This window comes from Balaenoptera musculus, chromosome 14, assembly GCF_009873245.2.
Source record: "Balaenoptera musculus isolate JJ_BM4_2016_0621 chromosome 14, mBalMus1.pri.v3, whole genome shotgun sequence".
Taxonomy (NCBI): domain Eukaryota; kingdom Metazoa; phylum Chordata; class Mammalia; order Artiodactyla; family Balaenopteridae; genus Balaenoptera; species Balaenoptera musculus.
Genome location: NC_045798.1, coordinates 81,849,909 through 82,093,701, shown reverse-complemented (window position 1 = coordinate 82,093,701; position 243,793 = coordinate 81,849,909). Strand labels below are relative to the sequence as shown.

General features: G+C 35.2%; 1 protein-coding gene across 1 annotated transcript; it reads right to left on the bottom strand.

Annotated features, from left to right (window-relative positions):
* Positions 1–5,190: 5,190 nt before the first annotated feature.
* On the bottom strand, positions 5,191–227,258 carry CCDC102B (coiled-coil domain containing 102B). Its single transcript, XM_036823290.1, has 8 exons — positions 227,195–227,258; positions 186,697–187,318; positions 184,921–185,141; positions 176,072–176,180; positions 153,001–153,117; positions 125,557–125,766; positions 33,560–33,730; positions 5,191–5,298 (listed from the first exon to the last, which is right to left on the bottom strand). Exons 1-8 carry the CDS (start codon positions 227,215–227,217, stop codon positions 5,191–5,193), a joined length of 1,581 nt encoding a protein of 526 aa, XP_036679185.1. The 5' UTR covers positions 227,218–227,258.
* Positions 227,259–243,793: the final 16,535 nt, after the last annotated feature.

Here is a 243,793-nt window from a genome sequence, read left to right as displayed (position 1 = left end):
AGTCATGTATTCATTGAAGCCACTGTTTCTCACCTGTGAAGTGGAGATTCTAATTTCTATCTCATAAAGCAGGTAAGATAGTGCCTATAGGCCAAAAAAATGAAATCCAATGTTAATATTACATTTGCATTCCAGCAGCCCTTTCTTTTTTTTTTCTTTGAAATTTTTACTTTTATTACTGATGTTTCTTTTTTTTTTTACATCTTTATTGGAGTATAATTGCTTTACAGTGTTGTGTTAGTTTCTGCTGTATAACAAAATGAATCAGCTATTCATATCCCCATATCCCCTCCCTCTTGCGTCTCCCTCCCACCTTCCTTATCCCACCCCTCTAGGTAGTCGCAAAGCACCTAGCTGGTCTCCCTGTGCCATGCAGCTGCTTCCCACTATCTATCTATTTGGTAGTGTATATATGTCAATGCTACTCTCTCACTTCATCCCAGCTTACCTTTTCCCCTCCCTGTGTCCTCAAGTCCATTCTCTGAGTCTGTGTCTTTATTCCTGTCCTGCCCTAGGTTCTTCAGAACCTTTTTTTTTTTAGATTCCGTATGTACGTGTTAGCATACGGTATTTTTTTTTCTCTTTCTGACTTACTTCACTCTGTATGACAGACTCTAGGTCCATCCACCTCACTACAAATAACTCCATTTCGTTTCTTTTTATGCCTGAGTAATATTCCATTCTATATATGTGCCACATCTTCTTTATCCATTCATTTGTCGATGGACACTTAGGTTGCTTCCTTGTCCCGGCTATTGTAAATAGAGCTGCAGTGAACATTGTGGTACATGACTCTTTTTGAATTATGGTTTTCTCTGGGTATATGCCCAGTAGTGGGATTGCTGGGTCGTATGGTAGTTCTATTTTTAGTTGTTTAAGGAACCTCCATGCCGTTCTCCATAGTGGCTGTATCAATTTACATTCCCACCAAGAGGGCTCCCTTTTCTCCACACCCTCTCCAGCATTTATTGTTTGTAGATTTTTTGATGATGGCCATTCCCAGCAGCCCTTTCTTATATCACTGTGTTTTATTATGTGACTTATTCTTTAAAATTTTTCCTGATTACATTCTCTTTAGAACAAGTGTTTATTTCTACTTCTAACAGAAAATAATGTAGAATTTGATATTTGCTGTTTCTCTGTTTCTTATCTGAGGCATCAGTGTGGCTACTGAATAGGACAGATCTCTTTCACATTACTTGTTGCCAAAGATTGATACCTCACTCTAATAATTATGGTTGAAGATGGACTCAGGAGTATTTTTTCCCAGTAGAATACATTCATTCAAAGATGAGATATGTTCAAATAAGAACAATATTACATTCAGTATACAAACTGTCTTCCTAGTTAAACTTGCCAAAGCTGTTGTTGCAGAAAAAATTAAGTCTTTGTAGTGTTTTAGTTTCTTTGGTGGATACAGTGCATATAGATGTATGAACACATCTTTAAAAATTACTCTTTTCTAGCCAGCAGAATCATCCTCAATGAGAGCAGAAATTTTCAAATGTTCCTTCATTAGTTATGTTCCCAGATGAATATAAATTTTAACCTTCATCTGAAGATACAGAAACCAGATACTTGGAGGTGATTTCAGAAAACATTACTGTCTTCACAACAATATATAAAAGGAAGAAAAATATGATGTGTACTTCTTTAGAAATGGATCATGCCAACAAGATGAAAATATATTAAGATTAAAAATAACCATTCTCATGCTTTCCACTGCATTAGGTATGATGTACCCGAAGTTCAGCCACAGTGAAGACAGCAGTACGCCTACCAAGGTGAGAATGCTTTGGAGGTCATTTAATTCCCCACACCAATCACAGACTACAGTTTTATTCGTAGGAGTAAGTGAGGGCCAGGCCAGGGGGCACACAGAAGGTCTTTGCATTTTGGAGGGAAACGTGCACAATGTATATGTTAGCTCGACACTAATCTTTGAAGTCTGTGTAACAGCTGCTCTTGGGATATGTAGACAATACCATATCTTCATTAGTTTGATTTAAAATCAGCTAACAGCTCATTTCTTCCATGCATTTTTTATAAACCTCTGTAAGAGCAGTGCCATAAGATAGGAATTATATTTTCTGTATATATCATTTCATATTTGGCATAAATATGTGGCACTTTGCAATATAATACTAAACATTCCCCACTGTGATATCATTTCTTTAGGGTGTTCAATATAAACTATGCTTAAGTGACTATAGTTCTATTTTAAAATGTTTATATTTGAAACTGGTTGATATTACAATTAGTGCAAAGGGGTATTTTTAAGACAGCATTGGGGTTTCTTCATTAATGTGGTTATGAGTATTCTAATTTATGAAAATATTTAGATTTCAGTTTATTAGAGTTTTCTAATATTTACAATATTTTCGTTAAAATGACAGATAACAATGTTTAAAGCGAAAAATTTCTGACGTTTATTTTACGGGTTAGTGCCTATCTTTTTATATCACAGTATTGTGTTCCTGACATTTTTTAGTCTAACATACAGGAGTTTAAGGTGTGTACTGTCAGGATTATTATTATAAAATGCTGTTTAGTAAAAATGTGAATAATCTTACAGAGAGATTTCAAAACAGGTAAGAAAACATACCCAATAGGAGGTTATAGGTTTATGTAGTTGAAGTCAAGGGCAAGTAGTATTACTTTTTAAAATTTCCTGGGAGGCATTTCCAAGACTTCTTTAAAATATATTTTCTTTTTTGCACAAAAATTTTCTTTCTAAATATTTTCTCTGAAGGAAATTGCCTCGTAAAAAGTAGAGTGAGATGAATAAACTAATATTTGCTGCATATTTATTAATGTATAAGAAACATCTGACACAGCACATGACATTATTTTATTCAGTCTTTAAGGGGGTGTTATATAATTCTACTATAAGTAACATGCTCAAGGTCACAGAAATAATAAATAGCAAAGCTTATCTTCTGATTTAGCCTGAGGAATATAGGTAGGAGTGAAGTCTAATCAAAAGTTGCTGCATTCGTGGTATCTGCCTTGTCTGCAAAAATGATGGCAACAACATCTAGGATGTCCCTATGTGCACATATGGTTCTTTCCATAAAGCCATGGGGTCAATCTCCTCAACTCTTGAAACTGGGATGGCCTAGTGACCTGCCATAGACTCTGACCAATAGAATCTGAAGGAAGGGGCACTGTGTGACTCCCAGGGATTCCTCAGGGCAGGGAGAAGCCCAACAAGCAACAGCCATTTCTCACTCCAGCCAAAGTATCAGATATAGGAGTGAGGTCATTTTGGACATTCTAGCCCCTGAGAGCTCTCTGTGGAATGCAGATGCAAGAGTAACCCTGCCACCTCTATGTGAAGGAGAAGAACCACCCAGCTGAACCTAGAAAATCCACAGAACTGTGATAAACAATAAATGTTTTAGGCAATTAAGTATTTGGGTAATTCATTTTGCAGCAATAGAGATCTCTGACACTGGTATCTGGAAGTAAGGGGCTGCCATAACAAAATAGGTGGCATTGGTTTAGGGACATCAACAAGTAGAGAATGGAAAGATGGTGAGGAAGCTGTTGGTGTGAAGGGATGGTCACTGGAGGCTGGAGAAAGGGAGACATTTATGCATTGGTGCAACAATTAGCATTAGTGTCACCTGTGAGAATATGGAACCTATAACAAGCATGTAATAAACCTGTGGGTCGAAAAAACAAGATTCCCAGGCAGAATGTGAAAGTGAGAAATGTCTTCTTTTAAGAGAAAAATAAGTGAAAGAAATTAATTATTCATTTTTCAAGCAGATTTTAGAGGAAATAGAGAAGGGAGTTTCAAAGTAAGAAACTGTCTCCAGGTAAAGATAACAAAAAGTGTTATGGCCAATTTGCTTTTAAGAACTAAACAAGACTTAAGACAGGGCTTAATAGAAGTTTGAAGGGTGTGGCTGAGATGAAAGCCCATCCTGGGGCCCACACCCTTCACCAGTGCATATGCAATGGTCAGTGGAAGGCCACTGGTGGGCCTCTTTGTCCCCAGGCCTTAGAGTTCCCACCAGTCAGAGAAAGACACAGGCACGGAAGGGAAGGCTGGGGGAATGATGAAGCCTTTTACAAAGAGACAAGCTGGATGATCAGATGAGAGGAAGCTTTACTTACAAATCGATTAGTAAATTTTCATTCCCACTAATGGGAAAGGAGGAAGACCAGGTATATTATTGACTGAGTTAAACTTTACAAGTAGGCTTCATTTGGAAATAGCTATGTAAGATTATATAGGGTCTTTTCTTAAGGTACATTTATTTATCTCAAAAAACTAAACGTAAATATGAAGCAGTAAACTATACTATATAAAAAGGTCTCAAATATTCCTCTACGTACAATTTTATACTTTGCTTTCGTTTCATCCAACTCAAAGGAAATCATAGCTTTATTTCCACCTGATTTATATCTAGATACTATTGTACTTGCCAGTGCTGGAGGGCTTTTCTATGACTTTACTGCAAAATGTCTACCCAGATAAAAGTCAAAAGCCCTCTTAGTTTCTGAGGTGCTTGTTGCTTTTCCTTAACTTCAGTCACAGGTGATCTATTACTTTGAGAGTATTCATATCAATTGGAGTGCAAATCTTAGCTTGCTCCTTCAGTCTCTTTATAATGCAAATCATAGTGTTTGTTTTGACACCCTCTGTCCACTTTTGCCTTGTATGAAGAATTATACCAAATTTATTGTTACCTCTCTGGGATGAAAACATTTTTCACACAACATGCCACCCTTACCACATAGATTGTGAATATGTGTTTAATGTCTATCAATTACTTAAACCGTTACTTTTTCTTAAGTACAGTGATTCTCTTATCAACTACCCAGCAAATTGTATTGTTTACAACTTCTATTTTCTTGCAGGTATTATAACTCTTTCAGTTTATGTGAAATGTATTCTGAAAGCTCCTTTTGCCTTTCAGAAATTTTACACCTTTAGAACTAGAGTTGCTTTTAAATGATATTTAAATTGTCTTTATCATAACATGTAACATTTATTGGGGGGAAAAACCAATAAGAGCCAAGAAGCCCATAAATTTAAGTACTGAGTACCTGTTTCTTTTAATATTTCTAGTTAATATCTATAACATTATTTTTGTTAAGAAAATATGAGAAAAAAAGGACATCAAGATTTCCCTATCTAAGATCTTGATCTTGAATTTGACATACTTTGTGAAATAATTACCAGTTTTGTAAGTGCCTGAGTTTAATTTCCAAGTTTTCATTTGTTTCTTTCTGTTCATCCAAAGATCTCTGGAGCTTATGGATCTGATTCAGGAAATCATCAAGCTGAAAGCAAAATAGAAAATGCTTCAAGGTAAGATGATTGAAATAAGAAAATCCTTTTAAAAGCAAGCTCTGTTTTGCATGACACATTCTTTTTTGGTATATATACATGAATGTGTAGGAATACTTATTTTTAATTATAGAATTAGTTCATATACTCAATAATAAAATAAACATCTACATGGAGTCTAGAATTTGACAAAATCTTTTCTATCTAGGCACTCCTCCCCCATTTCTAACCTGGGCTGTCCTACCTTATTATTCTCAAGATTTTGAAAATAGTTTTACATATTTGCATGTGTGTATTTATATATATATTTAAGTATAGTGTGTATGTTTGCATATACATATGCTAAGTGTATATGTGTACACTTATATAGACACACACACATAATGATACAAATAGAAATATTCTTTAAAATGTATTCTTTTATTTGTTTTTAACTTAAACATAAAAAAATGGGTATTATGCTCTATGTAATCTTCTAATACTTTCTTTTTTAATTCAACTGCTAAGACTCATCCGTATTGGTAACTCACTGTAGCCTCTTTGTTCTGGTTTACCAGATCGTACTGTATGATGGTGCCATGACAGTACACCACCCTCCTGTCCGTAAGTATTAGACTGTGTGCAGGCTTGAGCTGCTCTGAACACTCTTGTGTAGATCTCCTGATGCATATGTGCAAAGTAGTCTCTGGAGACATACGTAGGAGGAGAATTGCCAAGTTATATTTTTTAATGTTTAATTTTTCAAGATAATGCTAAAATGTCTCCCAAAAATGATTTACTAACTAACTTACCTCCCAAAGGCAGTTAGATGGGATCCTGTTTGAGCATATCTTCGCCAACACTTGGTGGTGTGAGATATTAAAACTTTTGCCAATCCTTGATCAATAAATTATGATTGATATCTCTTTGTTCCTATTCAGGTCTTCTGCTCATTACTCTATTTGGAGCTCTTTCTTTTCTTTTTTATCTGTACATGTTTATGTTATAAACTCGATATTAACCCTTTGTCAGTTATAAGTGTTCCAAGTATCTTCACCAAGTGTTATCAAGTTTATAACTTATTTTTTCCATTTTATTTAAGAGCTCTTTGGATGAATAATAGTCATTTTATTAAGCAAAATTTATCAATTTTTTTTACAGTTAGGATGTATTTAATAAAAGTACTTCCCCATTCAAAGCTTAGAGAAGTATTTATTTTCAACTAAAATTTGTTAAAGATTTGTATTTGTCATTTAAGTCCTAGATCAAGATGGAGTTAATTTTTGTACATGATGTGAGGTAGATCTCCAATTTTATTTTTTCTATATATAAACACATTTCAATAGGTGTTTAATTAAGTTGCTAAGTTGTTTAGCCTGAGTGGAGGTTCCATGGGGTAGGTTTAGGTAGTTTTAGTGTCTTTCTCTTCCTCACAACAATATCTAGCAACCATATTCCTCCAATTGAATATTTCAAAATCTTGGGAAATTACCATGCATATGCAGCTTCAAGACAAAAATCTTGCCTCTCCAAGCAGACTGCTGAGCTATGGCACTATAGTAAAATAAGGTTAATAATTTCAGTATTTAATAAAATTGTAAGGATAATCAAATCTTTCTCACCTTGTGCAAAGTCAAATTACTGCTAAATATGAAAACGAATCCCAATTCTCTGATCCCTTGGCCAGTGTTATTCAAGTTAAATAATTTTAAACATTAGAAAGAATTATATAGAGTTGAGTTGGCATTATTATTTTCCAGGTGAAAAAAGCTATTTCTCTTCATACCCTCACCATTCTATAAACCCTTTTCATCAATTATTTGTGCCCATGAAGTAAACATTGTTAAGGTGTATCAAAATTAACTCTCAAATATTATTTTTATTTCTGGATGTCAAACTTTCAGACATTTTTAGTAATACACACATTTTTTGACATCCACAATTCTTAAGTTTATATATACACCTAACAGAATTACTTTTATATACATAATCCAAGTTTACTTTCTTACCATCAAAGTTCTCCCTTATCTAACCTGTGCAGGTTTTTGTGGACCTCACTTCTCCTAGTTTATAGATAAATGTTGAACCAGAAATTTTTTTTACAGGTATTCTACATGTATTTGTTAATATATTAGGCTTATGTTGGATTTAATCATTATATTTTACATCAAGTTATTCAAATCAAGTGTTGTCTATTTTGCTAGATAAATGTTACAAAAATATTTATTAAAGTATAAACATGTCTATATATATTACTTAAAAGTGCTTATAAAATTCTTGTAGGCCAGGCATCCAGACTAATTTTGCTTCTTCAGATACAGTCTTGCATCCAATTTCATTATTTGGGGAGAAATCAGGATGCTCAACGTTCATGCCTCATTAAAGATTAATTTTCTATCAGGATAAAAATTAGAAGAATAAGGTAATAGGCTAATAATGATTGACTAATTATTCTAGAATGTCAGATTATTTTGCATTTTCATTTTCTTTCAAATATCTACTTGGAAAAAACCCACCTATTTGGCATTACCAAGGGCAGTTCCCAAATCATTTATTTAACAAATGAGAAATGTTATCTTTTTGTACTTTTTCTTCAATTTATAAATTTTCAGCTTTTCTATCACTTGGGATTTTAATATAGGAATACCAATATGGGATATATGGTAACTACTTGGAAAGCTTAATTACAGACAGGTATTATTAGATATTTAAGGAATATTTTGGTACAACTATAAGAACAACAGAGTTTAAGTAGAATATGATACTTGTTATTTATTATATTTGAAATTGGAATAACTGGAGTAAATAAATTTTGTAATGCATTTTGGAAATGTATACCAAAAGTTTTAACATTCATATTTTTAAAAATTCATGTATTGAAATGTCTGAAAAATAATATCAGACACATAAAAGCTCTTTTTGCACAAATATTTTTCATTATGTTCATGAAAAAGTCAAACTGACCTGATTACTGAAAGTTTTATGTTTAATTATAGTCCATCACTCTGACAGAACATTCTGCAGACATTAAAATGTTTAATTAGAATTCATAATGCTATTTTATGATATTTAACTTTGGAAAAAAGACTCACAATATTGTGAATAATGCATGACATTTGTTATGTAAAATAGCATACAAAGAAAAAACCAAAGTGATACAAAATACTGGTGGAAGTGTTATATTTTCTAAATTTGTGTTAAGGATGTTGAAAATGCAATGGAAAATGCCCAAGGTGTAATTCAGACCTCACCTCGAAGACTTGGCTAACATCCAATTCTGATCTTATCTCCCCACTTGACAAACCTCTCAAGAGCTCCCAGTGCCCAGATGAGCACATTAACCCTCCTCTCATTTTCTCTCTCATATTACCTACCAGGGTAATCCCAGGTTTTATTTTGTTCTCCAGGAGCCCTGAACTCGTTTGTATTTTTAGCCCACAACAGGGTGGGTTTGGTGGCAGTCATGGTGCTCATTTTCTTTCTTTCCCCATGCCTTGCTCACATTCCTCTCTCTCTATGGAATGTACCACAACTCTACTCCTAAAATCCTTTAAAAACAGGCTTCTTAAACTTTAATACTCTATGAATCACCTTAGGATCTTGTTAAATGCCAATAATGATCAGTGGGTGTCAGCAGGGTTCATGATTTTTCCATTTCTCAAGTTGCCAGGTGGTACTGATGCTGCTGGCCCTTGGAACACACTGAGTAGAGGTCAGTACATTTACCCTGGCCCACATGATGTAGCTTTTCTTAAATTCTCTGCTATCGAGCTTAGGCCGGGCTGCAGTGGATGCAGCCACAGAGCCATGGAGTCGGAAGGTCCTGGCAGGTGGAGGGGAAGATAGAATAGATTCCGAGGAGGGTGAAGGAGAGGAATCTGCAGGCCCTAACTGCAGCCAGGTCTGTGGAGAAGAAGGGCATAGGGAGAGTGACCCTTTACTAGTGGGAAGATACTCCACCAGCTCTAGCATTAATTTGGACAAATAGGAAAGGGACCAAGAGAATCTGGATCCTCTCTTAGAGGTCTGTGCTGTTTGGATTGGTGTTGACCCAGTGCCTTCAAAAGTGCCTCTCTTTCCTTAAAACCTTTAAGAACAAATAGGACTGGAGTAAAGGCAAAGGTCCATCCTTCCCTAAGAGGGACCCAAGGCCACATGCACTGGTCAAGGCTGATCTGGAACAAAGTAAAGTTTTTTATTTCCAATCCCCAGACAAAATGGTGGAGTAGAAGGACCTGAGCTCACCTCCTCTCACAAAAACACCAAATCACAACTAACTGCTGAATAAACCGTTGACAAAAAGGACTGGAAACCTGCCAGAAAAGATACTCTACTTCTACAGGCAGAGAAGAAGCCACAACGAGATGGCAGGAGGCGTGCATTCATGATACAATCAAATCCCATACCCGCCGGGTGGGTGACCCACAGGCTGGAAAATAATTATATCACACAGATTCTCCCACAGGAGTGAGAGGTCTGAGCCCCGTGTCAGGCTCCCCAGTCTGGGGGTCTAACATCAGAAGGAGGGATAAATTAGGAGGTTGGGATTAACATATACACACTATTACATATAAAATAGATAATCAAAAAGGACCTACTGTATAGCACAGGAAACTCTACTCAGTACTCTGTAATAACCTATATGGGAAAAGAATCTGAAAAAGAATAGATATATGTATAACTGAATCACTTTGCTGTACACCAGAAACACAACATTTAAGTCAAATATACTCCAATATAAAATTTTTTAAAAAGCAAAAAAAATTATTTTAAATTTAAGAAACCAAAATCTTTACCAAATAAAAAAATAAAAGTGAAGAAAAGTTTTTATTTTCCTCATTCACAGTTATAAATTCTGATATTAAGTAAGGAATGAACTGTTGATGAAAGTCTTGTGACATTTAGTGTATTCTTAGGCATTTAGGTTGTGAAAAGCAAATAAAAGCCTCTTCACATTCAAAACAAATACTCTGCTATCTCTGTTGTTTACCTTTACCCTTGATCTTAAAGTTATCAAACTAAATTATAATAGTCATCGTCTCTCTCTCTCACAGGCTGTGAGCTTCTTGAAAGTGCTGCAGATACACACACACACTTTAACTTTCCCTGTTCCCACTTGTGCACCAGATCCCATGCTCGTTCACCTACTCAAGGACACACACAGTTTCATCAATACACGGTGCTGGGACTTCCCAGGTGGCGAAGTGGTTAGGAATCCACCTGCCAATGCAGGGGACACGGGTTTGAGCCCTGGTACAGGAAGATCCCACATGCCGTGGAGCAACTAAGCCCGTGCGCCACAACTACTGAGCCTGTGCTCTAGAGCCCGCGAGCCACAACTACTGAAGCCCGCGCGCCTAGAGCACATGCTCTGCAACAAGAGAAGCCACCACAATGAGAAGCCCACGCACCGCAACGAAGAGTAGCCCCCGCTCACTGCAATTAGAGAAAAGCCCACGCACAGCAACAAAGACCCAACACAGCCAAAAATAAATAAAATTTTTAAAAAGTACACGGTGCTCTCTCATATATCTTCCTGTTTCTTTCTCTACTTGATCCTTCCCATCAGGGGCTTTGTATTGACTGTTCCTTCTGCCTGGAACCTTCTTTCAACAGTTATCTGAATGATTAACTTTCATTAACATCTTCCATGTATTTATTCAAATCTGACACCATATTTAACATTGCAACCTGTACCCAAAGCAAGAACATCAATTTTTTTCCAGCAGTCGTATGATTTATATATAAATTGTCTCCGTCTCTCTCCACTGGAATGCGAATTCCATGCAGAAGGGATATTCATTTTATTCATGTATAGATTTCAAGTGCTTAGAATAGTCTTTGCATGTTTAAAAAAAAGAATAAATTAATGTTGGGTAGGCTAAAGCAACAGATGCCCTTCCACTTTTGTTAAATATCTTTGCCAAGAAAGAAGACCATAATTTGCAAATTCTATATCCATAGTATCCTAAAACTTTCATATGCCAGATAAATTCAGTTCAATACTTACTGTTGAGCACAGAATAATTGCTTTGTTCCTACTGCTACTCTGGTCAGGCCCTGGCCAGTCTGGCTGAAATCTGGGTAGATTCCCGAAAATTTATGATTCAAGAAAAATGTTTACACCATGTATTATAATCTGATCAAACTGGCAGTATAATAAGGTCCAGCTATCATCTAAGACTTGGTAGTATGGAGACAACGACTTCAGCTAAAAAGGACTTGCAATTCCTGAAAAATGTTAATCTCCATCATTGAAAGAAAGGAAATAAAATGACATAAAGGAAGACTAGAAAAAGAAAGCCTGTTAGGTGATGCAGACAATAGCACATAAACCCATTTTTATTTACATACATCCTTACCTAAACCTAGCTGGAAACCATTGATAATCAGTTTTGATACATCTTCCCTTAGCAATTGAGCGGGACCCACGTCACAGGAAATTGAAGGTGACATGTTTAGCATTGGGTATTCTGGCAACTCTTTCTGGCCAACCTGCTCCAACTCTGCTCTAGGGCATCCACAGTGGGGTTTCTTTATAATCTCTGCAGTTTGGAATTTGATTAAGGTAATGAGGAAAGATGGCACAAATTCAGATAAGTGTCCTGTTCACAAATTCCCTAAACCCAACTCATGTAATGTAGAGCCTTTGTAAGGAATAAGTGAGCATGACAACTTGCTGACTTTAAATAATTAGTACAGACTAATTTTCCAGATATTTTTAATTGGAACTGAAATATTTGGAACCATTTCATTAAGGATTATACCACAATATACTCTTCACCTAAAAAAAAAAAAAATCATTAAAATCAACAGGAACATTTTACTAAAACTTCCTGGTGATCTCTGATGGAAAGTGGTTGCCTTTTGAGAAGTTTGCTAAGTATATAGCATGTGTTACATGATTCTACATATATTTCAATGTCAGAATTAACTTCAAGTTATTAAATATAATATCTTATTGCTACCTATATGGAAATTATTGGATGATTTATATTCAGTGACACCAGCTAATTCTTACTAAGGTATTCAAAATTAAAATGTGATCTCATTTTAACAGAATACTAAATGTTCTGTGGTCTTATAATCCATGATAATAGGTGTGATTTACCAGAATTATTTATTAGTTTCCTTACTGGCCTTCTTTTTAAATACATATGTCACTGAATTTCACAGGCCTTTCATGAAACTGGCTACTAAATTTCTTCCAAGTACTTTCCACGTAAAGTGAGTAGATTTATTGCCTACCAGACAATTGTTAAAATGTTTAAGAAATGTTAAACAAGTAATAAGCAGGGCATAAATGTAATTGCTGAAATAATTTACTAAACTATAAATTTTCTAATGAGCTAAGGTAACATTATTATAAGCTAATAATAATGCAATTATTATAGATACAGTGTTAATGAAACTACTATATCTCAGCTGAATGACAGAATTAAATTCTTCAGAGCAAAAGGAATAAGTTTGCTTTTAAGTGAATGGTTCAACTGAGTAATTCGATAAAGAATGACACATGGTTCAGATTTGAGAGATTCCCATTTTAAGGAAACTATATTTTGGGAAACCTGGAGACAGTTTTCTCTAAGTGGACCTTACAGTGAATGAATGATAAAAATTACATTCTCAAAGGTTTTATTGTCATCTTAGTGACCAAAACAAAACAAACAATAACAAAACAAACAAAAAAAACCAACCCAGAATAATTTTCCAAGTAGCTGTACTTTAGTGCCAGTATTTTCTTCTCTTTGGGAACACATGTGGATAAATCTGTGATAAAGCTCAACATTCTTAGCAATAACAAAAGTATGAAAACAGGAACAGAAGAATTAGAAGAGAAGAATAAATCTGGAGAACTTACACTTCCTGATTTCAATACTTAACTAAAACTGTAGTAATCAAGCCAATGCTTTACTGGCAGAAGGATACACTTTTATTCCATTGACCTAAATGTCTATCAAGAGTCCAGGGTTAGCTGGATTTTGATATGGGTGTCAAGATACTTCAGTGAGGCAAAGAATTATCTTTTCAACAAATAGTTCCAGGACAATTAGATATCCACAAGCATAATTTTGAATTATGCTCACCTCATTTATAAAAATTAACTCAAAATGAATCATAGACCTAAATATATCTAAAACTATAAAACTCTAAGAAAACACGGGAGTAAATCTTCATGACATTGAAATAGTCAATGTTTTTTACACAAAACAGCAGAGCACAAGCAACAAAAGAAAAAATAAACAAATTGGACTTGTTTAAAATTATTTCTAAAAGTTTTATGCTTCAAATGAAACTGTCAAGAGGTTGAAAAGACATATATGTAATGAGAGAAAATATTTGCAAATCATGTATTTGAGTAGGGATTTATATCCAGAATATACAAAAAAAACACAACTCAACATTTTTTTAAAAATGGACAAAGAATCTGAATAAGTTGTTCCCAAGAAAATATACAAATAGCCAATTAGTACATGAAAACAGGATTAGCATTATTAGTCATTAAGGAAATTCAAATCAAAACCACAATAAGGTACCACTTCACCTCCACGAGGTTGGCTGTAATAAAAAAGATGAACTCTGACAAGTGGTGGTGAGAATGCAGAGAAATTGGAACCCTCAAACATTGCTTGTGAGAATGTAAAATGGTACAGCCACTGTGGAAAAGAGTTTGGTGCAAGGCAGAAATAGAGACACAAACATAGACAATGAACATTTGGACACCAAAGGGGGAAGGGGGGCGTGGGATGAATTGGAAGATTGGGATTGATATATATACACCAATATGTATAAAATAGATAACTAATGAGAACCTGCTATATAGCACAGGGAATTCCACTTCACTGTACGATAGAAACTTACACAACATTGTAAAACACCTATACCCCAATAAAAAAAAAGTTAACATAGTTACCATATGATCCAGCAATCCAAGGGAAATAAAAACATACATCTACACAAAGCTTGTAAATGAATGTTCATAACAGCATTATTCATAGTAGACAAGGAGTGTAACAACCCAACTACTCATCAACTGAAAAATGAAGAAAAAATGTGGTACATCCATGCAATGCACTATTATTCAGCCATACAAAGAATGAAGTATTGATCCATGCTACAATATGGATGAACCTTGAAGACACTATACTAAGTGAAAGAAGCCAGTCACAAAAGGCCATATATTCTATGATTCTATAGAATATAGAATCTATAGAATAGGAGTTACCTATTCTAAAATAGGTAACTCCACAGAGATAGAAAGTAGGCTAGTGGTTGCCAAGGACTGGGGGTATAGGGAGAATGGGGAATGACTGATAATGGGTTTGTGTTTTCTTTTTTGAGATAACAAAAAATGTTTTAAACTTAGATTGTAGTAATTGTGGGACAACTCTATTTTACTAGAAACCAATTAATTGAACACTTTAAAAGTGTATATGAATTAGATCTCAATAAAGACTTTAAAATAAACACAATAAGAGTAAATATGGCATATATTTCAGTTGCTCTGATATTTATATATTAAGCCAAATCAAAATTAATTCTAGGGTATCTACAATAGAATTAAGCCAATTGAATATATCCAAGGATTCCAGAGCTATTAAGAATGTTATCTTAAATAATAGTATCACTTGAATCTAGAATATTTCATTGCTTTGTCTCTATATAATGAACTTTTGAAATATTCAAGAATTAGATGGACTTGATGCCTTAATAAGTCTAACAATTATTGGCATTGCTTTAACATGTATTGACCTAGATAATCTTATGTGATTATTTATATACAAAGCATTCTATTAAACAGTTTATTTCAGCTCAGATTTATTTTTCTTTTCTTTTCAATAAATTAAACCAGCATCATGGTCAGTGGGAGCTAAGCACTTGACATCCGACAATACTGATGATTCTTAATTTATGTCCTGAAAGACTAATACTGAGTATTTGTTCAGGGTACCATAGCAACTGTAGAATCAAATCTATGATATGTGACAAATCTGTAGTTGAGAGAACACTTCAGGATTCCATTGGATCACCTGGGGCAGCAATATTACAAGTGTTTATGGTGTGGTTTCTTGATAAGGGACACTTAATTGGTGTTAATTTTATCCAAATTACAGACTATAGGGCATCTATTTCCATAGAGTAGAAAAGTCTCATCAAGATGTGTGAGAAAACACTAAGTGTTATTTAATTTGTAACTGGTATCTCACAAAGGTTTTGATACTGATCTTTATTAAAACTGACTTCAAGTTGCATTAACCTGACCAATATGCTAAAGTGTTTGCGCAGAGAATAATAATATCTTGTCTAACATCAAAGGAAGACAAAACATTGTCAAATGATATTAATTTTCATGACAACAGCACTTGTATTTGGTCAGCACCATGACGTATATATTTCCCACTTACCTCTTTGAGAATCTGAATAGTAGAGAACACTAATAAAGTACCTAGGGAACAAACAATCCTTCCTTCCCTGTTTTATTTTACTCAACACACAACAGATGTCTGCTTTCAGAAGGAAGCTTTTTAAGAGCACTGGGCTATGTGCCTCTTTGCCTTTGGATATTGGAGTGAATTCCAGCACCATGAAACTTAATGAAAGAAATGAAATTGCCATTTTTGTCCCAAGTTTTAAGCTTTTATCACAGGTCTTGAATCACCAGGCTTAATCTCCAACTAATGTTGAACACGGGTATAAAAATACTGTTATTCCTTGTTATTTCAACCAAAAGAAAAGGAAATTGCAGAAACATCAGTTACAGAAATGCAAAGATGAAACGTGATGAGAATTGTAAAACTCTTAAAGGAATGTAAACATTAAGAACAAGAATATTCAGTACAAAACTACTCAATTTTACTTATTATAACAGGATTTGGAAACTCTTCCTCATGGCTCTGTACTCTAGCAATTCAGCCTAGGTATTAAGACAGTGCCTGCCACCCTATAGGCCATCTACACAGGTGACAACCTGCTAGTGAGTTAGAAAAATCTGTTTCTACAAATATGTGGTGAAACCTTTGTAAAACATAGAAAATGGCAATCTTATTAAAAGCCACATGACTTGTATCTAAAAAGCCACAAAGAAAAACAAGTTGGAAACTAAAGGAATATTTAAAAACCAGTAATTACTCTTAGTTAATTGATTACAACTAAGGCTCAAGCTCTTATTAAAACAAGAATTAGATATCCAAAATTAGAAAGAGATACAATGTTATTTCAAAATAAAATTCATGAAAAGAATAAGTAGAAAAGAAAAAGTCTTCAAAAATATGTTTTATAAATAAACAGACTACAAAAATACGGTAAGATATGTATGTTAAGAGAAGGGGAAACAAGTGATATTTTTTGATTGATAAATCAAAGGACTAATGCTTAATTTCCCACAGAAGATAGGGAGGACATCATAATCTAATAATCAGTTTTTATTCAGAAGAGAACCTCTAAGTGTTTGAAAAGGACTATAATGATAAGAGGGATAATTATAATGATAAAAGGAAGAAATGTTTGCCTCTATCATACAAATATCTTTCCAGATTACAATTTTCCAAAATGACAAAAACATATGGAGTGGAAGTTACTTACCCTGAAACTTCTCCATGAATGAAACTATTTCACTTATAGGCACCTAACTGCATTTATATGGGTTGCTTTCCTGCGGTGGAAAGTTAAGACGGAACAAAGTCCTTCTTTAATTGAATAAGATTCAAATAGAAAACTTTATAATTCAAATATTATACTCTTCCTTTAAAGAGAAGATGCAAACTGACTTGGGAATGAACTTCTGCATACATAACCTATAAACATGGTATCGGCCACTTCTTATGGAAGTTTCAAAGAACTAGAAGAGATTCCAAAAGTGCAAAGTTTCTAAAAAGGTTTCTGAAAAAGAAATGGACACCTCGTTATTTGTTGAATTATATTTAAGCTTCTGAGTTCCGAACTTCTGCAACTGTCTATTATAATTTTGGTTATTTTGTAACTGAACCAACAGCCATATCATTCCAGAAATCTCTTCACCAAGAAACTTTGATTAATTTCCTCTGAATAATTTTGATGACTGTTATCTAAAATAATCTACGGTTATAGCAGTAGCTGGATTGCTTAATATAAGAAAAAAAGTTAATGATACAGTAGGATAAGTGTTTTAAAATATAGAAAAATATTTAAATATTTTGTTTTACATATTTCCTAGTAGAAAATGTTTATGATCAACTTAGCTTAACAGTGATGATAGGGAAAAATCTATTTTAAATAACAGCAAGGAATAAGTAAATGGAAATGTAGTCATGATTTACAAAATGTATACAGTATGAAAATTTGAAGAAAATATTTCTTCCCCTAAATAGTAAGTAGAATAAAGCTGGCACACTTTAATTGCAATGCATCCCTGCCATCATAGCTTTAGTAACATTACGAAAGTCAAAGGAGACTTAGTGCTGATGGAATAAAGATGGAGAACAGATATGTAGAGCACATTTCTTAAAACAGAATTCTAATTCTGTACATATGAAAACCAATGAGACAGTAGTAAGCATTCTTTCACTAGAGTAACGTTCAGATTCCAAAATTTCAAAATATTTCCTTGCACCTTTCTTTGAACATAATCACTCCCCACCATCTGAGTCACTAGAACCAACTGTAAACAGATTTACCTGCCATTTATTTTGTACTATCAAAACAAAGCCAATATAGTAAAAAGGGTGAAACACATCTTTAAGTTATTATGAAAGCAGTTTTGATCTCACAGACCTCCAGAAAAATTGTCTAGGACCTTCAGAGTTGAGAACTGCTGGTTTAAATAATGTTTTCCCAATGAAGTACATTCTAAGTTGGATGAGTTCAAACATGATTGGTTTACTTTGCATTTGGCTAGAAGTTTCTAGAAAAAGTATGAAAAAAATATTCTCAGATATCTGATTCAAACCTCCTTGCATATAGGTTATATATATAAATGAGGAAGCACATTATCCAACCTGGTGGAGAATGAAGGCTTCTCATATTTAGAATATCACACAGCAATACATGCTTTAAAAGCTACCAGCTTGGAATGCTGCTGTCCAATTCATCTAAGAATATCTGTAAATAATGGAGATTTCTTCCACTAATAGTGTGCAAGTTCTAGCACATTTAGCCTCCTGATAAAGAACTATTAGGTAAGCAAATAAATGAAAGCAAACCGACATGCCCTGAATGCATATAAATTAATGAAGTGGGAAATGTACTGGAAAAATTCCTGAATCTATTGGTCATCCAACAGGCTATTTACTGCCTTTTTTTTTTTTTCCCTCAACGTTCCCATTTTGCCCTTCAAACCTAGGTCATCAAGTGAATACATCCCATGTAGATAGGCCAATGTAAGACTTTTTACAGCTACTTCGTGAAATAAAGATCATGCAACTCCTTGGAATTCCAATTTTTCCTCAGTTTGGATAAACATAAACTGATTTAACTATTAATACCTTAAATATTCTACATTAAAATGACAATAGATATTTTATGTAATAGAGACTTCTAGTTTTAAAAATAAACTGTAAACATCAAAGAAATATTGCATTAGCTAAAGACTACAATTCAGAATGTCCTGGGCTATTTGTTTACTTTTTGTTATTCAGGGAATTTTGTGAAAAATTGCCATCAATATAAGATACCACTATAGTTACTGTACTTGCATAAAAAACAGCCCTACTTCTCCTAAATTTAGGAAGGCAATTATATTTCTCCTTTTGAAGACACTGTATTTAAACTGAGGGTTTTTACCAAAGAAGACCATATTCTGCTAACAGACAATATGCTATAAAGTATTTAATTTTGTTTACTTAGTAATTAAAAGGAAATGCAATTTGTTCAGTAGTATAGACACTGAAGTTAAATGTTATACCACTAGAAATGTTTAACTGACTACAGACTTAATAGACTTTTAGCATGTAAGATTTTTAGGGATTTTAATAGACTTTATTTTCTAGAGCAGTTTTAGATTTACATAAAAATTGAGAGGAAAATAAATAGTCCTCATGTAGGCCCTATGCCTGCCCCACACACATCCCCACCCCAGTTTCCCCTATTATTAACATCTTGCATTAGTGTCAAACAGACAAAAGATAATGTCATCTTGAGCAAGGCTGGCAGTTATGAGGGTGGTGATAAGTGGTCATTTTGTGATATATTAGGAATATAGGACTTAAAGAATGTGAGGATTGATTTAATATGGAATAAGTGAGAAAGAGAGGAGTTAAAAATGATTAATTGTTTTGCCTGAGTAATGGAACAGCTAGAGAAGTGGGTTTAAAGATATAAAGTTGAGAGTTGTCAGCCTATAGATGGCATCTAAAGCCCTGAGGTTTGAAGATATCACCTTTGGAGTGAGTGTAGGTAGGCACAGAATAAATGAAAATAAGACACTCACATGTAGAACTGAAGACATGAAGAGAAATCAAGATTGAGATCAAGAAGGGCAGAAGAAGGTGAAACCCAAGAAACACTGATTTTTCTAGACGCCTAGAGAGTACGTTACTTTAAGAATGGGACTGATTGTGTCAAATTATTATAATATTTTGATAAAGATGAAGCCCAAGAATGGAGCACTGGCTTTAGAAGTATGTAGCACATTTGTGGCCTTGAGAACTTTTCCTTTGGTAAAGAGGCAGTGGTCAGAAGTATCACTGCTGTGATTAGAGACAGAATGAAGGTTGTGAAGATAAGTTAATATATTTCTTTCAGGTTTTTTTTTTTTTTTTTTTTTTTTACTGTAAAGGGAGTTTAATAATAGCAAAAATGGAATGTGTACTTAAAGGAAGTTCATTTACAATATTTTATATATAAAACCTTTAAATATACATGTATGTGTATATACACATGAATATATATATACTTGTGTATGCTTTATATATATAGGCTGACCACAGATAGGAACTGAGAAATTTCATCCATAGTATCAGATATGTAAGCAGAATGCAATGGTTCCAACTGATATAGCTAATTTGGTAGATTTGATGGTGAGAGTGTGTAAATATTCTGTATTCCACATTCCTGTTTGTTTTTGTTTCTCAGTAAATTCAGAAGAAAGATTATCATCTGAGAATATGGAGGAGTGAGGAGGGATTAGAATAGAGATAGGAAGTGAAACAGTCATTTAGAAAAGTTAATGCTGGAATACTAAGATGCTGCTTGAGACTAGTGATCATGAATATAAACCAAGACCTGTTACCATAGCACTAGGTTCTTTAGTGCCACATGCACAGCTGATGAAGCAGAACGTTGCATTTAATGATGAAGCAGAGCTCGAGTTTTACAAGTGAATGTCTACAAAGGATATGGGGGCAAGGAAATTAAGGTATATGCAGTGAAGGGAATGTAGAGACATCACATTTTTGGACAAGGAGTGAAATCAGAAATGGAAGTGGATAAGTGACAGTGAAAAAGCAGTATCATCAATAGATTATATGCCCCAGGGGGTTGAAGTTTTGAAGTACTTGGTACTGAAGAAAGTAAACTGGAAAGATAAGAGTATGTTTGGAGAGTTTGAGACCCTGAAGAAAGTCTAGTAATTGGTGAAGACAATATCTGCACTGTGACCTTGGGAGTTGGTTGGTAAAGTCGAGTGAAGGACAAGATAATTGGAAAAGAAGAATTTGAGGAACTGAGAGTGCAAAGTGCTGAACGGTTTCATTTGGGATACTGTACTCAGTAATAGAGTCCAAAAGACTAGAGGAGTGACATTGCCAAGATGGTGACAGAGGTGGTTTTTGACTTCACTCCCCATCACAGGAAGAACAGCTAGCAACTACTCATGGACAAGGCATCACTGGGAGAATCCTAGAACACAGGAAGGAGGCTGAGGCAGTCCCCTGCACCCCAGAGACCAAGACAGACTGAGGTGGAAGGTGAGAGGAACAGCTACACACTGACTGCATTGCCCCTCCCCCAGGCTGGGGCAGCACCAAGATCCTGTCACCTGAGACCCTGATTGAATCACTACAGTCTTCTCCTTCAGAACAAGAGTTCTGCCTTAGGGCTTCCCTGGTGGCGCAGTGGTTGAGAATCTGCCTGCCAATGCAGGGGACACGGGTTCGAGCCCTGGTCTGGGAAGATCCTACATGCTGCGGAGCAGCTGGGCCCGTGAGCCACAACTACTGAGCCTGAGCGTCTGGAGCCTGTGCTCCGCAACAAGAGAGGCCGCGATAGTGAGAGGCCCGCGCACCGCGATGAAGAGTGGCCCCCACTCGCCGCAACTGGAGAAAGCCCTCACACAGAAACGAAGACCCAACACAGCCAAAAATAAAAATAATAATAATAAATAATAAATAATAAAAATTAAAAATTAAAAAAAAAAAAGAGTTCTGCCTTAGAACTCCATCCGAATGACTGCAAGTGCATTTTATGATGGATGCTGATGATTGTACAATACACCACCTTCAAAGACTACCCCTGGATTCTTCAGAATCATGCCTAGAACACCCATTTTGGATTTCTCTGATGTAGACTCTCTACCAAAAGGGTTTCAATCTAGAGTTGACATCCTGGGTCTGGCTTCCCTCCATCCCAGCCTCTAGATCAAGGTCTGGATCTCAACTCTCTTACTCTGCTCTACCCTTCTACTCTTAATAGAGTCCTGTCCCACTGTATTCTGAAATATGATTATCACCTCTGGAACATACAATTCAGTCATTCAATGAACTAATTTAACTCTCAAAAAGTGTTTGCTTCCAATCAAATGTGCAATTACCAAGAAGTGACAGAACTATACTTTTTGCTTTCTTAAACTAATCAGGTAAATACTTGAAACAAACAACAACAACACAAAAAAGCCCACCAGAATCTGGTGGGTTTTTTTAATCTATAACTTTAACCAAAAATAAAATATTTGCTGCTAATTAAAGCAATAATATGTGAAGATATAGTAAGAACATAAATCTTATATCTTTAGGAGATGACTATATTTATTCATCTCCAATCAAAAAAAACACTCATTTTTCCTCCATGAAAGGAAAAACAGAACTGTTTGTTAAATATTTCTTCATAATTTGTGCCAACATAAATTTTAGTCTTGCATTTATACTCATTGAGTGTGAAATGCATCAAATTACAAATTTAAATATGTCTAATTGTGTGCAGTTTATATTTTATCATCTGATTTTCCAACTACAGCAGAACCACACAAATGAATAGTTATAGATCTTGCATATATATCTTTTTAAACTTCAAAAGTTCTTAATTTATTATAGCATGAAGGGAAAATGACTCATAAGAATTTCATAGCCTTAGAGTTCTGAGTGTTTAAATACAAGTAGTCATACCTTTTTTAATAATTCCAGTTGAGCAACCCTAAAAAAATTTAATTTTTCATATTAGTTAGGTAACTGAAATGTCTTATATAAATGACCTACCTGACAAATCTTCAAAAAAGACAGAAGTTAAAATATCATGACTATTATTTTAGAAAGTTAAAAAGCATGTAAATCTAAAAGTATAATTCCACTCTTGACATTTTTTTTTACAACACAATATTAATACCCTAAAGATGTCACTCTTTCTCATTATATATTCCATATAAGAAAATTTTGAGAAATTTTTTTTTTTCTTTTTTTTTTTTTTAAACTTTTTTTTTTTTTTTTTTTTTTTTAATTTTTATTTATTTATTTTTGGCTGTGTTGGGTCTTCGTTTCTGTGCGAGGGCTTTCTCTAGTTGTGGCAAGCGGGGGCCACTCTTCATCGCGGTGCGCGGGCCTCTCACTGTCGCGGCCTCTCTTGTTGCGGAGCACAGGCTCCAGACGCGCAGGCTCAGTAACTGTGGCACACGGGCCTAGTCGCTCCGTGGCATGTGGGATCTTCCCAGACCAGGGCTCGAACCCGCGTTCCCTGCATTGGCAGGCAGATTCTCAACCGCTGCGCCACCAGGGAAGCCCCTATTTCCTTTAATACAATAAAATGTTCCTTGTTTTATTTTTATCTTACTGGAATATTATTTGAAATGCTTTACCATTAAGCTCAATTATGATTTTTTTCATGAGAAGAATATTCCGATTAGAGCAGAAAAAAATAATTGTCCCTAAATGTTCCCTTTGAAATGACCCACCAGGAACTTAAAACACTAATCTTTTATCAAAATGCTTTGTAATCCAATATGGAAGCCAAGATCCTAAATAAAACTTTTTCTTTAAATGTTCATTTACAGAGAACAACAGTTGAATCCATGTAAGTATTGTCATCACTATGCAAAGAAGACAATAGCGTATAAAACCAGAAGATATATTTTTAACATATATTTCAGTGTCTGAGTTGGTATCTTATCTCTGCCTCTCTCATGTGTGACCATGGTCATGTCATTTACTGACTCAAACCTCAAGTTCCTGTAATTGCTGTAATTACAGTATCTAATTTCAGGGTTATAGGAAGACTTATATGAGAATATTTATGTTAATAAATTACTACACTAACTGATGTTTAGAAGTTTATAATAAAGACTAAATATTATAACATAATATATTTAATACTGGAACATTCAATTAAACACTGTTATGTAAGATTAAATTAAACCCTGAATATTTGATCTGAGACCTAGGTAGATTAATTATTCATAATTTTTCACACTTTAAGATAAAGTGTTTCTTTACTTTCCTCAAAGGTTTCATTAAATCAACTACACACATTTCAGTGGTTGAATTTATTTAATCCCACACATTACTGTTCATTTTACAGATGAGGAAAGGGCATTCCAAAGAGGCTAAATGATTAGCCCAAGATCGCACCACTCGTAAATGCATACATCAGAGTTTATTTCCAGTTCTGACTCCAATCCTTTATGTTGCCCAGTATACTATACATTGTGTCAAATACTCAGAAACTAGATTGAATTTATACTTTTCACTTGCCTTTTCTAACACTGCTCAATCATAGTCACAGATCAGAAAGATATTACTTTTTATAAAATCACCTGCATGTCTTCTTTCACTTAGCATGACTTTTAAGGTCCCTCGCATTATGACGGGTTTCTGTAATCTGCTGTAGAGCAGGTACCCCGTGGTGCCCATGCACAGATGTGATCCATCCACTCACCCCATGACCAAAGGCCCAGATGCTCCATCTCTAAGACCCCAGGAACAATCCTGCAACCAATACCCTGCACCTATCCCCTCGTGGATCTGTGTGAGAATCTCCCTGGGAGATGGACCAGAAACAGGGTTGACAAATTAAAACACATACATACAGCACAAAGGACATTAATATGTAAAAACACAGTTGAACAAAAGGATACACAAAAATCTCATTCAAATGGTTGCCCATGGAGAGAGAGGGGGATGGGAGTGGGATGTCAGTTTAAAAGGGAATAAATAAATAAAAAGAATAGATTTGCCTGAAGAATGAATGGTGCTGAGAAGTGCGATTAACTCAACTCTCAGCACCAAAGAGAAAAGTGCAATTAACTCAGCTCTCAGCACCAAGAGAAAAAGAGATTATTCTTTGCTGTGTTGTTCATTGGCATTTTTTTCTAATGAGGTTTATATCACTTCCATTTTTCAGAGCATAAATATGAGTGGAAACAGTAGAGCTGGATGAGGAAAGGTAATAAAGTATCAGTATCAACAATTTTGAAATTGTTCAAAAGAAGAAAAAACAATATATATATATAAAGGTTAGGGATGGTGGTCCAAAAATGTTGCCTAGAGTTAAGAGGAGAGGAAAAAACTAACAAATGACCATGCTCTAAACCCTACCATATAACCTGTCCTTAAAACATCTTGATTTTACTGAGCTCCTATCTCAGGCTACACTTTCTACCCACACACAATTCATAAAGGTTTTAGCTTAGAATATAGCACACATGAAGGGTTTAGTTTATCGGGTTCTGAAGGGGAGCAGAATTTCCCCTCTTTTCCCTTCTAGTACTTTTGGTTGGCAATTAAAATAATATAAAGTAGTTAACAGGAGAAAAAGCAATTTATTACATGCACAGTGAGAATCCACTAAGTATGAAGAATTCCAAAGACAGCAAGGCAAGGTGAGGCATATATTATTCTGGACTAAGGAGAAGGAGGTAGGGGTCTAAGGCTTCAGGGGGAAGTAAGGCAATTGACAGGAAGAAAAAGAGTTAATATTTGGTAAACAAATGTTTGCTGGGCCATACAAAGACAATGGGACACAGAGAGGACCTTGTTCAAAGGGACTTGGCTAGGTTCCTCCCCATTGACCACACCCCACACTCTACTATAGTTATCTATGGTGCTGGGAGGCCTGGCCCAGAAAGAAGCTATCTTAAATTCTTTTAGACAGTAAATTCTTTTAGACTGTAAGTGGAGTTCAAAGGTTCTTCCTGAGTCTTATGGGCCTTGATTGTTTTCAGCTCAAAATAATCCACATGCCAGAGTGGCACATTCTAGGGTGGCCTGTCCTGAACTCCATCAGAAACAATTTAGGTGGTTGGTAAAGTGAAGGAAGAGCAAGATCATGAAGAATGATTGCAGGAAATGGTACCCTTCAAATTATCCACAGAAAGTGGAGCAAAATTATTAGAAGGATTTAAATTAGCTGTATACAGGGACAAGGATGCAAGACCTCTGTTCATGTTGTAGTGCTATGATGTCTTGATATTAGGGGCACCTGAGACCGTTCTACTGACGCTGGCCCAGTTAGAGGCACAGACTGTGCTGGTCCTTGCCCATATATTCCAGTTGGGGTGTCAGACAACAAATAATTAAACGCATAATTACAAATAGCCCTTAAGCACTGGAAGGAAAAGAAACATGGCCACCTGTTTCTGCTGCAACCTGTAAATACCACCATCTTGACATTTATTTTGCTATATTTAACTTCAGACATTTATGTTGGACTATCCCCAGCCACACTGTAAACCTCTTCTTGGGAAGAACTCAGTCAAGTATATTCTAACATCTAACACAGAGGTTAGGAAGTAATTAATATTAAATGAACTGGGCTGGTTTTTACAGCTCAGTTCAGATACTGGGTCTGTGGTTACCGCTTGTGTCCCCATGTGAACCTGAAGCTGGCCTCTTTATTATTATTTTTTTAATCTTAACCTGAAACACTTACCAGATCGTTTCCATAGATAAATGTGAATTTCAGTCTATAGCTATTCTCACAATCTTAAAATTAGCAGGGTGTAAATTAATGAGATTTCACCAAAATATATTTTGGGCTGGGAAAGAATTCCTGTGTCCTTCCAAATAAAGGCTTGCTTAAAAATCAGCTGTTAATTTAGATAATTAATGTTCTGTAGGTTTAAACAAAGTGTCTCTCACATTCATCATTGCTGGTGATATCAGACTTTTTGAAAAGATTCACCTTTTTGACACCAGAAGCATTAAAATGTGAGGCCAGAATTAGCTAAACAGTAATAAGGTGATAATTGCTAAGTGTGAAGCCACACAGACAATGCATTTAGCAAAACACTAGCACTTTGAGAGTGAACTTACAGGGCTCAATAGTACCTATTCTTTCCATCTGTATAAGTGATATTTTATCTTTTGAATTTCTCTCAAAACTAGAAGACATATCAATTTGTTTTGCACATTACAATGCTACAGGTAGACTACAATGGACTAAGAGCCTCATTTCTGTAGCAAGCCATTTCATTTATGCTCTACTAGTAAAATCTGTTACAGTAAACACATGTGTTCAGTGGGGACCAAAGTTATGAATTTCAGTCTCAATGGTGGCAGTCTTTTCTTATTAGACCAGTGGTTCTGATATTTCACTAGACATTAGAATCATTTGAGAAGCTTTTAAAAAATACTCATGGCACAGGCCCCACCCGTAAAAATTGACTCGGCTACTGGAGATGAGGCTTGAGTATTAGTATTTTTACAACTCAATCAAAAGATGCTCAGAAGACCTAAATAGACATTTCTCCAAAGAAGACATAGAGATGGCCAAAAGGCACATGAAAAGATGCTCAACATCACTAATTATTAGAGAAATGCTAATCAAAACTACAATGAGATATCACCTCACACCAGTCAGAATGGCCATCATAAAAGTCTATAAACAATAAGTGCTGGAGAGGGTGTGGAGAAAAGGGAACCCTCCTACACAGTTGGTGGGAATGTAAATTGGTACAACCACTATGGAGAACAGTATGGAGGTTCCTTAAAAAACTAAGAATAGAGCTACCGTATGATCCAGCAATCCCACTCCTGGGCATATATCCAGAGAAAAACCATTGTTCAAAAAGATACATGCACCCCAATGTTTACTGCAGTGCTATTTACAATAGCCAAGACATGGAAGACCTAAATGTCCATTGACAGATGAATGGATAAAGAAGATGTGGTATATTTATACACTGGAATATTACTCAGCCATTAAAAAGACTGAAATAATGCCATTTGCAGCAACATGCATGGACCTAGAAATTATCATACTAAGTGAAGTAAGTCAGACCGACAAAGACAAATATATGCAGAATCTAAAAAAAAAAAGATACAAATGAACTTATTTACAAAACAGAAACAGATTCACAGCCTCAGAAAATAAACTTATGGTTACCAAAGGGAAAAGGTGGGGGGGGGGCTAAATTGGGGGTTTGGGATTGACATATACACACCACTGTATTTAAAATAGATAACCAACAAGGACCCACTTTTTAGCATAGGGAACTCTACTCAATATTCTGTAATAACCTAAATGGGAAAAGAATTTGAAAAAGAATAGATACATGTATATGTATAACTGAATCACTTTGCTGTACACCTGAAACTAACACAACATTGTTATTCAACTATACTCCAATGTAAAATAAAATTTTTTTTAAATATCTGAAAAAAATAAATAAATATTCCAAAGGGTATTTATTGCACAGACAGGTTAGAAAATCATGTTAGACTTTGACCTTTACACTGGGAATATATTTTATCTATAGCTATATTTGACTTACAATTGTGCTGAGCACTTATATCAAATTTCAGTTTTATGAAAAAAATCCATGAATTTCTGAAAGCAGGAATGTCATGTAAAAGTTAGGTGATTCTTTTTCCCTCACCATAGGACTTTTATTTGTCAATTACTGTAGGCTAACTCTCACCCTCTGCTGCTTGGTTTGTGAATTGTAGGCATCTAAGGGCTAAGAACTACTTGAGCCCTGATTTACAACTCTTTTAACACAAAATAGTCACTAAGTATTTTTAAAGTCCTCTTACTAATACAACCTATTACTAAAATATAAATGGAGAAAATAAGAGTAAGTATTGAGCTACACTAAGGGAAAAGAATTTAACAAAAAGAAGAAACTGAAATTGAGAGTAAATCCAATTAACAACTCAGCAAACTGAGTGATTAAACTCTTAGCTTCATAAACATATCATTTGAGATTTAACTTACTTTTGCATCAGTTAAGATGCAGTTAAGATTTTGCATAACAGCCAACGTTTCCACAATTTGACCTATCACTGAGAAGCAAAGAAAATTAGTAATTCTGAATATATCAAGAGTCATATTATATTCATATCCTTTAAACCCAGTAATTCCACTTAGAAAACTTTTTTTTCCAATGGGGAAAAAAGGTCTATACAGTTGAATCTTGAACAGCTTAGAAGTTCATCATCCTATAACTTAGAGTTGGCCCTACATGTGTGCGGATTCAACCAACCACAGACTGGGTAGTACTGTAGTATTTACTATCAAAAAAATCTTCGTATTAAGTGGACCCACAGAGTTCAAACCCATGTTGTGCAAGGGTCAACTGTACATGAAAGTAGTCATGGTAGAGTTATGTTGAGAAAAAAATCCAAACAACCTTCAGTAAAGGGGGCTTGGTTGATTAAATAAATTTATATCCAAGGAAATAAATATTATCCCACCCCTTGAAATACCAAGTATGATAACTACATAGCAGCAGGAAAACTGATTATGGTAACTGGTAAAGCAGAGTATATTATTTCAAATGATGACTGCAATTCTGCATAAAATTGCCTAGGCATTAGAAGTTAATATACACTGAAGTAATATGATACGATGGTGTTATGGTAGTTGATTTTTTTTTATTTTTCCTTCTTTATATGATATGATATTGTTTTACAAAATTTAAAATATTCCTTGGCAAGCCTTATATCATTCAGTCCTTCAGTCTTCTTGATACTAGTTGTACAGTGTGGAGCACCCATGTGTCTTAGTAATTGTTTATATTATACTCCTTGCTTCTTAGGTACTATCTGTTCCATCTCTACCAACTTTGGTTATTGCATCATTATATTATTCATTAGACTGTTTTTCCCACCATATTTATTAAAGTGGTCAGTTATTTTGGTATTTTAATGTGGATATATATGTAATTAGTTCTGCAATACAATAATGAAGTCTCAATTAAATTTTGCCATCACATAATGGCTTCAATGAAATGATGAGAAAAGAATGTTTGACTTCTAACAAATACACATCAAATTAGATTTTTTTTTTTTTTGGTAAGTTTGTTTAAAGAAAAGCAACTCATCCAAAAAGAATTTTTTAATTTGCTCATTTCTTTAATCAGACCCTGGGTTTTCTCTTATGGGCCCCCAAGTGTCTATTTCTCTTTTCAATATAGAGGATTAATATCTCATTTTCATTTATTTAAAATTTGTTGACTTGTGGGAGTTGGGAACTTTATATTTGACAGTTCCAATTAAACATTAATTTCAACTAATTGCAATTTGAAGAATTTGTTACTATGAAATTAAAAAGCTCAGCAGTGAAACTGACAGAATTTCCTTTGCTTCTCTATGATAAGTCAAATTATAGAAATGTTGACTGCTATCTACTGCAAAATCTTATTTCCATGAGAAATATTTTCATTCCCAGACACCAGAAAGCATATGACCTTTAATCAAAGAAAAACTGAAGACTGACAACTGCAATTAAATAATCCAGATTACAATACCCATATGAGTTGATCGTGTTTTGGATCAATCCTCTCCGGTGATCAACTGATTGGATGTAGAGGTGCAGAACACTGAACTATTTTATGTTTTGAACATATATTTCAATGCATCTATTTTGAAGCTTCAGATATGAAATATGTCCAAATACTTATCCATATGGAATTATAGTTCCAAAAGATTCTATTTCAAAGCTGCACAAATTCCATTTGCCAAAGACCTCACAGGACCATGCCCACCATTTATGCTTGGGAACTATATTCCTCCCACAGATGGGGCAACAAATATTAAAATACACACACATACCCTTTCACTCATTCCTGCTCTCACATACAGTACAACACAGCCCATCTTCCCGGTCACAAATGTTTGTTTTCCTCCCTTCAGCATTCAAAAATTTTCACCCTTTCTCCAAGAGAAATTACCCAAGCAACCTTCCAATCACAGCCTTGATCTCAAAGATCTCATATCTATGTCAGATCTCAATACACGTTCTCTTGCTCCAGAATCTACGTACTCAAAAGGCAAGTAATTTATACCCTCCTCCCTCACACACCCAATATACTATAGTGAAACTAGGACAAGAAAACTGCAATAAAAACTTCCATGTAGAAAAGAAAATAGAAAATACTTGTGAAATCTAACTTTGCAGATGTTTCAAGGAGCTCCTATTCTGCTCATGGGGAATGCTCCTTTATCTGGCCTGGGTTCTCCTCCCCGATAATAGTTGCCTAGTCTGTAGTTCTCCTGGTCCTTGTTCTCTAGGTGGTCCTTTGGCATTATTCACCATGTCCTTATTTGAATATGGCTCTGGACGTTACTCCTTCTCAGGTGTTGACAGCACACTCAGCCAGCTCCTTGTCCGAGAAGTTTGGAGGAATGAAGAGTTCTTTCAAATCCCGAGAAATCAGTCTATTTTATCCCAGGCTGGAAGCTCATTTGCCAGCATATCTTTCACAAAAACAAGTCCTTTTTTCTTTTGATTCCAGCAAATACCACAGGTCAGCTGTCCCATCTGCAGTTCTCTGGGAGACATCCTATTGTCTCTGAGCTATCTGCAGTTGCCTTGAACCTGTGGGATGTTCTGAGAGAAGCACAATCTCATTCTCTTCTCCCTGTGCCATTGTGTTCAGCTTCAAGGATTTCCACAAAATGACCTTAATTAAGAGCTTTTAAAAACAGGCTTGAAGGCCACACCGTTGAATTGGTTCTTGCCTAACCTTAATTGATGTTTATTGTTCAAAGCCATCCTCAGTTTTACGTATTACCATTTGCAAATGAAGATCAGGCCCTGGCAGTCACAGAACTACTTAAATTTCTGTATTATTTTACATATCTCTGAAAATTCGACAAGCCTTTTCTGAGTTCCTCTCTCTCTTAGGCACTTGTCAAACACACCAATAGCAAACAAGAAATACTAGCTACATAACTGTTCATCTAAAAACCACAAGCTCCTTCTGTCCATCATCAGCTTTCCAAGCTATTATAGGATATAATGTACCAAACCTTTCAAGACTCCATAAAATGCGTTGCCATCATTCTAACCTCCAATAAGTTTTCTCACCACCTACTTCTGGCACTGGAGCCAATGTAATATAATTTTACAATGCTGTTTTTTTTTGAATGACCATACCAGTCAGCTTTAGCTAAGTTTTCCTATAGCAACAAACAAATCCAAAATGTCAGTGGCTTATCACAACAAATATTGATTTTTTTTTACCCATGTGGATCTATTTGGGTCAGCAAAGGCTCTGCTCCATATCCTTTCCACTTCAGAATTCACGCTGAGAGGGTGATGTCTACTTTGCACCTGCTGGCCTCATGACATGAGACAAGGCAGAAAAGACACATGGGAAAAGAGGCACAGCAGAGCCCTGTTTGGGCTCATAAAGCCCCTGATGGTAAGCGGCACACGGAGCTTCTGCTCATCAGGCAAAGCAAATGTCACATGTGCCAAGCCTGATGTTGATGACGTAAGAAGAATGATTCTCCTACAGGGAGGGGCAACTAACAGAATCCTTCTTAAGACCACAGCCGTTTTTAAAATTACATGATTAGATGGTTGAATCAGATTTTTGGGAACTAGTACTTTATTAGCCCCGGAAAACTGTGTATTATCACAATTTCCTTGTTGATGATTCAGTCCCAAGCAATTTCTTAAAGCCTATATTGGCGAACACAGAGGTTATTTACCACCACTTGCAACAAATGCTTTTATATCAAAAGTATTCACAGGAATAATGGCTATGATGAAAATAAAAACCCAAAACCACTCTCTTGAGCCTTCCTACTACATTCCTCTCCTGACTTACCCTTCCACGATCCAGCATCACTACCCATGAACACCATTAAAAAGTACATATATGTCTTCATAAAAAGAGACTTCAAGGATGAAACGCCCATGGACAAGTCAGCCTTAGTAAGATCAGGGACGATGTATGAGCCTCACTGGTCAAATAATTCTATTTCCATGTGATGTTATTAGATTAGAAAATCTGGTTTGCTTGACTGGAATAGTTTTGATGAAAAATTAAATCTTAAAATGTGGACTGTGTCCTGTTACTGAATTGCCCCTTGGAAAAACAATTCTGTTTTCTGTTTTAAATTTCCAACTGTTTGGCATTATCTGCAAACAGTCTCTCTAACCAGGGAAGTAATTTTTTTTTTTTAACATCTTTATTGGAGTATAATTGCTTTACAATGGTGTGTTAGTTTCTGCTTTATAACAAAGTGAAGCAACCACATAGCACAGGGAAGTAATTATTTTGCCTCAAAAGTTGTCCGCTAGAAGCAGATGCCGTGCCTGGAACCCCATCTGAAGTAATTGCTGCCATGGGGTGGCAGACGCTATCACACTGACAGTGGAGACCGCTTCTTTCAAGAAAAATCTCTGTGGTTTGTAACTGCAGCTGAAATCACACCTCCCTGTTGCAGGTGTACTGTCAAGGTATCCCATTCTTAAACATGCCATAAACCATTAGCAAGCTGACCTTTCATGACAAAACAAGATGCCTACATTCTTTAAACATCAGAAAGCGCTGGGGAGAATATATATATCATAACATGTAATCACAACATACATCATGTTTCTATAATATATAGAATTAAAGCTTAAGACACCAAGTTTTATTGATACCTATGGTACCATGCCTCCCCACACGACCAAGCTAAAACATATCTGAAGTTATAGGGCACACATAAAAAATGCGCTACTAACACTACAAAAATGAGCATGTTGTTTACATAATAGTTTCCACTCCTTACACTTACACTTTTTTGTTGATTTTAATTTCTAAAAATGTGAAGTTTTTACCTCAAGTAATGCCATATGTTAATAAAAAAGAAAATGCTTTTTCTATGCTATCAAATGCAATTTTGAATCTACGTAACATATGTTCCACTTATAAGATACCTTATTTTCTTTTTGATTGAGTCCCCATTTTAGTTCTTCTACTTGAAATCTCAGTTTCTTCACTTCGGCCTCGTTTTGATCCATGAGGTTGTTGACGTGGGTCATTTCTGCCGTCTTTGCCTGGTGCTGCCTGCTTAGTTTATGGTAGGCATGTTGAAGGTCCAACAGTTCCTTTTAAAAGAATACAGGGATTCCATTATTTATAGTTTACTCTGATAAAGTCAGAAGAATGGCAACTTGTTTGGAAAAAATAGAAAAGCACTTTAGGAAGAATTCAGATTAGGCATCTTTTCACCTGGGACTCTACATTTCTGCAATTAAATATTATGATTAGCATATAACTATATGTGGAAGGTGTATTTCTGTGTGGCTAAAATACAGTACAACTCTTTATGTGCTTGAGGGAATGACCCATTTTTCATGTTATGCAAATTTAGTTTTTATGTATGCTTTCCAAAAGAGGACTCTCATATCCATAAATGAAGAATAAAATATAATAAAAATAAGAACAAGAAGAACTGTTCATCTGCTAAATCAGCCTAAGTATTAAAAGTTAGCAGACTATCTGCTTTTAATTATTTTTCTTAAAAATAAATGTTTTGTGCTGCTGTACTCATGCCGTGAATGGCACCCTCCTGAAACCACATGAATCTGGCTCAGAGACCTGAAGGGGCTGACCCTGGGGAATATCCAGAGTGAATCCACCATGAAGTGATTGGATCTCCAATCAATCTTGTTATAATCAACATTCTACAAGACATGAATTGACAGGTTACATTAATTGGCCTCAGATTATAATTAATGTAGTTTCTAATTTTTTGCTAAAATTTGCTGTGCAAAATTAACAATACTGTCATGGTTGAAATCATCTTTATTAAAACTATGAAGAAAAAATATAACCTCTAATTCCTCATGATGTTATAATACTTTAAGAAAGTCCTAGGATATTTTTTTAATTTCCTGAAAAATACTGTCATAACACTTACTAGTTAAAAACGCAAAGTTAAATTTTTTTAGGACAACCAGGTAGACAATTGGAGATGGGACCTTTATTCACATCTTATACTACTACTATTTCTAATAAGAACAATAAAAAAAGAATCAGATTTAATAGTAAAAAGAAAAAAGAAAAAAGCCATAGAGCATTGGAAAACATTGGAAGAAAAATGTAAATACTTTTTTCAATTACCAAATAGGGAAAGGTTTTCTAAGTATGATTATGAGATCATAGAATTATAAATTTAATCACAGTGAGTATACAGTTTGTGTATAGCAAATAGTTTGTCCTACACAGAAAATGTTGTAACAAGGGACAAGTCTCTTACTATATGAAGTTATATCAAGTCTGTACAAATTGACTTGATATAAAATATGGAAGGAGAGAGTTCACAGAAAAGCATATAGAATATCTGTTAAACATTGAAAGCTATTTATCTTCACCCAAAACTCAGGAAAAACCTTTCCAATTTCTGTAACATATTGACATGACAAAATTATAGAAATGGCTGCTAGGGATCAAGGGTAGGGAGGAGGGGAGAGAAGTGGGTGTGGCTAAGGGCAGATCAGGGATCCTTGTCTTGATGAAAAGTTCTGTGTTTTGACTGTATTGATGTCAATATCCTGGTTGTGATACCCTACCATAGTTTTGAAAGATGATACCACCGGTGGAAATTGGGGAAAAGGTACATAGATCTCTCTGTATTATTTCTTACAGCTGCATATAAATCTACAATTATCAAAAATAAAAGTATAATGAAAAGAAACACATCAAGATGCTATTCCTCATGTCTTCAGACTGGCAAGATTATGTGTGATAAGATAATCTGTTGGTAAAATGTGAAGAAACTGAGATTCATTCATGGAAAAATGTTGGCAAAACTATTTAACATGAAAAATGCATTAAAACTCCAACCCAGCCATTTTACTTCCAGGAATGTGTTCTACAGATACACACACAGTTGTGTGAAATGCTGTATGCATGTGGATATGTAGCACAACGTTCTTTTTATGTTAATAGTGAATGATTGGAAATGAAGATCATCATCATAATATCATCATATGGAGCTGATTAAATAAAAAGCCATTAAGCTTTTTAATGCTTAAAATATAATATGGCAGCCTTTTGTATATTGATATGATATCTCTCAATATTCTATTCAGTAAAGCAAAATGCAAAACAGTGTGAAGCACATGTTATTACAGGAAAAAAAAAAAGCTGATGTAAAGTGAATTTTGATATGACACCATTGATTACTGGCAGCCTCTTGGTCTCTATGAAACACAGAACTCCAACCAAACAGGCAGATGTCCTGCAGATGTGAGAAGAGGGTGTAGACAAGGACCTGGAGAGAAATTGCTGACCACCACTCTCAGGATGCCAGGAGGAGGAAAAGGCAGAGGAGGGCTCCCACGCCCACCATCCAACCACCCCGCCTCCATGGCAATCTATCAAATTCCAGGAAACTGAGAGATTCCTGGAATCTTGCTGCTGTTCTGAAAACCCTGGCCCCCATAAGAGTCAGAATCACAACCATTGATATTTAAACCTGAGCAATGCTGAAGGGCAGCTGGGAGCAGGCAAGCTTGGACAGGCAGCTAGACCCCTGTTGATGGGACAGGCTCATGGTCCCTTCCCTTACCTCACAGTAACAGTGCAGTTTACGGCTTCATGGCAGTGTTTTATCAAATTACATCACAAACCACATTTAAAATACAAACAAATTTCTCTTTTCTTCTGAGTACAAAAATCAGAGTACAATTTTCCAATGCCAAATTATATACCTTATGATTTCACAGAAAGATATGCAGTAGGGAACACAATTCTATTATTTGGAATGACAATGGAGCATTTAATGAAAGATTTTCTTCATCTGGCAAACAAAGAATTTGCCACAAAAGTAATGCAGAGCTTAATGGAAGAGTTATAGCAAATCTGTAAAATGATGGCTTTTCCTCAGGAATTATGCACCCAATTACAACTACCTAAAAAACCTTTGCGATTCAGTAAAATTATTTCTCAGATAGTCAATGCTTTGACTTTAGGCTTGTACAATTCACTTAGATTGGTTTAAATGGCGCTAAGTAAACAAAAAGAACCTTTGAGATGTGCATATAGGAAGAGAGGGAAGGAGGAAAGGAGGGAAGGAGGGAGGGAGGGAGGAAGGGAGGGAGGAAGGAAGGAGAGAAGGGAGGGAGGGAGGAAGAAAGGAAGGAAAGAAGGAAGGAAGGAAAGAAGGAAGGAAGGAAGGGAGGGAGGGAGGGAGGGATGGAGGGAGGGAGGGAGGAAGGAAGGAAGGAAAAACACTGCTGTTTGTCAGTACCAATTCCACCCCAAGCATGTGTCATCTTTGTAGGCAGACCTCTAGCATTCATGCTCTACTGCGTGGCCATTTGCTCAGGGAAGCTCACCTTATTCTCAGGCCCAGGAGGTGGATATGTGTTAGCCAACGTCTATTCTCTGTGAGTGGTCCCCAACCCTGCAGCACCAGCATACCCTGAGAACTCCATCCAAGATCTACTGAATCAGAAGCTCAGGAGTTGAGGCCCAGCAACTTTGGGTTTAACAAGCCCTCCAGATGTTTATAATTCAACATAAAGTTTGAGGACCACTAGTATATGCCAACTGTAGTAAACTTTACTCTTGCCAGTAAATGTTTTAGGAGGGTAGATGGAACCTAACCGAGCAATGAAATATGAGACGTCTTCTTGGGTGGGAGGAGGTGATCTAGGATTTTTAAGCACTTAAAAATATACAAGGAAGATGTATACCTGGAGGTACTGATACAACAGTCTGGGACAATAGGAGAATCATGCTTACAACTGAGGTCCGCAGACCTGGCCTGGCCTTGGGCACATTTCATTACGAGAAAGTATATCAAACTGTATCTATAGCCAAATCTATTTTCATTATGTTCATAGGATACCTTTTACTTTCTATTCTAAAAAGATGAAAACTAGATTTCAACATAGGAGAAAAAAAATTATTTCATTAGTAAAGATATTTTTTAAAAATCAGTTTAGGGTGAAAGTGATTAGTATTAGCCAAGTACCTACTATCACTGAACTCTACACATACCTTCTCTCTCTTGCCTTTTCTATTTTCCCCATTCAGTCTCTGAGAGGCTATACACATTGCTTATGGCCAAACTAGCTGTAAATTACTCCTCCTTTTTTCATTGTTTCAAAACAATATCCCGGCTGGCTTAAACCTTGTTATCAGGCCTTATCTTCTAAGACTTCACAGGTTCTTTGACATTTTAATCCATTAGTTCATCAACACCCCCATTTTACTTTCAGGAGAGAGATGGATTTCTTCCTTAATTCTCAAAGCTATGACCTTTGCTACTATAGACTCATTTTTTTTTTTTGTTATTCTTGTGATGAGATTCCCACCACCCCCAGTTCTTTCTTTGAATGCATGTTAGAGTAAAGGCACTTAAGGATCACGAACCATAATCCCATGTATATGTTTTGTTTGATGCTTTTATCTGAAATCTCAATTTCCGCTGTAGCTTGCTTACAGACCTCCAGTTGGAAGGCATCCAAATAGATGTTCATTTAAAGAGTTAATAATTTGCATATAAAAAGAGAATAAATCAATAATAAAGATCCATATGGATTTTTAGAGCAAGCTTATTCTAGTATATTTTTAATGGTAGAAATACATAAAACCATGATGTGATATATTTTATTTTGGCAGAGAAAAATCTGAATAGAAATTAAACATATAAAAATATACAGTACTAGAGAGTATTTGTCAGTATGTAATCCTCTATAAATCCAAAGCTATAAAACTGAACAGTAAATATAATTCACAATCCTTTTATAAGTTATATGAATAATAATGCTGAATCGATATAGAAAATAAACATATACAATGTGTTTGTATACAGATATTTCTGATAGAATAACATTAGTTCCTCAAATAGATTGACTCTGTTTCTAGTGATGTGAAGAATGTGATAGCAGGTTTTAAATTCTGTATATGGCTTATGAAATCATGAATTGTTTATGCTCTTGTAAGTAAGGATATTGCTTTCTACCTAGAATTAATATTGTAGCCGATACATGAAGTACTGAAGCTTAACTGATTTTGATTGTGCCAAGCTGCCAGAACTAAAATACGTTTTCTTATAATTTTAAATGACATAATGAAACGCTGGTTAAAAATGAATCAAATAAGTTTATATGCATCGATTTGAAGGAAAAACAAAATGACATACAGAAAATTTTAAAATATTAAAGTATTATTATATATGTTATTTGTTTGTTCAATTTTTTAAAAAATCCATAGAAAATTAGAAATTCCGGCATCTGTAATTTCAAACATGCATAACAATACTGTACTGTTATGTAGAGAACCTGAAATTCTCAGTATAATATATGATTCAACTATATTTAATAAAGAGAAACACACAGAATTGGAAATAACTAGCTCATGGTCTGTTGATAGCCTTGTTAGACTCCAGCTGTGAGTAATAATGCTATCAACAAGGGCAGATTTTCTCTTCTCAAAAGTTGACTCAGGCACATTGGGTGGTTACTACAATCAAATCCATCTACTTGAATAAAGAACTTACAAGCTCAACCAAATTAAGTGCATTAGAAAAATATCTTGTACCACCTACTTATTAGGATAAATGTCAGTATCTATTTATATCTTCAATTCTTACCTCAAGAAATACAGAAATCAAAGGAACGTATATTTCTACAGAATTCAGTGTTATTCATAAACATTTATGATACTTGGTGTCAGATAATAGCTTTAAAATGAGAACATTTTTGTGGTCTTAAGTGGCATCTTCAGAGGGTTCATTTAATATCTTATATGTTAAGTATAGAGTGATTTTAGTGCTCGTTGTAGACTTGACACATTATCAGTGATTCATTCAAGGAGCACTTACTGAGTGTCTACCACGTGCCATGTAGACTGGCTTCTACATTCTATATATAAAAGCAAACAAGGCAGACACAATTTTTAACGTCACAGACATTAGAACCTAGTAGAGGTAATAGATAAAGACAATTAAACAGGCAAATTTTCCCACTGTGACAAATACTAAGAGATAATCCAATGAGCTAATAAGATAGGGAACTATTTATGAAAGGTGGGTGATAAGCAGGGAGGACATGTTGTGAGGGGTTGCTGTCCTGTGCCCTCCAGGTTCTCCTTCAGGATGAGAGGATGTATTTCACCAGTTGCTGGAAATGTCTGATCACAGCCCTTTCCCCTTGGCTATAAGGAGCCTCCTTCCTGGGACTTCCCTGGTGGCACAGTGGATAAGACTCCGCACTCCCAATGCTGAGGGCCCGGGTTTGATCCCTGGTCAGGGAACTAGATCCCACACGTATGCTGCAACTAAGAGTTCGCATGCCATAACTAAGGAGCCCACCTGCTGCAACTAAGACCCTGCATGACCAAATAAATAAATAAATATTAAAAACCCCCCAAAAAACAAAAACCAGCCTCCTTTCTAACTCCACACCCCCTTCCTGGGGCAGCCTGGTCATTTTAGAAGTATGAAGGAACTGCTCTTCTCACCTCAATTTGTGACAGCTCCAAAGATCTATCCCAGCTTCAGAGGTATCCAGAGGTATTACTATAATCACTTCTCCCCAGTCCTACTTCTCCCTCTGCCCTTTGCTGCCTGGCCTCTTTCCCCATGGGTGTTGTATTCCCTAATAAACTTCCTACATTTTGATATCTGTCTCAGAATCTGCTACCCAGGTAGCACAAACGCCAACATCATGTCCCATGGCTGTCACCTGGGGAGATCTATCCTATAGAATTAAATATCATAGTACAAACACCATGGATGGAAAATAGATGATGGAAACTTTACTGAGAAAGTAATGTAAAAAGGGTGCAAAGCCACAATATTGTGGCTACATGGTGGCACTTATATTGTGTGTGTATGTATGTGTGTGTGAGGCCCATAGACTGAATATCACACATTGGAGTTTGTGTTTATTCAATGCCATTTGTGCTTATTCAGTACCATAGATACATAAGCAATTGACCAAAAAAAAAGTTTGTTGAGCATCTACTAATCTCTCATATAATCAGTTATGTCAATATTCCCAATAATATTCAAGTTTTGTAGAAAATATCAAAAAGCTTCATTAACTTTAAGTCCTAGTTTCCTCATCTGTAAAATGCATACAATAGCAATTTCATAGAATTGTAACCTTTAAAAGACACAATATGTGTAAGTCATTTGTGATACATTAATTAAACATAACAGGAGAGGTAGAAAAACTGGCTAGGTTAGTTAGTTAGTTATCAAATGCAATAATAAGGTGAAGTGTCAGTAATCCAGAGGAGATAGAGCCTCTCAGCAAATGCCACCACGGGCTGGGCTCTTTTTGCCTTTCTGCTTTGTCGCCCTTAGCTCATACGTGGTCTTTGTCCTTAAGCTTGATGTATTATAATCCCAAAATATCTGCTGAATCTTGCTGGGAAGGAAGTAGGAAGGGAACGAGCAAGGATAAAAGTGGTTTTCTCCAAGTGAAACTTTGCCTTTGTGTTGATAAGGCAACCTCTCAATGCTATGTTATCGGGGAAAAAGATGCAAAAAAACTGCACAAAATATTGAGCAGAATAAAAATATAAAGATATAGTAAAAGTCAGACGTGTTGTAAACAAACTGAGAAACAACAAAGGCCAAGAGGTATTATTAAAGCACAGATGGATTGTGGGAAATAAAAACTTATAAAGAGAGGAACTAACAGTAAACTTATAATCAGCAACAACAAGAAGCCTTATTAAATACAATAATGTCTTCAGTTGCTGAGTAACCTAGAATTCTAAGCCCAGCTAAACTAATATGCGAGAGGCAGGCCAAAATCAATTTTAGTTTTAGGCAGAGGCAGGATTTTCCATCCACATATTCTTGATGAAAGAACTCAGGATGTTCTCTAGGAAGTTACCTTTCTACAGTTCTTTGAATTCATCAAATCCTTTCCTGTCTGAAAGTATTCGGACATGCTTTTCCTTTCGCCTACAAAGGGCTTTTGCAACTCTACACTCATCTGGCTCCTAATTAACATTCAGGTCCCAGTTTAAATATGATTTCCTCTGAGATGCTTTCTTGATTACTCAAATGTGAATAATGATTCACAGTATTATTTTTAATTATCATTCAGATACCTGTTCATTTCCTTTATAGTCTTTATTGCATATTGAAATTTATACCTGTTTGTGCACTTACTTAAGATTCCTTTATCCTTCTAGTCAATATATATTTAATGCACCTATATCTGTAGAGTAGAAACAATTTAGAGTTATGTGGAAATGTGAAAATTACTTAGTTGTCAGGTCCATAGCAAACTGGAGCTCTAATTGTAAAATTTTGGAAATAATGAATATACAATACAAACTTTAGAGAGATAAAGCTGTTACTAGCAGAAAAGATACAATCTCAATTTAACTACAAAAAGATATATATAAAGATATATATATATCTTTGTATATGGCAAGCAATCAGTTCAAACTGTTGGATAAAGCATACCAACATTATCTGAGGAAAATTGAAGGAATGAATTATTAAGGATAAAAATAATTTATTGATACAAATACAAAAAAAATGAATTGATGAAGAATTGGTCGATTGGTAAACAAGCAGAATATTATAGAAAAACTATGAGCTAGCCTAAAGAAAATTTTAAAAAGAACACCTTGAAAATATACAAAATTGGAAATGAATTGGTATTTATATCAGATTAATAAAATAGGAGTAGTTTTGTTAAGCCTTGCCTTTCAATGGGACACTGAGACTAAAGTCTGCCTGATGGAATGTGGAAGGAACTGGTTTATATCTCTTCTACCTCTAGCAAGGAGATATCCCATGGGAACTTCCATGCTGTCCCACTTCCTTACCTAAGTACCTGGAACTGAAGGGCTACAAGATGACGAAGCTAAAAGCTGACAGTTACAGATCCCTGAGTCACCACATGGAGAAGAAACACCAAGGAGAGCCTCCTGGCTTCACTGGATTAAGAAATGAGCAAAAAATAAACTTGTATCAGCTGCAGAGATCTGGAGTTTGTTGTAGCGCTCTATCCTTACTAACAGGCTAGCACAATAATATTAGGTTACACCAATTGACATGCTTAAAAAACATTTTGATTGACTAATTCACTGGCAGTTTCAGTGCATATCAAAGGTTACTAGGCTTTTAGTCATTTTTTTTCTTTTTTTTTTTTAATTATTTAATTATTTATTTATTTATTTTTGGCTGTGTTGGGTCTTCGTTTCTGTGCGAGGGCTTTCTCTAGCTGCGGCAAGTGGGGGCCACTCTTCATCGCCGTGCGCGGGCCTCTCACTGTCGCGGCCTCTCTTGTTGCAGAGCACAGGCTCCAGACGCGCAGGCTCAGTAGCTGTGGCTCACGGACCTAGTTGCTCCGTGGCATGTGGGATCTTCCCAGACCAGGGCTTGAACCCGTGTCCCCTGCATTGGCAGGCAGATTCTCAACCACTGCGCCACCAGGGAAGCCCCTTTTAGTCATTTTTAAATTGACTCATTTTACAAAAAGATGTCTGTCTCTCAGATACACCATCAGGGTTGTAGGGACAGAGCTTTTTTTGGTCTTTTTCTTTTAACTGTATAGTTCATCAATTATCTGAAGTGTGTTAAATAGTGCCTGGAACACTGAAGGTGCTCAACAAATGATAAATGAATGTATGAACAAATGAATATACTTACAATATGTCTTACTGATTGGTGAAGCAAACAACAAAATGTGTTTATGATTCTAGATTGTATGCAGGCTGGATTGTACTGTGCACGGGAAAAGGAACAGTCTCTGTACACTCATTTTCTTTTAATAGCAAGCATTAATCACCAATTCAATCTACACATAATAAAGTTTTGTAATAGTTGGCAATACATTAAAATATTTATTATAATACATATCCTGACTCTGTGTGATATTTAAAGATTTCTAAAGAATTGCAAATATGGCTATTAACCCTACGGCTAAACCGTAAGTTGCAAGTACAATTTAGTACTCATACAGCATCCTTTGTCTCCAGAGAACATACAAATATTAAGTTAAACCCTGAATGGTTAGTCACCAAAATTGTAGATGGAATCAGAAGTTCTTTTTCTATTTTCCAGGCCCCCAGGGGGGAATAGAGAGAGAAATCACTGACTCACACTCAGTGGGGAATGTATCACTCCCACACAGTTTTTTCTTAAAGCCATGCACACTTAGCTAAGTAATGCTTTATAACCAAACTTTCCAACCTTCTCTCTACCCACACTGGGAAGAGCCCTGTAATTGTACAAAGCTACAAATGTTCAGAGAAAATACTCTTCTGTGGAAAATGTTTCATTTCATTTGATAAATCAGAGTTTCTCCAGGTCCTCTGTGCAGCCCTTTTACATGAAAGTGGTTCTGCATACAGCAAACTCTCCTGATAGATAAGGGTATTGCTTTTGCTCATAATTCTAGGGAAATAAATAATTTAAATAAAATACATAGACTTGTGTGTTGAGTTTGACAGACCCAATAGCCAAACAATTCCTACTTCCATTCGTGGAAAAGAAAGGGCAGAAGGGTCAATAAAGGCGAGAAAAAGGAAGTGATCAGAAAGGCCAGTAGAAATAAAACCACAGTAAGTGTTCATAAAAATTAATAGGGAATAATCAGAGATTAAGATAAAGACAGAGAAAATTCTCAGAAGAGGAAATACAATAATCCAAGAAATGAAAAAATATTAATAAGGATATCGATATAGAAATGGTAAGAAACTCTCATGCACCACTGAAGGGAAATGTAAATTTTCATGACATTAAGATAATTTATGAAAATATATCAACAGTTCTTAACTCTGTCCTAGATTTTATAACAAGAAAATTATTCTAGGAAAATACTATATATATATGTATACATATATGTGTATATATATATGAATATATATATGAATAAAAGCTTTATGTTCAAAAATAGTCACTCTGCATTACATCTAACAGCAATAATATGTTAAAAAGTAATCTATATGATCGGACCCTTATTGAATAAATTATAATTAATCCTTATACGGTAATATTATAAGCCCTTAAATTATGTGGGAAGAATTTTGATGATGCAACAATATGAGGCTATATAATGCAGAATAACAAAGCACAAGACACAATTTTATGTACAAAATGATTCCAATTATGTATGTATGTATGTATACACCAAACACACAGTAACAAGGCATACATGAAATAGGGTTTTTACTTTTGTCCAGTTTTACATAAGACCTCAACACTGAGAACAAAGGATTCTTAAGCTCCTCTCCTTCTAAAACAAATGACCAGAAAGAAAAATAAAAGTGTGGTAGAAACCTGGTCCTGCACCCAATAGGCCCTGCCCACCTGGAGGGTGTGTAATGGGCGGACCACAGGTGGAGAGGGAGACCCTGGGAAGGCCTGTTATCTGAGCCCTGGGACAGTTTCTCTCCTCTGTCCTGCGAAATGGAATGCAGTTACCTGCCCCACATGAAGACAAATCAACGGGGTCCAGAGAAGAATCTTAAAAGTGTCACCTGGTGTTTGGGGGACAGATTGATTCCTCATTCATACTAGAAAAAGTATAAGCAGCCTGTTGCTATAGAGCAAGGAGGTGGTGCTTCCCTGGCAATTGCCTGCACTTTCAGAATTTCTTGGAACAGGAAGGCATAAATGTTTGGGATGAGTCTGAGTGGCCCCTGCAGAGAGGAGCTGGACTTGCATCATTTAAAAAAAAGTCCCCCACTTTAAAGGACCAGTCGGATGGGCGAGATGATACCAACAGAAGAATCCCACATGGATTGGACTGTGGGAGAGCCCAGGATGATGGTAGGTCAGGGGCTGACTGAAGAGGCGCTACGGCAGAAAGAGCTGGCCTGGAGCACCCGTGCCTGAAACCACTCCAATTCATAGGACTGCTCCCTCCTCTGTCCTCTCTTCCAGCCCTGAGAAGTAGAAGGAAGCCTATCGAGTCGGGGCAGGGGGTGGGGGGCAACGTAGGGAGGAGGGAGTAGCAGATCCCAATCTCACTGCCCGCCGCCTGGCCTGATGCCAAACTGCGGAAACAGAAGCTTCGACCCTGAGGTCTACAAACGGAGGGGATTTAACAGAGCATTTTCCATCTACTGGCCATGCCCTCAGAGATACAAAGTGCATGCTGTAAGAAGGAAGTGGTTTCCTCTTAACTCATTTCTGTATCTTCTTCAGCGCCTGCAATATATTACATGTGGATGATGTTTCAAAAGGAGTATATCAAGTTGAAAGATGAACTGTTGATGTAGAAAAGATTGAAAAGGGTTTTTTTGCTATTGCATTCCTAAAAATATTGTATAACTTGTTATTAAATAAATATAACCTCTAAAATGTTACTCTTCACTGGAATACAAGTGGACCATCATTTTTGACAGAGTATTTGCTTTGGGAACAAGATGAGAGATCACAGGTGTACAGATTGAGTGTGCCTTTTACTTTCTGTTGAAATAACCAAACTTAGATCTAGAACCCCAAAGCTAACTCAGTTTTCCAATTTGATCTGAGAAAGATCGAGCATATTTTATTCACAACCTCATATTGTCTCAGAACTCAGGAATTAAACACCTATTCATAGCATTTATTAACGTTTAATCCTCCAGATCGCCTCTATATCCATAAATCATTATCTGTTACCTATATGAAATTATCAAAACTACCCTATAGGTTAACATTAATTGGCACATTAAGGTGATCTCATAGGGAATCTGGAAATATAAACCAGTTTAATGAGTGATAAATTAAGGCACACAAATAAAACCCTTCAGTGTGGAATAATTGAATTGCTTCTCTCCTCTCATTGTGTTGGTGTTTACAAAAGAGAAGCATTAGAAGCCAAAGTTAGGTAAAACATTAAAATCAAATTAGGATAACAAATAAGTTAGTTCATCTAAAACTAAAAGTAAGTATCCCCATACCTAGTTTCCAAGGGTTGCCTCTTGTACAAAGTGGGTCCCTTTGTGGTTGCCATCATGAGTCATGAATTCAACAATGTGGTATTGCGTGGGTTAAGGAATGGAGTTTCTTGGGGAAACAGCAAGTTGGAAAGGTTGGATTCACAACAGAAAAAAAGGCACGGGTCCCACACATGTCAAGGAAAACTGCCGGAGCTAGAAACACTGTTTGGATGTGTCCTCCAGTCAAGGGACGGCCCTTCCTCCTGCTCTACTTAGCCGTGTCTGGCAATTGGAACCTGGGTGCTGGCTGTCGACACAGATAGTAAGTGCCAGTAGCCCAGAACCTGGAACGTTTGGGTGGCTCACAGAGAGCCAATTGATAACTTTTGAAAATGTAGTGAGCCCTATGTTACATGTGTAACACATTCCTGGCCTAAGGGAGCTCACATTCTACTAGAAAAATGAGATGAGTTAAAATACATGAAAACAGAATATGGTGAGTGCTGTGTCAGGGCTGGGAATTGTTGCTATAAACACAGCTGGAGAAAATCTGAATAACTTTCCTACACGGAGAACTTATTCTAACTCCTGTTATTCATGTTAAATTTACTTGTGTCGCTGGTAGTTGCTATCATCTCATTTGCTCTTTTTAAATTTTGATGCTCAAAACAGGAATTTAAGAGACTGTAACATCTGCCATCACTACCTGATAAATGTCCTTTATTTGTACATGTTCTTGTCATCTTATGAACAGGCCTAAGTCTCAGGAGGGAAAAAGTGATTCTACAAATATATTTTTGATTTTTTTTTTTGCAACTTTAAGTATCCTCCCAAGTTCATAATTGAAAATTAGGCCACAGACATTGTTTTTATACTGTTTTTATATTTTCATGCTATAGCTATTCAATAAAAATCACTCATGCAAAGCTTATGTAACAAATTTTAAATATAACCCTTTACATACAAAATTGAACAGGGTTAAAAGGTCCTATACTAAACATTATACAAAGCATTCTGAGCTCTAGATACTGCTCTGTTTATATGGCATATCTTAAATCTGCTGTTTATATGGCATATCTTAAATATACATGCTCTGAAAATACTTTGTCAACTACCTATATTGTCAATAGACTCAATATTTATAATTTATAATTTCAATGGAATTCTGTTCATAATTTTTAAATAAGTGAAATATATTAGTGGTTATTTCAGTCTGTATAAGCCCTAGTGTTACACACACAGATACTAACAGAGTCTAACACAATTGCAAGAAAGAGATCCTTCCACCATGAAAATGGTATATTTCTTCCAAAGGCACAAATGCACCTACAGATGCAAAAGTAAGGCAATGATAAATGCAATTCTGTTATACAAGAAGGCAATTTTCTTCTAAATTCCTTTATGTGGAAAATTTTCTTGAAATGCTATAAAATCGATATCATTGGAATTCATTTTGATTTGATTATGACTTTGTGTTATTATTCAGAATAATTTTCCCTCCTTCAAAAATACAGCTGTAATTATTCCCCAGTTAATTGTACAAGATCAGTTTCGTATCATCCCAAAATCAGACAACTAATTATCTAGCATTTTGTTAAATTAACTTTAACTTGTAAATATGAAATAATGCTCATTTTAAGCCTAAAAAAACCAGTGAACAAGTTTCCTCTTACCAATAATAAATGTTAGCTTCTAGTAAACATCTGGTAATTGAGTATGTAAGGTGATACATCATAATAAAAAATTTTTTTCAGACTTTTCACTTCAAATCATGAAAGAAGACTCGGTTATTATGCTGTTTCATGCGTAGTTGAGAAAAAATATGCATATTGTTGCATATGTAGTTGAGATGGATCCGATCCATCTGGTCACAGGCTTGTAAAATAAGAAAAGTTGAAAACGCTTGTGTTCAAATGTACAGCTACCCCCATTTTCTGTGAATTTTATAGGGTCAGTTCATCTAAGGTTAGGGATAAACTATCCCTGCAGTCGCATCAAACCATTTGGTCCATTAAGACTTGACTTTAGCTGCCAAGTGACATTTTCCCCTGCATAATATTGTTTGGCATCTGCATTGATCAAATTAACTGGTCACTTGCCAAATGTCCACTTCACTTTGGCACGTAGATAAAGACTATGGGAGTGAGAGAATGATTTACTAAATGTCTGAAAGAATTTATATATTCACCCTAATTACATAAATTATACTCAAAAATAACAATCACCCTTTAGAGTTCCTCTCAAATTAATACTTCCAATTATAAAGAAAAAATACTAAAAACAGAAATTGAATAATCTAGACACAAACAGATGATAAAAGCACTTAGTTTAAAAACTATATTTTATTTATGGTACAAATCTTTGTGGTTTGTGATGCTGACTAGAAAAGACATGAATACATTCTAAACTTTCTATAGAATAGTTACATACAATTTTGAAAGAAAATAGACATATATAGGATACATTACTGTGATTTTTCACTAGGTTCTTAGTCATTTAAAAAATGTTATTCATTGGTACTATTCTCAAGACACTGTCTATTCCTTATGGAGAGAAATTGTAATCTAGAAGGAAAGATAACATATTCTAATGGCTAAAAGCAAATTGGCCTTGTAACAAAAAAAAAAAAAAAAAAAGCAACCTATTTGCCAGTCTTATCCATATAAAATTAAAATATAACTACCTAGAAATATAACTAAATATAACCTAAAATATAACTACCATTAATAGTTATACCATTATTAAACCATAATATACCATATGGTATATTATTATTATTAAACCATAATATACCACAATTATTATTATTATTAAACCATAATATACCATAATTAAACCATTAGATTAATTACCATTAAACTATAACCTAAAATATAACTACCATTAATTTACTAAAAGTAAAAATGTTTAAGTGTACTAGAAAATAAAAATTGCATTGAGATGCAGATGGAGAAGAGACTTAGATACATCTGTTGTCTTTTAAGAGGGATACACAGTCCAAGGGACTTAGATACATCTGTTGTCTTTTAAGAGGGATACACAGTCCAAGGGAATGTGTCTGGTTATAGTAGGAAGAAGAAAACATCACGACGAATGCATTTAGATACGTACAACTGTATTGTGTGTGTAATTCTTCAAGTTACCATATACATACATACACACACACACACATACATGTATGTATTAATTCTGATACATCATAAATTAAAATACTCATATATTGGACTTAATGTTTTCTTACACTGTTGGCGATGAATGAGGATAACATTTTTGAGATATTGGACTATAGCAATTAAGCATCATATGTTTCAACCAGAGAAAATTTTGCAAGAAGTTTTCTCTAGAATAGGCTATAATCTTATCAACAGATAATGATGATATCTCACACCACATTACCTCTAGCTCACTGACTTTGTTTTTCATCCTCAAAAGAATCTCCTTTCTGTTTGAAAAGTTCTGATATCCCCACTATATTTTCTAAATGATTCTAGATCCTACTTCTTCTAGAGCTCCAGCTTAAATGTCACTTTCTCATCTCCTGGGCAGGAGGAATAGGTTATGATATAATCTCAGAACAGCAAGTTTCATGAGGCCAAGGTTCTCGTGTGTTCTTTCACTGTCTAGTTCTTTTGCTGCCAAGTTCTTTCACATAACACAGAAATATTATTATAGGCACTAAAATATGCTTGTTTTCTTAATGAGTTAATGGCTTAGTCATAATAAATCTTGATTTCAAATCTCTCTGGTCAACAGGTCCTAACTGTTGAGTTCAACTATTCCAGTATTTCCTTGTCAGCAGTTCTCTGGCTGTATCAAGACCTCCAAACCATTTGTCAATAATCTATACTTTTTCCTTTACTTCCCTGTTGCCTTCATATCTCTTCTTAACCAGCAAAAGTGCAAATCAGTTCAATAAAACTTCTCCCTTGCAAACAAGATTTTTTTCCTGAGTCTTTCTCACCATTTGTTGGGTCAAATGTCAAATCAACTGTAATGAACACTGCCCACAGCACATTACTGGTAAATTCACTTCCCCAATTTCTAAGACATTTTCTCGTGAAATCTCCACTTTCCTTCACCCTCAATCTCACTAATCACCTAACTGGAAACATCACAGGAGAACAGAAACAGACAAGAAGTATCTCATCTTTCTGCGCCCAAATCCAACGTCCAACCTCTACCTACATCTTCACCTTCTGTCTTCTCTCCTGTGACAAAGGAAGAAACATGTACTTTGCTATTTAAGACCAACCTCTCCACCTACTCCTTAGGGTCTTTCCAAGGACTTCACTTCTCAGCACAACCCTCTTTTCACCTGCAACATCATTTTTTTCATATCTCAGTAGATGAATCCCCTTGACATATGTAATATCTTTAACACCTTTAAATATTCAAGGATACATAAATATATTTGATATATTTAATTATACTAAGATCTTTATATCATTAAATATTTTAAAGTATCAAAATGCCCTTCCAAGCATCATCCTGGTTTTCCCATCCATATTACAACAAAACTCCTAGAAAATATGTATTCACTGCTACCATTGTCTTACCTCTAATTCTATTCTCAATCAACATTAATCAGGGTTTACTGTCTCCATCAAAACAAGTCTCATTCAGATCACTAAAATGTTACAGGTAGCCAAGACCCTGGGTAGTTATCTATCCGTGTTCTAATCCACGTAGCAGAACTTGATGATGGCCTTGGTCCTTCTTAAAGGATCTTTTCCCTTTGACTTCTGGGGCAGCCTTGTTTTCCTCTGTTCTCCATGTCTCTTCCTCATTTTCTCTTTATTCTTTCTCTACCTAAGATAAAAGTTGCAATGCTCACTAAATTTCCCACCTTACCTTGCAGTTAGTCTGGGCAACTGACTGTCCTGGTCTAATGTTCTGTCAGCATGGTTCAGGGGCAGGTGTCTGCTGCAGGGAGCGCTGAAGAATATATTGAGATGGCTCCTTCTCAGAATGGGATGGGGACCTCTCTCAGAGGGTCCCTGAGTGAATATGAGAAACAGAGCTGACCTGCACACTGAGCGTGGAGTGAACAAGAAATGCTCTTTTGTTTTGGTTACTCTCTGAGATTCTAAGGTGGTTGTGGTTATTATTATTATTATTACCAGCACAGAGGCTAGCATTACCATGTAAATGGATAAGTTTTGTGGTAATTGCACTTTACTGTTATTATAAACTTCGTTCATTCCTTTCATCTCTTCCCTTCCCCTCCCTCCCTCAATGTCCATGTTGAATTTTACATTATTTTAAAGACTTTAACTGCACCTGTATTTTCATCCAAAGCAATTATAAGTTCCAAAGGCCTGTAGCTAATTATAAGAGCCTAAAGAAAATCATGTCACATTAATTTGTTAATTTACATAAAATCAAATCATAACTCTCCTTTTCAAAAAGTAATCAAGTGGGCTTCCCTGGTGGCAGAGTAGTTAAGAATCCACCTGCCAACGCAGGGGACACCGGTTCGAGCCCTGGTCTGGGAAGATCCCACATGCCGCAGAGTAACCAAGCCCTTGCACCACAACTACTGAGCCTGTGCTCTAGAGCCCGCGAGCCACAACCACTGAGCCCACGTGCCACAACTACTGAATCCCGTGCGTCCTAGAGCCCGTGCTCCGCAACAAGAGAAGCCACAACAATGAGAAGCCCGCGCACCGCAACGAAGAGTAGCCACCGCTCGCGGCAACAAGAGAAAGTCCGCGCGCAGCAACAAAGACCCAAAGCAGCCAAAAATAAATAAATTAATTAATTTTTTAAAACAGTAATCAAGTACATTAAAGGACTGCTATAAATAGCATCTTATGTACTGTCACATTGGGTGTAAATCTGACTGTTAACGTGATGATAAAGTACATTTTCTAAGCTATTCAACAAATCTTCAAATAAAAATGAGCTTTTTCAACTGTATATGGAAGCAAACTAAGTATAAATTGATAAATCCACACTAAAATAGTAACAAATTGAATTCATCAGTAAATTAAAATGAATAATAAAACATGACAAAGAAGTGCTTACTCTAGAATGGCAGAAATGTTATTACTATAAGGTTATTTAATTTATTCTGCCAAATACAAAATGTGAGGAAAAAATCCTAAATTGTCTTAATATAAGCCCAACAGAATTTGATTAAATTTTTAAAATGTATTCCAAAAAATAAAAATTCAGTAAATTAGAAAGAGCAGGATATTCAGACTCAAAGTCTCCATAATCAATCATCAGATCACCATCATCATCATTATCATGTTTGTTAAAACATTACACTTTGCCTATAAGATCAGGGAAAAACCTAGGATGCCCGTTTTCAACCCTAGTTTTTAGTGAAGCCATTTAAAATTTGGCCAAGTAAATATTTTAACATACTTAAAAGTTACAAATATTAAAAATATGGGGACAAAAATCACTATTCTTTGCATAAGATTATAAACAAGTGAACCACAAGATTATAAACTGAATAACATGAAAACACATTAGGGCCAATCTGATTATATGTTAGAAAATAAATATATACAAACCATAGCATCTCTTATAGTCCAGAATTGACCTGAGAGGAACTATAATTTCTAAAAGAAGGTCCAATGAATACAAGCCAAAAAAGATATAAAATATCTAAGAATAGACTGAATAGGAAATTCATAGGAAGTTTATGAAGAAAATAAAGAAACTTCTTTAAAGGGGAAAAAGGACCTGAATAGTGTAAACAGTTATCAATGATGTATACAGCCAATCTCTAAATTAATTCACAAATTTAATGTCACCCACATCAAGGGGATCATAATGGAATTTTCTTTAGAAACACAGAACAATAATATGAAAAGTTAGCTGCCAATATGAGTGTGATAAAAGAACCAAGAAGACCTGAAAAAGAAATACACTGCAATCCTCACTCTATGAGTTAAAATACAGTAAAGTCACAATATTAAAACCAGGTGGTATTATGACAGAAATAGACAAACAGATGAGTTTAAAGAAGGGAGAAACCCAGAATTATGTCTAAATAGTCTTAGGATTTATGTTAGTTGTCAATTGCTAATGAAAGTAAATTGATAATACTTTTTTAGAGACAACTTGGCAATGCTAATAACGAAAATGGGCCCAACTTTTGACTCAGTGCTTGCAAAAGTAATAAGCAGGTATGTGCTAAAGATAACCTAAATATCACTTATTGGGCTTTAGTTAAATGCATTACTTTGGATGCATTATAATGCCTCCATTAAAATCATTTTCAGAAAAAAATGTAATGATTTTATAAAACATTCCTTTTAATGTCTGTGATATTTTCTGTATTTTCCAAAATTTCTACATGAATTCACATCATTTTTGTTATCAAAATAAGACAATTTAAGAGTTGTTTTAAAATAATTACTGTTCGGAGCATACTTAACTAATTTTTTTTTTAACATTGACAATTTTAAGATTTGTGAAAATGTGTTAGATTTTTAGTGCAACTTTGAGTTTCATTAATCAAATAGTTGGCTGTTTTTGTATGGATTATGTACAAATAAATAGGAATCTAAGTATCAATTACTTGAAATCTAAACCAAACCTAAGAGAAAATATTTTATACTTTATAAAATTTGGTATAATTTTAGCAATAAAGAGAAAATGTCATTTAACTGAGAAGAGGGAATTTTCTGTGGGCAGTTTCTTCTCAGAGCAAACTTCTCTGAAAGGTATCTGGATTTCTATTGAATCCTATGGGCATAAAACTTCAATTATTGTTAAATATCCCAGGGAAGAAAAACAAAAAATATTGATTATGAGAAAGTCTGAAGAACTGAGGTCCCATGGGGTTGGTCTACACAGATTCATGGAGGGAAATTTTTTTTTTAAATGAGCCACTGTAGGAGATGGGATGTGCTTTTCCTCTGCACATAACAGGGACGGGGTTTGTGAATTACTGAATGAAAGAAATCACTTGTAGAATGGCCCAAGAGAGTGCAAACTTTCTAGGCAACTGCTTATGATATCATATTATTAGGTAACAATGATGGTACACCGAAAGCCCGTCAACCTCAGAAAAATTCTCAAACCACGTACATCAACTTGGAAACAGACCTGGAGTTCATAGCCTTAATTTATCATGTTAGTATCCTCTCAATCCTCAAAAATATCCAAAATATTCAAATGATACACTTCAAAAGACTCAGAATCAGTTTGACAATATCTATGATAACAACTGTTAGAGGTTAAATTCGAAAAATTAATTCACAGAGAATTCTCAAACATTATCGTAGACAGCACAGTAGGTATCAGCTTCCCTCCTCCCAGTATTTGGTGAGAGTCCCACTATACAATGAATTGCTCTATAATCTCCTTACTGTTTTCTTAAGACAAAAATAATAAGTGAAATATTTAATAAGCGAACTTCTACTTTCCCTTAACCTATGGGATGCTCATGAGAAAACAGTGATTAGAAATTTTAGCCATAAGAAGACAGGGGCAGGCAAAATTCCCAGAATAATTAATCATGAAAAATTAATCTCACAGTATAAAAGTATAGACAGAGTTGGCATTGGTGCCTTGGGTAGATGCCTATACTTCCCACTTGACTTTGGGCATTGCTTCTTGTAATCTTTCCATGTGACATGTTTTAAATTCTCAACTAATTTGTATGCCCCTTGAGGGATTGCGATGTCTTAGGAGTCTTTAAATTTCTCACAGCTTTTAGCACAGTGTTTTTCAACATAGTGTGAGGTTGAAGGAGATAATTTTGACAGATTATATATCTGTCTATTAAAAAAAAGCCTATCTAAATGTTTTAAATTATTTCTGGTAAATTTTACTTTTAATAATGATTTCTGGAAAAATATCTGACAGTCTGTTTATTTCAGGTCAACAACTGCAACATTTTTCTTAAAAAAAAAAAAGAGGTATTTAGTAGTTTAATTTTATTCTAAATTTTATTAATAAAATGGTTAAATATAAATCAAACTGCCAATAAAAATGCTGATAAAATTTGTAAAATCACCAATGATTCATAGTTAATTCCTTTTTATCAGCTTGAGTATTTTTTATATAATTTATATAGAGTGGCTCAGGCCTTGCAAAGATTGGTGCTGCAGAACTTAAAGATGCAATGAATTCAATGTTTGTGGAATTTGCAAAACAGCAAAAAGCAAATCTGTAACTATTTTGTGTTAGAAAAAAAATTAGTCAGCACTTAAAAACCTAGCTCCTAAACAATAAGCATCTTTGCCATGATTTTGAAGGTTCTTTTTTCTGAAAAAAAAAAATGTTCTTTGTGAAAAAATACACTATTTATGCAAAAATAAAAGGAAAATATACACAAATATACATTTGCTGAGGGACAGGGAGACAAATAGATGAAGATGTGAAAGAGGAATTGAAAGGAAGTAAGATGGAATGTAAATATGAGAAGCAACAATGAGTGATAACCAGTTAGTCAAAGCAATGGTCAGATGAAGAAGGGATTCTAATTACTTACAATTTGAAAATACTTTTGCAAGCACACATTTAGGTCCACATACCAGTAACAAAAAGAAGTATGGAAAAATTGGAGCTAATCAAAATGAATTTAATTAAAAGCCCACTGAGATAAAATTTGATAAAAAAATACTTTAATATGATTTATTGCTATAACTACAGACAGTGTTCTCTCTGAAAGTAATGTTTTTATATCCCATATACTTATTTCACATTGTTTTTCTTGAATACTGCTACCTTGACTGTAACCAAATATTTGTGTTCAGATTTATATACATAATTTGCTGCACACTAAAATCACATTTAGTTTACTTACCCCTTGAGTCAAATTATGAAACTCATGTACATAACAAAACATTCTTCATATTGCATCTTTAATCTAGGATGCAAGGATTACCCTAGGTACCTATTACAGAAATTATTACAAATTCCACACATGTTCTACGTAACTTACTGAAGTGTTTCATGTTGGGCAATTTTATTAAAAAAAATAAAGTATATTGCATTCAGAAAATACTAACATCAATATATTATTAATTACTATGTGCTACAGGCTATTCTATGCTAATTACAAATGTGAAATAATCTAATTCTCAAAAAGCTCATGGTACTATTATATCAAAATTTTACAGATGAAGAAACTGAAATATCACTGATGAATATACATGCAAAAATCCTCAACAAAATACTAGCAAACAGAATCCAACAACACATTAAAAGGATCATACACCATGATCAAGTGAGATTTATCCCAGGGATGCAAGGATTCTTCAATATATGCAAATCAATCAATGTGATACACCATATTAACAACCTGAAGAATAAAAATCATATGATCATTTCAATAGATGCAGAAAAAGCTTTTGACAAAATTCAACATCCATTTATGATAAAAACTCTCAAGAAAGTGGGCACAGAGGGAACCTACTTCAACATAATAAAGTCCATATACGACAAACCAACAGCAAACATCATTCTCAATGGTGAAAAACTGAAAGCATTTCCTTTAAGATCAGGAAAAAGAAAAGGATGTCCAATCTCACCACTATTAATCAACATAGTTTTTGAAGTCCTAGCCATGGCAATCAGAGAAGAAAAGGAAATAAAAGGAATATAAATTGGAAAAGAAGAAGTAAAACTGTCACTCTTTGCAGATGACATGATACTATACATAGAGAATCCTAAAGATGCCACCAGAAAACTACTAGAGCTAATCAATGAATTTGGTAAAGTAGCAGGATACAAAATTAATGCACAGAAATCTCTTGCATTCCTATACATTAATGATGAAAAATCTGAACGAGAAATTAAGGAAACACTCCCATTTACCACTGCAACAAAAAGAATAAAATACCTAGGAATAAACCAACCTAGGGAGATAAAAGAACTGTATGCAGAAAACAATAAGACACTGATGAAAGAAATTAAAGATGATACCAACAGATGGAGAGATATACCATGTTTTGGATTGGAAGAATCAATACTGTGAAAATGACTATGCTACCTAAAGCAATCTACAGATTCAATGCAATCCGTATGAAATTACCAATGGCATTTTTTATAGAACTAGAAAAAAAAATCTTAAAATTTGTATGGAGACACAAAAGACCCCGAATAGCCAAAGCAGTCTTGAGGGAAAAAAACAGAGCTGGAGGAATCAGACTCCCTGACTTCAGACTATACTACAAAGCTACAATAATCAAGAAAATATGGTATTGGCACAAAAACAGAAATATGGATCAATGCAACAGGATAGAAAGCTCAGAGATAAACCCACACACCTATGGTCAACTACTCTATGACAAAGGAGGCAAGGATATACAATGGAGAAAAGACAGTCTCTTCAATAAGTGGTGCTGGGAAAATTGGACAGCTACATGTGAAAGAATGAAAATAGAACACTCCCTAACATCATACACAAAAATAAACTCAAAATGGATTAGAGACCTAAATGTAAGACCAGACACTATAAAACTCTTAGAGGAAAACATAGGAAGAACACTCTTTGACATAAATCACAGCAAGATATTTTTTGATCCACCTTCTAGAGTAATGGAAATAAAAACAAAAATAAACAAATGGGACCTAATGAAACTTCAAAGCTTTTGCACAGCAAAGGAAACCATAAACAAGATGAAAAGACAACCCTCAGAATGGGAAAAAATATTTGCAAATGAATCATCAAAGGATTAATCTCCAAAATATATAAACAGCTCATGCAGCTCAACATTAAAAAAACAAACAACCCAATCCAAAAATGGGCAGAAGACCTAAATAGACATTTCTCCAAAGAAGACACAGATGGCCAAGAAGCACATGAAAAGCTGCTCAACATCACTAATTATTAGAGAAATGCAAATCAAAACTACAATGAGGTATCACCTCACACCAGTTAGAATGGACATCATCAGAAAATCTACAAACAACAAATGCTGGAGAGGGTGTGGAGAAAAGGGAATCCTCTTGCACTGTTGGTGGGAATGTAAATTGATACAGCCACTATGGAGAACAGTATGGAGGTTCCTTAAAAAACTAAAAATAGAATTACCATATGACCCAGCAAACCCACTACTGGGCATATACCCAGAGAAAACCATAATTCAAAAAGACACATGCACCCCAATGTTCACTGCAGCACTATTTACAATAGCCAGGTCATGGAAGCAACCTAAATGCCCATTGAAAGATGAATGGATAAAGAAGTTGTGGTACATATATACTATGGAATATTACTCAGCCATAAAAAGGAATGAAATTGGGTCATTTGTACAGATGTGGATGCATCTAGAGACTGTCATACAGAGTGAAGTAAGTCAGAAAGAGAAAAACAAATATTGTATATTAACGCATATATGTGGAACCTAGAAAATGGGTACAGATGAACCGGTTTGCAGAGCAGAAATTGAGACACAGAAGTAGAGAAAAAAACGTATGGAAGATGGCAGAAGAGTAAGACATGGAGATTACCTTCCTCCCCACAAATACATCAGAAATACATCTACATGTGTAACAACGCCTATAGAACATGTACTGAACGCTGGCAGAAGACCTCAGACCTCCCAAAAGGCAAGAAACTCCCTACATACCTGGGTAGGGCAAAAGAAAAAAGAAAAAACAGAGACAAAAGAAAGAGACTGGACCTTCACCTCTGGGAGGGAGACATGAAGGAGGAAAGGTTTCCACACACTAGAAGCCCCTTTGCAGGCAGAGACTGTGGGTGAAGGAGGGGGGAAGCCTCGGAGCCACGGAGGAGAGCGCAGCCACAGGGGTGCGGAGGGCAAAGCAGAGAGACTCCCGCACAGAGGATCGGCGCCGAGCAGCACTCACCAGCCTGAGAGGCTTGTCTGCTCACCCGCCGGGGCGGGCGGGGCTGGGAGCTGAGGCTCGGGCTTCAGTTGGATCCCAGGGAGAGGACTGGGGTTGGCGGCGTGAACACAGCATGAAGGGGCTAGTGCACCACAGCTAGCCGGGAGGGAGTCCGGGAAAAGGTCTGGAGCTGCCGAAGAGGCAAGAGACTTTTTCCTGCCTCTTTGTTTCCTGGTGCGCGAGGAGAGGGGATTCAGAGCGCTGCCTAAACGAGCTCCAGAGATGGGCGCGAGCTGCGGCTATCAGCGCAGACCCCAGAGACGGGCATGGGGCGCTAAGGCTGCTGCTGCCGCCACCAAGAAGCCTGTGTGGGAGCACAGGTCACTCTCCACACCACCCCTCCCGGGAGCCTGTGCAGCCCGCCACTGCCAGGGTCCTGTGATCCAGGGACAACTTCCCTGGGAGAACGCGCGGCGTCTCAGGCTGCTGCAACGTCACGCCGCCTCTGACGCCGCAGGCTCGCCCCGCATCTGTACCCCTCCCTCCTTCCCTCCCCCCGGCCTGAGTGAGCCAGAGCCCCCGAAGCAGCTGCTCCTTTAACCCCATCCTGTCTGAGCGAAGAACAGACGCCCTCAGGCGACCTACACGCAGAGGCGGGTCCACATCCAAAGCTGAACCCCGGGAGCTGTGCGAACAAAGAAGAGAAAGGGAAATTTCTCCCAGCAGCCTTGGGAGCAGCGGATTAAATCTCCACAATCACCTTGATGTACCTGCATCTGTGGAGCACCTGAATAGACAAGGAATCATCCCAAAATCGAGGTGGTGGACTTTGGGAGCAACGATATATATATATTTTTCCCTTTTTCTTTTTGTGAGTGTGTATGTGTATGCTTCTGTGTGTGATTTTGTCCGTCCATTTTTTTTTTTTTTTTTTAGTATAGTTTTTAGCGCTTGTTATCATTGATGGATTTGTTTTTTGCTTTGGTTGCTCTCTTCTTTCTTTTGTTCTTTTTGTTTTTTATTTAGTTTTTAATTTTTTTTAATAATTATTTTTTATTTTAATAACATTATTTTATTTTATCTTACTTTATTTTATCTTCTTTCTTTCTTTTTTTCTCTCTTTTATTCTGAGCTGTGTGGATGACAGGCTCTTGGTGTTCCAGCCAGGTGTCAGGGCTCTGCCTCTGAGGTGGGAGACCCAAGTTCAGGACATTGGTCCACCAGAGACCTCCCAGCTCCACATAATATCAAACAGTGAAAACCTCCCAGAGATCTGCATCTCAACGCCAAGACCCAGCTCCACACAACGACCAGCAAGCTACAGTGCTGGACATCCTCTGTCAAACAACTAGCAAGACAGGAACACAACCCCATCCATTAGCAGAGAGGCTGCCTAAAGTCATAATAAGGTCACAGACACCCCAAAACACACCACCAGACGTGGACCTGCCCACCAGAAAGACAAGATCCAGCCTCATCCACCAGAACACAGGCACTAGTCCCCTCCACCAGGAACCCTACACAACCCACTGAACCAAACATAGCCACTGGGAGCAGACACAAAAAAACAATGGGAACTATGAACCTGCAGCCTGTGAAAAGGAGATCCCAAACACAGTAAGTTAAGCAAAATGAGAAGACATAGAAACACACAACAGATGAAGGAACAATGTAAAAACCCACCAGACCTAACAAATAAAGAGGAAATAGGCAGTCTACCTGAAAAAGAATTCAGAATAATGACAGTAACGATGATCCAAAATCTTGGAAATAGAATGGAGAAAATACAAGAAACGTTTAACAAGGACCTAGAAGAATTAAAGAGCAAACAAAGAATGATGAACAACACAATAAATGAAATGAAAAATTCTCTAGAAGGACTCAATAGCAGAATAACGGAGGCAGAAGAACGGATAAGTGAGCTGGAAGATAAAACAGTGGAAATAACAACTGAAGAGCAGAAAGAAAAAACAATGAAAAGAGTTGAGGACAGGCTCAGAGACCTCTGGGACAACATTAAATGCACCAACATTCAAATTACAGGGGTGCCAGAAGAAGAAGACAAAGAGGAAGGGACTGAGAAAATATTTGAAGAGATTAGAGTTGAAAACTTCCCTAATATGGGAAAGGAAATAGTTAATCAAGTCCAGGAATCAGAGAGAGTCCCATACAGGATAAACCCAAGGAGAAACACACCAAGACACAAATTAATCAAACTATCAAAAATTGAATACAAAGAAAAATATTAAAAGCAGCAAGGGAAAAACAACAAATAACATACAAGGGAATCCCCATAAGGTTAACAGCTGATCTTTCAGCAGGAACTCTGCAAGCCAGAAAGGAGTGGCAGGACATATTTAAAGTGATGAAACGGAAAAACCTACAACCAAGATTACTCTACCCAGCAAGGATCTCATTCAAATTTGTTGGAGAAATTAAACCTTTTACAGACAAGCAAAAGCTAAGAGAATTCAGCATCACCAAACCAGCTTTGCAACAAATGCTAAAGGAACTTCTCTAAGCAGGAAACACAAGAGAAGGAGAAGACCTACAATAACAAACCCAAAACAATTAAGAAAATGGTAATAGGAACATACATATCGATAATTACCTTAAATGTAAATGGATTAAATGCTCCAACCAAAAGACATACACTGGCTGAATGGATACAAAAACAAGACCCATATATATGCTGTCTACAAGAGACCCACTTCAGACCTAGGGACACATACAGACTGAAAGTGAGGGGATGGAAAAATATATTCCATGCAAATGGAAATCAAAAGAAAGCTGGAGTAGCAATTCTCATATCAGACAAAATAGACTTTAAAACAAAGACTATTACAAGAGACAAAGAAGGACACTACATAATGATCAAGGGATCAAACCAAGAAGAAGATATAACAATTGTAAATATTTAGGCACCCAAAATAGGAGCTCTCAATACTTAAGGAAAATACTAACAGCCATAAAAGGGGAAATCGACAGTAACACAGTCATAGTATGAGACTTTAACACCCCACTTTCACCAACGGACAGATCATGCAAAATGAAAATAAATAAGGAAACACAAGCTTTAAATTATACATTAAATAAGATGGACTTAATCAATATTTATAGGACATTCCATCCAAAAACAACAGAATACACATTCTTCTCAAGTGCTCATGGAACATTCTCCCGGACAGATCATATCTTGGGTCACAAATCAAGCCTTGGTAAATTTAAGAAAATTGAAATCGTATCAAGTATCTTTTCTGACCACAATGCTATGAGACTAGATATCAATTACAGGAAAAAATCTGTAAAAAATACAAACACATGGAGGCTAAACAATACACTAGTTAATAACCAAGAGATCACTGAACAAATCAAAGAGGAAATCAAAAAATACCTAGAAACAAATGACAATGAAAACACGATGACCCAAAACCTATGGGATACAGCAAAGGCAGTTCTAAGATGGAAGTTTATAGCAATACAATCCTACCACAAGAAACAAGAAACATCTCAAATAAACAACCTAACCTTACACCTAAAGCAATTAGAGAAAGAAGAACCGAAAACCCCAAAGTTAGCAGAAGGAAAGAAATCATAAAGATCAGATCAGAAATAAATGAAAAAGAAATGAAGGAAACAATAGCAAAGATCAATAAATTGAAAAGCTGGTTCTTTGAGAACATAAACAAAATTGATAAACCATTAGCCAGACTCATCAAGAAAAAGAGGGAGAGGACTCAAATCAATGGAATTAGAAACGAAAAAAGGAGAAGTAACAACTGACACTGCAGAGATACAAAGGATCATGAGAGATTACTACAAGCAACTATATGCCAATAAACTGGACAATCTAGAAGAAATGGACAAATTCTTAGAAATGCACAACCTTCCGAGACTGAACAAGGAAGAAATAGAAAATATGAACAGACCAATCACAAGCACTGAAATTGAAACTGTGATTAAAAATCTCCCAACAAACAAAAGCCCAGGACAAGATGGCTTCACAGGTGAATTCTATCAAACATTTAGAGAAGAGCTAACACCTATATTTCTCAAACTCTTCCAAAATATAGCAGAGGGAGGAACACACCCACACTCATTGTACAAGGCCACCATCACCCTGATACCAAAACCAGACAAAGATGTCACAAAGAAAGAAAACTACAGGCCAATATCACTGATGAACATAGATGCAAAAATCCTCAACAAAATATTAGGAAACAGAATCCAACAGCACCTTAAAAGGATCATACACCATGATCAAGTGGGGTTTATCCCAGGAATGCAAGGATTCTTCAATATATGCAAATCAATCAGTGTGATCCACCATATTAACAAACTGAAGGAGAAAAACCATATGATCATCTCAGTAGATACAGAGAAAGCTTTCAACAAAATTCAACACCCATTTATGATAAAAACCATCCAGAAAGTAGGCATAGAGGGAAATTACCTCAACATGATAAAGGCCATATATGACAAACTCACAGCCAACATCGTCCTCAATGGTGAAAAACTGAAACCATTTCCACTAAGATCAGGAACAAGACAAGGTTGCCCACTCTCACCACTATTATTCAACATAGTTTTGGAAGTTTTAGCCACAGCAATCAGAGAAGAAAAAGAAATAAAAGGAATCCAAATCGGAAAAGAAGTAAATCTGTCACTGTTTGCAGATGACATGATACTATACATAGAGAATCCTGAAGATGCTACCAGAAAACTACTAGAGCTAATCAATGAATTTGGTAAAGTAGCAGCATACAAAATTAATGCACAGAAATCTCTTGCATTCCTATACACTAATGATGAAAATCTGAAAGTGAAATTAAGAAAACACTCCCATTTACCATTGCAACAAAAGGAATAAAATACCTAGGAATAAACCTACCTAAGGAGACAAAAGACCTGTATGCAGAAAATTATAAAACACTGATGAAAGAAATTAAAGTTGATAGAAATAGATGGAGAGGTATACCATGTTCTTGGATTGGAAGAATCAACATTGTGAAAATGACTCTACTACCCAAAGCAATCTACAGATTCAATGCAATCCCTATCAAACTACCACTGGCATTTTTCACAGAACTAGAACAAAAAATTTCACAATTTGTATGGAAACACAGAAGACCCCGAATAACCAAAGCAAACTTGAGAAAGAAAAACGGAGCTGGGGAAATTAGGCTCCCTGACCTCAGACTGTACTACAAAGCTACAGTAATCAAGACAGTACAGTACTGGCACAAATACAGAAATATAGATCAATGGCTCAGGATAGAAAGCCCAGAGATAAACACACACACATATGGTCACCTTATCTTTGATAAAGGAGGCAAGAATATACAGTGGAGAAAAGACAGCCTCTTCAATAAGTGATGCTGGGAAAACTGGACAGCTACATGTAAAAGAATGAAATTAGAACACTCCTTAACACCATTCACAAGAATAAACTCCAAATGGATTAAAGACCTAAATGTAAGGCCAGACACTATCAAACTCCTAGAGGAAAACCTAGTCAGAACACTCTATGACATAAATCACAGCAAGATCCTTTTTGACGCACCTCCTAGAGAAATGGAAATAAAAACAAAAATAAACAAATGGGACCTAATGAAACTTAAAAGCTTTTGCACAGCCAAGGAAACCAAGACGAAAAGATAACCCTCAGAATAGAAGAAAATATTTGCCAATGAAGCAACTGACAAAGGATTAATCTCCAAAATTTACAAGCAACTCATGCAACTCAATTTTAGAAAAACAAAGAACCCAATCCAAAAATGGGCAGAAGACCTAAATAGACATTTCTCCAAAGAAGATATACAGATTGCCAACAAACACATGAAAGAATGCTCAACATCATTAATCATTAGAGAAATTTAAATCAAAACTACAGTGAGATATCATCTCACACTGGTCCGAATGGCCATCATCAAAAATTCTACAAACAATAAATGCTGGAGAGGGTGTGGAGAAAAGGGAACCCTCTTGCACTGTGGGTGGGAATGTAAATTGATACAGCCACTATGGAGAATAGTATGGAGGTTCCTTAAAAAACTAAAAATAGAACTACCATACGACCCAGCAATCCCACTACTGGGCATATACCCTGAGAAAACCATAATTCAAAAAGAGTCATATACCACAATGTTCATTGCAGCTGTATTTACCATAGCCAGGACATGGAAGCAACCTAAGTGTCTATCAACAGATGGATGGATAAAGAAGATGTGGCACATATATACAATGGAATATTGCTCAGCCATAAAAAGAAACGAAATTGAGTTATTTTAGTGAGGTGGATGGACCTAGAATCTGTCACACAGTGAAGTAAGTCAGAAAGAGAAAAACAAATACCATATGCTAACACATATATATGGAATCTACAAAAAAAAAAAAAAGTCATGAAGAACCTAGGGGCATAATGGGAATAAAGACACAGACCTACTAGAGAATGGACTTGAGGACACGGGGAGGGGGAAGGGGAAGCTGGGACAAAGTGAGAGAGTGGCATGGACATATATACAGTACCAAATGTAAAACTGATAGGTAGTTGGAAGCAGCTGCATAGCACAGGGAGATCAGCTCAGTGCTTTGTGACCACCTGGAGGTGTGGGATAGGGAGGGTGGGAGGGAGGGAGATGCAAGAGTGAAGAGATATGGGGATATATGTATATGTATAACTGATTCACTTTGTTATAAAGCAGAAACTAACACACCACTGTAGAGCAATTATACTCCAATTAAGATGTAAAAAATAAATAATTAAATGAAAAATAAAATAAAATACATAATACTGAAATGTAAAAAAAAAAAACAAAGAAAATGCTGATATTCCTTAGATATAGTTAAGAATAAGTTTGAAAGGTTCTTGGCCAGATAAGCACAAAAACGAAGAGTAAACATTTAAAAACTTTAATAGCAGTTTGTCAGTGATTTTAAGTCTGTTGAATTCAATTTAAAAGTAAAATGGGGACTTGTATTTTTAACATCTTTCTTCCCCATTCTTTTTAGAACTACTTTGCTAAAGCCACCAATAATCTCTTAACTGTAGAATCCAATACACACTCCATAATGCTTTTCTTCAAAGCTATGTTGAATTTGACATCCCTGTACTCTCTGAGGCAAACACTCACTCCTGGTTCTCCTCCCATTCAAACTCCTGACTCTTTTTCCTCTATCCTCCTCTTAAAAGATAATATTCTTCAGGACTCCCTGACTTTGAGCCTCTCCTCTTCTTACTCTCATGTAACTCTTCAATAATTGCCAGTATGACAACCCTCAAATCTTTATTTCCAGCATAGACGGCCTTCTGAACTCCATTTCGTGGGGTGTTTCTCTACCTAGATATCCCCCCAGGCACTGCAAACTCATATGTTTACCTGAAAACCTAGTGAATTTGCACTAGCTAACTTGGTGAATGGGATGACTGAGTACTAGTCTGCAAAACCAAAAAACCTGAAAATTATTTTAGGCTCTTCCTTTTCCCTCTTCCTCCACATCTACACATTGAAGGGCTATCAATTCAACCTTCTACCAGGGAAATTTAAATTTTGATATTCAAAAGGAAAGAATAATAAAAATTTTCATGCATCTTAACAGCTTTTTAGGGTAGTGCATAAGCTCCTCAAGTCAAACCACAAAGGTAGTAATACACCTTACCTAAGGGCAAATCTCACATCTATTGACAAAAAATACTCAAAAAAACAAAAAAAGAATGTATGGACACCAAGGGGTGAAAGCGGCGGGGGGTGGTGGTGGTGGAGTGATGAATTGCGAGATTGGGATTGACATGTATACACTGATGTGTATAAAATGGATGACTAATAAGAAAATAAATAAATAGATAAATAAACATTAAAAAATACAATAAACAGTAAAAGTATGAAGATGTAAAATAGGACATCAAAATCACAAAATGTGGGTAAGGGGAGTATAAAAATGTAGATCTTTTAGAATGTGTTTGAACTTGAACGACTATCAGTTTTAAGCAAGTAGATTTAGTTATGGGTCAACATACTTAACCCCATGGTAACCACAAATCAAAAACATACAACAGACTCACACAAACCAAAAAGAAAGGAACTCAAACATACGACAAAAGAAAATCATCAGACCACAAAAGGAAAAACAAACAAAAAGAAATGAACAAAGAAGAACTACAAAAACAACTGGGAAAACAAGGATTAAAATTCCCTGCAAACAAAAGTCCAGAACTGGATGGCTTCACTGGGGAATACTACCAAACATATAAAGAATTTATACCTATCCTTCTCAAACTATTCCAAAAGACTGAAAAGGAGGGAACACTCCCAAATTCATTCTACGAGGCCACCATCACCCTGATATCAAAACCAGACAAAGATACTACAAAAAAAGAAAATTACAGGCCAGTGTCTTTGATGAATATGGATGCAAAAATACTCAACAAAATATTAGCAAACTGAATCCAACAATACATAAAAGGGATCATATACCATGATCAAGTTGGATTCATTCCAGGGTTGCAAGCATGGCTCAACATATGCAGATCAATCAATGTGATGTACCACATCAACAAAAGAAAAGACAAAAACCATGATCATCTCAATAGATACAGAAAAAGCATTTGACAAATTCAACATCCATTCATAATAAAAACTCTCATCAAAGTGGGTATAGAGAGAATATATCTCAACATAAAAAAGGCCATTTACAAAAAAAAAAAAAAAGAAAGAAACTGAAGTAAAAACAAGTTAAACATTCCCAAGGGCACACGGCAAGTATATGGGAAAGATGGGATTAGAAACCAGCAGAAAAAATAAAACAGTAAATAATACAATTTAAATGATAAAGTCTAAATGTGCATATTTTTAAAGAATAACATATAAGAATCTCAGCACATCATTTTCCCAAGTTTGGTGTCAAACATAAGCATCAGTTGTTTTTCTTACAAGGTATGAAAAAACATTTTTAAAAGAAAAATTATGTTAGATAAAAAAATCATGAATATTTATGCTACTTCTAATTTATGGTAGAAGTCCTTGTTCTTTATGTTTTGATTTACTTAATCTAAAAATAAACTCCTAGCTATATTCTTCTCGTAAGAAATGTGATATCCAAAAACCTTGAAAGATAAAGAAGTGCTCTTTAAACATTTACTACTAATACTGTATCTCTGTTTGCTGTTGAAATACAGTCAGTCTATGATTACCATAGCAATAAATATGCTAAATATTTCTCATTTGCTAATATATTTTATGAAAGTCTCTCATTCTGACAGCTTAAAAGGAACCTAAATTTCTCATTCTCAAATTCAATAAGGGAAATAGCCAGAGCTGATAGATTTACATGATATAAGATTTGCTAAAAAGTAATGAAATCGTATTTCAAGGCTATATAATTTGCTCTTACCAGAATGAATATGTATATGTAAGTTACAAAATATCTTTACTCTTGTTGAATTAAATAATTTTTATACCCCCATTGATAGTGAGGGTGCTAATATTTTTGATGATTATATACTTCTCACATTGATAGATGAAAAAGATCATTCATCAAAAAAATCTTGTTATACAAATTAATACAAAAGAAAAATTATAGTTTAAAGTACTAAGTTTTTTGTCAATCTATATGTTGGAGAAAAAAAAATAAGACCCTGAAAAATAACATCAAAAAAATGAATTTTGTGGCACATATTTTATCACTGTGTATATTATGGTAATTAACACATACTGTTTATTAACTGGGTTAACAAATATTTAGGTAGCTACTGTGTACTAGGCCCTGTGTGGTTATGAACAAAATATAGGAATCGACCTTATAGAGCTTATGGTCGCTGATAGGGCATCAGGAAAAACAACACAAAACAAAAACTCTACTCCTATGGGAGAGGCAGGAATACACGCTATGTTCAGCATTGTATCTGGAGAAAGGGCAAGAACACTTGAAAAGGCCACTTCCCTGATACTGAGTTCACAGTGCCTGCCTGAGACTGAGGTTCAGTCAGAACCTCAGGAGATAGTTCACTCTCCCATCCCCTCAATACCACACATAACAAAATAACAGTCAAATATAGCAGGGAGAGCTGAAAGACAGAGATGCTCTCTGGAGAGCAGTGTAGAGGGATAAACCAAAGTAAAGAGTTGATCAGATATTGAGATGAACCCTCTGACATATTAAGCAGCATCCAAAACACTCAAAATCAGATGAGATTAACATAACTCACACTCTATAGAACTAACCAAAGGAAAGGCTTGCTCATCTCCAGACATAAACAAAAACGTATGTATTTACTGTGCTATTCAACTTGTCCAGCATTCAATGAAAGATTATGACTTATATAGAATGGCTTAAATGGCAAGAAAACACAGTCTGGAGAGATAAAGCAATCATCAGAATGAGACAGCTACGTATGACAGAGTTGTTGGGGCTATCAGACAGGGATCACTGGTAGACTCTGCACAGCTATGGAAAGAATCATGAAATTGGAGACAGGTCATTAGAAACTAATTGAACTGAAACAGTAAGATTAAAGAAAAGTGGAAAAACAGTATCCAAGAGCTGCAGGAAAGTATCAAACAGTGTAAAACCACACTAAAGTGTCAATGGAAACCACGGGGTATGTAGTAACAATGAAGCCCTCCACCCGGTCAGTGGGATGGTAACAGAAGAGGCCTCGTGGGAAGCCTGAATTTACACCCCTGCCCAGCGGTAATGAGGAACCTCTCACCTGTGGGTGATAACAGACGCTGAGCAGGGAAACTGGGAACTTTCACCAAAACTTGGAAGTACCGAGGTGTTATACCCCTCCATCTCCTGAGGTAGTGTCAGAGACAGCCAGATAAAACAAAAGTTTTAAATGAGATCCAGAGTCTTATAACATAATGCCTCAGATGTTCAAATTTCAATAAAAAAAAATCATACATCATACCAAGAACCTGGAAAATCTCAACTTGAATGAGAAAAAATCATTAACAGACATTAGTACTGAGATGACAAACATGTTGGAATTATCTGACAAGGATTTTAAAGATACCGTCATAAAAATATTTCAACAAGCAATTACAAACACTTGAAACAATGGAAAAAATAGAAATTCTCAATAAGAAACAGAAAATCTCAATAAAGAAAGAAAATATATGCAAAATAATCTAACAGAATTGTAGAAGTGAAAAGAACAATAAGTAAAAATTGAAAAAAAAATCAGTGCATGGGCTTGATGGCAGAATATAGGGGACAGAGGGGGGAAAATTCATTGCACTTGAAGATAGAACAATAGAAATGACCCAATGAACAACAGAAAGAAAATAGGTGGAAAGAAATGAACAGAGCCTCTGGGACTTGTGAGATGAGCACGGAAGGTCCAACATGTGTGTCACTGGAGTCCTAGATAAGAGGAGAAAGAGATGAAGGCTGAAAAGGCACTAGAAGGAATAATGGCAACAGTTATGAACTTACAGATTCAAGGAAGTAAGCAAACACCAAACAAGATAAACTCAAAGCAATTCATGCCAAGATACATCATAGTGAAACTTCTGAAAGCAGAAGACAGAGAAAATCTTAGAAGCAGTCACGGTAAATAACCCTTTACCTATGGGGGAAAAACCAGATTTCTCAGAAGAAACCATTAAACTGATAGGACATGGCTCAACATTTTTCAAGTGCTGGGGAAAAAAAAGATTTGTCTAGAATTCTATTTCAAGCAAAATTATCCCTCAAGAATGATGCGAAAATGAAGACATTCTGAGATAAAAGAAAACTAAGAGATTTTGTCAGCAGTAGACCTATGCTAAAAGAAGGCTAACAAAAGTTCTCCTAAAAGAAAGAAATTAATTTTAAAAAATAAATCTTAGAACATGAAGAAAGAAGGAAGCAAAGAAAGGGGGGGAATGTGGATATCATAGACTTTCCTTCTCCTGAGTTTTCTAAATTATGTTTGATAGTTTAAGCACAAATTATAATGCTGTCCAATGAGGTTCTCAAGTGTCATAGAGAAAATATTTAGATAGTTCTGTTAGAAATAGATGACAGCACAGGGATGTAAAGGTGGGTTTCTATACCAACTGGATTGGTTTAATGGCGACACCAGTAGACTATGTTATGTATACGTGTGGTTTTACTATTTGATAGCGCCAAATTGTTTTCTAAATGAGGTATAATAGCTTCTATTTCTTTACATTCTCATCATACTTGTACTGTTAGACTTTTAATTTTTGCTAGTCTAATAAGTGTGAAAATATATTGCTTAATCATTTTAAGATGCACATCCCAGATGACCATAAATTTAGGCATCTTTTCATGTGTTGATTGGTTATAGTTTCTCCTCATGTGGATGTCTGTTGAATCATCCTACTTTCTAATATATGGGGGAAGCGTATTTATTGCCTGGGTGCTATGAATGCACTGGTAGCTCTAGGATCTGAAAAATAAGTTTGGGATCATTAAGAATTTGCATAAAGTTCTTGTATTCCTGAACACCAGGCCCCTGTACCTCACACTGGCATTCACAGAAACATCACATATTTCCTGATGAAACTAATGCTTCTTTAAGGTTACATGATCCTGTTGGTTAATGGATTATTTTAATCCTGTGCAAATTATATTACAACATATGATTAATGATCTTGAAGAAAATGAAGGAACCCTGAACTGGTGCTATCACTAAGAAAAGAACAGGCATGGTAAACGGTCTAAGCTTATCAGTTAAAAGGGGAATACAGTTCAATTGGTTACAAAACCATGTCCCAAGTATATGCTGTCTACAAGAAATTCACTTTAAATATAAAGACACAGATAGGTTATAAAAAGAAAAAAGAGGATGGAGAAAGAATGCCATGAAAAACATGAGCAAAAGAAAACTGGGGTTAGCTATATTAATTTCAACCAAATAAGATAGTTATGACCTGAATATTTCTGTGCCCCACCTTCCCAAATTCGTATGTTGACACATTAACCCTTAATGTGAGTAGTTGGAGATGAGGCCTTTGGGAGATAATTAGGCTTAAATTAGGTCATCAGAGTGAGGCCTCATGATGTGATCAGTGGCCTTATAAGAAGAGGAAGATCTCCCCGCCTACCCCTACCCCAAGCATAGAGGAAAAGCCACATAAGGACAAGGAAGGCAGCTATCTGCAAGCCAGAAAAAGAGTCCCCACCAGAACCCAATCATGTTGGCACTCTTGTCTCAGACTTCCAGCCTCCAGGACTATGAGAAACAAATTTCTACTGTTTGAGCCACCCAGTCTGTGGTATTTTGTTATGGCAGCCTGAGCTGGTTAAGACAATGATGTAACCAGAAATCTTAAACAAAAACTAAATTCACAACCAAGATTCAATAATCAATTAAGAAAAGCCAAATCATAAAAGAAGCACCATATTAAACACAATGTATTCCCTTCAAAGAAACAGAGTTAAAAGCAGAAAAATTTAGATATTATTAATAACCTCAGAGAGATGCAAGAGAATTTTGTATCAATAAAAAGTTAACCTGAGATTTTGGAAATTAGAATTTGGTCATGGAGATTAAAATGATATAGTATGTGAGCTGAATAACAAAAAGGTGCAGCTGAAGAGCACATTTGTTAGCTCAAAAATCAAGTCAAGGAACTACCCTAGAAAGTACTGCAAATGACAACTTGTAGAAAGCATGAGATAAAATTGAAAAGAAACAGAGGGCATATCAGGAACTTTAAATATCTACCTAATTGAATTTCCAAAAGAAGAAACATCTGTGGTTATATAATGTGAAGCAATAGACATGGAAACTTTCTGTAACTTAAGACAGACATTATCTCTTGTTCGGCCTTCCAAGTTCCTGATTTGACATATCCGCCACAACATATCTGGTCTTCAGTGCCTGAGAGCCATCAGCAATACCTGAAAGTTCTTGGAGCTGTCATTCAGTTCTCAGGTTGAAAAAGGAAGAGCTTTGTAGACACCTACATTGTACCACCTGGGATGATACCATCTATGAAGTTTATCTAGAAAAAGCAGTAGAAGATTTACCAAAATAAGTGTGTGTGTGAGTCTGTGTGTATCTCCAAATATAGTTGTTAGATGTTAATGCAACATCTGCTATTTTTTTTTATTATAAAAAAATATTCTCTAAGTAGAATCCCAGATGACTGATTATGGAAAGCAGCACAGAACAGATGGAGAGAGGAAATGGGCAGATGTGAAAGTTGTCTTGGTGGGCAGGGAATATACATATTAATTAACTTGGGGTAATAAAAATATACCTTTTAATATTTAAAGGTGATCACTTATATAATAGATATAGGATATATTTTTGCCTATTTAAAAAAAATCTATTCTATTCCTATCTTTTTATCTAGTTACTTTATAGGAATTCTCTATATAATCTGTAGATAGACTTTTTTCTTACTGACTTTAAAATTGCAAATACCTTGTCCCATTCTATGGACTGTGTTTTAATTCTCAGTGAAGTGTGCTTCATCCAACAGAAATCTTTCATTTTTATTCATACAAATAGACCATGTTTTGCTTTAGATTTTTGCTTTGGAGTTTTAAGAATTTCCTCCTCATGACAATGTCATGAACATATTCACCTAGATTTTTATAACATTATGGTTCTGCTATTCATAATCAGGTCCACAATAAACCTGGATATTTATCTTTACATATTGTATGACTTATTTTTCTCCAAGCCATCTACAAAAGAATCCTTTCTTGCCTCACATGAATTGAATTATCATTTTTATAATGTATTAAGTTTCCACATACACATGATATGTCTCTCTCTCCATTGGTCTTTTTCTCCACTCATGTGCCAGTACCACAGTATATGACAAAGGACAAAAGGTAATTCTCAAGGAAGTGACAAATAAGAAGGGTTGACGCATACCTGCAGAAACCCAAATTTACTAACAATCAGAGAAGAAAACTCAAATTTACTAGTTGTCAGAAAAACCCAAGTAAAACAATGAGATGCGACTTTTATTCACATAGAGAAAAGGTCTGAAAAGATGCAGAACGAACTGAAAATAGTGGTCAAAGGCTTCTGAAAATGAGAATAGAATGAAGGGTATTATCAAGGGTAACTTTTGTTTAGTCTGTATTCTTTGAATTTCTTAAAGTGTTGATATTTGACTTGGCTTGATTACATGTAACATGAGATTAAGTCAGAGTCTCTCTCTCTCTATCACCCCCTCCCGTGCCCCAACTCATTCTCCCTCTAAACCACTCTAGTATGTAAGACTAACACCTATTTTCTCTATATTTACAACCGCTTGCCTCCTGGAAGCTCTCCATAACCTCCTGACTTGTTTAAGTCATAGCATTCTCTTCGGATCTTACAAACACAGCCAATCTCTCACTAGATTGGGACTATGGGTTTACAAGTCTTTTCCCCTGTTAAACTGCAAACTCCCTAAGAAGATGCTGTCAGTCAGCATGTTGCTAAAGTGTAGTGCCTGATACATGTATACGTGTTAAAAAAACATGTAACAAATCAATATAAGGACACATGAATAAAGGAGTGAATCAATGAAACAATGCCTTTAAAAATAGGAAAGACAGTTTAGATCTTTTGGCATGGTAGGAAATAGAGAGTCATAAAATGTCCTTGATTAGAGGAAAAACAATAAAACAACTGCTTTGGCCAGTGGGTAGGAATCACTGGAAGCAAGTCTAGAGCTTGCCACCATAGATGGACTTCAACTACTGATGGGAAAATAATGAAAATTTAGGTGAGGATACCTGACACATTCATAAGGAAAACATCAACAGGATTTGAACTGCATTTCCCTATTTGACTCCAAGCTCCATGAAGGCAATGACTTTATTGGATTTGACTTTACTGTATATACCAGGCCTAGCCCAGGACCTAAACATAAGTGGTCAATATATATAATTATTGAACACTGACTGGAAGAATGGATAGACTGACTGGAAGATGGACAAAATAATAATCAATAAAAATTCAATCAATTTCTGTAGATAGGCAATGATATAAAATTATGGTATAATAATAACTAAAATATTTTGAGTATGGAATAAAGGAAAGTATTACTGTCATTGAAAAGCATGTTTTGTCTGGAAATAGAAATAAAGAGTAGATGTTGTACTAAGGTGTTAGTGATTCACCCAAGGCATTCACTTCTTGGATAGCTGGAGGTAAAGGGTTGAACTGAGCATGAGAGAACCAGACCAAAGACATGGATTTACAAGTTGCCCATGAGCTAAGTCTAAGGAGACTCCAGACTAAATGGAACAAAACTTTATGTGCTGTTCAGAACTACATCACAAAACTAAGGAAACATTACCTCAAAATAATTAAAAGAAACTAAAGTAAAACAAATCTAAGGATGGGATATATTCTGGAATACATTAGAAAATACGACAATTCTTAGGATGACATTTCTAAATAACAATTTGGCTGCACTTTGGAAAAGCAAGAACCAATTCTCCATGATACATTAGCAAAAACATCTAGTGAAAGAAATGTTTATAAGTCATATACTCAATATACAAAAATGTTTGCAGTAAAACATTCAGAGATCCTATATCTTATAAAACTTAAAAATAAATTTATAGAGTCCCACAGAGGATAGATACATAAAAGCAAGCAGAATTCTACTAAAATCTATAAAGAGGTATGTTAGCTGGTGTCAAATTATACCCTTTTGGAGAACTTAAATTACCATAGTATTTCTTCAAAAATGCAATTTTTATATGTGCATATACATAACACCATAGGCATAAAACATTCAACATGAAAAAAAAGCTACAATACAATTTGTAGAATGAGAAAGTATAAGATGAATTTCAAAGACTCCTTTTTCATTTCAAGAACTCATTTGAATTTTCTTGGAAGAATAGCTTGATTATTTTATAGGTACATTCTAACTTTTTACAATAAATGCTATCCTAAAAATTCCTATAAATTTAATCATATACTAAGAAAGTACTATGTAAAAGAATTATTGTAAATTCCTTTTAAAAAATGTAATGTTTGTCTTATTACCAAAGTGTGAACATTGATAATATCTATGAAAATTTTCTCATAATCCCATATCTAATTTTGTTTGAAAATATAAGCTCACCATTGTTTCCATGTTACTGTGAATTATTTGTTACACAAAACAATTCAGTACGAAAGATAATCCTCTCATACTTTAAAAGCTCTTCTGAGAAAATCCAAATTTGCATTTATGTCTATGTGTGGCAATGCATTTAACACATCCCTTTTGAGTTAACATTAAAATCCATTTGTTTTATAACATCAATAAGGTAGTAATTCATTTGTTTGTTTTCTAATATTTCAAACTTAGATTAAAACTTTCACATCTTAAAAGGCAATGGAATATTTGTTTTTGGGCTTAGTTCAGTGAGGTGAAGGTCAAAAAAGGAAAATGCTGTGTCATCACGTTTTCCTCCACTAACGGAAAATATGGTCTTGTGCTTCTGTGATGAGAGGCAGGTGAGGGTCAGTATTGAAAACAAAATCCAAAGTCAGGCATTTCTACCAAGATCCGGGGCAGTCGCAATATTCATCACTAAAGGACCAAGCAACTTAATTAACATTTCACTCCAAAGATGTTTCAAGCGTTCAGTGAAATTCACAAGAACATTTTCCACTTAAATAAAAATGTAAAAATTACCCCCCAAAACTCCTAAATGATTAAATTTCTATTATTTATTATATTCAAACATAGAATGTTATGGATAGAGACATGAAAGAAGGAATTAATTTCCTGCATAGGTAGCCAACTGGAATCCATATGTTCTCTGCACGAAACTTATATGTACAACCTATTGTATAAAATAAATTGGTAGCTGATAATATGTAATACAAATGCACAAAGTGCCCCAAGTTTTTTTTTAATTTTAGTAATATAAAAAAGTGACTTTGAGTCCAAACCTTAAGAATATTTCATATTTCGCATTGAGTTTAGACGCATTTCTCTCCGCTGTCCTTGACAGCTTCTCAAGTAGTCATGAAAGCATTACAGATACAGAATTCACACTCTTCTGGAATCTATGACAGTATGGAAAATGTTAAATGCATTTAACTCCATTATATAATAGCTCAAATTTACTGAAGATTGTTTTTCCAAAGAAATAAATTTCTTGTTTTCAAATAAGAGACAATAATTCCAACCTGCCAATGGAAGGAAGGTACGAGGTGGTTAAAGGTAACATGTTCAGAGGAAGCAGATTTCTGAGACTCAGGGTTACAGATGTCTTAAGAGATTCAGCAGCAAGAAAAATAGTCCCCCCTCTGCATGGAAGCTAATGGTTTACCTTCAGCACAAAGTCTCTGAGGGGCCACGCATCATCCTTCTTAGTCCCATAAAACATAAGAGAAAGAAAATTTATACTGCTGCTCCCAGCATAGATGGGGTAGAGTGGAGCAGAATAAATGGAGAAAACAACTAATAGAGATGAGGAGGCAAAAAAAAAGGAAATACACTTCACCACCAGGAAAAGAATGAATGTATTTTAAGTTCTCCAGTCCATCCACTTTCCTACATGTGCTTTAAAATGGAAAATAATCACTTCTCTGCCACCCTATGCCATCTTCTGAATGTATTTTTAAGTAATATGTTTTCCTAAATTGACAGGTACCTCTGTGTGACCACCTAGCTGGAGTACATCTAGTAAGTAAAATCATTTAAAAATAAGGTTGATTTTAAACAATTAATACAGAAGCAACATGTACTTTAAGAATGTTTATAAATCAATATTTGCTTTACAAACAGGTGACTTTTCCAATTCTCAATTCAAAGCCTTATACTATTGGCATTGCTTTTCTGATGAACAGGAGGAGAAAGCTATTGGAGACATTTAAGTTTATTTGTCTTTGCAGGAGTCATCTTGTCTTATGTAAATATAAACTAATCTCAAGTAGAGATTCTGGAAAATTATTCTATGCAGCAAAGATATCCTTACAATGTTCAAAAAGAAGATATACAAATTTTGGTCACCAATATTGAAATCTTCACATATAAATGATAAAGTCTCTCTTTTATCAGCATTTGGAAATGCTGAACTTTTAATAAACGGTTACCATGGTAGGGCAGATGGTAACTAAAGCATTAAAAAAAAAAAGTTGAAGAAATTTAAGTTTCTGAATTCCTTAATCAGAAGTTACATATCATGTAACTTACGTATGCAACTTACAACTTACATATGCAACTTACATAATTGTGGAATTACACATGCAACTTACATATCCTGCTCATGGAAATGGCCCAGATTGTTATCTGTGCTGGAAGGATCTCTCCCCCTCAGTGGTGTGGTGAGCAGAATCCTAATTGGCTCTAGCAGGAAAGATTTCATTCCAAGTATTCTTCTTCCACTGTGTCAGTGCTGTTGGCATAGGTCATTACTGTCTCTAAATCTCAAGTTTTCCTTTTGTAAGTCAGACTGTTAATAGTTCTACAAGGTTATTGTAGATTCATAAATATTGAATCATATAATATATGCAAAATGCCTAGCACAAAATACGGAAGATAATGGATGTCTGAAAATGTCTTTTAATTTGTCCCCCTTCTTCCATGTAAATACTATTTTGTATTATCAAAAGGTAAATTTAACTTTGCTATAGTCCTCACGTCTACCAAAGGAATAAATTAAGGTTAATATTTTAATAATTTTTAAGCTAAATGTAAATTCATGCATTTGAAAGTCATCATATTTGATGTTTAGTGCTGTAGATATTGTCCAGTACTTTTTCATTAGATAGTTTTCAGACAAATGAAAAAAAAGCGAAATAAAGCTATGAGAGTAGCTCTATTCTTTGTTAGAAGAGCTGACAGGATATTTCCCTAGATCAGCATTTCGCGCAGATGCTGTGCCATTGCTGTAAAGCGGCACTTCATGTCAACCCTGTGTCCCTGATGGAAGTGTACTCCAGGGTTAGGGAGTTTCCATACTGAAAAAGTACATAAGTATCCCTGCAAATATTCGAGTAAAGAATGCCAATGAGGGCTTCCCTGGTGGCGCAGTGGTTGAGAATCTGCCTGCCAATGCAGGAGACATGGGTTCGAGCCTGGTCTGGGAAGATCCCACATTCCGTGGAGCAACTGGGCCCGTGCGCCTCAACTACTGAGCCTGCGCGTCTGGAGCCTGTGCTCCGCAACAAGAGAGGCCGTGATAGTGAGAGGCCCGCGCACTGTGATGAAGAGTGGCCCCCGCTCGTCGCAACTAGAGAAAGCCCTCGTACAGCAACGAAGACCCAACACAGCCAAAAAATAAATAAATAAATAGTAATTAAAAAAAAAAAAAAAAGAATGCCAATGATGAGGTGATGCAGTCATAAGTCAGACATTAAAGGAAGAGGCAATTCAATGAAAATCACTCAAGCATTTTAGTGCCATGTAAATAGATTCAAATAATGCTCCAGAAGTTATGAAATTATCCTAAAGTCAGTTTGCTCTTTAGAGCTTCACGAAATCGCCAGTGTTAATGGTGGGAGATATTTACAGGAAAGTAAGATTTCTTCAGGTGTCACCTGGTATTCTTCCCCTTCTCATATCATAATTGGTTCTCCCGAGGAAGCATTTTTATGTTCACGTAACTAATTCCACAACAGCAAATAAAGGAATACAAAACAAGATTTTTGCAGACAAAAATAAGGAATCCGATTGGTCTAAGCAAAGCATGTAATAGATCCCAGAACAAGCTTTTTAATTACTTATTTCATTCTATTTCTTTCCTAGGACAGGAAAATCGATCATTTAAACAAAAATCAATTCCTAAATTTAAACATGACTCCCCTTTAGTAAAGACAATTACCCCGTAAATGAAATTCTCTTTCTCCCATATATAATGATACATAAATAAAACAGTCTCTCTTATGACATTTATTGTGGTCATGAAATTCATGTTATTTTTCATCTAAACTTTTTAAGGTGATATTCGATTCTTTCACAATATATGAAACATGAAGCATATAATGAAACGAATACCCATGAACCCAACCATAGACTTAAGAACTGGAACATTACAAATACTGTTGTTTCTACCTGCGTGTCTGTCCCATATCTTATCTGCCTGCCTTCTCCCCAAAGTAAACACGATATTCAATTTTATGTTTATCATCCTTAAGGTTTTTAAACAGTTTATCTCATGTGTCTATTATATGTTACTAACAATACATACTGTTTTTTGATTTTTGTCTTTGATATTTATAAAACTATATTTATCCTGGATGCAGTATTCTGAGACTTGTTTTCTCACTCAATATTATGTTTCTAAGATTCATCCATGTTGCTGCATGCAGCTTTAGCTTTCTTGTTCTCATTCTTCTAAAATATCTTATTGTATGTCTGTATCACTATTTTTCCACTGTATTTTTGATAAGCATTTGGGTTGTTTCTGTGTTTTGATACTTTATGTAGTACTTCCACATCTTTGGTCTCCATGTACAAGGATACTGGTATGGCTTGATGTCTAATGCTAAAATTGTTGATTCATGAGTAATGCAAACTCAAGCAAGATAATGCAAAATTTCTTCCAAAGTGGTTGTACCATTTTAGCTTCCCAACAAAAATGTATAAAAGTTTTTGTTGATATAAATCCTTGATGGCACTTGGCATTATCAAGCTTTATAATTTTGGCCAAGTAGCGATAATACTGTGTGTCTCTGGGGTTGACCAGGGAATTACAATTGCCCATTTTTTACCCACTGAACTTCAGCTTGAGCAAACTTTAGTCTAGCTTCTCTCCTCACCACAGGCCCCTAAACTTTGGCTTGACGCCAAATTTGTCCAAGCGCTGAATCACGAAGGTGGCAGATAATACGTGACTTCCACTCCCAACAACAACTCATTCTAAGAACTTTTTTTCTTCCTCCCTGGTTCATCTATCCCAGACAGATGTCTACTCCTATATTTCTGCTCATTCTTGTCGATGTTTTACCTGGTAACTAATACATTAGATAAAGTGCTTTAAGCACTTTATATAAATCTTATAAGTTTATATAAGATTTTATATAAACTTAAAGATTTTAAGTTTATATAAAATCTTAAACTCCACCAAAGAGTCGTGAAAAGAGAAAACACACACACACACACACACACACACACACACACGAAAACCACTAAGAAATTACTCTGAAAAAAAATTGTTTTAATCTATATGGTGGTTTGACATTTCTTAATAATGGAGTCAAGTTATGAAAAAGATTGATAATCAGTGTTTTGTTTGTATGTTGATGAACGTAATTCGAAGATGAATTCGGATGAAACAAATTGCTGTTAAGTGAAAAAACAGCGATATCCTGTTTTTCTTATTAAACTTGATTAATTTCCAGTTAGGGAAAAAACATTGGATATTTCATTTTAGAACCATTTAATCTTTTCAAAATAGGGTGTCAGGACACTTAAAGTCATCCTTGTTTTGAAATATTTTACAAGTGAAATATTTTGAGTGCTCTCAAGTGCTGTATTCATTAAGTGGCTAAATTAAAATCCAAGGTCTGCTTACCACTCAAATTTCACTTCCCAAGGTGGACTCTGAATTCTCAACTAAGACCAAATCCTCAGTCAACTGCTTCCCAAACACCTTGTCTGAATTTCTCATTTCTGCTTCTTATCATTTTTCTTCTGGGACCCTCTTCCCATCATCAGTGTTTATTCAAGTTCTATCTATCCCCCAGGCAAAGCTAAAATGGCGTCCTCAACAAAATCTTGCAGCTAATTCTCTGTATGCCCATTCCTCCCACCATGTCTGAACTCGGCACTATCAATCTCTCTCCATCTGACTAATCATTCTTGGAAATTTTCAACCCTGCCACACGTACATTTACATTTCCAATACTAAGAGTATCTTTCTGTAGTTGATGATGATGTTTTTCTATATTACGTGAAAGTACATAAATAACTTGAATTAGCTTATGCCTTATGTCCATAATTTATCATTAGCATGTTTAATTTTCACACAAAAACATATTAGTTAAAAAATGAGTTTGTTCTTTTGGGTGATGAACACACCACTTCTATAATAAATCAACCTAAAACTTGTTGCTATCTTTATAAACATATGAGGTTTATGCATAATTTTTTATAAGTGAACAGGCTGCAAGGGGGATATTTCTTCTTTTACTTCTCCCACACATATATATCTTCTAAAGAATATACATATATATTCAAAAACTATCTAACCTATAATGGAAGATAATCTAAAAATTATATATATATAAATAATGGAATCACTTTGCTGTACACCTTAAACAAACACAATATTGTAAATCAACTATACTTCAATTAGAAAAATTTTAAATTATCATGAATGTCCTCATAAACTAATGAGTCAAATAGGAAACTGATTTAGAATAAATAGTAAAAATGCCATTATATAGAAATATAACAGAAATTCCAGAAAAGAAAATTAAAAAGCAAACATTTAAAAAAGTTATATAGCTCAAATACATTTTTAAAAAAAAATCTGGCATCTACCTAATAGTATACATGATATTATACTTTCTTCAGCTTATTTTCATTTTTAATACTTATATAAGTTATATTACTAAAACTTAGTTCCTCAAGTATAATGTAGAAAGAAGTTCAAATGCTGTGAAAACATACAGAAGCCCATGTATAAAAGCCTGTGGACTGGATACTGTAAAACTTTTAGAGGAAAACATAAGCAGAACACTCTTTGACACAAATCACAGCAGTATCTTTTTCGATTTGTCTCCCAGAGTAATGGAAATAAAAACAAAAATAAACAAATGGGACCTAATTAAACTCAAAAGCTTTTGCACAGCAAAGGTAACCACAAATAAAATGAGAAGACAACCCACAGAATGGGAGAAAATATTCACAAATGATGCGACTGTCAAGGGATTAGTCTCCAAAATTTACAAACAGCTCATGTGGCTCAATATTCAAAAAACAAACTGCAGAATGGGAGAAAATATTCACAAATGATGCGACTGTCAAGGGATTAGTCTCCAAAATTTACAAACAGCTCATGTGGCTCAATATCCAAAAAAACAAACTGCCCAATCAGAAAATGGGCAGAAGACCAAAATGGACATTTCTCCAAAGAAGACATACAGATGGCCAAGAGGCACATGAAAAGGTGCTCAACATCACTAATTATTAGAGAAATGCAAACCAAAACTACAATGAGATATCACCTCACACCAGTCAGAATGGCCATCATCAAAAAATCTGCAAATAATAAATGCTGGAGAGGGTGTGGAGAAAAGGGAACCCTCTTGCACTGTTGGTGGGAATGTAAATTGGTACAGCCACTATGGAGAACAGTATGGAGGTTCCTTAAAAAACTAAAAGTAGAGCTACCATATGATCCAGCAATCTCACTCCTGGGCATATACCCTGAGAAAACATGGTTTGAAGGGATACATGCACCCCGATGTTCATTGCAGCAATGTTTACAAGAGCCAAGACACAGAAGCAACCTAAATGTCCATCAACAGATGGATGGATAAAGAAGGTATGGTACATATATAACAATATATATATAACAATGGAATATTACTCAGCCATTAAAAAGAATGAAATAATGCCACTTGCAGCAACATGGATGGACCTGGAGATTATCAAACTAAGTGAAGTAAGTCAGACAAGAAAGACAATTATATGATATACCTTATATGCAGAATCTAAAAAAATATATACAAATGAACATATTTACAAAACAGAAACAGACTCACAGACTTAGAGAATGAATTTATTGTTACTGGGGGAAGGGTGGGGGGAGGGATAGTTAGGGAATTTGGGATTGACATGTACACACTGCTACATTTAAAATAGATAACCAAAGACCTACTGTAAAAAATAATACTAATAAATAAATAAATAATTAAAAAATGAAAAAGGCCAAGGACCAGAAAAAAAGAAATTTACTACTTCTCACATATTAACACCTCTGCACATTTAGATGCGTACATGCTGAAGTACTTCTAGAGTTTGTAAAACTTCCTTATATCTACATTAGATAAAAATATTTTAGAATAAAAACCCTGCCAAGAACATTCAGCAAGTTCTAGTTCCATTCAACCCCTGAAAGGAAGCATTGTAGGACTTTATGTGATATCTCTTGCATAGAAATCAAGTACTTTAATTAATGTAACTATCTGTAGGTTGTCAGCTTCTTAGGTATATTCATGTCATTACAAATGGATAGAAAAATCAAAATATTTTAGCAATGACAAAACCAGTATCCCGGTTAAGGGCATTTCTCTTAGATTTTGACACTAGAAATCCTTCCTCTACTTCAACTGGCACTTGGAGTTAGTGCTGAATGCAAAACATATATGGTTAGTCAAATGATTTATTTATTAGACAAAAATTCATAATGGATGCTTTCTCAGAAGTGCAATAGTGAGACGGGGGTATAAGCTTTTTAACATTTTGTTTTATTTTATTTTTAGGACAGGAGCGTGTTAATAAGAAATATAAAGTAGAGGAAGAGGACAGAATATATAAGACAGAGAGAATTAATTGCTTGTGGGTGAGACTTCTTAGTAAAAAAGAGATAGTATTCCTGATGGAGGGATTGGCTTCTGATAGAAGGATTCTTCTGTCATCATAGCAGGAGGTAAAGAGGAGAGATTTGATGGCATCCACCATGAACTTGGGAGACGAAGAGATGATTAAATATTCAGCTAAGGGATTCTGTTTTCTCTATGAAATACAGAAATATAAAACAATGTATTCTGCTTGTTGCTCGGATAAACCAAGCATGCTCCCACCTCACAGTATCAGTATTTGCTGCTTCTTCCATATGAAACCATCCAGACCTGGATATCGGCATGAATTGCTCAAGTGACAGATGCTTTCTCTAATCCTCCTATCCAAAATGCATTATTGTCATTTTCTATCTCCCACGACTTGTCCTCATCTCCCCTGACTGATCACCATCTAGCATATGAATGAATACTTCTTTACTTATGGACCATAATCTGTATGAGAAAATGAACTCCCCACCTTTGGGTCACAGGTATACTCAGCACCCAGAACCACCAGTGCCTGGCCAGCAGGTGTTCAATAAATATTCTGCTAGTGGTAGAGAGGATACAGAGAGGAGGGAGGAGAGAGTAGACCTATCAGAAGTTTCAGAAGAGTTGAAAAGGTTTGAAATGGAAAGGTGTGTAGGGAGTGTAAAAGCAAGAGATCCAAGGTCAGTTTTCCAGGCAATTTGAGGACCCATTTGAGGCTCCTGGTGATGCAGTGATCATGCACTGATGGTAGTACCATCTTCCATGTTTCATTGATTTCTCCAGATGTACCTCAATTATTTGGCCCAGCATGGATAAGGCCAGAAATTGAAGAAAATAACATAAAAATGATAATACCGGATAGCATATGTTAGATAGCAAATAAAAGAAAAAGGTATTATCACTGAACAATAAAGCTTAGAGTGGGTAGAATTTAAGCAGTGCCTTAAAGGAAGTTATGCGTTTTAGTTATAATGGAGGAAGGAGATTGGTATCCCGGGTTTAAGGAGGAAAAAAAAAAAGTAAACAGGTGCAAAACAATTACCCTGTACATCAACAGTGAGATTTTATCGTAATTCCAATTTATTTTCAGTATTGTTACCATGAAAACAAATGTGCTAACTTCATTCATATTGTCATGTGACAGTTCAGAAGCCATAAATTTCTAATTAGTTTAAACACACACACAGACACACACACACATGTTCTAATTAATCAAAAATAACTTAAAACATGTCAAGCTCCTCTTCTTGCAGAATGAGAAAAATATGTGTGGAGTTACGGGTGGTGGGCAGGGGAGCTTGCAGAGGAAAGGCTGAAAAATGGTTATCTATTAAGAGGAAACCACTTAAGCGAATATATCACACTTAATTTCCTGAACATCATATGAACAATAGGTAACTGTGGAATAAACAGAGCAAGGAAACTTCTGGATCCACCATAAACTAAAGAGACGTGACCATCTCTCGCCTTTTCCTTACTTTTAAGCTCCCTAAGGTACCTATAACGCACGTGCAGCCATTATATTTTGGGCCCTATAAGTAAGCACTGGGCATTATTGTTGTTGTTGTTTTTAAAGTATTTGTTTATTTTATTTATTTATGGCTGTGTTGGGTCTTCGTTTCTGGGCGAGGGCTTTCTCTAGTTGTGGCGAGCAGGGGCCACTCTTCATCGCGGTGCGCGGGCCTCTCACTATCGCGGCCTCTCTTGTTGCGGAGCACAGGCTCCAGACGCGCAGGCTCAGTAGTTGTGGCTCACGGGCCCAGTTGCTCCGCGGCATGTGGGATCTTCCCAGGCCAGGGCTCGAACCCGTGTCCCCTGCATTGGCAGGCAGATTCTCAACCACTGCGCCACCACGGAAGTCCACTGGGCATTATTGTTAACAGGAGCTTCACATTCCATTCAAAGTCTCTAACCTTAAATCTCTTTACTTACTCCAATTATTCTATGACTTGATCACCTATAACAATGACTGTATGTAAATGATAGGTAACATTAGATGAGATGGCTGTTTCAGAAATCGTAGGTCACTGATGCTCCTCTTTCTCTAGGAGGATGCAAAACCAGATTACCCTAAGGTCACAGAGAAATAAATGCTTTACTCCACATAAAAATGCCACAACCATACTCACTCTTTTTCTCAAATTGTTTCGAACGTCCATGCTAAGGCATGTGCATACACTGTTACATAATACTGTGATTTTTTTTTTTTTTTTTTTTTGTCCTGCAACACACATTATGTATCCAATTCTTCATTTCCCCTAAAAATATTACATCCGGGCTTCCCTGGTGGTGCAGTGGTTGAGAGTCTGCCTGCCAATGCAGGGGACACGGATTCGAGCCCTGGTCTGGGAGGATCCCACATGCCGCAGAGCAACTGGGCCCATGAGTCACAACTACTGAGCCTGCGCGTCTGGAGCCTGTGCTCCGCAACAAGAGAGGCCACGATAGTGAGAGGCCCGCGCACCACGATGAAGAGTGGCCCCTGCTCGCCACAACTAGAGAAAGCCCTCGCCCAGAAATGAAGACCCAACGCAGCCAAAAATAAATAAATAAATTAAAAAAAAAAATTACATCCTGTATGTTATAAGAACTTCACTGGCCTATGGTGTATCCATTGGGAATTATTACTGTAATAATTACATATATGACACAAAATTACTGAAGCATGACTCCAGTCACAGAATAATGCAATTTACAAGTAAATCATGTATGATTGGGTGGTCCAATTTGGAATGAAAATCTTTATCTTAGTAGTTAAATTTTTAGTTTTAAGAAGCCATATTGAAATATAATTCAACAACTATTTCACCTCCAGAGCTCCTAACATTTGGCTAAATAACAGTTTACCAGATGGGAACACCTTACCACTGGGATACCCAAAATGTAACCCTGCCATGCTTCAAAAAATCAGTAATATCTGGTCTTGATCAATTATATGAAAATTTCAGAAATCCTTCTAAAGTGCTTAGATATAAACTATCTGAAATTTATAAATTGAGATGATAAAAAGTTAAACAGTATTAAGATGGAAAATTAATTTATGCTTATATGTGTATATATATCTATATGTGTGTGTATAAAGCAAGTACATGAATCATGGTTACAGGAATATATGTTGCTAAGTGGAAATCAGAGGCTTAACTCTACAGTTGTTTTTGAGTATGTGCATATGATGTACATGAGAGATAATTTGTACGCATAAACACAGAAAAAGTCCTAATGGCATATATAACAAGTTTAATGACGGTTTGGTCTAGATGGTAGAATTGTGGATGAGTTTCAGTTTTGCTTCAATATATTCTGATTTTTCCTTTGCTATAATTTTGGAATACGAAAAGTAATAAAGCCACAGAAAAGCTACAAAGTGCTTAGCGATCAAAGATATTTAAGAACAACTAAGCCACTAAACCAAAAATTCAATAAAACGTACTGGAAAAAAAAAACAAAATAGGAAAATGAATACACACAATATATGTAAGAGAAGCAAAAAATAAAGTGATCATTTTAGGGAAGCTTGTATTTAAAAATGCCTTTTGTCCAAGGCAGTAGTACGCAAGGTCAATCGTTTTAATATCTATAAATTAGAGCAGAAAATGTAGTGGTATCAGCAATAACAGGCCCCAGTTACAATATCAACATTAAAACGGACAATTCTGAAAGGATCCTGTCATAGGAACAAAGTGTATGGATGTGTTCTCTGGGGAATAAACAAGGACAAATTGCTTTACTGCTATTCTACAAGAGATTTTCCACAACATTTATGAGGGATACCTTGAGGTTACATTGTAACTGCATGCTTCAGTAACCAACACTATTAAAAACAGTTTCAATCCATTATCTACTGAGAGTCAACAAACTATAAAATACTCTGCCAAGCAGCAAAACAAAGTCAGGTCAAATAAACTAGGTGGCTAACTTTTATATGAGTACTTGTTAATTGTGGAATTAAAATTGTCAGAAGAAATGATTTGTTCTACATCCATAGATGTGGGTGGTTAAATGAACATGACTTATAAGTTTTTGATTTGCTCATGATGAGCAAACCATATACATGACCTTGAAAGTATTAATTTTGCAATTTGTGTTTGACTATTTATATTGATTATTAGATTTAACTTAAACTAAATCTTACAATGCAGACTATTCACAGAGTAATTTTTTTATCAAAAAGAAAGTGATTTTATCACACTTTTCCCATGGTAACTCAATTTCACATCTGTGAAACGTGATACTAATACTGATCTCACTGTTATTAATGAATAAATTTAGATGATTGGATCTACATAATGCACTAATTCAATGGCTGTGCTCAGTAAACAGTTGGATGTATGGCAGCTTTCATTTTTGTACATGACTTTTGTACATTTTGTACATTTTTGTACATGACTCAAAATGTCTCAAATTTTTAAATAAATCCGTGTCATGGCATAAGAGACATTTACCCCCCAAATTTTAATTATTTATGAATAGCTATAAAGTAAGCAGGAAAATGTGCTCTGACACTGTAGAAATAGCCTAGAGCCTAGTAAAGTGCCATAATAAGCACTCAATAAAAGTTTAAGAAGTGACAACAGAATTGTTTGCACAAAGATATGGGTAATATCTACCCAGTAATATAACAGGATGCTCGAAAACCAACCTAATATGTATTTTGATTCTATCAGAATCTTTATAAGTCATTAAGAAGTACATGGACCCTTAAAGTTGAAATACTAGTTAGTCACATTACTTGGTTTAAAAAATATGTCTCTACAAAATCAAGACATCTCCACTGGAAACTGAAATTGCTTTCTGGCTTTTAAATTTTATGTCTACAAAACCATTTCATGCCTACATAGTTCACTCCACTATGACTGTATAGTTATTTTAACAAATAGTAAGTGACTTTTTCAGTCACTTTTTCCAGTATAAGCTGGCAAGGTTACGGGTTTTCTTTTATGGTAAAAGGCAGAAAAATTAATAAGATATTATCCTTGCCTTAAGTAGCCCATACACCAGTGGGAAGGAAGAAAATATACAAACTGCTTAATGTCTAATATAGGTAAAATCAAGACATGTTCCATAAAGGAATTATGATTTTTTTCCTTTCATGAATCATCCTCTTGAGGATAAACTACTGTTATGTTGGTTATACTCCATTCTGAGAAAATGGGGCGGTTCCTCTGTATTTCACAGTTATAATAACATTACATTGCATTTTGATATTTTTTGTATCTAATCTATGGTTCCTCAGAAATATTGAGTAGGCCAAAAGTTTCATTCGCTTTTTTCCGTAAGACGGGTCTAGTAGCACTTAGTTGTCTTTAATTCATTCAAAACAATTTTGTTAGATTGTATGTGACAGCTGTCATATCAACGTGCCTTAAAAAAAAATCAAAATTGGTGAATTTTTGTGTAGCCATTTTAATATTGAATATGGAAGAAAAAAGCAACATTTTCAGCATATTATGCTTTATATATTTTAAGAAAGGTAAAAACGCAACTGAAATGCACAAAAAGATTTGTGCAGTGTATGGAGAAGGTGCTGTGACTGATCGAGTGTGTCAAAAGTGATTTGTGAAGTTTCGTGCTGGAGATTTCTTGCTGGACGATACTCCACGGTCAGGTAGACCAGTTGAAGTTGATAGCGATAAAATCAAGACATTAATTAAGATCAATGTTATACCACGTGGGAGATAGCTGACATACTTAAAATATCCACATCAAGTGCTGAAAATCATTTGTAGAAGCTTAGTTATTTTAATCCCTTTGATGTTTGGGTTCCACATAAGTTAAGCAAATAAAACCTTTTTGACCCTATTTCCACATGTGATTCTCAACTTAAACATAATGAAAATGTTCCGTTTTTAAAACAAATTGTGACAGGCAATGAAAAGTGGATACTGTACAATAATGTGGAATGGAAGAGATTGTGGGGCAAGCAAAATGAACCACCACCAACCACACCAAAGGCCGGTCTTCATCCAAAGAAGGTGATGTTGTGTATATGATGGGATTGGAAGGTAGTCCTCTATTATGAGCTACTTCTGGAAAACCAAACAATTAATTGGAACAAGTATCGCTCCCAATTAGACCAACTGAAAGCAGCACTTGATGAAAAGCATCAGAATTAGTCAACAGAAAATGCATAATCTTTCATCAGGATAACAAAAGACCGCATGTTTCTTCAATGACTAGGCAAAAACTGTTACAGCTTGGCTGGGAAATTCTGATTCATCCACTGTATTCACCAGACATTGCACCTTTGGATTTCCATTTATTTCGGTCTTTACAAAATTCTCGTAATGGAAAAAATTTCAATTCCCTGGAAGACTGTAAAAGGCACCAAGAACAGTTCTTTGCTCAAAATGATAAAAAGTTTTGGGAAGATGGAATTATGAAGTTGCTTGAAAAATGGCAGAAGGTAGTGGAAGCAAAGGGTGAATATGTTGTTCAGTAAAGTTCTTGGTGAAAACGAAAACCGTGGGGGGAGCTTCAAGATGGCGGAAGAGTAAGACGTGGAGATCACTTTCCTCCCCACAAACACATCAGAAATACATCTACATGTGGAACAACTCCTACAGAACACCTACTGAACGCTGGCAGAAGACGTCAGACATCCCAGAAGGCAAGAAACTCCCCACGTACCTGGGTAGGGCAAAAGAAAAAAGAAAAAACAGAGACAAAAGAACAGGGGTGGGACATGCACCTCTGGGAGGGAGCTGTGAAGGAGCTGTGAAGGAAGAAAAAAAAACGGGAATTATGAACCTGCAGCCTGCGCAAAGGAGACCCCAGACACAGTAAGTTAAGCAAAATGAGAAGACAGAGAAACACACAGCAGATGAAGGAGCAACGTAAAAACCCACCAGACCTAACAAATGAAGAGGAAATAGGCAGTCTACCTGAAAAAGAATTCAGAATAATGATAGTAATGATGATCTAAAATCTTGGAAACAGAATGGAGAAAATACAAGAAATGTATAACAAGGACCTAGAAGAACTAAAGAGCAAACAGACAATGATGAACAACACAGTAAATGAAATTAAAATTCTCTTGAAGGAATCAATAGCAGAATATCTGAGGCAGAAGAACGGATAAGTGACCTGGAAGATAAAATAGTGGAAATAACAACCAAAGAGCAGAATAAACAAAAAAGAATGAAAAGAGTTGAGGACAGTCTCAGACACCTCTGGGACAACATTAAACGCACCAACATTCGAATTATAGGGGTCCCAGAAGAAGAAGAGAAAAAGAAAGGGACTGAGAAAATATTTGAAGAGATTATAGTTGAAAACTTCCCTAATATGGGAAAGGAAATAGTTAATCAAGTCCAGGAAGGACAGAGAGTCCCATACAGGATAATTCCAAGGAGAAACACGCAAAGACACATATTAATCAAACTATCAAAAATTAAATACAAAGAAAAATATTAAAAGCAGCAAGGGAAAAACAACAAATAACATACAAGGGAATCCCCATAAGGTTAACAGCTGATCTTTCAGCAGGAACTCTGCAAGCCAGAAGGGAGTGGTAGGACATACTTAAAGTGATGAAAGGGAAAAACCTACAACCAAGATTACTCTACCCAGCAAGGATCTCGTTCAGATTTGATGGAGAAATTAAACCCTTTACAGACAAGCAAAAGCTAAGAGAATTCAGCACCACCAAACCAGCTTTACAACAAATGCTAAAGGAACTTCTCTAGGCAGGAAACACAACAGAAGGAGAAGACCTACAGTAACACACCCAAAACCATTAAGAAAATGGTAATAGGAACATACATATCGATAATTACCTTAAAGGTAAATGGATTAAATGCTCCAACCAAAAGACATACACTGGCTGAATGGATACAAAAACAAGATCCATATATATGCTGTCTACAAGAGACCCACTTCAGACCTAGGGACACATACAGACTGAAAGTGAGGGGATGGAAAAAGATATTCCATGCAAATGGAAATCAAAAGAAAGCTGGAGTAGCAATCCTCATATCAGACAAAATAGACTTTAAAACAAAGACTATTACAAGAGACAAAGAAGGACACTACATAATGATCAAGGGATCAATCCAAGAAGAAGATATAACAATTGTAAATATTTAGGCACCCAACATAGGAGCACCTCAATACATAAGGCAAATACTAACAGCCATAAAAGGGGAAAATGACAGTGACACAATCATAATATGGGAGTTTAACACCCCACTTTCACCAACGGACAGATCATGCAAAATGAAAATAAATAAGGAAACACAAGCTTTAAATGATACATTAAACAAGATGGACTTAATCGATATTTATAGGACATTCCATCCAAAAAAAACAGAATGCACATTCTTCTCAAGTGCTCATGGAACATTCTCCAGGATAGATCATATCTTGGGTCACAAATCAAGCCTTGGTAAATTTAAGAAAATTGAAATCGTATCAAGTATCTTTTCTGACCACAACACTATGAGACTAGATATCAATTACAGGAACAAGTCTGTAAAATGTACAAACACATGAGGGCTAAACAATACACTACTTAATAACCAAGCAATCACTGAAGAAATCAAAGGGGAAATCAAAAAATACCTAGAAACCAATGACAATGAAAACATGACAACCCAAAACCTATGGGATGCAGCAAAAGCAGTTCTAAGAGGGAAGTTTATAGCAATAGAATCCTACATTAAGAAACAAGAAACATCTCAAATAAACAACCTAATGTTACACCTAAAACAATTAGAGAAAGAAGAGCAAAAAAACCCCAAAGTTAGCAGAAGGAAAGAAATCATAAAGATCAGATCACAAAAAAATGAAAAAGAAATGAAGGAAACTATAGCAAAGATCAATAAAATGAAAAGCTGGTTCTTTGACAAGATAAACAAAATTGATAAACCATTAGCCAGACTCATCAAGGAAAAAAGGGGGAAGACTCAAATCAATAGAATTAGAAATGAAAAAGGAGAAGTAACAGCTGACACTGCAGAAATACAAAGGATCATGAGAGATTACTGCAAGCAACTATATGCCAATAAGATGGACAACCTGGAAAAATGGACAATTTCTTAGAAAGGTATAACCTTCGGAGACTGAACCAGGAAGAAATAGAAAATATGAGCAGACCAATCACCAGTAATGAAATTGAAACCGTGATTTAAAATCTTCCAACAAACAAAAGCCCAGAACCAGATGGCTTCACAGGAGAATTCTATCAAATATTTAGAGAAGAGCTAATACCTATCCTTCTCAAACTCTTCCAAAATATAGCAGAGGGAGGAACACTCCCAAACTCATTCTATGAGGCCACTACCACCCTGATACCAAAACCAGACAAAGATGTCACAAAGAAAGAAAACTACAGGCCAATATCACTGATGAACATAGATGCAAAAATCCTCAACAACATACTAGCAAACAGAATCCAACAGCACATTAAAAGGATCATACACCACAATCAACTGGGGTTTATCCCAGGAATGCAAGGATTCCTCAATATATGCAAATCAATCAATGTGATCCACCATATTAACAAATTGAAGGAGAAAAACCATATGATCATTTCAATAGATGCAGAGAAAGCTTTCGACAAAATTCAACATCCATTTATGATAAAAAAAAATCCAGAAAGTAGGCATAGAGGGAATTTACCTCAACATAATAAAGGCCACATATGACAAACCCACAGCCCACATCATCCTCAATAGTGAAAAATTGAAACCATTTCCACTAAGATCAGGAACAAGATAAGGTTGCCCACTCTCACCACTATAATTCAACATAGTTTTGGAAGTTTTAGCCTCAGCAATCAGAGAAGAAAAAGGAATCCAAATTGGAAAAGAAGAAGTAAAGCTGTCACTGTTTGCAGATGACATGATACTATACATAGAGAATCCTAAAGACTCGACCAGAAAACTAGTAGAGCTAATCAATGAATTTGGTAAAGTAGCAGGATACAAAATTAATGCACAGACATCTCTTGCATTCCTATACAGTAATGATGAAAAATCTGAAAGTGAAATTAAGGAAACACTCCCATTTACCATTGCAATAAAAAGAATAAAATACCTAGGAATAAACCTACCTAAGGAGACAAAAGACCTGTATGCAGAAAATTATAAGACACTAATGAAAGAAATTAAAGATGATACAAATAGATGGAGAGATATACCATGTTCTTGCATTGGAAGAATCAACATTGTGAAAATGACTCTACTACCCAAAGCAATCTACAGATTCAATGCAATCCCTATCAAACTACCAGGTAAATTTTTCACAGAACTAGAACAAAAAATTTCACAATTTGTATGGAAACACAAAAGATCCCAAATAGTCAAAGCAATCTTAAGAAAGAAAAACGGAGCTGGGGGAATCAGGCTCCCTGACTTCAGTCTATACCACAAAGCTACAGTAATCAAGACAGTACGGTACCGGCACAAAAACAGAAATATAGATCAGTGGAACAGGATAGAAAGCCCAGAGATAAACCCACGCACATATGGTCACCTTATCTTTAATAAAGGAGGCAAGAATATATAGTGGAGAAAAGATAGCCTCTTCGATAAGTGGTGCTGGGAAAACTGGACAGCTACATGTAAAAGAATGAATTTAGAACACTCCCCAACAGCATACACAAAAATAAACTCAAAATGGATTAAAGACCTAAATGTAAGGCCAGACACTATCAATCTCTTAGAGGAAAACATAGGCAGAACCCTCTATGACATAAATCACAGCAAGATCCTTTTTGACCCAGCTCCTAGAGAAATGGAAATAAAAACAAAAATAAACAAATGGGACCTAATAAAAGCTTTTGCAAAGCAAAGGAAACCATAAACAAGACGAAAAAGCAACACTCAGAATGGGAGAAAATATTTGCAAATGAAGCAACTGACAAAGAATTAATCTCCAAAACATACAAGCAACTCATGCAGTTCAATTTCAAAAAAACAAACAACCCAATCCAAAAATGGGCAGAAGACCTAAATAGACATTTCTCCAAAGAAGACATACAGATTGCCAACAAACACATGAAAAGATGCTCAGCATCACTAATCATTAGAGAAATGCAAATCAAAACTACAATGAGGTATCACTTCACACCGGTCAGAATGGCCATCATCAAAAAATCTACAAACAATAAATGCTGGAGAGGGTGTGGAGAAAAGGGAACCCTCTTGCACTGTGGGTGGGAATGTAAATTGATACAGCCACTATGGAGAACAGTATGGAGGTTCCTTAAAAAACTAAAAATAGAACTACCATATGACCCAGCAATCCCACTACTGGGCATATACCCTGAGAAAACCATAATTGAAAAAGAGGCATGTACCAGAATGTTCACTGCAGCTCTATTTACCATAGCCAGGACATGGAAGCAACCTAAGTGTCCATCAACAGATGGATGGATAAAGAAGATGTGGCACATATATACAATGGAATATTACTCAGCTATAAAAAGAAACGAAATTGAGTCATTTGTAGTGAGATGGATGGACCTAGAGTCTGTCATACAGAGTGAAGTAAGTCAGAAAGAGAAAAACAAATACAGTATGCTAACACATATATATGGAATCTAAAACAAAACAAAAAAATGGTCATGAAGAACCTAGGGGCAAGATGAGAATAAAGATGCAGACCTACTAGAGAATGCACTTGAGGATACGGGGAGGGGGAAGGGTAAGCTGGGACAAAGTGAAAGAGTGGCATGGACATATATACACTACCAAATGTCAAATAGATAGCTAGTTGGAAGCAGCCGCATAGCACAGGGAGACCAGCTCGGTGCTTTGTGACCACCTAGAGAGGTGGGATAGGGAGGGTGGGAGGGAGGGAGACACAAGAGGGAAGAGATATGGGGATACATGTATATGTATAGCTGATTCAGTTTGTTATAAAGCAGGAACTAACACACCATTGTAAAGAAATTATACTCCAATAAAGATGTTTAAAAAAAGAAAAGAAAAATGTGTCTTTTATTTTTACTTAAAAACCAAAAGCACATTTTGGCCAACCCGATATTTATGCTTTCTACTGAGTAGTCAACAAGTAAATACGTCAATACTGAGCATCCATATAAATTAAAACTAACTCAAAAGAGTGACTTCTGAAATATCCAACAGGTCCCCATTCACTGTCAAGTACTATGGGTACCAAGGAGTTTTGCTACCTTGGGAATCATGCAAGAAACAAGCAGTAGAAGCAGAACTGACTGCATTAGAGGTAACGGATACATTTTACACATTATTTGTCATAGTTTATTATACAGAAATATGTTTGGAAAAAATGAATTTAGATTTAGCTTTTACTACGTACTCTACTTAACCTTTGGTTCACATCTTTAATAAGATAAATTCTAATTTAATTAATTACTAAATATTATGCCATGATTTACCTGCCAAATGAATTTTAAATTATTTGACTTAAAATTTAAAACAATGACTTAAAATTTCTGAGTTGACTCTTTGGCTCACCATGGTTATAAATGAATTTCCTTGTTTTGCTCACCTCTCTACCACTGGCTTTAAACGTCATATGCTTTCCTAAATAGAGGTTAGTTAATAGACCCATGTCTCTATATTTTTATTTTTTTATATTAAAAATTATATATAAATATGCATAAAGTCAATGCTAAGTGTAGGCCACTGTGACTAGTGCTACAATTTGATGCAACAGATGTTTCCTCCAAGTTTCAGAATTTACTTGTTAAATTTAATATGATTATAATGCTCTCTGGTCAGGAGAGCTGACTTTTTTAGTAGTTAATCCAACCTGGATGAATCATTAATCCCTTAAAAATAAGGTTCATCCTGGGGAAATATACTGACCTCTAGTTTACTCCTGTTGATTCAGTCACGTGTGCTTTCTATTTTCTGTAAAGGTATTAATACTTTATTAGCTACTATATGCCAAAGAAATTTCCCAATTTATAATAAGTGTAATAAAATTAAATTGTGTACTTTGATTCCAGCCTTCTATTTTTTAAGTCCCTTATATATATTTTTGTCGTTATAAAGGTCTGTGCATATACTTTTCAAATGCTTAAATGAAAGAATAAGCTTTCCTCCAAGTTTATAAAAGCAAAGAAAATTCTTATGTAATGAGGAATGATCAACTCCTAATGAGAATTCATTAACTTGTATATCACAAGCTTCTTTTGAGATTTTCCAGAGCAAATTTATATATTAACAAAGAGTTAGTAAGCATTTCCTGTAATGGACCATGAAATACTGTAATGTTAGCTCCCATAAGATGACTTTCCCTGTGTGCAGTGTGATTCATTACTGCAAAGAAACAGCCTGTGCAGAAAGATAGAATCATCTGTGGGATACTTTTGGCTGTTTAAAAAAAAAATTGACAGAAAAGAGAGGAAAGAAACAAGTATGACAAGTATTGTTCTCTGCTTTACTTGCAATACATTTGAAAATTCAAGCATTTCACAAACATATATTTCAAGGGAAAATATTTATGATAATAAAGGCTTAATATCTAAATCTACATATTTTATATGCCAAGCAGATATTTAATCAATCACAATTAAAGGTATTTAAGAAAGCATTATTCCTCTTTGTAGAATTCTTATTTCACTTTTTTCAATATTTCTAAATCCCCTTACATAGTATCATCTAATCTTTATTTCTCTATTCTCCAGAAAGATCATAATATCTAAAAGATAGAATATTGAAAAACTTGTGTTTGAACTTTGTCCTGGAAAAAACAGAAACCAAACTTATCAGATTATGTCACAGATAATGTTATCAATATAATCACTGAATAGATACATTTTGTGGTAGGCAAAAATAGACATCAGAATTAGCATGCCCATATGTTCAAATGATTCATTATTACTCATGGGTTTATGTACACTAATGGAGTGAATTATCCAACATTGCCACTTAATCATAGAATATTAAGAGTCTGCATGTTGAGTGCCCTGGGTTAATTTCATTACAGTTTTAATCTGTTGAAAAGGAAATGTAAAAAAAAAAAAAAAAAAAAAAAAAAGGATGAGGAGACATTTCAGATTCATGAATGACTGCCCCAATCTTAAGGCCCTGTGGATTTGGCTACATACCCCATTCAAAATTATCTACTTTCCCAAGAAAGTCAAATGTTACCAGTTAAAATATTAAGAGTTCTAGAAATTTCTTAAGAAAAATAAAAAGTATACAGTATACATTATTATGTTTAAAATTAAGAATATTTGGTTTCCAAAAACCCTGGGTAAAAATGAATTTATCTCCTTAAAATTCAACTTTAAATTGGGAACAAATTAGCAAAAATAAACAGGAGAGTTGCCTTTAAATGATTATGGAAAGGTTATGGAGGAACACTTCAGAGTTCGGTGTGGAGTGGCCTTCCAGCCAGCTCTGGATCCAAACCTTGCTCTCCTCTCACAAGCTTTGGGTCTTCCTGCCACCTCCTCACTTTTCTTTGTAAAATTATGATGCTCAGAGAACAACCTCTTCATAAGATTTTGTGAGGAGTAAATGAAATATATTTTTTAAGTTCTTAACATAGAGCTGAGGAAACTGTAGTCATTCAACATATACACTGGCAGAAATACAAAATAAAAAAGAATGTGCACTACATTTTCAGCTGCAACTACTGAAATGAATACCTAGCTGAACAAATAAGACTAAGTGTGTGCTCTCAGGATGCCTAGTGGGCATTAAATTTATTTGTGTTATCATCCAAGAGAAGAAAGGAGATTCAGAAAGAAAGGGGCCTTTCTGTATCACTTGTCTATAAAGCAGAAGAGATTATAAAGTTCACCTGAGGAAGGCCCTCCATTTACTTGAGGAAATTAAGACACAGAGTGATTTAATGATCTGTATGTTTCATGGTGAAGGCAGGTCTAGAACCAAGGTTTCTTGCTTCTCATAACAGTGTTATTTATTTTTCTCCCCAAACCCCATTACCTCAAATCTAATCCTGAACTAAACATTTTTTTTGAAATGGATAGAATTTGTCTCAATTTTTTTTTTCAGAAGATTGTTACATAAAATGGAATAAAGGAGAAAGAAATATTAATCCAAGGAATACGCTGGAAGTAATCGTATGCTCCAGTTTGCAGTTTAGGCATCTAGGTGTCTTTATCTACAATCCTCTCCAATATAAGCAATCCACAACTACAACGTGGTATAGAAATTTTTATCATCTGGTTATTGTAAAGAAAAGGACTGCTTCTCCATTCAAAATGGTTTATCCTATATCTACACAAACAGTTGTTCAAAAAGTATTTTTAAAAACTAAGATGTTTATAGATTAGTAATAAGAGGCACTTTATATAAGATAAATTCATATTTAAATATCAAAATAATATCATTCAAAAATAAGAGACACAGCAAAAACCTGGACTAAACTCACAGAAATACTAATAGATTATGTAGTGTCAACACTGAGTAAGAAAGAACCCCAAAAAGGTAAAATGGACTCAGTTATCCATAGTTGGTCCAAAACCCATTGACAAGATCTACAGAGCTGGGATCTGAGGTATCTGAGAGAAGCTGACACAGAGATGTGTACGTCAGCTCAGCAAACAGTTCAGGAAACATTCACTGAACATCCACCCTGTAATAGGTAATGTGTCTATGAGTTGGAATTTAACGACCCCTAGCTACTCGCCAAAATCTGTTTTTGTCTTGTCCTGGACACACAGCTAGACTATGTTTCCTAGCTTCCCTTGCAGTTAGCTACAGTCACTCCATTTTAGCCAGTGGTTACAGTTGGGAGTGTTCCAGGCCACTTGCATGCTTGGTCATAAAGCCCTTCTACACATACTCTTCTGCTCTCTACTATCTTCTATCAGGTGGGAAAAAACAAAACAAAACAAAACCCAAGCAAACAAGAGCAAAGCCCTAGGAGACTGTTTGTCAAACACCCCTTCCCATTATTACTTTCCCCAAGGAGGCTCTTTAGACATCTTTTTTCCTTAATCCTCCCTCCTCATGAAATTTTAATACTATGGACATATTGTATATCTGTTAACATACTGTGGCCCTTTAGAAGGGCACAAACTATTGTAATATCTAAAATATTTCACCCTAACCACCCAAAAAACAATTTTCACCATGTTGAGAATGCACACCTTAGGGGATCATGAAACCACAAAATGGAAGGTATCAGGGTCCAAGTTAGATGGCTATATGAGCATGAAATACATTCCAGTATGTTGAGGCATTATACTTTTTAGGCCCATATGTTATAGCAGTTTAGGCTATCCTAAGTAGGCTAGTACAAGTGTCTTTAAAATGTATTTATATAAAATGCAATAATATTCCTTGCCTGTTTAGCTATACAATCCAACAGTTGGCCAAAAACAACAAACTGTAAAGCCTTTATACACAAAACACAAAATAATTTCTCTAGACAGTAGAGACTTACAGATCATATTTCCATTTAAAAGATAAAGTCTGACCACAGTGTGATCAGGCTACTAGTTTATCCCTTCAAACACAGAACTCCCTTCAAAACAAACATAAGGGGAGGGTGGGTTGGGGTAGAGGGTGGGGCAATGAAGGGCCTAATTACAACCCAGTAACCTTAATCGCACTGCCCTCAGAGCTGTCTCTATAGAAAACTAATCATCATTTCTTAGAATATCCCCAAACCCAATATTTCTCACTTTAAACACATAGTAAACATAGTAGTAAAAATATTCTGCGGTCCAAATAGTTTACTTTTGTGTTTCCACAAAAATATAGAAGCTTATCAAAACGAAATAAACTTAGAATCCTTTAAGTTCACATTTACATTAGTTCTGGAATATAAAATAAATGCAACATTTATGTAGAGTACATAAATGCAAGATAACTTATAATTTTAAAAATTTAAATTAAATTGTATGATATAAGCACAGTGAATGCTTCCTGAATACAAATTGTCCTCTGATATATTTAATTAGGTAATGAAATATTCTAATTCTTATTACTTTTGACAGTTAAATTTCTGTTATCATTTTCCTCCAATCATTTTAATTTTTTAAATATATAGGCAACTGAAGGTTCAGCTGAAATTCTATCAACTAATGATAATTTATGTCATTTTTTTTAATTGGAAGAGAGGGGTGGCAGATTTCCCAATTCATCTATTATGGCTTCATGAGTGTGAAAAAAACATTCAGCTTAATAGCATGTGTCACTTAAGGGACTAAATTTATTGAATAAAAAGTGACCCTTTGATTTCCCAAGTATACAAAAATGGTGTCAGATTAGAATAAGTGTAAGAAAAATCTCTGCCAAGAATTTGCATTATGACTAAGGAAACTGATAATCTCAAAAACAAACTGTAAAACCTACCTTAAATTGTAAGATGTCTGAACTATTGGAATGTAAAAAACTAAAGTGATTGATCATGCTTCTGAGTGAGATATGTGATGTAAAGCAATATCAGAATAATTGGAGGGTTCTCTAGAAGGTGAAATAAAATAGGCTTTTCAAATACATCACATGTTTGAGAAAAAAAGTCTGTGTGTATGCATGCATACAATTGCTATAGTGATTTGTGTTTTCTATAGATTTCTTAACATTGTACCTAATCAATATTCACTTTTAAACTAGGCTTTACTAATACAATATCCCTAAATGTAACCAAAGAGCCATTTTGGGGATATAGAAAAGTAAGTTAACCATCAAAATGCTGATTTCTGACAATTTTCAAAGAAAATCCCTTAGTCACTACTAAAATATTTTGACCCTTATATTTATACAATTTGACAGTTATGGGCGGGTAGCTGACATGCTGCTTTCCAATAGATTAAAAAAGTTATTCCCCAGCAGACACAGAGCAGAAGCCTAGAGCCCATGACTTGAGGAACGTGGCACATCCTTAGTTTCAGCCCCCTTACTCTCTGTTCCAGGTGACCTTCCACAGAATCCAGTCAGCACAGCGACACACAGCAGACCTGACTGCATGTCACTCATCACCACCCTTCTACAACAGTGGCACTAAATGAATTATTTTCCTCGGGATAGTTTAGTATATGATAAATCAGTAACAGTCACTATTAGGGCAGTCAGTCAGTGAGATTTGCCTTTACTAGTGTCCTGAGAACACCTGTAATAAAAATAGCCTGTAAAAATATGAATCTACATCTTGCATACTTAAATGTCATGTAAATATGAATCAAAATATCTGGGTCCTTTATGGCTTGCATTGCCCTATGTTTACTTGTAGATCTTTCCAGCAAGGTCGGTGCGGTTATCACAATTCAGTCCTAGGAAACTTCTGATGTTAGAGAAATTAAAGAGGAGCAAAATGAAAACCATAAACCAAACAAGTAAAAAACTAATGCTGGCATAGCAGGCAACACAATTACTCTTTTGATTTTCAGAATTGTGTGCAACTATAGTAATCAATTTTGTCACAAAATATTAAAGACCGGGTAGATTTGGTGATTCTAGTTATACAATACACACACAAAATTTCTTCACTTTTTGCTCCGTATACTCCATCCCTACTTGGTCTAAGGTAGGACCCAAGAAAATTTTATCGAATTATCAGAAACTCATTCTCTGAAATATTTAGAAGCTATTGAGATGGTTCATGGTTGGAAAATTAAAATCAAATTAAGTCGATGTAATTGACCCATTAACTCCCAGAAATTTTCAAACAAGGCAGAAAGAAGAATTTAAGTCGAAATACCAACTTAAATTTTGCACTGTTTTTAATGCTTAAAATACTCAGGTCTCCTGGTGTTTCTGCCTTGCTGAGGCAGGAACTGAAGCTTCATAGACTCCATCAGCAGGGGCTTCCATAAAAGCCACATTCTTGCCTCAGTGAAGCCAATGCAAAGGCAGTCTGATGGAAAACCAATGCTTTTATAAAGTGGAAAACTTAGCAGAAGGTTAAATGGTTCCATTTCAGGTAGAAAACTCTTTAACAGCCTTTCCATCCATTTGGTCAAAATTGAAGTTTTTAGTCTTATGAGACACTGAAGGGTGAAATCAAGGCTTTACTAGCTTTGACACACCTGCTGTGTGGAATTTCTGAGAGAGAAAAGCCCTCTGGTAGGCCACATTTTCTGCTCAAATTAAGACTTCTGTTCCAATCCAATAAAACTGACATTGAGTTTTCAATGTCTTTTTCAATGTCCTTTTATAGGTTTGAAAAATACATAACTTTATACATACTAATCTTTAGCTGTGATGATTTACAATACATTTGATTAAAATCCTAAACAACTCATTGAGCACCAATTCCTAATCTTCTAGTTGATCTGCTTTATTGCTCTTATCACCACCACCTGAGCACACACCTATTCTGCCATTTCATCATGACCTCCAGCCCATCACCCTGTAATTTCTCCACCACTTACATTATTAAGCTTAGGTACCAAGAGCCATCATTTCAACTACTTTCTTGCCCTACAATAACTGTTGTTCCCCTCTATTCCACCTGCCCCAAAAGGCATCAGTCATACTCTTGACAGAAAAAGGTCCCTGCATCAGCATACATCTGGTCTACCTCCTGATTTACCAAAATAGAAGAGGTGACAGCATCCCATTGCAGCCAATGCATCCATCTATGTTCAGAAAACTTAAATTACTGGTTATCTCCTTTCTGCCTCATAATTTCAAACCCTACCTCTCTACTCACCAGCAATAAAAAGGCTCATGTCTCTAATAAAAGAAAAATTACTCCACTACCCAATATAATTATTATTCTATTTCTCTTTTTCAAAAATTTCACAAACCACTTAAAATAGTGGTCTATAGTAGCTTCTTCCATTTCTTCTCCTTTCACTCCAATCTATTCCTATTCCATTCCAATGGCTTCTGCCCCATTACATCTCTGAAAAGCTCTCACCAAGATCACCATGGACTCCCATCTCCTAAATGCAAAGGATGTCATTTATTCCCCGTGTGCTCTCAGCAGCACTTGACAGAGGTGACCACTTCCTTTTCCTGGAGTCAGTGTTTTTCAAGCAACACCACCTTCAACTTTTCTCTTCCCTCTTCTGATGCTCCTTCGCAGCCTATTTGGCCAACTCCACCTTCTCTAACTACTTATCATATATGATTTCTATGGGATCAATACCAGTGTCTTAGTTTTGCTTCCTCCACTGACAGTTATTAACCTTTTCACCATCCCAACAGAATCAATCATCACCTGTGAGTCCAAAATTCTGAAACTCATACTTATAATCCAAACACCTCTGATGTCTAAGCCTGTATAATACAATCGTAACTTCATAACTGAAATGTTCTGAGCCCTTACTCTGCTCTGACTGTGAGGATAAGTTCTCTGAAGTATCTCATTTAATCCTCATGAATGTTCTTTAAGGTAAATGTTTATTATTATCACCACTTTATAAATGAGAAAACAGTCTCAGATCAAAGAGGTGCTCAGGTCACACAGTTAGCAGGTGGAGAAATCAGAATTCAACAGCGTCCCAAGTTTGAGTTTGTTAACATTGCCTAACTGCCCACTTATTGTCTGCAAATGAGATGTTTGTTGTGCTCCAAACTAAACACACCTGAGAGAGATCTGGTGACTGCCTTGGTTCCCCTCTCCCATTCCCTAAGAAAAATCCATTGCATGTCGTGTTCTTGCTGACATACTTCTAATCCTTAAATTATCTGCAATTATATAAGACCCTGCTTGTCTAGCAGGCTTTACAAACCATTAGGGCATTTTCTGTCTTGGTCACTATTGTATCCCCAGAGGAAGGGGAAATATTTAGAATTATTTGACTTTCAAGAAAAAAAAAAACTCTAACCGATGGACTAACTGTATTTACTATTGATGTTATATCATGTGTAATTATAGAAATTTAGAACTACAAACCTCTTGTCATTTCTGACAGCTATTAGGCCACTTCTCAGGAAAATTTCGATTCAATATATCATGTACTGATAAAATAGACCACTTACATGAGGAGAGGGAATAGGGGAGGTAAAAAACCATTGAGCATTAACATCTAAACGCTATTAGCAGAAACTAAGTTTCTTATTAACCCAGGGCCTTTCATGCCTGCCGGAGTGCTCTTGCATTATAGGTGTTCACGCTATTGAATAAATAAATACATGCTTACATAACTGAATGAAACAACGTTCATGTGTCAAGCATTAACAGGGTGTAACAGACATGATCTTATTTAATGTTCACAATATTTTTATGAGGATTTTTAATCAGGAATCTAAGACTTGATGAGGTTTAAAAATCTATCCAATGATACATTCCGGAACAAATGCATGTCTGATTCTGATGTCCACACTTTCTCGTGCACCACACTGCTTTCCCATTCCATATGCTGACTCCATTTGTTTTAGACTCAAATATTTCCAGGTAGTAGAAACACATGAAATTTCAAACAAACTCTAATCTTTGGCTTGTTTATTGTATGAACTTTGTATAAGCCGTTGACAGGAGAATATTGTTTGACCTGTAAAAATCTTAAAGAATGACTTAAAATTTAGTGTTTTCCTGATTCATTTATTCTTGATCTTCCAAATTTTGCTTCAGGTAATAATTTGAAAGTTTTAATTTAGAAACAAGTATCCATACTGCACTTTAATAATAAATATACTCCATAAAGAATGATGAACATACATCAAACTTGAATAAACCTCAGAAGGAAAAAGCATTTCAAAAGTGAAACGCAGCTTGAAGTAGATATGGAAAGAAGGCAGTGCCACGAAGATATCCATTACATAAGGAGTTTTAATAATAACAGAAGTCACTCATGGAAATGAGGGCAATCATTGTCATTATGGAAATATTTTCACAGTAGCTCAGGTATTTATGACTTTTAATGTGTGTGAAAATAACAGACATTTACTAACTTTAAATCAATTGGACAATTATGTCTATTGTAGTTGTTCTAAAGGAGAATTATATTCTCGTTAGCTCCTGTCTCCTTGAAAATTATACTGTTTTTTAATTTATATTGATAGATACCAAGAGCAAGTCAAAGGTAAAGAGTTTAAAATCTATTTTTCCCTAATGCATGTTTTATAGATAAGTATACGTATTTGATCTCATAATATGATTCATTATTGCTGGTGCAAAGAAATAACAGACATTTTAATAGGCAGAAGCACTGATTAATATAAAGTTGTAAATCTGGGGACCACTGATTAAACAGAAAAAAAAATTTTACATTTTCTCCTAGTTACCTTTCTAGGTTAGAGTTTGAAACTTTTCTAGCCCTTACATATTTAAAAATAATCTGTATTACTACCACTATTGTTATAAATATTTAAGAAAATCTAATAAAATATTCCTGCACTACATTTCTCATGAAATGTTAGCAAAAGCCATAATACGTCCATGTTGGCTTTCTTTCTTTTCATCCTCATTTTTCATCCAATTTTAACAATATTTGGCTAATTCATTATTCCCATCAGAAGAAACTCTTAATTTATAAATGTAATATCAATCAGAATATTTCTGTTTTAAGCAGTTTGTTTATAAAAAGCAAAGTGTTAAGACGTTGGTGTTTTATTAATTCAGTCTTTAAAATATGTCTCATAGCTTTTGTATAGCTGGTGTGCTACCAAAATAACTGAATTATCAGAACACACACGTGTCCACTGTAATGGTGCTCCCCAATTTAACCGTTTGGCAGTGGGCTTTGTGGTAGGGGGATGATTGTCGGTAGGTATATTTATAGACCGGTGTGAGATCTTCCAAATAAACACTGGCTCAGAGTGACATCTTCCTTCCACTTTTTAAAAATCAGTGCTGCTCATCTGAATTAGTGTAACCAAGCAGGACCCTATGAGGCCTTCCCAGAATACACCCCTCACCCTTGTCCTCCACCTTCCTTTTTTTAGAGGAGGAAGTCCTTTTATTCAACAAGCATTTATCAAGTCCGCCTTCCTTTTGTCTGTAGAAAAATTTTAGTCAAAGAATAAACTTAGAGAAGTGAGAAAATGCAGAAAGAAAGGAAAACCATCAAGCAAGACAAAATAATACTTTAGCCATTAAACAAAGTCAAGGACCTTTAGTTCCTCCTCAAGGACTACAGATAATAATCTGAGCCACATCCTTTGAGCTGTTTTGCAGATACTGAAACCCCCGCCAGGTGGGAGAAGTTAACAGTATGCTGCCCACAAGCACATAGACTCCAGACCGGTTGGAACCAGAAGGTCGATGATGCTGATTCCCCATTACCTCACCACCGACCAGTCAGAACCATGTCCACGAGCTGACCGCGCCCCGCTCCTTGAACACAAGACTCCTACACTACCCGCTCCAGGGCAGGACACACAGTCTTGAGGGCAAGAGCCCACTGTGGCCCCCTTTGCCTGGCAAAGCAATAAAGCTCTTTCTTTCTACTTCACCCAAAACTCTGTCGAGATTTAATCCAGCACTGGTGTACAGAGGCCGAATTTTGGTAACATTAGTAACCAAATATAAATATAAATACAAGATGAAATAATTGACGCTACAGCGTGGGAAAGCACTGACCCATTGTAGACACTCATGAAACAAGAATAGAGAGACGTTCCTCACACATACGTAAGGGAGGAGGCTGTGTAGTCAAGAACACCATGAAGAGAAACTGAAATGAGGAAATGGGCTACTTGGAGCTGCATTTCATTGTCTGATTTGATGACACCCCCACCCCCGGTAGAGGATGCGACTAGGAGAGAAAAGTAATCCCGAAGAGAAATAGCGTCTGGAGGAGCTCACCTCAGAGAGGGCTGAAGGGAGGTCGAAAACGCAGACCCGCGTCCTAGATTCTTCTCCACTCCCTCCCTCACCTCCCTTCCAAGATGACTGGAGGGTAGTCCGCTGGGCGCGGTGTGGTGATTGTGAAAACCCAAAACAAATGGAGACCAGCCTCGAAAATTCCCTGAGCAGACAAAACCAATTTAGTCACACAAACAAGTTTAATGCAGCTTATTTTGCCAGATTAGCATGACCTGGGTCTTTCTTGCTTATGTGTCTGGAAACCATAAGCCAAACCTTAAACTGTTTCCCAAAATTGATACGAGGTAACCACTAACCAATCCCTATCATTTAAGAAAACTCTAATATTTTAACCAACTTCTGTGAAGGATAAACAGTCACTGCCCCCTCACTATATAAGCTGCTTTATCTCAATACACCCCTGAGCCTCCTTCCATATTTGGTTTGAGGGCTCCTGGTTCGTGCACTGTCTCTTTGGTGCACGCACAATAAGCTTTTACTAATTACTACCTTGGTGATGCATTGGTTTTCTTCTGCTGTAGCTAAACTTTTGACCTGATATGTGCTTACACCTTCTCAGATGAGCTTTGCACCGAGCAGAGGGGCAGAGTCTCCTTTTGAAGTCATTCATTGTGTCATCCTTTAGGAAAGAAGCATCTCTAGGTAGAGAATAAAGAAATAAGTGAAAAGAACCTCAGCTTGGGGAAACCTTGAATCTTTGGGCCATTGTGATGGGAGGAGACCATGAAAGTGCATCCAGGATAAAGGAATGGGAGGGCTGGTTGCTGGACACCTGCCTGTAAACTCAGGCCTCCCTTTTTGGGTCTACATCCTGGCTGCACATAAAATCACTTGGTGGAGGTGAGGTGCTTTAAAAAAAAAAATGATATCACCTCAACAGGCCGGATTGACTTCATGACTATCTGGGGAGTGGTATCTGAGTACTTCTTAATAACTTGCCCCACGTGAGTTTAATACGAAGCTAGGGCTGAGAACCAATGGGTTGCAAGACTGTTCTCTCGGAGAGGCTGTGGATGCATGGAGGATGGGAGGATTTAACAGAGTGCTTAACCATAGCAGGATCAGAGAACTGGCATTTGGGGGAGGATTTGTTCTTCCTGCTTTTTCCATGCTGCCTCTCTGAGTGCTTCAGCTGTAGCAGTGGTTCCTAATGTGTGGTCTTCAGACCAGCACCATAAGCATCACCTGGGAGCTTGTTAAAAATGCAAATACTCAAGCCCTACCACGGACCTTCCCAATCAGCAAACCTGCGGATGGGGACTAGTAATCTGTGTTTTAACAAGCCGTCTGGGTGTTTCTGGAAACTCGCTAAAACTTGAGAATTACTGGCGGAAAGTAAGAGGTTGATACAACTCAGCTAGGTTAACGGTGGCGTCAAGAGAAGAATTCATTTCTTCAGGGCTTGACCAGAGTTCACAGGTCAATGAAGCCCAGCGTGAGCTAACAGATAATGTCAGTGGGACTCTGTGGTGACCTAAATGGGAAGGAAATCCAAAAAAGAGGGGATGTATGTATACGTGTAGCTGATTCACTTTGCTGTACAGTAGAAACTAACACAACATTGTAAAGCAACAATATTCCCGCCCCCCCCCCCAAAATATCAGAGACCAAAGTGAGGCCCTGGCAGGTAAGAGTCAGTGAATCTACTTGCTTCCCTTCGCATGGAAATATTCTTTCCAATTTGAAATGCTGTGGATCCAGCATGTTTTGATGTTGTACTACTGTTGATATTTCCAACCAAATCTGCTGTATTAAGGAAAAGGTGAGGAATGCGTCAGTAGAAATAGAGAGATCTGCTAAGTGTTGGAGGGAAGGAGGGAGAGAGGGGCAGAGACTGTATTGGAAGTTATAAGACTAATTTTAGTAAACTAGGAAGTTCAATCATTTCACTCGCAGGAGAGTTCCCTGGTTGGTTTTGATGCCACCTACAGCAGTAAACATGGGACAAAACAAGCACTTCATGAAAGTAGCTCTGTACAAACAGCAAGTTTTGCTGATGAGCCCTTGTCATAGTAAATTAAAAGCACTCCCCTGGGATCCATATATTCATTATTATGAATCCACCCACAGCAAATGCAGGCGAGTCATGTCCCAGGATGCCATGTACTCTGTGTTGGTGGCTACTCATGTGTGATATTATTTTCCAGGTGATATAAAGGCAGCAAGCTTAATGCGATTCTGTTACCAAGGTTCCTTCTAGCTCTTTAATTTCTAGTTCACAGGAAGGCAACATGATTCAAATAATTTTTTTTTCATCATTCAGCGGAAACCTGCATTTGAATACAGGTTCCTCTATTTATTGGCTGTGTTACTTAACCTCACAGGATGTCAGGTTTCTCAGTTATAGAAGGGGAATGATAAAAAAAAATACCTATCAGCAAATTTTATACGATGCCATGTTTGCAGCATACCTAGCTCAAGGCATGGTACATACTATGTGCTCAATTCGTGGAAGCTGTTTTCTGTATATTATGTTAGCATCATGTACCCCTTGTATAGTTTGCAGAAGTATTTTATACAGAGATGTAAGTATGTATCCCAGCCCCTGTCAGAACATCAAATCCAAGTGCAGTGTAGTAGCGCGGTGTAGTTCCCTATTGTTGCTGTAACAAATTATAATGCACTTAGAGGTTTAAACAACACAAATATATTACCTTAGAATTCTAGAGGTCAGAAGTCTGGCATGGGTCTTACTTGGCTAAAACTTCCACTTTGAACTTCTAGCTTCCAGAAGTATGAGAGAATAAATTTCTGATGTTTAAGCAACCAGGTTTGTGATGATTTGTTATGACAACCCTAGAAAATGAATACAGTCATCTCCTTTGGAATCCTGTTACTTCTGGCTACCCTTCATGAAGTTGGGGTTCTTCCTCAAAAAGAATATGCACTGAATTATGTATTGTATGCTGTTATCTGTATTACGTGCTATAATGCAGCATTCATGAGGGCAGGGATTTTTATCATTATTATTATTATCTGTTTGCTTCTCTTCCCACAGTACCTACAAGAGGACCTGTTGGCTTTTTTTTATGTTTAATAATATGGTCCCTCAGGATACAGCATCATTCAGATTCTTGCCAAAATTCAACTACATTTTTGAAATAGCATAGCATCTTGGTAATTAAGTCTGTTATAAAACAAGAATGCAAGAATACATGCAAAATTCACCACAAAAAACACTGAAGTTATTTTCTTACAAATCTTGGAACCACACATCTGAATAAACTCTAATACCTCAACACAATTTTGACTGGAGAAACTATATAACTACCTCACCCTCACATCTACAAATACTAAGAGGATTTTCATAATGAATTCAGGACTTAAATAGGAAGAGAAAATTTTTTTTTGGCACTAAATTTGCAGCAGAGTTCAACTTCGTATTGTGTACCTCTAGAAGAATAAAAAGACTTTCAGGGAAACACAGTTCTGTACGTTAAATCTCCTCATATTCCAGTATGATCACTACCTTAACAAGATGAATAGTTTTTCCAGACACTGAAATGCTGCTTCTGAATGTCCAAATTTAAAAAATTTAATTGCTGAAATATGCCTGGTAGAGTTTATGAGGAAGCCCATGTTTTTCAGCTCAGCATAGGTAAGAAATTTATACTTATCTCTCTCAGGTTTTGCCATAGAGAAGCCTAGATTTCTGCTAATAAGAATGTGGTCAATATAAGTTTTTCGATCCCTCTACTACTGTCCAGATATTTACATAGATACTGAATAACCTAGTTTCATTGTCACTTTAAATATATTGTGTTGGTAACTAGTAGTTGGGGAAATTATTTAATGTTATGCCATTTATAAGTAATAAAAATATAATCTATATCATGGAATACACCTCTCCAAATAGATATAAAAATATAAAATACATTAGGGAGTACTTTTCTCCAACACAGATATGAAAAGAAATCTACCCATATTTCACATGTATTATTAAGCACGCCTGTGTATGTGATTGTGATCATGCCTTTCCCTTTTCTTTTTATATATAACACATACTTGATAGCTAGAAGCCAAACACCACTTGCATATCCTAATTCCCTGTTTTCTCTTGAAATAGAAGAGTTTTTTTAACCTACTTAAACTCTATTTTCCTTTAAAAACTGCTTATTATAAAGAATATATTTGCAGTATTATTTGCTATTAATACTGCAATGAATTTAATACTGCAATGAATTTGCTATTAATACTGCAATGAATTTTTAATTTATTAGAAAATAAATTTTGATTTATTGGAATTTATTGGGAACTCATTTCAAATTTTCTTAAATGAAGAAGAAAATTCCTTGACACAAACAACTGATAATCCCAGGGGCATCTTAATCCAGGCCATGTTGAAGGCAGAGGCTCAGTGTGTCTCCTGGTCAGGTCCCTCTCCAGGTTTCTGCTCTCGCTTTTCCAGGTGGCTCCATGTGATGGGAAGATGGCTTTTACAGCTCTAAAGCTATATTTTCTCAGGTTTAATTTTAACAGCCAAGAAAATGTGTCTCTGAAAAGTCTAAGCATCATTACACTAAATTGTCTCTGATATGGTTACTTGCCCATACTAGTGTGTGTGCCCAGAAAACTTAAACATTTTAATTAGCTAAAGATGACTCACTTACCCAACCTAGAGGTAGAGGGGGTGTCAGCCCTAACCACAAGATGGGCCTGAAATTTGGGGATGGAGTTGAACCTAGAGGAAAACCAATGCATGCTAAGTAGAAGCCAGGTGAACAGAGGTTAGGGGCCCCTAAACAACGACCATCCACAAGGATTTAGAAGGCAAAATGAGTGTTGAATCTCCAAAAGTATTTAATTTTCTAAGTTTTGCTTTGATAAAATAGAGATTTATGTGTAGATTTTATATCTTCTGATCTCAGGTGACCATGTCATTATTCTAAAAAAAAAAAAAAAATTAGGAACTTCTTACCTGTCTTTATCATCTTGGATTTATCACTATTTGGCCTACCACATTGTCATATGTATATGTGACAATGTCTTGTGTATATGTAGCTCTGCATGTCTGTGTGTATAAAGAGGGGAAAATGTAATATGTGTTTCTATAGTATGCATATGGCAAACGAAAGGAGTGGGCATATGCTTATGTCAGGAGTGACATAGTATCACCCTGTCCATTTTCTACTTGAGATTTATTTTCAGGTTGTATACCAATAAAAATAACTCTGTATTTCTAAGGTGAGGCAAACACTGATTGTACTTTAGGCTTTTGGGATAAAAAGAGATAAAGATTCAGAGCAAAACATTGCCATTCTTAGGTAAATAAGTAATCAACAAGTATTTTGCAGAGGATGGTAACAGAAAACTTCCAAAATAACCATTTGACACAGGCTTGATAATTAAAGAAACTAAACTATGTCATTAGCATACACCAAGAATAATCTGAATTCATGGAGGAAGTCCCTAAAATATACAAAGGTACTTTAATTTCAGTGCTGATACATTTGGACAGAGAACAACAGGATCTAAGGATAAAGCAACTTGAAAAGATCATAACGTAACAATTCCTTTAGCTGTACCAACTAAGTAAGTATAACCGCCAGATCCTTCCAGGGGGGTAGTTAGGAGGTTAATTTACGAGATCCCATGACCCTTTCTTTGTGCTTGCCCTACCACTTCCACAGCACGAACTCTGGCTGAGCAAGTCTCCTCCCTAGACTCACCAGCATTCCTTGAAATTCTATCACCAGCCCAGGGACTTGGGAGACAGTAGACACAGACTGCAGAGTCTCAGAACCTCAACTTTCTTCCAAGTATCTCTCCCCAAAGCCATGAGACACTTAAAATGATCTCAGAAAAGAAAAGAAAAAAAAAAGAAAAGAAAAGAAAAGAAAAGAAAAGAAAATTAGTGGTTTTCAAGAAACTTGATTTCCCCCGAAAGATAGTAGCAAATGAGTAGCAAATTTGCTTCACCAGTAGCAAGTGAGCTCTTGCCCTTCTTCACTTGGTGTGCAATGCTCTTATATCACTCTTCCAGGTAACTATTTCCTTCCATTTTTCTGATCTCTATCTGAATCATCACTTCCCAGGAAGAAGCAGTGACATGAATCTATTAATTTGCAGCATTTAACAGAGTCACCATTGTAGATCTCTATGCTGATGATTTGATTGGACTGTAGTTTTCAGGAGCACAGCCATAATAGTGTGTGTCTTGCCACCCTTATATCCCCTATCTACACTGTGTCTGTCTGAAACATACAATAGATTGACTATATCAACATTTTTCCAGACTCCTTCTAGTTCTCCCTTCTGTAATGCTAAACATTTGTGTTTTCCTGAGTCTCTTGTAGCTAGAGTTTCAGATTAAGATTTAGATGCTGGAAAAGAGATACTCTCAAGCGAGGCTTGGATTTGGAGCTGATTTTAGTGAGAAGAGAGGCAACAAGAAGTTACAGAGCTAGCAGGCCTAATGCTATGGGGGAGTTCCTTACCCCCAGCTTGTAGCTAAGGTGGAGTGATCATGGAGGTATGGATGAAACAGGGACATCTGAGCCCCGTATCCTCCTGATACCTTCCCGGGGGAACCCATTCTCTAGTGAGGCTCATTCCATGGTGGCCTACCAGGAGTCTTTCCTGTACATCCAAAGCAGAGTCTGCTCCCCCAATCCTTTGAAATCATCTGATTCCTTGCATTGTATACTTTTGTTATTTATCTATTTTCTGATCCCTACAACCGAACTCTGAGTGATACAGAATTCAGTAAATGTTTGTTGATTAAATCAATAGACTAATGAAAGTAGGTGCTACTTGGCTTTAAATGAAATTTCTTATACCTACACTAGATAAGATAAGATAATTTGAACCTTTTATAAAATCATGTCTTAACGTTATTTTTTTATTCTTTGTAAATTATATGTTACAAACACATGAAATAAGTAGTGAGATGGATTACAACATTTGAAAGCTCGTGCTCCCTACATCACAGGAAAAAAACTGAAAATCCTTTTAACTCATTTTGAAAAGAAATTCTTCATTTATACTTCTTATACAGCTATTAAAACTAAAAGCAGACTGAAATTGATTTTTTTTTTCTTAAAATGGATAACCTGCTAATAAGCAAAAAGTAGATAAGACAAATCTAACAAGAAGAAAGAATAAAAGGGACATTTCTCATATGGCACAGGTTAGGCTAATAAGCAGTGACTCATTCAAATATAGACTAGAAAACATTAAAACTCAGATAATTATCTGGAGAGAAGGACACATTTGGGTTTTAAAAATGTGTAGATCTGAATTTTTTTTTCTTTTGCCTGTATTGTACATAGAGCCAAAGGACATAGTAGTAATTATAAGATGCTTGTTAATATGGGTAAAAAACACTCCAGCTACACCCCCCCCCACCCCGTCATGCCAAATACACAGTTTCTTTGGGAGAAACTGAATTAATTCTATCTGGCTTAAGGTAGGATAATTAAGTTCAAATGGCTAAAGGTAAAATTATTCTTGTAATACAGACTCAGCCAGCTAATTATTTCTCCATACGTTACTGCTCCCCTAAACCTGCCTCACCCTGGCATGGCAGACCTCTCACATTTCACTGCTTGTTCTCCACACTGTCAAGGACATGCCACTAAAACAGCCACCAACATGCCTCCAGTGCAATGGGAACCAGATTTTCAAGCACTGGTGTAGCAGACTGGAAAATAAATTTCATTGTGATATTTATTTAAATTAACTCTAAGTGTATAAAACATCCTTGAAAATAAATAATTAAAAAATAACATTAACAGAAGATATTTACTCCAATCATCATCCTCCCTAAAGTTACACACACACACATGCGCACACACACAGACTTCAGTAATGCCAAATCAGAACGAACCTGAAGCCATTTACAGTTATCACAAAGGGTATTATAAAATATTTTGAGAACATTGATGTTAACTGGTGGTTTTCCAAATCTTAGAGCACAAAGAAGTCACCTAGCTATTTGTTTTAAAATATATACATTTCTAGTTCCCAAGTCACATGCCTACTAATTCAGAATTTCTATTTTCAGACAGCACCCTATCTGGGACAGATAGGATCGGGATCTGATGTTAAGAAACACTACTCCAGGAGATCAGAACATCTAATCTCTTTTTAAATTCCTTCTCTTCACCATGTAAATTCTACCAAATGTACATGAAGTAACATGCTTTCAGAGCAATAGAAAATAGAATGTGAAATATGAATGTTATATGTAATAATTATTTTTGATTGATTTCCTATTCATTTTGCACTAAAACAGAACCACACTCACAAAAGAAAAAAAAAGAAACTATGTAACAGAAAATTAAATAGAAATTGGTTAAAAAGCAAAGAGATGATTCTTGTTAGTTACTGATGTATTGATGCTTCCTCTCCTCGATTTTCCTAGAATTTAGAGAGAATTAGAAAGGCTGCCAAATGCTGTGGAGATTTAAATACTATTAAATTGAGCATAATAAAATGATAGGGAAACAGAAAGTGATGGCCAGTAGCAGAGAAATATGAAGTGAAAAATCTCTCAATTATGTCAACAACCATATTAAATTTAACTGTGTGAATTAAAAAGAAATAGATCCAGCAAGTGGAAAGAGTACACTAAGCTGTACCAGGAGCCAACAGCTATTTTAATGAAAATAAACTGAACTTCCAAAGAAATATTACATTGTCCTCATGAACCTGAATGAGTGTCTTTATTTAAACCAGTAGCTAAATTTTGGAAAACATAATAGGATCATGAATTTGGGAGATGGAAGAATCTCAGGTATTTATTCCAAACTCTTCTTTTAAAAATTAAAAAACTAAAGCACAAAGAGTATTACTTCACCAAAATTACTCAAATATTGAGCATGGACCCAGGATAAGAGTTTTTTCTTTCATTCTTTAACCTCTGATCCTATTTTCCTGTTATATATGAGGTGAATCACACATTTAGCGGTTACCACTTTCATTGAATAATAATGTGGCATGCTCTCTGGAGCCTCTTTTATAAAGGCACTAATTCCATTCATGAGGGCTCTGCCCTCAGACCTAATCACTTCCAAGGGCCCCACCTCCAAATACCATCACATTAGAGATTAGGTTTTAACCTCTGAATTTTGGAGAAACACAAATATTCAGCAGATCTCAATATTCCCAGAAGTCATCTACAGATTCAAAGGAGTCCATATCAAAATCCTTATGGCATTTTTTGCAGAAATGGAAAAGCTCATCCTCATATTGATAAGGAATTTCAATTGGCCCTGAATATCCAAAATGATATTGAAAAAGAAGAACAAAGTTGGAGGACTCCCATTTTCTGATTTTGAAACTTACTACAAAGGTAGGTGAATTCTCTGGCATAATAGTATACATGTGGACCAATGGAATAGAACTGAGAATCCAGAAAATAAACCCATACATCTATTAACAACTGATTTTCAACAAAGGTGCCAAGACCATTCAATAGGGAAAAAAGTAGTCTCTTCAACAAGTGGTGCTGGGGCAACTGGAAATCCGTATGTAAAGTAATGAAGTTGGACCCCTATCTTACAACCATATACAAAATTTAACTCAAATTGGATCAATGATCTAAACGTAACAGGTAAAATTATAAAAGTCTTAGGAGAAAACATACTAGTAAATCATCATAACCTTGGATTTAGCAATGGATTCTTAGAAATGACACCTTAAAAGCATGAACAACAAGAGAAAAAAACATAAATTGGAATTCATTAAAATTAAAAGCTGCATGCAAAAAAAAAAAACAACTGCATGCATCAGAAGACATTATCAAGCAAGTGAAAAGATAACCTAAAGAGTGGTAGAAAATGTTTGCAAATCATATATCTGAGAAGGGTTTAGTATTCAGAATATACAAAGAACTCTCACAACTCAACAAAAAGGCAAACAACCCTATTTAAAAATGGGCTAAGGGCTTGAATAGACATTTCTCTGAAGAAGATACACAAGTAGCCAAGAAGCACATAGAAAGATTTTCAACACTGTTAGTCACAAGGGAAATGCAAATCAAAACCACGACATGATATACCACTTCACACCCACTAGGGTGGGTAAAATTTTAAAAAGACAAAAACAAACCCAAAAAAGAACAAGTGTTGCTGAGGATAGGAATTCTCATACATTGTGTCATTAAAAAAAAAAAATATTTTTGTTGGTCTTTCCAAAAGTTGTATATAGAATTACCATATGATCCAGAAATTCTACTCCTAGATATATACTGAAAAGAATTGAAAACTGGTATCCAAATAAATACATGTACATGCATGTTCATAATAGCTCTGTTCAAAAGAACCAAAAGATGGAAACAACCCAAGTGTCCATTAGCCCATGAATGGATGAACAAATTGTGGTATATCCATACAATCAAATACTATACAGCCAAAAAAGGAATAAAGTACAGATGCTTGCTGCAAAGGGCATGAACCTCGAAAACCTTGTGTTATGTTAAAGAAGCCAGACACAAAAGGTTACATGTATGAGTCCATTCATATGAAATAGCCAGAATAGGTAAATCCATGGAGATGGAAAGCAGATTTGTGGTTGCTGGGGACTTGCAAGAGTTACTGTATAATGCTTAGAGGATTTCCTCTGGGGATAATGAAAATGTTTTGGAATCAGTTAGAGGTGATTGTACACTGTCAATATATTAAATGCCACTAAGTTATTCACTTTAAAGTGGTTAATTTCATGTAATGTGATTTCACTTTAGGATAAAGAAAAATAAAGAAAAAAAAATAGTGAATGTTTCAGACCTATTAAAGTTATCTGAGTTTCCATTAATCTTATAGTTTTATTTTTAATTCGAATTTTAGCTTTAATTTTAAAGAAATATTATAACCATAGTGTTTTGTCATTTTAAATAAGAAGCTAAATATTATTTTTTTATCACTGCTTTAAATCAAGCTAATATAAATCAACTGATAGCAGCTATGGGAACTGCCAGTCATTTTGTAATAAAATAGTGGATTATTAGTAGTATGCTAGTCATATCAAATACAAAATGAGATATAATTTCATACCTGAATATCACAATTTATAAAATTTCATGAAGTTCTAATTCTGTAAAATATAAGTGACCTAAAGTATCAAAATTTGCATCTTCATTTTAACTGGTTATGGGACAAAATGTAATTTATCTGATACACAAGAAGGTTTTAAAAGATGATAAAAGCTTCCATTAACCCTACAGACTTTGTTGTCCTCTAACATTTGCCCTGTAATAGAATAAAAGGGAGACTACAAGAATTAAAGATAAATCAAAATACACAATAAAATTTAAATAATGAAAATCACAGTATAAACACATACATTTATTTATTAATCTGCCACACATTTATGAGAATGTGCCAACCTCTGTGGACTGAGATTTAATATTCATAATTTTAATTTAAGGAGACATGACAACATTTGGTGTTTTAGTAAGAGAAAGTGAAACTCCACCCAGCAATAATTTATTCCTAGAAATAATGCTTCATACATACAAAATCTTATGTGTGTACCTTTGCTCCAGTAGGGAATCACAAAACAGGAAGAAAACTAATACTCCTATTTTAGAATTAATCTTGTAGAAATCAATTCATCGCGTGTGTGTATGCACATATGTGTATGTGCCTGCACGTGCGTGTGTATTTGAGAAGGGTTGAAAGCAATCATATTATATTAAAGTAAATGCCACCCTATTTTGCAGTATGTTGATTTATTTCAGTTCAGTGGGGCACTTTCAGTAGATACCTTCCTTATGACATTAGTAAATGGTACTTAAGCATTTTTCTCTCTGCTAACTTCAGAAATTCTTGGGCAAAAGGACATTGTTCTGCCCAATCCACACAATCCCATTCACCTTTGTTAAAATGTATACGAAATCATGGGTGTGTTTCTAAGTTTCATGAAATAATTTATTTTGAAGAATGTCTTGTGTGTAGCCTAGTGTTTTGATATACACGCCATTCCTCAAAATAAATTATTTTCATTTTTTATAAACAAAATATAACATACTTCACATACAAAAGGGTTAAAATTTTCCATATATCTAAAAGTCTCTACAGTAATAAAAGTTTATACTAAAAACTATATTAAAAGTTGAAATTTCTAATGTATCTCAGAGAGAAAAGCTGGCTAAGAACAGCTAAAGGAAGACATAAAATGATAATATCTAATAACATCAAATTATAATGTTCTGTATTTAAATTATTACTATTTCACAACAGTAAAAGAATAGATAAAATTATTGTCTATTCTTAAATTGTTCAATAATTCTATGAGTAGATGCAGGCTTTGGAAGAACAATAATGAATGGGGAAAAATTAACAGATCCATAGGTTTGACTGCTACACCACTGAATGGAAATAAAATATTTCTGAAGACAAAGTTGCCAAGCAAAATAAATACAATGCCATTCCTGTTGAAGGAATGGACACTGTCAGTAAATTCATTAGGAATTGACTTTGATGGCCTTTCCACTTTCAGATTAATTCATCATTTTCGTGAGACACATCAATTACCACTCTGTCACATTAACTTTCTGAGAATGACCCATTATGTCACCTGAATGAAGGGAATCAGTTGCCAGAATGATTTAAGAAAACAAGTTTCCAAAGTGCTTCATGAGACCATGTCGACTAGTCCGTGGGACTTTGCTCAGTCGAATACTGACCACTTTTTCCAATAACATTTCACTCGAAAAAGTATTGTTTGCAATGGGAAATACATATACCGCACATCAACAGAATTAAGGCTTCACAAGCACAAGAATCTGTGCCATACATTGTAGAAAGCAAATCAGCCTTTACAGGATAGGTATCATAATTTTTTTAAAAATCATTGGGAATTGCAGTTCTACTTTTCTCCATTACAGCAAAATGATGACATATTTTGATAAATATTAGGTTATATGTGTCTGTTTCCTCTTTGGTTGTTTTGTTATGTTTTATCACTTTATGGTGGTCACAAACCCCACTTTTCATTTCCTTTCCTCTCATTCATCTTTTCTTATCTTATTCTCTGTCCTGAAGTTCAAAGAAGTGAACAAAGGGAGAAACGGGACAAGTAAGAGCTCAGAAAGGGATTAGAATTAGTAAAGTACTTACAGCTGTTTATTTTTATTTTTTTCTTTTCACCAAGCCCTGGAGAAGATGGTCCTTTCTAACACAGTCCTCCAGGTAGGGTTTTCTCACTCTAAAGGGACCAGCAACTTTCAGTGTCTTTAAGGTATTTTACACACAACTCTGTAATTTCTAGATAACCCACAGCAATGCGTATTATTCTCATCCATAGAGCTGCAGATGAATTTTGCCTGGTGGCAGCGCAATTTATGTCCTTACCCCTCGCAGAAAAAATCAGTTTTGCATTAACCAAATTCATTTCAGCATTCCTGGTTGTTCCTTGTCTGATACTTAGATACTTCTCTCAACTGGCTATAACATCTTACTGGTTTCTTCAGGAATGAATGGATTAAATAAAACCTTTCATGTGTGTTCATTTTATGCCTGTATGAGATTTATGAGTTTAGCATTTTTAAAATGATTATATTTAATGATTATTAATTGAATAATATGTTAATCTGATTATGTTCTATGGAGTGCTATTTTACTAATTTAAAATATTTTATTTTATTATCCTTCATAACATGGAAACTCAAAAAGTAGGAGCTAAAAAAAGTATTAGTAATTTCTTTCCACATTACAGTGTGACATGAACACCCTACTTTAGATATTACCATAATTTTTAATACACTTCAAATTTTTAGTGACATTGATCTTGTGAAAGAAAATGAAGAACATTTTTAAACAAATATTTCGGGTAACTGAATTCAAATTTGCTGACTGCCTGGAATATGTTTTTAAAAATATGAAATATTAATGATCCCAACATATGTGTTTCTGCATATTCATAAGTATAAGTGGATTTTTTTTTAATGTTGTATGGAGATACATAGACTAATATCAGGCATCCCAGTACACTTACCTATTGGCCGTGGAGTCAGAGTTTCAAATGTAGCTCCATTGTTCTCCTTTTAAACCACACACTTTGATTCCTTTATGTTTTCCAAAGCTATTCTCAAGCATCTTTGCCATCATTTAAAATGCAGCTTCATTCTGATAAGAGTATACTCAATACTGCTGCCGAAGGTCCATTATCAGATATCAGTTGTTCTGCCGATTATACTAAAGCCATGGAACAGTGCAACTATTACCCAAAGCAATGACAAACCAAAAGATCCACATGCTGAAGTTGTTCTAGAAAAGTCTGTGGCAGTGGTTTATGCTTTAAAAATAATTTGCTACTACTAGAGTAATAATTTGCCAATCTAGCCATTAAAAATTCAGGTATAGTGCTTTTTATTAATTGTAAAAAATTGATGCACACATAGCCTTAAACATAAGCTATAAAAGCAACTACCAGATGGAGATTTATGTGATGAAATCACTCGTGTGAGAATCTTTGTCTTTAAATTAATAGTACAATTTAAAATTGAAAGCCATTTTCTTTAAAAATGCATTCCCTATAATACTAAAGCTAAAAACACTATGTAAAAGTCCTCCCCTCCCAAATAAGTAGGATTTATAAAAATTTCATTGAATAATGAGATTGTTAAAACTCAAGAAACTAACAAAATTTATTGATATGGAGATATCTATGAGCAGCAAGTAGACTTGTATCTGCCACAAATATTTGTTAAATGTGATTAGATGTAAATATAATGTGGTAAGATATCTTACATCTCTTTTAGAGGCCGATGATGAGTGATGTTTACAGTTGTGTCTCTTATATGCCAGCACCTACTTGCCCATCTCACTCATATATAGTACTTTTATGCATTTAGATATCTGGTAATTCTATAGAGTACTTATATGCATACATATACATGTTGCTCCTTTATGGTACTTATGCACATAATTTTATACATATAGATTAGTTTTTATTGAAATGTTAAAACCACAATTTAACTTTGTGTTATAATGACATCTATACTATTCCCTGGCCTTTGGCATGTTCCACATGCAGCTTTGATTCATTTGACATTTGAGGACATATGAATCTTGATATTTTGACCTATGGGGATCTCTGTGGCACCAAGGATTTTGACCCGCAGCTGCTCCATGACAAGTAATTATTTTGGTTTAAGTGGTGAGTCTGAATTCTTAATGAAGATTGTAAAAAATTGCTAACACCTCTTCCCAGCCATCAAAATGATATACGCTCAGGGAATAGTCTTCTGATTGATGAGCACTTCCACTGAGTTGTTCAGACCTTCCAGAATCTTCCCAGTTTCCAAGGTCTGTTCAGTTCTAGGCCAAAGAACTACATTGGTCCCAAAGAGCCCAGGTCTAAACTTAGGGTGGCCTGTTAACAGGACAAGCAACTGGCATACATACTAGCTCCAAACAGACCCCAATCAGCCCTCATATTTCCTAAATGACACACTTTATGCTACAATGGTTTGATATAACTAGAAAGGCATCAAAGTGGAATAGAGTGAATTACTTCTTCATCTGAGTTCCCATTCCACTTTACTCTTAGCAATCATCACAATGTAATATTGATAACAATTTATGTGTATATTGTTACACATAGATATATTGTGTATATCTCCCCAGACAGACTGTAAGCCCATGCTAGGCAGGGATAAAGATTCATTCATCTTGGGACTTCCCAGGTGGTGTAGTGGTTAAGAATCTGCCTGCCAATGCAGGGGACACGGGTTCGAACCCTAGTCCGGGAAGATCCCACATGCTGTGGAGCAACTAAGCCTGTGCACGACAACTACTGAGCCTGCACTCTAGAGCCCATGAGCCACAACTACTGAGGCTGCATGCCACAACTACTGAAGCCCACGCGCCTAGCGCCCATGCTCTGCAACAAGAGAAGCCACCGCAGCGCACCGCAACGAAGAGTAGCCCCCGCTCACCACAACTAGAGTAAGCCTGCACACAGCAAAGAAGACCCAACGCAGCCAAAAATAAATGAAAAATAAAAAAAGATTCATTCGTCTTTACATCACCAGCATCTAGAGCAGTGACTGACACAGAGTATAATATAAATGCTTGTTCTGTTCAAGTGAACCAAAGGGAAACAGATATTTTGATGACCAAAACTTGTTCCGTAATTGAAACAATTGTGCTTTCACAATTGGCAATCTGCAGAAATTTCTCTACAGATTTATCAGTTGTGTACATGTCAGAACCATACACCATTATGGATGGTTTATGAATCCGTATAATAGAAAATTATGATCACTGACTATAACAGTTAACTTTAGATATTTGCATTGCCAAGTCATGAAACACTAATCCAATTTAATCTTGCATTTGCAATAAATCCCTAAAATCACAAAGAATAAGGAAAAGTAATATAGAATTCAATTTTTCTGCCCATTTAGCTATTAGAGCTCATATGAGTATGAACTACTTACATAACTCAAAAATATGAACTTTTGAAACTCACTTTTAACTCACTGTTAAAGGAATTGAGTGAAAAAAATAGAATTGTGCATTAAGGTACTATAGATACTTTCATGGAAGAAATAGAAACAAGCTGTATATGTTTTGTAGCATATTGACACTAAAACACATAAATTACACCTGCCACTAAGAGAATATTTTAAAAATCTCAAAACCACTTATCAAACAAATCCCATCCATAGCAGTAAATATGTCTGTTGGCTTTAGGACAAAACAATTCCAAAACAACCTAAATTTCCCAAAGTCAAAATTTGAATTTAATTCTGGTTTTAACATTTATGTCATAGCCTATAAAGGCTATTTGTAACACGATGTGTTTAATTGACTCAAAAATACTTTTTCTGAGACTAACTAAAAAGAAACCAAATAGGAGTGAACCAGCTACATTTAAATCTTTACGCAGATACTTACCATAGCTACTGACAAATGCTTATTACATAGTTGCCCAGACTAATGGAGAAATATACTCATTGAAAATAAGATCAGTTGCGTGGAAAACTGAGACAAAGCTATAACAGGAAACCAAACACACAAAGGTTCATCCTTTACTTCATGTTTTTCTTCCTTTTGGAAAAGCTTGAATCTCTCAGATTTGTCATATTCTAACATCTTCATACAAAATTTGTCACACTCGCTTTTCCTATCATGAACAACATTTTATATATATTTTATATTACAATGGGAAAAGATTAAACTATCAGATATGAGATAGTACAAAAGAAAATATTCAGATTTGAGGTATGTGAAAGTTAAAGCAGCATCCACTAGACACCAGGGCAGGAATATACAGAAAGTGAGAATATTTGCTTCCAAAGAGTACCCATACCTTGTTTTTTTCCTGTAGTTCAATTTGTGATTTCTTGAAATCAGTACCTTGAGAGTTTGCAATTAATCTATTTTTCCTATCCAGGAGCTCTTCCATGTCTTTCACCTGGAACTTTAGCCTTCTATTTTCTCTCTCCAGTCCTAGTTTTTCTGTTTCAAGTATCTCCCTCTTGTCCCACTCGGATGTATTTTCAGCCTGCAATCTCTCTAGCTAAATACAGAAAACACAGAAAAGCAACATGTAGCATTTGTAATTGCCAAAAGGCCAGGCACCCAGCAAACAGGCCTCCACTAAGAAAGGTTCGTGGATATGTCCATTTACACAATTTTTAAAAAGAAAACTCTATTTGTCTGAAAAGTTGAGGACAACACAAAAATCCTAAGACCAGATCATGCCCTAGATAAATACACCTGCCTTCTTGGTTATGGCACTATTTCTATAACCAAACAGACCATATTGTCAAATAAACACATTAAGTGAAAAACTGATAATATTTTGTCAATAATCTCCACTCAGTTGATGAACATTTATCAGTTTAGAAGGCATAAAATCATTTCTTGGGCAATTCTGGTTGGATGGATATAGTTCATGTATTCATTTACTCATTCATTCAGTTATTTACTATAGCTTTCAACTTGTAGGCACTGCAAAGAAAGACAAGTGAATGCAATAAAATATCATAAATGCCATGATTAAAGTACTATACAATATAGTCAAACTCACCTGAGTGAATGGCCAATTTGATTTTCAGGGAATAGAGGTTGGCAACATGATTAAAATATGAGGTAATTTAAAACTATTTGTTATGGATAAAGATTGAAAATTACTTATTTTTACACTTAGTTTTAAATGGCTTGATGGCAAAGTATTGAATAGTATTATACTATTTTAAAGTAGTTCTCATGACATTTTAAATTCTAAAAGAGAAGTCAACATTAAGAAACTGTTAGACTTCAATAATATCTTTGGAAATTAATTCTGATTAAAAAAGTCTAAAAACTGCTTTTTCATACACATATAATTGTGCCATTATTGTCAAAAATGTTCTGTTCCCAAATCTAAGTGAGGCTCTAGCTTCTAAAAAACAAGAAATTAAAATTACATTCTTGGCACTAGACCTTGTTTATCAATTAAATATAATAAACTAAGGGATCAAATTTTAGATGACGTGATTTGACATTTGGGATGCCTGTTTGGGATATGAGGTGAAAACAGTATTTCAAAATGCAATTTAGAACATGACATGTCTTTAATTATTAAGATTAATGCTTAAACTTTTTGACTAACATCACATCACTTATCAGAATGAAAATAATAAAGTTGTAATAAAAGTCACCAACTTAGTGATGAAATATTAATTTTAGGAGAATAAATGTACTCTTGGTCAAGGACAAATATGATGCTATGTCAAGTCTTTTTAAAATTGTAGGCATTTAAAAGAAATTGCTGAAGTCAGTTTTATACCTAATAACAGATAAGAGGTACAAATAGGATTTTAAATAATTAATAGATGGTTTGAATGAGTAAACTCTAAATTAAAAAAAAAATAATTGAAGAAAGGAATTATATTAACAGTAATTACAACAAAGCTTACATAATGATGTGTGATTATTTACTATTTGAAGATTTTTAGTGACATACCAATTATCTGATAAATTTAGGTATATAACACATATCAAAAAAAGTAAAGGTTTTGTGAAAATTGGATCATAAATATTATTAGCAGTTTTATCTTTGATTTCATTTTTCAAAATTCTTTCTTGTAAGATTATTCTTTTCTAAGAATCATACGAAAATCTACCACCTTAAAAGCCATTCAATTAAATGCAAGTTAAAATGATGAAAGAAAGATCAGGTACTATTTTAAACTTTCAGGGTTTTTTGTAAGAAATTCTAATAACTGATCAAACTGAAATGGAATTCCATTGAATTGCTTCCAATGATCAAGAGAAACATTCTAGAACATTTTAATTCTAACTCTAATATGCTATGAATTTTAACTAATAGTGGGTACTACTCTTAAATGAATTTCAGGTAATACAGTACTTATTGAAAAATATTTTCTAAAAACTTTTAATGTAGAAGTATATTCTAACCAGAGTAAACACTAAAATATTTGTTGATTTAATGACCTCCAATTTTATGAATATTAAACATTGAGAAAAATATATAAATATCCAACTATTCAGCTGTTTAACAAATATTTATCGAGTATCTTTCAGGCACTGGATATACTATTGTCAAAATACAAGTATCTTTCAGGCACTGGATATACTATTGTCAAAATACAAGTATATATATAAGTATAAATTGGGCAGCATCTTGTAAAGGAGAAAAACCCCTGGATGTTATGGGAAAGACCTGCAGTAAATTAGGTAATCAGAGGAGGTTATTTGAAGAAACAATATTTAAGCTGAAACCTGAAGTTTAAGAAGGCAGAGAGGCAGAATCAAGCTAAGAGTATCTCAATAAAGGGAAGTAGGAAATAGGTTTGAACATTATAAGATCCAAGAGTCCAATCATGAAGTATTAGGAGTTCAGGAGAATAAGTATGAAAACAAGTAGTCACTGATGCTTAAAAGCAAGGGTGAATTTAAGAATCGTTTGAGTTTCTTGTGAAAAAATGTAATATTGTCATTATTCCCAAGGATGAAATATTGGGTCATTTATTTTATTTATATAGGTATATATGTATATATGTATGTGTTTATGTATTTGCTTCCTTCCTTCCTTCCAGTTTTACTGAGATATGATTGACATACAGCACTGTACACATTTAAGGTGTGCAGTATAACGATTCAGTCATTTCTAAACATATTCATGTATAAGCTCGATCTTCAGGAATTGTCATTGCTTGATACTGCTGAAAGGACATCAATAATAGACTGCAGTGAACTCGATAACTAGAACGTAAGTTTTATGAAACCAGAACTGTCTCATTTTGCTCATCACCCTGGCACCTGACACGTGCTATGTCAGTGCTTCATAAGGACCTGTTGAAGGAAGGAGAAAGTACATACTGGTAGTCTCCAGGAAAAAGCTCCTCTGTATTTCAATTACAATAATTGGGCACAAAGTGAAATTAAGATACCATCCTAGAAGAGCCAGTTATTTACTCACTATTACTTAATGCCAGTAGAATTTCTCAGTACATTTACTCTTAACTCTTATTAATGCTGTCATGGCTGCGTTGCATTTTGTGATAGGTGAATACAGCGACGTAAAGAGAGGATTTTCAGTAAAATTACCTAGAATTGAGTCCCAATTCTTTTTATCCTGAAAGCCTCTATTTTTCATTTATAAAATATGAACAATATTTCCTACAGCTTAGCGTTATGAGGCAGGAATTATTTAGGGGAAATAGTTATTAAACTTTCAAACTCAACACAAATATTTCCTGTCATAAATATGTTTTCTAAAGAACAAAACATACCAACAGCCAATTCAAATAATGACAGGTGAAATACTGTATTATTTTTCATCATGTTTTATCAAAATGACATCTTGTAAATGGACCTTTTCAACGGAGAAAAACCCCAACAGAATGCACAATATGGCGTTCTGCAGGCCAGTGAAGTGCCACCTAAAAACAATGTGCATGTTCCAGTAATTGACTGCAAATATTCAGAATTTTCATTTCAGACAAGTCAGCTATAAAACCTCATTACAAGCACTGTGATTTTGGAAGTAAGAGGTAAAAAGCAGGAAGCTTGTTATTTCCTAGCAGTAGGAGATTATTACCCTTTTACTGAAGACCTAATATATTCTTGGTAAAGAGCTATATAGGTTATTTCTTATCCTTACAATAATCCTGTAAGTTTGTATGTGCTACACAGGAGGAAACTGGAGTTCTAAGACTAGAAGTACTTCTCAAGGTGGGCAAAGAGTCCAAGCCATGGTTCACCTAAGGTGTCTCTGTGATTCCAGTCGTGAGTTCACTCCACCTACACCACGCTAACAGATAGCCACTGATGTATGCGTATCCCCTTGCCATAGCAACCAACACACTCTGAATCCATTGTACTACACTGCAGCAAAGATTTTGTTGATGTTTTTCTTTTGTTTTGATATATTTTGGGGATTTTGATCCTTGCTTCGTTGCAAATTAACTCAGCAGAAGTGATTCCGTAGACTCACATTCAAAAGTGTGGAAACTGAAACCTAAATGCAGTGTGCATATTGCTGATGCCACCCCTCCCCCTCCCCTGGATCTTTTAACACTCTTCCTCTAACCGTGTCGTGGAATCACAAATAAGAAGTGGGGACACGTCTTCCTAAATCAGTCCACTTCCCTCCTGTCCACAGTTAACTATAGCTCAGTGATAGCTCACTCCCTCTTTTACCAAAAGTCAACAGAGCAATGACTAATTTTAGTAATAGGTAATGTCATGTGTATTTTAGTTGCTTTAATTTCATTTAAAATCCTTGGAGAATTTCTAAAAGTAAGGAGTCCCAGAACTAATTTGAAATGTATGCCAAACTTAAATACAGGGAGAGGGATCCACATGCAGAAACAATTACTCTAGATACAGACACTAAACCTGAACAGAAATTAACCCAAAATGGATCACAGACCTGAATGTAAAGTACAAAACTATAAAACTCATAGAAGATAGATAGCCTAGGAGAAAATCTAGATGACCTTCGGTTTGGTGATGACTCTTTAGATACATCACCAAAGGCATGATCCATGAACAAAATAAATGATAAGCTAGACCTCATTAAAATTAAAAACTGCTCTAGAAACACAATGTCAAGAGAAAGAGAAAACAAGCCACAGACAAAGAAAAAATATTTGCAAAATATATCTAATAAAGAACTGTTATCCAAAATACACCAATAACTATGTAAATTCAACAATAAGAAAACAAACAACCCAACTAAAAATGGGCCCAAGACTTATGGATAACAGACATCTCACCAAAGAAGATATACAGATATCAAATAAGCATATGAAAAGATTTTCCACATCATATGTCATCAGGAAAATGCAAATTAAAACAATGAGAGGGGTGGAGTCAAGATGGCAGTGTGGGAAGATGCAGAGTTAGCATCTCCCCACAACTAGGGTGTCTGCCGGCTGCTGGTGGGGGACTCTGATGCCCAAGGAGACGGGAGGGACCCCAAAGTGAACTGGTAGGATGTAGGGGGACTGAGGGGGGAGGAGAAGTGGAGGCCAGACAGGATTGGCATCCCTGAGGCCAGAGAGATTAGGAGAGGCAGATGGGAGGGGCCCTGTGGGAGGAATGGGAGAGGAAGGGAGGGCAATTGCCCCACCCACTTGGGCACGGGAGCCTGCTGAGCTCCCAGGCAAGTCTCTGCCCTCCAAGGCCCCCCTGTACCCCCCAGCCTCATTGGTCCTGGAGGCATAGGAGGGAGGCCAGGGAGATCAGTAGAGGCAGGTGGGAGGGGCCCTCCCAGACCGGAGGAGCAGGAGAGGAGAGGAGGGCGTTTGCCCCACCCATTCGAGCCCAGGAAGCCTGCTGGGCTCCCAGGTGAGGTCTGCTGCCCTCTGAGAGCAGGGGTGGGAGGCACGCCTGGGCCCCTTCTGTACCTTGAGCCTAAGCCCCACCCCCACAGACCCCAGGGCCTTTTCCAGCCCTGGAGGTCCTAAGCATTGGCTCTGCCCACTGCCCAAACCTTCTACTTGCTTAGACCCCACCCTCCACAGCCAAGGCCTTTTCCCCCCTTTTTTTCTTTTTCTTTTCCCTCCTCCTCTTTTTTACTATTGTGGTACTGATGTACCTTCCAGTTGTTGATTCATCTATATTTTTATTTTTATATTCTTTCTAACATATCTGTTAGTTTCCTAGTCAAATTTTATTTTTACTTTATTATTGTTCTTTTTTATTTTGCTGCACTCGTGGCTTGTGGGATCGTGGTTCATGAGCCCAGAGTTGGGCCAAAGCTCCTGTGGTGGGAGTTCTGAGTCTGAACCACTGGAGTAGCAGAGAACCTCAGACCCCAGGGAGTATTCACTGGAGTGAGGTCTCATGGAGTTCCTCATCTCAGCACCAAGATCCAGCTCTACCCAATAGCTAACAAACTTCAGTGCTGGAAGTCTCAAGCCAAACAACCAGTAAGACAGGAACACAATCCCACTCATAAAAAAATAAAATAAAATAAAATGAGATGGCAAAAAAAATGTCACAGATGAAGAAGCAAGGTAAAACCTACAAGACCAAATAAATGAAGAGGAAATAGGCAATCTACCTGAAAAAGAATGCAGAATAATGAGAGTAAAGATGATCCAGAATCTCAGAAATAGAATGGAGGCACCAAATGACAAAATACAAGAAATGTTTAACAAAGATCTAGAAGAACTAAAGAACAAACAAAGAGGAGCAGCACAATAACTGAAATGAAAAATACACAAGAAGGAATCAATAACAGAATAACTGAGGCAGAAGAACGAATAAGTGTGCTGGAAGACAAAATGGTGGAAATAACTGCCGAGGAGCAGGATAAAGAAAAAAGAATGAAAAGAACTGAAGACAATCTCAGAGACCTCTGGGACAACACTAAATGCACTAACATTCGAATTATAGGGGTCCCAGAAGAAGAAGAGAAAAAGAAATGGTCTGAGAAAATATTTGAAGGATTATAGTTGAAAACTTCCCTAACATGGGAAAGGAAATAGTTACCCAAGTCCAGGAAGCACAGAGAGTCCCATACAGGATAAACCCTAGGAAAAATACGCCAAGACACATATTAATCAAACTAAGAAAAATTAAAGTCAAAGAAAGAATATTAAAAGCAGCAAGGGAAAAACAAAAAATAACATACAAATGAATCCCCATAAGGTTATCAGCTGATTTTTCAGCAGAAACTCTAGGTGCCAGAAAGGAGTGGCAGGATATACTTAAAGTGATGAAAGAGAAAAACCTACAACCAAGATTACTCTACCCAGCAAGGATCTCATTCAGATTCGATGGAGAAGTCAAAAGCTTTTCAGACAAGCAAAAGCTAAGAGAATTCAGCACCACCAAACCAGCTTTAAAACAAATGCCAAAGAACCTTATCTAAGCAGGAAACACAAGAGAAGAAAAAGACCCACAAAAACAAACCCAGAACAATTAAGAAAATGGTAATAGGAACACACATACCGATAATAACCTTGAATGTAAACGGATTAAATGCCCCAACCAAAAGACACAGACTGACTGAATGGATACAAAAACAAGACCCATATATATGCTGTCTACAAGAGACCCAATTCAGACCTAGGGACACATACAGACTGAAAGTGAAGGGATGGAAAAAGACATTCCAAGTAAATGGAAATAAAAAGAGTATGAGATATGAGTAGCAATACTCATATCAGATAAAATATATTTTAAAATAAAGACTGTTACAATAAAATAAAGACAGTTACAAGAGATAAGGAGGGACACTACATAATGATCAAAGGATCAATCCAAGAAGAAGACATAACAATGCACCCAACATAGGGGCACCTCAATACATAAGGCAAATTCTAACAACCATGAAAGGAGAAATCGACAGTAACACATTAATAGTAGGAAACTTTAACACCCCACTTACACCAATGGACAGATCATCCAAACAGAAAATAAATAAGGAAACACAAGCTTTAAATGATGCAATAGACCAGATAGATCTAATTGATATTTATAGAACATTCCACCCAAAAGTGGCAGAATACCCTTTCTTCTCAAGTGCACACAGAACATTCTCCAGTATAGATCACATCTTGGGTCACAAATCAAGCCACGGAAAATTTAAGAAAATTGAAATCATATCAAGTATCTTTTCTGACCACAATGCTATGAGATTGGAAACCAGTTACAGAAAAAAACTAAAAAACACAAATATATGGAGGTTAAACAGTACACTACTAAATAACCAAGCGATCACCGAAGAAATCAAAGAAGAAATTTAAAAATACATAAAAACAAATGACAACGAAAACATGATGACCCAAAACCTATGGGACACAGCAAAAGCAGTTCTAAGAGGGAACTTTATAGCAATTCAATCTCACCTCAAGAAACAAGAAAAATCTCAAATAAACAATCTAAACCTACACTTAAAACAACTAGAGAAAGAAGAACAAAGAAAACCCGAAGTCAGTAGAAGGAAAGAAATCATAAAGATCAGAGCAGAAATAAATGAAATAGAAATGAAGAAAACAATGACAAAGACCAATAAAACTAAAAGCTGGTTCTTTGAGAAGTTAAACAAAATTGATAAACCCTTAGCCAGACTCATCAAGAAAAAAAGGGAGAAAACTCAAATCAATAGAATTAGAAATGAAAAAGGAGAAATCACAACTGACACTGCAGAAATACAAAGGATTATAAGAGACTAGTACAAACAAATATATGTCAATAAAATGGACAACCACGAAGAAATGGACAAATTTTTGGAAAGGTACAATTTTCCGAGACTGAACCAGGAAGAATTAGAAAATATAAACAGACCTACCACAAGTAATGAAATTGAAACCGTAATTTAAAATCTTCCAACAAACCGAAGTCCAGGACCAGATGGCTTCACAGGTGAATTCTATCAAACATTTAGACAAGAGCTAACACCTATCCTTTTCAAACTCTTCCAAAAAATTGCAGAGGGAGAAACACTCCCAAATTCATTCTATGAAGCCACAATCACCCTGATACCAAAACCAGAAAAAGATATCATAAGAATAGAAAATTACAGACCAGTATCACTGATGAACATAGATGCAAAAATCCTGAACAAAATACTAGCAAACAGAATCCAACAGCACATTAAAAGGATAATACACCATGATCAAGTGGGATTTATCCTAGGGATGCAAGGATTCTTCAACACGCAAATCAATCAGTGGGATACACCACATTAACAAATTAAGGAATAAAAACCATATGATCATCTCAATAGACACAGAAAAAGATTTTGACAAAATTCAACACCCATTTATGATAAAAACTCTCCAGAAAGTGGGCATAGAGGGAAATTACTTCAACATAATAAAGGCCATATATGACAAACCCACAGCAAGCATCATACTCAATGGTGAAAAACTGAAAGCATTTCCTCTAAGATCAGGAAAAAGACAAGGATGTCCACTCTCACCACTATTATTCAACATAGTTTTGGAAGTCCTAGTCACAGCAATCAGAGAAGAAAAAGAAATAAAAGGAATACAAATTGGAAAAGAAGAAGTAAAACTGTCACTCTTTGCTGATGACATGATATTATACATAGAAAATCCTAAAGATGCTACCAGAAAACTACTAGAACTAATCAATGAATTTAGGAAGGTTGCAGGATACAAAATTAATGCACAGAAATCTCTGGCATTCCTATACACTAACAATGAAAAATCAGAAAGAGAAATTAAGGAAACACTCCCATTTACCATTGCAACAAAAAGAATAAAATACCTAGGAATAAACCTGCCTAAGGAGGTGAAAGACTTGTACTTAGAAAACTATACAACACTGATGAAAGAAATCAAAGATGACATAAACAGATGGAGAAATATACCATGTTCTTGTATTGGAAGCATCAATATTGTGAAAATGACTAGACTACCCAAAGCAATCTACAGATTTAATGCATTCCCTATCAAACTACCAATGGCATTTTTCACTGAATTAGAACAAAAAATTTTACAATTCATATGGAAACAAAAAAGACCCCGAATAGCCAAAGTAATCTTGAGAAAGAAAAACGGAGCTGGAGGAATTAGGCTCCCTGACTTCACACTACACTACAAAGCTACAGTAATCAAGACAGTATGGTACTGGCACAAAAACAGAAATATAGATCAATGGTACAGAATAGAATGCCCAGAGGTAAACCCACGCACATATGGGAACCTAATTTATGACAAAGGAGACAAGGATAGAGAGTGGAGAAAAGACAATCTCTTCGATAGTGGTGCTGGGAAAACTGGACAGCTACATGTAAAAGAATGAAATTAGAACACTCCCTAACACCATACACAAAAATAAACTCCAAATGGATTAAAGACTTAAATGTAAGACCAGACACTGTAAAACTCTTAGAGGAAAACATAGGAAAAACACTCTTTGACGTAAACCACAGCAAGATCTTGTTTGACCCACCTCCTAGAGTAACAGAAATAAAAACAAAAATAAACTTAATGGGACTTAATTAAACTTAAAAGCTTTTGCACAGCAAAGGAAACCAGAAACAAGTCAAAAAGACAACACTCAGAATGGTAGAAAATATTTGCAAATGAAACAACAGACAAAGGATTAATCTCCAAAATATACAAACAGCTCATGGAGCTCAATATCAAAAAAAACAAATAATGAAGCTAAAAAATGGGCAGAAGGGCTAAATAGACATTTCACCATGGAAGAAATACAGGTGGCCAAGAGGCACGTGAAAAGATGCTCAACATCACTAATTACTAGAGAAATGGAAATCAAAACTACAATGAGGTATCACCTCACACCAGTCAGAATGACCATTATCAAAAAATCTAGAAACAATAAATGCTGGAAAGGGTGCGGTGAAAAGGGAACCCTCCTGCACTGTTGATGGTAATGTGAATTGATACAACTACTACAGAAAACAGTATGGAGGTTCCTTAAAAAAATAAAAATAGAACTACCATATGACCCAGCATTCCCACTACAGGGCATATACCCTGAGAAAAGCATAATTTAAAAAGAGACACATACCACAATGTTCATTGCAGCACTATTTACAATAGCCAGGACATGGAACCAACCTAAATGTCCATCAACAGATGAATGGATAAGGAAGATGCAGCACCTATATACAATGGAATATTACTCAGCCATAAAAAGAAACAAAATTGAGTTATTTTTAGTGAGGTGGATGGACCTAGAGTCTGTCATACAGAGTGAAGTAAGTCAGAAAGAGAAAAACAAATACCGTATGCTAATGCGTATATATGGAATCTAAAAAAAAAAAGGTACTGATGAACCTAGTTGCAGGGCAGGAATAAAGAGGAATAAAGTCCATAGAGAATGGACTTGTGGACATGGGTGGGAGGGCAAAGCTGGGGCGAAGTGAGAGTAGCATCGACATACATCCACTACCAAATGTAAAATAGTTGGCTGGTGGGAAGCAGCAGCATAGCACAGGAAGATCGGCTCGGTGCTTTGCAGTGACATAGAGGGCTGGGATAGGGAGGATTGAGGGACGCTCAAGAGGAAGGGGATATGGGGACCTGCGTATGCATATGGCTGATTCGCTTTGTTGTGCAACAGAAACTAACATAGTATTGTGAAGCAATTATACTCCAATAAAAATCTATTAAAAATTAAAAATTTTTAAAAATTAAAAAACTAAATATTTCCTGCAAAAACTAAAAAATAAATAAATAAATAAAACAATGAGATACAACTACACAGCTGTTAGAATGGCTGAAATACAGAACATTGACAACACCAAATGCTGGTGAAGATGTGGAACAGCAGGAACTCTGAGTCATTGCTAGTGGGAAGGCAAAATAGCACAGCTATGTTGAAACAGTTCGGTGGTTTCTTACAAAACTAAGCATATTCTTACTATGCTATCTAGTAATCGTGCTCCTGGCTATTTACCCAAAGGAGTTGAAAACTTATGTCCACATAAAAACCTGCACACGGATGTTTATGGCAGCTTTGTTCATAATTGCCCAAACTTGAAGCAACCAAGATGTCCTCCAGTAGATGAATGGATACAATGTGGTATGTCCACACAATGGAATATTGTTCAGCACTAAAAGGAAATTAACTATCAAGCCATGAAAAGATATGGAAGAAGCTTAAATGCATATTACTAAGTGAAATAAGCCATCTGAAAAGGCTATATTCTGTATGATTCTAACTATATAACATCCTGGAAAAGGCAAAGTTAGAGAGACATTAAAAATATTAGAGGTTGCCAGAAGTTGCAGGGAGGAAAGGGGAAAGGTGAGAGTAGGGAAGGATATATAGGTGGAGCACAGAGGATTTTTAGGGCAGTGAAAATACTCTGTATGATACTATAGTGATAGATACATATCATTATACATTTGTCCAAATCCATATAATGTACACCAATAGTGAACCTTAATGTAAACTATGGACTTTGGGTATTAATGTTGTGTCAATGTAGGTTCATCATTTGTAACAAATGTACCACTCTGTAGGGGATGTTGAAAATGGGAGCGTCTATGGTGGAGGGCATATGGGAAATCTCTGTATCTTCTCCTCAGTTTTGTGGTAAACCTAAAACTTCTTTACAAAATAAAGTTTAAAAAAAAATTTAAAGAGAGAGCTTCCCTGGTGGCGCAGTGGTTAAGAATTCGCCTGCCAATGCAGGGGACACAGGTTTGAACCCTGGTCTGGGAAGATCCCACATACCGCGGAGCAACTAAGCCCATGGGCCACAACTACTGAGCTTGAGCTCTAGAGCCCATGAGCCACAACTACTGAGCCTGTGTGCCTCAACTACTGAAGCCCATGCTCCTAGAGCCCATGCTCTGCAACAAGAGAAGCCACTGCAATGAGAAGCCCGCGCACCGCAACAAAGAATAGCCCCTGCTCGCCACAACTAGAGAAAGCCTGCGCACAGCAACGAAGACCCAATGCAGCCAAAAATAAAATAAAATAAACAAATTTATTTTAAAAAATTTAAAGAGAAACTATTTATATTTTGGATACTCATCTTTTCTCAGATATATGTTTTGCAAATATTTCCTCCTAGTTTTTGGCTTATGTTTTAGTTATCTTAGCAGTATATTTCACATAGTAAAAGTTGTAAATTTTAATAAAGTCCAAATTAAGTTTTTTTAATAAAAAAGGAGGCCAAAACTTGTATCTCAGATTGAACATGAATCAAAAGCAATGCAAATTTAAAAAGGACAATGCATCTATGTCTAAATGAGTCAGTGTATGTTATAGCAGGAGAATGACAAGAGAAATGTATTCATAAAGGCTTTACTGATGCCCTGGTAGAGAACACTTATAAATTTCACAAGTAAACCTCTAAATGGTTATTTTGGACCCTTGATTTTGCAACAGCCAGGTAGTCTCAAAAATTCTTAGTGGTGTTACAAAATTTTGTAAGCAAATATTTTCCTCATTTCCATGCAGAAGTTAATAATTGTCTATATATAGCCTAGCAACTATTAAGATAAAAAATATGAATGAACACATTGCTATTATCCCAAATGATTTTAACTGTTTTATGAATGTGTCCAAAACGGTCAGAGAAAAGCTTTAACATAAAACAAGAACAGTAAAATATGCTTTCCTGCAACTCTCCTGCCAAACTTTTATACGCTACAGTGGATTTCTTATAAACTTAGTAAGGCGTGAAACTTTACAAAAGCAGTACTTACAGAATTTGAGAAGTGAAGCACAACAGAGGTTTTAAAATGTGGATCTTGTTGCAGAGATAATAGGAACCAGAGGTTTATATATGATATATATAATAGGAATTAATTTTGCCACTCACTAACTACAACCTCAAGTGTGCTCTACTACTAGGAAAAACTATGTAAATGTAAAATACTTAATAAGATCTGCATCAGGAAATTAAGCAAACCATAAAGGGTAGACCCTCTTTATTTCCAGAATCTCTCCTAAAAGTAATTTTAAAAGTAGACAAACTATCTTGGCCCCAGGGATGGTCTTCTCAGAGATTCTGATAGCTCTCAGTGTCTAAATAACATGAAACTGCTGATACCACCTAAAGCAAGGTTTTCCACTCGACTGAGATTATGTTTCATGTTAATCCATGTATTTATTTTTTCTAAAGGATTAACAACCATTTTAATTAGAAGTTATATTGACTAATTATACTCTGATGGTTCAGATAAAATAGAAAGTTAACTTTCATTATTATCAGTGAGCTGTAAAGAAGAAAAAAGTACACAGTACATGATTTACAGGGGGGAAATAGTAGAAAAGGAGATGGTAGAGTGAATTAAATCTAGAGGATGATGATAAAAATGAAATAGTGCCAAAAGTATTAATGAGAACCCCCTAAATCACCACTTTACATCAAAAATGACTTAGTGTAACAATTTTATGTTTTAATGTTGCTTTTTTAGTATGTTTGGAGGGAAATCTGACAAAAGAGATATACTGATGAATTCTTTCAAAAACATAGTGAAAGAATAAAAAATTAGTTTTTCTTATTGATTAAGCCAGAATCACACAGTCTTTTAAAGCATTAAACTGAGATTGTTCATTAAAAAGATGAATATTATAATGCAAGTTAATTCCTTCCATTCATCTTTAATCTAAAGTCAGTGCTTTTTACTGGCTACTCTATTTACCACTGGCGTCCAATGACAACTCTGTTGATAGATCAACTGTCCATATGTGGGTGGCTCTGTGTCTGGGCTCTTACTCTGCTGTTCCTTTGGTCTACCAATCATTACACAAATGCTACTCTATTTATAATACATATATATTTATAGATATAATTTTTGCTGGTATATACATATTAATTGGTCTTATATCCAGTGGTATCTCTAGACTCTTATGAATTATATTTTTTAGATTATTTGGTGTTTTCTAAATAGATAATTGCACCATCTGTGATCATTACAGTTTTGTATCTTTCCAGTTCTTGTAACTTCTTCTTTTGTTGAACTGCCTAGCATCTGATATAGAATGTTCAATAAAAAGTGATACCATGCTTCTAATAGTTCATCATTAAATAAAATATTTGCTCTAAAATTTTGTTACTTTATCAGGTTTAAAAATTCACTTTGATTCTTAGTGCGCTAAAATGTTTTTCCCTATAATCATGAATTGAGTTGTAGCAACTGAAAGCAAACTTGTAGATAACTACATAATTGATTTTTTCTTGTACTCTGTTCAATGTGCTGACTTATATAATAAGTGATCTAATGTTATAGTGTACCTTGCATTCCTGTGACAAATCAAATTTTTTATTCACCATAAGATTAAGACTACTTGTATTTGGTTAGTATTTTTGCCATTATACTTATGTGTGAAATTGATTATAACCTTCCTTGCTGATATGACCCTTGCTTAGACACAGTATAAGGATTAAACTAACACAGTGGGAAGAATTGGGAAGTTTTTCCTCTTTTTTCTCTTTTCTAGAAGATGTTCTATAAAACTGGAATTATCTACTTTGAATGGTAGAACTTAACCATAAAGCATTATGATACTGGAGTTTTATTACAAAAAGAGTTTTAATTCATTAATTTTTAATTTACTTTATTTAATGTTATAAATCAATTCAGACGTTCTATTTTTACAGGAGTCATACTGGGTAAGTTATATTTTCTGGCCACTAAATTCATCTCATGTAAGATATTATTTTTATTAGCATCCTCTGTTCTATCTAAAGCTGTGTCCCTTGTTTATTACTAGTGTTTTCTAATTATAGCTCTTAATTAATTCTGCCTGAATTTCATTTTTTTCAAAGAACCAACTTCTAGCTTTGCTAACTCTATTATATATATATATTTGTATTTTATTAATTCCTAATATTGACTTTCCCTCTTTCTACATCCATTGTTTCTTTTTTTTCTGCTAGAATTTAGTTGCTAATTTTTTGTCTTTGTTATTGGGTTATTCTGGGTACTTCAAGAAGCAACTCTTACAATTGGCATTTTAAATGCAATGAATTTATTACGGGGAATGCCTATAAGAGATAATGAAGGGCAGGGGAGTCGGGAAAGGCAGAGAACAGTCAGATTGTGGTCAGGATTGACTCTGAGTAACAGAGAGACAGGGAAAGAAGGAAGGTTGGGTCCAATCATCTCAGACATCAGTGCCTTCCAGGGAAAGGTAGGTGAGACCACAGTGGAGCTTTATGAGTCAAAGTCGCTAGTGAGAAGGGTTGCATCTCCCAAAACAAGGAAGCCTGTCTTTGGCTGGGAGTAGTCTATGGCAAGTGCAGTGTCATTGCCTGGATTTCAGAGTACAGCAGCTGGGGTCCTGGGTTAATTACATTCCCTGTAATTGAGATCTGAGAAGCACTATCCCACGGCAGACATAACTGTTTCCTAATACAGTCATTGACGTTATAAGTATCCCTGCGTTATGCAGCATCCCTCAAGATTTCAGCGTTTTTGTCCTTCAGTCTGAAATTTCATTAAATTTCTTTCTTTAACCTATATTACTTAGATGTCTGTTTTTCAATATCCAAATAAATGAGTTTCTTAAAGTTATCTTCTGTAATCAATGCTATAATAGATGCCCACCTGTGGTCAAAAAATAGTATCCTTTGAGGATCACAGTTTAGAACACGACCACAGACTAAATCTCTCTTTCTCAGCACAGCCTCCAAAACTCAAAAATGGAAAGAAATAAAATCATCTATTCCATAAATATAATTTAGAGACAGTGTAATACAAACTTTGATTCACATGCAAGAGGGACAATAAATATCCAAGAGCAGCAGAGCATTCTCTGGAGACCATGTGGGCACAGAGTCAGATGGGAATTGTGCAGAAGAGAGAACACCAATCAGGGTGGACTCCCTGTAACGGGAGTCACATCACCTACAGAGGGAAGTACTAACAACGGATTTGAGACCTGGAGGAACAGAACTAGTCACTAGTTTCTGGATATTTTTGGCCCTTAAAAACGTTATACTCGGGACTTCCCTGGTGGTCCAGTGGTAAAGAATCCACCTTGCAATGCAGAGGACGCAGGTTTGATCCCTGGTCAGGGAACTTAGATCCCACATGCTGCGGGGCAATTAAAGCCTGGGTGCCACAACTAGAGAGGAGAAAACCCACATGTCACAACTAGAGAGAAGCCCATGTGCCACAACTAGAGACAAGCCCATGCGCCACAATGAAGAGCCTGAGTGCCACAACGAAAGATCCCACGTGCTGCCACTGAGACCGGACACTGCCAAAAATAAATAAATAATAAATAAATCTTTAAAAAAAATATTATACCCACCAAGCTGTATTAGTAGGCACATAGGAAACCAGTGTATTTTGAACACATCAAATGTAGTAAAATATAAAACACATCAAATCATTTTCCAAATGAGTATGTTATGCTCAGTTATACCTTCCTCCCATTTTGATTTTTTTTCTTTCAACCTCACAGATGGTTGAAACAGAAGGCTCTCATCTTTTTGATATGTACCTTACCTTCTCCTCATCCATTCAACCAACAGCCATGTTGAGGGCAACTACCATGAACCAAGCCCTACTGCAGGATGAGGCTAAGATCTCCACCATCTAAACTGACAGGCCTCTGCTTCACCTTTTATGCCGTGTTCATATTAACCTGGGATTTCGGTGGAAGAAGAGAGTGTGACTGCTCATTTAGTTTAAAGCACACGTTTCCAGAAGTTCATATGGAAACATGTTTTCTAAGGGAAGCATCTTTAAGGATGGCAATAGGAAAGTTCTAAATCTAATGCCTCTAGCATAAAACAATATTTCTCTTTACTGGAGATTTGAATCCTGATTCAGTGCAACTATACAGTAACACTTTTAGCAAAGCAGTTTTGAATTTGAAACATTGAGAGGAATAATTGATATGATGCCACGAAAATGTAAATAGCATATTAATATGAATTTGCTAAGTTCACTTGTTGCCACCATGGAAAGCAGTAAACAGGATCTTGAAAGAATTGTACAGAACTTATGGGCCAAAGGACCAGGAAAAGTCCCAAATGCATGTGTGTGACCCAAAGAGGATGAGACATAGAGGGCATCACAGTGGAGACCTTAGGTCACCTGAGGACACTGAGGAAACACTAGGTGCCTTGAGGTTGGTTAGTTTTAGGTTGGCACCAAAACATGCAGGGATTTCTGAAGACGTGGGCTGATTCTAAGACAAACCAACATTTAAGAGTTTTGATTAACACAGTTTCTTCTATTACCGCCCACATCCCAATCTTTGGTAGACTGTTTTCTATCCAACAGAAGTTAGTAAGAAATTCACAGTTAAAGAAACTAAATCTCAGATTGTAATTAAATCATCAATCTAACTTAGCTAGAAAACTTTTCCAAAGACCTAGTTACCAGGGAAAAGCTACTGCTGTTGAGATACCCGAGCAAAGATGTTTAAATACTTTATTCTACTCCACATAATTTAAAACCCTTTTTGAAAAAATAAAACCTGTTACTCACGGCACTTAATACTTCCTGCAAAAGTGATCACAAGCTTTCATCCATTATTTGATTTTGTGTTTATCAGTTTTCCGTAACTCCAGGACAAGTGACAGTTTCCGTCTTGGATAATTAGACCATTTAGACTTATATTTGTCTAAATGACCAGAATGCATATCCATGTGTGACAGTTTGATTTGCACTTTTCCCAGAATATTATTTTTCTCTAATGGTTTACTCATATCAAATATGTTTTTATAGATTCTGTTTCCTGAGTTTCATCAATATGAACTCAGAGTGTGCCAGAATGCTTAAATCCATACCACTAACAGACTTCTAAATTAACCTGCTTGCAAGCATCAGTATCCTCTTTCAAAATTATATAACCATTTCGGATACATTCACAGTATTATCAGTAACCTAACTCTCTTTGCTGGAACATGTAAAGTCGATAAGAGGTATGAGATACAAGAGATTTAAATCAATTCAAATCAACACCTATTGTGGCAATCTCAGAAAATTAAATTATTATGGCACCGGATTTCTAGTTATATAACAGCCTTCTCATAAAGAAGATTCTATTTAACTATGTTAGTAAATAAATCTCAGGTACTTAAAATTTTAAATCTAAAATTCCTAACTAGGTCAGCTCCCCCGCCATCATGCACATCTGTTATGTAGCTCCCGTAGAGCTGAAAACATGCAATTAACTGTAGAATTTTTGATGACTCCTGTGTCTCTCATTGAAGGCAGTTCTCTGAGGACAGGCCCATTTCTACTTTGGACACCACTGAATTACTAGATCCTAGCACAGTAGGTACTATAAAATATTTGCAGAACTAAAAATTGAATTTGTAATTTAAGAAAACACATTGAAAACATTTTCTCTTTTTAAACAGAGAACAAAACATTTTTCTGCCCTCTGTATTTTCCCCCACCTTACCCAAAATAAAAAACCTGGTAATGAATTGCTCCCCGCTAGACTGTGTTACTCTTCTAGTGATCAAAATATTCCCCCCATATCAGCATAATTCTATAGTTGCGTAAGAGCGAAAGGAGGAATTTTTTGCTTTACTGTCAATATCCCAGTATTTAAAAAAGACTTCTCAATATATTCTCCTACTCAACAGAAATGCTCTAAATCTTTTACAGGTCAGAGCATTCTTTTTATTACATTTATTTCCTGGCAATACTGTGGTCTTTAGCTTTCTCGCCTGCTACTCCCTTTATCATTTACAGTCCTTACCTCTACCTTTCCCCTTTACGTGGGTTAGATGCTGTTCATCGTTCACATCTCATCCTCGATATCTTTTCTATGAACTCACATAGATCACTATACATCACCCATCAAAGTACATAACACACTGTGTTTAACTGCTGGGTTTGTTTGTTTGTTTTCCACTGTGGCTATCATTCTATCAACTCCTCCGTGCTTAATTCCGGTACCAAGGACTCTGTAGATGGTTGATAAGTGTTTGTTGAATAAATGATTGACAATGAATGAATGAGCATACAAATTACTTATTTTGTTGCCTTGCTTTGTTTTTCACTTCACTATCATTTTGCCTATGCAGAGAGAATCCAGTTGGTACACACATGGAGGAAAGTTCCCTTAAACCTCAACAATGATACAATTTCTGTGTGTGAAAAAATTTTGTTACAAAATGTTTATGTTTTATCTTCCATAAGCAAAATAAAGAGGACTACTTATATAATCACAAGTTAAATTTAACATGTTACCCATCTGGGTCTTTTTTCCTTAATTGGGAAGCAGCATTTTAAAAGTAAATAAATAGAGACATTCTGAAAGAGAGAAAAAATGAATATACTTTGTTCCTTCAATTTATATCATATTGCAGTCAGGATTAGGAAGAAAAAGAAATCATTTAAAGAGCATTCTCTCATATTCTGTGGAAAGATTTTAATCCTAATGAAGTATCAAAGACAATGAGTGTCAACGGCATGGGGATGGGGACACATCTAGAGCTGGAAGAGCCCATTGTGGGTAATTCGCTAACGTGAGGAAGGGAATCTGTGAAATGAAGGACTAGACTGTACCTTTTAGGTTCTTCCCTGCTCAGGACTTTCATGGTCTTTGTCCATATAATCATTAAAGACTTGCCTTAACTGTCAATGAGTGAAGAGATATATGCAAGACACTTGGTGATTCAGGAATGGGAAAATGTATTTTACTCCTTTGGAAGATTTACAGACTAATTTTGGAGCTAGATTATTCACATTAAAAGATGCATTTCCCCCTGTCAAACATTTATTGGAAACCTATTTGGCACCAGAAACTGTGCTCAGTGCAGTTGCTGTAAGACAGTACCCTTAAACTCCAAAAAGCTTACAGTTGAGGAGAGGAAGAACACACACATATAGAAGTATTCTGAAGTTTTCTATGGGATATCACAGAATTATCTACAATGTTACTAATATCGAAAAATCTGGATTGTCATTCCAATATAGGATGTACTAAATGAAATTTGAATGACAAGGGAGAAAACATGTATTTCTTGCATACCTACTACATACACATAATGTACAATTTTTAGTACTTTACATATATGGATGAATTAATCCTTTAGATGAGTTGTTACTTAAATACTATTTTGCAGATAATCAAACAGACTTAGAAAATCCATGTAGTTAGTAGGAAGTCAGACAGCAAGTCAGTGCCAGGTTAAGAACTTGGACCCAGGTCTCTCGGATCCCAAAAATGGAAATAAAATGAGAGATACATATTTTCAGAAGAGTATGTAGAAAGGGTGGAACTTGTCATACATATTGAGAGAAGATTGGGATTTTTTAATTGAATTTTTATTTTGAGATAATTGTACATTCTTAAGCAGTTGTAAGAAATGATCAAAATAAATCCCATGTGTACTTTATCTGGTTTTCCCTAATGATAACATCTTGTAACTCTATAGTACAGTATAATAACTAGATGTCAACAGTAACATAGTCAAAATACAGACCATTTCCATCACAAGGATGCATTATGTTGCCATTTAATAGCCACACACACTCCCCTCCCATCATGCCTTCATCCCCGGCAACCACTAATCTTCTCTCCATTTCTAAAGTTTTGTCATTTCAATACTGTAATATAGATGGAATCATGGGCTATATTGTCTTTTGAGATTGATATATTTCATTCAGCATGCTTCTCTGCAGATGCACCCAGATTGCTGCATAGATCAAGAACTCATTCCGTTTTATTGCTGAGGAGTTTATCCCAAGGTATAGCTGTAATGACTTTTAATTATTTACCCATTGAAGGTATCATTGTTGTATCCAAGTTTTGGCATTTATAAACAAAACTACCTTTAAGATTCATGTATAAGTTTTGTGTGGATGTAAGTTTTCATTTCTCTGAGAGAAACGCGCAGGAGTACAATTTCCTGGTCACATGATAGTTGTTATTTGGGAACACACCAAACTGTCGCCCAATGTGATTGTCATCATTCACATCTCCTGTAGCGAGTTGGGTGATCCAGTAGCTCTGCATTCTCACCAGCATTGCTGTTGTCACTAATTTTTATTTTAGCCATTCTGATAAATGTGTAGTTTTATCTAACTGTGGTTTTAATTTGCACTTCCTTGATGACTAATGTGTTGACACCTTTTCATGTGCTTATCTACTGGAGACAAATTATCTTGGTTTTCTTTCATCTGAGAATGTTCTAAAAGGTATTTTCACTGGATATAGCATTTTGAGTTGACAGTTCTTTCAGAACTTGGACAAAAGTGTGCCACTTCTTTCTGGTCTCCATGGTTTCTGATGAAATTTTCACTGTCATTTGGATTTTTTTTTCCCTGTAGGTCAGGTGTAATTTCCTTCTTGGTGCTGTCAAGATGATTGTTTCTTAGTTCTCCATAAGTTTGACTAAGTATCTGGATGTGGATATATTTGAGGTTATGTTGATTGGGGTTTACTAAGCATCTTGACTATAGATTTGACCCTTTTCCTAAATTTGGAAAATTTTCACTCTATTTCTTTGAGTAATATTCGGCCCCTCATAATTTCTCCTCTCAAACTGGCCTCCAGTGACATAAGTGTTTGATCTTTGTTAGCATCCCACAGGCCCCTACCTCAATCCCTGTTAGCAAAGGCTTTGTTTTCTTTCAGACTATTTTCTTTTTGTCATTCGGACTGGGTAATTTCTATTGCTCTGTCTTCAAGTTCACTGATTCTTTCTTCTGTCCCTTCCATTCATAATTTTTAAAAATTTTGGTTATTGTGTTTTTCCCTTCTAACTTTTCCATTTGTTTCTTCTTTGTATTTTCTATTTCTCTGCTGAGACTTTCTATTTCTTTACTGAGGATTTCTATTTTTTTCATTTGTTTCAAGCATGGTCATGATTGCTGATTAAAGCATTTTTATGATGGCCACTTTAAAATTCTCGCCAAGAAATGGAAACATCTCTGTCTTTGCAGTGTTGGCATTTGTTGATTGTCTTCTTTCATTCATTCTGAGATATTTTGGTTCTTGATATGATGAGTAATAGTCAACTGTGTCCTGGACATTTTGGGTATTATCTTATGAGACTCTGGTTCTCATCTAAACGTTCTGTGTCAGACAGGTTCCTCTGATGCACCATTCTGGAAGGTAAAGCAGCAGCATGGACTCATTACTTCCAGGTGAAGGTAGAAGTCCAGGCCCCACCAAACCTCCATTGGTACCTGACTGGGGATGCTCCTAGTTACTGCTGGATGGGGATGGGTGCTCCAGCCATCCACTAGACCTCTGTAGCTGGGAGAGGGTGGAGGTGAAAGTACAGGCCCCCTACATGGTTTTCACTGACACCACAAGCTCTGGGGGTCTCACTGCTGCCCAGAAGGGATAAAACCCTGGTTCCAGCTCAGCCTTCTATGCCAACACTCCAGAAGGAAGGATTGGGCAACTTTCTACTGTCTTGTGAGGGTGGAAGTGTAGGCTCCCTATTCAGCTTTACTAACAGGAGTTGAGTGGGGCACCACTGTTTTCTGTAATATTTGGTGGATTAGAACAATTATTGTCTAGTGGTTTCCTGTCTTGCTAAGCTGACCATTCCCTAGTCCTTTAACTAGAGCAAGCAGACTTCGGTTGCATTTTGTTTTTGGTTTTGTTTTTATCTGTGCCTGTTGTTATTTCCAGGCTGCTAGCTTCTTCAGCTCCAATTCTGGCATATATATTCAAAGAAAAGAAAATCCAGGAAACTCCTCCATGTAATTTCTTAGGTCCCAAGATACCTAGCTGAATGCCTTTTCTCTTCAACTTTGAGTCTTTTATGTTTGCTTTACATATAATGTTCAGAGTTTTTATTTGATTTATTGAATTAAGTAGGGAAAATATGTCTACTTAATCTTTCCAAAGTGGAATAGGAATAGGATATAAATGTGTGAATAGGTGGGAAGAGAAAAGAACAAACCACAGAAAAGAAATACGAAATCAAAATTCCCCAAAATCTGAAACTGAAATGTAAGTGATAATATTTTTGGAATAATACAAGATAAACTAATTATTTTCCCTTGGAAAATGTTTATCCTAAAATGTCTGGCCTAAAAAATGTAATGCGAGTGTTTCCTGATTATGAGTTTGCTTTCAAGCAGCAGCCAGGTTGTAGAAAAAGGTAAAAATTTCTTCACTCAGAATGCCAGTTCATTTCCATTCTAAATAAACTCTCATTTCTAGTTCAAGGGGTGTTGATCTTAAATGTGGAGAAAAGATCAAATGCATCCGTTACGCATATGCATATGTTAAGATATATTCATTTACCAAGTGACTTCCTGCTCAGAGAATTCACCTCATTACACATTGTCCAGAAGAGTCAATTATTTAAATACTCTGGGGCCTTTTTATCAAGACTGCATTTTGAATTTCTTTGACCAATCAGATTTCCAAAATGGGAAGATCATCATCACACTATTTCTGAAAGAGACTGGGCAGATTAAGAGATAAGTAAAGCCCACTCCTCAAGTGCAAACAATACTATTAGCAAATTGGTGGGTGTTAGTAACAGTTTTAAAAAGATGCCCATGACATATGGGGATCATCAATGGTTAGAAAATCATGATGTTTGATATGAAGATACTATTTTTTAATTCCAACAATTAAAATCTATTGTATTTCCAGAGTTGTTGCTTCAGTAAACCCACAGAATGAGGACAGACTGGGGTAGCAATGTCAGATACTGACTGCTGGTAACATGTGGCTTCAGGATGTAACTCATGGGCTGGTGGCCTTTGGTAAGATCCTAACCTGATGAACAATCTGACCTGAGTGTGTGCCTCTGAGAAATTGGAACTAAGTAGGAACATAGGTAAAAGATTATCTCGATAACATTTGATGTACCCTTGAGCACAACGTACATTTGATGTACCCTTGATCAAAGTAAGTTCTCTAAGATTCTTTCCATTAAAAGTAGCTAAGAATACACAGATCATAAGAGTGTTAAAATATTAAATAAGATTTTATATTTCAATGGCTCAGCAATATATGTGTGATGTACACAGTAAGTTCTCAGTAAATGGTAGCTATTATAATAAACCTTATACCAATAAAAATGAGCAAACAACTAGAAGTGTATGTTTAGATCAATAAAATACAAATTAAAATGATCTTTTTGGCCTATCAGCTAGGAAAATTTAAAAAACAATAATATATACTGTTGGCTATAGAATGAGCATGTTTATACATTGCAGGTGAGTGAGAATGTAAATTGATATAATTTTTCTAATGGACAATCTGGCAGTGTGTATAAAATACTGAAAAAATAAACATTCTCTTGAAAAAGCGATACCATTTTTAGGAATTTACCCTAAGCCATTTTTAAATGTTTAAAGATACACGTGGACATGCATGTTTACTGCAATATTGATTATATATATAACAATAAAACTAAACAGACTTTTAAAAATAGATTATATTTTAATTAAGTTATGGTATAATCACCCAATGACTTTTATGCAACCATAAAAAGTTATGATATGGGGCTTCCCTGGTGGCACAGTGGTTGGGGGTCTGCCTGCCAATTCAGGGGACACGGGTTCGAGCCCTGGTCTGGGAGGATCCCACATGCCGCGGAGCAACTAGGCCCGTGAGCCACAACTACTGAGCCTGCGCGTCTGGAGCCTGTGCTCTGCAACAAGAGAGGCCGCGATAGTGAGAAGCCCACGCACCGCGATGAAGAGTGGCCCCCGCTCGCCGCAACTAGAGAAAGCCCTCGCACAGAAACGAAGACCCAACACAGCGATAAATAAATAAATAAATAAAAAGTTATGATATGATTTTAAGACCTAAACATAACCAGTATAAAAAACAAAACAATGACAACAGACTGGTTATGTCTTCTTTTCCAAAGAAAGGAGGTAGCTTCTATCCTAATTTAAAATTTAAATGAACACATAGACTCATATATACAACACACACACACAAGCTCACTGTTTCTATAAGAATCTGTCCCAATATTTGTTTTCTTTTGAACAAAGCCTTCTTTCTGAAATTTAATTCAATCGAATATAACATTCAAGTGCACAGAGTAAAAGACTTAGGCAATTCATGTCTGCATTTGCTTTCAGCATTAAGTTCTTCACTAAGAATTTCAAAATAGCAAAAATTATATATCATAGTGCTTGAATATCTTATGGAAAAGTGCCTTTAGGTGGGCAAAATGTTTGTATCTTAATTTAAGATACATAATTGAGCTCTATAGATGTGAAATAGCTTACTCAAATGAGTCTCAGAACTTTCTACTACACCAAACTAAAAAAGTTGTATATCAGAGATCCTATATTGCTATGGCTCCCAATGTATCCCGAAAATGATGATCTAAGACAATGCCGTCAACTTTTGAGGAGAGTATTAACAACCATATCTGCCTTCCTCTGCATTTGTCTCTAAGTCCTAAATAAGCTTGTACATGACATAGTGTGCGATGCTTAATCAAAGATGCTTCTCAGATCTCAGGGCCAAGGAACACTGGTACCTATCCTGCTGGTTTGGTTCCTCTTAGAAAACAAAAGATATACGAGCCATCATTTTTTCCCCTTTGACTTCACTGTTAGGAAGCGATGTTTTCAACAGTTCAGTCTTTCTCATCACGAATGTCTCTATATATCCTCCTTCACCCCAACACCCCTTACATGACTCATAGAAGAGGTGACAAGGGAAGAGCTAATCTCAGGAAGGGCAAATTCTCCTGAATATCTTAGCTAATTCCCAACAGTAAAGCACTCTGCCTCTGACAATTTTTCCCCTGAAATACGTAATCTTTTCAAAAATACTGTGTGATAACTAGTATTACTCTTACTTCCCTTATGACAGTTTGTAAACTGAGATTCAGAGAGGCTTAAGGAGCTGACCAGAATAAAGTAATCAGTAAGTGATGGAGCCACTTTTATTCTGAAATCTATGCATTTTCCATTGCACTATGTTCACCTGATATAAAACATACTGAGGTGTGAATTCATTCTTTACAGAATTTTATAAGGAAGAAACTTTCTAGCACAAATTACTTTCCTCCCAACCTATATTTTTCACTAACTTAATTCCATTTCCTGAATTGTTCTTACACATTTGTATCTAAGACATCTTCCAGAATTACCTGTTACATAATAAATAATTTATGATTTCCCACTTTTAATACACTAACACAATGTTCTATAAAGTACAAATAATTCAATCTCCCCTCCTATCTCTAAGGATGATAATTCCTCCTTTACCAACAAGACAAAGAAAACAGAGTGTGCAATCTGTGAAAATTAATTTGTCGTTGGTGGTGGTGGTGGAAGCAGAAACTAGATGTTTCCACCATTTTACTCGGCACACCTAAGAAATGAATTAACTATAACAAAAGTGAAGTAATTCTGCCTACTTCTATTTGCCAACAGCCATGTGAATTCAACCAGGAACTACATGTAACAAATTTTGAATGCCATTGTTCCTGATAATATCTTAACACATGAGATAGAGCAGCTGATCAAACTTTTAATAAGTATTTATTTACAGTAAGATGTATCAGCTATAAGGTGGGGTTTTTTTTTTTTTTTCAGGCAAGGCTTTATTGGGGCCCCTGCTGCAGCAGGGGGGAACAAGAACAAACAGTTTCTCTTTCTTGCTCGCTTCCTGAGTGGGGGGGCGAACTTGTTCCTTATATGGGGTGAGGGTAGGGGTGTGTCCAGGTGGTTTTTTAGTCAATTTGTCTTTATAACATTCAGACAATTCAGATATAGTGTTGGGTCAATATCATTTCACAGCATTTTAGATCACATGTACACTGATACTTTATTTTTGATGTTCAGGAGCATTCTTTTTCATAAAATAACCAAAGACTCCTCAGTTATACTTCCTAGGACATTATATCATTTAATAACCTTCAGATATGTTTTAGTATATTACTCTTTATCCAGTATCTTACCTCTGCTCTTAACTCATAGATCACTCTGTCACTGCTATTTTGAGATTTCGATCCTTCCTTTATATCTCCTGATATCTCTTCCATTTTATTTTTATGTTGACCATGAAGCATGTCAAACTGAAAAAAGAAAGTTAAAGTCATAATCACATGATATTACAAAGGCTGGTTCCAGGATAATTCACATTAGTCTTTCATTTTGCTTTCAGTTTTTTTTCTTTCTATGTATAACCTGGTAGGTTTTGTTGTTGCTATTATAAATATTGTAGTTGAACCATGTATTTCTTTACACTTGTAGTTGAAAACTCCTATGTTGTTGGAAAACAAATCAGCAAATCTCCATTAATCTAAATTCACAAGTTGACAATCGGCCAAACTTAGTTACCTCCACAGATTCTTAATAATGGACTAATTGGATTCTAAACTAATCCAATTAATTCTGATCTTTCAGTCTTGAATATTAGTCCCATAGTACTCTTTGTAATCCTACTTATGTATATTTTCTATGAAGTATAAATAGTGTATAGATTGTAACAGAGACAAATTTGGGCAATGGAAAAAATACATCTGTATAATGCTCAAGTTGGTAAAATGTATGTAGAACATCTATAAAAGAGGCCAATAAATTTCTATAGAAAACTACTGCAGGAAAACAGTATAAGTAATCTCTGGCACATCAAGACAATGGAACATTGTTCAGCACTAAAAAACAAACAAACAAACAAAAGTGCTATTAAACCATGAAAAGACATGGAGGAAACATCAAGGCATATTTTTAAGTGAAAGAAGCCAATCTGAAAAGGCTCCATACTGTATGATTCCAACTATATGACTTTCTAGAAAAGGCAGAACTATGTCATCAATAAAAAGATCAGTGGTTTCCAGGGCTTGGAGGAGGAAGGGGTGAATAGGTGGAGCACACAGGTTTTTGGGGCAGTGAAATTATTCTGTGTGATACTCTAATGATGGATGCATGTCCTTATACATTTGTCTAAACCAGTAATGTACAACACCAAGAGTGAACCTTAGGTAAACTATGGACTTTGGGTGATTATAATGTATCGTGTAGGTTTATCAATTGTAGTAAATGTACCACTGTGGTGAAGGACCTTGGTAATGGGGGAAGCTACCTATGAGTGCGGGGTGGGGTGCATATGGGAGATCTATGTACCTTCCATTCAATTTTGCAGTGAACCTAAAACCTAAGTCTATAAAAAGAAACATAGGAATGAGAAAAATCCTAGAAATGCAAACAATGATTTTTCCCCAGAGCTGTTCTTATAATTAGAAGTTTTCAGCAGAATCATGAAATTTGATATATATATAATATGTAGATATATACACATAGGCTATTTTGTTTTATTAACATGTTTTTCCTATACTATGTAGGTTTCCAGAATTAAAATTACATAATTTGTATGTAATCTGACAATAAATTAGAATATAAAAGCTATCATTATACCACTTATTTAAAATTTTAAAATAATCTTACTCATGTTATTATTGTTAATAGTAATATTAAGCATGTACTAGTCTCTAGGAACTGGACTTGATATATATTTCCTTACTTAATGCTAACAGTAATCCTCTGCATTAGGTATTATTATTATTACCCCCTATCTTAAAGAAAAATAAAACATATTTTTACTAGGCTTAAGTAGCATTCCCAAATTCACAAAGCTAATAACTGGGGGAAGCAAATTTGAGAACATTCTTGCCAAATGCATTACCTGAGTTCTTAAGCCAATGCATAAACCAATACTGCATTTATAGTTGTAAAGCTAAATGTCATAATAATTTTCTGAAAGGCAATAAGCTTATAGAAATAAATAACAGAGGGAGCATAACAGAAGATACTATCATGCCAACATACTACAAATGGACCATGGTGGAGGGAGGGGCTGATTTGCCAACTGCACAGAGGCTTCGTGTTCAGAATTGGTAATGTGGAAAACGCACCACGAAAGTCAAGAGTGAAACAGGACATTATGCCACAAAGTCCATTGGAAGGTTGTCTATGCATGTTTCACTCCACTTTCATGTCAGTTAAATTGAGAGTGTGGCATTAATCTCTAGCCAAAAGAAAAGAAAAGTCACTTTGCTAAAAAAAAGAATAACAAATTGCAAGCAACAGGTTTTGGGTTGTGTCCACCAAAAAATAAAATTTAACCCATTGTGGTAATTGAGTGCCCCTAGCTTAACTTCTGAAATCTTGGTCATTACTTCTCAGTGAACTAGATCAATCATAAACCCTCCCATTGTCAACAGAACTTTCAATAAACCACTCAAAGGAGAGAAGAAGCAGGAAAATACACTTTCATACGCAACAGTAGAGGGAATCCACAACAATTGACTAAAATAATTCTACTTTCATTCATCATTGTGAGCAGAAAATCAAGGATCTCTGGACATAGGAAGACCCCCAAGGCTATGAAAAAATACGACCAAGATTAAGAAACAGAATGTCTGATAGAAAACAAACAAAACAGAAAAAGGGTACAATTTAAGATATGAAAGAGAATGCTTTTTTTAAAAAATCTAATCACGATCTTCAGGAAAAAATGAATATATATTGCATTCATAAATTAAGGACAAAGCAATTTCAAAACTTTAAAGAACAATAATAGGATATTTTTTAAATGTGTCTAGCCGTCCTTCCTTCAGAAAAAAATTTACTAGAAAAGTTAGAAGACAGAGTTGAATGTTGGAGTGTACCCGTTCTCTTGACGCATTTGCTCCTTTGGAAAGCTCACGTGCACCCATGGCACTGCATGCCAGTCAAAAGGCTGACAACCTTCAAATGCCTCATTCCATCCTGAACGTCTCCCCTCAACTTCTGACCCACACACTCAACTTCCTACTTATCACTTCTATAGACTTTCAAAGCTTAACACTCTGAAAAGATTAAGTACTTCTCCTTCAAATGTTTCTCTGCTAGTCTTTGCCATCTCAACAAATATCACCTCCATCCTTCCCTTCGATCAGGCCAAAAATATTGGACTTATGATTAACTTTTTTCTTTCTTTGATATGCCACATTCAGACTAAAAACAAATCAATTGAACTTAGCCTTCAAATTATTTAATAAATCCATCCACTTTCTACCTTCACCACTACTGCCCTGATCAACCACCAAAATCTCAGTTATTTTAATAACTGCCACACTCTCTGCTTCTCCTCATGGATCTATATTCCCTTTCTCAAAACAGCCATCAAAAAAAGCTTTTTAGGGACTTCCCTGGTGGCACAGTGGTTAAAGCATCCGCCTGCCAATGCAAAGGACATAGGTTCGAGCCCTGGTCCGGGAAGATCCCACATGCCGTGGAGCAACTAAGCCTGCGTGCCACAACTACTGAGCCTGCGCTCTAGAGCCCACGAGCCACAACTACTGAAGCCCACGTGCCACAACTACTGAAGCCCGCGTGCCTAGAGCCCGTGTTCCACAATAATAGACGCCACCGCAATGAGAAGCCCGTGCACCGCAACAAAGAGTAGCCCCCGCTCGCTGCAACTAGAGAAAGCCCGCGTGCAACAACGAAGACCCAACGCAGCCAAATATAAATAAATAAATAAATTTATAAATTAAAAAAAAAAAAGCTTTTAAAAAAGTAAATCAAATCATGTAACTCCACTGCTCAGATCTTTCCAGAGGTTTCCCAATCCATTCAGAGTATAAGTCAAAGTCCTTATCAGCTGCTTGGTCCTATAACCCTCAGTCCTGGTCTCCTATTCTTATCTCTTATTCTAAGCCAGCCCCTCTAACCTCACAGTTCCTATGCACTCCAGACAGGCAAGAGCAAAAAAGAAAATAAAAACAGTAAATGAAATATTGAACAGCTAAAGCAATTAAAACAATATAACAGAAAAAAAATGATTAACAAATTAATGAAACAACTATACTCCCTCCTATTAAAAAACTGAGTTATTTTGATCATTTAATAATTATTTTTTGAACTCAAAATCCCTTTAATTTTGCCACTTACCTCTTCAACTTTAGATTTAGATTAATGGAGTTGTAACTAAAAATCTATTTAGCAAATGAAAAGTTGAAAGCCACAGATGGGGAGATGGTAAGGATTATTAATTTAGCAGAATTATGAATGTTATCCACAAATGATATATCACATTAGTTAAATTGAAAATGACAGAAATAGAAGGTATCTGATGAAGTGAATGAGTCAGAATTAGAAAGCATTTTCCAAGTTTACATCCCTTTATTTTAAATTCTGTTAAGTGTAGTCTCTTGCAATAGTTTTTTTTTTTTTTTTGAAATTGCATTACAGTATAATTCCAAAATTCCTCATTAAAATTCCTCTTTTCATACTGCAGTATTTGTGAAAGATTAAACCAGGCAACTTATCATATCTCTGACTTCAGAAATATCTGCCATAATTTGCTTCTGGAAAATTAGCAACATTACACATAAATATTTACTCTAATACATTTAGATTTAGCATAGAGTGGAAAAATCTTTCAGGAGAAAATGTCTAGAAAATAAAAATATTGTGTAACATAAATAAAAATATTTTCTTATTTAATCATATAATATAGGAGAAGGAAAATGCATTCAACATTCAATTAATCACCAAGCATCATGATTTCTTTCACTTGTATATTTCTCAACTCTCCACATCTCTCCACATCCCCCACCAAGCCTAGGGCATCTGATTATTTCTTTCCGGATTACCATGTTAGACTCACAACAGTTTCATCATCACCCATGCCCCCCAAATCTCTTCTTCACACTGAAGTTTGAGTTATTTGTTTTATTGTAATCAGATTGACCCTGGTCAACACACTTTAACGGCTCTTCCCATTGCCTTCATGTTGATACATACATTTATAATTTGGCTTTTGGGATAAGTATTGACTATCAACTAGTTCAGAATATAAGAACGAATGTTTAACAGTTAGGCAGGTTCTGGTAGGGATACCATATTCTTATGAAAGGTGAGGAATGTAAGAAGGAAATGTGCCCCAACAGAAGGCTACCCAAATGCAGTGGACCCAGGGACAGCTAACAACGAGGTTCAGTTCATTCAAATAACTTGAATCAACTGTAAGTGTACAGAGAAGCCTCCAAAATGTCATCATTTATATCATAGCTCCAAAACTTAGCCAAAAATTCTTTTAAGTAAACTTTACCTAAATCCCTCCCTCAACCTTAAAGAATGGTAGTAAAGACAGTTAGGAATGTTTAACTATGATTAATGCAAATTTTACTGTATCCTTCAAGTCAAAATAAAAGCACTAAATAACTGATTTTTGTGGTCTTTAAACTCTTTTTCTCTCATGCTAATGTATCCTCTACCTTTTTAAAGTTTGTCTTAAAATATTATATTTACTTAGATTCAAAAAGTAAACTTTCTGGTGAATTTTAAATATTGACACTTTAAATAAAATGGTTGCATCACACTTCATGCAGTATCTAAAATCCATAGAAATGTGATATTCACTGTCATCTGTTCAAAAAAAATTATGTTGTTAATTTTATTTCTTAAATTTTTATTTCTATTCCACCTCCTCCACATCATCTTACTGTAACATGTGTTTATACTTGAAAATGTTTTTACTCTACAACGTGCAATAAAAATATGTATATAAAATATGTGTGTATTATATATATTACAACTGTAAGGTTCCAAATGTTAAAAAGTTTCTTTTGGATTGAATTACCTTAACGATTATTACGGGTACGTGGTTGCTTAAAAGTAAGATGGGATAGCACATATTGTGATAAATAATTACTAAATATAAACTAATCATTTACTGGAAATGCATCTCTTTATGAGACACATAGACACATTTTTTCAATTAGTTTGTGTATCCATGGATGAAATTACTTACTGATAGAATAAAATAATAATTATCATCAGTTTTATTTATTCTTTTTAAAATATGAGCACTGAGAAAGTTGATCACACATGTTGACAGAAATGGAAGATATTTTGTTATACCAGTCATTGTTTTTGTTATTTTTTAATATCCTACTAAATATACGGCAAAGCTACATTTTGATTTTATATCAAAATTTATTTTTTATTATCTACAAACTGACCAATCCATTAGGTCCTATTCCAGTATTCTTATGAAAAGGAAAAGTAGGAACCACCTGACATGCCAAAGGTTTTGTGACTCATTCGTTAGTTGGCTTATTAATACCAATATTTTAAAATATCTCTGTGTCTGGCACTCTTTAGTTTTTCTCAGTCTGGCAAAATATTCTAAAATAATACTGGGGATTAGAAAGATAAATATGCCTCTCATTTGAGAAGTGGGTGGAGGGTAATGTGGGCTAAGAGAACTCGCTTGCAAAGTACTTCCTTAGGCAGATCAATTTTTGAAGGCCCCATGTGGAAGCTGGAAATCTGGGGTTGAAAACCAAATTACTATCCCTGTAGGGAACTGTGAGAAGAAGGCAGTGGTCTGGTGGTGTTAATTATTTTAATGACTGCAATCTCTCCATGAAAACAGAGCAATGAGAATAACAAACTAAAAAACCTATGGATGCCTACAGCAAAATTAGGTGACAAGTTGTCCCTATGAACTCCAAGATACAAGTGCGTTAAGACAACCCACTCACAGCTTCAAGAATTGCAGGAGAGCAGCACCTGCTTGAGAAAACTAAAGGGAATCATCATGATCTGAGAACAGGAGAACCCCAAACTGACAATATACAATACCTGGGAAGTGTGTCAGGTCAACATGAAAACAGTAGATGAAACTAGGGGAGTTTCACAATTTCTAATTTGGGAGCTTATGCAAGAGGGCCATTGTAAAGTCTGAAGAACTGGAGCAGTCTCTACCCTATATACTCTTAAAAAAAAGCAGACAAGACTTCTTTTAAAAATACCCCTCCCCTCAGAGGGTAATGCCGAGAACAGAATCCACATTGAGAGGAACAGTGGCAATAAAGGCAGAGAAGGGATCCGGGTAGAAGTCCGCTGGAGAACAGGGCCAGGAGGTTTTGGAGAGGACAAAGCCATAATTTGGGGCACATTGCACAAATATTAAGAGTAATGAGTTATAAAGCAGTGAAGCTAGCAAACATTTCTTTATTCACCCACTTTCCCTTCAATGTACCAAAAAAAACTAAATCCATTTAAGAATGAGCAACAAAAGAGGGTCATAGTTGAATCACATGTAGTGTTATATACGGACAAAAGAATGAGGAATAGAATAATCTTGAATACAATGAGAATATGGTATAAATAGTGAGAACATTCTAGAAATACATGCCCACTAGAGAAAAAGAAGAATCAAATTTTTCGATGTGACAAAAACATCAATAAAATTATAAATAACATGAAAGAGCAATGCAACCAAGAATTTTAAATATTCAGAACTGTAATAATATTCAGGAAAGAATTAGAAATAAAAATCACTTCCGAATAAGCTAAAAGGAACACAAGAGCAAAAAAGTGCAACAGATGCTGCCATAAGAGACAAGGTAAAAAGAAATAAGATGCTAAATAACCAAAAGTAATGAACAAACTGTGATGAACAGAGGAGAATGATAAAGAAGATTCAACATATTTATAAATTTACCAGTTCTTTCCACTGAAATGGCCTGGAAATAATGACCATCTCAGCACATTTCTACACACAGATTGTGGTCTTGAGCTATTCCTCACTGAGAATCCAGGGCTCTGAAGAAATGGCTTATTCCAGACCTAAAACAAAGATATTTTGGTATATCTAGTATATTTTGTCATACCACAGAGTAAGGAAACTATAAAAGTTTGCTAGGATTGCATCAAATGTTCTCAGTAGCCAATATTAAGAAGTTTCTGCTCTCTAAATATGGGAATTTTTGAATATAAGTAGAGATAATAATTGCAGTATGTTAAAGCACACTCAGTAAGTTTAAATTCATGAATTCATAATGATACTAAAAATACTAGTTTGATTAACACTGGGGAATGCTAGTGAATTAATTTATTATTTTGTAAATTGGTAGAGAAAGGGAAAATAATCTCTCATGTATCCTGACTATATCTAAATGCATAAAGTATTATGTGAGAAGTTCTCTTCATTTAAATATTCCAACTAATAGCTTAAGGAGAAATAAGAGAATATCACAATTTTGCAGCCCCGAATTAATTGATGGTTCTAGGCAATAAGCATAGGTCTGCTAGCACCTCAGGGACACCCAAATACCATGTGCTTCTTAAGGGAAGAATACCCCACCTAGGAGAACATCCTGAAAGAGAATTATGTCAAACCTATTGATCCAGCTCCCATTTTATAAGAAATATAGAGAATAGAGAAACATAACAAATCCTACCTTAGGATGCAATCTCTAAAATCCAAAATAAAACTTCACAGGACAAATGACTTGGCTTTTTAAATAAATTATAAGAAGGAAAAAAGGAAAAAGAAATATAAAGAAAAACCTACATATTAAAACACACTTAAAAAGATATATCCAATTAAAATGTCTGAGCTTCATGTGAATATTTATCTCTTGATAAATTAGTAAAATAAAGGGTGATTAACAGCTTAGAAACCATGTAAAAAATAAAATGTTACACAAAAAAGGGTAATGACCTTTGTTCTTTTAATTCAGTAAAAAATAAAATATCTTGAATAAAAATATGTGTTATTTTAAAACAGGTTATCATGACTTATCAAAACATTCACAAAACATATATAAACCCATATTCTGTATAAAAATTGACTGCTTTTGCAAAAAATAATATTTAAAGGGAAACAAGATTAAAAAAAAACATACTTCTAATACATAATCAAAACGATACTGACTGCTAAACAAGATGGAGTCAAAGAAGCTAAATATGCCAACCTGAAACCACTAAAAAGCAAGAAAAATGGAAGAAACAATTGTTGTAAAGACATTGATTATCAGGCAATCCCTGAGAAAACAAAAAGCGCCCTAAAAATAGCCAGTTTATTACCTGGAAGGAGTTTCAGTTCACAGGGGAGGGAGGGGAAGCAAGGAAGAAGCTGTTGGTCCCCCCGAGTTTGGGTGGAGCTGGGAGTGATGGGATGAGGGGTAGCTGAGGCAAAGGTACCACAGCGGAGAGAACGGAGCAGAGGGGAACCCTGGAGGTCTGCAGAGTACTCACCAGGGTGGTGATCTGAACATACTTGTAAGAAAACTAACCCCCAAGAGAATTAAAAGAAACACCGCCTAGGACTCACATAAGGCCAGTAATAATTCCTATTCCCAGCTGCCAAAATGGAAGACCTCATAATTCACATTTCCATTACAAAAAGGACTCAGAATGGTTTTGCCTCCACACTCAGTAGGAAATATAGCCTTAGACTAAATGCTGCTCTGGTCTTATCTAACAAGGCTTAAAGGCTTCAAGACAAAAAAGATTAAATTATCTCCAAGTAATAAAACTACATCTCTGAACAAAGCTCAAAAATAATTTTAAAAAATGAAAATATTCAGTGCCACCCAACAAGATAAAATTGCTAATTACAGAAGTCCAGTCAAAAATTTCATGTCATGCAAACAAATAGGAATGCGTGACCCATAATGAGGAGAAAAATTCATCAGTTGAAACTGGCCCGAAAGAACAAAGATGATAGAATTAGAAGTGACCAAGAGGGCTTAATGTTCCCCTCAGTCTGACTAAAATTAGAGGGGTTTATTTGTGACTACAGGTTCTTGGCTTTCATTGTCTTAGAGTGTTTATTTTGAAAACAACAACAACAACTTGTAATAGTAAATTCTTTCCCTGCCCCTTTGAGGCATAAATCTGCGAGCCTCTTGCCAGCTTTATAACCCAGGGAGGTCCTTCTCTAGGACCTGGGAACTATCTCTTTGAAATGTAAACATTGAAGGAGATAGCACCTCTATTGCCTGGTCTCTATGGGAAGGCAGTTAGCAAACAGTGATAACTTAATCATAGCGAAGAACATTTGAAAACTCAGGAACAACCAAGGTGCTTGGTATATGTCACTGACCAAACTTCCCCTTCCAAGCCTTCCAGTACTCACCATTCACTCACCCCAGTAGGACTACACTGGGAGTCAATTAGCAAACAGTGGGACAACTTCAAGAGTCTTAACGTACTTATAATTGGCATCCCTGATGAAGGGATGAAGACAAATATTTAAAAAACATAATGACGAGAAATTTTCCAAATTTAATAAAAAAGTATGAACACACAGATCCAAGAAATTCAACACACCCCCAAGAACAAAGATATATACAGAGGTCACAGCAACACACATTAAAATCAAATTGCTCAAAGCCAGCAATGAAGAAAGTCTTCTTTTTTTCCATTTATAACTATCAAATGTGCCTTAAAATATTTTTTGTATATTTTTCCAGTTTACTGAGACATAATTGACATGTAACATTGTGTAAGTTGAAGGTGTACAGTGTGATGATGTGATACACCTACATATTGTGAAATGTTTACAATAATAAGGTTAGTTAACACATCCTTCACTTCACATAATTACCATTTTGTTGTTGTTGTTATGGTGAAAACATTAAAGCTCTACTCTCATAGTAACTTTTGAGTTACTATGTAGTAACTCAATACAATATTATTAACTACAGTTATCACACTGTCTTCCAAAGTGGCTGTATCATTTTGCATTCTCACCAGCAATGAATGAGAATTCCTGTTGCTCCACATCCTAGCCAGCATTTGGTGTCAAGTGTTCTGGATTTTGGACACTCTCATAGGTATGTAGTGGTATTTCACTGTTGTTTTAGTTTGCATTTTCCTGATGACATAGGATGTGTGAGCATCTTTTGATATGTTTATTCTCCATCTGCACATCTTCGGTGAAGTGTCTGTTCAAGTCTGGCCCATTCTTTAATCCAATTGTTTATCTTCTTATTGTTGAGCTTTAAGTGTTCTTTGTATACTTTGGATAATGGTCCTTCATCAGATGTGTCAAATGTTTTTCTTTGTTTTCTTTGTTTTCCTACTTAGTCTTGGTCTCTTGATGACCTGTACTTCTGTCAAAATCAAAGTTTTCATTTAAGAAAAGTAATATAATTTTAAAATGTTTACCTCTTGCTTCAGACATGAATAAAACAGCTAAATGTTAATATATTTTCTTATGGGAAACAGAAACTTATGCCTCCCAATATTTTTTTCTACATGAGGTTGCCATAAAAAAAAATCAACATGTTTATGTTCTTGAGTTGTAACAGGAAGAATTGGTAGGAAGGCAGATTATAGAAACTCTATTCAAAAACCTATGTAAGTTGAAAGAAGCCAGTCATAAATTTCCATTTATATGAAATGCCCAGCATAGGTAAATCTACAGTATTAAATTAGATTAGTAATTAACTAAAGCTGTGGGGATTGGAGGGAAATAAGAAGTCACTGCTAATGGATCTAGGGTTTCTTTCTGGACTGATGAAATGTTCTAAAGTCGATTATGGTGACAGTTGCACAACTCTGTGAATATATTAAAAAAACACCAAATTATATGTTTTACAATCAATTGTATGGTAAGTGAATTATATCTCAATAAATCTATTAAAATATGTAAAAAGCAAAGATTATTTTAGTCAAGAGATTTATAGCAATTACACCTTCTGATTTAATTTTAAAATCACAAAGAGCTTCTGTTAGAAGCATACTTAATCAAACTATCTGAAACACAATACGAGTTTTCAAAACCTCTTAATTTGTCTCATTGGCACCCTTATTTTATGAAGAATCAAAAAGCCTCATCACCCACTTCTCTATGTATTTCATAATTAAACATTGAGAAGGTAATTCAAAATGAATTTGAACATTTCACACAAACTCTCTCTGTCAATATTAAAATGGCACCTGAACTTATGCATATGATGCTGCTGGTAATGTAATTAAGTTATTCTTGGAAACATTCCATTTTACATGATTTTTCACTAATTTGGTGACTTGAAATTTGTTAATACATTCTTACTCTCCCTTAACATATGGCGTTTTGAAATCATTGGAGACTGGAGCCTGACCTGTACAAATCTTTCCCACAACCAAATAGTTGATAAAATCACTTTTCTTCTTTGGGATTTTATGCTTTTTTGTGTAAACAATGCAATGTCTAGAATCAGCTAAAGCCATCTAAATAGTGAAAAAAAAGTCAGAACAATGGAAAATAGGCCAAAGAAATCATAAAATATATAAAGTATATATTTCACTTTATAATTGATGTTACTAACTAGGAGTACATGTAGTGCTTCCAATGCCAACTTTACAACTGGCAAAAGAGAGAAAAATCATTGAGTGGAGATAAATGAGGACTTGCAGAGAGCAGATATGTTCAAGTTATGACTTTTTCAGTAAGGTTGGTGTATTAAGGTTCTTTAGAGAAACAGACTAAGACATATACACACACACACACACACACATATATATATATATATATACACACACACACACATATTCCCAAGATCTATAGTCGGCAAGCTGGAGACCAAGGAGTGCCAGTGGTGAAAGCTCCAGTCCAAGTTAAAAGACCTGAGAACCAGAAGGGCTCATGGTAGAGCTCCCGCTTGAGTCAACAGGTTCCAGATCCAGGAAAAAGCTGATGTTTCAGTTCAAGTCCAAAACCAGGGCAAAACTGATGCCCCAGGTCAGAGACAGTCGGGCAGAATGAATTCCCTCTTACCTGCACGAGAGTTGGACTTTTTGTTTATTCAGGCCTTCAGTTGATTAGATGAGGCCCACTCACATTAGGAAGGGCAATGTGCTTTACTCAGTCTACTCATTCAAATGCTAATCTCATGCCAAAACACCCTCACAGACACACCCAGAATAATGTTTGACCAGATATCTGGGCAATTGGTGGTGGCCAAGTCAAGTCAATCTTTAACATAAAATGGTCACAACTGGTTTTGGAGATTTCCACAGTCCCCGTTCCCCTCCCCAGGTGATGTTTTAGAGCAGCAGATATCAATTTAAGGTGCACACCAGGTTAACGAACTTCTAAAAATACAGATATGTAATTGGTATGCCTAACCAATTAAATCAAAATCTTTCAAGAGACAGCTGGACAGATATATTTTTAAAAATTATTTTCAGTTGAATCTAATGGATTCTGCTAATTCAGTACAATTGGATTAAAAGATTATTTACCATTTTTCATAATATCCTGATTATCCATGTGAGAACTCTCATGAGATTTCATCAGCAACTCATTTTGTATATATCAGAAGACGTTTAATGTGAATATAGAATTATATCTTCGACCGGCTTTGATCGTAACCTCAGAACTATATTACAAAGGAAAATTTCCTCAAGTGATATACATTCTAAAGTGCATTTCAAAGAATACTCTTTGTTCTTGTGTGTCACCTGTGCCTTTTCAGTTCTCCCATATGATACCTATAAAAATACTAGCTAAAGGAGCCTTCTGTCTTTATGATTTCTTAACTCTCTTTAAAGCTTCTGGTACTAATTAGGATGCACCACAGCCCTGAAGAGGAGACAGTGATGCCTTGAGTCTCCACCACATCCATAGCCCTTTCTCATCAGAGCAGCTACACTCAGTCCCTCCCACATAACTTGCCGTACTTTGAGATGTGATCCTGGACACAATCCCGAGGATGCCTCATTCAAATGCTGCTGTCTAGAAGGTGGTCAGTGACCCATAAAATAATCTAAGACAGGAACTCATTTCACCAGGGGGTAATAATTAAATGAAAAGAGACTGAAAACCACATAAAGCCCTGCACATAGAAGTTCACAGCAGCCTTATCCATAACTGCTAAAACTTGAAAGCAACCAAGATGTCCCTCAGCAGGTAGCTGGATAAACTGTGGTACATCCATTCAATGGAATATTACTTAGCACTAAAAAGAAAGGAGCTATCAAGTTGTGAAAAGACATGGAGGAAAGCATATCACTAAGTGAAAGAAGTCAATCTTAAGAAGTTACGTACTGTATGATTCCAACTATATGACATTCTGAAAAGGCAAATCTATGGAGACAAGAAAATATCAGTGGTTGCCAGGTGTTGAAGGAGGTGGGGCAAGGAAGGATGACTATGTGGAACACAGAGGATTTTGGGGACAGTAAAAACAGTACATATGGGGCTTCCCTGGTGGCGCAGTGGTTGAGAATCTGCCTGCCAATGCAGGGGACACGGGTTCGAGCCCGGGTCTGGGAAGATCCCACATGCCGTGGAGCAACTAGGCCCGTGAGCCACAATTACTGAGCCTGCGCGTCTGGAGCCTGTGCTCCACAGCAAGAGAGGCCACGATAGTGAGCGGCCCGCGCACCGCGATGAAGAGTGGCCGCCACTTGCCGCAACTAGAGAAAGCCCTCACACAGAAACGAAGACCCAACACAGCCATAAATAAATAAATAAATAATTTTTAAAAAAACCAACACTACGTATGATACCATAATGGCGGAAATATATCATTATACATTTGTCTAAACGCATAGAATGTACCCTAAGGTACATTCACACTGAACGAACTCTAAGGTAAATGGTGGACTTTGGGTGATTATGATGTGTCAGCGTAGATTCATCCTTGGTAAAAAATGTACCATTCTGTTGAGTGATGTTGACAACTGGAAAGGCTTGTATGTGTAGGGACAGGAGGCATATGGGAAATCTCCACTTTGGAGAGCAGTATAGAGGTTCCTCCAAAAATTAAAAATATAAGTACCATGTGATCCAGCAATCCCACTTCTGCGTATATAACCAAAATAATTGAAATCAGGATCGCTAAGAGATACCTGCATCCTCACATTTACTGCATCATTTTTCACAACAGCCAAGATATGGGAACAACCCAAATGTCCATTGACAGATGAATGAATACAGAAAATGAGGTATATACGTACAATGGAATATCATTCAGCCTTAAAAGTAAGGAAATCCTGCCACTTGCAACAACATGGATGAACCTAGAGGAAATTATGCTAAGTGAAATAAATCAGTAACAGAAAGACAAATATGGCATGATGCCACTTATATGAGGTATTTCTAAAATAGTCAAATTTACACAAGCAGAGAATAGAATGGTGGTTACCAGGGGCTGGGGGCGGGGGGAGGGCAAAATGGGGAGTTGTTTTTAAATGAATACAAAGTTTCTGTTGTGCGAGATGAATAAGTTTTAGAGATCTGTTGTACAACATAGTACTTTAGTTAACAATATGGTATTGTGTCCTTTAAAATATTGGGTCGGCCAAAAAGTTCCTTTGGTTTTTAAGTAAAAATAAAAGACATATTTTTCATTTTCACCAAGAACTTTATTGAACAACATATTCACCCTTTTCTTCCACTACCTTCTGCCATTTTTCAGGCAACTTCATAATTCCATCTTCCCAAAACTTTTTATCATTTTGAGCAAAGAACTGTTCTAGGTGCCTTTTACAGTCTTCCAGGGAATTGAAATGTTTTATATTAAGAGAATTTTGTAAAGACCGAAATAAATGGAAATCCAAAGGTGCAATGTGTGGTGAATACGGCGGATGAATCAGAACTTCCCAGTCAAGCTGTGACAGTTTTTGCCTGGTCATCAAAGAAACACGCAGTCTTGCATTATTCTGATGGAAGATTACGCATTTTCTGTTGACTAATTCTGGATGCTTTTCATCGAGTGCTGCTTTCAGTTGGTCTAACTGCCAGCAGTACTTGTTGGAATTAATCATTTGATTTTCCAGAAGGAGCTCATAATAGAGAACTCCCTTCCAATTCCACCATATACACAACATCACCTTCTTTGGATGAAGACCGGCCTTTGGTGTGGTTGGTGGTGGTTCATTTCACTTGCCCCACGATCTCTTCCATTCCACATTGTTGTACAGTATCCACTTTTCATCGCCCATCACAATTTGTTTTAAAAACAGAACTTTTTCATTACATTTTGGTAGAGGATTGCATGCGGAAATACGGTCAAGAAGGTTTTTTTCACTTAACTTATGTAGAACCCAAACATCAAAGCAATTAAAATAACCATTTGCACCAATAGCTGGTGCAAATGATTTTCAAAACTTGACTTGGATATTTTGAGTATGTTGGCTATCTCTGCGTGGTATAACGTTGACTGTTCTCAATTAATGTCTCGATTTGATCACCATCAACTTCAACTGGTCTACTGGACCGCGGAGCATCATCCAGTGAGAAATCTCCAGCATGAAACTTCACAAACCACTTTTGACACATTCGATCACAGCACCTTCTCCATACACTGCACAAATCTATTTTTGCGTATCAGTTGTGTTTTTACCTTTCTTGAAATAATAAAGCATAATATGCTGAAAATATTGCTGTTTTCTTCCATCTTCAATATTAAAATGGCTACACAAACATTCACCAGTTTTGATTAGTTTTTTTTTTAAATGAACGCTGATACGACAGCTGTCTCAGTACAATCTAACAAAATTGTTTCGAATGAAGTTAAAGACAACTAAGCACTACTAGAGCCAGCTTATGGAAAAAAAAAAACAAAACGAGTTTTTTAGCCAACCCCAAATATTAAGAGGATAGATCTCATGTGAAGTGTTCTTACCACAAACAAGCACACACACACATATACACATAAGAACACAAGAAAAATGCTGGAGTTGATGTGTAAGTTTAGTGCCTTGGTGTGATGGTAGTACCATAGATGTATGCATATGTCCAAACTCATCAAAATGCATACACTGTGCTCAATTTTTTGTATATCATTTATACCTCAGTAAAGCTAAACAAAATCATTAGAAACACTTGGAACACCCCACCACCAAAAAAAAAATGTCACCCTCTAAACCCCCCGCAATCATGCACTCCTAACTCCAGTGTCCTTGTCTTTAAACTATATATTTGAAAAAATAAAAAGGGACGTTTATAGAGTTACAAAATGATACATAATGTATTTGAAAAGAATGAACAATTTTTAATTTATTTTTCCAGATCTTTTATATCATAGAGAATTTTTAAATTGCATGCTATACATTCCTGTTTTATAGCTGATTCTTTCACTCAGGTGTATACAATCAACACCTTTGGTGTCAGTACACGGCAGGGCTAAGATGAGCAGGGTGCCTTGATCCAATCTCCTTTTCAACATGAAAACTGCTCCTGCAGGTAAAAATCCTCATGCTATTTACTAAAAGGAAGATCCTTATCTCCAGAATGGTCTTAACTGAATGTCCCTGCATAGGGATTTCTTATAGGAAAAGATAAAACCAGAATCTTTGGATTTATGAGGCATGCATGCATCGCTGGAAAGTGTCCTGTCAGCTGGAATAGAAAATAAAGATGTTTTGCAGACTGAATGTTCCTCTCTATGTGAGGCCATTGTCACTGTGTCACTCTCTTAGGGACCTTATCTTTTACTTCTTTTCAACTGACTTTTAACATCATTCTCAAACTATTAATTTGTATAGATTAATTAAATATCAGCTGACTCCTTTGTACTGTATTTTAAATTTTAAAATAGTGTTGGTTAACTTAAACAGATGCTAAAACATCTGATTTCAACCTATCTTTTCCTTTATCATCTTATGTTTCTACAAGTAAAGTAGATTCTGAAGAGCCTAATTTTCTTTCGTAATACTTACAATAGCCTTAGAGTTAAGGAAGTCATCTCGGTGTTCTGAGGGTTACCTTGGTGATGTCTCTGAATTATCCACTAGTAGTTCAATTAATTCTGACTTATGTAATTTAGTGCTTACATTATTCTTAATTACGTTTGTTTAAAAAGGTCTTGAAGGCACTTATATGAGCAAAGTGGTGTCCCATAGGCTTCATTGTTCTTATACATTTATAGAATTCTAATATGGTATTTTATCAGCCTCACTCTTTGTCCTGATAAGCTAATTTGTACCTGGCAAAGAACAAGCTAAACAGATTTTCATGATGGATAGGATATTAGGGGCAAAAGTTCACTCCGGCGCCCTGGAAAATCTAAAATCTTCAGGGATGTAGAGCAGTAACCTCACCAGGTAATAAAAGACTTGACATGTACACACTGCTTTATTTAAAATCAAATGCCCTTCCATGAAAAAATATTAAAAAGAAATAACTAGCAAAACAACAACAAAAAAAGACAAAACTAGGATCTCAACTACTCTCCTTACACTATAGCCATAGCCACCATTCAGGAATACAAGCATACAGAGCTAGATAAAAAAGCTTTGGTCATCACAAATCATAACCATGTTTGATCAGCACTGCATAGAGGGAAATGAATAAAGCAGACGTGACATATATTATCATGAAATTCAGAGTTCAGTGGGAAAGGCAAACAGAAAGTAAACAAAAAAGTAATTGCAGTCGATAAGGTCTTTTAAAAATCTTGTACATTTCTCTAAGGGAAAATAGTAAAGGAAGTTTTTTCGGGAATAAAACCATTCCTTTTTATAAAGTGACATGTAAACTGAAGTTAATGGCAAGATGTGACTGGTGGATGGGAGGTGAAAGGGTTGTTGTGTGACTGTTTCAATGAAAAAAAAAACAGCCTGAAACAGAAAATATAAACATAAACACACACACACACACACACACACACACACACACACACACACACACATATATGGCAATGAGTACTCGCCTGTGAATAAGTGAAACAATGTACAGCACTCCTGGCCGGGTCCATACAAACCGTCCTCATGTGACCCCCAGCCCCATTCTCTCCTGTGTCTAATCTCTGGTCTGATGCAGAGTGTCCAGCTACATGACCTCTGAGAGCTCAGGGCACAGCGGAGTCACTGACAGAAGGAGAAGGCTGGACTCCAAACACAGGTAGGGAATGTATATGCGTCAAAAATAGCTCACTGCTGGGTACTGTCTGCTGGAATTTGGGGCATTGCCTTTTAGAGCAGTTGGGGTGGAAAGAGGGGTATTATTATCGGGCACCCACTAAACTGTCAACATCAGGTGGCTTAGCCAGCTGGACCTGGATTGCGGGAAGTCACTGAAGTGTTTTTATGATCCAGTTTACGTTTCGAGAACTATCACCCTGCTTGCTGGGTGGACAAGTGAATAGGTCCACAGTGCTGGGCAAGGGACCTAGAGGAGAGGGCAGAGTAGGAGACGGATGGCTCCGCCTGGGTGAGGGAAGGGTGGGAGCTACAGTGTGGAGTTAGAATTGACAAGATACATTAATGTTCTGGGTCATTTCTAGGGAGTGTTTCCTTTAAGCCACAAAAATAGCAATATGAGACAGCTTTGAAATTAGCTTCGAGCTAACAACTGTACTCATACTCTACCATATACCTATTTCAAGTAAGTATCTTCAAGGACCCTCTCTTATGTGGGCAGAGTAGCTCCCACATGACACAACCTTTTTTAAAGTGAAGGTATCAGTATAGAATTTTAGCTACAGATAACTCATAATTCTAACCTTCTATTTCCCTCAAATGAGAAAGGTGTTTTGAGGTGTTTCAGATAAGGCTTCAGTGTCAGCTATGAGTACCATAAAGAGGCCCCATGAAGCCTGTGTCTCCCTAAGTACTTAATACAAATATTTATAAAATATTTATAAAATATTTGTAAAGGAACACTGTAAATTATAAACTACTAGAAATGTTGCTATTATCACAAAAAGTTAAAAGATTTCTAAATAAAATCCTTAAAAAAATACCAGGTGAAAACACAAAAGTTTCAAAGAAAGATTAAAAAGTTACAATTTCCGTTTTTTAGCTTGAGACCAATTTTAAAATGCTAGCAGTTTTCTCCACATATGGTAAAAAAAATCTTCCATTATGAAAAGAATCAGTCATTTATTGTTAAAGCAAGGTACCATACTTATTTGTACTCAGTGTTACTTATCTGAATATTTGGTTCTCTAGATCATGAGATTTCATAAAAATTGTCATTACAGCACTCTTGTAATTCATAATCTAATTCCAAATCAATATTTACAGACGTGCAGAGGAAAAGCTAACTAAGTATTAAATTCAGCATGGGAACAGCATTTTGAATATAACCAACTCTGCTACTCATCGTCTTGGTTGCATTTTAAATACCTATTCGATTTTACAATTAAATTCTCATATTTACTCTTCTCTAAATGTCAGTAATTTAAGAAAGATTTCCCTCTAAAGCACACCAGACTTCCAAATACATTTTTAAAAATTCTGGTCTATTAAGCACATCTGTTTCTAGCTCTAAAAATTGCTAAATTTTCCAGCAGCCAGTTTTTAGCCAGGCGTGTATTTGTTTGTAAGTTTCATGCATCTAAAAAAGAATTACACGGTATTCAAAAATTTTCATAGATGAAGAGCTACAGTGAAAGAAAAGGTCATTTATCAGAATTGTTGAGAAGTGGAATAAGAAAGGAGAATTCATACGAAGGTCCAGAGGATGTATCATAATAACTTTTTCTGATTGTCAATCAACTTATGGGAATGTAAAATATTTTACACTTTAATTACTGTACAATGACCTTTCTAAATGTACCGTAAGATTATTGTTCTCTTATAATCTATAATAAAACAATTAAACAAAGAATATATAAAAATTACATGTGACTAAGTATTTTTATTTATTGTCTAAAATTTTTTTTAAACATTCCATAATGTTTTATAAAAATAACTTAAATATATGTGTATGCCACATGACTTCCAAAGGCTCTATGAATATCATAAACCCCCTTTAGGAAGTGGAAAGAAATATTTTTTAAAAATAATCCCATATAAATAATTCAAACAATATTTTAAAAATCTCTGTTAAATTAACTTTCCATCATCTACAATAAAAACTCTTTCTTTCATTGTCACTTTTCTTCATTGTTCAAAGTTGTAGTTCATCTAACTGAAACATGCATTCAAAAGTTTAAATATTTAAACAAATTTTCCGTAACAATTTTGAAGTTTCCTTTGTTCCAAAAGCCCTATCATTTTATCTAGTAGAAGGGTCACATATGTATTAATATATACTTCTGTATGGGCATCAAAATATAGACCTAATTTACACTGTAAAATGCTATGTTGATTTTATTTTTTCTCATCTATAAAGCTTTCTTCAGCAATGTAAAGTAGACATTTTCCAATTTGATACCCCAAAATATCATCTTTGAATAGAAAGCATTAAACATTTTAAACTATATGTATCATTTTGTAAACCAACTAAAAACCATGACTTTTTTCAAAAACAGCTGCTTCGGAAATGTTAAATTGATGTTATCAAGTCTGCACTGCCCATTAGTGGCAAGAGATTGTAAATGCATGATTTTAATTAAATTGAAGACCAGTTCTATCTTAAATATTAGTTTTCTCAATCAAATTTAAAACTCATTATAAGACAAACACACCTATACTCTAAGCATAACACAGTTTTTGTGTTATGAGATATTGTTCCTGTAGAACATTAATTTACTGTCAGTGCTCACACCCAGAGACCACGTTCAGTTAGGTACCTGTGAATATAAATATGATGAATCCATCACAAATGCATGTGTGTGTACACGCATACACTACATACATGCCCACAGTTTAAGCTGGAAACAAAAACACTCTGACAATATAACATGAATCTATAAAACAGAAATAAACTTTATCTAGCTTGTTAGCTTTGTTTAAATCACCCTTCATTGAGAAATGTTCCCAAACTAACCTTCTGTGGTTCTCACTGAAATTATCTTTTGTTAATAAATGATTTTTAGGCAGGAGATATTTGTTTAAGGGTATTAGGAAACTCTCTCCCTCTTTTCATTTACTGACTTTGTTTCTTGTATGTTTTCATTGTAGAGGCAATTTTTCAATTCTAGCTATGGGATGGAGAGAACATAAGGTGAAAGGAGAGGGGAAGCAGCTCCCTTTGAGCAATACTCAACAGTTTCCTAAAGCTGAGGAACAGCTTCTTTTTTTTTTGGCCTGTGCTGTGGGCCATGCAGGATCTTAGTTCCCCGACCAGGGATCAAACCCGTGTCCCTGCAGTGTAAGCGTGGAGTCTTAACCACTGGACTGCCAGGGAAGTTCCACCCCCCCTTTTTTTTGAAAACATTCTTTCATTTTTATTTTATTTATTTATTTTTTTGGCTGTGCCACGCGGCATGCAGAATCTTAGTTCTTCAACCAGGGATCCAACCCGTGTCTCCTGCAATGGAAGCATAGAGTCTTAACCACTGGACTGCCAGGGAAGTCCCTCCCTCTTTTCAAATCTCAGTGGTCCACAGGGTTGACATAGTCGACTAGTTCTGAACCTCTGCGTGATGATTACTATGCTTTATGAACATCAGGATGCCTGCATGTGACCCATAAATAAGGCAAGTGCTGGCAACTAAGGTTCTTGAATATTCCCTCATGGGATTTCAGCAAACTTGAGTCAATGACTCTACACTTTATCACTTGCTGGAAACAAAGCTGAAACAACATTCGTATGGAATTTCATAAACAAAGAGGAATACTGCTTCCCACTTTTTAAACAACTGATGGAGGAGTGCTTTAGATTAAGGCATGATTACATAACTGATTTCGATATGCAGCTTCTTTCGACAGCTGTCAACACATGTACAGTTTGTATGTGTGTATATATATATGTATGTATATAGCACACAGATGAACTAAATGTTAACTCATTGGAGAGCATTTAGCTTGTCATTATTTTTGCTCAGTATTTTTCTTTAATTTGCTTTGCTCATTATTCTATCCCACATACTTACCTAGCATAGTGCTTTAGTACACAAAATACACACAATTAATATTATTTAAATAATGAATATTAATAAATCATGGAAAGTGTTCATGACAGCATTTTATTGATGAAAATGCAAAGGAAATGTATAAAGGCTAATGGCTGATTCTGAGTAACTATAATGCCAATGTGAAAAGAACTTAAATATACTTAAGATAAATTAATATTTTCAGAATGCTTTATAAAAGAGTAAGATAAAGTTGTTTATTATAGATGTTATGATATGATGGCATCTTAGGCTGTCCGTCCCCTCACATGTGCCTGGAATGGATAGTTAATTGTGTCATGTGGTTGATCATTAAAAATATGTGTTATTTAGAACAAGGTTTCTTATGGCTTGAGTTTGACTGAGTCCACTATTAATATGTGAGTTCAAATATTCCTTTTATAGAGGGAATTCAATCTTTTAACCTCCTTTCCTCTTGTCTACTCAGTCTTCTGCCCACCAGGTTACACATTGGAACAGAGAAAACAGTCAGTTGCTTCCTTTCCATCATACGTCTCCCTACCTCTTTCAGACTTTTTGTCTTTGATTCTTTCAGTTCTTCATACTTCCATTTCCACACAGACAAAGCTGACTCCAGCCGTTCTATTTCTTTTTCCAAAGATAAGCGCATTCTAAATAGAGAATTAAAAGCAAAATAGACTTAAAATTTTAAAATAATTTTAGGAATGCATTCAATTTTAGATTTTCTATTTTCCTAATTTTTTATATTTGTATATGATCATTGTCATGACAGAAAACTTTTTTCAGCTTATTAAAAATTAAAAATATTGAGTAAAAGTTGGTTTACAGTAGTTTAAACACATTTAATTTGGCTTTGCCAGCATTAGAATAATTGACTTCCTGCCTGCTGTCTCCTGCATTATTCATTCATTTCTTTCAATGCTTCTTATTCATATTGTTTCCTTACACGGGAGGATATATATATGTTTCTAATTTTAACATGGTTTTTATCCAACTTCATATCGTGACTGTATATGAATGAAGAATTCTTTGATATGACAGAGAATACCAAGGAGCCCACATAACCATTTAAGAAATCAGTCATTTATTGGAGATATAAAAATACTTTTTAAATATCTGCAACTCTGTTTTAATAAAGCAGTTTCACTGGGATCTTTATTTAAATTATTTAAAATAATTGAAATTAATTTCTCTATTTGTAGAATAAGTGACAGAACTTGGATGAAAATATTTAATCCTTTAATATCTCATCATTGATTTTTTTTCCCATGCCCACACATCTATTAGAGTGAGTCCTGAAAATAATTGTTTATTTCTGGTGGTAATTAGCATATATCAACCTTTGCAAATGGTCAGTCCTTATCTGTGTGGTAGATTATTGTTAAAAATACTTATTCTCTTTCCTCTTCTTCCATGGACAGAGTTGCTTTCCCCATCCCTGGATTCTAGGCTTTGACAATGGGATATTATCCGATGTGACAGATTACAGAAATTTGAAAAGAATTTGTGTGGTTAGGCTTCTTTTATCCCTCAGCCATCACTGTGAAAAGAGTTTCCCCCGGGAACCGCTGTCCCCAAATAAACATATGAAGCAGATCTGAGCTCAACCTTACCAAGGAGCCAAGCCCAGCTGGTCCAGTGGAGGTCAGCTGACCTTGCATCCACCCAGGCAAAATACTTTGTTGTCTTAAGCTACTGAATTATTATTATTATTTTATGCAGCAAAAGATAGCTGATACAGGAAATGATACTTAAAAGGAGATGCTGCAACAACAAAAATGAAAAATATGTAGACCTAATTTAGGGGTCAGATGGTGGACAGGGGCTGGAAGGAAAACATAAGAAGCTAGAAAAATAGTGATACATGTTATTTAGTGCTGAAACACAAGATGAAATTGTCACTTGCTGTGCCTTGGAAATAGAAAATGTGCCTGACATTACCAATGGGTTGCTATTGGGCACGATGTGGCCAAAGACTTAAAAAGTGTTTGTGTAACTGGGTTTACTCACTTATATTTTGGCCATTACTATGAGAAATACATACCTGTGCAGGCCCACTGCTCCCAGGGGAAGATAAGAGCCATGAATCACAGCTGAGTTTTCCCTGCAGAGGCCTGTCCAGATAACCAACCTCCAGTGGCTCACAGACTCCAACCAAATAAATTCTGATTGTTACATGCCTCTAAGATTCTGTAGTTATTAGTTACAGTCTTACTTACTGTATTTATAATTAGCTAATACACACACGGACCTATTTCAGTGATAATGCTGCTAGAAAGATCTTAGGACATATTCACAGAGCTAGAAGATGCATCCAGAATAAAAATTGAATGCCATTTCCATATTTATAAGAATTAGGGGGGCTTCCCTGGTGGCGCAGTGGTTGAGAGTCTGCCTGCCGATGCAGGGGACACGGGTTCGAGCCCTGGTCTGGGAAGATCCCACATGCCGCGGAGCGGCTGGGCCCGTGAGCCACCACTACTGAGCCTGCGCGTCTGGAGCCTGTGCCCCGCAACGGGAGGGGCCGCGATAGTGAAAGGCCCGCGCACCGCGATGAAGAGCGGTCCCCGCACCGCGATGAAGAGTGGCCCCCACTTGCCGTAACTAGAGAAAGCCCTCGCACGAACCGAAGACCCGGCACAGCCAAAAATAAATAAATAAATAAATAAAGCAGCTATAAAAAGAATTAGGAATCTTCTAGGTAGCAATAGTATGAAAATAATTCAAAATAGAATTAGCCCATAAATATATTAGTTTAATCCAATCAATGGATAAGCAGCCCATTAAAGAGTTACATAATAATATTTGCATGAATCAAGCCATAAAATTGAAAGAGGATAGTAAAAGAATTTGTTACAGCTTAACTTCACCTCAAAAGACTTAAGTTGCAAAAGACACCAGCACTATTTATAGGACTATAATTTGGAATCCCTTATTAACACAGTACATATATTACAATGAACAAAGAAAAAGACTCAATAGGTTCTTCAGAACACTCCTACGGATGTCCACAGGTCCAGATTAACAACCGCAGCCAAAAATTCTGATAGATAAGTAAATTTAGCCAGCTGATGACACCCCAGTTGCTTACCATGATATGATTTTTGCTCTTAGTGACTGTGTTTGAGATTTTAAGAATAGGATTAAATATAGAAATTGGGAACAAATTGCCAAATAGTAACATTTTGTGTTAAATATAGAAAAAATACATAAAAGACATTGTATATTAAAATATGTTATGTATTTGGCATTCAGGTTTTAAAGTTTTGGATGATAAGGTATGTTTGAATATTTAAAAGAAATTGAGTATTGACTTTAACCTGTAAATTTAAGTTGAAAAATATAATAAAATTGTATTGTTTGTGACTTCATTGAAATACTTAAGAATCACCATATTTATAATTTTAATTTATTAGAATTACACGAGTAGAACATGACAATGTTTTCATCAGTGAAAGGAATATCTTAAATTAATAAAATAATTTTATTAAAGGATATTGATCAAATACATTTGTGTAATGAAGCAAACATTGAGAAAATTTTCTCAAAATTAACTTTGAGAATTATTTATAAACAGATTAATATAAAAATTATACTTGAAAATTTGAGAAAAGTCTACATTTTTGAATTTACAAATTCAAAATTATACATGTTGAGAAATCAGTGTCAGCTTTTAACATTACACTCTAATAAATCAAATGATAATGTTAGCAAAAAAGCTCATATTAACATAAAAATGATTTATAATTACTGTAGAATAAATGTTGATCCTCGAAATTGTCATCAGAATTACTGTGGCAACTATGCCCTCAGGGGTTTTATAAGAAGTTCAAACAGAACACTGCAAATTATATTAAACTTTTAGTTACATGTAAATATAGATATAGTCTAAAGATATAATTATATGTAGATTACATCTAGACTAAGTATTCAAGGCCAGTTCATGAAATGAAAATAATTTTGAAAAGCATATTAAAATGAATAGTTAACCACTTGTATTCTTTATTTAAGGCAGATTAGTCACATTTAAAATATAGCATTATTTCTCTCTTTAAGTATACATCTTAAATAAAATAACTGATATTTATTAGTTTAGTGGAAGAAAATTATGTATTTCATTCTGTAAAATGGTACAATTTAGAGAAGTGAGAGAACAGGCAATTCATAAAAATTTATTTAATAGCAATGTGATGCTTGGGTATATTTCAGCATAGCTTTATAAAAAAAAACAGTGACTATTTGTTTCAAGCATTAGGACATAAGGACTGTGCACACTTAAATTTATGCAGCAGAGGGCACTCTTTAAATCCTTAATTTTCTGGCCTAATCAATTTATTCTACATTTTAGAGAGATTTTCAAAATTGATTAATTGTACTTACATTTATAATTGAAATTTAAACTATCACCATATTGTTTGAACTACAAGAAGGCAAAAAAAAAAAACTAATTTACTCTAAAGGATATTGCATATTTTATGCACAGATTCTTTAAAAAAAATTACTAAGACAAAGCTCAGAAAAAATATAGTATTTTAATATGATGATACAAACTTTTAAAAATCAGATTGTTAAAATGTATAATATTTGCAGGATCTAAAAAGTAGTATATGAACCAAAATGATTTTTATAAAAAGATATGATTATATTTCTATGCAATCTTTTGATACTTTGTTAATCATCCCATAATGATCCCATAATAAATGGGCATAAATTTTAAACATCTAGACAGGAAGATTAATCAAAATTTTTTCAGAGATAAAAATTCTTAAACATTACTATCTGGTAATAAATATTAATCATTTTTGAACTGTGTGAAATTTCACTGTAAAATATCTAGTCAGTATTTTCTTAGAGGTCTATTAGTGTCAAATTTTTTTGCCAGACAAAAATAATTAATTTGTAATAACATCTAGATATCCATTTTTTCATTAGTCTAAAATTTAGAGTTAGTATTAAATGATGAATAATAAAATTTTTTACAAGTATACTTTTAATAAGCAACTTATTTATCATTTCATGATTTCACTATTTATAACTACATATTTCAGCAGTAACATCTTTCAATATCTTTCATTTTCATCACCTTTCAGCATTTTCAGCAAATAGCCAAAGCCATATGTAGTTAATTTAATTAGAAAAGAGATGACTTTAAAGAATACTGTTAAGCTCAGAGACACCCAGGAGGACCAGAGACCAAGGCTTGGACAAGGCTATGCAGCCAGGAACAAGACCCGTCTCATGTCACAGAACCGGCCCAATGAAGACCCCACTGCCTGTTGCCTGTACACTCTCCTGATATCAACTATGTGTCCAACAAACAAATATACTCAAAATAGCTAATTTAAATAGAAAGAGACATTAATAGCACAAAGAATCTCTGGGAGAACCAGTGAAGCAGATTGGGAACCTGCAGTCAGAAATACCAAAGATAAAGCCATAGAAATCTTCCCATCAGCACTTTCTTGGGGCCACCATTTAGGTACAGACATCACAGCATGACCTCAACATCCCCTCAACTCAAGTCATGGGATGATGTCACCAGAGACTTGAGGCTGCTGCTGCCTCTGAAAACAAGATGTAGCTACTGCCACTGCCTTCTCCCCTCAGCAGGATGGATGCTGGTGCTCTCATCTTCTTGGAGGATTAATTTATGCTAAAACAACTAGGTGGCTACATTTGAATAGCTGTTCCTATGTCAACCGTCTGCACCCTAATTGCAAAGGAGACTGAGGTAGAGAATTACTAGTGCTTTTATAGTCTACACAGAGAGATAGACTCTCTCATTAGGTACAGGACTGCCCAAACACAAACATACTTTAGGGTAAAAAAGAAATTGCAAAAATACACAAAAATTAACTTGAAATGGATTCAAGACCTTAATTTAAGACCTGAAATGTAAAGTACCTGGAAGAAAACGTAAGGGGAAAGCTCCTGAATATTAGTATTGGCAAAGATTATTTTGATTCTACATCAAAAGCACAGGTACCAAAAAAGCAAAAATAAATAAGTGGGACTATACCAAACTAAAAAGCTTCTGCACAGCAAAAGAAACAATTAACAAAATGAAAAGGTAACCTATGGAATGGAGGAATTATTTGCACACCACACTGGGGTTAATATCCAAAATATATAAAAGGAAATCATACAACTCAATAGCAAAAAACAAAAAAAAAAGATGAATGTACAGCGTCGTGACTATAGTGAACAACATGGTACTGTATACTTGAAATTTGCTAAGAGAGTAGATCATAAGTGTTCTTACCACACACAAAAATAATAACTATGTGAAGTGATGGGTGTATTAATTAGCTTGATTATGGTAATCATTTCCAAGTATGTATATGCATCAAAACATCATGTTGTATACCTTAAATATATACAAATTTTATTTGTCAGTTATAAGCTTACTGTATATCCCATTAGTAACAGTGAATAAATAAGTAAAGTAGATCTGACTTTCTATTCTTTAACAATATTACATTAAATAATATTAATCAGACTTGCATGCAATTTTTTCATTGTCTTAATTGAGGAATATTCACAACCATATATATAGATTTCTTTCTCATGCTAATCATTGGAGCATTTTCAGTTTGCTGTACTATCTCACCAAGATTTAAAATCTCATTTTATTGAGAAAAAAACATAACATTTAATGAAGCAAAGAAAAATAATTGAAGCATACTGCTCTTCTTACATAGAAAACAAATTAAGAAAATAAAATGGAAAGGGAGATTAAAGCTCAGATTAATTGACAGAAAGCTAACATTTTGTAAGGGATGCAGGTGCCATCTGCAGTTTAACTTTATAACTAATTCTAAAGGCTAAAACAGCACATCAAAATATTTTACCTCATCATCTCTCTTACTTAAGACGTAATATTGCCAGAGTTCCTCTTCCTAAATGTTTAGGTACACATAGCTCTGTACGAGGATCAGTTTTCCCGCCCTCATCTCAAATTTTCTACCTGGGAAGTCGTTTTATTTAAGAGATCAGAAATATACAAATTCTCAGTACATGAGCAGCTTCCAGATACTGGGTAATTATTCATCAAACTGAACAGTACGAATATTACAAATAATAGGTAAACTTTAGTGTTTTAGATGAGGGGGTTCTAGTCAGTCAATGGTGGAAATGATTCCCTGAGTTCTCTAGGTTGATTCCTGTGCTCTAGTCAAGAGAAGTTTCCCACTAGCTGGGAACATAGAAAAAATTACATTCACATCTTCTCAACTCCAGCCACCCACTCACTGAGATTCCAGGAGGAAGAATTTAAAAGATTAGACAGATTTATAGTAAAAGTATATACTGTATCCTTGGGAAACATTCTCTTGTGATAGAAAAAAAGGCTTTGCCATGGCCTCACGTGGACTGCAGACTAGTGTTAATTCATGGACATATCATACCCATGGGACTGCTTCTTAAAGAGGAGAGTGAGAAAGCAAAATGGAATCAAAGGCCCCGTTTCCCCCTTATTCTTCAGCCTGTCTTTTGTTTATATGCTGAATTTGCTGAGAACTGGGGGATTTACTTATTACTATGGGGATTGTTCATTTATTCCAAGGAAGTCAGATATATATGTACATGTACATGTGTACAAGTGAGAGTGTAAAGACACACATGTGTATCATTAAAACTGGTACCTTTGGGAGTTTACATGCAGGAAACAGCATTTTCACATTGCTCCTATTATGTTATGTAGGTGAAGTAGCATTGTGAGTGGGTTGGAGAGAAGTCTATAACCACTAAAAAGTTAAATCCTTCAAGAAATGAAGCCCAGAGCTTAGAACTTGACTGAGACCTGTAGTTCCAGAGTAAATTAATTGTTAATATGGGTGCAGGCATTCAATTTTATTCTCTTTTCTACTAATGTTGATTGCCTCTATTAGGAATTTACACTTGATGGTAGAATAATAAATATTTATTCTCTACACAGATACTTGTATTATCACAATCTGTGCATGTGGTGAGGTATAGGCAAAGAATCTGAAAAAGGGAATTAGTGGTAGGAATAAATTTCAGAGGGACTTGTGGCTGACAGAAAAGGATTGGCAGATAAAGAGCTTATAGTACTGGTGAGAGGTTTGTGTGCATACTTATCACTGTTTCAATCCACGTAAACCAGGGAAATTAAAATCATTATATAATATATAATTATATTCATACTTAGTGATAATACACATCACTCCCAGTTTTTTTTTTATTCTGCCCATTAAGAGTCATAACTAAAGAGATGGAAAAATAATTATTTTCAGATTTGGGAAACACATTTTAAAGTACATCAAATATTCCACTTATTAGTTTCTAGGGTGATCATGAGGGAACAACAACAAAAAAAACCCATATTGAGTAATTCATGTTAGTGGCCACTTTCCCAGACATTGTGTTTGATTCTCATAAGAATCCAGTGAAGAGGGCAGAAGTGATGCTATGTGACTTTTAAAGCCAGGTCATTAAAATACCATTTATTTATCTCTGTGCTTGTCAGATGTTCACTTTCAACCAAGCCATTATGCTGTGAGTTAGCCAAGTGGCCACACAGATAGGCTATATACAGATGTTCCAACTGAGATCCCAGATGAGAAAAAAGGTCAGCTGCCAGATATGTGAGTAAGTGAGACTTCAGATAATTCTACACCGCCCCCCGCACCTAAAGCCACCCTCGGCCTTTGAGCCATCCCAGCTGAGGTCACATGTAGCAAGAGGTAAGCTGTCCATATAAATCCATGCTCAAGATTCATGAACAGAATACATGGTGATTGTTGTCTCCATAATAATCATCATTTGCGAAGTTGTTATAAAACAATAGATCGTTGGAACACAGGTATCACTATCCATATTTTTACAAAGTTGACAATAGCACACCCTTGACTAACCCAATATCATATAGCTAGAGTATGTCAGAACCAAGATGAATGTCCATGTGATTTAATCAAGTCTAGTGCTCCTTCCTCTATACTATAAATGGTCAATGAATAAAGCATCTTTTTCTGCAATCAGTACCTCACCAAATTGTGAGTTTTCCCTTATGAATATTAACATATCTATTCATTTTTATTGACTCACTGAAATCTATGAATGCTGTAAAATTTAGATAATACACAGGTTATTTTAATCATAAACATTAATAATTCAAATATAATAAAGGTGAATCTACCAGAGAAGATGAGAACAAGGTTATGATAAAAAAATGATAAAAACGAACCTGTTATAATTTACTTTTCAAAATTCAAAAAATGAATATAAAATTCAAACTCATTTTTAAAATATTAGTACTTAATGACTAATCATAGGTAAAATATATTAGCAGATGGCTAGTTTAAGAGACTTAACAATTTTAAGAAGTTTGAAAAACAGACTTGGTTAAGGAAGACAATGATTAGTACTTACTCTCTTTCTTTCCATAAGATTTTTTGGAACTCATCCAAATGCACCTGCAAAGCTGAAATTTCAGGAACTCCATTCTCCAGAGGCAGATTTATTGCCTGCAGTCTTAATCCAGGTCTCACTGTACAGTTTTCAGAACCACCATTCTTGAATAAATCAGGACAATCTAGATTGAGTTTCACCTCTTCATTTAATTTTAATGGGTCAATAATCAAACCTTCTTCCTGAAAGAAAAAAAATACAAAACAATTATTATTGTTGAATTTTAAAATCCAATGTAGAAAAATCATGAAGAAAACATTTTTGAAAGGAAATAAAATGTTATGATTCAGCATCAAATTCATATTTTCATTTATTTATCATTCTCTAATAGTGTTATATGGACAAACTTTAACTTATATATTTTTAGGCTTTTTTTTCCTTTCAATGTTCTACCATATTCTAATAAAATAAGTTTCCCTGCAGTCTTTTAAAATTTTCCATTTACAGTGGAATACGTTATATCTAACATAAACTCCATACATCATGAAAAGCTTAACATTTTAGATGGAATTATAGAAAAACAAGATATTAATTGATTTTATGTTTTTAGAGATGGAATTAAATAGAAAGGGGTAATAATATAAAGCGTAAATAATACAAACTATTTAAAGAGATAACATGAATTCCTAAAGTTTCCCAAAGTATGTTCCATGAGTTGTTAATAATATTTACCAGATTTAAAAAAATATATGGGGGATGGTTCATCAATAGATAAGTGTATGAACTGCTAGATTAAAGTTTACAAATTTCTGTTATGTGCAGAATTCTCAGAAATTTCAAGATTCCAAATATACCAAGAAATTCCAGAAGTGGGTAGTGTGAAGTATTCCCTAAAGGTATTTCCCTATGGTACCCATTTTACAGGAATTAATTGTGAGGCCAGAGTCCCAAACCTTGGGAAATGTTTTAAACTACTGTATGGATAATTTATTAATAGTGGCTTATTAGGGTAAATGGAGAGAAATCTCTCTAAATATCTTCTTTTAACATAAAAAATGCTGGGGTTCTTCTTTGGCTAAAAATACTAGTAATATCAGTAATATGGACTGAATCGTGTCTCCCCTAAAACCCATATGTTGAAGTCTGCACCCCCCAACCCCCAGTACCTCAGAATGTGACTGTATTTGGAGACAGGGTCTTTAAAAGGTAATTAAGTTAAAATGAGGGTCATCAGGGTGGGCCTAGTGATGGTATCCTTATAAGAAGAGGAGATACAAACTCATATATATAGGATGGATAAACAACAAAGTCCTACTGTACAGCACAGGGAACTATATTCAATATCCTGTAATAGAAAATAATATGAAAAACAATATATTTATATGTATAACTGAATCATTTTGCTGTACAGTAGAAATTAACACAACACTGTAAATCAACTATACCTCAATAAAATAAATTTAAAAAAAAAAAGAAGAGGAAATTTGGACACAGACACACACAGAGAAAAGGTGATGTGAAGACACAGGGAGAAGACCGCCATCTATAAGCCAAGGAGGAAGGCCTCAGCAGAAACCAGCCCTGCTGACACCTGGAGCTCAGACTTCTAGCCTCTAGAACGGTGAGAAAATAAATTTCTGTCGCTAAAGCCACTCAGTCTGAGGTACTTAGTTCTGGCAGCCTAAACAAACAAATACAGTCACCACTGGTTTTGCTATTTTCTCTTCCCTCCCCATTACTATATACAGCATTCAAATATGCACATAACCTCTAGATTCCTCTGGATTTTTTTCTGACCTTTCTATTTATGTTCTCCTTGGTAGGATATTCTCTCTTTCCCAAGCACTCTCTGATGGACTCACACGTTTTGGAACCAATTTGAAAGGGGTCTCTCTGTGCATAGGACACTTCTATGAAACTAGGAAGCTTCCGGTCCTGGGTGACTCTAGCTTCCAAGGCCTCTTTTTGATGTGACAAACTTTGCTTCTTTTTCAAGGCGCTCAATTCCTTCATGGTCATCTCTAATTTTATTCTGAGCTGTCTTCCTTCCTCCCTGGCGCTGTTCCTTTCAGCTCGAACTTTACTCCATTTTTCTCTCCAGTTGGCCGTGCAGTCTGACCACCATCGCATGGTCTTCTCCATCTGAGCGGCTCTGGCCTTGACCTCCTCCAGTTCCCGCAGGCGAAGTTCTTCACAAATGCCCCAGTCGTTGATGCTGCAGGAATGAGCATGGGAGTTGTGAGCGGCATGAGATTGCAGCGCATGAAGGGGCAAACAGGAGCTACAGGTGTCCCTGGGGGATGAGGCAGGTGCCCCCAGGTCACACGGCGGTTTAACTGATGACTGCTGCATCTGGAAGATTTGTGTTTCTTCAATTAACCGATGAATGGAATCTAAATTCATATTTATCTTTTCAGGCCTAAGAAAAGACAGAGAACATAATTGCATTTGAATTTCCTCTGCAATTATAAGAGCAAGACCGACATTTAAAACAGAAAGTGATAAAAACAATGCATCTTCTCAACATTGCATATTTTTCTTCCCACTGTAAAAATAGAGAGGAATCTATGCATTTGTAATTATCCTCAAAGAAACAGAAATCGCTCACACTTAATTTTGCCAAACGAATACAAATAAATATGTAAAGATGCAACTGGGGATAGCACAGGACGTGATCTTAACAAACCCAATTCTTTTCACGTAATATTTATTGTAACACACATTGTCCATTAACTGCTCAATGGTCCCCTTTTCCCCTGCTAACTAAAGCACAATTTGTTCAGGTGGAAGGCAGAAGCTGTTGATCTGTGGAAGGATAAGCCCCTATTCCAATTCCAGGGGCTAAATCTTGAGTGGTCTAAATCTTCCATGACAACCCCCATTTAATTTACCATTCACTGGTCTTAAAGCAGCATATGACCTGGTTCTGGCTGATGAGATGTGAGGGGAAGTCTGCTAGAAAAGTTTCCCATCTAGAAAAATGTGAAAACATCAAAATGAGAAACCCTTTTTCCTCTGCTTTCTTCCTGCTTGAACAAAGACATGATTCTGGAAGAAGGTAAGTGTAACAGCCACCCTGTAATGTTAAAAATGGTGGAACAGATGGATGAAAAGAGCTTGATGTAACAATGGAGTTGCAGCATGAAACAAAGAATCCATACCTCTGGTTTCCTTGCTATGTGAGAATGATTAGCTATATTTATTTAAGCTATGATTGTTGAGTTTTCTGTTACTTGGAGTCAAAATGACATCTAACTGATACATGAATTAATTTCCTACTATGGTTAATATTATGATAAGTTCAAAAAATACAATATGAATAAGACATGGTCTTTGTCCTTAAAGATTTTATAGTCCAGTAGATGAGACAAGCACATAAAATTTAAAATACATAATATGCCTATAAAAATACATGTATTTAATCAAATTTTTTTAGCATTGTATTATGTGTCAAATCAATGTTAGCTTCCTAGGGTATGGACAAGGTACTCTAGGGAGAACTGCCAAAGAAGTAGTGAGCTGTTTCCTAGAAATTAAGAGGCTTCACAGACAACACTGAGCAAAGTCTCAGTAATTTCAAAGCTTTAAAAAGGAAATAAAAACAGCTTTCCATATAAATAGCAAAGACAAATTAATTGGTAAATGCAAACCTTTCTTATCAGTATGTACACCCATTACTTTATTCAATATAACAACATAACCACGTTGAGGATTTAGCAAGTGGAACATTTTCTTTAAAATAAATGCTCAAATCATGCAGGTTAATCTAAAATTAATAAAGTTCTATTGTTGTATAAGATTACCCATTTTTATTATCAAAGAAGATTTTCTGGTGTAAATAAGCTTAGATAACATTTTGTATTCATGACATTAACTACTCCCTTTTTTTATTTCCTCTTATATAGTTACAGATCATAAACTGTCTTTTTATGAACCATCTATTTAATTAACTGAAGGGGTTTCATTATACCAATTAAGTTACAAAATACACTTCTATTCACTGAAAACAAGAGTATATAATATTAAATGCATATCACTTGCAGTTGTAGAAAAAAACACATTTTAATAAGTGTTCTGTAGAGATGTCAAACCAATTCACTCCTTATTATAATACTTATTATAATAATATAGATTTGTGGTTGTAATTATTTTTGTTAGCATTAGTATATGTCCAATCATATTTGAATTAGTGCTGACTTGGAGCAACTGTTCCTTTCATTTACTGTAACTCAGAGGGCAATGATAATATAACTGACCAAATTTCTTGGACCATTAGTAAACCAAGACCAATATTAAAAAAAAAAGAACAAGAGGAACTCTTAATTAGAAGCATACCAAGTATTATATGTATATATCTGTATATGTATATATTTTTATATTTATATATATATATATTTCACTATTTAATGATATATTTCTTTTGGTAGAAATTCCAAAATGAAGACAGAATATTTATTTCAGCATATTAAACTTAAATTTAACCTTGCCATTTTTCAAAATAAATCAGTATCCTAAAATTGTAATGTCTTTTAAAATGTCTAACTTTTATTTCACTAGTGTTTTGAAGACTCTATAATTAGACTCTGGTACATTGAGATCTTGCCTACCAATTAACTATGTATTTTTTCACATCTGACTAAACAAAATTGAGTTGGGTTTAATTATTTAGTCCTTGAATTTCAATAGTATTTCCTGTCCTAAAGTGTTTCTCAAGCAAGTGTAAATGGGGATATTTAATCCTCATGTGTATTTATTAAAGCATTAATTTTCTCTATACATATGTACCTAATCTTCACGTTTTGTTTCAGATGATGATGAAAGTATTTTTCAGTGGTTGTAGCACAAAGCCTTTGATATATGGGAAAATATTTTAATGCTATTGACTCTGGTTTCTTATATTAATTTTTGGATTGTTTTTACCACAAAAAAAAGGAGTGGGGAGCACAGGGAAACTCTTGGAGGTGATGGACATGTTTATTATCTTGAGCATGGTGATGGTTTCATGGGTGCACACATATGTCCAAGCTCATCAAATTGTATATATTAAATACATGCAGTATTTTAAACCAATTACACCTCAATAAAGCTGTTTTTAAAAAGTTCATACAACCAGGCTACCACGATTACTGCAAGTATCTTTGAATGTAGTATATAGCCATATTAATAAAATTTGATGGGTCTACAATGTATAGACTATATTACTAAATGTATTATTTCTTGCCAAAGAGGAGCTTAATGTGTGAGACATTGGGCTCCAGAGTCTATTGGTCCAAGTTCTGACTCTGCCACTTTCTAGGTAGCTGAAAGTAGACAAACCACATAAATTGCCTTTGACTCATATCCTTATTTGTAAAGGAAAACAGAATCATCATGTACCTCACTGAGTTCTTGTGACCATTAAGTGGGAAAATGCCTACAGATTGGCTAGCCCAGACTGTCTCTTAGGCAAGGTGACAATTCTTCTCAGTGCTATACAAGTCACTATGTATGTCACCTTGGACTATTGTACTACTTAATTTTTTTCAGTTTCTTTCCTCTCTTTTGAAAGAGAAATGCTGTGCTTAAAAAATAGGGATAGCAACAGATAAATGTGATTTATAAAAAGAAAGCTCTGAATTTCATGTAATAAGGGTACAATCTCAATTTTTATATCATATTAATATTATTCAGTACTATTATTATCTCCATCCCAGATATGAAGAAACTAGGGCTTAGGGTTCTAATGTAGCCAGCCCAAGTCAGACACTAAGAAGGAGTCAACCCACAGAAAACAAATTTATGGTTACCAAAGGGGAAAGGGAGGTGGGGGAGGGATAAATTAGGAGCATGGGATTAACAGATACACACTACTATGCAGAAAATAGATAAACAACAAAGACTTACTGTATAAAATATCTTATGATAACTTACAATGGAAAATAATCTGAAAAAAAAAAATATATATATATGACTGAATACTTTTCTGTATACCTTAAACTAACTCAATATTGTAAATCAACTATACTTTATTAAGAAAAACATTTTTTAAATAAAGGAAAGGATAAAGAAAAAAGAAGGGGTCAATCCAGTTTGGGAATTGAGGAAATTTGAACCCAGGGCCAATGCCCCTCCATATCAAAAATCTCCAGCTTCAAAATATCTATTTGCACTATAGTGAGATCACCTTTTAGATTATTTCATAAATACATTTGACAGAGTCTCATTCTGCATATTTTTACGTTCAGATATCTCCCATTAAATCAAACTACAAGTAGTCAACTGATCCTGACATTGCGTTTTGAGTCAATTCAATCTCCTCCTCATTGCTTAAAGGACCTGCAAGGTCTAGGCTTGTCCATTCCTCCATGCTTCCGCCACCCTGGTGTGTCTGTATCTTGTACAAACCTCACCTCAGTGATCTCCTTTGTGCAATCTGATTGCTATGCAGGTGCATTCTCCCCTCTCTCCACACACCCAGTTCCTCCTGGCTTCCCATCCTTCAGGAAGCAGCTCCTGGGACCTATGCTTGACTCTCCTCCATCCCCTGGAGGCCCTACATCTGAGGCCCTCCCTCTGGCCTCCTCTGTGATAGTGAACAAAATAGACATGGCTTCTGCCATCCTGGGACCTTGCTAACTGCCAATAGCAATAAATCAAGCTAACACATATTTTCACTGTCTTTGAAAGAAATAAGCAGTGTGTTGTGATTTAACACATACCTACATACTGAGAGAAGTCTCTCTGAAGTGATGTCTTAAGTGTTATCAGAAGAATGAGGTGGACCAGAAACAAAAGCATTTTTGGCATAAGTTACAATATCAGGACAGAACAAAATAGGGCCCAAAGGGATTTTTGTTTTATTATTTATATGTATTGCTTTCCATTAACCTATAGGAAATGAATTTTATATGAAACCCTTAGATTTTTTTTCTAAGACACACAGGACCTCTAATGCATATGCAATAATGTTAATAAAAGCCATAGCAAGGAGAAAATAGATCAATACAGATATAAAACATAATGCTAAGGAATAGTTACAATAGATATGACATCACACACTGTGATAGAAAGAGAAAAGGAAGGATCAGTTTTTAATATTCAGGAAAGTAAAACATCATATTGTATTTTAAAATGTGGCCTGTCAAACATGCACAAGTGATTAGTATAAAAATGCATTCATTTTGTATGGGTCAATGTGGAAAAATACAATATATTTTAGGAATGTTTTGCAAGAGAACACTAAATATTAAACGTGAAGACTGCAGCTGTGATAGTGAGGTAAGTGAAATAATTACAATGAATGGCCATATGACATCACATTGATATAGGTCAAGTTTTGCCTACAGTATTTTAAAAATATTATATTTTAAAAATCCATACATGGTGGCAAATTATACAGACAGTTATAGTCTACATTTGCTGATGTGAATGTGAGATTCTGGAATCATGTAGAGGCAGGAAATACTTGCACAAAAAAGGCAACTAAATAATATAAAATTTGTGCAAGTTGCCATTTATTTAAAGCTTAGATACTTTATTTTCTAAAAGTAGTATAGTCTAAAATAAGCACAAATGCAAACGTTTTGTCAATAAAACATATATATTTATGTTTTCCAAGAGTCATTATTGAATTTAAATTGCATTATCTGATCAGATAGAAATTATCTTTATTTTAAAGAACTGGAATTCATGTGATAAGTCCTGCCTTTTTTTAGCTGACTCTTCATTGCTTCCTATCTTTTTAACTTCTTACTATTACCTAGAATTATTGAAGCCATGTATCACTGTTTTAAATTAATGTGATGTCTTTTCTTTAGTCTAGGTTTCCAGGAAAAATTATTTGAGAAAAATAACGTTCATTAGATAATGCTCAATAATAAAAAATTAACCTCATTTCTTATAAAATAAACTATTTCAGAATAATCTCTCCACATAGCATCTTGATGTTATCGCTACATTTCCAGACAATAGCAATGTTTTCTATGCTTTTAGAGGCTAAGAAACGAATTGCTACATTTTTAGGTCATAGGTAAAAGTGATCAGGCTTACTTCTTCAAGAATATGAATGAAGGAATAAAGAAAGATCCAAAATCCACAATCCATGTTATAAAGTACCAATGTATCATTTGTAATGAGTCTTGGAAAAATAAAATTTCTGTTTTTTGGCAGGCTGATCGCCTTGAAGCTTTTATAGTGCTTTGCCTGCCAAGCACAAACTTAGGTTCAGATAATTTAGAATTTCTTGGAGGATATAACATAATTTAACTATTCTTGTGTGGTACTCGGGGTGTCAATCAGGTTCAAGAAAGTTCTGTTTTAAAATATTCCTGAAATGTCTCACCAGTGAACAAATCTTAAGACAGAAAGATATTTCATCTAAGATTTGCATTTACAGCTTAAGTATATTTCTTCTAACAGTACATATAAAATCTGTGCTACTTACTACCTATGTGTATGGGAGCCTGACACTTGTTGAATTCCTTAGCATTTTTTAATATTTATGTTAATTTCAAGGTTTCAGTGAAGAAAACCACAAACTATCCCAATTTTCTCATGCAATCTAATCCAACTTAATCGTGCCAAATAAATAAGCCAAAATATCCATGGAGACCTTAAGCCAAAAGTTGAAATTAGTATTAGCTGTGGTAGAACTATAAAGCCCAGTCGAATCTTATTTTCATGTAAGAATAATCTTGCTACAATTTCCAGGTGGCTAACAGTCACGGTGCACATTTTATTAGAAAGAACAGCAAAAACCTTGTCATGTCAAAGATCCTACCACTTTCCAAATCTGGGCAGGTGACCCTGAAGCTGGAATTTACGTTGCTGTGTTTACACCATTTTGTGTAATTTCACAGAGATTAAATAATGTAGAGGACAATAAAACTGTGTCCATAAATATTAGTTAGAAAATTAAAATCCAGAAGAGCACACAGCCAACAACTCAAAATTATAATTATTAAGTCATAATGTGAGACAAATGACCCTATGAAATAACTCCTATCACAGTTTCACGACAAACCACGTGGTGCTGAGAGGACCTATGCTTTCCATTCTTTTTTCTGTTTGTTCTTTATTGATAAGGTATTCATTTGTTAACATTACAAATTTTCTTTAATATTGAATTCATCAACATTTTCCAATATTTATGTCCATTTTAGGGTTACAGTGAACAAAACCACAAACCATCCCAATTTTTCTATGCATTTCCTAAGCCATTCACCCCATTCACACGTGCTCTTAAAGAATGTGTGCAGCTAAGTCAGAAATTCTTCATGGATCTGGTTACACTTTGTCCTGAACAAGAGAAAGTTCTTTTCATGTCAGTATGTTTCAGTAATGTTTTCTCACACCCATTTGATGGACTGTGTGTGTAGCTGCCAAACTATTCTATGTCAGCTGACTGGCAAGTTTTCACAGGCTTAATAATGAAGTTTGGAGAATACAACCCAAATGACTGTCATATTTACTTTTGAAATGCAGTTATAAAAGATTTTAATAAAAATATTTATTCTTAAAGTCTGTTCAATTTTCCCAACAGTACATTCTTTACATTAATAATACAAATTGACTGAAATGTATTCCACATCAAAAAGCTAAGAGAAAAAAACTGATATCAGAAGCAGAAATGTTCTAATGTATTTAGATATTTGTGAGCTATACTTATGAATAATATTTCCAAATACTTTGTTTCATTCACGCTACTTCTTACTAAAGCAAAGCAATATTCACATAAAGGCATGTATGATATTGTTTGTGAAGCTTTACTTCTTATGCATGATCTGGAATTTAATTATCAGTGTAAAGAGCTTAAAATTGGTGGCAGAGATAAAAATTCACCCTTTTGAATGATCAGATCAAAGAAAAAGTCTTTACAAAGCCCAGCTACCCAAAATCACAAGACTATTGGTTCATTATATGCTATAGAGAGCATACAAAAAAGATGGGGCAAGACATGTTTTATTCCGGACAAGAGAAAGACCAGATTTAAGGAATCCACACCTCCCCAGAGTTCAAGAGGTAACTTGGCAGCCCTTGGGTTTGCAGCTACTCTTTGTAAGAGCTAATGAGGGCCCCATACCCAAAATATTTGCCACAGTAATCTTCAGAAGTTTCAAAATTACTACCCCCCAACAAGAAGTTGTGTAAGACTGTCATCTTTGCCTTGATGTTCAAATAAATCAACATTTTAAATACAGTAGTATTTATTTATTCAGTATAATCATTAGACAGTGCCATGATAAAACACATTTAAGTTGAGCTCAGGGGCAGTAGACAATTCTGCAAATAATCAACACAGTAAAGGTGGTATATTAGTTTACTATTTCCCCTGTAGCAAATTACCACAAACTTAATGGCTTAAAACAACACAGACTTATGTTACATTTCTGAAGTTCAGAAACCCCAAATAAATCTCTCTGGACTAAAATCAAGGTGTTGGTAGGGCTGGTTTCTTCTAGAGGATCTGAAAGGAGAATCCATATTCTGACACTTTTCAGCTTCTAAAGGCAACTGCATCCCTTGGCTCGTGGCCCCTTCCTCACATCACCCCAATCCTTTGTTCCCATCATCACATCTATTACTAACACTGATCCTCTCCCCTTTTATAAGGACCCTTGTGATTATATTGGCCCTGCTGGGATAATCCACAATAATCTCCCCATCTCAAAATGCTTAAGTTAATCACACCTGCAAAGTCTCTTTTACCATACTGCATAAGGTAACTTATTGCAGGTTCTCTGGAGATTAGGGGTTAGGATGTGGGCACCTGGGATGGGGGGCATTAGTCAGCCAACAACAGGTGACATAGTGAAAAGAGATTGAACTTTGAAACCACAAAGATATGAGTTCAAATTCTTGCTTTGTCATTTACCACCTTGTGACCTTAGCAACTTAACCTTTGTGATAAAGCTTCCTCATCTATCAAATGGGGTTATTAATAGTTTTGTAATAAGTTGTTTCAAGAGTGTCACATGAATTTTCCCTCGATACTGGATCATTCTCTTTAGCACACCAATTGCATCATTACCACCTTCCTCACCAAGTAAATGTCCCATTTCCCTGCACCCACGACAAAAGAGACAATGTAACTAATGTGTTATTTCCTCTGCTTTCATTCCCTCACATGCCATTTTCTCATTAACCCATTTCAACTGGAAATCTGCACACTCCATTCCACAGAAATTCCACTTGTCAAGGTCACAAATGACCTCAATATTGCCAAATCGGATATTCATCTTTTTCCCTTGCCTAACTTGACATCAGTAATATTCAAAACCGTTGAAAATTCCTTGCTTTTTAAGCACGTGTCTTTTGTTTTCCTTATCACCACACCCTTCTGATTATTCCATCACCTCCTCCTTCTTGGTCTCCTTTGTTTCTCCCTACTGTTCCTCCCTAAATATTAGAGAGTCCAAAGCTTGATGACACTAATGAGAATGCCTTTGCCATTGACTGCCAAATTCATATTTCCAGTCCCTCAATTTCTCCTGAGTTCTAGACTAATGTAGTATTTTCTCTATATCTCCACTTGGGTGTCTAATAGGAATCTCTACCTCAACATTGACCAAATTGAAATCTTGATCCTAAGCCCTCTGCAAATTTGGTTTTTCCCATTGTTAACATCACAGTAAACGGCAACACCATCCATCCAACAGCTCAAGTCAAAAACCTAGTTTCTCTCTGACCCACATTTAGTCAGCAAGTTCTATCGTCTCATTTCTTCAAATTACTTCCTAGATCCATGTACTTCTGTCCATCTTCACTGTCTCTGTCTTGTGGAAACAATCACCACCCGTCTCAACATTACTGCTACTGAAATGTCTATTAACACTTCTCTCTATCTATTTGGTATGCATCAGCCAAAGAATCCTGTAAAAAATTTAAATAAAAATATATAACTCTAATTAAAACTTATCAATGCCTCCCTATAACAATTAGAATAAAATGAAAACTTTTAACCACAGTCTCAGTTTCAAATGATCTAGCACTAGCCTCCCTCCAGACCTCAATTCCTACCACGCCAGCCTTTCTCTACCTTCCCTTCTTGCTCCTGTCAAGCTGACTTTCTTCCTATTCTTTGAAGAGACCATGTTCATTCCTGCCTTGGGACCTGTGAGTGGAATGCTCTTCACTCAATCCTTGGATTTCAATATGTTCTGCTCTGAGTATTTAAAATTTAAAAGGCAATGAAGGTTCCAACTAAGAGGGTAAAATGCTAACAGTAGAATTTCAAGCATCAACCTCCAGATGTATAGTAAAATGTGTATAATAAAACAATCTTTAAAACACTTTTAATGTACATTTTACATGATGCTTATGGAAGTTCTCTTTGGTAGGTATGGGTGCCTGGACCAATGTCAAGAAACCTGATAAGTAGCAGAGACAGGACTTAATTTAGATCTTTCATCTCAAAGTTTAGCGCTATTGCCACTATACCGAATTGTTTCTTTCGCAAATATTCAGGATAAATATCAGCATCCTGACCCAAACACCACAGCAAAGTGTGTTGTCCCATTGCTTCTTAAGTTAAGGAAAGCGAGGGCTTGGGGGAAGAATTTAGTTTCAACCCATCAAAGCATCCAGAAGTCTACAGAATTTATCAGCCAATACCACCTTCTTGTATTTCTTATAACAGAAAGATCTAAATGCTAGGAAGACTGGGTGAAGAAGAAGGTTGTGGCATGAACACTTCATGCCCTGTTCTCACAACCTTAGTCTCAGAACAAGATTTTCTTTTGGAGCCCAGCTTTCCCGCATCAACGTAGCATTAAATTGCCTGTTCAAAAGAAGAAAATTAAGGAATTTAGGTCTCAGTACCCTGAAGGTGCTTTCCCAAGCCACCTCAAAAAATGTATACCACATACATGAGTGTGTATGTATATACATGTGTACGTGTGTATATACACAATGTACATATACATATCTATACAAATAGAAAATACACATATTTTAACTGGGTTGTGTATGATTTTAATAGTATTATTTAGCAGATTGAACTACACTTTTGTGTGTATTTAGGAATGTCAACAGTACTTGGAGAAAATAATTCCTTCATGGCAAAATACTCTCCTGCTTTTGCTACAATTATACAGCAGCAAAGACTTAAGGGAAAATTATAGTTACTTTCAATGTATTTTGGATATAAATTTCTGTTTCATTATTGTTTCCAAGGTTCATGTAACATACTTATAAAGTCTTTTTCGGATTCAAAAAATATAAATCATCTGCATAGACTATCACATTCTCAGTAAATGTTTATTTCATTGTAGACCATGAATTAATAATCACTAACATACACTAAGATTATATTTTTACATCCAAATCATACATGCTTACTAAGAATGGTTTATGCTATGATAGAAAAGAGCAGGGCCTATTTTAAAAGACTAGACTTTTAAAAATTATTTGATAGGTTTGGTCAAGTAGAGACAGATGTGCAGTTGAAATAGTTCACTGAACATTCATTTCTGTTAGATAGTAAGTGGTAAGATAAAAAAAATATTTTTAAGAATTGCTAAGAAAACTAACAAATTTCCAAAATCAAGTACACCTTAAGAATAAAATAATTTATTGACTCTGAGTTAACATTAACCAGAATTATTTTCAATGCCCTTCAATGCCACTGATTAATCTTCAACTCTGTATTTATGGCATTTAGATTCAAAATGAGCAAACTTCTTGGCATTGTACAGAATCTACACATTATTGTTGTATGTTGAAATCCAAACTGAAATTTTTGGTTTGTGACTTAGTCTAATCTTGCCAAAAGATCCCTGAAAGAAGTAGTTCAAGAGAGTTCTCAGACATCAAATATAAAAAAGAAAAGAAAAAAAGCAGCCTAACATATTAAATTATAAACATATGGATAGAATTTCCTTTAAACTACTCGAGTCTAAACCTTAAGGGTAAAGAATTTTAAAAAAAATATTTGAGGTTTCCATAACACAAAACATTTGAAAACTTAGGGAATTCAACTACTCCAAAGACAGAAGAGATTTCTACTCTAATATTGAGTAAACTGAACCTTCTCTCCTACTATTTTGAAATATCTGTACTCTACAATTAAAATGGCAATCCTTATTATGTAACCTTGTAATAAATATTAATGAATATATATATTAGTTGAGAGGTTTTTATTTATTATTTGTTTTTACATTCTGGAGCCAGAAAAACTAAGAGATTAAGAGAAAATGCAAAATAAGAAAGGTACATACTTTGTTTATAATTGAATTTTTATTGAGATAACTGTAAATTCACATGCAGTTGTAGGAATAATACCGAGAAATCCATGTACGTGTTAGCCAGTTTCTCCCAGTGATGACATCTTCCAAAACTATGTACAATGTCCCAGCCAGGGTATTGAGATCAATACAGTTCACTGAACTTATTCCGATTTTTCTCAGTTTAACTTGTATCCATTTGGTTTGTCGATGTATTTTTTCTATACGATTTTATCATATGTATGGCTTTGCGTATCCACCACTCCAGTCAAGACAGAACCCACAGTCTTCATGTTCCCTCACCCTGTCACTAATCCTTGGAAACCACTAAATTATCTCCATTTCTAAATTTTCTCATTTCTAAAATTTTCTCATCGCAAAAATATTATGGAAGTTTAATAATGCATCATGCAATCTTTACAGATTGGCTGTTTCACTCATTCACTCTGCATAGTACTCTGGAAATCATCCAAGTTGCTGCAAGTATACATATTCTGCCTTGGGGTTTTTGTTTTCATTGCTGAGGAGTATCCCATGGTAGGTATGTGCCACAGTTTGTTTAACCTGCTAACCTATTGGAAGACATCTGATCTGTTTTCAGTTTTTGGCTATTAGAAATAAAACAGCTATAAACATTGATATACATGGTTTTGCATGAACATAAATTTTCATTTCTCTAGTATAAATGTCCATGAGTTCAACTGTTGGGAAATAAAGTAATTGCATGTTTAGTGTTATAAGAAACTGCCAAACTGTTTTCCAGAGTGACTATACCATTTTACATTTTTGTCCTCTCCAGCATAAGCGTTGTCACTATTCTTTTCATTTTAGCCATTCTGATAGGCATATCTCAGTGTGGTTTTAATTTGCATTTCCCTGATAGCTAAAAATGTATTTTTATGTGTTTACATACTATAATGTATATCATTTTTGGTGAAATGTCCTTTCATGTGTCTTAGCCATTTCTAATTGTATTTTTGGTTTTTACTATTAGGTTTTCAGAGATACAGTCTTTTGTCAGATACATGGTTTGCAAATATTTTCTCCCAATATGTATTTTCTCTTTTCATTCCCTAAACATGGCCTTTCACAGAGCAACAGTTTTTAATTTAGATGGTGTCCAATTTATCAATTCTTTGGTGGATTGTGCTTTTGGTGTCCAATCTAAGAATTCTTCACCTAGCTCTAGATCCCAAAGATTTTCTCCTATATATTTTTATGAACGTGCAAAGTGGAATGTTTTACAGTTAAGTCCATTTTGAGTTAATGTTTGTATCACATGTGAGGTTCAGGACAAGTATCAGTTTTCGCCTGTAGAGGTCCAATTGTTCCAACACCATTTGTTGTCAGGTTATCCTTCCTTCATTGAATTTCTTTTGCATCTTTGTCAAAAATCACATGAGCATATTTGTTTGGGTCCATTTCTGGGTTGTCTATTCTGTTCCATTAATCTATGTGACTATTGCTCCCCATCTACAAGTACAACACTATCTTGATTATTGTACTATGTAGTGAGACAATATCTGGTGGAGTGATTCCTCCCACTTTATTCTTTTGTGTCAAGACTGCTTTAACTATTCTAGAGCTTGTGCATTTCTTTATAAACTTTAAAACAATTTCATCTATGTGTACAAAAAAAACTTACTGGGTTTTGATGAAAATTGCACTAAACCAATACATCAGTTTGGGGAGAAGTAAAATCTTTATTACACTGAGTCTTCAAACCTATGGACACAGCATGCCTCTCCATTTGTTTAGATCTTTGGATTCTTTCAGCAGAATTTTGCAGTTATCAATATACAGGGCCTATATATGTTTTAGGTTGCATTTTCTTTGGAGTGATTATAAATGATATTGTGTTTTTAGTTTATTTTTTCATGGATTTATGTTAGGATATAGAAATGCAATTGATTTTTGGTGTGGTGCTCTTGTATACTGCAAACTTGTTGAACTCACTAATTCTAACAGTTTTGCTTTGGTTTTTGCAAATTTCTTGGCATTTTTCTATATAGACAGTCATGCCATCTATAAATGGGAACAGTTTTATAACTTCCTTTTTGATCTAAATGCCCTTTATTTCTTTTTCTTGCATTGTTGCAGTGGCTAGAACTTCCAGTGCTATGTTAAATAAATGAGCAGACATTCTTTCCATGTTCCCAATCTTAGGGGAAAAGCATTCAATCTTTCAGCATTAAGTGTGATGATAGATGCAAAGTTTTTTTCCAGGTGCTTTTTTTCAAATCAAGGCATTCCTCTCCATTCTTAGATTGCTGAGACTTTTTTATCATAAATGAATGTCGAATTGTATCAAATGCTTTTTTGTATCAGTTGATATAATTATATGATGTTTATTCTTTAGCCTGTTGGTATAGGAAATTACACTGATTGATTTTCAAATGTTGGAAGTCTTGTATATCTGGAGTAAATTCCTTTAGGTCATTGTGTATAATTATTTGTAACATTTTTGAATTTGTCATGGTATGATGTTGTTGAAGGTTTTTACATAAGTTCATGCAAGATATTAGACTACAGTTTTCTTTTTTTGTACTGTCTTTGGTTTCAGGATCAGGGTAATAATGGCTTTAAAAAATTAGGTTGGAAAATATTCCCTCTTTTATATTTGGGAAGAACATGTGTAAAATTTGTATTGATACTTTAAATATTTGGTAGTGCTATGGTCCAAATGTTTGTGTCCTCCCCAAAAATACATGTTAAAATCCTAGTGCTCCATGTGATGGTATTAGGAGGAGGGGCCTTTGCAAGGTACTTAGGTCAGGAGCTCTCCTGAATGGGATTAGTGCCTTTATAAAAGAGACCCCAAGAGCTTGCTTACACCTTCCACAAGTGAGGACACAGTGAAAAAGTACCAGCTATGAATCAGAAAAGGACCTCACCAAAATGCAACCATTATGGCACCTTGATCTTGGACTTCCCAGAGTCTAGAACGGTAAGAAATAAATGTCTATGTTGTTTATAAGCTACCCATTCTGTGGTATTTTGTTATGGTAGCCTGAACAAAGACAGAATTCTCCAGTGAAGCTATATAGACCAGACAATTTCATTTTTGGAAAATTTTTAGTCATAAATTCAAATTTCTTTAATGTTTGTTAGACTATTCAACTATTGTCTTTCATCTTGGTTGACTTTTGATATTTTATGGTTTTAAGGAATTGATCCACACCTTCTAGGTTGTCAATTTATGAACATAAAGGTGCTTAATAATATTCCCTTATTTTCCTTATAATGACTGCAGGATGTGTAGTGATGTCCCTTATTTTAATCTTGATGTTCATGATTTATGTCTACTCTCTTATCCTTTTTGTCAGTATTGGTAAATGTTTATCAAATACTCTTGATTTTTTTGAAGAACCAGCTTTGAGTTCAATGATTTTCTCTATTGTTTTCCTGTTTCTGATTTCATTGATTTCTGCTTATACCTTTATTATTTCCTTCTTTCTTCTTTTCTGGGTATATTTTGCTCTTCTTTTTCTAGTTTCTTGAGGTAGAAACTTACATTACTGTTTTGAGACCCTTCCTTGTTTCTAATGTAAGAATTTAGTTCTACAAATTTCCTTTTCTGCGCTGCTTTAGTTGCCTCACAAATATTTGATGTTATATCTTCATTTAATTCACTTCTGTATAATTTTTATTTCCTTTGAGAAATCCTCATTGACCTATGGATTATTTAGACATGTACTATTTAATTTCTACTTCTTTAGAAATATTTCTATTGTTGATTTTTAGTTGATTTCACTATGGTAAGAGAACATACCTGCATTTCAAGTTTTTGAATTTGTTGAAGATCTTTTTTTTTTGGCTTAGGATTTGGTCTATCTTGGTTAACATTCCACGGCACTTGAAAATATGTATATTCTGCATTTGGGGGGTGGAATGTTATATATATGATAATTAGATCGTTTTGGTTGATTATCTAGATCTTCTATATCTTTGTTGATTCTCCATCTAGTAATTTGCTAGACCCATCAGTTAACTCATCAGTTGCTTAAACGGGTTGTAGAAGTCCCCAATTTTTGATCTATCTCTTTCTCCTTTCAGCTCTATCAGGCTTTGCTTCACATATTTGGAAACTGTGTTGTTTTGATGTATATTCATCTAGGCTTGTGATGTATTCCTAATGGAGTGATAAATTTCCCTCTTTGCCTAGGTCTGTGGTGGTTTTTTGTTTGTTTGTTTTGTTTTGTACTGCTATGAAATACCTTCTCTGACATTAATGTACCACCCTAGTTTTTTTAAAAAAAAACAAAAACACACAAATGTTTGGATGGTGTATTTTTTCCATTCTTTTTTCAAGTTATTTATGTCACTGAATTTGAAATGAATTTTTTGTTAAATTTCTTGTTAAATTAGTTAAATTTCTTGTTAAACACTATAGTATATAGTGTGCTCATGGTTTTTTGTTTTGTTTTGTTTGCTTGTCTTATCCACCCTGCCAATCTCTGTCTAATTGGTGTATCTAAGCCATTTACATTTGAGGTAATTATTGATATGTTGGACCTTAAGTCTAAGCATTTTATTATGTGTTTTCTGTTTGTTTCCTCTGTTTCATTCCTTTCTCTTTTTTGTTTTCCTATAGGATATTTGAACATTTCTTAGGATTCCATCTACTTGATGTATCTGTAGAATTTTTGAGTGTTCATACACTCACTTCGTACAGTTTTCATACTGGTTGCTCTGGGAATAAAAATAGACAGATGTGATATCATAGTCTACTGGAATTAATGTTTCATCACTTTAAGTGAAGTGAGGAAAACTTCTGTTTAGGCCCTTCTACATCTTCTGTTCTTAAACATCACTTTCTTGAGTATAAGATGGTGTTGTAATTATCATTCAATAGTCATATGTGATTTACAAAACCTATGAGGAGAAAGACATCCTTTTATATGTAATCATATTTTTGCTGTTTGATTTCTTTCTTGTTTTCCAATGCTCCAAGATTCCTTCTTTTATCATTTCCTTTTTGCTTGAAGAACTTCCTTTAGCCAATCTTTAAGGGTAAGTCTGCTAATGACAACATCTTTTAGTTTCCTCTCGTCTGATTTATTTCCCCTTCATTCCTAAAGGAAATTTCACTAGGTATAATTTGTGCTTGATACTGATTTTCTTTCAACTTGTAGCTTCCATGACTACAAGCTTGTAGCTTCCATGACTTGTAGCTTCCTTGTAGCTTCCATGACTTCAGGTAAAAAATACACTCGAATTGGTGTTCCAAGTGTTGACATTTTGTGTTAAGAATTCAGCACTGGTTATTTAGCAACATAAATATTATGGCATATAAAAATCTTTCATTTTAACTCATTTTAAAATATCAAATATAGATAGTAGTTATATAACAATTAATGTGATTAATCAGGTGTTAATAAATGCCAATAAAAAGCAAGACTATGGCTATGACTTCAAGCCACATAACTGTGTTTTGTTCTATGGCTTCAAATGTTTCCTTAACCTAAGGATAATTGGATAAAATTATTTTTAAACAGTCAGTTCAAAATGTTTTCTTTCAATGCACATGAATAATATCTTTATTATTATTATTGTAAAAAGAAAGTGTAGTGAACACATTTCTAAAATGTCCCCCCAGTTATTCCCACCGTTTGATAGTCATAACCTTGTGTAATTCTCTCTCACTCACTGGGGGCTAGCTCTAATGACATGATTCTAATTAATAAAATATTGCAAAAGTGATGAGATGTCACTTCTGAAATTAGGTTATGAAAGGACACCACCTCTGTCTTATGAGCACTCTATCACCCCCTCTCTTGGTCATTCTGATGAAGCCAAGAGCCATGTCATAAGCTTTCTTGCAGAGAGGCTCACATGGCAAGGAACTGAGGGCCAACCCTGGTCAACAGCTTATGAGAAATTAAATCCTGCCCACAACAATTTGAGGGAGCTTGGAAGCAGATCCACCCCAAGTTGGACCTAAAGACCACTGTAGCCTTGGCAGACACTTTAACTAAAGCCCTTTGAGGGACTCAGAGACGGGACCCAAATGAGCCATACCTGATTCCTAACCCACAGAAACTATGAGACAATAAATGCTGTTTTAAGTCACTAGATTGTGGTATAATTTGTTATACAGCAACACAGAAAGACAATCCATGAGCATTAAATCCCTTCCTCAAATTATCATTTATCATGGCCATCCATCACAATTTAGTCTAAGCTCACAAAAAGTGAAAGTACTTAAGAAATAAAATTTTAACATTTACCAATTAAAGTCAGTATCAATACAAAAGTTAAATGATATAAAATGAGGGAAAAGGAAACAGTAAAAATCAATCCAAATGCCAATCACAGGATTAAGAGAAAATAAATTTTATGGTGTTTCTTCAGATAATGTTAAAATGTAAAGGGTTCATGGCACTACAGATATATTGTATTCAAGGGAATAAATGTAATAAATATTATATTACCTTATTTAAATTAGATATCTTGACATTAGGCAAAACTGGCTGGTGTTTTTGAGAGCCATCACAATAAGAGACAGCTACCCACGTCATTAATTTACAGGAAAAACATCGTGAAACCAATTCAAAAAATGAAGAAAACCATCACAAACCAAGCAAATGACATATGTCATCAGAGTGACCACAACAAATCAACAAAATTACCTCTTATTGTTTTGACTATTGTACTTATATTGAAATTCAAATACTTTAGAGTATTTGAACAGCTTCAGTTTATTAATCACTGTTCTAAAGCTTTGATGTTAGTTTGATAGCAGAGAAAAGTTTCTTTACAGATTACTGTGAAATAGCTAAAAGACTGCAGTCACCACACACACAAAAATGGAATTGTCCAAAAAATCCATTTTTAGTCTCTGTTGATATTTGGGAAATCAAAAACCATAAGGGAGAAATATTTTGGATTTTAATTAGTATATTTTGGCTCTTTGAAGAGGTAATAATAACAGGAAATATAAAGTGACATTCAACAATGCCTTTAACAACTTAAAATTAGAAAATGAGGACAGTGTACAATTCACTTTCCTAAAATGCTTCTCAAGAGCACGTGACAGTCTACAATTGCAGAAGACTTGAAGTTGCTCTAGCACATTTAATTCAGTGCATATGATTTTCCTCTCTAGAGATAAGTGAAAATGGGCATGCTCATTTTTACATTTTAATATTCTGATAAATTAATTTATTGAAAAATATTTTTTACAAATGACAGTAAGATATTGATTTGCTTTTGGAAAAATGAAGACTGCCTACTAGTTGTTTAGAATTTTTCTTTCCCATTTTTGAATGTGAAATACAACCATACGAGAAACGCTTTCTATTGAAACAGCATTTTTTTAAGTTCAGTAGCAATAATTTTGAACACATAAGGTGGCATTAAAATCATGAAGTATTGCAATTTCATCAATCAAGTTTGATTTGAGGATAATTCATTTTTAAAATATTTATCAACTAACATATTTTATAACATTTATCTTTAGATAAGAATAATTTCTGCAAATCAAATGATAGATAAACTGAACTGTATGCCATCTTAAATTGAAATTTGGAGACAGAGAAAAAGAGAGAAAGAGCAAGAGAAATTGTCAAGCAACTTCCTAAGCATTTCACATATATTAACCTTTTTACTTCTCACCATAACCAAGAGGCATATCTGATTGTATTTCTGTCTCTATGCCTCTCTATTTTCTATTTGTTCTGAGTCTATGTGTGAGTGTGTGAGAGTATATGTATGTATGATAGACAAATAGATTCTTCAACTCAGCAAAAGTATATCCCACATTTTTATTATTGTAAATTGTTTTTACAAGTTGTAATTTCACAGAGCCTCTGGCCTAACAGAAAAGATTTTAAAATATTTATAATTCTACCTTAGTCTGGCTATTCTGTATTATTCAAATGATGACTTGTACACATTTCAATATTTTCATTTCTCTGAGTATATTTTTTCCAATAATATCGACTTTAGGAATGTGATCAAAAATCATTAGCTAAAAATTCGCTATTTCAAACTAAAATACCAATTTGACATGTTAAACATTTATCCATTGGCATTTGTAAAATTACATCATTGGAAAACTTCACAGCAGTTTTTGCGATATTTAGAATGGCCTCCAATTTCATAGTTCTACAAGTTTCTCAGTTAAAGTGATATTTGACCTAACATATTTCGTAAAACCTGCACACTCACTATGTCCCAAAAGAAGAACTTAAATTTAAAACTCTTTGACAGTTGTCTCCTAAGGGAATTTTGAAATTATTTTTGGATACCTTCTTTTATTTTTACCTGTAACTACATTAGTGTCTATATTCTTACTCAAAATGGTATATGTTTTTAAATTTAAAATAGCTTTTTAAATTTATTAATTAAATACTACTGATTTTTTCCTTAGAAAATACAAAAGGACTTTGAAACATATTGTGTACATTATCCTGCTGCCTGTATTTGGCCTGGTTTCATATTACACTTCCCACACAGAACAACACTTAGTAATTTTCATTATTGAGAAGAATTTTGAGGAAGCAAGGTTTGTTTTCTCTCTAGGGTATTCAAGTGCTGTATTTGAGTTCAGTAAAAGAGTAAGGAAAGCGATTATAATAGTGTATTCCAACAACAGTTAACATAAAATATAAATATTATATTTATAAAACTAATGAATAAAAAATTTTATAAAATACAACATCTTGGAAAATGCAGACTTAAATACATTTGTGAACAAGTAAAAATAAGAAAAATTACTACACGGAATTTAAGACAAGCAGCAAGTATTTATTTTAATCATTGCTATTTAAAGGCCCAATGAGGCTTGTTTATTGCCTGCAGTCTTTCTTTTTTGACTTAAACATGTAGTTTTTGTGCCAGATTCTCATTTAGCATGAAAGACATGAATTTGATTGTGGAAACTCCTTTAGGTTGGGAAATTCTCTACAGAACACAGAAAATGAGCCACATTGGATAGTCAGTTATTCTCATTTACAAAATTCTAGCCATATGAATTAGATGTCAGTTCAAATAAGACAAATGAAATTAATTGATCTATTTCTGACTATTGGCTTCCTCAAGAACTTCCATAATCATGACTTAGATCAGGTCCCCCTGCCATGATGTCTGAACACTGATACTCTTCATAAATGTGAAATAGAGTTGTGGCCCATGTTTTAAAATTATTTGACCACTATCTCCCCCACTGACTAAGCTGTGAGTTCAGCATGGGTAAGGATCATGTTTGTTTTTGCTCACCATTCTATCCCCAGGGGCTAGCATAATGCCTGAGTTAGAATGGACATTAAGTAAATATGTATTGTATGAATGAATGACTGAATGAATGAGAGATATTTAAAAGAAAAGAGTCTCTAAAATCCAGCAAAGATTATTTATGAAGAATTTATAAAGAAAATATTTTCACACCAGGAAATGGTACTAATTTTTCACAAACTTTTCCAGATAAAAGAAAATAAGTGAACACATCCCAATTCATTTTATGAGGTCAAAACAGCCTTGATACTAAGACCTGATAAGAACTTTATGACAAATATCTCCCACTAAAAACATGAACAGAAATGTTAGCAAGAAAAATCTGGTGGTTAGAAATATTAATATAAAAGAAAGGAGTTGAATATATTCCAGGAATATAAAATTGATTTAGCATTTGATTATCAATCATTGCAATTTACATAATAAACCATATTAACAAAATAAGAAAAATCTCAATAGATAAATAAGGTGAATTTGAAAAAATTGAGCACCAGTTTACCATTTTTTAAAAATTGGCAAACTAAGAAGGAAAAACATGTGATATGATAACAGCTATATGCAGAAAACCTAAAGCAATAATCCTTAGTGGTGAATTATTGAAAGCTTTCCTCCACAAATCATAAATAAGAAAGGGGTACCTTCTAAAACTAACACTGGTCAGTATTATACAAGAGGAGAGGTCTTAACAAGTGAAAAGGAAATTAAATTAAATAGGAATAGAAAGGAAAAAATGAAACTGTCATTTTCCTACAATATGATTGTGTAAGTAGAAAATTCAAATCAATCCACAAACTATTAGAACTAATAAGTGAAGTTAGTAAGGTTACTGGATGTAAAGTCAACATACACAATCATGTGTATTTCTCTGTTCTAGAAACTAATACTTACATATCAAATAACAAATGTTAAAAACCAACACTATTTTGTAATAGCATGAAATACATCAAAATAGCGATAGAAGATGGGAAAACTTGTGTTCTGTAAACTGCAATATGTAACTGGGAGAAACTAAAGACTAAATAAATGGAGGAATATATCATGTTTATGAATTGGAAAGCTCAAAATTGTAAAGATGGCACATTTATACAAATTGACCTGTAGATTCCGTGTAATTCCAGTCAAAAACCTCAGAAGGTTTATTTTGTGGAAATTGAAAAGTTGATTCTAACATTCATTTGGAAATACCAAGAGTCAAAAATAGCCAAGAAAATGTTAAAGAAGAACAAACTTAGAGGGATTATATGACTGGATATTAAAATAATATAAACCTGCAGTAATTAAGACAACGAGGTATTGGCAGGAGGAAAGACAGACTAATGGAAGAGAAGAGAGTCCAAAAACAGACCCATATCCCTGTGGTGTCTGATTTATAACAGTTCAGTATGGAAACTTTTTTTCCTTTTTTTCAAAAAAAAGGTGCCAGCTCAACCATATAGCCACATGGAACTAATTGCTACATCACACCAAATAAAAGACCACTTCCAATAGAGCACTGACCTATAAGTTTAAGAGAAAACAATAAAGCTCTAGAAGTTACCTAAGAAAAATCTCTCACTACCTTACAGTAATCAAAGATTTCCAATCAGGACAGCAAACATTGACCATAATGTAAATATTTATAAATAGAACTTTATTAAAACTAAGAATTTCTATTCAAGCAAAGATATTGTCAACAGAATGAAAATGCAAACAATTGCTTTGGAGAAGGTATTAGCCGTATGTATTCTCCCTTGAGGACTTATATCTAGATTGTATAAAGAATTTTACAAATTCCAAGAAAAAGTTACATGATTTTTTAAATACTTATTTTAATTTAATTTAAATTTAATTTAAATTTAATTTATTTATTTTTTAGCTGCACCATGCGGCTTGCAGGATCTCAGTTCCCTGACCAGGGACTGAACCCGGGCCACAGCAGTGAAAGCCCAGAATCCTAACCACTAGGCCACCAGGGAACTCAACATGATTTTTTTTAAAACATGCTAGAAATTTTAAAATGTACTTCAAGAAAGATGATATTCACATAGTAAACACATGGAATGTTCTTACATCATTAGCTATCAAGGAAATGCAAATTAAAGCCACAATGTAAAACCACTATCCATAAAAATTATCATACATTATTCCTAATAGCTCAAAAGTGAACTTGTCTATTGTCCGTAAACTAAAAAGGCATACATAAATTTTGCTATAGTCATGTGATAGAATGCTATATAGCAATAAAAGTGGATGCACCAGTGCTAGAAAGAGAGGCATATCACAAATGATAACTGAAAGAAGCTGGTACAAAATGATACATTCTGCATGATCCCATTTATAATAACTTCAAAAAGAGGCAAAGCTACTACCATGACAGAGGTCAGAATAGTGTTTACTTTTGGACAGAGTGGGAATGACAGGGAGCAGGCATGAGGGAGGCTTCTAGAATGCATACAAGGTTCATTATTTATTGGAGCTGGATGGTGGCTACACAGGTGTGTCCTTTTTAAAAATTCACTGAGGGGCTTATGCTTACAGTTTGTTCACTTCACATGAAGCCATCAAGGTTGAACCCCACCATTTAGATAATCAGAAAGAAGCCAGTAGCCAGGTGCTGTCTTTACTACATCTACCCAGAGTTCTAGCTGTCAAGAAGCAGCTTTCAGACTAGGCAGCAGAAGAGACATGATAAAGAGAATATTAACATCACAACATAGTAACGTGAGCTCTAAAGGGAGCACCGAGCACAGGGGCAGCATAGGAGAGGGGAAATGTCACTCTGCTTGGTGGCGGAGGAAAACGTATTATGGTGTGAGTGAGAAATTTTCAGTCACACAGGGGGACATGATGACATGGGCCAGTCCATGTGGTTCATAGTCCTCGGCAAGCTGTAGTTCAATCAGCTCTGTTTGAAAGAAGATTGTGTTCCATGAAAAGACAACACAACATCTTGCTTGAGCTCAGTGGTTCCCAATTAGCTGTAGTGAAATAGAGTGGTTTAGTATGGAGATTTAAATGGGCATAAAAAACAAAAATGTCCAGTAAAGTCACTGTGTTTAATTCCAATAAAATGCTTGATGAAATCTGTACCTACAGAATATAATTAAGATGAAAGCTTGTTTTGTTTCTCTAATCATGTCTCTTTAACACAAGGGAACAGACCATAATGCACTAGTTGATTCATGGTTTAGTTATCTAACTACTCAGATTGAGTTCTCCAGATGTCTCCTTGTCTTATGAAACTAAGTCTCATTAAAACAATCATGTTCAGATTATCAGAATTTCATTATCAAATATACTTCTCTTAATGGAAATAAAGCCATGAGTCTCAGCAAACACATGGTTTGGAAAGCCCTTAACAAGTCTCATGACAGAGTAGTCAATTGGCCTGTTTGCCCCTACACACACACACACACTCACACACACGCATGTGCGCACGAACCCCTATGATCATTTGCTTTATAACATCTCCCCAGTTATCTTTCTTGCATTTTAAAAATGTTTAATTTAAATTGAAAACCAACAAAATTCTCTGGGCCTACTTCAAAATAATGAGAATTAACAACAAAGATAATTGGACTTGAGGGAAAAAGAAAAAAACAAACTCAACCACTTCCTCCAACTTCTTTGAACATATTTCCATTTTCAAACATTTGGGACACATAAAAACAGAATCAAGATCATTATTTTGCTATTCAAATGCTAAAATCAAAATGGAAAATGTGAAAAAGAAAGTAACTGATATTTTGGAAGAAGACTAAATTCAAACGTCAAGTTCCACTTATTCATCTTGTTTATGACAGCCAGATCTACTTTTAAATTTCTAACAATCTTTGGCAGCATAAAAAATCTGACCTCAGAGTCCCATGTCTCCCAGAGCTCTGTTGCATAAAATCTAGAAAACAAACCCATATTCAAATTTCTTTTATACTTTAAGATTATCTGTACTATTACAAGTCAAAAGAATTTTCAGACAAATATAAGTCAATTAAGCATTTCATAAAAGTAACAATAAATTGAAACAGAAAATAGAAAAACACATGTAACATTTTATAACAGCAGATTGTCCCTACTGGTAAAATAAATTGAAGATAACAGATTTTTTTTTTTTTTTTTTTTTGTAAACAGCAAAGCAGCAAGTGTTCTGATTACCCTGGGAACTGTTCTGGCTTGAATACAACTCAGCTTTTTTTCTTCCACAATGTAAAACAACAGAGGAGTCAAGCACATCTTTTAATCCTAACAGAAGTTAACGTGAATACAAAAACATTTTCTTCTCATATTGTTATACGTTAAAGTCAGACGAACTCCTCTTTTTCCTATTTCCTACTGCTTTTAGCCATTATTCCTGATTCTAAAATAACTATTGGCTCTCAAAGAAAATTTCTGCAATTTCTTTTGTTACTCTAAAAATTGAGAAGAAAATAGACAGAAAGGTATAGTGAAAAGGGACTTGATTTAACTTCCAACCAGGTGTTAAAATGTTGGAGAAGTCAATTTTTCTCAGATTCAGTTTTAACAATAAACCTGGAGTGATAATACCTTATCAGTTTGCTGTGAGAATGCAATGTTATCATATATATAAAAATCTAGGCACAGTGTAGACATTCAATAAGTGGTAGCTATTATGTTATGGTTCTTTTTTACTACATAAAATTTCCTTTCTGTACATCATAAATTTGTGGCTGAAATTAAAATACATGATGTAAAACCGACATTCACACGTTTCTAACCACTAGTACCAAAACTTCAGTGAAGCTAGGGGATATTATCCTGAGAATCAGCTCTTTCAACTCTCTCTTTTCTATCCCTCCTTTGGACAATAAAATATCTGCTAAAATGAAATCAAGGGAAATGAGATTATTAAAACTTAGAAAGCAAAGCACTTAAAGATGAAACAAGGAACAAGATATAGGCATGTAAACAATCCCACTTCCAACTTATCTAAAGCTATGGGAACAATGAAATTATAAATTGAAGTAAATAACTCAAACTGATTTTTCCTTGGTTCCTGCCCAAATAGGACGCATATTTCACAGAGACCGTAGAAACAGAGGAGAGCCTACCCTAGCCCTGTCATCAGCCCTTAGCTTATACTTATACTATATGAGGGACACAGTCTAGATAAAAAGACAGGTCTTGTGCCTATAAAAAGATGTCGGAGCAGAAACTATTAGAAAACGAAGACAGAGTTCAATTTGTTCTTGTGTGTGTAATTGTGGTGAAGGCTGGCTAGTAATGAGAATGATGGATCTACACTATGTTTCCTTGTCAGTCAGTTCCTCCTTTTTCCGTGGCCCCAGGCTCTGGTTAATTACTTTATTCTGGATTTATGATACCACAGAATAATTTCAATATATCTGTTTCTACTATCGTCTATGAGCTTGCATCTTATTTATTCTTGTCCTGCAGTGACTGGAACACAGAACACACTCAATTAATTAATCCAGAGGGGACTAAAACTACTGTTCAATTAGAAACGAGTTTACAACTGCCAAGATGCATATGCACGCAATACTGTTTATGTATGTCCATCATGCCATAACAAACTCGTCTTATTTCATTAATCTGGAATCCTCAGGCTTGTTGGAAATGAAAAGTGTATTTGGTGTGTGTGTGTGTGTGTATTTATGTGGAAATGGAAAGTGTGAATTTTGCTGTTTCAAGGAGGTTAGGGAAAACTCTTTATTTTCCTTATTCTGTAGAAGATTAACTCTGGCTTTCCTCCATTATTTTTCCTATTAATAAAAGTCACCAATATCCTCTGAGTTGTGTAAATTCCATATGTAGACTTTCCTTACTAATCATTCTTCATCATCCCCTGTATCCAGTCAATTACCAAGTCCTGCTCATTTTACTTCCGAAGAAGTTTGTAATCTGTGTTCACTTTTCTCCATCCCAGAGAAGATGTACTTAGTCCAAGTACAGTCGTCTCACTCTTAGATTACTGAAACTGATTTCCAACTGTTCTCCCTTTTACCAGTCTTCACCACTCAGGAACTGGAGAGAGATTTTTCTATTTTTCATTTGATTATTTCATCTTTGCTGAAATTCTTTCAATTGCTTTCCCATTATTTTTTTTTTATTGAAGTATAGTTGATTTTTAATGTTGTGTTACTGCTTTCCCATTATTTTTAGGATTAAGTTCAAAATCCTTATTACAGCTGCATGAGTGTTACCCACTGGCCTCCTTTCTATTCCTTGCCTTTTCAGCATTTCCAAGTTTCCTCTGCTTGGATACCTAGATATTTCACTTCTCATTCTAGCCAAGCTTTTAGTCTTGGATTATCAAAATAACTTCCTCTGGTGTCAATACTCTATTCCTATATGTTATTTCTTCAGGAAGAATATTTTTTTCTATGAGAAATGCAGAAGTTCTAGTTTGAACTAAAATATGCATGTTTCATATTTTTAAAATAGAAAAAATAGAAAATTATGCATGGATTATGCATAATTTTTGCTTTATTTTTGCTTTTATGCATTTCCCAGATATTCTGCGACAAACAAAAAAAAATAGAAAATGCTTGAATTTTCATTACAGTCTTAATTTTTTCTTCCTTTTTGTATTTTACTCCTGATTTATTCAAAACATCAATCTATTCAATTAATACTCAACATCTTAAAGACATAATTTAGGTTCTACAGATACGTAATGCTAACCTATAGAGAGACTATTTCAATTCCTTATTATGTTCTTTAAAAAGTTTTTCTATTATCTTAACCACCACATGAAATTTGTTTTCTAATGTATTATAACTTCTATAGTTCAGTGATCACATATAGCCATAATTTCTAAATGATTATAAAGCTCAGTGAACTTAAAAGGAAAATTTTTTCAGAAATAAATGCTTTGGTTAACATTTAAATTTTGTCACAGCATACATTTAAAAATATAATGCTTGGGGCTTCCCTGGTGGCGCAGTGGTTGAGAGTCTGCCTGCCAATGCAGGGGACACGGGTTCGAGCCCTGGTCTGGGAAGATCCCACATGCCGCGGAGCGGCTGGGCCCGTGAGCCACAACTGCTGAGCCTGCGCGACTGGAGCCTGTGCTCCGCAACAAGAGAGGCTGCGATGATGAGAGGCCCGCGCACCGCGATGAAGAGTGGCCCTCGCTTGCCGCAACTGGAGAAAGCCCTCGTACAGAAACGAAGACCCAACACAGTCATAAATAAATAAAATAAATAAATAAATAAAAATTAAAAAAAAAAAATATATAATGCTTTTCATAAAGTAGAACAAAGACTATTTGACATGTTAATGTAATGTGGATTTTGAATCTATTTTAAATGAAATTATTCAAATATATTGTCCAATTAAAATACTGAAAATTCCTAATGGAAATATGAAAAGCTTATTTTCCTTTCCGTAAACCCCTACCATGACTTAAGCTTTTGCAATCTCCTTTATTTTCAACACTAGAGTGTTTAACAATAAAAGATTAAGCACTCATCATGTGAAGATGAAAATCTAACACTGTAAGTATAGTTTTGCCTATCCCTCATGAGAGTTTTACTTTATTCAGTGTCAGTAGGAGAATCATATTTATTTCCAAAGTGGAAAACTTAAAAGGTATCTATATTTGGTGACTAAATCATTTACCCATTTATGTGAACATGCTCAGTTCATCAAAGCCAAACTCAGTCTAATATTTGTCTCTTCCAGATTCATTATCTAATTCAGCTTCTCTCCCTACCTGTGAAAGTCAGATTGCTGTCCTTCATGCTTCATGAAACCCCAAGATCATCACCTGTCATATCTCCCAAAAGCCTTCTACCTTTCAATCACTTAATCACCTAGGCTATCTTTTTCAAAATTCCCCCTTTCTTAAAGTTTGTACTGTATCAACACAAAAAGAAAACTGTTTTCTTGAATGTTTCCGTGGGGCACTATATGGTTTTATACTTAGTCTTCCTAATTAGGAAAATTCTTCAAAAAAGTCTCTCTAAAAATCACTAAATTTATAAACACCCAGAGAGTAACCTGCACTCAGAAAGCACCCAAAATTAATACAGACTAAAACACGCTAACACTAGAGATTTATTTTCTAGATTAAGGTAGATTGGGGTAAATTCCTCCTTAATTTTCTTCCTAATGACATTGTAGAATTGCAAAAACAAACAAAAAGCTTTGGGCTTTTTTGCTGTCACATTTTCATTTTAGTTAGATAGAAGCCATACGTGTGATGCATAACCATGTCTGGACAGGGCTTCACCTCCTGCTGAGCACGTTGATGCAAATGACTGTTCATTTATGAAAGTTCTTCACTGAAGTTTACAAATAAGTTCCTTGGTTTAAAAAAAAAATAGGTAGGCAGAAGGCAGATAGATAAAAATCTAAATCATCTGAAAAACACTGATCACTACCTCTTTCCAAATTTTTGGGCCTATGAGGGTTTTGTTTGGTTGTTTGCTTTTTTCAAGCCAACGTCTCTTGTACATGATGTGCCCTGTTCCAAGATGAACACTTTCCCTATGGCTCTAAATTAGACTGGAAAATTCATACACAAACTAAAATACACATAATTAAAAACAAGTAGTGGTAAGTATATAGTGTTAAAAGATAAATTGAGGCATATTAAAAATGTTATTTCAGCAAAAATCGACTCCAATCAGATAGTGCTAAACCAGAAGACTCCACTGACAGGGGTTGAGGAGAGACTTTTATAAAGAAAAGGTGGAAGCAAAGGAAGGAAATTATTGATTAGCTATAACTTAATCCCAAATTGGCTGTTTGTGATTAGCTGTCCTTAGGTTTCAATTTAGTAACCTTGAAGTGTTAATGGACTTAGATTTTGTTTTGCTTCCACAGGCCACCATGACATTAGAACCCCTCTGTCTAACAGGCTACCTGTTTAATTAATTTAACAATAGTACTTTCAAGATTTTTAAAGTACGTATACTTATTTCCATTTGTCTTTACTTTTATCTTCATTCAGTTTAGGGTTTTAAAATGATTTCTGCAACTCATGTGAAGCAAAGGCAAAATAAGACACACAAACAAGTAAATGCATGTAAAACTATACATTTTGATGATCGTTTTACTAAAAACATACACATGCCTATATAATAATGTCTACTTATTTCTGCATGTTGCTAGTGTAGAATAAGGGTAAACATTTTTTAGCTTTTGAGCCTTGAATATTCCTGCATTCATTCAACTAATATTATTTAATTTTTGTCAACTGCCGGGCACATTGTTCCAGGGGTTGAAGGTGCATCAGTAAATAAATAGATTTAAATGTCCATCCTGATGGAGCTTACATTCTGATTACTTGTGAAATATGACTCACAGATATTCAAGTCAAATTCAAGGATATTTTTTTCTCCAAAGATTCACTCATAGCATCTGATCTAGATGTGTTCACATTTTTAAATATAACAAAAATGAGGTTATGAACCAAACAAAGCAAATTACTTTGAACATGTTGAAAAAACTGTAAATAATAGAATTGCATAAACTACAACACAGAGTAACCCAATTTTTGGAGTTTAATCACATATTACTGATTAATCTCCCCAATATAAATATTTACAGATGTTCAGTTCTTCTTTCTTTATGGAAAATGAAGAAACTCTGGGCAGAGAACGAACTGAACTTTCAAAAGTTCTCGAAATATTTTAAACAGGAAACCAGCTGCAATAGCCACCCATGGCAATATGTTCAAGGTGCAGGACTTACAGGAGTTCAGTGAAGCCCTTGGCGACTCCAAATTACTATAAGTCAGATTTAGTTCTTGAATTATATGCCCGTGTGGATATGATTACAGAGGACGCTGAGAAAATAAAATTATTAGTGAATACGGACCTACCCAAGTTTCACAATTATGTTTTTCCTTAAAACACGTGATTAATCTATTTTGAAATCACAAGGCTACCTACCTCTGAATAGAAATAGCATAAGTTTCAGAGAGTATATTGTACCCTTTATGAATGAATGGAAAAAATATAAAAGGAACATGTGAAATTGATTTTGTGTATAATTAAAACTATGCATTTATAGTACTATATTTATTTATAGTATTACAAGGATGTTAAACCAATTGTTTTTTCTTGCTAAGGAGCATTTTAACTCTCAGAAAAACTGAAATAAAATAATATAGAAAAAGCAAAGGAGAACAATGAAATTGTTCAAAACTGGACATTCTCATATTATGTAACAAAAGGAGAAATATTAATATGTACATATATTTCATCACAAATTACCAGAACAGCAGCTAATAAGATGTTGATGTTTAGACGAAACGTTGACTTCTTGTCTCAGTCACTGGCACTAGATTTATAGCCTATCAATTTATGGACTCTTCTGAGATAAAAATAATATCAATCAAATGTTTTGTTCTAATTCTTTACATTTTAATTAATATAAAATAAGTAATCAGTTTTCAGATATATCATTGGGAGGAAAATACCTTACCCTAGAAAAACAAATATGGTGGTTGTACAATACTTAAGCTACTTCTTATAATAATATATCCAAAATCTTGATTCCACTGGGAAAATTTTATTTGAAAGAAAAGACATGAAGTATTTAAAGATGTAAATGTTAGATTTTGATTTGAAGATCAGTTACTTTACATGCTAGCGAAACTTCTTCCCTGGCTATACTTTCTCCCTTTTAGCCAAAATGTATTAGTAATTTGTTTAGACATAGAGTCTCTCAACTTCTCCAATCATCTTTCTAAGAGCTGATGTTTCTGTTTTTGTCCTTTGGCATAAAAATAGACAACACTAAAGAAAAAAGCAATTTAACTATAAAACAGAGTTCTTAACACAATTGTTAACTGATCTGGAATCAGTTTTCATGCATTTAATTTTATTGTAGGCATAGGTTTTTTCAAATTTCTTTACTAAAGACAAGTAAGGAATTTCATTAAAAATGTCAAAATAACAGGAAGTTAATAGCCAGTGTTTATATTTCTCAACAGATCTGGCTTTCCAGTCTCTAACATAGAAAATGTAAGACATGTGCAAGGAAAGAGCTGAAACCAGATTAAACTCAAGACATTTTTTTAAACTTGCTTTGTTTATATTCACCCTCTCAATCATATAAATATGTTTTCAACTCTTTCCCAAGTAATCCCAATAATGCCACAATTTTAAATCTTCCTCAAAAAATCTATTTTTACTTTTTTTCCCTCTCTGCTCTCCCAGATTTGTATCTTTCATTTAATTCATAAAAAGAAGAAGAAGAAAATAAAAAACTAAGAAATATGTGGATTCTTAGACACTGGATTGTTGTTTTCATCATTGCCTGCTTTTCACACCAATTAGGTTTTCTTAAATTATAGCAAGGAAAGAACATACTGACACCAGTTATTTCCACGGGTCATCATATGTCACATACTTCTCAGTATCAGTATAACAAAAACATCAATATAACAGCATCAGAATGGTATAGTGAAACCCAGAGAATACTGGGTTCAGAAACAGAAAACCTGGAATAATTCTGTTTCTTGAGAAGGTCACTCAAACACGTATCTTCATTTACAACACAGAGATAAATATAATTCCTAACCATGATCTATGGTTGCTGTGAGAATACTTTGTAACTGTTTATATTCTGGGGCCTGTCCTACATGGCAGTTGTTAGCCAGTTGGAGCTGGTGTGCTCTTGAAATGAGGGTAGTCTGATCTGAGATGTACTGTATATGTAAATTAGGCACAGTATAGAAAACAAAAATGTAAAATATCTCATTCATAATTTTATATTGATTATATTTTAGAATGATATTTTTAATATATTGAGTTAAGTAAAATATACTACTAAAATTAATTTCATGTTTATTTTTTAACTTTTTTTTTAACATCTTTATTGGAGTATAATTGCTTTACAGTGGTGTGTTAGTTTCTGCTTTATAACAAAGTGAATCAGCTATACATATACATATATCCCCAAATCTCCTCCCTCTTGCGCCTCCCTCCCATCCTCCCTATCCCACCTCTCTAGGTGGTCACAAAGTGCCGAGCTGATCTCCCTGTGCTATGCAATTTTTTAACTTTTTAATGTAACTTTAAATTGTGTATGTTGCTTGAACAATATTCCTGTTGGACACCTCTACCCTAGAATATCTAAACAAAACTAAGGGGGTTTCTTTTTTCTTAGAGGATTGTACAGAAATAGAAAATTATGCTTTGATTTTTAAAAAATATGTTCAGTGCATTTTGGCAATATTTTTGTCTCTATCTTACAGAGGCTTTCAATCTATACTTCAAGTTAACATGATTACTAATAACAGTATTTACAAATATATGCTTGGAAACTGCATTCTATTGATAGTGGAAATACAGACAAAAGAAGTAATGCCTGTTATTTAAATGCAAATACACAGGACATTTTCATTCTCTGCCACATGGTCACATAATGCAGAAGAGGTGATACTGCACTAGTTGCACCAGAGTAGAACTGACGTCCTTCAAAACAAGGGATATACGTCTGGTCAACATTCTCATCTAGGCTTTAAGAAACCCCATTAAAATATATTTGAAGCTGTTTAGACAGCTTGGGTTTTTAGACAAAAATGATTCTTTGATTTTAATTGATCAGTAAAACATTTAATTTTTTAATGTAACAGCATTTCTTCATAACAATACAAAAATGTTTCTTATATTTAAAAATACATGTAATTGTAAAAAAATTGGTTGTGTTATAAGCTTAAGCCCAAGAATACTAAATAACATTATTAATAAACATTATTTTTATTTTTATCTAAATCACTGGCAAAATAATAAACCTCTAGAAAGATTATGGGCTTACAATTTGTTAGATGTGGAAAATTCTGTCTAGATTTTATCCCTGCCTGAAGATTGTTCTCTAATACAGCCTATAAGACCAATCAAAACATCATAAAAAATAGCAAGAAGGTAAATGGATAAAATCACAAACAAAAAATTAGAGTCTCAGTATGGGAATGGGTATTAAAATTAGTGTCTACCTGTGGATATTTATGTTTTTACCATAATAAAATCTAACTATCTATCTATCTATATATACATATATATATATATACACACACACATATACATATACATATATATATAACATTATGCTTTTCCATGTATTTTTATGAGGCAAGTATTCCACATTTAAGTAAATTGAAAAATATTTATTAATAAAAAATAAAGCTTATCTAGTAAAACCAATTGTGTTAATTGATTAGGTAGTAGAGGGATGAAATATATTTTCAGGGACAAAAACTTCATTTAATGTTCAAAGTATTTTCACATACATTATCCTTACAATATTCTCATCTCTCAGTTCCTATTAATTCCAATAATTTTACCTCACCCACCCATTGGCTGGTTATATACCCTAGATGTCATTACCAAGTTAGCATTTCTTTCCCATTTCAATGTCAAGCACCTTTCTGATTACCTTCACCTATTGGCCCCATAACTCTCTTCTTTGACCCATCTTGGACCTCCTATAAATTGATTCTATTGCCTTCTGTTTCTCATCTACTTCACATCAACGTTACCCTCCCTATTCTGTGCTCCATTATTAGCAAGTTACCTTTGGCTAGAATGGCATTCTCTCCACCTTACTTGCCTAGAAAACTCTAATTCTGGTTAATTCCAACTACCTGCCTGGTCCATAGATGCACCTCAGCACCTGATCATACTTGGAGAAAACACATCCCTTGTCATCTGGTCTCACTTCAACTTCTTGACTTGAACATCAAGCCAGCCTTTAGTGCTACCAAGCCAACTCAATCAATTCGCTCTCCTGTTCTCTTGAACAATGCCACACATTTTCTGTCTTCAAACTTCCCATGTCTTTCTCAACTCTTCCATCTCTCTTGATGAACTTGTTTTTTCTATTTCACTAAGAAAAGAAAAGTTATCAAAGACAACCACTATACTCTGGTTCTACCACAGCTATCAGTCTCATTAATACCATTATACTCTGCTTGTTTCTATGGAGGGATCATTCAAGCCCTTAAGGCCAAACTTCCCATTTGTATGCTCCATCTAATCACCTCTAACACACTCAAGGATGTGGGTCCCCCGAAAACAGTCCCCTCTCTCCTACTAAATCAGTTTAGATCTCTTCTAGATCATTCCCATCAGGAAATGGGCAGGCTGTAATACCGTCAGCCTTAAAAAAAAATCATCTTGATCCCCATCCAGGGGCCATCCTATTTCTCTGGAATTTTTTGAAACAAAAATCTTTAAAAGACATTTTCACTCATCCAATTCTCTCTTGAACCCACTGTATTAATATTCAAGCCTAGATCTCTACAAAAACAATCAATGACTTCTACATCACTAAATCTAATTAATGTTTAATTCCAGGCTTGAAATTCCTGTCTTACTTGACCAATTAGTAGCATTTATATAACTGGCCATTCCATCTTTCCAGGTCACTCATTTACTTGGCTTCTAGAAGACCCCTCTCTCATGGTTCTTCTCTACCTTGCTGGTGTCTGCTTCTTATTCTGCTTCAGTGGGTCTGTCTCACCGCACGCTTCTGAGGTGGAAGTGCTCCAGGGCTGAGTCTTCTCACCCTTTCTCTTCCCCAGTGGCAATATGTCTAGCTGAATGCATCCAGTCCTTTGCCTTCAAAACCACCTATTTCCTGATGTTTACCAAAATTATTGATCTATTCTGAGATCTTCTTTTAGTTCTCAACTCATGAATCCAGCTGACATCACCACTTCAATATTTAACTGGTATCTCAAATTTCACATGTCCAAAAACAAATTCTTAAACACCAGCTCCTAATCTAAACTACTCCTCCCACTGGCCTCCTTCTGTCAACAAACAGATATTTTATTATTCCAGTTTCTCAGATCAAGCCAAGAGATCATCTTTTTTTTTTTTTTTTTAAAGAGATCATCTTTGATTCCTCTTTTTTTCACACTGCACATCATCGTTGTTGGAAAATTCTGTATTTTCATAATCTCATCAACTCTGTTTCTAGTAACTATTTCAAACTGCCTTATCTCTTGCCTGGACTGTTGTATTTTAACCAGTCTCTCTAACTTTTCCCTACTCCAGTGTATTCTCCACAACAGCTGGAGTGATCCTTTTAAAACTCAACTTAGGATCAAAACACTTAAATCACTTCCCATCAGGCTCACAATAAAAAAAGAAGTTATTGCTGCGGCCTGTGAGGGTCTCATGATCTGGGTACAGGCTACTTCTCCAAACTATTCTCCAGGATCTGAGATTTCTGGACCTGAGATTCATACCATTATGGGGTGAGGAGGCCTTTTTTTAATGTAAAAGACTATCTTGAAACTTAGCTGGATTAGTTTCACAGTACACCTGCCTCTGCTTTGCTTACTTTCTGCAGCTGCTGGCCTTCTGGCCATTCCTTCAAAAGACAAAACTCTCCTGACTAGAGACTTTAGTGTTTTTTAATCTACCTATAACTTTTCCTCCTAAGATTCCTCATGGTAGATTTCTTTCATTCACCCTGACGGAGGGCAGTTCTCAGGTTATGTCAAAAGGAAACACATTCTCCATTCCCTCTTAGCCTGCCTTTTCTTTCGTCAAGAACTTAGCATTACTTAATATATAATTACAGAATTTGTGGATTCTATTGCTTCACTAGCTAAAATTTACACTTGATGAAAGCAGGGGATTTTTAGTTTAGTTTGCATTTCTATTTCTATTGCCAGAACAAGGTTGGAGACACAGTAGATATTCACCACAAAGTGAATAAACCTGCAAGAAAACAGAGTGACTTAAAACTATTCTTTTTTTTCCCCAAAAGACAAGTATTACAAGTTTACTAAATAAATCAGACTCTCCTAAAGAAGGTGACTTTGGAAAACTGAGTGCTGATAGACTTTTATAATTAATATAGAAAAAGTTTTCAGTGAGGTTAACTTCCATTTTAATCGTGATCAGGAACTTAATTCTTTGAATTATCTGAAATATATATATATATATATATATATATATATATATATATATATATTACAGTGAATATCTTTATCTACAAAAGACAAATGTTTATACATAGGCAGCCACAAATACTTTTGAAATAGCGTGGAAAGTAGATGAGGGACTTGAGAGAAAAAGGCATGTGTACCCTTTCCAAAAAATAAGAGAATCAAGGGGTTTCACAGGACTGAGAAGTTGGGAGGGGAAGTTTGCCTCTTGCATTATTTATACTTCTAATATTGTTTCTGATAAACATCTAGGTTACTAGAATGTGTCATTTTCATTAATTTATATAGGCAAAATACTCAATAACCACTTACAGCCACAGAGTAGATATAGACAAGTGAATATATTAATATAAGACCTAGGAGTCAAGCTTTGGTGTCAGGTAGGCTTAGGCCCTGCCTTCTGTGAGAAGTCCACTTCTAAGACAGTTGACCTGCTTATGGCTCGGTGAGTACTGGAGTCTTTCCCATCAGTCTGCACTAGTAGGTCAAATTTATTGCAGTCCCACATCCAAAGTTCAGAAACAAGCATGTAGATTCATACAGCATCAACATTTTTAGAGTCCATTTATTATCATAATTGTCACAATCAATGTTTTCAATCCACACAGTAATAAGTTTTATAACTTAAGCTCTGTCATTATAAGAAGAACAGAGAAACTTGGGCAGCATCAGAGAATGGGATGAGAGCAGCTCTAAGTTGTCTGGCTTTGGTCTGACTCAGTCCTGCCATACGTAAACCTACAGGAGATTCTGAACTAAAAATGGAATGAGGCACACCTGAGTCCTTACACAACCCCTGCAATTACTCGAACTCCTACCTAGGAAAAGCTTACAAATAGAACTTTCCAGAACTACATTAAACTGCAGGGATTGCCTGGCACTTCCACATCCCCCCTCCTCTCCTTTGCTACAAAGTGTTACCATTCCACTGAGCACTTATAATTTGTGAGTTATGTTTTCACCTCATTCAGGTGATGAGTAAACAGAAGAAAGGAATCTATGAATATATGCTGAATAATAAAGCCGTTTGATCTTTGGCAGCCATCGTAAATTCAACTTTTGACATAATGCCTTCAAAATCCTAAATTCACTAAGGGAGGAAATGAAAGACTCTATGAAAAACCCTCAGAACTCTTTCCATAAAAACTAGTCTAAAGTTGCTTCAGGCTCTTCTTCATTTAAATATTGTCACTTTACCTCGTGTTACATTTCTAAACAGTTCCTGCAACTTAGAAACATATGTTCATGAGTCAGTGACTGAAAGACTCACTTCTATTTTTTTGAACCTTAAATTCCACAAATTAAAAGCAAGCATTGGGATAAAAGACAATTTGTAAGTTCTGCAATGAGCATGTTTCCTGCCCAATACTAAGGATATCTCTGTCTTCAGCTACCAAAAAAGATGCTTCTATCAGAATTTTAACATCAAATATCTTTATATCTTTGTTACACGTAACAGCAATTCTTGGCAAATACCAATGACTATAAATCACCAAGATAATATTTAAACATATAATAAGATTAATAATCCTCTGCAAAGCTATTGATATGATTTCAGTGAAATGGCCCTGAGCCCAACCCATCTTCTCTTTGATGGGCTGATTTTCTACAATAAAATACCTATACAGTTTTCCTTTTTATAACCAAAGTCTCAATTCATACTTGATCACAGTTGAACATCTATAATTGGTGACGGCACTGAGGACTGGGGTATACAAAATTCCCTCTTTGGAAAACAGTCTTGGAATTCAGCCTAGACCTATTTAATTAAAATAAAATGTCATAAAGTCAGTGACCAAAGCATTTGAAACAACAAATGTACTTATTCTTTTAGTAATGATAATTTTCAAAGGATGAATCTTTACATTTCAGCTATCTTTATCTGTTTGGATGCTTGGCAAAAGGTATTACTCCAATAAAGCCTACTTAAGTGACACCAAGCTTCTAAAATAGTACATAGCACCTTTCTAAAATGATAACATAGAAATTATACATATTATTCAAAACTCATTATTATAACATAAGGTGCTTTTCTAATTTTATTTCATTAAAAACATTGAAAAATAGAAGAGAAGAAATTGAATGCTATTGCAGAGATTAGTCCTATTCTATTTAGAGGAAAAGCAAAATAATACATTTAAGGTTTGGATATTTGAAGGGGAAAGTGTTGATAAATAGGTTCTATTCTTTTTACTATACATACACTGTTCTCAAAATTGTCTATTAGCAACATAAATTTTATATTCACTCTTCACCCATTGAAATAAAACTTATAGGATAATTTTTTTTGGTAATAATTGCATCTCTCCATAATTTAAAGAAGGTGTGGTCACTAGGCATTCATTCATATCATGCATCAAAAAGAAAAAAAGGAATGTCAGTGTAATCCCAATATCATTTCCAGTCATTTCATGTATTTCATTTGTGAATCAGTAATATTAGATGAAAATCAGAGATGAAATTTCCTTTGAGAAATCAAAATATATCTTCTCTGAATATGACTGCAACATTCAAGAAAATAAAAGAGAGAGGAAAGCATAAGAGATGAATATGAGAACAGCCAATTTAAATGTAAAACCTGCTTATTTTCAGGATCAATATCTTCTTTCTATTCCCAATGCCAAGAGTGGACCACCTGACAGGACTGAGATTGGCTGGGTTTACACATGCTGGAATTGATCTGCCTGTTGTCTCACCACCCCTCCCTGAGTTCTGTTACCCCAATGCCCATTCCAAACCATCCTGCTAACTCCAGCCAGATTCACATCCCTAAAATACCAGTGCAGCACAGTGGAATAGCTCTGGAGCCAGAAAGACATTGTCTGGAATCCTGGCTCCACTTATTATATTTGTGGCTTTAAAGAAATCATTTAACATTTTTGAACATTAGATTTTTTTCACGTGTAAAATAAAGATAATATGTAAAATAAGTTCATTTGATCGCACAGCTATCAAAATTGTAGATATGTGTGTAAGTTACCTTGCACACAGAAGCACAATCATGTGTTGAAAGTATGCCAATGATGAAAACGAAGAAGATGATGATTAAGAAGAATAAGACGATGAAGAAGAAGGAGGAAGCAGAGGATGAGAAGAAGAAATACTCCATGTCTTCAGAAATTTGCAATTGTCCCCACTGTATAATATATAAGGGCAAAATTAATCTGTATGAATTTTAAGATGCTCCACAACTCCATCCTACTCTAGCTATTGAGAACAATGTCTACTACTCACAAGGTGTATTTTTTTCTGCTTCAGTGAGGGGAATCACTCATCCCTATCCTACCTGGCTGTATATTAATTTATGCCTCAAAACCCTTTGCTCCAACTACTTCTAAACAGTAGAAGAGTCTTTTTGCTTTTCAGCAACTATCCAAGTTCCACTGATTTTTTAAGTCTCAGCTCAGGCAGCCAGACTTTTCTCTCAAGGTTTCTCTAAAATCTTGCTAAAAAGGGAATTTTGAAGATTTTGGCATTATGGCAGAATTCAATTGACCTTGTAATACAAGTACAGGAGATATGATGCTTCTTCAAATAGAAGTGGCCTGAGATCATTTTCAGTTGTAAAGAATTACTGCCATTATATGTGTGGCTCTAATAATTAGATGAAACCCTCATAAATTTCAAGGCTACACCCATAGTGAGGCACCAAGAAGCTAGGTCCCAATGATCAAGCAAATACTGAATCCAATGAAAACATATGAACAGTGCAAGAGAGACCACTAAATGATGTTATTTCACAAGAAAACTATTTTCTAAAGTTTTAGGGAAAAATACAATTCATATTAAATGTTTTTCTAAATATTCAAATAGACATTGATATTTTAAATCAATATTGCAAAATCACACAAAACTTATACAAATATTGTATCACTAGCTTGTCAAGATTCCTTTCTAATCTAATGCTTATGTAAAAATATGGAGAAAAGTCAGAATTAAAGACTAATTTATATGTATTTAAATATTTGACAATATTTAAAGGATACTTAACAATATTTAAAGGATATTTTAAAGGATATGACAATAGGATATTTGACAATAAAATGATTAACAAAATATTTAATCAAAAGTTATAACAATACCCTATCCCACAAAAATATTAGCAAAAGTGTATTCAGATGATTTTAGAAAAAAGGAAAACTAGTGTTTACTTAAACGAGAATATCAAGAAATATCATTGTGTATTTCAGTGCCATGTAACTTACATGTTTATAATTGCATTTTAAAAAGAGTATCTCCTTTATATTTCTATTTAACAGATTTACCCATTCAACATTTATTTTATAATTTATCTTTGCAAGAAACATAAGCAAATACTTCCCAACGGTTTTCAGAGATCCTTTTTCCTTAGTTCTGTAATTACTTTCTCTAAACACCCATTTCCTTTTATTATGTCAGGATTTTGTTATTATATTCTATGTCTCTTCTCCTCCATACTACCCAGGTAGCTTATATAAAGAAATCAATATTAATCTAAGTTTGAAGTATACTTTTCTGCTAACAGTGACAGGAATTTAGCATGAGGACCAGCAAAATGAAAATACCTCTAAATGCATGAGGCATAAATATGAGGATTTGCATAATAATTCTACTTTATTTTTACTCTAAGAATATAGATTACTTCAAACACATTGACTAACTCATATTCATTTGGAACTACAAAACAAGGTTTCATTATCAACATATTAGTCTAAATTTAGAGTTGAAAATCTTACCTGAGTTTTGTTAGTACACAGTTATTTTTTACAAAACAGGAAATGTATGACAGGCTGTCAGGATAAATAATACCAACGTGGAAAATGGAAGAGGGAGGGAAGAAATCAAGTCCACTTTAAGAAGAAACACCGAATCCCTCTGTTTCCCAGACCTACAGTAGTTCTGCATCTTATAAGCAACTGTATTTTCTTTGCTCTGAGAACAACACATGCTCTGTCCCAGCAGGAAAATATAAAAATTAAATAGAAAACCACAAGGTTATTAAGCATCTTACCCTCTGGGCTTGCTGGGCTGCTCTAGCGGCTCAGTGTTACAGACACATATGTAAACAACAGAATTTCCGGCATCCTTTTCTCATCTGTATAGCTCTGGGGTCTTGGCCAACAGGATTATTTCCAGCATTAAGGAAGGCCACTCCACACTAACTCGAAAAAGATTCCCATTGGTTGTGAAGTTTTATCAAAACCAATACCACAACACTCTCTGTGGATCACAAGTGAGCTATCCAAAATGAAATCATTTTAATGTTCCCTAACACAGTATGGTTATCCAATACTTTCTACACAACCTATTTGAACTGTACTGTAAGTGAAAAAGGAAGAAACATCCACCCCTTCATCCACCAGTGTGTTTAATGTTTAATAACAATTTGTATAACTTGCAATAGTAATGGAAAAAATAAAATGGCAAAGCAAGAACTAATACCGTATCTATCTGCAAAAGATTTAAAGAAAGATTACAGTGCAGATTACAGGAACAATAGGAAACATCATTGGTCCAAGCTGATCTTTATTAGATTGCCCCAGAAAAGAAAAAAAAAAATTTAATAAACTATTTGGGCATAGAAATCAAGATACAAAACTGTATGTCAAAACCTTTGATTTCAGTCATATTGGCAGGAATTGTGAGCTGCCGTCTCCAGGGCCCCCAGTGAGAGCTCTCCAGCCCCTTTCCCTGGGGAAAAAAAAAGGAGTGACTTTCTGGTGGCATGATACAGCTGTCAGGAAGTGTTCTGACGAATGGTTGATGGCAGACCACATGAAAGAGAGCTCCTCTGGTTGAACTAACAGCATAGAATGCCCAAAGTTTCTTTTCAGAGGAGAGGGCAGAAGAAACACAATCACTATATCCTTATAAATAGCATGAAAACAGCATTTGAAAGTTAGGGAGCTACTGTCTCCAAATTATTTTATTCTTCCTCCCCTCTTAATTTGGAAGAATATTCTTAGCTGAATAACCTATTTGTCATCTATTTCTACTGAACAGCATCCTTTCCTCCTTACTTCCTGATGCAATGGAGGGGGTGACCATTCTCCCATAAAAAGTGTACTAACCCTCTGAGGTTTCCTTTCGTTCAGTCTTTTCAGAAAATGTGCTCAATCACCATACTCTCTTCTCTCTCCCTGAACTCTCCCTTTCATCTGGATTTTCCTCATGACATTTTAAGCACCACCAGTTCTTCAGTCAGTTTCAGTTATGCTTTCAGTTTGGTTATTCTCACTTGTAGATACTATTCTCTTCTGCTTCATGGTCAGATGATTGAAAGAGCTCTTTCCAGCCAGGAACCCCATTTAATCTACCATCTACTCCCTTTAGTGCACCAAAGTGACTCTCTGAAAACACACACTTTCCCACACACACATGCATATGCATTCACACACATGCACATTTTGTTTTTTTAAGTTTGTAGACTCCTCTCAGCCCGTATGTTACTTGTCCTCTATGCAGCCTTTGACACTGTTCACAGCCCCACCTACATGAAGACTTCTCGGATCTCAACACTACATCCTCCTGGTCTTCCTCATGAGCACTCACCATCCTCTCTCCGCTCTCTGGAGGCGCCTCTTTTCCCTCCCATCCCTACATATACTGCAGGTATGTCCTCATGTGAATCTATTACCTCGCTGGATAATTTCACCCATTCTAACAGTTTCAATTATCACCTTTCTTTACCAAATACTTATATTTAGATCCAATCCTTTTCTGAGTCTCCAACACTTATATACATCAGCACACTGTACTCTGCTACCAGAAAATACGACAATATGTCATCAAGATATTTAAAACTGAAATCATCATCCCTCCATGGACTTGCTGTGTTATTTACCTCAATAATGCCAACCAGTCTTACACTTTGCCAAAAAAAAAATCCTGGAAGTCATCCTTGAATTCTTTTCTATATTCAATGCAGCATCACCTCCTTTTGATTTTACTTCAATAAGTTGCCCAGTCCTCTCTCTTCCCACTGCAACAATCCTGGTTCAGGCAACTGTCATAATCTGACTAGGTCACTGCAGTGTCTTCCTAAATGATCTATCTGCCTCCAAGCTTGTTTAGTAACAATTGTTTAGTAGGCAATCTTTAGTAAGAGTTACAGTGGCCTATTGCCAGTACTCATGCTTCTTGAAGGCTCTGAAGATTTTTAACCCTCTTGTCACATCTCTTCTTCAAAATGCATTTGCCAGCATGTAACTTTTCTGGATTATTTTTTATGTCTTGTAAGCCAGGTCATGTCCTTATCCCCCCCTTTATTACTTTGTTCTCTTTCAAGGAGGAATCCCTCCAAGGGACTTTCACTGGTCCTATTCTCACCCCACATCCTCTGTCAGAGTAATCATATCCATTTTTGTGGATTCTTTCACCATATATATTATAGTGGGCTGAATGATGTCCTCCAAAAAGATATGTTAAATACTTAACCCTTGGTACCTGTGAATGTGCCCTTATTTGTAAATAGGGTCTTTGCATATGTAATCAAGTTAAGATGGGGTTATACCATATTAGGGTGGGTCTTAATCCAATGACTAGTGTCCTTTTAAGAAGAAGGAAATTTAGATACAGAAACACAGAGGAGAACACCATGAGAAGACAGATGCAGAGACTGGAGTGATACATCTACAAGCCAAGGACTTTTGGTACCCACAAGAATCTAGGAAGAGGCAAGAAAGGCTCTTCTCCTAAAGCTTTTGGAGAGAAAGTATGGCCTTGCTGACATCTTGATTTTGGACTTCTAGCCTCCAGAACTGTGAGACAATAAATATCTATTGTTTTAAGCCACCAAGTTTGTGGTGATTTGTTAAACAGCCCTAGCAGGTATATTAATATACAAATAATTATCAAATATATATAGCCAGCCCAAAACAGTTTATCAGCTTCAGATCTGCACTTCTAACAGTCTAATGAAATTAGGCACTAGGAACCATTTAAATCCCTCGATAATCTCCAGACACCAAATCTGTTACATTTCTTCCAAAACCTCTACTGTACCCTGTATTATCAGTCTTAAATAGAGAAACCATCATCCAGTCTCTTGAGCTAGAAAATTTTTACTATTCCTGAGTCCTCACTTCTTTTCACCCTTCAAATAACTCACTTTTATAGTAAAACCTGAAAGAATTGACTATTTGTCTGTCCCCACTTCCATCTCCCCCAGCTCTTATGAACCCATACCAATCAGAATTTTGTTTTAACACATCAGTTTTTTACTGCCAAGTTTATAAATTACTGATCAGTAAAATCTGGCTATATATGGAGGGCACTGTCTCTCTTGGAAGTTTGTCAAGTGAAGGCTCCTTTGTTCCACACAACTTCACTTCCCTTGGGGTCAGAGAGTGGAGTAGGTGTCCTGCTTTGTCCTTATTGCCAAATCTGGCTCACAAATGCTTTGTCGATTGATAGTGTGGTACCTACTAACATCGTAGAAACAGAGTTATCCCTCATCTCCACCTTAGTTCAAAGGGTACATTGCCACTATGACTTACATACACCATTATGTTAGCACTCCATATCCCATAAAAAGAAAGAGGTGCATAAGAAAAAAAGAGGAGAAAATTCAGCCTTGGAGTTTTCATAATTTATTGGCCAGTTCACAATAGCTTAAGGTACTCAGCACACATCAATGAAAGCTAATTTTTGTGTGTTTATTCCAATTTCACTTTATATATTAGGTCCTCCCTGTGAATTCTGGGCAACAAAGTGGTCAGTTTAAAAAAAACAAAACAAAACAAAACAAAAAAACCCCACCTTATGTTACCAAGACTCCTAGTATAAGTACACATAGCCACATGGTACAGTTTGGCCGGTGAAACATGAGTGAAAGCCTGAAGAACATTTTTGGAAAGTTTCATTTTCCTGATGTGGATGATTCTCCATTTCACTTCTTTCTTCTTCTTCCTTCCTTGAACAAGGATAGGAGGCTTGAGACGGAGAAGCATTCTTTAACTAATTGTGAGGCCATGAGGTCAAGACTCAGATGGAAGCCACACTAAGAAGGGCAGAAGGAGTTGGGGCCATGACTGGCTCATGCAGACTTTGGTGATGGGAGGAAAAGAGAACTTATCTGGTTAAACCACTGTCATCAGGTTTCTCCTGTGGCCTTATTTATTACAGTGGGAGCTACAGGCCAATAAAAAGTTGTAACAGCATCTAACTGCAGAAGCCACTGGGAATAAATACTAATCAGAACTGATTTTACTCTGGATCCTTATCACTTAATTGAGGAGCCCTGAAGAAACCATGAAATTGGAAACTCCCACAGCAACCTTTACCCAATTTTAAAGCTATTTCTCACCATCTCTGTGAGAAATCACCTCTCCTGGTCCCCACAGAAAGAGTTAATGCTACAGCCAAAGGCGATATTCATGACTTATTTACTTGTCTGTTTCCTCAGAGAACTGTAAATTTCTTAAGGAGATAATGTTGTGTTTGTCTTCAAATCTTTTGCAAATAGGCAAATAAATTAATGAATAAATGAATGAAGGTATAAATGGATAAATGAATAAATACATGGATGTTCTATGAAAGCAATGAAGAAAACAAAAAGAATGAGAGTACTTCAAGACTGGGTGACTTGTAGAGAAAATAAATTAGAAAGATATACTTTAAAACACTGAATAAGTGTTTGGTGATTTTAAAATTTCTTCTAATATTGGTTTTTTTCCTACTTTTATAAGTTGAAAGAATAGTGCCAAACATTACACGTATATGCCTCTCACTGACAAAGTAAGAAAAATAGAAATAGAGACAAAGTAAGATAAATGGAAAAGATTTTTCTGTGGACCTCAGTAACTATTTGAATTCAGCTGTTAACTTTTAATTGCTACAATTTCAATGGCATTAACAATATTTGTAGGTTATTCTAAAGCAACATATAATTGTCTCAGTAACTGAAAAATTTTTGCAAGGAAGCCAATTTTGGTTTTGATTGAAATGCACTAGGTGATTTGAAATCACAGATTAGAAACATGTATGTACAAAATCACGGAGTACACTGTGATTTTACAAATACATCCTTCATCAATCAAGAGACCAGCTGGGAAGCCACATCTTTTATTAGACTGACTTGTGCCTGCCCACGTACATCAGCAACATAAATCTGAATGTCAATGTGTGAGTCTTACTGCAGTGTTAGAGAAAATATCATTTTTCTCTCACCATTTTAGAAATAGGAATTATTGTTTCACAATGTCCAGAATTTCTTTACAGAAACAATGCATATTTTCTGTGAAAATGTTTAAGTTGTACTACAAAGCCAACTTGATTTATATTTTGTCAGTTGAGGGAAAAGCTAAGAAAAAAACCTGTAAGAAAAATAAATCTGATCCACAATAGAACATATTTTAAAAAGAAGAGGTCCTGATCTCAGACAGACCTCAGAGTCACATCTCAGAGCCCGTCAGTCCCTTCATTTATAAAACGAATGTTACGACCAACAGAGACATGCTGAGAGCTAAGAGATAGTGGATATAAAGTGCTCAAAACAGACCCAACATTAAATAAATTGAAGCTATCATTAGTGTTAATTATTTTAAAAAGTAGTATGTTGACTTAACTACAAGGTCTACAAAATATTTTAAAGCAAATTTTTATATTCTAAATATTAACATGAAGCAGATGTAATCACAGCCCAGTGTGATGGACTTATTTTGCTGTGTCTCTATGTGGTAGCTTCATGGTTGTAAGCTTGCTCTGGCATCCAACTCTTAGGCCTGCTGAAAACAATTAGATATATTACTTGGGCTTGTCATAAGCATATGATGAACTTGTCTTAGTGAGACTCTGTGAAATGATAATAAGTTTATCTTTGTGAGACTTTGAACAGTCCTTAGGAATACCTACTAATGAGACAATGGCCCAGAGGCAAATACTTTCTTTTTAAGTAATCAGATATATTTTACATAATTAGAATTAAATATTTAGTCAATGGATTTTGATCAAATTCATAGCAGAGGTTAATAGTTAAGTCTTCTTTCCTTGGTAATCACGATGTGATGTACTTCACATTTTAAAAGGATTTCTCAGACTCAGCACTGTTGACATTTGGACCAAATAACTCTACGTGGGGCTGTCTTTGTCTTGTGCATTGTAGGTGTTCAGCAGCACCCCTGGCTTCTACCCACTAGTTATCAGCAGAACACCCAAGCTGTGACAACCAAAAATGTTTCCAGACATTGCCAAATGTCCCCTGAGGCGCGAAATTTCTATCAGTGGAGATTTATTGTTTAGAGTGATGGAGTGGTGGGAAGGTGAGACTAAGACATGGCTTTGCTTTGCTAACAACCTGCTGTCAGAGGTGCATAAAGTGACTCTATCATTCCACGCCTTATCTTCCCCACATATACACCCAGGAAATCAGACTAGATACTCTCAAAAGCTTATTTTACCAAAACATTAAGTACCTTAGCCTCTCTTCTTCTCCCTCTCCCTCTCTCTCACACACAGACACACTCAGACACACACAGAAACACACGCACACACAAACATATGCACACCCACCACACACAGATACACAGACACAGATGCACACACACAGACACACACAGACCCACAGAGACAAACACACACACACAGACACACGTGCACACCCCACACAGACACAACACGCATGTACCCCACACACACAGACACACACACATGCACACCCACCACACACAAACACACACACAGACACACACACATGCACACTCCACACACACAGACACAATATGCACACCACACACACACATGCACACACACACACATCCCCCCACAGACACACAAGGACACACCTGCACACACACACACACACACACCCACAGGCACACACAAAGACACAGACGCACACACACACACAGACATGCACACACGTGCACACACACAGCCCCACACAAAGAGACACACAGATACACATGCACACAGACACAGACGCACACACACAGACACACGCACACACAGACACACACACACAGACATGCACACACGCACACACACACAGTCCCACACAAAGAGACACACAGATACACATGCACAGACACAGACGCACACACAGACACATGCACGCACGTAGACACACACACGCACACCCACACACAGACACATGCACACACACACAGAGACACACACAGACACACAGAGACACAGATGCATACACACAGACACAAAGACACAGACACACATGCACACACACAGACACACACGTACATACAGACACACACATGCACACACACTACCACTCTACTCACATCTTTCAAACTTGCTCACGCAGTCTGTATATGTCAGGGTATCAAATGCATAAGCAATGTAAACAAAAATATTACAGAACCCATTTCTAATGCAGGGAACCCACTTCTAATTCAGTCTTACAGTGTCATGATTAATTTTTCTTGGTAACTTCAACTCCAGAATGACCACATATTCAAAAACTAAAAAGCTTCTCATTGATACATCTAAATTGATAATGCCAATTATTATTTTTTCTTGAAAGAGCACAACTCAACATTCAGCGAGAGAAGTGTAACAAAGTGCAACAAAGCTTCAGGTGAATCCAAAACCCTTAAGAATAAAGAAAAGAGACCCCACTGGTAGTGAAATACACTGAAGCTATCCACTCAAAAATAAAAGACTTAAAAAAAAATGACTGTGGTATCTAGAGCTTGCTTTCCTGCTCTCCACCCACACACCACAGTGGAAAATCCGCCTGGAAACAGGCTCACAAAGCCCTCATCAGGGGTTCCTTTCAGGGACCAGATCTGCTGGGTAAACAAATGTACCTACTACATCAACCTCCACTGGCACCAGACACCTCACCTGCAACACATTGTTGTAAGGCTTCTTTTGAACCTGCAGAACAGAATCCAGAGTCTGGCATATAGCATGCACTCAATTAAACGGTAGGTATAAAAATAATAGTAATATCATCATCATCATAATATAGATTCAATTATACAGCAAACATGAAAAAAGTGAATGATATTCTTTTTATTCTAAACACTTAAAAGGAATAAATGTCCCTCAGGATTTTATTTAATTCTGGTGAATCAATATTAAAGAATTCAAATCTTTATTTCCAGCTATTGTAAGTTGGAGCGTTACAGTGGCATCTCCGAACTGTGAGAGGGCAATACACCTCTGATAAAGATCGAGCATGACTGAGAATATCAAACTCTAACACAAAAGCAAAAGATAAACAAAAACATTGTTTTAACTGAAATAAAAATGAACTATATAGTACCATTAGATAATTAAATAAAGGCACAAATATTTTCAATACATATCTCCATCACCCAGGCATAACTTCTACTAACTTTGAAAAACTATGGGAGAAAAGAAATAAGGAATCAAGGTTCATATTTTTTTAATATTTTTGAAAGGCGATTTTATTTTAGTATATTCCTATACAATAATGACATAGAGATGTATATGTTCATTTTTTGCATGAATGTTAAAATGTCCCAAATCAATAAAAATAGAAACAATTTGGTGATGAGCCAAGTGAAAATGTATAGTTTCATCCAAATCCTGGAAGTTCAAAATGGAAAATATGCTAAAATTGGGCCTATAAACATTATTAAACATCTTTCCAAGAGAATTCAATGATGATAATGTATTTGGTAGGATAGTATAAGAACAGGACTATAATTGTTTCTTCAGGCAGGAAATGCATTGTTAGTGGTTCAGACTGGTGAAAATTTACCGTTCTGGTTAAACAATAGAAAATTAAAAGAGAGCTATAATAAAGGAAGTCTGTGTATTTACAGTCTCTTTTATCTGTTGATATTTAGAAACCCTCAAAAATACCTCAAGGACTATTCTATTTATAATATGTCTTAGATGTCAAAAATTAAAATTAATGTATATTATCACTTTACCTGAAATAATTTACAAGGCTCGGCCATAAGTGTTTTTATAAAAACTTTTAAAATGCCCATACCCAATACTTTTGCCTTCTATTTATTCCACAAATCATTATACAGGCCAAACTCAGATGACATTGTAGGCAATTTAAAAAAATAACAATTATATTTTAATATTTTGACAGTTTATCATCAGAATTAACCTAAGAAATTATTTTTCACATTGGCTTTCAAAAAGTTTTTAACATAGTGGCACCCCTTCTTTTAAGAATAAAAAATACAGTATATATTACACAGAAGTCTTATATGTCAAAAGTGGAACCTCTCCCATTAATGCTTGGAGAAAGGCTTGGATACCTGCCCACTTGGAAACTCTCCTCATATCTAATTTCTTCCGACAATGGTCTTTGGAGGTCATCCATAGACTCCCCAGACTCTAAGGAGCACTTGGAAAACAACTAATAAAATAAAGTCATTATTTTACAGATAAAGAATCTTGATTTCAGCAAAGAAAAATTACACATCCAAATTTTTTGTCCGCCCACTCATTCTTCTCTTAATTTCTTGAGAACTTAAATATGTTTTTGTCAAAAATATTTATTACATAATTAAGGGATATTTCTTTTTACAGAGATCAGAAAATAGTAATAAGCCCAAATAAGACTATTATTCATGACTGCCATGATCAGATAAGTAATGAAGACATCTTGTCATGTACCATTCATGATATTGTTAGTTAATTACTACAGATGACCAATAGATAATTTGTGCTTCCTTTAACATGGTGGGAGGTACAAGATATACTAATCTGAATGTGTTGTCCTGTATACCTAAAACTCTTACTGATGTGGTAGGGTTTCTTCCTCCACTCTTGGTAGGGCAGGTGTCTTAGCAAGACCATCAATGAACTAGCTACTTATCCCTCATCTGGCGTGATTAGCATAAAGTCATTTTTCTGACACTGGTCCAGGTCACTTCAGAACATATTATGACAGAGATTAGAAGAGTTAACATAGATCTGTGACAAGGCTGCCCATTCCAAGTGAATATGAAATTTTTCTGACCCAAATAACATCAGCAAAAATGGCAGAGTAGGCAACTCTGGAGTTCAAAAACACTGAAAACTTGTTATAACTGTCAGAATCCACCTATTGAAACTCTGGAAGATAGGCAAAGGTTTACAGTAACCAAACAAATAATCAACCAGGAGAAAGTTCACTGAAACAGAGTAGGAGATCTTTAGGGCTCCAATCAGTAAACTAACTTTACTCCTTAAGAACATAAATAAAGAAAAGAAAATTAAACCCAAACTAGCAGAAAGAAAATAAGAAAGATTAGATCAGAGATAAACAGTATAGAGAATAAAAAATCATACAGAGCAAGAACAAAACCAAAGTTTGTTCTTTAACAGGTCAACATAACTGACAAACCTTTAGTTAGATTAATGAGAGAGAGAGAGAGAGAAGAATCATATTAATGGAACAGAAATAAAAGTGGGGACATTTCTATCAACGTTACACAAATTTTAAAAAAGGACTGTAAGAAAACACTATGAAAAATTATACATCAATATATTAGATAACCTAAATGAAATGGACAGATTCCTATAAATTCACAAACTGCCAAAACTGACTCAGGAAGCAACAGAAAGTCTCACAGACCTTTAATAAGTAAAGAAAAATGAATAATCAAAAACATCCCAACAAAGTAAAGCCCAGGACCAGAAGATGGCTTCATTGGTGAATTCTAAAAAACATTGAAAGAAGAATTAATACTAACCCTTCTCAAACTCTTTCAAAAATAGAAGAGGTAACACTTCCTAACTGATTCAAGGAAGCCAGCATTACCTTAATAATAAAGCCAAACAAAGACAGCACAGTAAAATACAGAACAATGTCCCTTATAAACGTGAGCAAAACATTCCCCAACAAAATTCTAAAAAATAGAATTTAATGCATATTAAAAGCATTGTACACCATGAGCAAGTGGGATATATCCTAGGAATAAAAGGGTATTTCAACATACAGAAATCAATCAATGTAATACATCACTATAATAGAAGGAAGGGAAAAAACACATATGATCATGTTAATAGATGCCAGAAAAGCAATTTGCAAAATCCAACAGCCTTTTATGATAGAAACACTCAGTAAAAGAGGAATAGAAAGGACTGTCCTCAACATGATAAGAAAGCATATATGAAAAACACATACCTAACATAAAACTCAATTAAAAAACACTGAAAGTTTTATCGCTACTATCTCTCTAATATAATGAGAAAGGATGCCCACTTTCACCACTTCTATTCAATCTTGTACTGGAAGTCCTAGCCAGAGTAATTAGGCAAGAAAAATAAATTCAAAAGTATCAAAATTGTATATAAACTATCTCTATTCACAGTTGAAATGATCTCATATGCAGAAAATGCTAAAGAACCCATATTAAAACTGTTAGAGCACATAAACAAATTCTGCAAAGTTTCAGGTTACAAGATTAACACAAAGATCACCTGTTTTTCTCTACAGTAGCAACAAACAATCTGAAAGGATATTAAGAAAACAATTCCATTTACAATAGCATCCAAAAGAATAAAATATCTAATAATAAATTTAAACAAGAAGGTGCAAGTATTGTAAACTAAAAACTGTGAAACACTGATGATGGATATTAACAAATACATAAATAAATGGAAAGATATCCCATGCTCAAAAATGAGAAGACTTAATATTGTTAAGTGGCAATACTTCTCAAAGTGATCTACAGATTTAACGCAGTTACTATCAAAATCACAACAGCCTTTTTTTCTGCAGAAGTGGAAAATACAATCCTAAAATTCATATGTAATTACAAGGTATCCAAACAGCCAAATAATCTTAAAAAAAAAAAAATAAAGTTGGAAGACTTACACTTCTCAATTTTAAAATTCACTGCAAAGCTATCCTTACCAAAACAGTGTGGTGCTGTTGTAAAGATAAACATATAGATCAATGAAATAGAACTGAGAGTCCAGAAATAAAGCTATACACCTATGGCCAATGATTTTCATCAAGAGTGGTAAGATCATTTCATGGAAAAAGGGTAATCTGTTCAACCAATAGGACTGGGATGACTGGGTATCCACATGCAAAGAAATGAAACTGTACCTTTATCTCATACCAAACATATAAAAAAAAACCCCAAAATGTATCAAAGGAGATCGGTTCAAGATGGCGGAGTAGAAGGACGGGCACTCACTCCCTCTTGTGAGAGCACAAGAATCCCAACTAACCGCTGAACAATCATCAATAGGAAGACACTGGAACTCACCAAAAAACACACCCCACATTCAAAGACAAAGGAGAACCTGCAATGAGATGGTAGGAGGGGCGCAATCACAATAAAATCAAATCCCATAAGAGCTGGATGGGTGACTCACAAACTGGAGAACAATTATACCATAAGAGTCCACCCACTGGAGTGAAGGTTCTGAGCCCCTTCTCAGGCTTCCCAACCTGGGGGTCCGGCAAAGGGAGGAGGAATTCCCAAAGAATCAGACTTTGAAGGCTAGTGGGATTTGATTGCAGGACTTTGACAGGACTGGGGGAAACAGAGCCTCCACTCTTGGAGGGCACACACAGAGTAGTGTGCACAGTGGGACCCAGGGGGAGGAGAAGTGACCCCATAGGAGACAGGACCAGACAGACCTGCTAGTGTTGGAAGGTCTCCTGCAGAGGTGGGGGTTGGCTGTGGCTCACCACGGGGACAAGGACACTGGCAGCAGAAGTTCTGGGAAGTACTCCTTGGCATGAGCCCTCCCAGCGTCAGCCATTAGCCCCACCAAAGAGCCTGCATCCTCCACTGCTGGGTCACCTCAGGCCAAACAACCAACAGGAAGGGAACTCAGCCCCACCCATCAGCAGACAAGCAGATTAAAGTTTTACTGAGCTCTGCCCACCAGAGCAACACCCAGCTCTACCCACCACCAGGCCCTCCCTGCAGGAAGCTTGCACAAGCGTCTTAGGTAGCTTCATCCACCGAAGGGCAGACAGCAGAAGCAAGAAGAACTACAATCCTGCAGCCTGTGGAATGAAAACCACATTCACAGAAAGATAGACAAAATGAAAAGGCAGAGGACTATGTACCAGATGAAGGAAAAAGATAAAACCCCAGAAAAACAATTAAATGAAGTGGAGTTAGGCAACCTTACAGAAAAAGAATTCAGAATAATGATAGTGAAGGTGATCCAGGACCTTGCAAAAAGAATGGAGGCAAAGATCGAGAAGATGCAAGAAATGTCTAACAAAGACCTAGAAGAATTAAAGAACAAACAAGCAGAGATAAACAATACAATAACTGAAATGAAAAATACACTATAAGGAATCAATAGCAGAATAACTGAGGCAGAAGAACGGATAAGTGAGCTGGAAGACAGAATGGTGGAATTCACTGCTGAGGAACAGAAAAAAGAAAGAATGAAAAGAAATGAAGACAGCCCAACAGACTTGTGGGACAACATTAAAAGCAACAACATTAGCATTATAGGGGTCCCAGAAGGAGAAGAGAGAGAGAAAGGACCGAAGAAAATATCTGAAGAGATTACAGTCAAAAACTTCCCTAACAGGGAAAGGAAATAGCCATCAAAGTCCAGGAAGTGCAGAGAATCCCAGGCAGGATAAAACCGAGGAGAAACACACCAAGACACATAGTAATCAAACTGAAAAGAATTAAAGACAAAGAAAAATTATTAAAAGCAATGAGGGTAAAACGACAAATAACATACAAGGGAACTCCCATAAGGTTAACAGCTGATTTCTCAGCAAAAACTCTACAAGCCAGAAGGGAGTGGCACAATATATTTAAAGTGATGAAAGGGAAGAACCTACAACCAAGATTACTCTACCTGGCAAGGATATCATTCAGATTCAATGGAGAAATCAAAAGCTTTACAGACAAGCAAAAGCTAAGAGAATTCACCACCACCAAACCAGCTCTACAACAAATGCAAAAGGAACTTCTCTAAGTGGTAAACACAATAGAAGGAAAGGATCTACAAAAACAAACCCAAAACAATTAAGAAAATGGTAATAGGAACATACATATCGATAATTACCTTAAATGTGAATGGATTAAATGCTCCAACCAAAAGACACAGGCTCGCTGAATGGATACAGAAACAAGACCCATATATATGCTGTCTACAAGAGACCCACTTCAGACCTAGGGACACATACAGACTGAAAGTGAGGGGATGGAAAAAGATATTCCATGCAAATGGAAATCAAAAGAAAGCTGGAGTAGCAGTTCTCATATCAGACAAAATAGACTTTAAAATAAAGAATGTTATAAGAGACAAGGAAGGACACTACCTAATGATAAAGAGATCAATCCAAGAAGAAGATATAACAATTATAAATATATATGCACCCAACACAGGAGCACCTCAATACATAAGGCAACTACTAACAGCTATAAAAGAGGAAATCAACATTAACACAGTAACAGTGGGGGACTTCAACACCTCACTTACACCAATGGACAGATCATCCAGACAGAAAGTTAATAAGAAAACACAAGCTTAAAATGACACAAAAGACCAGACAGACTTAATTGATATTCATAGGACATTCCATCCGAAAATAGCAGATTACAGTTTCTTCTCAAGTGCACACGGAACATTCTCCAGGATAGATCACATGTTGCATCACAAATCAAGCCTTGGTAAATTTAAGAAAACTAAAATCATATCAAGCATCTTTTCTGACAACTATGCTATG

Bases quoted from the DNA above. Each gene is read 5' to 3' on its own strand.
- CCDC102B (XM_036823290.1), bottom strand. From the start codon at position 227,217: ATGATTGTGCTTCTGTGTGCAAG. The intron at 185,142-186,696 runs GTCAGAAAAAAA...TTTTTCTTTCAG, and splicing joins AGGAGAACATAAATAGAAAG to GAAGAAGGTTTGATTATTGA. The intron at 5,299-33,559 runs GTATCTTATAAG...TTTTGCTTTCAG, and splicing joins TCAATCAAAAAGAAAATAAG to CTTGATGATTTCCTGAATCA.